At 47.1% G+C, this 284,231-nt stretch overlaps 6 protein-coding genes and 3 long non-coding RNA genes across 22 annotated transcripts; 5 read left to right on the plus strand and 4 right to left on the minus strand.

Annotated features, from left to right (window-relative positions):
* Window positions 1-20,150: 20,150 nt before the first annotated feature.
* On the minus strand, window positions 20,151-27,568 carry LOC110297126 (uncharacterized). Its single transcript, XR_002378251.2, has 3 exons — window positions 27,516-27,568; window positions 22,115-22,267; window positions 20,151-20,452 (listed from the first exon to the last, which is right to left on the minus strand). It is a non-coding gene; the product is annotated as an uncharacterized LOC110297126 (long non-coding RNA).
* A 4,073-nt stretch (window positions 27,569-31,641) lies between these two features.
* Stambp (STAM binding protein) lies at window positions 31,642-60,578 on the plus strand. 4 transcript variants are annotated; one of them, XM_021164698.2, is made up of 12 exons: window positions 31,642-31,774; window positions 32,793-32,920; window positions 34,511-34,674; window positions 36,520-36,736; window positions 42,780-42,855; window positions 43,117-43,212; window positions 44,764-45,130; window positions 49,279-49,403; window positions 50,378-50,515; window positions 54,681-54,793; window positions 56,509-56,608; window positions 59,764-60,578. In XM_021164698.2, the coding sequence occupies exons 4-12, from the start codon at window positions 36,534-36,536 to the stop codon at window positions 59,818-59,820; spliced, it is 1,275 nt and encodes a 424-aa protein (XP_021020357.1). In that variant the 5' UTR covers window positions 31,642-31,774; window positions 32,793-32,920; window positions 34,511-34,674; window positions 36,520-36,533; the 3' UTR covers window positions 59,821-60,578. The 4 variants fall into 4 exon arrangements, with proteins under 4 accessions (XP_021020357.1, XP_021020360.1, XP_021020359.1 ...); XM_021164701.2 differs by having other exon boundaries at window positions 34,577-34,674; XM_021164700.2 differs by having other exon boundaries at window positions 32,793-32,890.
* Window positions 60,579-67,461: 6,883 nt separating this feature from the next.
* Actg2 (actin gamma 2, smooth muscle) lies at window positions 67,462-90,294 on the plus strand. Of its 4 annotated transcripts, none has more exons than XM_085840500.1 (9): window positions 67,462-67,698; window positions 76,051-76,212; window positions 76,608-76,736; window positions 80,335-80,445; window positions 80,711-80,795; window positions 82,203-82,364; window positions 83,079-83,270; window positions 86,473-86,654; window positions 90,075-90,294. In XM_085840500.1, the coding sequence occupies exons 2-9, from the start codon at window positions 76,087-76,089 to the stop codon at window positions 90,216-90,218; spliced, it is 1,131 nt and encodes a 376-aa protein (XP_085696626.1). In that variant the 5' UTR covers window positions 67,462-67,698; window positions 76,051-76,086; the 3' UTR covers window positions 90,219-90,294. The 4 variants fall into 4 exon arrangements, with proteins under 4 accessions (XP_085696626.1, XP_085696628.1, XP_085696627.1 ...); XM_085840502.1 differs by lacking the exon at window positions 67,462-67,698 and adding an exon at window positions 75,535-75,561; XM_085840501.1 differs by lacking the exon at window positions 67,462-67,698 and adding an exon at window positions 75,724-75,861.
* Window positions 90,295-96,833: 6,539 nt separating this feature from the next.
* On the plus strand, window positions 96,834-123,112 carry Dguok (deoxyguanosine kinase). 2 transcript variants are annotated; one of them, XM_021164892.2, is made up of 7 exons: window positions 96,834-96,994; window positions 106,050-106,162; window positions 112,171-112,358; window positions 116,058-116,205; window positions 121,865-121,980; window positions 122,387-122,486; window positions 122,893-123,112. In XM_021164892.2, the coding sequence occupies exons 1-7, from the start codon at window positions 96,853-96,855 to the stop codon at window positions 122,917-122,919; spliced, it is 834 nt and encodes a 277-aa protein (XP_021020551.1). In that variant the 5' UTR covers window positions 96,834-96,852; the 3' UTR covers window positions 122,920-123,112. The 2 variants fall into 2 exon arrangements, with proteins under 2 accessions (XP_021020551.1, XP_085696631.1); XM_085840505.1 differs by lacking the exon at window positions 121,865-121,980 and having other exon boundaries at window positions 116,074-116,205.
* A 23,924-nt stretch (window positions 123,113-147,036) lies between these two features.
* Window positions 147,037-242,283, plus strand: Tet3 (tet methylcytosine dioxygenase 3). 5 transcript variants are annotated; one of them, XM_029478287.2, is made up of 12 exons: window positions 147,037-147,109; window positions 148,352-149,082; window positions 165,112-165,168; window positions 202,256-204,398; window positions 220,756-220,846; window positions 226,982-227,075; window positions 230,016-230,224; window positions 231,078-231,228; window positions 233,123-233,212; window positions 233,674-233,811; window positions 236,316-236,652; window positions 237,234-242,283. In XM_029478287.2, exons 2-12 carry the CDS (start codon window positions 148,780-148,782, stop codon window positions 239,015-239,017), a joined length of 5,397 nt encoding a protein of 1,798 aa, XP_029334147.1. In that variant the 5' UTR covers window positions 147,037-147,109; window positions 148,352-148,779; the 3' UTR covers window positions 239,018-242,283. The 5 variants fall into 5 exon arrangements, with proteins under 5 accessions (XP_029334147.1, XP_029334146.1, XP_021020212.1 ...); XM_029478286.2 differs by lacking the exon at window positions 147,037-147,109 and adding an exon at window positions 147,453-147,542; XM_021164553.3 differs by lacking the exon at window positions 147,037-147,109 and having other exon boundaries at window positions 147,789-149,082.
* LOC115031294 (uncharacterized) lies at window positions 159,561-164,543 on the minus strand. Its single transcript, XR_003836891.2, has 3 exons — window positions 164,264-164,543; window positions 163,704-163,794; window positions 159,561-162,396 (listed from the first exon to the last, which is right to left on the minus strand). It is a non-coding gene; the product is annotated as an uncharacterized LOC115031294 (long non-coding RNA).
* A 6,474-nt stretch (window positions 242,284-248,757) lies between the features above and the next one.
* Bola3 (bolA family member 3) lies at window positions 248,758-258,167 on the minus strand. The gene is made up of 4 exons (XM_021165317.2): window positions 258,056-258,167; window positions 256,237-256,360; window positions 254,252-254,340; window positions 248,758-249,007 (listed from the first exon to the last, which is right to left on the minus strand). The coding sequence occupies exons 1-4, from the start codon at window positions 258,107-258,109 to the stop codon at window positions 248,942-248,944; spliced, it is 333 nt and encodes a 110-aa protein (XP_021020976.1). The 5' UTR covers window positions 258,110-258,167; the 3' UTR covers window positions 248,758-248,941.
* Window positions 258,168-258,245: 78 nt separating this feature from the next.
* Window positions 258,246-262,936, plus strand: LOC147003942 (uncharacterized). Its single transcript, XR_015047612.1, has 2 exons — window positions 258,246-258,462; window positions 260,436-262,936. It is a non-coding gene; the product is annotated as an uncharacterized LOC147003942 (long non-coding RNA).
* Window positions 262,937-263,410: 474 nt separating this feature from the next.
* On the minus strand, window positions 263,411-280,222 carry Mob1a (MOB kinase activator 1A). 3 transcript variants are annotated; one of them, XM_029478641.2, is made up of 6 exons: window positions 280,006-280,222; window positions 275,660-275,823; window positions 273,135-273,228; window positions 271,780-271,913; window positions 267,796-267,959; window positions 263,411-266,055 (listed from the first exon to the last, which is right to left on the minus strand). In XM_029478641.2, the coding sequence occupies exons 1-6, from the start codon at window positions 280,017-280,019 to the stop codon at window positions 265,978-265,980; spliced, it is 648 nt and encodes a 215-aa protein (XP_029334501.1). In that variant the 5' UTR covers window positions 280,020-280,222; the 3' UTR covers window positions 263,411-265,977. The 3 variants fall into 3 exon arrangements, with proteins under 3 accessions (XP_029334501.1, XP_021020521.1, XP_085696634.1); XM_021164862.3 differs by having other exon boundaries at window positions 275,660-275,826; XM_085840508.1 differs by lacking the exon at window positions 280,006-280,222 and adding an exon at window positions 279,804-279,819 and having other exon boundaries at window positions 275,660-275,826.
* Between the last annotated feature and the right edge of the window lie 4,009 nt (window positions 280,223-284,231).

Consider the following 284,231-nt stretch of genomic DNA (forward strand, 5'->3'; position numbering starts at 1 on the left):
AGATACAATTTACTAAACGCATGAAACTCAAGAAGAATGAAGACCAAAGTGTGGACACTGTGCCCCTTCTTAGAATTGGGAACAAAACACCCAGGGAAGGAGTTACAGAGACAAAGTTCATAGCTGTGATGAAAGGATGGACCATTTAGAGACTGCCGTATCCAGGGATCCTTCCCATAAGCAACTTCTAAACGCTGACACCATTGCATACACTAGCAAGATTTTGCTGAAAGGACCCAAATATAGCTGTCTCTTGTGAGACGATGCCGGGGCCTAGCAAACACAGGAGTGGATGTTCACAGTCAGCTATTGGATGTATCACAGGGCTCCCAATGGAGAAGCTAGAGAAGGTACCCAAGGAGCTAAAGGGATCTGCAACCCTATTGTTGGAACAACATGATGTACTAACCAGAACCCCGGAGCTCTTGTCTCTAGCTGCATATGTATCGAAAGATGGCCTAGTCGGCCATCATTGGAAAGAGAGGCCCATTGGACTTGCAAACTTTATATGCCCCAATATAGGGGAATGCCAGGGCCAAAAGAATGGGAATGGGTGGGTAGAGAAGTGGGGGGCGCTATGGGGGACTTTTGGGATAGCATTGGAAATGTAACTGAGGAAAATATGTAATAAAAATATTAAAAATTAAAAAAAAAAGAAAGAGAAAGAAGAAAAGAAGGAAGACAGACAGACAGAGAGAGTGAGCCCTGACACAACACTGAGACAAGGAACCTCCAAAGATGGTAGTGAAGTTGTTTTCTGTTTTTCTACTCCTGGGAATGTGATGTACCCTTAAAAATAGTTTGTTTTCCTAGTAAGACTTGCTTGGGAAAAAACCCTAAATTTTCATTTGCAAATGGTTATCAATCTGAGATAGCTTCTGGGTTAGGGATGGGGACACATGTCCACTTCTTTCAGCTCTAGGGCCCCATCTGCAGATCTGTGCAGACCCTGTGCACGCCTCCTCAGTCTGAGTTCATATGTGTGTTGATCACATTGCTCTAGAGGACCTTGTTTCTTCGGCGCCCTCCATCCTCTCTGGCGTTTACACTCTCTGCCTCCTCTGCTGCCAAGTTTCTGAGCTCTGAGAGTAGGGAGATTTGATGGAGTGGTCCTGTTTAGGTCTGAGTGCTCTCTGCTTAATGTCTGGCTGTGGCCCCCTGTGTTTGTTCTCAGCTGCTGCATGAGGACGCTTCTCTGATGATGGCTGAGCACGGCACTGAGCTGTAATGTAGTTGAATGTCACTAGGATTCATTTTAGCGCTATGTTCCTTAAGCAGAGCAGTAGTATTTACTTTTACCCAATGTTTCTAGGCTCTGCAGACTCAGGTTCTTACCACCCAAGCAGTATCAGGTATGGGATCTTGTTAGTGGCTTTTTTTTTTTTTAAATAAGTGTCAAAGTTTTCCCTTAACCCAGCTAGCTCCCACATAGTAGAGATTGGACTATTTACTTACATCTTTAAGGCACAACAACTGAGCAGCATTAATCTATCTTAATTCAATAAACTAATCTGGCTACCTCACAGCCAAAATCCCAGAGATGCTTGCATTTAGTGCTGATCCGGCTTTCTCTGCAGACAACAGAGTCAGGGCAAGCCCCCGCTCTAGTTGCTTGGGAGCCTGCATGAAGACCAAGCTGCACATCTGTGGCATATGTTCAGGAGCAGGTGAAGTTGATCCAGCCCTTGTATGTTCTTTCAGTTTCTGGGAGCCCACAACGGTCCAGGTAGTTGACTCTGTTGGTTTTCTTCTGGAGTTCCTAGACCTTCTGAGTTCCCCAATCCTTCCCCTAACTCTTCCACAAGACTTTCTGAACTCACTCTAATGTTTAGTTGTGGATCTCTGCAGCTGTTTCAGTCAACTTCTGGGTGGAGCCTTTCAGAGGACAGTTATGCTAGGCTCTTGTCTTCAAGCACAACAGAGTATCATTAATAGTTTCAGTGATTTGTCCTTGCTCATGGGGTGGATCTCAAGTTGGGCCAATGATTATTGGTTGGCCATTTTCTCAGTCTCTACTATATCTTTGTCCATGAACTTCTTGTAGGTAGGACACATTTTGGGTCAAAGGTTTTGTGGGTGGGCTGGTGTCCTTATCTCTCCAACTGGGAGTCCTGCCTGGCTACAGAAGCTGGTCACTTCAGGCTCCATATCCCCCACTGCTAGGAGCCTCAGCTAGAGACACCCTCATAGATTCCCTGGAGCCTCCCCAACCCAGGTCTCAGGCACATCCTAAATATGCTCCAACCCTGCTGATTTCTGTTCATTCTCCCAGCCAGCTCTCCCCAGTTCTCCCTACTTCTGATCACTGCCTCCCTCCCCTGCCACCTTCCAATCCTCATCCCCTCCCGCATCCAGTTCCTTTCCTCCATTCAACTTTTTTTTTAATTAGGTATTTTCCTCATTTACATTTCCAATGCTATCCAAAAAGTCCCCAATACACCCCCCACTCCCCTACTCACCCACTCCCACGTTTTGGCCCTGGCGTTCCCCTGTACTGGGGCATATAAAGTTTGCAAGTCCAATGGGCCTCTCTTTCCAGTGATGCCCGACTAGGCCATCTTTTGATACATATGCAGCTAGAGTCAAGAGCTCCGGGGTACTGGTTAGTTCATAATGTTGTTCCACCTATAGGGTTGCAGATCCCTTTAGCTCCTTGGGTACTTTCTCTAGCTCCTCCATTGGGGGCCCTGTGATCCATCCAATAGCTGACTGTGAGCATCCACTTCTGTGTTTGCTAGGCCCCGGCATTGTCTCACAAGAGACAGCTATATCTGGGTCCTTTCAGCAAAATCTTGCTAGTGTATGCAATGGTGTCAGCGTTTGGAAGCTGATTATGGGATGGATCCCTGGATATGGCAGTCTTTAGATGGTCCATCCTTTCGTCACAGCTCCAAACTTTATCTCTGTAACTCTTTCCATGGGTGTTTTGTTCCCAATTCTAAGAAGGGGCACAGTGTCCACACTTTGGTCTTCGTTCTTCTTGAGTTTCAATCGTTTAACAAATTGTATCTTATATCTTGGGTATCCTAAGTTTTTGGGCTAATATCCACTTATCAGTGAGTACATATTGTGTGAGTTCCTTTGTGATTGGGTTACCTCACTCAGGATGATGCCCTCCAGGTCCATCCATTTGCCTAGGAATTTCATAAATTCATTCTTTTTAATAGCTGAGTAGTACTCCATTGTGTAAATGTACCACATTTTCTGTATCCATTCCTCTGTTGAGGGACATCTGGGTTCTTTCCAGCATTTGGCTATTATAAATAGGGCTGCTATGAACATAGTGGAGCATGTGTCCTTCTTACCAGTTGGAACATCTTCTGGATATATGCCCAGGAGAGGTATTGCTGGATCCTCTGGTAGTATTATGTCCAATTTTCTGAGGAACCGCCAGACTGATTTCCAGAGTGGTTGTACAAGCTTGCAATCCCACCAACAATGAAGGAGTGTTCCTCTTTCTCCACATCCTCGCCAGCATCTGCTGTCACCTGAATTTTTGATCTTAGCCATTCTGACTGGTGTGAGGTGGAATCTCAGGGTTGTTTTGAGTTGCATTTCCCTGATGATTAGGATGTTGAACATTTTGTGGATTAAAGAACTCCACATAAAACCAGAGACACTGAAACTTATAGAGGAGAAAGTAGGGAAAAGCCTTGAAGATATGGGTACAGGGGAAAAATTCCGGAATATAACAGCAATGGCTTGTGCTGTAAGATCGAGAATCAATAAATGGGACCTCATAAAGTTGCAAAGCTTCTGCAAGGCAAAAGACACTGTCAATAAGACAAAAAGACCACCAACAGATTGGGAAAGGATCTTTACCTATTCTAAATCAGATAGGGGACTAATATCCAATATATATAAAGAACTCAAGAAGGTGGACTCCAGAAAATCAAATAACCCCATTAAAAAATGGGGCTCAGAACTGAACAAAAAATTCTCACCTGAGGAATACCGAATGGCAGAGAAGCTCCTCCATTCAACTTTAAAGACAATTTTATTTCTGAGTGAGAGTCAAGCTTCCCGCCTTGGGCTCTCGTTGTTATTTAGCTTCTTTGGGTCTGTGGATTGTAGTGTGAGTATCCTGAACCTTATGGATAACATCCCCCACCTTCTTAAGGAACTGTCACTGATTTCCACAATGGCTGTACAAGCTTGCACTCCCACCAACAATGAATGAGTGTGAACCTTACTCCACATTCTCGCCAGCAAGAACTGACCCTTGTTTCATTGGTTGTTCTCATGATTTTTTTTTCTAAGTTCTTTTGTTATTTTTGCATATAGGAAGGCTACTGAGTTTTGTGAGTTAATGCTGTATCCTGTTACTTTGCTCAAACTATTTATCAGATGTGGGGGTTTCTGGCTGGAATTTTTAGGGTCACTTTTGCATACTTCCATGTCATCTGCTAATAAAGATATTTGACTTCTCCCTTTCTGATTTGTATCCCTGCTCTCTTTCAGTTGTCCTATTGCTTCAGACTTCAAGCACTATACTGAGTAGGTAAGGAAGGAGTGGGCAGCCTTGTCCTGTTCTTGATTTCAGTGGAACTGCAAGTTTCTCTTTGTTTCGGTTGATGCTGGCTATAGGTATTGTAAACTGCCTTTATTATGTTGAGGTATGTCCCTGGTACCCCTAATTGATCCAGGACTTTTATAATGAAAGGGTGCTGGCTTTTTGTCAGAGTCCCTTTCCATATGTAATGAGATAATTATGTAGTTTTTTCTTTCAGTTTATTTATATAGTGGATTATACTTATTAGTTTATGTATGTTGAATGATCAACATACATAAAAGCTCTGAGATGAAGCCTACTTGATCATGGATCTTTTTGATGTGTTCTTGGATTCTGTTTGCGGGTATTTTATTGAACATTTTTGCATCTATGTTCATAAGGGAAATTGATCTTTGATTCTCTGCCTTTATTGGGTATTTATGTGGATTGGGTATAAAGGTAATTGTGACTTCCTAAAACGAACTGGGCAATGTTCCATCTGTTTCTACTTTGTGGAATAATTTGAGAAGTATTGGCATTAATTCTTCTTTGAAAGTATGGTAGAATTCTGCCCCCAAACCAAAAATTCTGCTCTGGACTATGTATGTATGTATATATATATATATATATATATATATATATATATATATATATATGTGTGTGTGTGTGTGTGTGTGTGTGTGTGTGTGTGTGTGTGTGTGTATGTATGTGTATGTATGTATGTATGTACGTACCTTTTAATGATTGCCTCTATTTCACTGGGTGTAATAAAACTGTCTAAATTTTTTTTATCTGACCTCAATTTAACTTTGGTAGGGGGTGGGTATTGAAAAGATTGTTCTTCTCTTTTAAATTTTCCTGTTTGGCGGAGTTTGAGTTTTTAAACTATGTCCTGGTGATTCTCTGCATTTTCTCCATTTGTCCTCTCTTATTTTCATCTCTTATTTCGTTAATTTGGAGATTCTCTCTCTGAATAAGTGTTTGTCAATTTTACTGATCTTTCTCAAGGAACCAACTCATTGTTTCATTGGGTTTTCTTTTTCTTGTTGTTGACTCCGCCCCAGAGGTTGGTTATTTCTTGCCATTACACCTTTTGGATGTGATTTTTTTCCCTTTTGTTCTAGAGCTTCCTGATGTGCTGTTAAGATACTGGTATGAGGTTTCTCCAATTTTTAATAGGCATTTAGTGCTACAAACTTGCCTCTTAGAACCCCCTCTATTGTGTCCCATAAGCTTGGGTGTGTTGTGTATTTGTTTTCACTCAACTCCAGAAATTTTTTTTTCTTAATTTATATCTTGAACAATTTTCATTAGGCAGTGAGTTCAGTTTCCATGAGTTTATAAGCTCTCTGTCAATATCCAGATATCCATGGTGGTGAGATAGGTTGCAAGGTGTTATTTAATTTTTTTTTTATTTGTTGAGGTTTTCTTTGGTCAGTTTTGGAGACAGTTCCATGAGATGCTCAGAAGAAGGTTTTGTGTGTGTGTGTGTGTGTGTGTAATATTCTTAAGTATCTGTCAAATCCATTTGGTTTGTGATGTTGGTTAGCTCCAGTATTTCCCATTTTAGTTTTGTCTGGATGACCTATCTATTAGTGAGAATGGGGTATTGAAGTCTCCTACTCTCGGGTGTGTAAAGGCCCACATCTGATTTAGGCTGTAGCAGTACTGTTTCTTTTGTGAGCTTAAGTGCCCTGTATTTGGTGCATAGATACTAAGGATTGCACTGTCCTCTTGGTGGATTTTTCTCTTGATGACTGTGTAGTGTTCTTCCCCATCTCTAACCCTCAGGGCTGAAGATTTAAAGGACCCCAGAATAGTGGAACCAACTGTGACAGGCCATGACAAGGAGTTGGCTTTTTATTTCTTAACCTTTTCCTGTATCAGAGCCTTCACACTGTGTACATCTAAATAGCAACTCAGGGATTGCAGATCTCTAAGATCTTAGGGCGACTCAATACAAACAGCCCTTTGCGCCCACTGTGCTCTTCCGCACTGGCCGGAGATCCACAGACAGAACCCGGTTGGGACAGACCTGAGACTCTGGGATGCGGAGCGGATGCGCTAAGAACTCTGGGGGGCGGCCCGTGATCCACAGACAGAGCCCGGTTGGGACAGACCTGATATTCTGGGATGCAGAGCGGATGCGCTAAGAACTCTGGGAGGCGGAAGGAACCAAGGTCGCGGGGAACCTGTAGACCCAAGGCTGCTGAAGCTACACCAGAGCGCCTTACCATACCCTTCTTCTTTGGCGCAGCACAGACAGCTACATCCAGCTCTCACAGCAGATGTGATGCCGCTGGCTCATGTGGGCGCCTAGATGCCTCGCACGCAATGCGGGACGGTCCCCGCAACCTCGGGGCGACCTGAAGATGCCTCTAGATTCAGAACAGTAGTATAACAAGGAATTCCCTGCCCCAGCATCCCTAGTGTCCCAGTGTAGTGGCCCAGTGTATTTACTTTCACACACGTATATAGTCGTTTTATATAAAACATTTCCATTTCCCTCAAATGCATGCATATATACATAACTATTAAACAAATTCAATGTGATGACATTGAATGAAGGCTGCAGAAGAACTCCATTTGTCAGCCGGACTTTGGCCCCACTGCGCCCTCTATAGCTCAAGGCGAATAGTTCCTGTGTGCTTGATAATGCTCCCTCCTGCCTCACTCCAAAACCTCAGAATAGAAACATAAGTTCAGACCTCCTCCCACCCCGCCACAGATGCCTGCGTGTTCTTTACAATGTAGTCAGATGTAGACATTTTGTACATTGTTCATAGTATTTACTTTCACACATGTATATAGTCGTTTTATATAAAACATTTCCATTTCCCTCAAATGCATGCATATATACATAACTATTATACAAATAAATATTCTATGCACATATATACACATGTTTGTATATTATGTAGATATACATATATACATATATTTATTTCCATGCTAGTTTTAAAAGCACCAGAGCATTTCACTGAGTATACTAAATATAAGTTAATGTACATTAAGTTCACTTAACCTGTCCGATATTGACAGCCATCTGCCCATTTTAGGTCTTTTCAATGCTGTCAATTGCCAAAAACTATGTCAGCCACCCATCCACTGACAGCTGCTTTTACTGGTATCACACATTAGGTGTCATGACAACTGTGCACAGCAGGGCTTTACGTAAACACCAAAACCAGAGAGAGGTGGAGCTCAAGTCCAAGATTTTCCCAGCACTCTGGTAGAGGCTCCTGTGCCCACTAGCAAATCTCCGATTCCTCTACAAGTGGAACCAAAGGACAGGACGTTTGAGGTCAGAGTAGCAGACAAGTCCCAGAATAGACTGTGAGTCATTATGGCAGCCAATAAGAGATCAGTTTACACTAGTTTGTAATGTCTGAAGTTTCCTCTCGTTCTCTGATAGTAATATTCACAACAACTTAGAACTGTGTAAGCTGAAAGAAGAATCAGTGTTATTTTTTCATAAGTGAATAAATGGGCAGATGACTGCTGGTTAAAACTTCTGATAGTATTTACTTTCACAAATGTATATAGTCATTTTGTACAGAAGCAAACATCATATTTACATTTACAGAGCTCATATTTTAGTCAATTTTAGAACCATGCATACTTACAATTATGAATGTTCTCTCATCATTAAAAGTCAATAATAGAAAATGCAAATTGTAAATAGAAAAGCCATATGTTAACAGGCCAACATCTGTTTACCTTTGCAAAGATTGTAAACACAGAGGAGGATCACCCAGATTGACAGTACAGATAGAAGACCTTTGGAAGTTGTAGAAAATTGGAATGTTACCCTAGAGAATGAACAGCACAGAAACTAACCAAGTGTAGCATAAATCTCTCAGGAGCTACAAAAGCCATCTGATCTTCTAAAGACCACACTCGCTGCAAACTGACCTATGAAAATTCAGACCGATTGATAAGTGATGCAAATGGACCACTTACAAATGGAATTCAAAAAGGCAGCCAACAAAAATTCTCTATGATGAAAATGGCTTCATCCCAGAGATGCAAGGATGGTTCAACATCTGCAACTCAATAATATACCACTCTCATTCAATATTCTATAAAAAATCTAATCTCAGTACAAGAGAATTGAAAAAAAAACAAACAAAAGGGATACTAATAAGAAAGGAAGAAATCAAAGTGTCCGTAAATATATAGGATATGATTTTCTATGTGACATCTAGAAATATATCCAGAAAGCCTTTGGGTGTGATTAGGAATCTCAACAAAGCTGCAGACCACAAAACTAACATGAGCAGAGGAGATGCAGAGAAATTTAGAGAGAGTGCAAGTTAGAGGCTCTGGAGCTATGGACAGGAAACCACTACAGAAGCTGGTTATAGCGAGGACCAGGGCAGGGAGCATGGCATCTGCCTAAGTGGAAGGGGGCATATAGCCGAGCACTTACATGTGTAAGCATTGGATTTTTAAAAACTGACCTTTCCACAGGCTATATTGGATCAGGGATGCTCACACTAGTCCATGTGTTTCCAGTTTAGTCCCAGCTGAATTCTATTATGAAGGAATGGAAATTTTAAGAGTGGTCTAGGATTCTGATCATTGGACCCATCTTATCCTATCCTCATATCATGCCTGTCTGTCTGTCTGTCTGCCTGGCTGGCTTTATATAGGCAAAATCTCTTGTACTTGCTCTGTATCCAAGGGTGTCTCTGAACTTCTGATTCTTCTGTCTCCACCTCCCAAACACTGGGAGTTTTTTTTTTTTTGTTTTGTTTTGGTTTTGGTTTTTGGTTTTTCAAGACAGGGTTTCTCTGTGCAGCCCTGACTGTCCTGGAACTCACTCTGTAGACCAGGCTGGCCTTGAACTCAGAAATCCGCCTGCCTCTGCCTCCCCAGTGCTGGGATTAAAGGCGTGCACCACCACACCCGGCCCACTGGGAGTTTTAAGCACACGTCATCACACCAAGTATTATACATTTCTGGTGCTGGAACCAGGAATTTGTGCATGTGAGGTAAGCACACCAACTGAACTTCACACCCAGGCCCTCTTTCTCTTGTTTGTCCAGGATATGCAGAAGAGACTTGCCTCACTGAGTGTCCCTTGCCTTTGACATCCTCCCTGCCACAGGACATCGATGCCCAGGGCCATGAGACTGAGACAAAGTAAACCTCCCACATGATAAGTTATAGGTTAGATATCTTCGGTGTTTCTTATGCCAGAAAGCTGACTGTCACCACACCAAGTTTGGTCTCACACTCCACAACCCCGACCCGGGCAGCTGTGAATTCTCCTGGTGTCCATGAGAACACAGGGAAATAAAGACGACTTCGACTTACAGGAGCAGGAGATAGATCTCTATGAGTTCAAGACCAGCATGATCTACATAGAAACTGTGGATTTTAGCTTTATCCATGGAACAATTTCCCACAGTGGAGCAGGAAAACAGAAATGATAAAGAACAGATGTGAGGATTACCTGACTCAGCCCTGCTGACTTAGTTTGGGTTTTGCTGCTGTGAACAGACACCATGACCAAGGCAAGTCTTATAATGGACAACATTTAATTGGGGTTGGCTTACAGGTTCAGAGGTTCAGTCCATTATTATCAAGGCAGGAGCATGGCAGCATCCAGACAGGCATGGTCCAGGAGGAGATGAGAGTTCATCTAAAGGCTGCTAGCAGAATACTGACTGGCAGGCAGCTAGGAGTAGGATCTTAAAGCCCACACCCACAGTGACATGCCTACTCCAACAAGGCCACACCTCCAAATAGTGCTACTCCCTGGGCCAAGCATATACAAACCATCACACTTGCTCAAGCAAAGTAGAGCTCAAAAAGAAGAAATAAGAGATATCTAGACAGGAGGCTTGAACCTAACAAAGCCACATCCTGGGAACTTTACTTTCCTCTTCAATGGAGTTCCCAAAGGAATTCCCCACCCTCCTCTCCACTCCTCATGTTTAGAAGTGTTTTTCGATTGCATGTAGCTAAGCACCATGTGAATGCCTTGTGTCTGAAGAGGTCAGAAGAGGGCATTGGATCCTCTGGAACTGGAGTTTCAAGTGGATGTGTACCACTCTCCAGTGACTGAGAAAGGGACCTAGGTGGTCTGAAAAGGCAGCCTCCTTCTAACTGCTGAGTGACTACTCTAGCCATAAATGTAGTTCTTCAAGCATGTTTTTAGTCAATGAAAGCCGCTGTCAGTTTCCAAACCAAATTGAATGACAGGCTTTCAGAATGACCGTTTTTAGTCAACCTTGAGGTCAGCCTGCTTTCCACACAAGATCATCATCTGTCTGAATAACATATACTGATGTGTCCATTTGAATGTAACTCTCAGGGGTTTGATGATAAATGACTTGATCAATGACCACTTGTAAGAAACATGTGACACTCTCCCTGATCTGAGAGTCTTGAGAAAAGGAACTGTCATGTCCATGTGGTGTGTTTTCAGCTGCCAGATTGCAGCCATGTAGGGCTGCTATAGCCTTCTTGCATGGTGGTCACTCAGGTCCTTTCTATACATGGCTTCTGAGATTCCTATTGGCTTCCGCCTGCTTCAAAGAGTCTTTGTTCCTCTCAGTCAATCAGTACCTGATAGAGTCTTGGATACCATGGAGCTGACTAAGTTTGCATCAGGCTCAACATCTCTGATCTTGGACATGCATGACTTTTTACTCTGAACATAACAAACCATATTCCATCCTGTTATCCAATGGTCTTGACAATGGCAGGGAGGGAAACATTTGTTTTGTTGGACAGACTCCTAAATTTGGAATAGCCAAAACGATGTGAGATGAAAAGGAGAATTCTGAACGACGAGCTGGCGCCTAACTGTGGACCTGGCTCTGACATCTCCTAAGGTTGTGACTTTGGACAGAGCATTTCCTTAGGCACAAAATGTGTCTTCACTCTCCTTAGTGAGATAACACAGAGAAAGGCTTCAGGGCTCTCTGGGGTATTGTATCTTTGGGAGCATAACATAGAGGAAGAAGCCAGGGAGCTCCTGAGAGTTTCAACAGCACAGACAGAGAGCTGGGTGTGTAGACAGGAGCACTGAGGGCCAAGAGGCTTCCCCACAGCAGCCGCCCTTCCATGGCAGTACTTCACAGTTGGTGCTGATGAACAGTAGTGTTGAGCTCTAAGGGGACTCAGTAACACATCTGCCGCTGTGCAATCGCAGCTGAGACTGGCCGACCCTTTCCTGCTGGGCAGATGTCCCTTCCTCTTCCATGACTGCACGTGTGCCTCCCCAGACACTGTGTGATAGAGGAAAGTCTTCTTTCCCTGGCAGAGCAGGACTGTGTGATACAGTCACGGGCACAGGAACAGCCGTGCTCCGTCTCACCCTGCACACTGGGTCAAAGGCAGGCACCTTCCTGATGGAGGAGGATGGCACCCAGTTTTGGCAAATGGTTCATCATGGCAGACATTCCAAACAAACTCTTAAGAATATTAGTCAGAGCTTGGCAGCACAGTCCTATAATCTCAAGCCTTCAGTGCCAGGGAGAGGAGAATCAAGGGGTTTCCGGAAATACAACATTCCCATCTGTCTAGTTAAAGAGAAATAAAGAGAGGGCCGAGGAGGACAAGGCAGTAAGAAGGCTCAGGGGAAAAGCAGGTTTGGGGTGTTCATAGAAAGAACAGGCCACCTGGACCTGCAGACACAGAAGGAAATAAAAACATAAGGAGAGAAAAAGAAGACAAGAAAGAGAGAACATGGAGCGTGGGCATTCCCATGGTAACACAGGTCACTTGGGAATGAATGTTGAAGGGAGCCAAAGACTTTATTAAAAAAATAAATTTAAAGACTCAGAGTGGAAACTGCTCAGCACAGGGCACACAGAGGAAGACTCAGTGAACACAATAGATTAATAGAACAGGGAGGGGCTAAGGCTGGGACAGGGGGTGACGAGGAGGACCAGCTCATCAGGAAGATGCCTCTGTGATTGTATTTTAGCTACTAAAAGCATCTACTGATACTTGACAATTATGAAAATGAGCATTCTATAAATATATAGTAACAACTCTCAGCTGAGTGTCTGGGCTCACGGATAAAATCCCAGCTCCCAGTGCCCGAAGCAGGAGGAACAGGAGGATTTATGCCGGTGCATGAAAATTCTGGGATAAATTCTGAGTTATAGGCCAGCTCAGGCCACAAAGTCAAAATTCTTCCTGGAAAAAGAAATAGAATTCTTTCCGTGTGCATGCTCTGACTGGCTTACCAAGGGCAAGAGACAGTGCTGGGCCCCCTCACTTTGCTCTGACCTTTGGAGAACACACGGCTTGGAGAAATCATGGAGACCCCGTGTCCCTTCGGGATCAGCTTTCAAGCTAAAGCTGCTCTCTCGTCCCCATGTCATTCTCCTCACAAGACACTACAGACTGAACAGTAGACGATAGAGCCAGGAGGAGACACGGGCAGAGCAAACTCAGTTCTGCATCTCCAATTTGAGATTTTTCAGAAAGCCTTGGACTCAGCTACCAATGTAGCTTTATGCTAAGCCAATCAAGCACCTGAGTGGTCCTGGGATCCTCATGATGCTGACAAAGCCAATTTGCCCCAGTGTCCAGCATCTCTGACCCCAGACACAGGGATTTTTGCTTCTGAAACCCAATGGTGTTCTCATTACTTTATCTGATCCTTGTTACAGTGTCGGCATGACCCTCCCAACAATGTCTGGTAAAGAAATAAACGTGTGTTAACTCAATTTCCCCCCTCCATTTTAAGAGGTGCAGACAGTGTTGGAGTCACAGGGAAACTGCTGAACTAGAATCTGGCGCCCTAACTTGATTGTTGTTGCTCATATATCTGGGATTATGACTTTTGATAGAGGGTTTCCTCTCTCCAAAAATGAATCTTCACCTTCCACAGTGGAATAACCAACGGGCTGGGCCCTGGCTTCACTGAGGCGTTGAGTCTTTAGGAGCACAGTGTACAGAGGACATCAGGGAGTTGCTGAAGGGTTTCAACAGAAGCAGAGAGAGCTGGGGGTGTAGACAGGCACACTCAGAGCCAAGATGCTTCCCTGCAGCCGCCGCCCTCCCCCATGATTCCACAGGAGCCTTTCAGGGTTAGCACTGCTCAGCAGTAGTGTTGGGATGTGAGGGGAATTGGCTGCCACATTTGCCCGCCCTCCCTTTATGAGCAGGGCCGCCGTGGCTGACCTGGCTGGAGAAGCAGCTGTGTCCTCCTCAGGGCTCAGTGTGCAGCCCTCCTGGACCTGGGCTTAGTTAGAACTGGACCTTCAGGAGAGAGAAACGGGACTGTGTTTCATGTCTAGGACACAGCGGCAGCTGTGCTCCCTGCCAGATCCTCCAGACAAACTCTCTAAAAGTAGTGTCAGTGCCAGGACTGCTTGACCAAGCAGGTCACCTCAGCATGTAGGGAATGATGACTACTTCACGGCTAACCTCTGCTGTGTAATGGTGCTGCCTGTGATAGCCTCGATTAATAACATGGAGTCAAGGTCTCAAGTGTACACAAAGCACAGGACCAGGGCATCCCAGATGGGATTGACAACAACCCATTGTACCAAGAACCCATTGTGCTCCCCTATCCAGACTTTGTGGTGCAGGCAGCAGCTATGGCACATCTGACTGAGTCAATAGTAGCAAAAACTCTGGGTGGAGGTATATTATTGCCAATAATTTATCTCTTGGCAATTTTTCTGTCTTTATATAAGTCAAGAAAAAAGGCCTTGCTTCCACTTGTACAAGAGAACCAAGCTGGAGGGCTGAACCAAATGGTTAAGTTAATGAGACAGCAGCACTGAAGAATAAAATCTCAAAGGCTGCATTGTGCCACGTCATTGGAAAACCTCAAGAGGTCACAGCTCAGCAAATAACCAGAAGAGTCGGTGTACTATATGCAACCCTCTATCAAGGGTCGACTTCTCCAGTTGTTTATCTTGATCCTGTAGTAGATTTGAAAGGTGTGGCTCTGTGGTTGTCCACCAATGATTTGGGTACTCTCTTCCTAAAGGCCTATAGTCCATGGAGGCTGATGTAGACCAGACTGCACAGCGTTTAGTAGTCAACTTAAACTAAGTGAGCCACCTATGCAAAGATGACAACAGAAGACAATGTATGACAACTTATCTAACAATCAGAAGCTTCATCGATGAAGGCCTATTTCATGGCAAGATGTTACCTGGAGTTGGTGTTGAATCAGAGCTTTTAAGAAGGTTGTGGTAAAACTCAGATGTCTGCATGGGGACATTTTTTTCCCTCTATATCAAAACTTTAAAGTTGCAGGACCATGAAAGGCTTGCTCCTGCCAACCTTCCAAACCTGTGCAAGGTCAAAAAACTCTTAGGAAGAGGAAACTCAACGGATCATTCAAAGATTATAAGTCAACCAAAGAAAGCCTATCCAAGCTCACCTATCATGAGGTTGATTGAGCAGTAAATAAGCCACCAAAGAGAGGAAGGGGGCTCAACAGTGCTGACAAAGAAGCAGTGAGAGAGGTCTTCAGTGCTACAGATGAGGACGTCGATGAGATGACAGCAAGTGCTCCAGAACAATAAGAAGCCATCAGTGTTAATGCCATCCTGGGTGTTATCCAGAAACAGTCAAAAGGGTTGTAGCTTTAGGAAGGTAGAGAACCATTGCCCTAAAGCTTTTTGTAGCCACTGATATTCCCAGTGGTATATGCAGTGGGTCTTGTTGGGTATCGTTAGTGATCCTAGGGCTCTGCAGTGCTCTGGTGTTGGGCAGGGCCGTACACTGGAGCCACCTATCACTGCTGTGTGTGTGTCTGCTGGGCTGTTCCATGTGCCCATGTTGATGGTTGGCAGGGTGAGCTGCTCTCATCCTAACATGTCTAGAGCACCAAGTGAAAGGTTGTTATCACTTGGCATTTAGTGCTTTTTACATGCCACTGAACTCAGGTGATTTTCAAGAGCGAAATTGGAAGTCTTTATTTCTGATCGGAGCTCAGCTGAGACCAAGACAGCAGGTGTAACTGTGGAGCTGGTTTACTATTCAGTCAGCATTGACTGGGATACAGAATACACATTTCAGCATTAGACAAAATGGAATTATAGATGTCAGGTTATGGAGGGTTGTGGGTCCCTCATCTGCTCTGCCACAGGACATGGCCACTTGGAGAGGCAAGATGTGGGGAGTTTGACTGCACTTACCCCATGCCCCAGGGGTGGGTGTGGGCTGTAGGGAAGCCCCAGGCACTACTCAGGGGATGGGAAAGCACAGTCTTAGGCATGGGAAAGCCGGAGCTGGTTTGGGGGTCTCTGGGCCTGCGATGAGGCTGGGGCCATGGGGTTCTCATGCTCTTGGACATCTGGGCACCACTGAGAGTCGAGGAAGATCTGAGAATGGATTTGGGGCTTGTGCACTGGGGACAGCCTGTAGTCCAGGGTGGTGGGAGGGAGGGAGGTGGGGAGAGGAAGGAAACTCCGGCTTGTCCCAGCAGGGAAAGTCCTTGGCTTGACGGGCATCAGGCTTGGTGGTGATTGTGGCTGGGAGCACAGAGAAGCCTTTTACAGGAGACTAGGGTGCAGCTCTTTAGGCAAAGGACTTCTCCAAGTCTCCACACATGAATCCCAACGAAAGAGACAGTCTGTGGTTCCAAACCCTTTATTATCATGGTGGAAAGTGGATGCATAAAACCATACCCCACTTCTCAGGGTGGGCCCGAGATGAAATATCTTTTGCAGGGAGGAATGTCTGGAAAGGGAATCTTATTGGCTAAGCTCTCCAGGTCTCTAGAGATCTTCATTAGCATGGAGATCTCGGTCTTGAGCTTTTGTGAACACAGGTCACATCTCTTTTCCTATTGTCTTGGTCTGAGATGTTAGGGATGCCTCATCTACACGTGGAAGGCCTTGGGGCATTTCCCTTATGTGGCAACAGGGACCTGGTGCCCAGAGCAGGCAAAGCTCCTCTCATCCCTTCAGGGTCTCCAGGGTTTCAAGCTTTTAGCTCAACACAGGACCAGACTTCCTCTCACAGTCCACTCCCCCACAATTACAGGAGACAGACACTGAAGGTGGACCAGGATTATAGCAAAGATTAAAATGAAGGTTGGAGACCTTCAGTCCATAAATTTCTAGCCAGGCAAGCATGAGGACCTGAGCCTATAACCCAAGAGTCCAAATTAATAAACGTAACGACAATAAAAATCAGCCCCGGCACTAAGAAGGTTGAAGTTCACTGGCCAGCTAGCTAAGCTAACCCCTGAAGTTCACTGGCCAGCTAGCTAAGCTAACCCCTGAAGTTCACTGGCCAGCTAGCTAAGCTAACCGTGTTGAGTTTCCAGATCAATTAAAGATCATCTTTCAGAAAAATTAGGTAGGCCACACACAGGAAGTGCATACTGAAAATCTGCCTAATCTCTACACTCACTTTCACACTTATGCACTTGCACACATACAACCCTCCCCCCCCCACACACACACACATACTAAGTGGACGGGTCCTAAGAAGACCAAGACTTAGCAGTTACTGAAGATAGCCATGTAGCAACTGAGTAAGGGCTGGGGGCTGTGCTCCATGGCACCAGGTTTACAGAGGCGAGCACAGAGTCTATGCTGAGATGCTGGGCTGGAACAGAACTGCACTTTGCCATCTCTGTGCCGAGTAGTCTTTTTCTTCTGAGATTTGAAGCATTAGCCTAAATCCTTTTCTCTCTCCGAAGAAGAAGAAAAGATGAAGTGGCTCAGAGAACTACCTTCTTGGAAGATGTCAAAAACATCCTACAGGAATCCTTGGAAAGACTTGCCAAAGGGAGCTCTCCTCCAGCTGGGCCAGTGGATGGTGGTGAAGGAAGTCACCGTGGGGAAGGGGCCCTGGTGCAGCACCGCCAGGCTTGTCATTGACATCTGGTAGACTTGTGCACATGTAAAACTGAATTCAGATAAAACCATGTACAATTTCTAGTTCTTAATATTTGCCTTTCTGGATAATAGTTTAAAGCAATATTTGTTAATGTTTTCTTGCACTATCACAACTGCTTTTTAGATATTCTTCAAGAAGCGTGTTCATAGTAGAGACAGAGATCTGTGTAACAGGAGGGAAAGCAGCGCCAAGTCTCTGGCTGGCTGTGCTTTCTTTCTGCAAATGTGCTTTCTAATAGCCATTGCCTTTCATGTTGTTTACCTAATCAGCACATGTTGTCTGAATACTCGAACATTTTACCAATAATGCAGGTATAGAAAAAGAAAAAAATATATACTTAACCATGAGTAATCTGTTTGTTCAGTTTTAATATCATGATGATGAATCCTTTTTCTAGCAATTATTTTTCAACTGTCAAAGTTTGACGGTATTTTGTTTTGGGGTTTTTATTTGGTTTTACTTGTGTGCTTTTGATTTGCGGAAGTCAGTAACCACAGCTCACCTACTGCACCAAAGCTCTCGATTTTAGGAGTCCAGCTTTAGTCATTTGAACATGCTTCTAAATTAAAAAAACAAAACAAAAAAAACCAAAAAAAAACCCAAAACTGTGCTTTTGATCTATAATAATAGCTCAATAACTTTGTTCAAAAAAAAGAGCTCTATTATATGCAGTGATGGTTTGTGGAAGGGTGTGGCAAGTTTAAATTTGTATTGTGTGTGGTGTTCAAATAAAGTGAAATCTACATTCATGTGACTTATTGATCAGCATGGCCATTAATTAATGAGTAGAAAATGATTAAACTTGGATCTCCTTTAAAAAAAAAAAGATAAAGAAAGCGTCTATCCCAGGAGAGACGCAGCGGGAGTGTCTGCTCCTACACTGCTTCTTCCAGTGAAGCTCTGATGGCTTCACATCGCCACCTGAATTGAGGGTAGACCTTGCCTATTGAGTCCATGAACCCACACATAAGTTCCTTTAGAATCACTTCACAGTCAAATCCAAAAATACTGCTTCATCCACTCAGGCTGAGAACAAAGTCCATAGTTACAGCTCCCGGTCAGCCTTGGCCTGACTCGGAGAAGAAATTTTCAGCCCACTTTGGGTCATTATGGCAAAGAGGGGCTCATGCAGGGAATCCCAAGGACTTAGCATTTCCATCCCAGGCTGCCTGGTCTTTAGTGACACAGGGCTCGGTTGTCCATGGCAGTTCCGACCATCAAAGTCCTGTTCCCTGTGATCATGATCTGTGGACACAGGTCCTCCATTTGCCTGAAGGACAACTCATAAAGGGGTAGAAACATGCAGAGTCTTGTGTGGGACACTGGTAAAGAACGAGAATTCCTCCTTGATCTGACATTGTCTTACCTCTTGGCTTCCTATGACACTCACTCCAAGAACATATCCAGGGTCAGCAGCTGTCCATGTCACTGCACAGAGGGAACAGCGCATGGCGAATCCTGGCCACACTAGATTGGATGACTTTACATTTGGTTCATTTTCAGAGACCCTTGAATCAACAATTTTGCTTCAATTCAATAGTTAGAATGATCCATTCTAGTAGTGACTAATGCCGGTAATCCCAGCCATTTGCAAACAGAGGCTTCCTACAAGTTCATGGCCAGCCTTGGATAGAGAGCGAGACACGTCTCACAGGAAAAGAAGGCAGATAGGCAGGCATGAGGCAGGGAGGCGGCTCCTTGACTAATTCTATGTGGAGGAGGATTCAGTTCCCTTTGCATCCTGTTCTGAGCTCCTCCTTAGCAGAGGAGCTGGGATATATCATCTAAGGGCTTCATACACATCCACACAGTGTGCAGTCATTGGCAGAGACGGAAGAGACGCTGGGATAAAGGGTGCTGAGCAGTGTGTCCACTCAGAGATGAGGAGGGCAAGGCCACTGGAGAGAGAGCCTGGACTCATTGGCCACGCCCAACAAGCCAGAGAGTGTTGTGAAACAAACCACACCCAGGCCCGAAGTGAGGGGGCCTGGGCGGGGAAGCTGCCTCTGGGCACTGGGTGGGGCTTCCCACAGCACCTCAAGACTCCCAAGCAGCTACTGGCTGCTGCAGGGACAACCCTAGGCCCAGGATATGCTGAGGGACATCTCAGGCTTGGGTTAGCATCTGTGCCTTTCTAGGGAACTGGCAAAGCACAGGAGCAGCCAAGGCTGTAAAACTCAGGCAGAGAGAAGGATGAGAATCATTCACTGGGGCGGGCGGGGCTTCACTGAGGTGTGCTATGACAGAGTGGGATTGAGAGCCCCAGGCAACTGTGACAAGTTTTCTCTTGGCAGGTGAGAGAAGTGTAATCATAATATATGTGATTATCCCAGAGCAAAACAGAGGCCCCAATTATTGTCCCACGGAGACTGAGGAGAGCTGTTCAACATTCAGGAGGAACGGGGGACGGGGGCTGCTCACCATAGGCTAAATCCATGTAAGCAAATATGACCTCCCCGACAGCGGGGCCTCTCCTCTGCCTCTTAGAAGCTCGCCAGCCAAGTCTTTCTCTCCGCAGAGTCAAGCCATTCAATCTCTTTGGTCTCTGAGCACATGTGAGTGTGTGTGTTCCAGTGCTGAGGGCTTTAAAAACATTTGTAAACTTTATGTTATTAAAAGTGATTCTTCAAACTTGCAGTTCCTCTTGATTGTGGATGGCAAGAGTCAGCTGTCACAGGTCATATGTGACCATGCTATAGAGATCACACCTAAAAGCTGTACACATGAAACATTTACACAGCCTAGGGAGTTCATTCTCACTGCACTTTTCCTCTATGGAGCAGCACTTGCCTGTGTGCACACCCAAGAGCTCCCACATGCGTACTTTCAAGTGTTTGCATGCACCGCGAATGCTTCTGATGATCTTCAGGGGAACACAGTTCCTTCCCTACAGAGTGCTTCTGAATGTTCTTGTTTTGAGACCTGAAACTCTCAGAACTGGCTGCTTTTCTTGGGATCTGACAGGTGTAAGCTACAACCAGGTAGCTTATTTCTAGATTCAGAAAGATCCCAGACGCCGAATTCAGAGCTCAGGAAGTGCTCACCCGTGCAGCTTTCTCCTGTGATTTATTCTTTTCTGTTGCATTGCGTAAATCATTACTGGTTTGCAGGTTGTGCCTGGGAACACAAATGGGAGATGACACAGAAAATGAGAGCCCGTTCACGGGAGGCCATGTGTACTGTGTTCTCCGGGAGGTAAAAGCAGGGCACTGTGGGTTTCAGAGTAAAAGGGTCACACCTTAGGGTGACGTATGATGACTTGTGAAAGAGGAGTCAAGAAGAGCTTCATGGGGGAGGGCTCAGTGACATGACCCATCAGAGCCATGCTCTCCACTGTCCCATGTGGGCAGGAAGAACTGTGGAGCTTTTGAGTAGAGTGAGAACTCTGCAGGTACCTCGGGCAGAGCAAGGCTGTGACCGAAGCCAGACTGCAGATGCTGAGATAAAGGAGCTGCACGGCTGGGTGAGGTGGGGAGGTCAGCTTAGGTCTGGGAGCTGCTAGCATGGAATGATGAGAGGGTGATGGGGACTGTGGGATTTCAGAGAGCCAGGAAATGAGGATAGAAGGTGACAGATCTGAAACAAGGCAAGCCTGGAGCAGGGTATCCTCTCAGCAGCGTGAGTAGGATGTCCAGAGGAGGTCGGCCTTTGGAAGCGGGCTTCAGTCCTAGTGTGTGGAACTTAAGAGACTGGTGCGATATCAGATCTGTGGAGCCATTGCTGGCAGCTGGAAGCAGGTTCTGGGGAGCCAGGTGAAAGTAGGAGAGGGACCTGGAAGGCTTCTGTATGGAGCAGGCCCAGGGAGCCTCAGAATGGGGAAAGCTGACTGCATCTGAGGAGGAGGTCTCTTGAGGGGAGCAGGGGACAGGGTGGAGTGACAGAGCATGAAGGCTGCAGAAGAACTGGTTATGAGCCTCACAGAAGCCACACAGCAGGGACAGTGGGGATGGAATTCAGGATGGGACCCAGGGCCAGGCCCCAGCAGGAAGAGCATTCAGTTCTCCTGCTGGAGTTGGGGCTCATTGAGAATGCTGGCTTCATGAGTTTAGGCCATGGTGGGCAGAGACTGCAAGGTTTAAAGAACCCCAAAGGGTAACCTCTAACAATTGTGGCTTTTGGACTAAAGTGCTAAACAGAAAACTCTGTCTCAAAAACAAAAACAAAAAAGTCATCTGATGGTCATTTCCATGGTGAAGTCTGTCCCGTCTGTCATTCTGAGGCTGGGTCTAGGGGTCGGGAGAGTGATGAGGCTGCTATGGGCAGAGCTGGGCTAGCCGTGCTGACACATTGACAACTATGAAGTGCTTTGACTATGGTTTTGAGTTGTTCCTTTCCTTGCTTTTTTTTTCTCTTTGAATTGACTTTAGTTAACTATAGCTTACTTGTGAGTGTATACAGACTAACAATGTAGTTTTCTGACTCGCTGAGCAACCATGTGCATACACCAAAAAGAAGAAAACAGGACCCTGGCAGGAGCCTGGTCCACCTTTCCCACTTCCTTCCTCTGAGACTGATGCCCTCTTGCTCCCACCATCCCTTCCTCACTGTCTTTAGCGTTCACCCCCTAAGTGTGCCTCCTGCCATGATGTACTTCAGCACTGCTTGGGTCTCATTGTCTTCAAATGCAATGGTTAGGTATGTAACTTCCTTGACTTAGCATCTGCGAGGTTCATCCCCACTTGGACGTGCAGCTGTCTGATGGGTTGTTACACCCGGGGAACTGGGGGAGTGGGGGAGGGCAGGCAAGAGGGGTGAGATAATGTGACAGCAGTACAGTACCACACCAGAGGGCAGAGTCTTCTCTTCTCATAGGATAAACCACACAGGTCCCATGGGCAAGACTGAGGACAGGCAGCCGAAGACCCAGAGAGATGGTGGATCTCATGTTTGAGGTAGTCATGGTAACTCATGGTGATGATGGGATAGAGTCAGCTGTTGGAGGAGGGAAGCAGAGAGAGGGTTAGAAGCTGAAGAACAAAGCTTGGAATGGTTTAGACATCACGGAAAACAAGGATGAATTGAGTCTTGTCCTCATTGAGGGCCCAGCGAGGAAGAAACTGAGAGAAGCTCAGCTTATTTTGACCTCCATGAATCAGGAGGACAAAGCAGATTTCCCCTTCTTCCTTCTTGACCTAGCAGACCAGAGCGTTTCCCTGGCGTGATCTGGGGAATCATGGTGGGGCCAGTTCATGAAGCTCCTTGGCCTGCCTTCCTTGGTGGATCAGGCATGGCTGGCTGGGCTCATTGGGAATCCTTGACTTCTTTTGCCTTCTCAGACCCATCCATCCCAGACAGCCTTCTTGTCCAGTGTTGATTTACACACTCACCTTAGGTATGCAGGAATCTGTCCCAGTGGTGCATGCCTCCAAATATAAACAGTGAGTGTGTGCGATTCAAGTGTGGAGGGTACAAGAACAAAATTCTTTACGGCTCAGAACTATTTAAAAACTTAATAACATCCACAGAGTATCTTAACTGGCTGCTCCAAAAGCCTTCCTTTTAGGCACATATTCTAATTAACAACTGCTGCCATGAAAAGATATGGTAACATCATTGATGAGGGCAAACCCTCAAGAACAGCCCTCGTGAGACGGAGGTTGAAGACATTCCAGGCCAGACACTGAGTGTCATTCATTTTCATTCCCAGTGTCATGTTTACTCTGAATTTCTCAGTTGAGCACTATAGTTTGCAATGCTATATAGCAATGAAGCATGCTTCTTTCTTTTTAAATAAATTTCTGAACCCTGGATGTTGTCCCACAGGGAGTAGTGACTCTGTTCTTAGCATTTCCCTCTCTTATTTCTCATATGCTGATCTGAACAGACCTAATTCTTTGCTTGATTCTTCTTCCTAGTCATCTCTACTGTTGAGTTCCTCTGCTCTGTCAGGTCATTGTGCAAGAAAGGGATCCAGAGAGGTGGAGACAGACAGAGAGGGGGTTGACATACAGGAGAGAGGAGGAGGAGGAGGAGGAGGAGGAGGAGGAGGAGGAGGAGGAGGAGGAGGAGGAAGAGGAAGAGGAAGAGGAAGAGGAAGGGGAAGGGGAAGAGGAAGAGGAAGAGGAAGAGGAAGAGAAAGAAATAGGTAGGAAAGGATGAAAGGATCTCGAGTGTGGGAACGAGGAGAATGAGGACAAGGACTAGAAGAACAAAGATGACGATGACCAGAATGTCTAGGAACAGAAGGAGGACCACACACTCTAGAAGAGGAAGGAAGAGTTGTGTGGAGGAGAGGAGAAGGGAGAAGAGACAGAAGGAGTGAAAGAGAGTGAAGGAAGGAGGGGAGAGAGAGAAGGAAAGGGAAGAGAAAGAAGGAAGAAAAGATGGAAAAGTGGGGGAGGATACTTTGGAGCATCTCTACCTACTGCACATCTGCTTTTTCTTATTTCAGAATTGGAGTGTTTATACTGACACCTTTTGGATTGAAAGAAATATCATTTTGCCCACTGAGAGAGTTCAGTTCCCACAAACAGGACACACCTCTCTTCTGCATACCTATCCTTGTACAAGAAATGAAGGCCAGGTTCCCAGCCAGGACACTGAGCTGATAGGTTTATCACCACACTTGGAAGTTCAGCCCCATCACTCACCTTCCAGAGATCCATAATGACCGTGTATCTAGGAAGCAGAGGGCAGTGGGAATGGGTTTTCCCTGGTTTGCAACCTGGTTATTTACTGTCCGTAAGAGTACGGACCCTTCCCACCCCTTTTACCTGGTATCTGGTGGTACTGGTACTATGTCCTTTTCAGGGCTGTTGCGGGATGAAGGAAGTAAGACTAAGGTACACCTTAGGGGCATGTGCTCAGCATGCTTGAGGCCCTGGATTCCATCCCCAGTAACATGGGGAAAAGAAGTAACAAAGGATGGAATCCATAGGCTTATTCAATGCTTGTTAAATGTTACTTTGCTCTTCATCAATTCCCAGGATTAAATCTGCTTGTCTGGCTTGCTGGCAAGGGTTTTGTCCCATGAAGCCAAGTTGCCAGCTCCCTTTTTTTGTTTTTTAATAACACACTGAGTTTAATTGTGGTTTCTTGCATGTACATGCTTGGGGGTCCTACTAGGTCCTAGGCAACTTCCCATTCTCTACACCCCTAAAGAAAATGACTCTTCTCCCAAATTAACTATCAATAGTTCCGTGCATGCTGGAATGCCGAAGGGCTCCACCTTGTGGAGCTTTAGTGGAAGTAACCACAGTGTCTGAGCTTCATGAGTGCAATGGCCTCCTCCTGTCCAGAAGAGAGGTTGTCACAGCCCTCCTCCCCAGCCTCCATGCATTCCAGCATGCACAGAGCTATAGATTGTTTGGCAGGGAGCAGCACTAATCTATGGACATGAACATAAACGTTTAGGGGGCATTTTGACAACACGTGCATTTAGAAAAATGACAGTTTCGAGTTTCCCCCTGGGCCTTTAGGTCCCAGAGTATGAGCTTAGGACCAGGTTTACAGCACCAGGCATGGATTCCGTCCTGTGAAATTTCCAAAACTCATCCAGACAGTGCTTGGTTACTGTCCTAGCTCTCAGGCCATGATTGCACTCTTGGGCATACCGTCCCCAGCAGGTGGGCACTGCAGCATACAGAATGGACTGCTGCACAGAGCACTGATGACTGTCTTCTCCCGGCAGTGTGCACACCACCATCCTGCACAGGGAGAGCTGGGCAGTAGGGAGGGAGTTCACCAGTCAGTTTCAGCTGATTTCTCTATGTGCCAAGACCAAGATGTGGTGTCCTCGACAGTAGGGTCTTATCTATTTCTGGTGGTAACCAATAGAAAGAGTACTAGCCTGTATCATTTTGGAAGCCTCGGGCCTCCCTGACTAAAACAACACTGGGGTCATCTCACAGGAGGACTGGAATTTTTCTGTGGTAACCCATGGCCAGTGGAAGCAGCCTGAGAACACCATGCAGTGCTCTCTCATGTGCATCTTCCCACTCGCTTTCTCCTTACGGCTTGCCATCTTCAGCTCTGCGACTCCACTCCTGCGCTAGGTACTAGAGAGTTCACACTGATCGGGAACTCCCGATGAGGGCAGCTGGCAGATCTGAAGAAAGTGTCCCCACACCCGTGTCCTGCCCCACTCCCAATTACTCCACACACTAGTTCTGTGCTACACTTCTTGACCAATCAGGCCCAAGACCATCCCTACCTCTGTGCCTGTACCACACCCAATAGAGAGAGCTGTGGAGGTCAGAGGATAAACTTGAATGATGTTTTTCAGGAACCTTCCAATTTCTGAGACAAGGTCTCTCAGTGGCCAGAAACGTTGCCATATGGGCCAGGTTAATCAGGGTGCCTGGCTTCTCCATGGAATTCAGAGATCCAGACTCAGGTCTTCAGGGTCCTGAAGTTGAGCACTTTACTGACTGAGCCTTCTCCTCAGCCCCCCATTGCCTTCTGCTCAGCCCTCCATTGCCTTCTGAGCCTCCCCAAAGCCCTGACTGTCTTGCAGTCTTCCCTCTCAGATCTTCTGCAGATCTCAGGATGGCAGTCTTCATCCTCCTCACCACTGTCTGTGCACCTTCCATTGCACCTCTGGAAAAGTCACCTGAGCAGTCATGTCCCTCAGCCTTGGCTATCCCAGCTCTGAGAGCCTTCTGCACAGGTGCTCTGGACCTGTCCATCTGTCTGGACAACAGCAGAGTCCCTACATTATCTGCTTTAGAAACAGTCTTTGCTATCAGAGAGTCAATTTACCTCATGGGGCTGTGCCAGACAAGGGGATGGGTCAGCTCCATCTTAGTCTGTGTGGCTGGGAGAGCCAGCTTCTCGTGTCTGCTTCTCCTCTGTGGGATGGCAGTAGCTAGAGGAGACCCTCGTGGGGCTGCTGTGGGAACTGGAGCCACTGCATAGGACCCTGCCTGGGCTCCATCAGTGTGATTCCCAACTTGGGAGTTGGAAGCAGAACTGGAAGCCATCCTTCATGACAGCAAGTTCAAGACCAGCCTGGACTACATGAGACCCTCTCTCTAAAAGACAAGTCACTATATACGATGGACTTAGAACCAAGTTTTCCACATAGACCTCATCATGCACGTGTCCTGTGCTCACTGTGTAGAAGATGGGCTGACTCCCTACTCACTGCACACAGAGTTCTCTCCAGCCTGGCCCTCAGCAGATGGGGAGACGATACTGTGGAGCTTTACACTGTGCACACAGCTTAGTCCAGGCGTCTCTGGTCCTTGTCCTGTGCTGTGGCTCCCAGCCCTGCCTGAGTAGCAGCTCCTCTGTGGTCAAAGCACACACAGGGCCCTGCACTGGCATTTCCTTTTGACTCATGGCTATGAAGGCCCACTGGAGAACAAGAAGGGTTTGACCTGAGGGTCCTTGTGAGGAAATGATCTCAACTGTTTCCTGGTGAGGAGGCAGGACCAGCGCCTGCGTGTCTGTTCCCTTCTCTGTCTCTGCAGAGATGCACTTTTGACCCACTGTGAAGCTGCTGGTGTGGCCCAGACAGTCACCCCAGCTTGCATCTGGTGAAGGTGCAGGGAGGGCAGCTGGGGAGAGGAGAAGGTGACTCTTTACTGCGTGCCTTCTAACTCCCAACGGAACAGGCAGCTCCCCCATTTTATCTCATCTTTTATTCCTCCCCTGCTCTCTTAAGGTCTGGGTTGACCTTCATGTGATTTCAGTACACTAGAGCCTAAGGCAGGAGGATGATTTGGGCCCAGAATTTCAGACTTAGACTAGGCAGTGTAGCATGGTGTCTCAGATAATGGTAATGGGGAGGTAAGTCAGGAAAAGAAACACAATGTAGCAAGTAGCAGGTGCGCCCTGAACAATGGGAGCTTCAGGCTCAGACTCTCTTTGCTTTTACACTGGTGACTTTGCATTCTGGTAGTGTTGGCTGGGGGTGGAACCCAGGACTTCACCAGTGCTGGGCAAGTGATCTACATTTTGCCAGCTTAATTTTAAATGTTTACATAGTGTATAAATGTGTATTTGTGTCTATTCGGTGCTATTGAGTGCATCCAGGAACTCAGATCCATGAAGTCAGAACTTTGGACACAGATATCTCACTGTGTAGGCATGAAGGGAAAAGAAAAACTCCCCAATGAGTCCAGCTTGTGTGCAAGCCTTCAAACTTATGCTGTGACCCAGTATTCACCACAAGCACCAGGCAGCTATTGGGATGCCTATAGAGAACACACATGTCTATAGCATTGAGGCACAATACCTGCAGGTGCTGGTCCTCCTGGCCCTTTCCTCCTCCTGGTGCCCACATTCTCATTCTCTGGACTGTCTTTTGCAGACCTAGAAAGTGAGGCAAGTAAAAACTTCCCGCCATTCCCCTCTCCACACACATGGCTCAGTTTTGGGACCTTGGCTAAGACCTCCCTCATGTTGAAGGTAGGTGTAAGACCTTGAACCATGGACTTCCTTCTGTGCCATCTTGAACCTAGATCTTCCTCCTCCCAATAGCATGTCCCAACTCGTGGTGAGTCCCACCCTGCCCTTCTGAGCTCAAGGAGAAAGCACCTAAGGAGGGTCCCTTTGGCCCTGGATCTGTGGCCCTCTAGTCCAGCTCTATAGTGCACAAAGCTCATGAGAGCAGCAGCCCTGCTGCGGCCACACAGCAGCCACAGCTCTTCTCCCACCCTCAGCTCTCACTGTGGGCCTGTCACCTCCTCACCAGAGTGCCTGGAGCGATGCACTCTTGACACAGATGCTCTTGCAGGGCCGGGCACTCAGCTGTCACATATTCTGTGCACCCTGACAAGATAGGATTATATATTAGAGGGGGATTCTGAGACAGCACGTCACCACATACCCAGGCTGGCCTGTCACTGAGAAACTGTGACACCAAGACTGCGTCTTTAAAAAAAAAAAGTGTGGGTACTAGTAACTGAACTCAAGTCCTTAGGAACATATCTTATATAATAATGTCTGTAATAATAAGCCAATAACCAATATTATAGTAAATGAGAAAAAAAATCAAACCATTCCTGCTAAAATTGGGAACAAGACAAGGGTGTCCACTTCTCCACTCATTCAATATTTTATTTGAAGTCTTAGTCACATCACCAAGACAAAAGAAGGAAATAATGGGAATACAATAAGAAAGGAAAAATCCAAGCGTCCTTATTTGAGGATGTGATTCAATAAATGAGCTCCAAAGACTCCTCCAGAAAACCAATAAACATTTTCAGCAAAGCTGCAGAACACAAAATTAACACCACAACTGGCAGGTTCTGACGATGCCCAGAGTGCTGCTGGAACTAAGCGCTGAATGTGGAGAGAAACCCACCATGGGAGCAGAGGTCCAGGGTAGTCCCAGGACTTGCCTAATAGAACTGAACACTTTAACGTGTAAAGACAGAATTTCTACACAAATGATTCCATAGGCTGTTGTGTTAAATGTTTAGTCCCTGGCTTAGTTCCATTGGAATATGGTTGGGGCTGGTATTAGGTCTTACCATTGTGCATGCAGTGATGCGTGGGCGTGGCAGTGTTTGATGATGGAGGTGATGGGAACCAGCCCATCTTCTTTCCACTCTCATTCTTCCTGTGTTTTATGACACACCAGGTTTTATGTAACCCAGGCTGATCTTAAGCCTACCATACAGCCACACGCTACCTTGAACTTCTTTTTAAGGCTTTGATCATTTTTTTCATGTATATAGCATATTTTGGTCATTTTTCACACCTTCTCTCACCCCCTTTCTGCTCCAGCCAGTCCTCTCCTTTCCTATTCACACACTTCCTACTTTTAGACACAGCCTGTACTCGACAGCCACAGGGCATGGACCTCTCCCCTTCCCTCTGAAGAGGAAGGAAGAAAAGCCCCCAACTCTGCCTTGTGAACCTGAGCTCTCCTCATTTCCTCTGTCATGTGTCTGTCTGTCTATCTGTCTGTGGACCGTGTCCACCTCAGTGAACCCCTTGAGACCCAAACCCCAAAACATTCACAGAGTTCACAGGAACACCATAGAAGGATTCTTATGAGATATGGCACTGAACTAAAAAGAAAGCAAGATCTTGAAAACATCTCATGTGTGGCTAGCCCCACATCTTCCACACATGATCATGGGAAAAATGAATACCTTTGAAAGGACCATATATGCAATATTTCCCTTTAGATGTCTGTGCTATGGTCCCATCTCTTTGGAATCTTATGTCAATTGCTCACTTCTATTATATTACTTATATTATTACCTAATATCCTTATGATATAAGAATATAATCTTATATTATTTATTCATATTAAAGGAATAACCACATAGATTTGCCTATGCATCCATAAAAACTTAACAGCCCAACAAAGATTATATCCATAGGCTACCTATCACACAGCAACTCACTCAAGTAAGTCCTTGGCAACTCAGCCCTGACTCACTCTGTCACTGACACAAGAAGCTAGTGACACTTATTCAGACATTGCAGCAGACGCACTAATCAGGGGCTTAAAAGCAGAGGGAGTCAGTGGCAAGCTGTGCTGTGAATACCTGACCTTGCACTTGAGGCAGCTTGACTTGAGGTGTAACATAACTGCATTTCTCAAGTGCCTTTCTTTATTGCTTCCCATAAAGTCCATCAGGTTAAACTGGTCTGTGCTGTTATAAAACAAACAGTTCTCGTGAGAAAGCATACAGTATGCCTCATAAGAAAGCACACAGTATGCCTCACTGTGCTGTTTTCCCTAAAGGTAGTAATAGAATATGAATAGAAAAACACATATGTAGCAAACTGTAGGTAGAAAACAGAATTTTTAAAAGCCAAGTACAAGGTTTTTTGTTTTTGTTTTTAAAGTCCTGCATTGACCCTTTGGCCGGCTCATAATGCAACAGCATTACTGGGAAGTGAACAAACTAGTAAGGGGGGGGGCTTTAAAAGGCAGTGTGTTGCAAGGGGTGTGCTTTGAAGCATGGATCTTAACCCTGCCCCTTCCTGACTCAACCTTTGTCTCCTTCCCAGACTCCTCCTGTTGATGACCTGCCTCTGCCTCACCGCTGGCCCACAGTGATGAGGACAGTGAGGGTCTGAAGCTCTGCATCCAAGGAGCACAGTAAACGTCTCCTCTTTGGGTTACTGTCTCTCTGGTACTGTGTCACTGTGATGAAAATAACCCTTAAAGCATCATCCTTCATGAACACATTTGCCTTGGGACATGAATGAATCTGGCCATGTAGATGGATAAAGAGCAATCCAGGCCTTCTGTGAAGCAGAACACTCCTGTTTCAGCATTTTGGCCAGCACTATTCAAGTCCCAGTACTCAGGAGGCAGAGGCTGGGGAATCTCTAAGATAGAGGCAGCCTGGCCTACAGAGTGAGTTTCAGGACAGCCAGGGCTACACAGAGAAACCCTGTCTCAAAGATAAATAAATAAATAAATAAATAAGAACAAATGTTGTTGGGCTGGGAGTCACCTCAGTGGTAGAGCACTTGCCTAGTGTGCTTAAGGCCCTGGGTTTAATATTTAGCACCTCAAAAATTTAAGGATAAAATTAAATACATTAAGATAATTAAGTGAACACAGTCATGATAAGGCAGTATCTTTGTTGTTAATTTTTTTAGGCCGCTAAATATGAACTGTTTATAAATGCCTTTGTGGGGCAGTGGTGGCACATGCCTTTAGTTCCAGCACTTGGGAGGCAGAGGCAGGCAGATTTCTGAGTTCAAGGCCAACCTGGTCTACAGAGTGAGTTCCAGGACAGCCAGGGCTACACAGAAAAACCCTGTCTTGAAAAGAAAGAAAGAAAGAAAGAAAGAAAGAAAGAAAGAAAGAAAGAGAGAGAGAGAGAGAGAGAGAGAGAGAGAGAGAGAGAGAGAGAGAGAGAGAAAGGAAGGAAGGAAGGAAGGAAGGAAGGAAGGAAGGAAGGAAGGAAGGAAGGAAGGAAAGGGAAAGAAAGAGAAGGAAGGAAGAAAAGAAAAGGAAGGAAGGAAAAAGAAAGAAGAAGGAAGGAAAGAAAAGATAAATAAATGCCTTTGTGAACCATGAAAAGTGACCTACCATCTACATGCATGCTAATGGGAGACATAACATGAGGAAACATGTATAAGATTCCCTCTTTGGTATGTAGATTTCATGACCATTTCTGGGCTCTCTTGCTATGGAAAGAACATCAAATTGCCCAGCTCTGAAAATACAAAAGGAGACAAGGTGAACTGGTTCATTTCCCAAGTAAAACAAACCAAATCCGCACAAATCCCTCTTTTCTGGGCCTGCACTTTACCTGGCCTTCACTAATGGCTTCCTTCTCTGACTCTTCAGTTTTTGCCTGGTTCTGCACCCAAGACTGGTATGGAATGCCAGAGGGTCAAGATTCTATACTGGCAGTTTGCAAGCTGATGTAAGCCAGTTATAACTGCCATGCCAGCGGCAGCCAGGAGCTGTAGCTGGGCAGGTGGCCCATGCTTGTGCTCCTGTGATCCTAGCCCATAGGAGGCAGATGCAGGAGAATCACCTGTGTCCTTGATGCCTGCTCCAGCTACCTGGTGAGCTCCAAACCACACTGGGCTCACAGAGTGAGATTCTGTGTCAAAGGGGGAGGAGGGGAGAAGCATCTTCATGCTTACCAAGCATGAAAACTCCAAACAGTGGGCTGCCCACACGACCTAAGGGATGAAGGCATCAGACAGAGTATGGGCAGAATTCAACCCAGGGGGAGGAAGGCTTGCACTAGGCTGCTTCTGCCTCTCTGCTGTTTGCTTCTGGTGGATGGAGTTCATTTTCAACGCATCTGGATATGGAGATGAGCCCTGCTTCTGGGAGTTGACAGGAAGTAACATGAGTTTAAGAATGCAAAATGGGGCTGGAGAAATGGCTCAGAGGTTAAGGCCGCTGGCTGCTCTTTCAGAGGTGGTGAGTTCAATTCCCAGCAACCACATGGTGGCTCATAACCATCAATAATAGGAGCTGATGCTGTCTTCTAGCCTGTAGGTGTATTTATATAGATAGAACACTCATATATATATATATTTTTTAAAAAAACATTTCCCACAATAAAGGAAGAGAAACAGATGCATGCCCACCGTTTTAGCCCAGCGCAAGGAAGGTAGCTAATATGAAGAAAGCAGAAGATAAGAACACTGGACCACACTGTTCCCTGAGAGGTGCACCCAACCACCTCCACCCTACTCCTGACCCACATTAAAGATATAAAATATCTCTTCCATCTCATTGTTTGGCCCCTGAAAAATGCCAGCAGTTCATCAATCAGACTAATTCAATCTAGAGGTCTTCCTTGACATATACTAACGTTACCTGTTAGTATGTGGGAAGTCTTATGCAAGTGATAGATACCTTTATTAAGGAACAATTAAAAGAAGCATTGCAAAGCTCTCCCTAGCCTGAGAGCCTGGGAAAGAGGGATGGCCATGTCTGTCATGATGGCTTGCACCACTGTGTCTGGCTTAAGCATTCTTTTTTTTTTAACAAGACAAAGGCCCGCTGAAGATCTTTCCAATGAGATGTAAGAACTTACTTCTCTAACTAATTTGTTCTTGGTGACAGGAAAGACCTGTCTTCAAACAAAATGGAACTTAGAACCACAAGCCCATCCTGATGTTGCTATGAGTTTTGCACTTGGAGACTGGAGCCAGTTAATTGAGGTGTGTTCTCTAGCTGGAGATAAGTATCAGGTATGAAATGTGCCTGCAACAGTACACAAATCTAAAGCCTTGGTACCTTTTGGTGCCTTTTCCTGTGTTTGAACCAGTATAAAGAGCATCTCCCCCTCCCCTGAGTAGCAATGTCTATCTACCTTTTCGTCTTTTTCAGTCCCAATGGGCTCACAGCAAAGAGGCCAATGCTGTGGCCAGTTCGTCTTTAGAATGCACCACACAAACACACTCCTCCTCAAAGTCGCTCACTCCTCAGTGGAGTTTAAGATAGGCTTGTGCGGTGCTGTGGTGCAGGGGGTTCACAGCCCAGCCTGGTGGGTTTCCTCCCGCTGCATCTCACGCCTGCAGCCTCTCCTCTTTGCTGTCCCTCAAGCACCCCTGCGGTATGATAGACACCTACTAATTTCAGGAGTGCACCCCATCTCAGTGCCTTCTGCTCCTGGCTCTGCTTGCCTCATAGAGAAGATTTGGTTCCAAGAACAAAACAATCAGCCTGTCACCTCCACGTTTACAGTTGATTAGTCCATCCCCTGTCATCTTGGGGACCATGAGACAGACACCCTTTATCTCAATAACACCTGCACATCCAAGAATGTGTGTTGAGTGTGGGACCACAAGTCATGGTAGACATTGGGGAGAGAGATGTAAGTCAGAAAATCTCCCTTCTTTTGAGAAATCATATTTTAGGAGAATCTTACAGGAGGGATGGCTATGAAGAGAGTTAAAGCAGAACCAACACGGGCTAGGGAGAAGGGTCAGAGGGTAAGAGGCACCTGCTGCCAGGGCTGCTAAGCTTAGTTCAGTCCCCAGAACTTAACCGTAGGGTAATAAAGAAACTGTCCCACAAGTTGTCCCTCTGACAATTACCGTTCCATGGCATGCTCACTTGCACACATCCTCACCGTGCAAACACACACACACACACACACGATAAAAATTAATGTAAGTTAAAAAAAAACAAAAAAACAAAAAAACACCACAGGACTGACTGGCAGAGGGTGGCTATGTAGATAGGTAGTCCATGATGCTTTGTTTGAACCTGCGATGTCAGCTCTGCTGTGAATGACAAGCTAGATAGCGATCCCCCTTGAAATATTAATTCGCTATTATTCCGATGAAGGAGCCATTGGCAGGAAACTCCTGCTTCAGAATGGGGCCCTTGGAGGCTCTCTGAGACTGAACCACCAACTAAAGAGCACAAGCAGTCTGGATTTAGGCCCCCCGCACATATGTAGCAGATGTGCAGCTCGGTCGTCATGTGGGTCCCCCAACAACTGGAGTGGGGGCTGTCTCTAAAGCTGTTCCCTGTCTCTGGGTCCCGTTCGTATAACTGGGCTGCCTTCCCCGGCCTCAGCGGAAGAGGATGAGCCTAACGTTGCAAAGACTTGATGTGCCACAGTCAGGGGGAGTGGGATATCCAGAGGGAGGAGGAGAGGGATTGTGCGTCGCGGGGTGGGGGTGGGGGCGGGGAGAGCGGGAAGTGCAACAATAGGGATGTGAAGTGAATAAAAAGATAAATTAATGGGGGGGAAAAGCATACTGGTTTCTGCGGCAATCCCCTCTTTCACTAGGTTCCCTTTCCTTCCTGGTTCGTTTCCTTTACCAAAGGACCTCTGCAGCGCTCCCTCTCATTGGTGGAAGATTCCAGCTCCACCCACCGGTTCTCCCCACCAGGTCCTAAATCCGTGGAGCGTAATTTAAGGAGGGACGAGAGTGGGCGTGTCATCGGAGGTGACGTTTCCGGAAGCTCTGACTGTCATCCTTCACGAAAGGTGGGAAGGGTCCGGGGAATGCAGCGGGACTGGGGATCCTGGCGCGGTGGGACCCCGCGGGGAGAGGCCGTGAGTGTGGGGTCCGTGTTCCTGGCCCAGGCCGGCCGCGCGCGAGCTCTGGGATGGCCCTGTCTTCAGGGCTGGCTTCAGACCAGCCAGGCCTGGTCTCAACACTCCTTGCATTTTCGAGAAACCTGACTGAGTGCCTTGCATTTTGGAGAAACCTGACTGAGTGCCTTCCAGATGGGCGCTGCCAGCAGTTTCTGCTGGATCCTTCTCCCGATACACACGCTCTGCAGGGTTGCTGAACCCCATGTTGTCCCGAGCCACTCGATGGCTTCTAGAGGATGGTCCTTTCTTTACCCACAAGTGCCTCTCTCTCGAGAGGTGCCCAGATGCCCAGCATCCCATTCCAATGAGCTCTTCTGGGCTGTGCCCAGTTCGGCGGTTAAGGACGTGGGCAGATTTACACTCTCAAGAGGATGTGTTTTACACTCGCAATGTCCCCACATTCCTAGCAGCCCCCCGCTTTTGCTAGAAAAGGGAGTTTAGTGGGGAAACTTCGTGGACAAAATGCCACCGCAAAGTTAGGGCAAGCTAAAGCAGAACTGGCCTAGAGAAAACAATCTCTGAGGACAGGTAAGTAGAACTGAGTTACAGCTGAATGTACAACACTGTAATCTGCGTCTCCCCGGGGCAGTTGAGAATCCTGACTGAGGAATAAGATGGGAAAAACAAGACTGCTCAGACCCAAGATGAGTGTATTCTAGAACAGGCTGGCTAGGGTGTGCTGTTATCCAGTGCACACCGACAATCCCGTTCCACTCAGGATTATGTGCAATGATGGTGCCAGGGAGCCCAGAAGCAACATCTAGGAAGAATGTAAAATCCTACAGTTTGGGTACCAATGAGTAGGAACTCCTAGAGTGTCCCACCCCAACCTAGGTGCTGTCACTTTGCCCTTTACACCCTGCATGGCTTGCGGGGACAAGCATGCATTGATGCTTCCAAGCTTCCAAGCATGAACTACCTGGCCCTGAAAGTGGTGAATGGGCTGGGCTGAAGTGAAGGGTGGTTTAGTGAGCAGCGTCAGGAATATCACCCTAGAAAGGAGCCCCGCATTAACCTTGTGTTCAAAACTGAGGAAGCGTATCCCGGTAAACACCATTTCATCTCCGGTGGAATGAAATGGTCGACATGAATTAGCCAGGCAGTGTTCATGAGGATTCACTGAACACATTCTGCCAGGGATTGGGTAAACGGAAGTGGGCATCCGCATAAAGAAACAAGAAAAAGATGGAGTTCTCTGGATGGGCCTCCTACTGATGGAGAGTAACTCTTGGTAGCAGTAAGACCAACCCACAGTGCCCTGTTAATGGCTGTATTCCTTGTACCATCAAATTGCAGGACAAGGTTGTTGGGGGTTTTTTTGTTTTGTTTTGTTTTTGTTTTTGTTTTACCTCTGTCAGTCCTCAAATCAAGATTTGGGTGTTCATGAGGCCAGGAGGGATAATTTGTTGATCAGAACCACTGTATGTAGTGTTTTATTTTATTTTCTCTAATGTTTTGTTTGTCCATTTCGTATTCTGTTTTTGTTTTGAGACAGGGTCGGTCATTCTTTGTAGCCTTGGCTGTCCTGGAACTTGCTAGGTAATCTAGACTGGCCTTGAACTCAGAGATCTAACCTGCCTCTGCTCCTCAAGTGATAGGATTGAAGGTGTACTCCACCATGCCTGCCTCTTTGTCTAAATTCTTGGGAGGTTTGTGATACGCTCATCCTGTTCTGACCACTGGGAAGCTATGGCCTTGGCTTTGATGCTACCTGTTTTCTCTCTTCTGTCTCAGAACTTATTTGTCCAATGTCTGACCATGGGGATGTGAGCCTCCCACCCCAAGACCGGGTGAGGATTCTGTCCCAACTTGGGAGTGCAGTTGAGTTAAATGAAGACATTCCACCCCGTCGCTACTACCGCTCCGGTGTTGAGATCATCCGCATGGCATCCGTTTACTCAGAAGAAGGCAACATTGAACATGCCTTTATCCTCTACAACAAGTACATCACGTAAGACAGCTACGGTTGCCTTTTTGGGTCCTGTGCCTGGCATCCCTTGTGTTCTGCCCCTGTGTTCACCTGTGGTTCTCACAGTTGCTGACAGTGGGGTCCTTGACAATGTCAACCATTGATCGGGTTCCAGACAACTTTCACGTGTGAGTCATCCTTGCCATTCAAAGGCACGGGGACAGAAGGTGGTGGTGTTGTACTTAAGAGTTTCCTGAGTAGAAGGCTTGGTTCTCAGGCTGTGACCGCATGTCCCAGTGGTTAGACAAAAGAGTTAGCCGGTAAGCGAGACGTGTCTGCATCGGAGAGTGTTTTGACTGCCCTTTTACTGCTCAGGCAGGCGGTTACAGGACCACTGCTGTTGTGTGGCAGAACCCAGAATCCTGTGCTCAACATGTGCCTTTAGAGTGGCATAGGGAAGAGGTTTCCTTCTTAGCCTCTGCTGTAGTCACAGCCTCCAGGTGACTCTGGCCCACTTGCTGTCCGTGTGACTCGTCACAGTAAGATATTTCCTGGGCTGTTAGTTCATCACGCTTGGGAGGGCAGCGTAAATACAAGATCTCAAGGCGGACCCCAGTCATCCCAGAGCCCCAGCGACAGGAGCGGTGCCAGTGACAGGAGCGGTGCGTGGTTGAGGGAGGGGATGGTGTGGTAAAGGTCGTGCTTGTCACGTCCAGTCGTAAGTTTAGTACAACAGGACCTGAACAGCTGCCGGTGACTCAGAGGAACTTGGGGGCTCCAGAGGGTTTTTCCCTGGTATCATCTCACTGATCGTCATGGGGTGGTGTGTGCAAAGCAGGTGCATCTCCCCCCACCCCCATTCTGTTCCACAGAAGAGCAAACTCGGGCTTAAGGATGCACTTGGGTTTCAGCTTGCAGTGACACCTCCAAGGTTTTACAGCTCATGTTTCAAGTTTCCATCCAAAGCGTGGGTTGTTTTTTTTTTTTTTTAATTTTCCATTTAGACTTACAGGAGGCAGTCTGTAGAGACCATAATAAACCTCCCTCCCCATTCCTGTCCCTACGAGAGATACTCTCGCCAGCCCCACATGTGTCCTCCCAGACAGACACACGCATCAGTCATACCATGCCGAGTCTCTTACCAGCGCATCAGTCAGGACACACCAGGCTTGTCAGCCTCCTCAAGCACAGTCCTGACACACAGGGAATGGTTCTGTGCTGATTTCCATGGTGGAGGAAGTTCACAGCGTCTCTGGTTTGTGCCCACTAGGTGCCAGTAGCACCCCTCCCTTAGCTTTGGCAAGCTTGAGTGTCTAGATTTGTCTAGGTTGTTTTTGTTTGTTTCCTTGTGTATAAAAGCTGGGCGGTGGTGGCGCACGCCTTTCATCCCAGCACCTGGGAGGCAGAGGCAGGCGGATTTCTGAGTTCAAGGCCCGCCTGGTCTACAGAGTGAGTTCCAGGACAGCCAGGGCTACACAGAGAAACCCTGTCTGGAAAAACCAAAAAAAAAAAAAAAAAAAAAAAAAAAAAGAAAAACAAAGAAAAAGAAAAAGGGAAGAAATCCTTGTGTACAAAAAGAGATGGCTAGCTGGATTTAGACCATTAGTTTTACTTTGCCAAACCCTGCAATAGACAGGTTGGTGTCTGTTTGATTGGGGGTAGAGGGTGTTATTTCTTTTAGGGTTTTGGTTTTTTGAGTGTTTTGTTTTAGTTTTTTAGGTTTTGGGGGGAGGTGGGTTGTTTTTTTGGGTTGTTTTGTTTTGCTTTTGAGACAGGATCTCTCAACATAGCCATAGCTGTCCTAGAGCTCACTCTATTGACCAAACTGGCCTTACCCACAGATGCTCTTGCCCCTGACTACTAGGATTAAAAATGTTTACCACCACGCCCAGCTTAGATAGCTCTTTGTAGAGATACAAAGTAAAAGCATGAGGAAGTCATTGAATGGGGATAAGAAGTGCACTGTGTTTTAGGGGGGCTAATTCTAGAGCAGGTTTTTCCATAAAGAGATCTTGTGAAAAAAAGCCGAACCTAATGGGGTATGCATTGGCTGGGGCATGCATTGGCTGGAGCATGCATTGGCTGGGACGTGCATTGGCTGGGGCCTGCATCTCGTTTGCTTGATTTGTTGGCTGTGGGATTTGATGTGGGACTGCCTTGTGCTGACTGAGCCTGAAGCAGGAGATGCAGCTGCCTTACCTTCAGTGTCCTGGCACCTGCATTCCAGACCCTGGTTCTGAGCCTGTGAAATGACAGGCGGGTGGCTGCTGAGAAGTGCTAGCCCAGTGGGGCTCAGACTGGTTTTCACTTGATGTGTTCCTGCCAGGTTACACCAAGTGGCTCACTTCACCAGTTACTACATACAGCTGGGGTGTGGGGGAGGGGCGTGGAGGTAGGCATCTACATCACCACCCTTCTGCCTCCCCCACTCTTAAGAATCTTGTTCTGGACCTTTCATGGATGCTTTAGTTTGGGATTTAAAAGGCATGTCTGTCCTTCCTCCCAGCACGGTTCAGGCATCTTAATGACGTCAGGCATATCTCCCCTCTTGGTGGTAGTTTTCCTGCTGAAGGAATGTGTTGCCTTTTGCAGACCCCAGTATAGAAGAAAGATCTCCAGCATGTGGGATCAGTACATACTTTCATGATGAGCACAGACAATAAGGCAGCCTGTGGATTCTTTCACAGCTTTTTATGGGCATCGGGAGGCTGCACAGGAGGGACTCTGAATATTCAAGCAGCCCTGGTGTGCTGTACTGTGTGAGCCTCCTCCAACACAAATCCTCCTTCCGAAAGTGAACCATCACCCATATTGAAGGCGTTTACTGCGACTGGGGTTTATAGACCAAAGAAGGGCTCTCCCTGCTCAGGCTTTCTTCTTCGATGATTAACTTCAGAAACCAGAAAAATATGAGATTAGGATCCTTAGTGCATCTTTTATTGACTGTCCTCATGACTTTCTGAGTGAACTGTTTCTATGCAAAAATACTTGTTCATGATCATTTTCCCTCAGACATTAAAAGGGAGGAATTCAAGTTAAAAAAAAATTTTTAATGGCAGGCTAGAGAGATGTCTTATGGGTAAAGTACTTGCCACGAAAGTATGGTATTCAATCCCTGGAGCCCACGTGAAGGAAGGATAGAACTGACTCCACAAGTTGTCCTCTGACCGCCACATGTGCACTGTGGCACATGCAGGGCTGCATGCACGTGTATACACACACACACACCACACACACACACATATCACACGCATGAATAATAACAATAATAATGTCCCAAATGGCACATGTAACAACACCCATGGACTTGTCCCAACAAGATAGCATTTATACATCTGCAAGCAAGCCTCCGTGCACCTTTGGCCTTAATGCATGAATACACCATCTGTATTCTGTCCTGAGCTTGTTCTTTTAGTGATAAATGGATCCTTCTCAACCTGAACAGACTCCTGGATCTCTCCATAGTCAGCTCTCATCTAGTTCCTGCTCAGATGCCATCTCTTATGCTTCCCTTAGCTCCTTCCATCTCCAGTCCCATGCCCCAGTCTCTACCTGTTTCCTTCCTGGCATTGGTGACTTTCCTTGCACTGATTCCTTTTTAAATGGTATGTATTTATGTTATGTGTGTGTGGGGGGGCGTGTTTTACATGCATGTATGTCTGTGTACCACATACATGCCTGGTGCCAGAGGAAACCAGAAGAGAGTGTCATAACCCATGGAACTAGAGTTAGAGATTGTCGTGAGCCTCCATAGGAGTGTTGGGAATCTATCCCAGGTCCTCTGGATGATCTGCCAGTACTCTTAACCTTTGAGCCATATCTCCATCCCCAGTAGTATTGATTTATTTTTACATACTTTTTTTTTAATGTCTGTTCTCCATTGTAATGGGTGCTCTGCAATGAGGGGAAAGCAGCCTTCAGAGCCCAGACTGGCACCTTATAGAGATGCTCGGTAAATTGTTTTCGAATGAGTGAGTGATAACCTTGTTTCACATTTGCACATGTAGTTATCCTGTTTTTATAACCCCACATTGAACCTTCTTGTATGTATATTTTGGTATGTGCATAGATGTAGTTATGTTGATCTTGAGTTCCTTGAAGCCAAGCTGTAGATTTTGTGCATATGTACATTGTAATTTTGAATAATTGTCTTCCATCTTTTCCTTCCAATAAGAAAAAGGGTTAGATCTCTTTACAGTCTTGATAACACATGGGAACACACATCTTCCTACACCTGAGCTTAGGGCAGGCACCAGCCGACCTCGAGGCCTTTGCCAATCTGATGGTAAAACCGCTATCTCACATTTACTTAGAATTTCCTTCATCAGAGATGAAGCTGGGTGCCATATATTCACTGTGTGCCTTTCCCATTTTGCTTCCTGGTTTTCTTGTTGCTCTGTCAGGTGGTTTTCATGTTTGCTGATGTGTCTTTGTTTTGATGTATTTGCTTTCTCTAGTCTGCAACCAGATAACCCCAAACAAAAGCACCCCTCCGCACCACTGCTGTGTTGTGCTGCACCTAGGACGTTTCCAGCCCTGGCGTTAGATCTCCATGATGGTTCTCATCCTCATCTTTTGTTCCTGTGACTGCTACTGATGATGATCATATGCACACATGGCAGATGTTGGCTATGTACACAGTCCTTTATTTATTTATCATCATCATCATTATTATTTGGTAGTAGTAATCGTCGTCATTGTTGTAGTATGGGGAGGTATGTGGATAACTTGTGATTTGCATGTTCAGAGGTGAAAGGACAGCTCTCAAGTATCACGCCCTGCTTCTGGATGGGTAGCCAGGCCCAGCAGGCTTGCACAGCATGGGGCTTTACCCACAGAGCTCTTGTGTTGTTTGTCAGCCTCTATGGTTAAATAAGTTTATGATTTTGCATGGAGCTTCCTTCACAGTTATTTAGGCATCTGCTTGTGCAGCGCAGGCTGCATATGCCTGGAAGTGATGCACAGCATTCTTCTCTGAAGGATTTTGAGTCCCAGGAGAAACCTCCTGAGATCAAGGTCACAAGAGCAATAATGGACGTGGGTTTCGCGTATCTTAGCCTACTATCCCTGGCTGCGGGTGTCCTGGATTCTGATTAGCATTTCTGTTACTGTGATAAGCCACTGACCAATAGCAGCTTGAGAGAAAAGGATTTTTACTTAGCTTATAGGGAGCCTAGACAGGAATTTGAAGAGAAATCAGCAGAGGAATGCTGCTTGCTGGCTTGTTCCCTTGTCCATGCTTAGTGACCTTTTTGATACAGCCCAGGCCATCTGCCTAAAGATCCCACCACTCACAATGGACTTGGCCCTCCTTCATCAATTAGCAATCAACACGCTGTTGCATAGACAGGCCTGCAGGCCATTCTGATGGAGGTAATTCCTCTACTGAGGCTTCCTCTTCCCGGGTGTGTCACATAGACAACCAAGATTAGCCATCACAGAGTGAAGGATGTTTTATGACAGAGGCCCTTTCTGTCATATCACAAGGAAAACACTTTTCAGAGTTACACTTTAGGCATAGGATAGGCTTTTATTTAAGTGAGGTTGGGGAGGGGGGTCTTTTCTTCTGTTTTGAGACATTCTCACTATGTAGTTCAGTCTAGTTTAAAGCCAGCAATATCTCCTCAGCTTTGGAATTCAAAGTATCAATGGATGCTTTATCCTCCTTGGTCAATATTTTTTAATTTACATTTAATTTTGTTGGAGTGGGGGACACTGCCAGTGTGGCATTCATGGAGGGGGTGAGCTACTTGGATGGATGAGTTCTCTTCTTCCACCATGTGAGTACTGAGGGTTAAACTCGGGTACCCAGCCTTGACCGAAAGTACCTTTACTCATTGGGCCATCTCAGTCACACTTCGGCTCTCCTTTGTGACATAGGAATCTAGTGTTTGCTGTTACTCTCTGTTTTGGGAGAAGAGAGCAGGACTTCTATACAGGAATGAAGTTGACAGGAGCAAGCCATGTATGCTCTGCCTGGTCTAAATCCCCAGGACCCCTAGAAACTCTTCTTCCAGTGGCTGCATTGTCTCAGGGACATGTGACAGTTTCTGTGTGCCCTAATCATTCTGGTGTGTTTCCATAGGCTGTTTATTGAAAAACTTCCGAAACACCGAGACTACAAATCAGCTATCATTCCTGAGAAGAAAGATGCCGTCAAGGTGGGTCCTTATTGTCACTGGTGCCTGTCTCTCAGCTCCAGAGCATCTCGGAGCAACCGACATGCAACTGCAGAGCATCTGTCTGCTTATCAGAGCCGGAAAGAAGAACTGGGCTGCCTCTGCAGCGTGGGACAGAGAGGCGGGACGGAGGGGGGGGGGGTCCAGTCCTGTGCGAGGCGCTGCTGTAACTCTTGTCTTCTTTCTCTCTCCCTCAGCTGACATTGGAGTGCTCTGATTCTCAGGTCTGGTTTTGTATTTCAGAAATTGAAGAGCGTCGCTTTCCCTAAAGCGGAAGAACTGAAGACAGAACTCTTGAGAAGATACACCAAAGAATATGAGCAGTATAAAGAGCGAAAGGTCTGTGTGCAGAGTATGTGTGCCACCTAGCCAGCCCCGGGTCAGCGCTGTGCCAGGGGAAATGGAGTCTGTGAACTTAACGGGCTGCTTTGTTTTTAGGGGGGGGTGGGCCACAAAGGTCAGTGCCTCAAAAGAGTCACCAACCAGTAGGGATGTGAAGGATTCTAACAGATTTGGCCTCTGTGTCCAAAAGGGTGACCTGGGGACAGACACCTGTGACCTTTCTGCCATATCTACAGCAAGAAACCTGCCCACAGTGAAGATTCTCCCCAGAGCATAAGGCATTTCGGATCTCAGGAGTGGGAAGTTTAGGTCATGTGCCTATCCCAAAATAATCAATGACTTTTTATAGTCATTGATTCTCCCAGTGTGTGTAGTGGGTCTTATTTAGAATAGTTAGTTCCAGCTTGCGGAGAAACACTCAGGGCCCTACAGCATCTGCCCATAGGGCCGAGATACACACTGGAGGGGTGTCCTGCATGCTGATGGGTAGCTGTCTGCTGTGCTGTCCTGCACACCGGTGCTGACTATCAGCAGAAGGATGAGTAGCTCTGAGCCATACATTCCTAAGGCATTATTAAGTGGAAGGGGTTTATTATTTGATACTTTTTAGTTCAAATATCACTCACTGTATTTAAATAACCACTAGAAAAGATTTGGAGGCCCCAAGGTAGAAGGTCTAAGCTTGGATTTTATTTTATAGCCTTGTTTGAGATAGCAGGCAGCAGCTAAGGTATATCATGATTTAAAATAAAGAATTCAGGGCAGTAGAGCATCAGTGCCCTAGTTGCTTCCATGTTGCCATGCTAAAGCCCCCAACAAAAGCAACCTAAGAGAGAAAGCATGCATTTTAACTCACAGATCAAGGTACAGCCCACAACAGCAAGAGCTTAAAGCAATTAGCCACATTTCATCCATAGACAAGAAACAGGGAGGGGCTGGTAAAATGGCTCACTGGGGAAAAGACGCTTGCCTCCAAGTCTGATGGCCTGAGTTCAATCCCTTGACCTATGTGGTAGAAGCAGAGAGCTGAGTCTCACAAGTTGCCTTCTGGCCTGCATACGAGAGCTTTGGCGCATGTCCCCACCCCATTAAACATAAGCCAGTGTAACTTTGAGATTAGAAAACGAGGGAGCAGCATGAACGCTTGCACTCTGGCATCCCACCCTCTCTTGCTATTTCATACCCGCTGGGATCCCCTGCACAGGGAATGGTCCCACCCATAACTGAGACGGGTCTTCCCAGATGAAGTAATGTAACTAAGGTGATCCTCTACAGACAGCTCATTGCCATGTTTTCTGGAGATTCTAAAGTCTGTCAAGTTGGCAATGAACACTAGCTTGAAGATAGGAACTTTTGCTGTCCTTGAAAATAGGTTCCTGGTGGCTTGGTAGAACAGGATGGGGGCTGAACTCCATGGCTTTAAGAGGTATAGAACGAAGCATAAATTCTGGATTGGGAAATGAGACCAGAGCAAAACTATACTTTGGACATCTCTGTACCGATGCTTTTCTTCTGAGGGATGAGGTGTTAGCTTTACTTTCTCTGTAGAAAAAGGAAGAAGAGGAACTTGCCCGAAATATCGCCATCCAGCAAGAGTTGGAAAAAGAAAAACAGAGGGTTGCCCAGCAGAAGCAGAAGCAGCTAGAGCAGGAGCAATTCCATGCCTTTGAGGAGATGATCCAGAAGCAGGAGCTGGAAAAAGAGCGGCTGAAAATTGTTCAAGAGTTCGGGAAGGTAGACCCTGGCCCGTGCGGGCCTCTGCTCCCTGATCTGGAAAAGCCTTGTGTAGATGTGGCCCCCAGCTCACCGTTCTCGCCCACGCAGACTTCAGACTGTAACACAGGCATGAGGCCAGCTAAGCCACCTGTGGTGGACAGGTCCCTGAAACCTGGAGCATTAAGCGTCATAGAAAATGGTGAGTCCCCTTACCTTCTTCCATCTGTCTTACCTCCATGGTCCCACTTACTTGAGTCTGTCAACAGAACATTGTGTGATAAGTACTGTCTTTTTTTTTTTGACCTACCACCTTGACTGTCTTGTTTTTGTTTTTTTTAAGGCCTTGAGTTTAACTTAATCTTAGTTTTTAAAAACTTTCCTAGAAGTCAGACCCTCAACTTGTAAGGGTGCTACAGAAATGTGTTCAGTGAACTAGAGATCACAGGCAGACCTTCCTAGAAGCAGTTTTTAAAATGTTTAGTGCCACGTGCAAAGCAATGGCTGACTTCTTTGAAAGGCCACCGAATCACCCCTGCCTGGACTGTTCCTAGTCTGTAAGGAGCTTGGGCAGTGTGAATACTGTGCCTGGCCGATGGCTATATGGTTCATTCATAAAAACTAGTGTCCCAACTTCAAATGCGTGTAAGAAGGACGGACGGCTGGGCTCTGAAGGCTGCCCTTTCAGACTCCTCCCTTGTTCCCTCTGAAGTCTCCTCCACGAACCGCTTCTTCTTATACATCCTCCGCTCTGGGGAACACTTTCCTTTCCTTTCTTTTCTTTTCTTTTTTTTTTTTAATCATCAAGTAAAATAGTAAGTTTATTTAAGAATTTTCACTTACAGATAAGTTGGTTAATGGTTTGGTCATTCTCTCTCTCTCTCTCTTTTTATTGGATAATTTATGTATTTACATTTCAAATGTTATCCCCTTTCCCGGTTTTCCCTCCAGAACACCCCTATCTCATCCCCTGTCCCCCCTGCTTCTATGAGGGTGCTCTACTTCCCACCCACCCACCCACTCCCACCTCACTGCCCTGGCATTCCCCTACACTGGAGAATTGATCCTTCACAGGACCAAGGGCTTCTCCTCCTATTGATGCCAGACAATGCCATCCTCTGCTACATCTGCATCTGGAGCCATGGGTCCCTCCATGTGTACTCTTTGGTTGGTGGTTTAGTTCCTGGAAGCTCTATGGAGTCTGGTTGGTTGATATTGCTCTTCTTCCTATGGGGTTGAAAACCCCATCATCTCCTTCAGTCCTTTCTCTGACTCCTGCACTGGGGTCCCTGTGCTCAGTCCAATGGTTGGCTGTGAGCATCCACTTCTGTATTAGTCAGACTCTGGCAGAGCCTCTCAGGAGACACTATATCAGGCTTCTGTCAGCAAGCACTTCTTGGCATCCCCAATAGGATCTGGGTTTGGTATCTGTGGGGCAGTCTCTGCTTCACACTTTGTCCCCATATTTCCTTTAGACAGGAGCCATTCTGGGTTAAAAATTTGGAGATGAGTGGATGCCCCCATCCCCCAACCAGGGGCCTTGCCTAACCTCTAGATATGGTCTCTATAGGTTCTCCCTCCCCTTTGTTGGTTATTTCAGCTTATCTCATCCTTGTTGGGTCCTGGGAGCATCTTGCTCTACCCCCAGTTCTCCATCCCCCATTTGAATATTTGTTCAAATTCCTGACCCTCTACGTATCATCACCGTCTCCTCCCATACCTGATCCCTCCTCCCTTTCCCTCCTCCTCCTCCTCCTCCTCCTCCTCCTCTCTTCCTCTCAAGCCCCTCCCTCTCTATACCTCCTGTGAGTATTTTGTTCCCTCTTCTAAGAAGGACTGAAGCATCCACATTTTGGTCTTCCTTCTTCTTGAGCTTCATATGGTCTGTGAATTGTATCTTGGGTATTCCGAGCTTCTGGGCTAATATCCACTTATCAGTGAGTACATATCATGTGTGTTCTTTTGTGACTGGGTTACCTCACTCAGGATGATATCCTCCAGATCCATCCATTTGTCTAAGAATTTCATGAAGTCATTGTTTTTAATAGCTGCATAGTACTCCATTCTGTAAATGTACCACATTTTTCTGTATCTGTTTCTCTGTTGAAGGACATCTGGGTTGTGTCTAGCTTCTGGCTATTATAAATAAGGCTGCTATGAACATAGTGGAGCATGTGTCCTTGTTATATGTTGGAGCATCTTTTGGGTATATGCCCAGGAGTGGTATAGCTGGGCCCTCCGGTAGTACTATCACCAATTTTCTGAGGAACCACCAGACTGATTTCTAGAGTGGTTGTACCAGTTTGCAATCCCACCAACAGTGGAGAAGTGTTCCTCTTTCTCCATCTACATCCTTACCAGCATCTACTGTCACCTGAATTTTTGAAGATCCAGAAATGAACCCACATACCTATGGTCACTTGATCTTTGACAAAGGAGCCAAAACCATCCAGTGGAAAAACAACAGCATTTTTAACAAATGGTGCTGGTTAAACTGGTGGCCAGCATGTAGAAGAATACAAATCAACCCATTCTTATCTTCTTGTACAAAGCTCAAGTCCAAGTGGATCAAGGACCTCCACATAAACAGATACACTGAATCTAATAGAAGAGAAAGTGGGGAAGAGCCTCAAGCACATGGGCACAGGGGAAAATTTCCTAAACAAAACACCAATAGCTTATGCTCTAAGATCAAGAATGGACAAATGGGACCTCATAAAATTGCAAAGCTCCTGGAAGGTGAAGGATACTTACTGTCAATAGGACAAAATGGCAACCAACAGATTGGGAAAAGATCTTTACTAATCCTGCAGCTGATAGAGGGCTAATATCCAATATATACAAAGAACTCAAGAAGTTAGACTCCAGAGAATCAAATAACCCTATTAAAAAATGGGGTGCAGAGCTAAACAAAGAATTCTCAGTGGAGGAATATCGAATGGCTGAGAAGCACCTAAAGAAATGTTCAACATCCTTAGTCATCAGGGAAATGCACATCAAAACAACCCTGAGATTCCACCTCACACCAGTCAGAATGGGGAACACTTTCTAGTGTCTTACCCACCACGCTGCACTGTTAGCTTCTGTCTAGACTTGGCTTCTGCTTTCCCTGCTTGCTTGAAGCTTCTCCAGCTCCTCTGTTCAGTCAGAGTGATCAACCCCACAGACCTCGCGGAGGTCTTCTTAGCCTCAGTATTCAGTCCCATCATTTGCCAGTAACCAGATTCTAACTTCCTGCCCACAAGGCCTTAAGTCTCTCTCGTTCTGTGTTTCCTATGGGCTGACATGCCTTCTGAGAGTGGACTGAATGGTCGCTGGGCTATTTGTTTGTGCCAGGCCTTGATCCGTTATCCACAGATGCTGTTGCTCAGTCTGCAGGTTTGCATTGCCCCCCTCCCCTAGCTTTCTGAGTCTCACACAACTTCTCTGTGGAATTCATGAATGGCTCTTGCTCTCTTGGATAGGTTTTATAAGCTGCTTTGGTAATGCCTACTTAGGGGACAAACTGTATCTTCTTGTGGGGCAGTTTGGCTTTCTTTTGGCAGTGTTCCTCAGCACTCCAGGAGGTCAGAGAACAACCCTGAGTGTTAGCCCCTCAGCTTGTACCTCGTTTGAAATGGGGTCTCTTTGTTGTCCCCCCCCCCATGAGCTTCTGATGATCCTCTGTCCCCACCTCTCATCTTCCCGTAGGCTTGTAGATATGCCTTGTTCTGCCTGTATTTTATATGGCTTCTGGGGACTTGAGCTCAGATCCTCATGCTTGTGCAGCAGTCTCTGTACCCAAGGAGCCATCATCTCCTCAGTCCCTGGCTTTTGAGGTTGTTTTTTTTTTTTTTTTTTTTTTTTTTTCCTGAGTCTTACGGAATAGCCTGAACATGAGATTCCCCTGGCACAAGATTCCGAGAGCCGAGATAGCAGCCCTCTGCTATCATGTTTCACTCTTCAAAAACACTTTTGGAAGATAGTAGGTGAGCCTTATCTTACCTTGAATGGTTAAAATCTTCTCTTCTTGAAGGATCAGGATCTTAAAACACAAATGCGGAGCTCCATCTCCATCTGCTCTAGATGAGGCATTCATCCTTCTCCAGCTGTGAGTGTGTGCACTTAGTAATCCACACTTCCAAAGCTCGGCAGAGAGGCAGGAGTAAGATAACACTATTCCAAAAGGAGAAATGTGCAGGAGAGGGATAGCTGATCCCTATGGAGCCCGGAATCCTGGGACTCAGCTCTGCCAGGCTCAGTCCTCCAGCTGCAGCCATCGCTGGAGACAGTCTCAGGCTGTCAGCTCCAGCTGCTGCTCAGGGATCCCTGGCCCTGCGGACTCCGACTCTTCCCTCTTGCCCATTTCAGTTCCCACCATTGAAGGCCTGCGCCACATCGTGGTGCCCCGTAATCTGTGCTCGGAATTTCTCCAGCTTGCCAGTGCCAATACCGCCAAAGGCATTGAAACCTGTGGAGTCCTCTGTGGAAAACTGGTAAGCGGGTGTAACTTCCCTGAACTGGGGGCTGCTCCTCTGTGGCCTCTCCCATGACTGGGTATCTGGAGTCTGACTCTATACCAATCCCTCCACAGAGAGGGCATGGCGTGATCCCCGGGGCAGTGGGAGGCAGATCCCTGACAGGCAGCCTACCTGACAAGTCTTGGGCCAATAAGAGGTCTCATCACAAAAACACATTAACTAAATGTGAAGAACAACACACACAGTTTTTCTCTGACCTACACATGCATGAGTATACAACTGTAATACATACAGGTCAGGAATGATACCTCATGCCTGTAATCCTACCCCCTGAGAATCTGAGACAGAAGACTTTCCACAAATTTGAGGTCAGCTACATAGTGAATTCTGGCCAGTATTGGTTATATAATACAACTCTGTCTTAAGAAAGAAAAGAAGGGAGGGTGAGAAGGAGGCTTAATTCTAAATAGAGGAGGACTCAGCCCCCTTTGTGGCCTGTGAATAAAGTGTGCAGTCCTTTGCAGAGAAGGGAGACCCTGGGATAGAGAGTGCTGAGCAGTATCCACTAGGAGATGTAGGGCCGGGGAGGAAGGCAAGCCCACTGAAGGGAAGGCTTGAACCCATTCCTTGATGCTGCAGAAAACAGGGACTTAGAACAAATCCCACTTGGGCCCTAAGTGGCAAGGCCCAAGCAAGGAAACCCTTCAGACATGTGCACGAGACACTCTGGGGCGTGTCCCAAGATCCCTGAGCAGGCCTGTTAGGCTGTTACAAGAAAGACCCTAGGGTTATGTCATTGGCCCAGCCTGTGCTAAGAGGGAGATCTGGGGCTTGTCTCCGCATCTGTGGCTTTATGGAGTACCCAAGAGTAAGGGACTGCGAGGAGGAACGAGAACCATGCCCGAGTGCAGTGGCTCCACTTCCCCAACTACGAGTGAGTGGGGACTGAGAGCCCTCGGAACTCTAACCCGCTGTCTTCTCCTTTGCAGATGAGAAATGAATTCACAATCACACATGTTCTCATCCCCAGACAAAATGGCGGGCCTGATTATTGCCACACGGAGAACGAAGAAGAAATTTTCTTTATGCAGGATGATCTTGGTCTCCTCACTCTTGGCTGGATCCATGTAAGCGAATGTGACAGCCTGGGCTTGGGACAGCCTGGGCTTGGGCTCCTCTCTCCATATCATTGTCGGAGCCGGGGAACACCTCTCCCAGCCGTTTGTCCCTGCACACATGACTAGTGCTCTCATATCAACTCAGCACCACCGAGAGCTTTTAGCTTTTTTTCTAAACTTAATCTTTTACTAAAAATAGCTCTTGAATGTTTTGGTATCTCTGAGCTGGTTGGTGAGGGGAAGCTGGCCTAGAATGTTTGTGGACATGCTATAGAGACCATGTACCTAAAAGCTGTATAATTGAAACTATTTTAAAGAAGCCAAGGTAGTTGGGTCTGATGGCTGCACTTTGTCATATGGAGAAGCACTGCCCTTTGCACATGCAGTTTTCGAGTGATTGCACATACATTGACTGCTTTGAGGATGATCTTCAAGGCAAGGCGACGCAGCTGCTTCCCTAAAGAGTACTTCCTAATGTTTCTGGAATTTGTAAGGCCTCGAGCTCTCAGAACAAGCTGTTTTTCTTGGCGTGTGACAAGTGTAAGTCACAATCAGGTGTTTTACTTCGAGATTTGAGAGGTCACACACACACCCATAGTGAGACCTAGGGAAGGGCTGATGTACGGGGCAGCCTTCTGCCATTGCAGCCTTCTCAGTTAACTGATTAGGTACTCACTGGTCTGTCCAATTCAAGGATGTGAAACAGCAGATAGAAAACTTGCCCTGTTATACCTAAGGAGAAACAGAAGATCACAGAAAACGAGCATCTGCTCACACAAGGCACAGTGCACTATGTTCTTCAGCAGATGAGCAGAGGACACTTCGGGTTTCAGAGAAAGAGGGGTCACACCCAAGGTGACTTAGGATGATTTGTAATGGGGGGGGGGGGCAAAGGAGAGTGTCGTGGGGGAGGGGTCAGCACTGGACAGGTACACCATGCTCTGGCAGCAGTGAGCGGTTCTTTTAGCTGGGATTTGTGGTTTTCATCAGAAAGAAATGCAGGGTCAAAGAGAGAGAGCGCTATCTGGAGGCTTCTGTTGCAAGCTGGTCCTGGCAACCCCGAAGGTGGGGAGAGTTGACAGCAAGGAAAGTGATTCACTGGCAGCTGGAGGGAGGGGCTGCTAAAGAGCAAAAGTGCAGTGCGTGGTGGGAGTGCGTCAAGCAGGGACACTCAGGATGCTCACCCGCGCCTGCACGGGGCTCTAGCCTGAAAAAGACTGAGAGTGCCTGCGAGAGTTGGGAGCTCACTGCCAAGTATTAATCCAGTGAAACCCACTGCTGCAATGGTGGGGCAGACACTGTAAGGCTCGACAGTCATGGGAAGCTGCAGTCCTCTCAATCGGCAGGGTGAGATTGGATTATGAGTTGTGGCCAACCTGGGCTACATAGCCAGACAAAACAAAGGAAAGCAAACAGGAAGTCCTGGCACGAATCATAGGGATGGTAGCGGCTGCCATCTTGAAGCTTGGCTCTAAGGGAGTGGGGAGAGATGAGGTGCTCTTGGCAAAGCTGGCTGGACAGACTGATTACCTGGTAAGTGTGGAATGGCTTGGTCATATTTTGTTTTGACTTGGCTTTGATGATCCAAAAGCTTTGTGAGTGTACATGGACTAATGGTGCAGCACACTGAATCATTAAGCCAACGTCTAGGTGTACACACTGCCCAAATAAGGAAACAGGACTCTTCCAGTAGCCTGCTCTGCCCCTCCCACTTTCTGTCTCCTAGAATGTACCCCCTTTTGCTCCCGCCACCCCCTCCCTCCCTCCCTTTAGAGTTCACCTTCTAAGTATGACTCCCTGCTTTCTGTACTTCAGCTCTGCTCGGGTCTCGCCTTCTTGAAATGCAGTTATAAGTTATATAATTTCTTACATGCAGCTCCCTGGTATGTTTTTACACCTGGGGAGCAGTGTGGAAGGAGAGAAAAGGCAGCAGGCCAGACGAGGTAATGTGGCTTAAGGCAGCACCACATCAGAAGGGCACAGTGGGACTCGTGTTTGTATAAGGAGAACGCACAAAGCCCTCTGAGTTAGGGCTTCAGGTTGGAGGAGGCTCTGCTGCTGGGCAGTGGGGAGGCAGAGGGGCTAGAGAGATGGCTCAGTGGTTACGAGCTCTTGTAGCTCTCTGAGAAGATCTGAGTTTGGTTTCTAAAACAGCCTCCCATAACTCCTGCAGCAAGCTATCCGACATCCACTTCTGGCCGACCCACGACACCTGCACACATGTGGCATGTATTCACACAGACATGTGCTAACGGAAACATAAGTAAGACAGCTTTGGTTTGAATGAATCTTTTTTTAAAAAGAGAAAAGAAGAGGCTAAAGGAGAGGCTGGCTCCAAAACAGTTTCTGTTTAGACTCAAAGGTAGTTACGGTTTAGACTTCAGGAAGAACTAAGCATGCAAGACTAGAGGGCCTCGTTCTCCGTGAGGACCCAGCTAGGGACGGTGGATGGAAGTTTGGCTTGGTTTTATCTCTGACATTTCTGCACCATTTCTTCATAATTAGAGATTTAAAACAACTAAAGAGGACTGGCCAGTTGGCTCAGTATGTAAAAGCATCTGCCGCCAAGCCTCTCACCTATGGTTCACCTGGTGGGAGAAGAAAACTGACTCTCACAAGTTGTTCTCTGACCTGCACACACACCTCTGACATGGACAGGCAAACATGCATGCACACATGCATACACACACACACATGCACACATCCATACAGTGCACACTCACACATACATAAGTGTAATTTTTAATGAAAAAAAGTAGGCTATAGGTCTTCTCCAGTCTTCAAGAGGAAGTTCTCTCTCTCCTTCAGCTCACGATCTCCTACCTGACCGCCATGACCCTGGCCTTAGACATCTCAATCCTGGCCATCTTCCTCTTGTTTCTCAGAGCTTTTAAAAGCTGATTTTTATGCCATGTTTTCAAGGTATAAAGTTGACAAAAATCATACAGACCTACATATGATGCATAACATGTTTTGAGATATGTAGACATTGTGACTGCTGAGTTGACTATGTTCTTTGTATGAAAAGAATACATAAACATCTCCTTACTCTGGGCCTGGCAGCTCACAGCTATACCACAGGACTTAGGAGGCTGGGGCAGGAGGTGAGTTTGAGACCAGCCAGGGTTACATAGTGAGTTCTAGGGAAGCCTGGGCTACAGAGTTAGATCTTGTTTCTAGATAAATAAAATTCATCCCAGTCATTCATGATTCTGCCTTGCTGCTGGGGTGAACATGGCTTGAACAAATGAAACACAGAGACACTAGGCTACAAACATAGCCTGAGATGAGGGACCCAGCCCAGGCAAAATAAAACAAGGCAGGCTGGGACCAAAACTGGGGTTTCCGAACTCCTGGACACCCAGACACTGCTAGGAACTGAGGAGTCGGGAAAGGGGGCCAAAGGCCAGCAATGAGTCTGAGGCTGGGGGAGGGAGGATCTGGCTTAACTCAGGGGTAAGTGTCCAGAGCCAGTGCAGAAGGACCTTCTGCAGGAGACTTAGACATCATGGCTCTGTATGACGAAGTCCTTACTGTTCAAAACTGCTTATTGGTAGTGAAAAATGGATGCACCTGGCTTACTCATGGTGGACCACAGGTTAAATAGCTTTTGCAGGAAGGAATGTCTGGGAAGGGAAGCTTATTGGCTAAACCCTCGGAGCCAACCAGCTACCTCATTGGCATGGAAAACTCTGTGTTCTGTGCTATGTGACCAGTTGTCATGATCCTCATGTGGTGTGTTGTGGTCACATGCTCCAGGACAGAAACCAGGTATGGAGTAGAAGACATGCCTACCATTCTCAGATACAAGAATTACTAGGGTTTCGGAATCCGCTCAACCTTCCCAGGTTTTGTCTGGTGACACAGTTCCACTTTCCCCACAGTCATTTTCTAGTACACAGCACAGTCTTGTACTCTGATTGCTGCATTACAAATCTCTTGATCTTTCAAGGACCCTTAGAGTCCACACACACTGGGGTTAGACTCCTCCTGCTCACAGTGCTGGGAAGAAACACACCATGAGGATGGAGTGTATTCCTCCTGGCTGCAAATAGCTCTCTCCTTGAAGAGGGGGTTGGGACCAGTTATTGGGGGTTCCTCAGATCTGCCTGCCCCAGCAGGCCAGCACGGCAACTAGATCACTGGAAATTCTCTGATCTGTTTTACCTTTCAGACTCATCCAACCCAAACGGCCTTTCTGTCCAGTGTGGATCTCCACACTCACTGCTCCTACCAAATGATGTTACCAGAGTCCATCGCAATCGTCTGCTCCCCAAAGTTCCAGGAGTGAGTACCAAGGAGGTGGTTCTGGGTCTTACCAAGAGCAAAAGTGCTCTTATTGAAAGCAGCTGTGTGTGCGCATTTGCTTCTGTGTGCACGTGAGCGAGTGTAGGAGGATGCCTGCACACGTATGTGGAGGCCAGAGGTTGACCTGAGATATCTTTCTCTTGCTTGGGTCTCTCACTGAACCTGGAGATCACTGATTTGGCAAGAGACCCCCCGTTCTCTGCCTCCCTAGCTTGAGGCTCTTCAGTGTTACCCTCATGTCAGGCTGATTGTGTAGATTCTGGAGATACTATTTTGGGTTCTCATGTCTGTACATCAAGGATTTTACCACCTGAGCCATCTTCTAGGCCCCAAGACCTTTTTAAAAATAAAACTCCTAAATTGTCTTAATTGTCTGCTCTAAAAGGCTTCCTTTAAGCTCCACGTCCTGGTAAACATGGCTTACTCTTTAAAAAATATGTTAATGATGTTGATTTTCTAAGAAAAATCTTCAAGAAATTTGAACTGTTTAAAGTTATAGGTTCTCAAGAGCCTAAGGTTAAAGGTTAAAAAATTCCCACATGGTACACTCCAAGTGTGCTCCTTTTCATTCCAAGTGTCCTGTTGACTCTGAACTCTCTGGCAGGGCTAACACGGAGACCGTGATAAGTCAGCCTGTTTATTCTTCACTTTTTCAAGTTTCACTTTTGTATGCTTCATGTTATTCCACAAGGTTCGGTGACTCTGTGCTTGCCCTTCCCCCTCGCCCTCAGACTGAAGAAGCTTAATTGACCTAACTAATTAATTGTTCATTGATCCTTTTTTGTTCCTGCTTAAATCTGTTGTTGATTTGCTCAAAGGAATTTTTCACTCTAGTTTTGAATTCCTAGAAAAATCCTTTTTGGAAACTTGAGAGACAGCTCAGCAGTTTATAGCACTTGTTGCTTTTGTGGAGGGACTGGGTTCAATTCCCAAAACCTACATAGTGGCTCTTGCTTTTCTGTCACTCCAGTTCCAAGGCTTCTGACCCCCTGTTCTGACCTCACTGTGTCCCGGGCCTGTAAGCAAAGCACTCATAGACTAGAGTAAACAAATCTTTAAAAAGAAGAATTCCTGTTTGGTTCTTCTTTATAATCATCAGATAAATTATTCTTTAACTATGACCCAGTCTCCAGAGAATAGAGCTATAGGCCAGAGTACTGTGAAAGCTCTCTCAAAATGACCTCATTCAGCTGAATCAGTGTGCTTGCCTGGAATGTGTGTGTGTAATAGAAAGGAACTGTCTTAGGTAGAGTTTCCATTGCTGTAAAGAGACACCATGACCACCGCCACTCTTTCTTACAGAGGACAACATTAATTGGGGCTGGCTTACAGGTTCAGAGGTTCAGTCCATTTTCACCATCATGGGACATGGCAGGAGTGCAGGCAGACATGGTGCTGGAGAAGGAGCTGAGAGTTCTTCATCTTGATCCACAGGCAGCAGAAGGAGACTGTGTGCCACACTAGGCATAGCTTAAGTATATAAGACCTCAAAGCCTGCCTCCATGGTGACACACTTCCTTTAACATGGCCACACGTCCTAATAGTGCCACTCTCTATGGCCAAGCATTCAAACACATGAGTCTATTGGGGCCCTTCCTATTCAGACTGCCACAGGGAGGGAACAGGAGATGGGTGTTAGGACTGAGGGGATGGGTTCCTTTGCTTGACGCTGAGCCTGCCCTTTCTTATTTCAGAACTGGATTCTTTAAGCTAACTGACTATGGTCTTCAAGAGATTTCAACCTGCCGGCAGAAAGGCTTTCACCCCCATGGCAGAGACCCACCGCTGTTCTGTGTACGTATCTATGTAGAAACCAGCAAGCACACGAAGCTCTTGAGGTCATGGTCCTTTCTAACCCACAAGGTCACTCACCTTCCCAGAGCTCCATAATCAGCCTGGATGCAGAAAGCAGTGGGCATTGGAAGTAGGCTTGGCTGGGAGCTCTGTCACCACGTGACTTCGTGTCTGTGAGGCTGCTGGCCCTTCCTGAGTCTTTCATCTGCCTGTGGGATAATAAGAATACTTACTTTACAGGGTCGTTGAGAGGATGAAATGAGTGGAATGCTGGCGTAGCCCAGTGACAGAATGCATGCTCAGCATACCTGAGGCCAGGGGTTCAATCCCCAGAATCACTGGAAAAGGAAGTAATAGCAAAGTGCCTGATGCATTGTCTGCTCCGCAAATGCTGAGTCAGCAGTCTGAATGCCAAGGGAGAAGCCATGGCAGACACATGAAACAATTCTAGAATTTTGCCTAGAAAGTCGGGTCCTCCCCTCCCCCTCCCTGGGAAGTGGTTTCTTCACCTGGGTTCTGGGTTGTGTCTGAGATTGCAGGTTTAGCTGATCAGAAGTCAAGGGTCAGGCGAGCCTCGGGACAATGAGATTCTGGCACTTTCCTCCACACCACACATTTTGGGTCCAGAGAAAAGCAAGCAACGTAGAGAAAGGAACCAGAGCCACGCCCCATAAAATATGAGAGATCTAGGGATAGGGAGTTGTGAGACCCATGGGAGATTAGGATCATGGGGTCTGGGAGCTGATTTTGTATGCTAGAACAGTTATTATGTATGTATATGCATGTGTATATGTAGCCTTTCACGGGGAGGGGGGTGATTCAGACCATGGGTAGAGCTTGCTGGGAATGATGGTTCCCAGACCCGTTACAGTAATTGCCACTGACATCATGGTCAGGCCACTGACGTTGAGCCAGCATTGTATTTACTTATTAATTAGTTTTCAGAACGTCACAAGTACTGCATCTACATCACTCCACCTCTGCCTTCCCCCTCCAGGCTCTCCCATACCCCCTCTTCTCCATCCCAAGTTCATAATGTCTTCGTTAATTATTGTTATACACAGACACACGCACACGCGCGCACGCATACGCATATGCACATATATGCCGCCTACTGAATCCATTTAGCTTTGCTCCCACATCCATGTGTCCTGGGCTGACCACTTGGGATTGGACAAAGGATGTATTCAGGAGTTCATCCCTGGAGAAAACTCATTGTCCCTCTCTCAGCAGACAATGCCCTCCTTTCATCTGGGGAGGGTCTAAAATTTCTCCCCTCCATGTTGGCGTGTCAGACTGATGCTGTCAGTATGTGTGTCTTGTTGATGCAGCCATATTGTTGACATTTCATGGGTGCATTTTCCCTGTGAAGTGTAGGGATCACTGTATAGCAGCAGGCATCCTGGCCCTCTGGCCCCTCATCTGAGATTGTCTCTGAGCCTTGGGTTTCCTGGGTACACTGTAAAGATGTCATTTGTTTTCTGTGTTTTGATCAGCTGTAGCTCTCTGTTACAGTCTCCATCTGCTGGAAAATGAGGCTTTGTTGATAAAGGGTGAGAGCTACACTGACTGTGGGTAAAAGGATGTTTAGAACAGTCATAAACTATATTGGTTTAGGAACACAGCAGTAGTGGGTTCTTCTCTCAGGTCTATGGCCTCTCCAGCCATGGCTAGGCTTACAGTACCAAGTACAAATTCTCTCCCACCCAGAAGGCCCAGGCAACTGTTAGTCACCCCCGAGATTAAAATGCCTCTGTTGCACCAGTGTGGATGTCTCGCCTGTATGCTTGTGGCTGTGGCTCGTTGTCTTTATAAGTGGCTAGGACATCCAATTGCTCCTCTTCCTTGGCAGCTTGCATAGTACCTCCCAATACTGTAAGAGCCAGTCCTTAGCAAAGAGGCTTTCCAGGTCAGCTCCAACTCAAATCCTCCAAGTACCGTGTCTAAGAGTGTGGTATCTTCAGTGATAGTGTCTTACCTTCAAGTTCTGGAATGTGACCAAGGCCAATGACAATAGCTCATATTGTTTTAGGAGACTTATATTCTCCATTCAACAATTCAGAAGTTCTCCATGACTAGAAGTGGGGTTTTGTTAGATAGTAAATGGCTCTTGGGGGAAGCGCCATCACCCCATGGGTTATAGATAGATAGATAGATAGATAGATAGATAGATAGATAGGTATATGTATACATATACATATATATATATACATAGTTATATGTATATATGTGTGTATATATCCCATATAAATATATATATATTATATGTGTATGTTATAACTATGTGATTATATAACTGTATATTCACATGCATGTATTACATACACACATATATGTGTGTGTATGTATGTATGTGTATGTATGTATATATATATATATATGTGTATATATATATATATATGGTGGAAATAGGATTTCAATATGTAACCTGGCTAGCTTAGTACTCACTATGTAAACCAGATAGCCTTAAACTCACAGACACCCTCCTGCCTCCTGCCTTCTGCCTCCTGCGTGCTGGAATGAAGCATGTGTGCTACCATGGCTAGCACGTCTTACTTATATTTAAAGTAAACTTACAAATGGCATTGTTCCCTATGTTTCCAAGCACCCTTAGTATTATTTATCTCGTCTTCCCTCTCTCCCTGTATTAGCCTTCCTCCCTGTCCCCAGCCAAGTCCCCTCATTACTCTCTTAAACCCCTCTGTAGCACTTGGCTCCTCTGCTCCCCTCTCTAGAGCTCCTGATCCACCTCCCTGGCATGGCCCCTTTCTCCTCTCCTGGCTTCTCCTGATCTGTCAGGGTACATACTCAAATGTAAAGATTCAGAGCAAAAATCCACAAATAAAGAGAATATTTGGCGTTTGTCTTTCTATATCTGAGTGGGCATTTTAAATGCGAGGTTTGGAGATGTAGCTCAGCTGGTGGAGGGCTTTCTTCACAAGCCCCAGACTGTGGCTCCAATCCCCAGTCCTAATGGCCGGTGTAGTACATACTTATAATACCAACACTCAGAGGTGGCACCAGAAAGATGGAGGCCAGCTGGGCTACCTAGGGAATTTGAAGCCAGCCATAGACCTAGGCTCAAATAAATATTTTTTAAATGACTCTAAAGGATTTTCCACAACTTCATTGCTTCTCCTTTTTCTCTGTTTCAGGACTGCAGCCATGTCACTGTCAAGGACAGAATTGTGACGATCACAGACCTTCGATAAATCTCAATCATGAACCAGGGAGATGGCTCAGTGGGTAACAGCACTTGTCACCAAGCCCAGCAGCCCAGGCTCAGTTCTTGGGACCCACATGGTAGAAGGAGTGTACCGACAGTCCCCCAAGTTGTCCTCTAACCTCCACTTGTGTGCTGTGGTATGTGTGTTCTCACGTGTGTGCGCACATACACACACAATTAATTTAAAAAATGAATAAATGTAAATTATAAAAAGAGTCCTACCCCTCTCTTAAGCTGCATATCCCATTCAGTTTATTGCCCCCATGGAGTTGAGTAAGCTTTTAAGACAGAATAGGAAAGGGTCAACACTAAGGGGAGACTTTTGTTGTTGTTGTTCTTGTTGTTGTTGTTCTTGTTGTTGTTGTTTTTCCTTAATTTGAAATCATCTTATTTTTTAAGACAAATGTGAAAATGACCAAATCACACCAAGCAACTAACTCAAAAATTAGGATGCAAGAGAAAACACTTCTCTAGATCCAACCACTGGCCTTCTGTTCCTCTTGACATTTACCTCCCAACTTGTTCATCTCTGCCTTTGGACTAAATAGGGGCATCTGTGCAAAACTGTAGAAGCCATTTTGAAGGATTTGGCTTTTTATTGTTTGTGGCATTACTAAGGGAGCTTATCGTTATGGTGGGATGTGCATGAGGCGTTCACAGCCCCCATACGTGGATTTTGTTTAAAGTGTATTATTTAAAAGGTCAGGGTGTTATTTTCTTCTATAATAAAACAGCTCACTTGTGCTCCAGAGTGATTTGTCTGACCGAGCATCATCACATAAACACTTGAGTCTGATTGCAGGCAAATGGGATGGTGTGTGCCGCGCTGAACTGTATTCCACTTCACTTATAGTTAGTCAGTGTGCCTGCCTGCCTGCCTGCTGCCTGCTGCCTCCTCCACAGGCAGGAAGTCATCTCTCGTTTTGCTGTTGTCTCACAGTGGGTCTTCCCACTTTCTCCTTAAGCCTGACAGCCTTCAGCCCTGGCACTGAAGCATTTCAGAGTTCCTGGTTACATCTAAGTCAATGGTGTGGTTGCCTAGTCACCCATCCTGCTAAGTCCACTGTGCTGGCTTTTTCTTGAGAAATGGCTTAGGCTGGGGTGGGAGCATGAGTGGCAAAGTAAAGGTCACCTAGAGATCTGTGGCACTAACATGAGAGAAGAGTGAATATAGCAGAATTTGTTTTTTTAACATGCATATGTGCATGTGTGCTCATATGTTTTATGTGCACTGTGTACATACAGGTGCCTACAAAGCCAAAAGGGACTTTGGTTTCTTTAGAACTGGAGTTACAGGCAGTTGTGAGGTGCCATGAAGGATACTGGGAACAGAACCCAGGTCTTCTACAGAAGCAGTAAGTGCTCTTAATGCTAAGCCATCTCTCTAGCCTCCCAAATTGATACTCTCACTCTTACCAACAATGCTGCCTTCCTACATATATGTGAACATACGCATTCAGAAAAGGATGAATTCATATCAAAGGGTAGGATTATGAGATTTCATTCCCCCTCTGTTTTAAATGTTTCCCAACTAGAGAGAACATATGCTGCATTGTAACTGGACAAAAAGGACAGTACCTCTTATCCAGAAACCAAAACTCCACTGCCCCCTCAATGTGGGAACCCAGCCAAGACCTGCTTCCTGGGCAGGCTCAGGGAGGGGGCTTTGGTAATGCTCTCGGGCAAAGCTCAGACCCATGTCATGTATGGAAACTTTCCATAAGGCTGACCTCACCGCTGGAACTCGTTCAACATAAACCTTGCCTTCAAGGGCGAGCAGAAATCTTTGGACAAAGCCCAGTGGGCGGAGAGCTGAGAACAGCCTAGGAAATGAATTGCTGTTGTTAGGCCTGAAGTCCCAACCACAGTTCTGGGCCCTCCAGATTGCTCAGTCCCCTGTGAAGGACTGCTTTCTACAAAGTCACCCTCCTCCAGAGAAGAGCTGCTGCAACGGTCTTCCGTTGTTTCTGCCTTCTGGGCTTGGAAAACACGGGTGAGCGTTGCTTAAGGTGAACACCACAATGGTTACTGGTGGGTGGTGGAAGTGGAACCATCTCCCACACAAAAGGAAGCAAAGCCATTCTTAGATCCTCCTCTGCCTGTTCCCTGCCATTATAGCTTTGCAACCCCTTTGCATCCCTATCATCACCTCATTTTGCCTTTTAAACAAGTGAATGGTTCTGGGCACGGTGATCCATGCCTATAATCCCCACGCTGTGGAGGCTGAGGCAGGAGGCTCAGCCATGCTTCTCAGTGAAACCTTTTTAAGAAATGTTAATGGAATTGCACCAAAGCAAACCTTTATCCCAGTGTGCTCTGTGCCACCCAGGCATTAGCCATGCTGCCACCATGGTCATCCCTCAGCCCTGTGTCCAGAGCATCTCAGACCCAGTACAGCCTTTACCCATTTCCCAAGACTTGGAAGAGCTTTAATTGATTCATGGTAAACCCAGGATATGGTCACACAGTATTTTCAATCCCAATGGCAGCATGGCTTTGAAAGCACACCATCTTAATAACTATAACACTTGAGGCTTTAGCTGACCACAGAGAAAGGAGTTTTATATTGGCTCAAATTATTCTCATTGCACTGACAGAAAATCCAATTGGTGTTCAGACATACCTGGATCCAGTGTCCATCATCTCCTTGGTTCAGGACTAGTCATTTGAGTTATTCCATTAAAGTAATGTAGACAGCTATAGTTTAATGGCCTACTGTCCTGATAAATCTAGTTGAAAATGATTTCTGGGTTTCAACACAACTCCTGGAATTGTTGGGTCGTGACTTTGGCCACAACTCATCCTGGAACCAGTCACTGTGGGCCAAAAGGATGGAAGGTTCTGATTGGTCAGGCCTGGGTTGCAAGCCTATATTCCACCCAACCTGCATCCTTTGAGATCCAAACAATACCATGGTAGCATTAGAATCAGGAGTGGATGCTGGTCCAGGGGAGGCAGCAGATGTCTGAAACAGATGCCGTGTATGAGAACCTAAGGCCATGGGCAGTAGTCCCAATAGTGTGAGCTAAGCATATTTAATAGTAGTATCCAGTGCTGTGGTAACAGCAGCTGGACTAGGGGGTACTGACATGCTCCACAAAACATGTCATACATCCAGACCATGACTCATTCATTTAAGGGTGCCTACTATGTGCACAGCACTGTTTGAAATATGAAGAAAGAAAACCATACTACAACCTCTGACCTCCAGAAGCAGATGTGGAGAAAGGAGCTATGTTCCTGTGACAGCACAAGGCCAATATCACTATTACAAATGTACACAGGACAGTGACTGGGAGACCCAAGAGAGGATCCCCTCTGTTGTTTATATTCCTCCTGCCATTTATTCAGCAAAACTTTACCATGTACATACTAAACACCAAGGTCTGTTTTCAAGGAGGCCAGAAAAGGACACCAGAACCTCTGGAGCTGGAATTACAGGGGCTGTAATTGGCCTGCCGTGGGTGCCGGGACGTGAATGTTGGTCCTCTGTAAGAGCAGCAAGGGTTTTGAACTATTGAGCCATCTCTCCAGCCCTGGCTCTTACTTTTCTTACACTTGGATTTAAAAAGAGAACTCTTAGTTAGGCAAAACAACCTTTAAAAAGTCAAATGGCGAAGCTGTGAGAGAGAAAGGGCTACAGAGGATCTCCTAAAAGCCAGCGTTTGCAGGGTATTTTCCACTGGCTTAAAAATACTCCAGGGAGGCAGCTGCTGTAGAGCATCCATCAGGCAGCACCACAGAGACTGTCTGTTTCTGTCTGTCTGAGCTCTCAGTGGGAACAGCTAACATTTCCTTCTGTCTCCCTGTCTCTCTGTCAGTCTCCCTCCCCCTTCCCAGTCCCCTCCTTCTCCCCCTTCCACTCCCCCTCCCTCCCTCCCTCTCTTTCTGATACTGCTCCAAACAACCCTTGAGCATCATGCCCCTGGTGCTCTGGCTTTCTCACTCTTGCTCTGAAGCTCACCCATCCCTTCCTCCAGGCTACTGCACGTGTCCCACACGTGTGTACATGCAAGTCCACACTCTCCTGCCTGGAATATCTCTCTCTCTCTCTCTCTCTCTCTCTCACTCACACACACACACACACACACACACACACACACACACACACACCTAAATAAACCTAAAAACAAAATTTAAAGACAAAAACCATAGAGTAAGTGTGGAGCATGGCGGTATGTACACATCTGCAATCCCAGCACCAAGGGGGCAGAGGCAGAAGGACAAAGGCGTTAATGCCCATCCTTGGCTGCATAGTTAAGTTTGAGGCCAACCTGGGTCACACGAGACCCTATTTCAAGAAATCACCACCACTATTGTCAACAACAACACAATTAATGATGATGACCCCAATACTATTGTCACCAAAAAGAAAAAAAGAAAGAAAAAGAAAAAAATATATATCAGAGTTTCCAGGTATGACAGAGTTCATACACTAAACCAGTGACGGACATCCAGGTGTCTCAGCTGGGTTTACTGTACAGGTGATTATGACATACCTCATATGCTCATCTACTGTGGGGAAGTGATGTGGTTCACACTTAAATATGTGTGTGAGTGTTTGCCGATATGTCTGTGTACCACATTTGTACTCGGTGTCTACAGAGGCTACAAGATGGTACTGGAGCTCCTGCAACTGGAGTTGTTGGTTATAAGCTGTCATGTTGGTCCCGGGTCCAACCAGGGTCCCCTGCAATAGTAAGTGCTCTTAATCACTGAGCCATCTCTCCAGTCCATGGTTTATTATGCTTTTTAAAAAACTACTGAATCCATTTGTCTTCATGCTTGATTTCTTCATCTCTTTCCCTCCACATTCAACTAAATTATACTTTGCAATGATTTATATATCTCAGATCTGTCTGAAATCTTCTCTGGAAGTTCTCTAGAGCCTGCCTCTAACAAAGTGTGTGTGTGTGTGTGTGTGTGTGTGTGTGTGTGTGTGTGCACATTTTAAAAAATTAAAAACAAAAATAAAACCTGGTCTCATATTTGCAGTAAGTTTTCCAATGAAAAATGTTGTAGTTTAAATGACCCCCGCAGACTTGGGTATTTGCACCACTGGTCCCAGTGGGTGGCACTATTTGGGAAGGTTGTGGAACCTGCAGGAGGCTGGAGCCAGGCTGTGAGTGTTACAGTCTTTCCCAGCGTCCTGCTTGCTCACTGCATTGTGCCTATGGTTGAGAGTGAGAGTTCTCTTGCCATGCCTGCCGCTTGCTGCTGCCTCTCCCTGCCATGATAAGCCCAAATAAACCCTTCCTTCTATATGTTATTAAATAGTGATATCACAGCAACAGAAAAGTAACTAATACAAAAGTGAATCTGAAATTATGTGCATTGTGTTGTGAGAATCTCATTCTTGCGACATCACAAGTGACCACTCCAAAAGTTCTTGGCAAATACCAGGTTCTCTTAGCGCTAGGAAAGGATCCGTGCTCAGGCTCCAGGGTGCTAGACTGACCCTGAAGAGGTAGATTCTTGGTTTCCTCATTACTGTGTGACTTCCATAAGAGACTACAGCTCCTCTGGCCTCAAAGTCCACAACTTTTTTTTAAGTTAATAATGCCAAGATTAAATATGATTACATAGGGCTCAGCTCAGTGTGAAGAGGTACTTCATACAGCAAGACTTCAACCTGAGTTCCACTGAACCTGTGGGAAGAAAGAATGAACCCCACAGTTGTCCTATGACCTCCACCCATGCACTATGACACACAAACCCACTTACACACATCATAAGCACACATTCAAATTCACACAATAATAAAAAATTTAAGTAGATGATTGTATAGACAGAGAGTTATGTGTTATATATAGCATGTAGACACAACAACATCTTCTCATCGCTGACCCTCCCAGGAGGACCAACTGGAAGCCTTTTACTGAAGGAGTTCTAGATGGACTAGATGTCCCCTGGAGTTGGGAATGATAAGAAGGCCCAAACCCAACCACCTGTCCTGTACCCATTTGACAAAGCTACTAGCCAGAAAGACATCACATTCTCTTCTCTCTGCTCAGGTGAGCAGAGAGCACGTCCGTGGAGCTGGGCCTGGCACCCAGATAAGAATAAAGTATTATGGCTGTTCTAAATCTCCCAAACTACCCTCTTGGGACTCTCCTTAATCATTCATCCCCTTCTCACAGAAAAAGGAGAGATTCCCCTTGTTCACATACCCGACCTATACTATTCTCCTAAGATCAAGAACCTCTCTCCATTTTCTCCACAGCCTGGTGGAGTTCTGTTGAGGGTCATTTCCCAGAGCCTGTTGTCTACAGCTGGCGGGAGAATCGTGATCATTTCACATCTGCCCCTGTGCTCCATAAGTAAGATTTAATCCTGTTGTTTAAACCTGTGTCCTTGTTTCTCTCCTCCCTTGTTCTCTCCATTACTGAAAACGTTATTAAAAACCTCTAAACGCAGGGTGTGCGGATACCCATGCCTGCCTGTAATCCCAGTACTCAGAAGACCAGCTGGGGCTACAAAGCAAGGCCTTGTTTTACTTTGACACTTATTTGTGTGCTCATGTGTGAGCTCATATTTCTTTAATTAAAATATAATTACATCACTTCCTCCTTCCCTTTCTTCTCTCCAATCCTTACCTGGCACCCTTCTGACACTTTTTATACATTGTCTCTACCTTTGTAACTGCTTCTTACCTTAAAACTGTTATGTGTAGGTTGGCCTAGAATTCATGGAACAGTGACCAGGTGCCTGGGGCTAGAGAGAGGGGTGGGGGGCTTCTAGACTGACTGGCTTTCTTGAAGGACAGAGGGAGAGGAAAGACTCTGAGGGAGAGGCTCAGGGGATGTGGCAGTCTGAAGGATAGGAAGGCAGGTTTCGGACCGCTGAGCTTGAAGGACCCACACTCACCTGAATGCAGCTCTCCAATCTACAAAATTGATCACTTTGATCTGGATCAGGTATGAAGTGTGAAGTTGAGACTATCTGCCACAGAGCTAGTGGGGGCACTGTGGGACATGGAACAGCTGCCCAGGGAGAGAAAGAATTACACAAGAAAAGTCAGAACCCCAAGACCCTGGAAACTTGCTCCTGCTCCTGAGCCTGCCTAGTGTATTGCTCCTGCTCGTGAGCCTGCCTAGTGTATTGCTCCTGCTCGTGAGCCCTGCCTAGTGTATTGCTCCTGCTCGTGAGTCTGCCTAGTGTACTCATTCTTGAGGCAGCACTTCTGCTTTTCCCACACTGGGGGATGGGCAGAGCGACTCCAGGGAGGAGACCTGGAAAATGTGATGATCTAGAGGAAGCTGAAGGTGACTGGGGACCCCAGAGCATCAAGACAGTTGGGGCACACGGTGTTTTTTGCCAAATGCAGATGGAATTTCCCCTCAGCCTCTGCTGTTCTGCGTTTGCACCAGACAAAGCACAATGGCACTGATTCTGTGGGTACGGCATGAATGTCTCAGGCAGACCCTGAGGCAGCAGGCAGAGGGCCTGAGGAAGGAGGCGGGACAGAGGAGGCCACTGCCATTCTTGGTATGGCTCTCTCTCCCAGAGCACAGCCCTGTCAGGCCTCACTCTGGACAACTTATAAGGCCTGGTGTAATTTTTGTTTATGCAAGTATGGCCTAAAAGGAACAAATCCATGGTCCAGAGTCTGTTACCACTGAATCCTTCTGCATACATTTTTCAAATGATAATTCACTCTACCCACCCTCCATCCACGCCCCACAAGGCTGGTTTATTAAAAAAAACCCACCTTATATGGTAATATTGCTACCACACCGTCAGCTGGCCTTTTTAGGGACTCTGTTTAAAGAAGATCCGCCTTGGGGGTTTTATATTGCTCTGGTATTTCTGCCAAAGACACCACGGCCCTCAGTCTCTCGGAGAAGGACTTCTCACACCCTTGGTGAGTACTGACTTGCTTCTGTGGCCTCTTCCTTCTGGGGACAGCCAGGCCTCCTGTGTGCCTATAGAACTCCAAATTCGCTTGGTTTCTATGACTCTAGCCCAGGTCACATGTCAAGGCCCTTGGTGGCATTGATACCTGGAACACCGCTGTCTGCTGGGAAAGGCATTTCTGACCAGAGGGCAGCCTGGGGACAGGACAGTCTGGGAACCCCCAAGGTATGGCTCCTCTAGTCTACAACTGTCCTGATCGCCTTACCAGAGGCCAGCATGTCAGGAAGCCTGTTTTAGGGGAAACTGCAGAAAAGTAGCTTCCTCTTGGGTGTTTAGACCATAGCCAACAGTGGCCCTGGTATCCATGAGCTACCTATATCAGGAAGAGGAAGGAACATCCTTCACTTGGCTTTGGTTGGTCTTTCTCTCCTCCAAATTTGGGCTTAGCTGAGGTGAATGGAGAACTTTCAAGTTATCAGAAAGCTGTAAGGTTGTTGTGAGATGAGGAAAGTCAGATGTGAGAGAATCAATGTCCTATGGCTTCGTGATGTTTTCGAGCTATAAGGCAGCTAACTTGTTCTCCCCTGATGAGGTCACTGAGGCCCAGGACAATTAAGCAACTTTTCTAAAAGAGGCACACTTGCAAATCACGGTGGCTCAGGCTTGTGTTCTGAGCACTTGGAAGCCTAGAGCAGGTGAATTGCCCAAAGTTCAAGGCCAGCTTGGGTTACTTAGTGAGTTCCAAGACAACCTGGGTCTCAGTGTGAGACTCTGTCTCAAACAAAACGAAGCAACTCACACCAGCTGTGAAGTAACATGTCAAGACCACCATCCCTGCAACATACACACACACACACACACAACACACACACATACACACACACTTTTGTGAGCTGTATCCAAGTGGGGTAGGCTAGGGATGTGTTTGTCAGGGACCTTTGTATCAATATAGTGAATTGCCTGAGACAGAGAAGTTATTAAAAAAAAAAAAAGGCCAGTTTTGAGGCTCTAGTCTGTGATCAAATTGACCCCATTGCTTTGGCCTGCAAGTCCTGCTGGGAACGTAGACCAGAACAAAACTGCTCACTTCACAGGCACGGGAGACAAGAGTGAGGGAAAATCACGTTCTACAGCCGCCTTCAAGGGAGCACCCCCAGTGACTCAACAGCCTTCTACTAAGCCTCACCTTGTAAAGACGCCACCCTAGGAATAAAGCTTTAGCACATGGACTTTTGGGTACCCAACAACCCAACTATAGCAGCATGTTTCTGTCAGTCAAGGGCAAACTGGCAGGTGCCTCCATGTCACCTGAAGCCCTCACTCCAGCTAAATACCCATGTGTCATTTGAATCCTACCTCCCAGAGCCCTCCTTTACAGGGATGAGACTCTGCTAAAATGGAACCGTCTTGGGGAACTGGCACAAATTTGTTTTTCAGTAGCCATCGGTTTCTGAAATAGAGGGGGAATTCTTTCAGTGGGATAAGCTCCATCCCAAGAGTTAGTGTTGACAGCGAAGACTGAGAGACTAATAAAAAGGTTTATACTTGTGACAGCTGATGAAAGGGGTTGGCAGAATTTTCTGAAGATGCTCAGAGAGCATGTTCTTAGGCTTTGGAGACTGAAGGTCTGTCACCACCACCCTCGGCCCACAAAAGGAATCACAGGCCGTGTGGGCATGGGCTGGTGTGCCTGGGTTTCGGTAAAACAATGTGCAGAGGACAGTGAGCATTTCATTCCTGTGACTTCAGCACTGGAGGCAGAGGCAGAGGAGCAGGGATTCAAGGTTGTATTCAGCTACCCAGTGACCTCAGGGCCAGCCCAGCTAAGGGGTAAAATAGTAGACATGGACACAAACCCTGAATCTTACAGAACTGTCACAGGTCATGAGCTATTAGCCTTCTATTGCTTTCCTTCAGCCATTTTAAAGTATATATATATATGTGTGTGTGTTTCTTTTTAACATTATTCTTATTTGAGTGTGTGTATGAATTAGTGTGTGTGTATTAGTGTATATTGTATGTGTATATCTGCTTGTGTGTGTGTTATGCATGTATGTGCAGGCATATGTGCATGTGCTGTTGTGGTGGCAGATGTGTGCCTTTTGGTGGCCATCAATCGGTTGACATTTGGTGTCTTCTATTACTTTCTAATTTATTTTTGAGGCTAGATCTCTCACTGAACCTGGAGCTGACTCTGCTCGCCTGGAAGACTGGCCACTAAGGTCACTCCAGGGGTTCTCCCATCTCCATCTGCCCAGCACTGAGATTTCAGGGGAGCTGGCAGCAACCCTGGCTTTTATGTGGAACAAGGGATCTAAACTAAGGTCCACATACATGTACAACATGCACTGTGCCCACTGAGCCACCTACCAAGCCTATCTTCAACCATTCAGAAGATATAAAAAGCACTTTAACTTTCAATCTATAAGGAAGTAGGCCAGAGTTTGTGTATCCTGTGTTAAAATCTATACAGCCCTTTAATATCCTTATGTATGTTTAACCCAGCTTACTTTATTTCAAAGTATTTTTATGTTTTTTTAAGATTTATTTGTTTTGTTTTATGTACATGATGTTTTGCCTGCATCTATGTATATACACCATGTGTGTGCCTGGTGCCCTCATAGGTCAGAAAGGGGCATAGGATCCTCTGAAACTGGAGTTACAGATGGTGGGAGCCACTGTGTGGGTGACTGGAACTGAACTCAGGTCTTCTGCAAGAATAGCAAGTGCTCTTTATCATGGGATCTTCTTTCCAGCCTCTAATCTTTTTCCTGCATGGCAGGTGTTCTCTTTTCTATTTTGTGGTGGAAGAAACTGGAGGAAAATGGGGCAGGACTGTGGGGACAGAGTTCCGGGGAGAATAAGGGTCAGGGTTGATAAGGAGAGGTGAGACACCAGGGCCAAACCTTTGTAATGGCTAGGATGTTCTCACACCTCTGTCCTCCTGCTGTGGTCCACCGGAGATCACTGAGGGAGCCAATTATTTGCACTCATTCTGTCTGGTTCGGGCTGCCTTCTGGGGAGAGTAAAACTCCAAGGCCATGTTTCTAACTGTGTGAGACTCTCTCAATGAAGTACAGACGAGGTGCATGCTGAAGTGGCCACAATTGGTGCAGCTTTCTGTGAATGCAAAGTGGGTGCAACCCCAGAAAACCACAGGTTCCAGATCAGCTGCCATACTCTGGATCATCCACAAATGACTAGAAGGGTCAAGAATTCCCCCTGACAGATACATGGCAGGAGATGGCCCACCTCCCCTCTGGGACTCTAGCTCTCTCATCTGCCTTCAGCACCCTACCTCATCCTCTGCCTCTCTCTGCCTCTGTCTCTGCCTCTCTCTCCTCTGTCTCTTCCTCTCTGCCTCTCTCTGCCTCTCTCTCTGTCTCTCCCTCTGCCTCTCTGCCTCTCTCTCTGCCTCTCTGCCTCTCTCTGCCTCTCTGGCTCTCCTCTGCCTCTCTGCCTCTCTCTCTCTGCCTCTCTGCCTCTCTGCCTCTCTCTGCCTCTCTCTGCCTCTCTCTCTCTCTGCCTCTCTCTGCCTCTCTCTCTCTCTGCCTCTCTCTGCCTCTCTCTCTCTCTGCCTCTCTCTGCCTCTCTCTCTCTCTCTGCCTCTCTCTCCCTCTCTGCCTCTCTGCCTCTCTGCCTCTCTGCCTCTCTGCCTCTCTGCCTCTCTGCCTCTCTGCCTCTCTGCCTCTCTGCCTCTCTGCCTCTGCCTTGCAGAGCTTGGGCTCCCAGCAGTCACCTGGTATCTCACAACTATGTGTGTAACTCCAGGAGTTCTGATCTCAGCAGGCACTGTACACATATGGTACACATACATACATGCAGGCAAAACACTCGTACACATAAACATAAAGAAATCTGGGGAAAAAATTTAAAAAGTGGTTTACTGCAAGGATGGGTGCTGGAGTTGCTCTGTGGATGCCTTGGTGGCCATGCAGCCTAGGAAACATAGCCCAGGCCTGTGGTTTTGTGGGGGTGCTGAGGTAGGTGGAGTAGGGTTTGGTGAAACCAAGGAGATGAAAGATGACTGAAAAGCCAAATGGGAGTCAGCTGGGCATGTGGCTCAGTTGGTAGAGAACTTACCCAAGTCATCTGCACAAAGCCCTGGGGTTCCATCCCCAGAGCTACATAAACTGAGTATAGGCACTGCACACCTTTAATCTAGTACTGGCTGGTGGGGGGCAGAGGGAAACAGAAGTTCAAGGTCACCCTTGACTACTACACTGGGAGTTCAAGACCAGCCTGGGGTACATGAGATCTGTCCAAAGGAGAGGGTTGGGAGAGGCACCAAAGAGAAACTAGGCTTGTAGTAAAACACCTATAATCACCCTCCCCCTCCTCCCCCCTTCACACACACACACACACACACACACACACACACCAGAGGCACCTGAAGTATAAGTAAACCACGTGGAGAGAGTGCTGAGGGCCCTAGAGGAGACAACCACAGAAGTGTGGCCTTATCTCCTGGCCTCCTTCTTCTTCTAAGGCCAACTTCCCCTCAGGAGGATGCTAACTAGATCAGGGCAGCCAATGACTAGTTTAGGGAGAGAAAGCCGAGTGCTTGAGTATCCCAGGCACAGAGCAGACAGGTCTGGGAGGAGCCCACTTTGTCAACAATTATTGTGCCCCTTCTGTGTACCAGACACCAAGTTCTATGTTAGAGTAAATCTGGTCAGAGGAAGAAGAAACAGAGGCCTCTGTGTGAAGGCCTGAGCCGTCAGTAGCTCCAGAGAAGGAGGTGAAAGGAAAACGCCATACAAGAAGTTATGTAGCTTTCACAAGCTCGGGCTCTGCACCTGTCCTGGATCAACGCCAGCCCAGTGCGCTCACTTTTTTTCTGGCTAGGACTCTGGCTGAATTCTTTAACTTTTCTGAGTCTTGACTTTCAAGTCAACAGAATAGAATTAAAAAAAAAAAAAAACATATTGTCCCAGGGTTATTTTTGAGGTTTAAATTAGTAATACTAAAATTGTAAAATTGAGGTAAAGAACCTCAATTTTTAAAAATATTTATTTTTATTTTATGTGTACGTATGTTTTGCCTGCATGTACGCCTCTGTACCATGTACATTCAGTGCCCAAGGAGCTCAGAAAAGGGTATTAGGTCTCCTGGAACTGGAGTTGTGGATGGTTGTAGGTGCAGGGAACTGAACCTGGGTTCTACAAAAAGCAGCAAGTGCTCTTAACCACTGACTTATCTCTCTGGCCCCAAAACTTTTTTTAAAATTAAAAATACATTTTTCCAGACGAGGTGTCTCAGGTCTGTAATCCCAGCATTTGGGAAGTAGAGGCAGGAGAATTGCCCTAAGCATAGGCTACATAGAGTTATTCTCAAGAAATATATGTGTGTGTGTGTGTGTGTGTGTGTGTGTGTGTGTGTGTGTGTGTGTGTGTGTGTGAAACTTAGAAGCACTGGGCACAGTGTGATAGAAGCAACCTGGCACCTTTCTCCTAACATTAGATCCTTCACTTCTCCTCTGGGTGGTTGGGGGGACTTTTCTAGCCATTCACAGCCAGCTAGCTTATTCAATAACTTCTTTATTATTATAATAATAACCTCAATATTATAATGGGTCTCCATTCTGATTGTTTAAACTAGGCTAAGCTCACATAATGGCTCACTGGTTGTGTGTGTGTGTGTGTGTGTGTATGTGTGTGTGTGTGTATGTCTCTCTCTCTCTCTCTCTGTGTATGTGTGTGTGTGTGTCTCTCTCTCTCTCTCTGTGTATGTGTGTGTGTGTGTGTGTGTGTGTGTGTATGTGTATGTGTGTGTGTGTGTGTCTGATGACCTGAGTTCAATCCTCAGAGCCCATATAAAAGTGGAAGGAGGAAACCAACTCCACAGTTTCCTCTGAGCCCCATCTCACGCCAAAGAGCATGAACCCTCACGACTGCCCCCTCGTTGTACACACGGATAATAATGTGTTTTCTAATTGTTTAATTTTATTTTCTGTGGATGGGTATTCTGTCTGTCTGCATATCTGTCTGTGTACCATGTTCATACCTGATTCCCAGGAGGCCTCAGGGGCATCAGTTCCCCTGGAATTGGAGTTATAGGTGATGTGAGCTCCCATGTGGGCGCTGGGAATCAACCCAGGTCCTCTGTAAGAGCAGCCAGTGCTCTCAAGCTCTGAGCCATCCTTCCAGCCCCCAAATTAATAAACTTCTGCTCTGACCCTGTCTAGCCTTCTTGACCTTCTGAACAAAATCCCAAGACACAATCTTTCTTCATTGTCTGGCTTCAGCATATGGCTCTTTGGGGTCAGTCAGTCATCTATAGCATTCTCCCCTTCCATTCCCAATGGGGACAGTAAAGACATTTGGATCCTTCGTGCTCAGTGGTCAGGCAGCCTAGTCTATTTGGAGAGCTTCAGGCCAAGGAGAGACTGCATCTCTCAAAACAAAAAACTGCACCTGAGAAATAGCACCCAAGGTTGTCTCCTGACCCACACAAATACACATACATGGGCACATATCTGCACACATGCACACATACACACACACATATACATATGCATACATACATATGCATACATACATACATATGCATACATACATACACACATACATAAACATGCATGCATATGCATACATACATACATACATATACATACATGCATATGCATACATACACACATACATATACCCACATGCACATGCATACATACATATGCATGCATGCATACATATACATACATACATACATACATACATGCTAGGTGAAGGATGATTTTACTTGATTTACCAGGGAGGCTAGAGTCTTTGGTTGGAGGGAGTTTACCTTCCTTCTTTGTCAACTGTCTTCTCACAGTCTGTCTTTCTTTCTTTCTTTTTTTTTTTTTTAGGCTGTCTACTTATTGGTTTGTAAGAGTTCGTTCTTCTTATAAGTTCTAATCCTGCCTTAGGTATACTATAAAACTTCTCAACTTGTTTAATAACTGCTAAGGACTCTCATAAGTCTCTCCACTGAATGAAAGTTTTGTGGCTATTTCATCTTTAAAATTAAGTGTAATAAATTGGGCGCTATGGTGTACATTTAATCCCAGCATTCAGGAGGTAGAGGCGGGGCAATTTCTGTGAGTTTGAGGGCATCTTGAACTACATAGAGAGTTCCAGACCAACCAAGGCTACGTAGTGAGACCCTGTGAACAGAGAGAGGACTCAGAGGACTTGCTTTTTTGCAGAGAACACGAGTTCAGTTCCCAGCACCCACATGGCAGCTCATAACCATTCTGAACTCCAGTTCTAGGGGATTCAACACCCTCCACTGGCCTCCACAGACACACACATGGTACACATAGTAAGACCCTCTTGCAAAAACTAAAATCAAATAAAAATAAAATGTGTTACCTAGTTAACTGTCATAACACAAGCCTCGGTTGATGAGGGCCTTTAAAAACTTGTTTTCTAACAATCCTGAATGAACACTAGGAGCGTGAGGGTCAAGAGGTCATCGGGGTTGGCTCATCCTCAGGACCCTCCACTGGTTTGTAGATGGCTGTCTCCTGGCCATGTCTTCACATAGTCCATACTCCATATACATCCTTACACAGATACCACCCTATAGAGTAGCCATACTGGAGACCAGCCATATTGGGTTTATGACATCCTTCTAAACCCTTCTGTAAAGATCTATCTCTAAATCCAGTCACATTTGGGGGTATGGGGATACTGATGTACAATCCGTGTGAGTTTAGGGTGACAAAATTCAGTGCTTAGCAGCTGAATGGAGGTAGGAGACCCAACTTCCAGAGACAATGAGGCCAAAATTATGTGCGTTCTAGAACAGAACCCCAGTTGTAGTGACATCTTTGAGAATTCTGGAAATTTTAGGTTTCTTTTTTAAAAAACACACACAGAGAACTATTGTAAGTACTTTTATCTTAATCCCAGGTGTAGGGATATGGGGCTGGTTCAGACTGACCACAGCAGCGGATCATGACTTGCCTTGTGCTCTAACAGAAGCATGGTTTTGCCACAATTTCTGCAATTGTGTGATGTTTGGAATTCTGAGAACTTTTCAGAGGATACATAATGCTAGAGCACAGAGAGTCGGAGGTGGGAGGCAGAGGGCTGGGGCGCCCATTGGTGATCATTTAGGGGAAGCTTGATGCTTTGTTAGTATCCCTGGTCAAAGAAGAAACAAGAGGAAAGAAATTTGATTCAAGGTTCTCTTTCCCTTTACCCTTTGTTTCTCTCCTATCTAGTGTTGGGTGGGGCAGTGGTGGGTGAGATAAAGGGTGGGAAAAAGAAGAACTCACAAAGTAGCAAAGACCAGATACACTCAGTTGCTCAGAACCCAGAGTCACAAAGATTATCCTGTCTTGACAACTGTTCTTTTCTCTTCCAACTCAAAGGTGCTCCAGCCCCCAGCTCATTCCACCACTCCCACCATGTGTGAAGAAGAGACCACTGCCCTTGTGTGTGACAATGGCTCTGGCCTGTGCAAGGCAGGCTTTGCAGGAGATGATGCCCCCAGGGCTGTCTTCCCCTCCATTGTGGGCCGCCCTAGACATCAGGTGTGTTGTCTCTGTATCCAAGACTGTGAGCCACTAGGAGTGAGCTGTATTGGAACTATACTGAGCTCGCTTGCTCTCTCTGTCTCTCTCTCTCTCTCTCTCTCTCTCTCTCTCTCTCTCTCTCTCTCTCTCTCTCTCTGCCTCTCTGCAGAGAGTATAAAACAAGGGGGTAAATATATCTACAGGCTTTGTTCTCCCTCAGAAAACCACACCATCTTCTGTAAGTGAAAAGGCTCAGCCCATGAGAAACCTCCACTTCCTCTTCCTGTTTCCACCTTCGTTTCCTGCTTCCTTTCCTCATCTCTTTCCTTCTTTGGGAACATTCCAGTGACTAAATCTGTGTGTGTGGACCCCTCAGACGATTCACTTATCTCCCCTTTTCTTTCTCGCCACAGGGTGTGATGGTGGGAATGGGCCAGAAAGACAGCTATGTGGGGGACGAGGCTCAGAGCAAGCGTGGGATCCTAACTCTCAAGTACCCCATTGAACATGGCATCATCACCAACTGGGACGACATGGAGAAGGTATCTGAAGCCTCCAGCATGTTTATTTTAATAGTGATATCTTATCTTGACTTTCCTATCCCACACCTCTCTGTGCCCATCACTCTTCCTCAGGAATGCTTCCTGTAGCCTTCCTTCCTTCCTCCTTCCCCTCCCATTCCCTAAATCATTTCCAGCCTGGGCCCTCAACCTCTCTCCCTGGACCACAGCAATGGCTTCCCAAAGGTTCCCTTGTCCTTTGCCCTATTTATCTATATAATTCTCTCTGTCCCTAACTCTTCACAGCAGCCTCTGAGGATCTGCTTAGACCTAATTTCCAGCCTCTGCCCTTCCTGCATCACTCCATCTGGCCAGGCCTAGGCCCTTGTTTAAGATGTTGAACATCTCAGCTGGGGCTAAGAGATGTTAAAGACTCTTATTGCTTTTGTAGAGGACTCAGGTTTGGTTTCTATACCCATATTAGGCATCTCAAAACTGGAGGTCTCTCTCCTGCTTGTTTGCCCTGCCATGAGATCAGGTGAGGGAATTGCTGATATAGTGTTCTGATTCTCCAATGAAATATTATGTAATATGCTAGGAGTTTTTCATTTTTGTAGTTGGTTTGGTGATTTTTGTTTGTTTGTCTTCATTTTTACTTGTTTTTATGAGGCAATGCAAGAGGTGGTATAATGATGACATCACTAGAAGAATGTCAGCAGCACCTGTCTAGTGTTCTTATCTATCATCTACTGACAGCTCCTCTGTATCTTCAGGGGTAAGCTGGTCTACATAGTAACAGCTCTCTCACCAGAGAGGATCAGACAAAGAAATGTGTGTACAAACCACACCCTCAGCCTTAGCATCTTTGGTTTTGAGCTGGAGATTTAAAAACAAACAACTTTCTTTTGGGGTGCAGGGTTCATGCCTATAGTCCCAGAGCTTGGGAGACTGAGGCGGGAGGATTGACAATTTGCTGTGAATTCAAGGCCAGCCTAGGTCACAAAATGAGACCCCCATCTCAGATCAAACAACCTGCTTTTCCACTAAAGTGCTTTAAAGATAAAATTAGACATTGGTTTAGTATGATCCCAACACCTGGATCAGAGCTTTAGAAATGACACTCTTTATTCACACACATTTCCCAATACCTAATTTGGAAACCTAAGAAACAAACTATTTTCTCACGGAAGGACAGTGTATGAACTCTTTAAAGAAGCCCTGTGTGTATGTAGTGCATCTTAGAAGAAAAGCTGAATAGGAATTGGATGGATTATTTACACACACAGTCTTACCTCATACCACTTCTCCAAACACACATCAATTGAATCTAAAAGTTAAATATAAAAATTCAAAGATATAGATACAGTAAGGTAGGTATAAACATTTAATCAAGCCTTCTGGTGAGAGTCGTCATAGAAGAACAGAATGACAGATTTGACTTAAAAATCATAACATCTAGTATATGTGCCCAAAAAAATAAACTCTGAAAGTCAAACAACAGATCGCAAAAATATTACAGGAGACATTGAAAAACTGATAAACAGATATTATAGATTTATCATTAAAAACACACAGTGCTGGGGCTGGAGAGTTGGCTGTTCTCAAGGAGAACCTGAGGTTGGCTCCCAGCACCCATGCCAGGTGCTCCACAGCTGCCTATAACCCCAGAACCAGGGGCTCCAATGCCATCTTCTGGCCTCTGGGGACACCTACACTTGTGTTCATGACACACAGATACACACACACACACACACACACACACACACACACACACCTTTTAAGAAAAGGAAATTACTCTCGTCAAAAAAATCCACACTTCAAAATAAAATAAAAAACAACCAAGTGTTACGTGGCGCCATGCCTTTAGTCCCAGCACTAGGGAGGCAGAGACAGGCAGATTTCTGAGAGTTTGAGGTTAGCCTGGTCTACATAGCAAGTTCCAGGAAAGCCAGGGCTACATAGAAGTACCCTGTTCCCAAATTAATTAATTAATTAATTAATTAAAAATGTAATAAGTAATATTAATCATGGATGTGAAGTGAATAAGTAATAAAAAATTACAAATAACATAGAGACAAGAGTCACAGAGGAAAGATTTCAAAATGTTACCTAGTGACAGATGGGGGTATAAGATTTTCCAAATATTTTGATTTGGCAACATTTCTAACTTTTGAGGTACAGTGCTTTGAAAAATTCAAGTGAAGTGTGGTGCTTGGACCCACTGTTAACGACTGGCAGGTCTGGGATAGAGCTAAGCCAGCCGCACCTACATCACTGTCCCAGGAGAAGCTGAGGTAGGCAGATTTTAAACCCCCTTTCGCTCCATGAGGCCAGCTGCTGTCCCCCATCTCCCCGTGGAAGCTCAAAGCCCAGGGCCTGTGCTCCTGTCACTCCATGTGTCTCAGAGGCTCGCAAAGCCCCTGGGGACTTCTTTGCTTGTCTAACAGGTAACGATCGCTGTCACTTCTTCCTTTTACTTAGTTGCATCTTGGCATTTTTGTCTTTTGGACTTTCTCCCCTCCAGACTTTGAAACTAAGAAGTAGACACAATGCCTATGTATAGCCCCTATTGTTATATTTATTAACATCCTCACAAAGCCCCTAAATCCAGTGGTCTGATTTAGCCCTGTTGCTAAAGAAACCAAAACCCCAATTTCCCTGACACTGTTTGCCAAACACCTCCGAAGTAAAGACCTTTGTCTAGTCATATTGAAGCACTGAAGAAGGACCTACTATGGGGGTGAGGTTGTCATACTTTGGGGGTGAGGAAAATTTCTCTAAGTCAGGGGTATGTTTACACATAGACATACAGATACACAGAGAGAGAGACAGACATACACAGTAATGTATGGAGAGGTAATCAAATTTGGAGCACAACTAGCATCCAATGAGTGGAGACTGAGGACGCCATTAAATCTCCCATGGTGCACAGGTCTGCCCACCACACTGACTGAGCCAATCTAAGTGCTGACGTGGAGAGACCCTGCTCAAACACCGGCTTGGTCACCAGTAAAAAGTGAAAAATGGGGCCACGTGTATGTGCCAGGATCACAGCAGAAGACAGTGTACACTTCTGATAAGGCAGACTGAAGAACTACTTACAGGAGCCTGAGCAGGATGAAGGCAACCAGAACAGGATGAGTGCTAGTCACCATAGGAGCGCTCGTGCTTGCAAGTGCCCCTGGAGGGACTCAGAGTGCAGGCAGTGTCCTTGGAACCCCGTGAGATAACTGGAGGTTTGTTTATGGGGTCACAGCACAGATCAGAGACACGCCCTGCCTGGCTTTTCTCTCCTTCCACTGTGTAACCTCCTGTCAGTGCCATCCATCAGCCGAACACAACCAGAATCCTGGAAGCAATAAGCACCAGGTGCAGCCTGCTTCCTTGAAGGCACCAAATGACAGGAAGAGGGATGAAGAGGAAGGGTCAGAGGTAGAATCAGCACACACAGTGGCTCTGTGTCTGGCAGGCTTGGAGAAAAGGAACAGACTCCATGGCCATCAGAGATTCCCCAGGGCTGACCAGATGGACCCTGTCCTGGGGAGCATCTGGCCACCCTCCTCCAGTATCAACACACCAGTCAGATATTTCCAGACCCCTGGGAAGTCTGCTTGGCTTATCTGGCATTTGTCTCAACTAGATCTGGCACCACTCCTTCTACAATGAGCTTCGAGTAGCACCGGAAGAGCACCCCACCCTGCTCACAGAGGCCCCCCTAAACCCCAAAGCAAACAGGGAGAAGATGACCCAGGTAAGAGCACTGTGCACAGGAAAACAGCTTGGCCAGATACTTCTTCAGCACTGTGTAGCAATGCAGTAAAATGTCCTTACAGATCTGCTGTGGTTGGGGGGTAGGGAGGACACCAAGGCAGGTCCCATGGGAAGTGGATATAGGATAAAGAAAAACCATTGAATTGGCATAGTTCTTGCCCTTAAGAAAACTCCAGACCATTCCACAGCCCAGGAGATGCTGTGGCGTTTTGCAAACAGTCCTCTCCCCCTTGTTGTCCTTCCAGATCATGTTCGAAACCTTCAATGTCCCTGCCATGTATGTTGCTATTCAGGCTGTGCTCTCACTCTATGCATCCGGCCGTACCACAGGTCAGTAGCATTGAAACTCATTTCTTCTCTGGCTCCAGGTTTTAATTCACAATCCCGAAAATGACCTGTAACGACCATACCTTCTGTTTTGAAAGGCAGAATCTGTGGCAAGTTTATAGCAAGCCAAAGAAAAAGAATAAATAGTCAGATACTGATAGATCCATAGAGAGCAAAACATGGTCAGGCTGGATACTCAAAACATCCAGTAGAAATCATCCGGGGAAGCCCCATCGAGGCAGGCAGCTGGAGTTCCCAATAGAGAGTCCTGGGCAGGGCAGAGTGTTCCCTCCAAGTAAAAGAGCAAGTAACAGCAGATACGTGACATCATCAAATGGGGGGGGGGGTGCTTACAAACATCCAATAGAAACTGGCTGGGGGAGTTGAGGCAGTCAGCTGAGGTTTCTGATTGAGTTTCTCTCCATAGCTGACCTTCTGGCTTCTCTTCCCCACTATAGCCACTTTTTTTTTAAACAGTAGGAACCTTTGTTGGAAATGGTTTAGTTTCTAGCTATCCCCAAGGACATGGTGTCTTTACTCTTCAGTTCTTGTCCCTTCCTGCACAGAGTCAGGGGCCAGCCCATCCACAGACAGGGCCTTGGAAGGCACGCTTGAAGCTGAAATGGAGCATAGGAACTCCATTTCCATAGCCAGTTTCTCAGTGAGCTCAAACACCACGTGGTACTTTACCAATAGAGTGTTTACTACAGCAGGAAAGGCAGGGTCACGTTGGGCTCCTACGGAGGTTCATGCTTAGATCAAAAGGAACGCCAGTGACCAGGGAAAAAACAAATGAGGGTGCCCATGGAGCAGGCTGGGTGTGAGCCTGCCTATTCAGTTGGGAAGAATTTCCATAAACAAGCCATAACTGATAGGTGCAGCAAGAGCTGTTTCCTTTCATGGCCATGCCAGGTGGCTTATCCACACACCCTTATCACAACGCCTTTGCCTCAAGAACAGCAGAGCCTGTGATGGTGGTTGCATAAGCATGTGGCCTCCATATTGAAGGATGCCCAGCAGTCAAGAGACCCTGTGGTCCTCAATAGGCACTTGAGCACCGTAATAAAAGCCATTTAGCTGTATTCTTTCATATGCTCTCTGCATTCCTGAGCATTCGTCCTTCGGCTTTTCCACAAAGTCTGTATCAAACAGTAGGCACACTCAGCCGGGGAGATGGCTCAGCAGTTAAGAGCAAACAGTGCTTTGCAGAGGACCCGAGTTCAGTCCCAGCACTCCCATTAGACAGAGAGAGAGAGAGAGAGAGAGAGAGAGAGAGAGAGAGAGAGAGAGAGAATTCTCGTGGTGGGTGAATTTTCTTAACTACTAAAGAAAATGTGATAATGAAAAATCATCCACAGCAGACCCTAGAAACAGACAGATGAAAATGAAGTTTGTCTTCTCTGTCCACAGGCATCGTCCTGGATTCAGGGGATGGTGTCACCCACAATGTCCCCATCTATGAGGGCTATGCACTGCCCCATGCCATCATGCGTCTTGACCTGGCTGGACGGGATCTCACAGACTACCTCATGAAGATTCTCACAGAAAGAGGCTATTCCTTTGTGACCACAGGTACCTGCCCCTTTCCTCATCAAAGTTGAACTCAAAATCCAATCTCATCTAGGACCAGAAGTTCTCGGGACTGATGGGAATTCTGTGGCTCTGTCCTCAGGCTGACCTGAAGCCCTGCAGTGTTAAGACAGCCTAGTTGGAGGATGAAGGTTCCCTGTGGAGATGCTCTGGGGAGGAGAACAAGGCTTAGAGCTAGCTTCCTTCTACTGTGCTCTGCCAAACCATGCTTAGAACCTTCTGGGCATTCCCTTCACCCAGTACCCACTGCCAATGATTAGCTGAACTGGAGAGCTGGTGACAAACTTATCTCCTTGGAGGAGTCTGTGGTGTCTGAGATCAAATGATAGAAAATTATCTAAAAGGAGAGGAGTCGTGAACCTAGGTTAAGTGGGGACTTTCAGTAGCCCTTCTTTTAGATTCTGTCAGGTCACCAGGGGTAAGTCCAAGTCTGCCCCATAATGTGCACTGTAAGGACCCCAGGAGCACCTGTGGTACTGTCAACACAGAATGACAGAGGGAAAAGAAATTCCCTTGGCTTCCTGCTTGATAATCAAGCCTCTTTGAGGAGTGGGGGAGCCCATTCATGGGGAAGAGCCTTGACTCTCCTCTTCCCAAGGCTGTACTCAAACCAGACTGAGAGTTCCCCTGGAGAGCTCATGATACAACAGAGCTTGCAGAGCCCAGGAACCACTTTGCCATTTCTGCATTTTCCAGCTGAGAGAGAAATTGTACGAGACATCAAGGAGAAGTTGTGCTATGTAGCCCTGGATTTCGAGAACGAGATGGCCACAGCAGCTTCATCTTCTTCCCTGGAGAAAAGCTACGAGTTGCCTGATGGGCAGGTCATCACTATTGGCAATGAGCGCTTCCGCTGCCCGGAGACCCTCTTCCAGCCTTCCTTCATTGGTGAGGTGCTGCCTGCAGACCCCGTTCTTCACTTGGAGGCAGGGCACAGGCGTCCAGGGTAGAGCAATACAAGCAGGAGGAGTGCAGGACAGAGAATTCAGGGTGAGGGGTGCAAGACAAAGGTGCAGTGTAGAGGGGGGATAGTGATTCAACTCCACATGAAAGGATGAAAGAATCTTCCTCTTGGAGTAGTTTAGACCAAAAGCAGGCTCAAATTTGAATTCTCCCTGTATCTTCCATCTGTCTAGTGTCTGTACCCTGCATTCAATCTGTCATCTGTCTGTTGTGTGTGTGTGTGGTGCCTGTCTGGTGCCAGTGCCTAGAAAAAGCCTCACTCTGTATTTACAGAACAGCACAGAACACACAGTGTGGAAAGGAATGAGGACTTCTTTACAGAAATCCTTAACAGAGGGAAAAAAAGTTATTTTACTGACCCCAAATAACCCAGAATAACACTCAGAACCACACACAGATATTGTCTTAGTTAGGTTTCCATTGCTGTGAACAGACACCATGACTAAGGCAACTCTTATAAAGGACAACATTTAGTTGGGGCTGGCTTACAGGTTCAGAGGTTCAGTCCATTATCATCATGATGGGAAGCATGGCAGCGTCCAGACAGGCATGGTGGAGGACAGAAGCTGAGAGTTCTACATCTTGTTCCTAAGGCAAACAGGAGAAGACTGAGTCCTCAGGCAGCTAGGAGGAAGGTCTCAAAGCCCAAGCCCAGAGTGACACACTTCCTCCAACAAGACCACACCTACTCCAACAAGAACACACTTCCTAATTGTGTCACTCCCTGTGGGCCAAGCATTCAAACACATAAGTTTATGGGAGCCAAACCTATTCAAACCACCATAGATATTATCAACCTAAATCTTCATATTGCTTCAGAAAATGGTTACACACACACAATTCTCTATCATGGGCATGAAAGCATACATAGTGTAAGATTAAAGCTAGGCATTTAGCTTAGGTTGTAAAAGGAGATTACATAAAAAGTTCAAAGAATAGTAAGGCTGGTGACTGTTTTCTTAACAGCAAGCTAAACAGGCTGAGTACACTTCACAGCAGCAGATCCAGTATATAGTTTTAAATCATCTCGAGACATATTATTAACTTGGCTACAAGGTCTGGTAAAAGCTCAGTTTCTAAGGATAAGAAGCAGTTTCAGAAAGAGCTGTTCCAACAATACAGGGTGGAGAGTCAAGGCGGAGAGTTATAAGACGGGAGAGTGCAGGGAGGTGGATACAGAGAAGAGAGTGCAGGATGGAGGAGGCAGGGTGGAAGGTTGCAGGGCAGAGGGTGCAGGATGGAGGAGGCAGGGTGGAAGGTTGCAGGCAGAGGGTGCAGGATGGAAGAGGCAGGGTGGATGGTTGCAGGCAGAGGGTGCAGGATGGAGGAGGCAGGGTGGAAGGTTGCAGGGCAGAGGGTGCAGGATGGAGGAGGCAGGGTGGAAGGTTGCAGGGCAGAGGGTGCAGGATGGAGGAGGCAGGGTGGAAGGTTGCAGGGCAGAGGGTGCAGGATGGAGGAGGCAGGGTGGAAGGTTGCAGGCAGAGGGTGCAGGATGGAAGAGGCAGGGTGGATGGTTGCAGGCAGAGGGTGCAGGATGGAGGAGGCAGGGTGGAAGGTTGCAGGGCAGAGGGTGCAGGATGGAGGAGGCAGGGTGGAAGGTTGCAGGGCAGAGGGTGCAGGATGGAGGAGGCAGGGTGGATGGTTGCAGGGCAGAGGGTGCAGGATGGAAGAGGCAGGGTGGATGGTTGCAGGGCAGAGAGTGCAGGATGGAGGAGGCAGGGTGGATGGTTGCAGGGCAGAGGGTGCAGGATGGAAGAGGCAGGGTGGATGGTTGCAGGGCAGAGGGTGCAGGATGGAAGAGGCAGGATGGAAGGGCATGGACAGAGAAGTGGACAGGATTTGGAAAGAGAAACACCTGATTCACAAGCACTTTTTTAGTTTTATCTGCCTTAAAATTTCCCAAGAAGGGACATAAACCATTAGATAAAAACATAATTTTAAATAGAAGTGTAAAGAAAGAAAAAAAACAGGATGGGATTTGAATGATGGCTCATCCCTTTAGTCCCAGAACTTGGGAGGTAAAAGTGCTGAATCTCCAACCTGGTCTACAGAGTGAGTTCTAAAACAACCAAAGCTACATAGAGAAACTCTAAAAGGAAAGAGAGAGAGAGAGAGAGAGAGAGAGAGAGAGAGAGAGAGAGAGAGAAGAGAGGAAGGAAGGAAGGAAGGAAGGAAGGAAGGAAGGAAGGAAGGAAGGAAGGAAGGAAGGAAGGAAGAGAGGGAAAGGAAAAGAAAGAAAAAAGAAAAAGAAAACCAGATGGTGATATCTTAGTGGTTAAGAGCATTTACTATTCTTGCAGAGGGCCCAATGATCAGGGAAATGCAAATCAAAACAACCCTGAGATTCCACCTCACACCAGTCAGAATGGCTAAGATCAAAAATTCAGGTGACAGCAGATGCTGGCGAGGATGTGGAGAAAGAGGAACACTCCTCCATTGTTGGTGGGAATGCAAGCTTGTACAACCACTCTGGAAATCAGTCTGGCGGTTCCTCAGAAAATTGGACATAGTACTACCGGAGGATCCAGCAATACCTCTCCTGGGCATATATCCAGAAGATGTCCCAACCGGTAAAAAGGACACATGCTCCACTATGTTCATAGCAGCCCTATTTATAATAGCCAGAAGCTGGAAAGAACCCAGATGTCCCTCAACAGAGGAATGGATACAGAAATTATGGTACATTTACACAATGGAGTACTACTCAGCTATTAAAAAGAATGAATTTATGAAATTCCTAGGCAAATGGATGGACCTGGAGGGCATCATCTTGAGTGAAGTAACACAATCACAAAAGAACTCACACAATATGTATTCACCATGAGAAACATCAGCTGAGCCATGAGGAAGCTAAGGGCGGGGCCATGGCCAGGAAATGCTTCTGAGCTTGGGATCCAGCTGAGAGTTGATCAACTGCAATGGAGGAGGATCCTAAGGGCTGGAGTTATACTTCTGGTAGTGGTTTTGTCTGTTTTTGAACAGGGTCTCACTCTGCAATTCAGGCTTGCCTTGAATTACTGACCCTTCTGCCTCAGGTCCCATGTGCAGGGCATTACAAGGGTGAGCCCTGTGCCTGATATGATTTCTGAAGGCATGGGTGTTGACTAAACTCTGTAACCTCCCCTAGGCATGGAGTCAGCTGGAATTCATGAGACAACATACAATTCCATCATGAAGTGTGACATTGACATCCGCAAGGATTTGTATGCTAACAATGTCCTCTCTGGGGGCACTACCATGTACCCTGGCATTGCTGACAGGATGCAGAAGGAGATCACAGCTTTGGCTCCCAGCACCATGAAGATCAAGGTAGGTTGGGCCTCGCCCTACTTCCCTTTTGCTGTTCTATAAGCCAAAACCTGTTTTTGTGGGAGATGTTGCTGGGTCTTGGAAATTGGTGGTCTCCTGGTCATCTTTATCCTCCTGGTCTGATGTTCCTTGGAGCAATGATAGACTGAAGAGATACTTAGCATGGCTAAGTCCATAGCATGGATATCATATGAGAAGACATTGAAAGAATATGAGGTGATGATACAATTGAGGGAGTTAAAAGAGAAATTAGGATGAAGGAAACAGGAAGAAAGAAAAGAAAGTGACTCTATCATTAAGAGCATTTACTTCTGGATCAGTCATGGTCTCTCTCTCTCTCTCTCTCTCTCTCTCTCTCTCTCTCTCTCTCTCACACACACACACACACACACACACACACACACACACACACAGAGAGAGAGAGAGAGAGAATGCTTGCTGCTCTTTCAGAAAATCCAGGTTTGGTAGCCAGCACTTAAAATTTATGGCTTATAAGATCTGATGCTCTTCTGGTCTCTATGGATGCTTGCATATACAAACACACACAGACACATATACATATACTTTTGTTTTATTTCTTCCTTTTCTTTCTTTTAGTCTTTCCTTTCCTTTCCTTTCCTTTCCTTTCCTTTCCTTTCCTTTCCTTTCCTTTCCTTTCCTTTCCTTTCCTTTCCTTTTCTTTCTGACAGGGTCTCACTATTTAGCCCTGGCTGGCTGGCTGGCTGGCTAGCTGGCTGGTCTGGAATTCACTGTGTAAACCAGACGGGCCTTGAACTCATAAAGATCTGCCTACCTCTGCCACCCGAGTGATAGAATTAAAACTTTGTGCTACCATGCCCAGTTATTATTTTTTTAAAAAAATTTAAAAAAGAATGTGACAATGCTAAAGTGTCATTAAATTTTTTAAATGGTTTGAAGAGGGACTGGGAAATGGCTCAGTCAGCAGGGTACTTGCTGAGAGCCTGAGTCCCTGGCACCCACGCACAAAAGCAGATGGAGCACAACTGTGGTCCCAGCACTAGGGAGGAGAAAACAGGCAAACTCCTAGAGCTCAAAGCCTGACCAACCTAACTGAACCAGTGAATCTGTATACAATGAGAAATCTTGTATCTCAGGAAATAAGGTAAAGAGAAAGCGAGGAAGATACCAGATATTTACCTCCGTCATTCACACACATGCAAGCATACATGTGAACATTCATCCATGTATACAACACACACACACATACACACACACCTGATCAGAAAAAGAGATGGAAAGTTCCAGAGAGGGAATGTGTGGCCATAGGGCTGGCTGTCACTTCAAACTCTCAGGAACATTCTCTAGACCTTGACGAGGTAACTCTGATCTACTGACCACTGTGATTGCAGTGTCCCCTATGATGCTTCTCAAGATGACAGTTAATCTCAGGGAACTTGATGGAAAGGGATCTCATTTGTCTGGTGACACCCCTGGCTTCTGGCCTTCAAATACTCAGAGAGATCTCTCAAGGATTTCTGGAGTCTTTATTGTTAGTAGTTTGTTTGTTTGTTTGTTGGTTGTTTGTTTGTTTGTTTAAGAATTGAGGGCTTAAAAACTTAAAAAAAAAAAAGGCAAGGTATAGTGGCACAGGGCTTTAATCTCACACTTGGGAGGCAGAGGTAGACAGATTTCTGAGTTTGAAGCTAGTCTGTCTCCACAGTGAGTTCCAGGACAGCCAAAGTGACATGGTAAGACCTTGTTTTGAGAAGAAATTTTTTTAAGTGCCTGCCAACCAAGACTGAAGATCTGAGTTCACTCCTCAGAACCTGCATGAAAGGAGGGATCTGGGGCTGGTGAGATGGCTCAGTGGGTAAGAGCACCCGACTGCTCTTCCGAAGGTCAGGAGTTCAAATCCCAGCAACCACATGGTGGCTCACAACCATCTGTAACAAGATCTGACTCCCTCTTCTGGAGTGTCTGAGGACAGCTACAGTGTACTTACATATAATAAATAAATAAATCTTAAAAAAAAAAAAAGGAGGGATCTGACCTGAGTAGGCTGATCTCAGACTTCAACAGAAGTATCCCAGCCTGTGTTTACCTCCACCACACTCCACAGCCCCCACAGTCAGTCAGTCAGTCAGTAGAGTTTAGGGATAGATTGGGAGTACACCTGTAATATTAACACTAGAAAAGCAGAGGCTGCAGGATCAGAAATCCAAAGTCATCCTCAGCCACACAAGCCTTCAAGGCCAGCTAGGGGTACGTGAGACCCTATCTCAAAAAAGAATTAACAAAAACACTTAGGCACTTCAAAAATTAAAAAATGCGTTGAAGTTCAAAGCTGTCTGAAATGTGGAAAGGATGAACAATGCATGCATAAAATGAGAGCTTTCTGGATATAAGTGGTCATTGCCAAAAAGAGCTCAAAAGAAGGTTTAAGTGGACTGGCACAAAGCTGAGAATGGAACCAGCTGAACCCAAAGTATCCATGCATCCAAACCCCGGGCAAGGGCCAACAAGGCTCTCTCTATTGATTTTGGTATTGGTCAACTATTGCTGAGTAACAAACACCCACAAAATCTCAGTGGCACATAACAATAAACATAGTTGCTTGTAGCTGTGCGTCAGTTGAAAGTTAGCTAATCCAGGTCAGCTTTGGGCAGACAGCTCTACAGGTCTGCCTAGCTCAGGTCAAGCCCTGCATCTCAGATTTCAAGGCTAGGGGTGAAGGACTAGCAGCTCCTACAGAGAAGCCCTTTTCATAGAGAGAAGAGGTACAGAGAGTATGACTAACTATGCAAGGACACTTCTGTTTGTGTCATAGTTGCTAGCATCCCATTGGATAAGGCAATACATGGCACAGCCAAAAGTCCCAGGACAGAGGAACCCTCTCTCTCTATGGAGGAGATGGGATGTGGCAAGGTAGAGAACATTTTGAGTGACAGTCTAATCATCTTCCAAGTTTATCTTATTGATTTATTTTTATATTTATTCATTTCACATGTGTATTTGCCTATATGATGCACCGCATGGTACCAGGAAGTTTCTGATCCCCTGGAACTGGGGTTACACGTGATTGTGAGCTGCCATGTGGGTGCTGGGAACAGAATTCAGGTCCTCTGCAAAAGCAACGAGTGCTCTTAACCGCCAAGCCAGCTTTCCAGTCCCTAGCTTTCATTTCTGACCATAAAGGCTACCCTTTTCAGCAAAGGGCTAAGAAGATTTCTGGTTTCTGGTGCTCCTTGCTCATTTTTATTGTTTTGCTTGTCAGGTTTTTTTTTTTTTTTTTTGAGATGGGATCTTGTGTGGATCTGGATGGTTTAGAACTCTTCTGCTCATGTGAGCACCTAGTTTTGAAGCTCCCCACTATCTGAGACCATAGCATGCAAAAGTGTACCCCATTCTTACACGCTGTCTTGGGGGATGGTCATAATTTGCCACATTTTCTCTTTGCAGATTATCGCTCCTCCTGAGCGGAAGTACTCAGTCTGGATTGGCGGCTCTATCCTGGCCTCTCTCTCCACCTTCCAGCAAATGTGGATCAGCAAGCCAGAGTATGATGAGGCAGGGCCCTCCATTGTCCACAGGAAATGCTTCTAAAGTCAGAGGGCCTTCTCTGGGGATCCCCGCAAGACTGCTGTCACCAGGCACAGATCATTAAAACCTTCAAGCCTTATTTCTCTGTGTGAGGCTCTTTTGTTCCTGGACGCTCCTACATGTGTGTCTCACAGACAACACTAAGGGATTTTTCAAGCATTATTATTATTGTTATTATTATTATTATTATTATTATTTCTCATCCTTCTTGTTAGATGTGTATGGGAGTTTTGCCTGGGTGTTTCTGGGTGTTACATGTGTGCAGTACCCAAGAAGGACAGAAGAGGGCATTGCATCCGCTGGGACCTGAGTTACACATGGTTGTGAGCTGCCATGCAGATTCTAGGAATTGACTCTAAGTTTTCTCTAAGAGCAACTAGTACTCTTAACCACTGAGCCACCTCTCCAGGCTGTTGTTGTTGTTTGTTGTTGTTGTTGTTGTTGTTGCTGCTGCAATTATGTGTTTGTGTGGGTATATGTGCATGTGAGTGCAGGTACCTACAATGATCATAGGGCCACATGGAGCAGAAGTTACCGTTACTGTGAGCCACCCAACAAGGATGCTCTGTGCTAGGCACCAAGTTCAGATGTTCTACAAGAGCAGCAAGTGCTCTTACTCGCTGAGCCATCTCTTGAGTCCCTCATGACACATGTCTAATCCCCACACTGCTCCTTAGAAGTAGGTGCTATAATTATCCCCACATCACTGATAAGGACTCACGTTTCTGAAAGCCTGAGTTTCTTATTCTCACCTTATGAAAATAAGATGGCATTGTAGACTAACTTTGGTGTCAAATATACCTGAGCTTCCTTGGTTCTAAGAAGTCTTCCCTAAGACCTCAACTCCTTTGGGTTTCCATTTATGGAGTGTCCCTTGTCACAGCTAGCTTACTAGCAACTAGGCCATCATGCTAGTTAGTATTGAAAGTAGGCCCTCATTTCTGCTGGATGTCCTTTTCTTCATCTGCCTAGCCTAGCTCTGGCCTCCAGAAAATACAGCCTGGTTCCAGCCATTGCAAACATTCACTTAAAGGCAGTGGGGCCTGTGGCCAAGAGGAGAGACCTTAAACTCTTGGACAGTAGCTCACACTTGAGTTCTTGTTGAGAACATGTTTGAAAGACTCCTTGGAGGAGCACAATCTGAGAACCTATCTCCCAGAAGCAGATCCTGAAATCGGGATTTGTAGGGGAGTTCACCCTGGGAGCACAAAAGCTCTTTGACCTGTGTGTGCTTCCTCAGGGACTTCTCTATGGGACTGGCTACTGGAAGGCAAAGCTCAGCATACATACAACACACACAATGTACACATTGCACTACGGTACGTACATACAACACACACAGTGCATTCACTATATATACACACACACACATATGTGTGTGTGTGTGTGTGTGTGTGTGTACATCACAACACACAGAGATTCAAGGACAGGAAAGACTGACTGGCTCTGGAAGAACGCTCTGGAACCTCCACATGTCCACCTCAGGGGAGCGTGGACAGGCTGACTAGTCTCACCCTCCCCATCCTCCATATCCATCCAAATTCCTGTATCTCCCCTTTACCCCATCCTTCTATTTCTCTACTTGAAAAAAATCACAAAAAATGCCATCCTAGGTTATTCAAACTTTCAATTTATTGATAGAATACAGACAGACAAACACAGACAGACAATGTCTATCTATATGAGTATATGCATATGTGGGTGAGCTGGTGCGTGGAGGGTGGAGGGCATCCACACAATCTATCATTTTCTGCCTATTCTTTGAGGCAGGACCTCTCCCTGAATCTGTGGTTTATGCTTTCTCAGCTAGCTGGAGACCAACATGCCCCAGCAATCCTCTTCTTCACCCATCATAGAAATATGGTTTCAGATTATGGGAATGCCTACAAATTTAGCAAGTGACATTTTCCTGGGACCTGAACTTCAATCCTCATGATGATGGAGCAAGTAATCTCAATATCTGCACCATCTCTCTAGTCCCCTGTCCTAGATTCTTTAGCTGATGTCATGGTATCTGCTGATAAAGAGGTTCTGTGATTTGAAAATAAGAAGAAAATATCTAAAAGGAGGCTAGACAGATGGCTCAGTGGGAAAAGTACTTGCTGTACATGTATAGAGAACATACACATAAAGAACACACATAAAGCTGGATGCAGTAGCACCATTCTGCAATCCCAGTGGTTCTACAACTAGATGGGAACAGATACAGATGTATGTTCAGAAGCTCATGAGCCAGACAGCCTGGCACGCACAGTGGGAAACAAGAGAGCCTATCTTGAACAACACAGAAGGCAAAACTCCACACCTGAGGTTATCCTCTGGCCTCCATACGTGCACTGCGCTATATGCACTCACACATATACAAGCATATATAAACACATGAATATGCATATACATCACACACTAAATAAACAGATGTCCAGGCAACAGAAGAAAGCTACCTCTTTGAATATTTGTCTCACAACTTTTGGTGATGGCATGGCCTTTAATGTGTTTTACTTATGATCACAGCATTTATAAGCAACTGAAAAATAATTGTAGAAGTGGCAACCAATGACTGGTCCAGCTTGAGACCCATGCCACGAGAGGGAGCCCATGCCTAACACTGCCTAGAGGGCCAGGAACCAGAGGCTGCATAGTCCAGAAACTGAGGATAGAAACAAACATGACCGGTTACTTAATTAATTAAAAGTTAAAACGTCAATAGAATGATTCCTAATGATACTCTGCTATACTTACTATAGCCCTGAGCCTAGCATAATCATCATCAGAGGGGCTTCATCTGGCAGCTGTTGGCAGCACATTCAGAGATCCACAGCCATTAGTACTCTGATCATGCGGACTGGAAGAAAGACTGTAGAAGCCAGAGTGGTCAAGGACACAAGAAAACAGTCCACACAATCAACTAACCAAGGCTCATAGGTGCTCACAGAGATTAAACTGACCATCACAGAGCTTGTTTAGGTCTGACTTAAGTTCTCTGTTACAGTTGTATAACAGTGGAAGCAGGGTAAGGGCTTCTCTCTGACTCTTTTGCCTGTTTGGGGGACCCTTTTCCTCCTACTGAGTTGCCTCATCCAGCTTTAATGTAAGTGGAGGTACCTAGTCTTATTGCAACATGATAAGCCATGTTTGGTTGATATCCCTAGGACGCCTGCCCTTTTCTGAAGGGAAATGGGAGTCAGGTAAAGAAAGAAAAATAATCCATCCTTCAGAGCTGCACTGGGAGAGCTGAGGGGACCTGACATAGAGCAGATGCTTAGCAAATGTGAAATGAATGGAGGGAACCTTCCTGACAGTGTCTGGCAGGGCTGCATCAGCCATATGCATCAACTCCAGCAGATGGCTCACAGCCACCAGGAGCGGGAAAATGACTCATTCCCCAAGGTAACGGGAGTGAATTCCATTACACAACTCGCCAGGACTTTCCTCCGGCTAGCTCCAGAGCTTGGAAAGACTCTATGGACACCATCAATAGGAACTAATCTCTCTGGGGAGGAGTTACTTTAATGGTGCATTCGATTGTTGATTGTTCTTCCTCAGGCATAGGATGGTGCCCTGATCCTAGAATCCAAAATGTCGCTCTCAGGCTAGTGTCCCCAGCCTAGGACACTCAGACCTTCAGGAGATGAGGCCTGTCTGGAGGAGTAGGTCTGTCTCTAAGGTGGGCCTTAATCCGTTGTCCTGGACTGAAATCCTTTGGAATCCAAGAGCCAGCAAACCTTTCCTCTCATACCTTGCTTCTGTCAGGTATCATGCTACAGCAACAAGAAAGTAACTAACCCAGCTCTTGTTTGTTCTATAAGACCCCAGCTCCACGCCGCAGGTTCCTTCTCTTAGGAATTTAGAATAGAACCAAAGAGATTCTGAAAAAAAAATTAGACCAGGTCTTGTGTAGCCCAGACTTCACTTCAAATTCCTTATGTAGTTGAAAATACCCTAAACTCTTAATTGCCCTGCTTCTACCTCCAAGGGTGCAGTGTTTATTTTTATTATTATTATTATTATCATCATCATCATCATACCCAGCCTGATTAATTCTTATGAATGACATAGCATATAATAAACATAAAAAGGATAAAAAGATCATTATCAATAATGGCATCAGAGTAACTGGCAGGTAACTAGATAAAAATGGTTTGGTTCATTAATTCACTCTATAAATCCAAAATAAAAAAAAAAATAGATAGGCATGATGACCTGCCTTTACTGAGAAGGCTGAGGCAGAAGTTCAAGGACAGCCGGCTAAGCCATCTCTCTAGCCCCATGCTGAGTCATGTGTGTGTATGTGTGTGTGTGTGTATATGTATGCATACACACATTATATATATGTGTACACATACACACACACTATAGCTTTCTTCAGACACACCAGAAAAGGGCATCAGATCCCATTACAGATGGTTGTAAGCCAACATATGGTTGCTGAGAATTGAACTCAAGACCTATGGGAGAGCAGTCATGCTGTTAACCGCTGAGCAGCCTCTCCAGCTTAATTCATCTCAATAACCATAAACTTTTTTAAGGCAAGGCTTCACACTGTGTCCCAGACTGACCTGGAGGGCTTGAATTGGCAACACTACTCCTGACTCAGCCTCTCAATTTCAATGACCCCGAGGACAGAGAGACTCTCATTCTTTGGGGGACAGGGGCAGTTCAAGTATTTCCCAGCTCTGATTTTATACAAGCAAAGAGATGTAATCGGTATTTCTGCATAGCGATGGTTACTGGTGTGTGGCAGTGGCAATGGATAGAATTTAGCAGCTCCGATCTCCACCAGAATCCTACCTAGATTATAGTTGTTGTAGCCAAGGCTAAGTGCAGTGGTCAGAGGACACCTTTCAGGTGGTGGTTCTTTCATTTCACCACGTGGGACCTGAGGATTGCGACCCTGTGGTGAACAGGCTTAGCAGCAAGTGCCTTTAGTCAACTTGCAAGCCCCCTCCTCCTTTTTGAGCTAGTCTCTTACATCCCAAGATGGCCTCCAATACACTGTGTAGCCAAGGATGACTTTGAACTTCTGAGCCTCCTACCTCCACCTCTCAAGTTCTAGGATTACAGGCGTGTGCCACCATACTGGAGTTCTCTGCTCCAGATCCAGCCTACAGCTTTGTGTGTGCTAGGCTCCACAGGTCACAGCTTTCCAACAACTGCAGGACTGTAGATTTTATGTTTCAGAAAGTCTCTTCCATGCCTCCTCTCCCCTCACTCACTGCATATAGTCCTGTGCATGTCTCCTCTCCAGGATTCATTCTTATAGAGCCAATCCCATGCTTAATCCAACTCGTTATCCTGATGAGATTCTCCAAGTGAACATTTACCTATTTAAAGGTCAAAATAAAATGGGGTGTGATAAAAATAAATGGTCCAACATTGTGCTGACAGTTACACAGGATGCGAAACATTACTTGTGTAAGTTATTGGATTATTCCCTTCCTGCTTAAAACAGTCCAGTCTCTTCCTGTAGACAATAAAGTCCCAAAGTATGGAGGAAGAAGGCATTTATCTTAGGGCCAGTGAGACGGCTCAGCAGGTAAAAACACTAGCTGCCAAGACTGATAGCCTGAGTTTGAGCAGACTCTTATAAGTCGTCCTGACCTCTACAAGTGCACCATTAATGAGTAAGTAAAATGATATGTAATGAGCATACTGGAACACACATTGTAGGCTCACCACTTGGGACAGGGAGGCAGGAGGACCAAACTGCACTACATGAGACCTTGTCTCAAAATATCAAAATAAATAAGTATAACAAGATTTTTGTTGTTGTTCTGTTTTTCAAGACAGGGTTTCTTTATGTAGCCCCGACTGTCCTGCAACTCACCCTGTACACCAGGCTGGCCTCAAAATCACAGAGAGGTCTGCCTGCCTCTACTTCCCAAGTGCTGGGATTAAAAGCATGTACCACCACCACCCAGCAGTTTAAGATTTTTAATTACAATTTTTATGGTATGGAGATCTAACCCAGGGCCTGTGCATGCTAGACAATCATTTTACAACTAAGCTATATCTCCAACCCTCCATTTATTTTTATTTGTCTCTAAAAATGCAAAGGTTAGCATGCCCAAAGCCATAGTTTTCTAAAGGCACTTGCAAAAGTCTGACGACCTGAGTTTGTTCCCAGGGACCCAGATAGTGAAAACGGGGATTCCTGTATATTGTCCTCTGAACTATATAATATATATATATATATATATATATATATATATATATAAACATACATACAATTATATATACATTACAGCAACAAAAGGGCTATACATATGTGTATATATATTTTGTTGTTGTTCTGTTTTTCAAGACAGGGTTTCTTTGTGCAGCCCTGACTGTCCTGCAACTCCCCCTGTACACCATACTAATATACAATATACACATATTAATTAAAACGACGAGAGGGCTACGGACGCCTGAACTCTACTTCAGCACACCCTCCTACACCACAACACCGAGACACCCCCACATCGTCCCTGCAAATGTCGCGAGAACAGAGCAGCTCCTGCGGCCTCACCGGCCTAGAGAGCTAAAAGCAGCCACTTCCTGCCTGACGGCCCTCTGACGTCAAAGGCGCGCTGGCGTCGCTTGACCGCAGGCGGAAGTGCTCTCGGCGGAAGTGCCCGCCTTGCTCGGCTTGGGTAGGATGGCTGCAGGTCGGTTCCTTCTGCGTCGTCTCCGAGCGTCTTTCCGTTCCCCGCTGCGGAACGCGCTCGTGGACGCGCCACACGCCAGGGCCATGCACGACGGGGGCGGCCCCCGAAGGCTCTGCATTGAAGGCAACATCGGTAAGGGCCAGAAAGTGGCTGTCGAGCCTTGGCCTCCGCCGAGTAGGTGACTGAGAGGCTGGGAAAAGAAGTTGGCCTCAGATCTGTCCCACCCTGCCCACCTGACCCCTTCTGCTGCCACCGCCCAACCTGCCGGCTGGTTCTGCATGTCAGGCCTTTCTCCCGCAGTGCACCGTGGGTTTTGATTTAGGAGACATTGGGCCCCAGTACCCGCCCACCTACTCACCCACGGGGACGTAATAGCCTGACGCAGGCTTTAGATAGCCCCAGAATTATACTGGTTTACTGGCATGTTTCATTCGCTAGAAATAGACGCGACAGTGTGCCGGTTCTTTTCCTAAAATAGCATCACCAGATTTAGCAAAAATAAAAATAAATGTCCAGTTTACATAGTTTAAGATAATTTTGGTGTGTCACATGCAGTATTTGGGGCATACACTTAAAAATGAGCCATTGTTTATTTAGACTCTTTTTTTTTTTTCCTGAGACAAGGTTTCTCTGTGTAGCATTGCCTGTCCTGGTACCCGCTCTGTAGAAAAGGCTGGCCTAGAACTCAGAAGAGATCTGCCTGCCCCTTGCCTCCCTTGTGCTGGGATTAAGGGGATGTGGCACCACTGCCTGGCTTAGATGAATTCTTAACAAATTCCATTTTCACTATTTTGCTGTACCCCCATGTTAATTGCACTATAAATTATTACGACAGTGTTCTATTGTTTTGAAACAGTCACTGTGTAGCCCTAGCTGGCTTGGATCTTGCTATTTAGATCAAGCTGGGCTCAAACTCACAGAAAGTTGCCTGCCTGGTTAGGAAGGATCACAATTTTTAAATTTAGAAATAGATACTTATTATATATTTTGTTATAATTAACCCAGTATCTTAAAAAACAAAAAAGCAACATGGAAGGAAAATGGCTCAACTCACTCACTGTTGCTGAATTCTGAGGGTACTTAGCTCTGCACAGACCCTGATCATGCTATCAGAAGATATGGGCTGCTCAAGACATTCTAGCAGCAAATATTTTCTCATTTTATTCATTCAGCAAATTGCCCTTTGAGTGTCTTCTTTGTGCTGGCACTGTTCTTGACCCTAAGGATACAGCCATGACCAGATCAAATAAAAACTCTGCACTTGTGGAGTTTTAATAGGGAGTGATACATAATAAAGCTACAGAAATTAATTAAGCAGGGTAAATAAACAGTGTATGAGCTATTGATGAGTAAGATGAGAGGTTGAGGGTGGTTGTCTGTCTTCCAAATATAGTAATTGGCAAGTACCTCACTGGTGAAGGGATGCTGGATCAATAACCTGAACAGTGTGGGGGAGTGAGCGAGGTGGGCAGCTGACCAACAGTATTCCAGGCAGAGCAAGTCGGAAAGCCCGGGGATAGAATGGTGTGTTCAGTGAGCAGGAGGGAACCCATTCCAGCCGAAGTAGAGTCACCAAAGAGGGCAGTGGAGGAAATGATCAGGTGGACGAAGGAGGCCCAGGTTGTGTAGATCCCAAAAACTATCGTGGGTTTTTTTTTAATTTTAAATTTTACTCTCTTATATATTATATCCCAATGGCAATTTCCTCCTTCCTCTCCCCTCAGCCTCTCCTTCCGCTACCCTCCATCCACTCTTGCGTTTCTCATCAGAAAAGGACAGGCCTCCCATGGATAGCAACCTGAGACAGGAAGCCGTTCAATGGTTTGAGGTGTTGAGAGATGAAAGCATCCCTGCTCAGTGGAAGGTTTCAGTTAGGAAGCCATTGCAGTATAACAGGCTAAGCTGGACCCAGGTGAAAGTTAGAGTTTAAGGTAGGCCAGGGAGGCCTGCTGATAGATGAGGTGTGTGTGCTGGAGGAGGCCGTGATGCCCTCAGTCATCTTTACTGGAACAGCTTGGAAGACTTAGTTTGAATTGTTTTCTAATGTATATTTGTTTACTTAGTTACTTAGTTATTTTATCATGAGATCTTGTGCATGCTAGCCAAATGTTCTGCCACTGAAGTCCATCCCCCGTCCTTTTGGGTTTTTTTGGTAAGTTCTGCGTCTGGGTGGAGAATGTGCATGGCATGTGAGTGCAGGGAGGGTTGTAGGTGTTTGTGAGCCACCAATGTGGGCACTGGGAGCCAAGCTCGGGTCCTCTGGGAGAGCAGGGAACACTCCTGACTGCTAAGCCATCTGTCCAGCCCAGTCCATGCGCTTGGCTCTTGTTCCCTTCCCACACCAAACTCTTGCTTACAGAGTCCAGGCTGGCCTCAAACTCCCTCTGCAGCTCCAAACTAACCTTGAACATACATCCTCGGCCTCCACCTCCTCCATTCTGGGATTACCGTTGTGCACTAACACACCCAGCTTAGACTGTCTTAAATGGAGAAGTCTGGGAAGAACAGACTGTGTTAGTGGTTTCAAGAGTTGGTTTTAAGCATGATTGGGTTTCGATGCGGCTATGAGATAGCCAAGTAGAATAGAAGTATTGAATAAGCTCGTGGAGGATATATACATATATATGGTATTTAAAGCCAGAAGACTATATTGAAGAAAAATACTGAGGCCCTTGATGTTTAAGGCTATTTTTCTTTCTGTGAAAGATTGAAACACATTAGTAGATTGTTTTTTTTTTTTAAATGGTCTAGTCAAGAGGGCAAGTTAGCTGGGTAGGAGTGTAGTTCTAACACTCAGGAAGCAGAGGCAGGCAAATTTCTGAGTTTGAGGCCAGCCTGAGCTACAAAGTAAGTTTCAGGTCAGCTATGGCTACACAGAGAAACCCTGTCTTTGAAAAAAGAGGGGGGAGAGATAGTGACCAGAGAGAGTTGCTGGAATGCATCTTTTTACAACTGTTATTATATTTATTGGCTCCGTGTGCCATGGCTCCTATACAGAGTACCAGCATTCATCTCTCCCTGCTTCCTTCTTGGGATGCAAAGCTGCCTTACCCTCCTGATGCTGGGGGTTTCCACCAAGATGGACTCAAACTGAGCCAGAAGAAACCCTCCCTCCCAATTGTCTCAGTTGTCAGGTAGTTTGCCACCAAGACAAGAAAACTAAGGTAGTGGCAGAGCACTGCCTTAGGGAGTTTGCAGAGGAGGACTGGCCAGATGCTGGTGAGCCTGTGGATACTGCTTCATCCTGTTGGCAGTAGGTGGCTGCCTGAGCCACTAGAGAGTTGACGTCAGGGTGTGCCGTAACCAGATTCGTGTCTAGAAAGCCACAGGCTACAGTTAAGTGTAAACAAGTGCTTCCTAAAGTGGACACTTTCTATGTCACATGTGTTGCAGTACCCATAATGCTTTGTTTCTAGCTTATCCAATGGGCAAGTAAATAAATTGGAAAGTTCTAGAGTAAAAAACTAGTTTCCACATCTGTTGAAGTTGAAGGAGGAGAGATGACACAGGCTTGAATGGAGGGAGGAAGAAGGGACAGTTGAAGGATCGTCAGGAATCGAGATGGCCAGGACTCAGTGACTGCTTGGAGGTTAGCAGAGGAGGAGGGTGCTCAGGTTTACAGTTTGCATTCTGACTCAGTAAGCAGGGGATGGAATCAAGGAAGAGAGATTCTGGGGAGGTAAGAGCGATACATTTTGTCTGAGAGATCTGCAAGACACATAGAGGAGATCCCGAACTGACTTGACTGGGTACCCAAGTACAGAGAGACTTAAGACGGGACCGAGTCCAGGCATGGAGCTGGTGACAGGTGGGGGTAGGTAAAGCCTTGCATCTGCCTTGGCTCTAGTCCCCAGTTGCTTCCCTCAGCACACACTCAGATGGCAGCTCCCACACTGAGTTCCTCATCCTGTGCATCCCGTGTGGGCTGGCAGAGCTTCCTACCCATGACTGTATGCACTTGAGTGTTGCTGACATGTTCAGTACCTTCTCTGGGTCAGAGCCACCAGTGTTCTGCTCATCTCTGTGTTGCCCTGCCTTTGTGCTCATGTAGTGACTGCCAGAATCCTGTCCTGGCACATTTATGTGGAAGTTAGTCATTGGCACACAGGAAAGGGAATGGCTTCCGCTGTGATCCTGAAACCAGGCAGTATGGCTGTATGACTGCAGTTCAAAGCTTTTCACCCACAACTGAAAATCCAAATAATAAAATACCTAGCAGCTCCTTTAGTTCTGCTCATCACCAAGGTGTGCCCCTCACTGCTTCCTGAAGCCCATTACTTTGTGACTACAAACCCCAGTTGAAGTGCAGGTTGCCATATGAGATAACCGTCAGTGGGTCATCTGACTCCATTCCAGTGTTTCACTTTCACGGACCTACTGTGAGAAGGGGAAACAGGAAGTTCCTCCCATGCTGGAGTCTTGGGTGTAAGGCAGCACAGGGCTCCGCTAAAGGCATATTGCTCCTGTATTAGAAAAGTGTCTTATGCACACTGTCGTGTCTTTTCTCTGTGTCAAGCTTTATTTTAAAAAATGAGCAAAGAACCCTGGTGGGGAACAACCTGTTTCTAATACTGGATCTTGACTTCTCTCTGCAAGTCACCTCATTCTTATCCCCCCAGTTCTATTCTTAGTGCCTGGCTAGGCACCCGGCATAGGAAAGGAGAAAGGTGCAGTCTGTCTTCATAGAGCTCGCTCCCAGCCTGCTGCTGAGAGAGGAGTGAGCAAATGATTGCAGCCTAACGCCTGGGTAAACTAGAGCAGGGAGGGATTACCTCTGCCTAGGGATGGAGTGGAGCTGGACAGAGGTCAAGGAGGCTTCAGGGAGTGACAGTGGTCAGGTGAATCAGGACAGCCACAGTGGGGAGGGGAGCACCGGCAGGCAGGCCCATCCTTGCAGAAAGGCTGAGTTCACCTCATGCTCTGAGCTGTGAGGAACCTTTTTTTTTTCTTTCTTTTTTTTTTTTTTTTTTTAAGATTTATTTTATTTGTTTATTATATGTAAGTACACTGTAGCTGTCTTCAGATGCACCAGAAGAGGGCATCAGATCTCATTACGGTGGTTGTGAGCCACCATGTGGTTGCTGGGATTTGAACTTCGGACCTTTGGAAGAGCAGTCGGGTGCTCTTACCCACTGAGCCATCTCACCAGCCCCTTTTTTTCTTTTTTGCAAATAGTTTCCCATGAAAAGAAAGGAAGAAACTAAACAAACTGTATTAAGTTTCTTTCACACTTCTGACTGATTTATTATTCAGGATTAGAACCTTTATGATCCTGGGCTTAGTCTCAAGGTTGCAGAAGGCCCTTGAGGGCACAACTCAGCCTGCTTCATTGCTTTAGCTCTTAGCTCATTGCAGTACCTCTTAGGAGGAGCTCCAAGGGCTTCTCTCGAGTGAATGGACACAGCAGCCGGTGCACTTCCTCACATAAAGACTCAGTGTTCTTGGGCAGAATTTTTTTAATATGCCAGGTTTATATTTACTACCATTAATTGACTTCAGTTGAATCTTTTCCCCTCACATTTTCCATCTTATTGAGGAAAAGAAAATGCTGGGCACTTTAATTCTACCTTTAACCCCAGCACTCAGGAGCAGAGACAGGCAGATTTCTAAGTTCAAAGCCAGCTTGGTCTACAGGAAATAGTTCCAAGACAGCAGGGCTACCCAGAGGAACCACACACACCCAAAAAGGAAAAATAATAGAAAATGCCAGAGGTAATCATATTTTTAAAATCCTGTGAGATGCCAGTATATTACATTTTAGAAAATATGATATCTGGGGCAGTAGGTCTGTTTCTGTCACCACCACATTGCAGTATAGTTAGCTATATCAAGCATACAGTTTATAGAAAAGTTTGTGCAAAGGAAAAGCCATGGCTTGCAAAGGCAAACAACTACAACAGGACGGCATCTAGCTTGTGGAATGACTGTCCTAAACCTGCAGACCCCTTCAGCTTCCACTTTGAAAGATGCAAGCAGGTCTAACAGTCAGCAGAGCGCTGCCTTCATCTCTTTGTTTTATTTATTCACTGTTTGGGACAGTCTCACTGTGAAGCTGGGCTATCTTGCAGCACACTGTGTAGCCCAGCCTGTTGTCCAGCGTTCCATAGTTCTGCTCTCCTCTTGACCTCCCAGTTGTAGAGCTTGTAGGCATAGCCACAATGCCTTGCCTTTTCATAGTACTTGAATTAGTTTTCCAGGAACTGGCAAGATGGCTCGGTGGGTAAAGGTATTTGCTGCCAAACCCAAGGACGTGAATTTGTCCCCAGAGATTAAATGGTGTAAGGAGAGACACTTCTACAAGTTGTCCTTTGTCCTCTGTGCCATGGCACACAGAGTAAATAAATACTATTTTAACTGCTTAAATAAGTTTTTATGCTAAGCATAAGAACTGTCTCTCAGACTTACTGAACCTAACCTCTAGGTATTAGCCTCCTAAGCCATATATTTTAAGCTGGGGTATACTCAGCACAAGCAGGTTTGACAGTTGGTAACTCACCAATGCAGTAGGAATTAGGAGCTAACTAGAGAAGTCACTGACACTTAAGGTGAGATGTCGGATTTGGGAAAGGAAGGATTAAGCCACTGGCCTGGAGCTTTGACGGAAGAGAAGACATTTACTCTCCTCTGTGTGGGAAGCACAGAGGCAGAGCAAGATGAACAAGCACAAAGTTGGGTGGAGGTGGGACAGAAAAGCGTGACTGTGCATAACTGTCCTCCTGTGCTCTGAGAAGTGGGGTGCTGTATGATGAAGGACACAGATTGCTGTGTGGGCTCCTGGCTGGGACGTGGGGCTCCTGAGCTCTCACGCTCTTTCTTGGTTCCATTTGCTTCCCCGCAGAGGGTAGAACTCACTCGAGAAGGAACACTTCTGATAAAGAAGATGGAGCTTTAGAGCTCCTCCGAAGGCCTTTTCTTTCTCTCTTTGAAAGAGAGGGTCTTAGTACATAGCCTTGGCTGGCCCAGAACTCAGTAGACCAGGTAACCTCCAACTCAGAGAGATGCCTGACTCTGCCTTCCCCTCCCAGGTGCTGGGGTCGGAGGCACGAACCACCACGTTCAGACTGGTCTCTTTTTGGAGGGAACTGAAATGAATGTTTTGTTTGTTACTGGGTTTGGTTTTCTGTCCTAGCAAAGCCCCATCCTCGACATAGACAAACAGTTGTCATTATAGTGATGCAGCTGTATCTAGAACATCAGAGAGAATTAGCTAGCCCAGTTGAGAGGTATCAGTGTCAGCAACAGCTTCACACAAGAGGGCCATGTGAGCAAACCCTGCAAGGTTGAGTTAGGAGCTGACTAGGTGTGGAGAGGGTTCAGAGGTCCAGTCCATTATCATCAAGGCAGGAACATGGCAGTGACCAGGCAGGCATGGTGCAGGAGGAGCTGAGAGTTCTATATCTTCATGTAAAGGCTGCTAATGGGAGACTGGCTTCCAGGCAGCTAGGACAAGGGTGTTAAAGCATACACCCACAGTGAAAACACCTACTTCATCAAGGCCACACCTCCTAATAGTGCCACTCCCTGGCGCAAGCACATACAAACCTTCCCAGTGTCTTACTGTGTATCCAAGCTGGCTTCATATTCACTGTCTAGCCACCACTGGCCTCAAATTCATGAACTTCTCCAGCATTCCTGAGTGCTGGGGTTACAGAGGTGTAGCAGTCCTTTCAGGATTTTAAGCTGTGCTTCTCATGCAGTGCAGGTGCAGTGTGGAGAAGGTCCTGAGTGTGGAGGTGCAAACAGGGAAAGGACAGACCAGGAACAGTTAGAAGCACAGGCAAAAGGCCTTGAGGCCTCTGGAGGTCTGACAACAGTGGGTGTTACCATCCTCTGGGTCTAGAGGCTGGGACGTTCCACCTGGTGGATCAGATAGCATTTATTTGGGGAATACACCGACTCTGAGCTGTGCATGGGATGTCCAGAAGGGTCTGCCCGCCAGGAGCTTAGGACAGATGGACCAGATGGAGTTGTAAATGGAAATAGATAATCTTAGCCTTGTGGGACTAGGATGGTTCCACCTCCTTGCTATCACCCCGATTAAGCCACAAATAACTTGCTGTTGTGCTGATTTTCACTTTGGCCCATTTTTACATAGCTCTTGGCACGGTCTTTAAAAGCTGAGGAGGAGTCAGAGGAATGGGTTCAATTCCCAGCACCCCCACGTCGACTCCCAGTCATCCAGAACCCCAGTACCAGGGGATCTGGCACAGGTGGTGCGTGGGTCACATGCACACAGGCAAAGACACTCATACACGGAGTAAAACCAAATAGAAAGCTGAGAAGGAATCTTGTCATTTCCCTGCCGAAAACCATCACTTCTGATGTACCTCTGCCCAGAGAGGTCAAATCTGTGAGTCCCTGTGGCGCTGCACGGCACTGCTGTCCGCCTGGCCACCCCAGTATTCACCACTCTTCTCCCGCACTCAGTACTACATCGCTGCCAGCTGCTTCTGGGGCTGCGGCCATTCTCGTGCTTGCCTCTTCCTGGCCTAGGTCCATGCTGCTCCACGTGTGGGTTATCTTTCCCCCACCCTCAGCCTAACTGACTGCTCAGGGCTTCCTCTGGGGCTTCCTCAGACATTTCTTCAAAGGAGCTTTTCCCAGCCCCCTGGGCTGCATCTGAAGCATCCTGTGTTTTCTATTCTCAGCACGGCATGATTTATCAGTAACTCCCTGTGTGTTTGGTTAGTGCCCTTCCATCACCCAGTCTTCTGAGGATAAAATTCATTCAGTGCTTTATCACTCCCATACACCAGGGCTTGGCAATCCCAAACACAAGTTGGCCCTCCATGGCTGTTGGTTAGGTTTGTTGAATGAGTGAGGCTCAGAATTGGTTTTTCCTGCAACTTGGAATTCCTGCAGTCACAGCCTAAGCTTTATAGCCACCTTTTGCCTACTTTTGAAAGTTCTGTTATATTCTCAACAGTTACTCCATACTCTGGGATTGTTGGCTCATTAAAACTGCAGCCTAGATCCTAAGGTCACGTCTGCTCATTGTGCTTGTTGTGACAACTGGTTAGCTGCCCAAGCCTTCACCAAGTCGACAGTGAGTTGTACAGCTGCTAAGTTTTGAAACTGGAAAAGCTGGCCCTGGCTCCCATGAGATGGGCGGCTGTGGCAGAAGTTAGTGGCTGCCTCCTTCACCTGGATTTGGGAAGCATCCCAACATGTGCCATTTGCATTGCAGCTGTGGGCAAATCCACCTTTGTGAAGTTACTCATGAAAACTCACCCGGAGTGGCAGGTGGCTACAGAACCTATAGCAGCGTGGCAGAATATTCAGGCTGCTGGAGCCCAAAAAGTAAGTTTCAGCTGTGGGGGGTAGTTGGCAGACATGCACGCAGTCTAATTGGAGTAATTTAATTTACTCCGAAGACATGAAGTAGCCCAGCTTGTCTCCTTTTTAAAATAACTTCATTCTAGAAAGCAGGCCACAGAGGATATGACTTGTTTGGATATGTTTAGTTTTGATTTTTGTGGCTTCTGTATGTCTGCACAAGCGCCTGCCTCCTGTCTTTGTGGTTTCCCAAGCATGCCCAACCATCCAGGCTTTGAAAATGAATGTTGTCATTCCTACCCTTAAGTACTTATATTGTTGTTATTGAAGCTGGCTGGCAGGAGCAATAGTCAACGAGGACATCTTAGATGTGGGAAGGGGCCTCACTGAGCATCTGGTCGCCCTTTGAGTCAATGCAGAGACAGCAGCTCAGGTTTTTAAGGCACATGGTCAGTACCAGGACTCTTCCACGCTGGACCAGCCCCACCTGTCTCACTCATACCTCAGCCCCAGCGTCGGGTCTTCCACGCTGGACCAGCCCCACATGCCTCACTCATGCCTCAGCCCCAGCGTCGGGTCTTCCACGCTGGACCAGCCCCACATGTCTCACTCATACCTCAGCCCCAGCGTCGGGTCTGCTGCTCTGCCAAGGCCATAGGCTCGGCTTCAAGCCTGACCACGTAAGTGAGTGGGGAGGGCTCAGTTGGACAAAAAGCTTAGAGTCGCTGAAGGAGTGGCAGTGTGTGCTGCTGGCCTGGTGAACTGCAGCTACTGGGGGCATGTGTTGAGTGGCTCTAGTCCTGTTTTAGCCACTAATTACTGGTCCGTTCTTCCATGTGTTGAACCATATTGGACCCTGTGACTTGGACTCACTGGTTCAGGCTCTTCTGCCTCAAGCCTTAGCCTTTTTGTGTTACGGCAACCCCTGTGTACAGTTGAGACTGAGAGAGCTTTCTCTCTTCACATCAAATTCTTCAGCATCCCTCAAGGTTTCCTCCGGGCCATTTTCCATTTTGAAGCCACTCTGTGTGAGTGATGTGCTGCTCAGTGCATTCTTTTCCACTCAGTTTACCAAGAGACCAGCCAGGCTCTCCGGTGCTCTGTGTGGGAGAGCACCTTAGAGTGGGGTCTGGTGCCAGAGTTGCTGCTCCAGTCCACAGTGATGCAGCCTGTGTGACCGCATGCTATGTGATCAGAGATATGTTTTTCCAGTCATCTGTTCATATGCTTGTATGTATGCAGTTGTATATTTATAAAATTTTCCATTAGAAACAAATTATAATATCTTTTTCTGAGTATGCCAGAGGCAAGCGGTAACATTTTAAAATATGGTCAAAAAAGCTTTGTTACTCCACCGTAAGAGTTACGAAGCTGAGTTCTCCAAACCTTAACCACTGAACCACCTTTCTAGCCCTCTGTTTATTTGTTGTTGGTTTTTTTTTTTTTTTTTTTTTTTTTTTTTTTTTTTTTTTTTTGAGACAGGGTCTTTTGTAGCCTAGGCTATCTTGAGCTTTTGGTCTTCCTGCTTTCACTTCCTAAGCACCAGGATTGTGTCATGGGCCACTACACCCTGGCTTCTTTATATGGGTTCTGGGAATCCACTCAGTCCTCACCCTTAGAAAGCAGACATTTTACCAATTTAGCCATTTCCTCGGCCTGCCTTTTGTTCTTCTTTTCTTTCTTTTTGTTGGGGAGAGGGGTGAGAGAGTATGGTGGGATAGATAAATATGCCACACACACACACACATGCACACACACACACACATGGTGGGGTAGATAAATATGCCACACATACACTATAGGTAAATCTCAAGGGTTAAGGGATCAGAGAACAGCTGTCAGGAGTCAGTTCTCTCCTCCCAACATATAGGTGCTTGGGATAAACTAAGGCTGGCATGCTTGGCAGCAGCTCCTGGAGGCCCTGGTTTTTATGCCTCCTATAAGTAGCTCAAGATTTTAAAAACATCCTTCTATATTTCTTTCTGCTATATGTGAATTTTAAAAGTCGTAAGACTCGAATGTGTGTGTGTACGTGTGTGTGTGTGTGTGGTGTGTGTGTTTGTGTGTACGTATGTGTGTGGTGTGTGTGTACGTGTGTGTGTGGTGTGTGTGTTTGTGTGTATGTGTGTGTGTATGTGTGTGTGTGTGTGTGTGTGTATGTGTGTGTGTACGTGTGTGTGTGTGTGTGGTGTGTGCTTCCCTGTGCACGTGGATGGAGAGGTCACCAGGTGTCTGGTTCTTTGATTCTCCACCTTACTCTCCTAAGACAGAACCTCTCAATGAGCCTGGAGCTAGGCTGGAGGCCATCTCCCGGGTGATCCTCTTGTCTCCTCCTCAAGTGCTGAGGTACTAGCTCACATGCAGCCTTGCCCAACTTTTTACCTGGGGATTGAGGGTCTGAACTCAGGTTCTCGTGTTTGCCCATCAAACAGTTTGACCCACTAATCCATTTCCATCGCCTCTATATTTTTTAATTTATTTTGGCCAGAAGAGATCATTAGATCCTCTAGAACCGAAGTTAGTGATGGTTGTGAGCTGCCATAGGGATGCTAGGAGTAAGACCTGGGTCTACTGGAAGAACAACAAATGCTGTTGACTGCTGAGCCACCTCTCCAGCCACTGTCCTCATTAAACAGTCGGTTGTCTGATTGTCCTGGGGTGCTCTCCGTCATCTCACTCCTAAGTGGATGTGCACTGCATTGTTACTGATGCTCAGCCTCATCTTCTCAAACTCCTATCACTGTGTTGATAACGCACTTGATTGTGTTTGACTAGTATGACTCAACTCTTATATGGAATCCTTTGCTCAGACTTTTAGACAATAGTAGTTGCCTCTACCTGGAATCAATTAGAAGAGTTTTCCAGTTTTCATGAATAACCTCTATCCTCCTGCTTGCTTTGAGCAGAGCTTGAAGGAGGATGCTCACTGTTCTCTTCTACCCTTGGGTCGCACCCTCTAATGTCAGCACTCAGACCTCTGTTACTTCTTCTCTAGAGCCTGGAAGGACGTCCCCTACTAGAGTGCCCACTTGTTATCAACAGTAATGTTCAGTTTTCTCCATAAATCTTCTTAGCACCCCTTTCACCATGAGATAATCATGGCTGATGCTGCTTTTCTTCTTAAAGGCAGGCTCTCACTATGTAGACCAGGCTGGTCTGGAATTCGGTAACCCTGGCTGGCCTCAAACTCACATGGCTCCTTCTGCTTCAGTCTTGCATGCGTAGGATTGAAGGTATGTACCAGCACACCTGGCTATGTCAACTTTTTAGAAGAATATTTTATATATACAGTTTGAGGTGATTCATCTGTGATAAGATGCTGCTGTTTGCAGGACAGAATCGATTTAAGACTTGTAAGGAAAATGGGAATGTCTTAAGTTTAGTTTAGTTATCATTGAGGAGGTAGCCCAGGTTCAAATACATGGGGGACGGGAGAGAATGGAGCTGGGGAGGTAGATGGCTTAGTGGTTTAGCACTGGGCTGCTCTTCCAGAGGACCCTAATTCAATTTCAGGTGCCCATATGGCTCACAACTGTCTACATCTCCAGTTCCAGAGGATCTGGGACCCTCACACAGGCATACATGCAGCAAAATACCAATGCACATAAAAATTAATAAATAAAAAATACATGAGAAAATTCGTTCCCTCTGAATTCTCATCTTGGGGGTCTACTCTTTCTGTTAACTGAAGACGAATATTAACATTTGTGAAATTTTTTTTGTTCTATTCCGTATGTCTTTCCTTGTCATTTCCCTTGTATTTTAATTGGTATTGCTCTACATTTGTAGATTTAAATACTGCTTTATTTCCATTTTAAGTCTTAGTGGTGTCTTCAATACTTAATTGGAATTAAAGGGGGAGAGACTTGTATCTATTCGTTCTTTTTCTTGATACAGTAAGACCATGCCTGTTCTTCCTTCTTTTTTCTTTCTTTCTTTCTTCCTTTATTTTAAAGATGTATTTTTATTATTTTAAATTATGTGTATGTGGGGAGGAGGTATGTGTACAAACACACACACAAACATAGCTACACATATACACACTCAATTTTTAAAATATATTTATATATACTATAAAATATATAAAACTATATATGAAATTATATACATATATGTATATACATACAAGAGAGAGAGACAGAAAGAGAGAGAGAGAGAGAAACTGAAAAGGAACAAAGGTCAGTATCTATGCTGAGAGAACTATTACCCAGAATAGGAAAACAGAAAACAAAAACATAAATATCCACTGGCGAGATGGCTCAGCGGTTAAGAGCACTGACTGCTCTTCCAAAGGTCCTGAGTTCAAATCCCAGCAACCACATGGTGGCTCACAACCACCTGTAATGAGATCTGACGCCCTCTTCTGGAGTGTCTGAAGACAGCTACAGTGTACTTACATATAATATATAAATACATCTTTAAAAAAGATTAATATGTTAAAAAACCCATAAATATCTTAAGTATCTCAGCAAGAGCCAAGATATTGCCTTACTGGTAGAATAAGAACAGGCTGTCAAAAACAAAAGATGACAGGACAACCTTGGGTGTAGACCTTCGCCTCCATCTTGTTGAAGACAGTCTTGTTCACTGCTGCAGTGAGCACCAGGCTAACTGGCCCAGGAGCTTCCAGTGAGTCTCAAGTCTCCCATCTTGCTGTAGGAGCACTGAAGATAATATGCCTGACTGTGCCCAGGTTTATATGGATTCTGGGGATTTGAACTTGGCTCTTTACTTGACCTTGGCTCTTTACATTCAAGTGACGAATACTTAGCCACTGAGCCATCTCCCCAGCCCTTATATTTTATAGCCACTTACTGTCTCTTTGTTGACAAGTTTGGACAGTGTTTGCATTTTCTGTGAAGACTGCTCATCATTTACTTCCAAAGTTAATGATACTCTTTGCTAGAAACTTCTTTCAGTGCTTTACAGCATGAATGGCTGAACATTTGTCACACGCTTGGCCTTATGTGCTGCTCTTAATCATCCTCATTGTGAAGTCCTTAAGCACAGTTACTGCCTCTTCTTCGTCTGTATAGGAGAGGCATTAGAATGAAGAGGTTAGAGGAAGCCCAGTGTGAGCCCTATTCTCTGTTTACTCCCCAGGCAACCTTAAACAGGTAAGTTACTTAGCCTCTCAGTGCATTTGCCCCTCTGTAAAAATGGTTTTAATAGTGCTCACTCAGGAAGCTGTTTGGAAGTTCAAATGACATACAGTTCAAATGACATAAGTCTGAAGTATACTTCCTTTTTCTCCACTCCTTACAGTACCTAGCCCATGGAGTACTTCACCCACATAGGTCTCCAGTCAGCAACAGTTGAAGGAAGGGAGGGAGGGAGGGAGGGAAGGAAGATACAAAGTGCTTTGCTTACATTTTTCTTTTGCATTGACTGAGCCTAGAAAATAAACCTGGGCCCATGAGTGTTCAGTACTTGTTCCCACCCATACATTCAGAGTCAATGAGACTTCAAATTGCATTTCATGATTCCTAGAATAAAGAAGGAACCGGACTTTGTTTGAACAAAGTATGACCCTTCCATAAAACACAGAAGTCTGTTTAATTTATTGGTTATTTAGACTCTCAAATAAACAGTTGTTTTCTTTCGTATCTTCCTTGAAGTTTGAGAATTAACCACAAATGGAATTTGAAAGTCAACATTGTAAGGTAGGATTTGATTCAGAGGAGAATTGTAGGTAACTGCCTACAAACAGACTCTACGAACCCAGGACTCTGTGTGTGTGTGAGTTCTGTGAGTGTGTGAATTCTGCTTTGCTCTTTCCTGTTCCAGTGATGTGGTGTGTCATCTCCCTCTATCAGATTCTTATCATACAAGGATGAACAGTCTTCTTCCTCCTTACATTGTTTAAACTGAGCTGGGGAGTCATCTCCCTCTTCATGTTTTCAGTGGAGGGAGGTATCTATGGTTATTTTTCACATCAAGCATTGAACTTTCTTGAGGAAGGGCAGAGGGTGGGGTATGCTGTGAAATAATTCACCTTCTACAAAATTCTCCTTGTCTGTACTCGCCCATAGGATGGCACTTCCAAACGTCTTGGAAACTTGCTAGAAATGATGTACCAGGAGCCAGCACGATGGTCCTACACATTCCAGACCCTTTCCTTCATGAGCCGTCTGAAGGTGCAGCTGGAGCCCATCCCAGGGAGAGTCCTGCAGGCAGAGAAGTCTGTGCGGGTCTTTGAGAGGTCTGTGTACAGTGACAGGTAAGACACCAGACACTGCCAACCACAGACACTGTGCTCACAGACGTGTGGTTTTTCTTTGCAGAGTCCCTGATGTTGGCTCACTAGTCATTGTAAACTGTCTGTGTGGCTGGCTTGTGAGCGTCCTCTCAGAGCAAAATAGACATGCTTTTTTAGTGCTTTGCTGCTTACTTAAAACAGGGTTTCAGCTGTAGCCCTGGCTGTCCTGGAACTCATTGTCAACCAGGCTGGCCTTGTTCTCATAGGTGATCCTCCCACCTCTGCCTTCTGGGAATTGGGATTTCCATATGTGCCACTATGCCTGTTGTTGTTAATAACTACTTGGGTCAAGCAGGGCACTAGTGGCTCATGTCTTTAACCCTTTGTGAGTTCGAGGCCAACCTGCTCTACAGAATGAGTTCCAGGGCAGCCAAAGCTACACAGAGAAACCCTGTCTCAAAAAACCATTTAAAAAAAAAAAAAAAAAAAGGATCTTAACATTTCCTTATAAAGAAGAGGGCAGTTGGTCATACTTTGTGCCATTACCCCAGCAAAGCGGCTTTCTTTAGTTAAAGGGGGATATTTTCAGGCAGAAAGTATAACCAGGTACAAATTCTAATCTCAAGAACATTTATACTCCTTTAAAAATGTATTCAGTTTTCCCTTTTGTGCCCAGGGCATGAGTTGCTCCCAGTGTCAAAGGGAGAAAGTGTCATTCCTTCCTGTGTTGGGTTAGTGTAGGTTTACTGACTGTCTCCTGCACTCGGCCCCAGTCCCTGCTCCGTGAGAAGGCTACTACAGCAAGGACGACATATGTACTCACAAGTGTGTGTGTGTGTGTGTGTGTGTGTGTGTGTGTGTGATTGCAGGGAAGAAGAAAGGGAAGCTTTCTGATTGAATGAACAAAAACATCAGTGTGGCTTTAGAACAAAGCTCTGGATTGCTGGGTCCTTCAGCCCTGTTCTGCCTGCAATTCCGCAACCCCCTCTCTTTACCCCCACCTTCTGCCCGCCACCAGCAGCTATGGAGAAACAGGGGAAGTGCCTGCCTCAGGAGAGGTAAAGGCCCCTTTTATAGGCTTAGTCATTTTTATTTGTAAGATGTAACTTTCATCTTCAGTTGTCTGTGGAGAAGTTGGCAGCACTTTCCAATTCTTGTCGCCTTCAGTGAGCTTTAGCTAAAACATTCTAGTCTGGGCAAGTTCACTTTTGGAGTTTGAAAATTAGCTTCTTTGTGGCCTCAGAGAAACAGTTCAGATGGCTTAGAGCTATCGGCTACTGAGTGGCAATCACCGTCCTGAGCATCTCACAAGTAGATCTCAGTCATGTCTGCCATGTGTTGAGAGGCAGGTATCTTCCCAAGGCAACATGGCCTGTGGAAGCTGCAACGAGGATCAGACTCTACAGAGTCATTTAACAAAAGCCACTCTCTTAAAAGAGACACAGCTTTGCAGTTTGCACTTCCCTGAGCCAGTCACACAGCAGTTTGGTTTTCATGTTTTTCAGAAGTGGCCAGTTGCTGACCATTGCCTTAGACCTGGAGTTCATTATTGCAGATATAAATGTGTTTTGTATCAAGCTTTAACAGCAGAATTGACCCCTTTAAAGCCATGGTTTATACAGTTCTGACCTCTCAATTGACCAGATCCTCCTTTTCTTGTGGAAGTAAGCAAAGAAGGAAGTTAGTTTGATATTCAGCATTAGCCCTGTTTGATTGGATTGGAAGCTCAGCAGAGGAAGCTAGGTTCCTGCACGCTCCGGAGAGGAGGTTGCTCTCCTGGTCCTACTGAAGTCAGCTCCAGAGCTGACACCCTTGCTTTTCAGCAACAAAGCAGCATGGCTCAGCAGCCGAAGACTCCGCAGCCTCACTCTGAAGTGCAGTATGGAAGGGTGGCTTTAGCCTACGTTTACTTGGGTTTTGCTTGGAGTCTTGCTGTAGTAATGAGGAAATCTCAAAGGCTCAGGTTCCCATGCACATGCCATGTGTCTTGGCCAGCTTCCCTTTATAGAGTCCCTCTCCTTGTAGTGGGTTGCTCCGTGTGTAGGCCCTAGCACGGCCTGTGTAGATGCTGTTTCTCATTACAGGGCTGAGCAGGATGGGAGCTGTAGACTGGGAATTCAGATTTCCAGGGCTGGAAAGACAGTCCAGCAGCTAAGAGCATTTGCTTCTCTTCTAGAGGAGCCAAAGTTCATTCCCCACACCCACATCAAATGGCTCACAGCTGCCTGTAAGTCTAGCCCAGTGAATCCAATGTCTTCTTCTGGCCTCCACAAGCACCAACTTGTACTTACACAAACCCACACAGAAACATACACGCACACATAAATAATAAAAATACAGTTTTTAAACTTTGTATTGATTCTTTGTGAGTTTCACATCGTGCATCTCAGTCCACCTATCTCCCCGTCCCATAGTATCTGCCCTCCACACTTGCAACCTCCCCTCCTGTACTGGTTAGTTTTGTGTCAACTTGACACAGCTGGAGTTATCACAGAGAAAGGACCTTCAGTTGAGGAAATGCCTCCATGAGATCCAACTGTAAGGCATTTTCTCAATTAGTGATCAAGGGGGAAAGGCCCCTTGTGGGTGGGACCATCTCTGGGCTGGTAGTCTTGGGTTCTATAAGAGAGCAGGCTGAGCAAGCCAGGGGAGGCAAGCCAATAAAGAACATTCCTCCATGGCCTCTGCATCAGCTCCTGCTTTCTGACCTGCTTGAGTTCCAGTCCTGACTTCTTTGGTGATGAACAGCAGCATGGAAGTGTAAGCCAAATAAACCCTTTCCTCCCCAACTTGCTTCTTGGTCATGATGTTTGTGCAGGAATAGAAACCCTGACTAAGACACCTCCCAAAAGAAAATAAACTCACAAACAAAAAAATAAATAAATAAAACAAAGCATAGAAAACATCGTGGAAGCTGTACTGTGCCACAGTGTATCCCACAATATACCTCTCTGTTCATACATCTTCATTGTAAGTGTTCATTGCAGTGAGTCTGGTTTGAGGTTTCTGGCTGCTAGCATACCATCAATATTGGCTCCTCACTGGGGTTCCTCCTGGTTATCCTGTTGCTGCCCTGTGTCATGGCGACCCTGCAGCCTTGGATCTGCAGGACTGGCCCTTTCATGCACTCCAACAGATAATGGGGTGGGCCAACTCAAATCCCAGAATCTGGTCATAGGTGGTAGCTGAGCAGGTCAGCCTGCTGGCTCTTCCATATCTGCACTTCCAGGGTGAGCTCTCCAGCCCTGCTCCAGCTAGGCCACCCAATACTGCCATCAGCAGGAGGCAGGGTTAGCTCTCCTGTTATGCCCCCACCCACACCTCCAGAGCCAGCTCCACTGTGCTGCCCAGTTGGGCTCGGGGCTCATTCTCCCAGGTGCTGCAGCTGGCGAGGGCCTGGGACAGCTGAGCAGCTCACACCCATCAGGCCAGCTCCACTGTGTTGGTCAGGCAAGGTGCAGGGCTAACTCTCCTGCTCTGATGACCTTGAGGCCAGCTCTCTCAATGACTGCAGGTGGCAAGGGGGAAGGGGGCAGGTAGAAATAGGGTTGGGGGGGCGATATTTTTTTTTAATCAGGTTATTTTTAATGGCTAATAAGAGCTAGAATGGTTAAGTGGTTTGGATAAGCATGAAACAAGCCAGTTACTGATTTTTCTGCTTTTCTCCCACTCCTGACTTTCTTCCTCCACCCCAACCTCCCACTCAACAATTCCAACCAGGTATATCTTTGCAAAGAATCTATTTGAAAATGGCTCCCTCAGTGACGTCGAGTGGCACATCTACCAGGACTGGCACTCCTTTCTCCTGCAGGAGTTTGCAAACCGGCTCTTGTTACACGGCTTCATCTATCTCCAGGCTTCACCCCAGGTAATTCTGAGCCTAAAATCTTCTATAGGTGATGGTGGCACCTGCCTTCATCCCAGAATGAGGGAGGCAGATCTTGGTGAGTTCGAGGCCAGCCTGGTCTGCAGATTGAGCTCCAGGACATCCAGGGCTACACAGAGAAACCCTGTCTGTCTGTCTGTCTCTCTCTCTCTCTCTCTCAAAAAAAAAAAATTAACACTTAGTGTCTATATTGTTTGGAGTTTTGTTTTGTTTTATCTAAAGAACTTCAGGAAACACAAGAGATGTGTCCTGCAAACTTCTGGTTTCTTGGAAGTTAGTTTCCAGCCCTCAGCCAGCACAGAGAGAGTAGAAATACACCCGTACTCCAGCATTGAGCACCTGCCTCCCATGGGCCTGCTGCAGCTATATCTGTGACAGGTGCTCAAACAGTTGCCTGTGTGTGGAAGTGACCCTGATGGGGAAGAACCCACTGTTGTTTTTACAGCTCCAGGTCTGCAGCACCTGCCACAGGCACTGTTTGCTTCCTATGTCGGGTCATCTGAGGCTTCAGTGGAACCTATGGGGAAGGAAGGAAGGAAGGAAGGAAGGAAGGAAGGAAGGAAGGAAGGAAGGAAGGAAGGATGGTTGGTTTCCTCTCTCATCCTAAATTGTTGCCCACAGTTTGGTCCTTGAGAAGTCCCTCAGGCAGGCAAACTGTAGAAGTGCTCTCTGGCTCTGATTCTGTAACTTGAACTTGGGAGCCAGCTTAGCCCATGGGATGATTTCATGACAGGGGACCTCTGGAGACAGCATTGGCCCTTGGCTCCTACTGACTGGTAGTGACCTTGGCTAGACCCTAGAAAAAGGGTCTTTGTCTATAAAGTAGATCTCCTAAAAGACTTGTAGGGCAGGATTCCCAGTCAAGGCAAAGCATGTTTTGAGAGATGCTGCTGTCAACTTTTGAGAGACACTTTGCAAGTATGGTAGGATGCCAAGTACGCCCATTGTTGGAGAAAACAAGCCAGCTGTCAGCAGACTGGGGCTGAGCTTGTGGACAGAAGGGAGCCTGGGGGCATGCTCATGAGCAAAGTCTGAGAACAAGTGAGAGAGTTCCTCTCATGTCACATTGCATGGGCCCCATAGAGAGGACCAGGAGGAAGGGGCAGCCAGGAGAGGGACTTCTGAGTGCAGCTGGGACTGGATTTGTGTCTTCTTGCCTTTTTCACCTTTTTTAAAGGTTTTTTTGAGACATGGTCTCACAATGTAGCTCTGGCTGTTCTGGAACTCACTCTGTAAACAAGACAAGCCTCAGATGCACAGACTCACAGACTCTGTCTGCCCTCTACCTCCCAGGTGCTAGGGTTAAGTGTGTGCTCCACCATACTTGGCTGTATGTATGTATGTATGTATGTATGTATGCATGTGTGTGTGTGTGTGTATGTAATTTCTTCCTCCTCTTCCTTCTTATTCTCCTTTTTAGATTTATTTATTTATTTTATGTATATACAGTGTATATGTACACTGTAGCCCCAGAAGAGGGCAATCAGATCCCGTTATAGATGGTTGTGAGCCACTGTATGTTTTCTGGGAATTGAACTCAGGACCTCTGAAAGCAGTCGGTGCTCTTAACTTAGAGCCATCTCTCTAACCCCACATTTTTTTCTAATATGACATTTACTCCTCCTTTCTAGCAACTCCTCTTCATCTGTGTGTGTGTGAGTGAGTGTGTGTGAGTGTGTGTGTGAGTGTCTGTGTGTGTGAGTGTGTGTGAGTGTGTGTGTGTGTGTGTGTGTCTGTGTGTGTGTGAGTGTGTGAGTGTGAGTGTGTGTGTGTGAGTGTGTGTGTGAGTGTGTGTGTGAGTGTGTGTGTGAGTGTATGTGAGTGTGTGTGTGAGTGTGTGTATGTCTGTGTGTGTGTGTCTGTGTGTGAGTGTGTGTGTGTGAGTGTGTGTGTCTGTGTGTGTGTGAGAGAGAGAGAGAGAGAGAGAGAGAGAGAGAGAGAGAGAGAGAGAGTCCGTCAGAGGACAGTTTAGCTTCACTTCTCTCTTTCCGTCCTTCCATGGATTTCAGGGATGGAACTTAAGTCACCAGCCCTTCTTTGCCAGTACGGGTTGCCTGCTGAGCCATCTTGCCAACCCCATCAGGCCTTTGTGGTATGGAGAGTACCTGAATTATAATACAGACGTTAGATCACATCAGGGAGTAAGAGAGTCTACATAAAGTTTCGGATCCAAATAAAATTGAACTAGATATCCGAAAGACTTAAGAGCTGAGAAGAATCTTCTGTGAGCTGAAGTGGTTTGGCCAGCTGAGGCACACTGACAAACTCCAATGGCCTTTCTTGCTAAGGAGGAATAGAGGCACATTGTAAAGGCTGATGACAGAGGATGGCAGGGTGTGAGTGAGGCAGGTTTCTAGGGGAGAGGAGTTCTCTCCAGCTGTGAGGTGCTATGGAAAGGACAGTGGAGACAAGACTGAGGTAGAGGCGACTTAGGTTTCCCTTGGGATTCCTGAGATGGCTGCACTTAGAGGAGCAGGGGTTGAAGGCTGTGGCTGGGAGAAGGAAGAGTGTTGACCTACTCTGTTCTGAGAGAGACAGAACAGGGTGGGTTGTCTCAGGGCCAGGGCAGCATTGCTGGGAGGAGCAGAGGAGCCAGTGAGCTGAGGCCTTCCTGGGAGTAAATAGAGCTGCTTGACTTTTTGATTCTGTGGTTGGACCCAGACCTTGGGATCCATAAAGCAAGCAAGTCTCCCTTACCTTCATTCTTAATATCCATTCAGGGGCCTGTATAAAGTGGCAGGGTGGTGGTAGTAATCATGATTGTCATTGGGAGCTGGATTGTCCCTTAGAAGAGACCAATTAAAATATTTCATCTCATAATGAGACATTTTAGGACTGATTTGAGATTTTAGTGCTGTTTGGATGGTGTTAGATAAAGGAACCCAGGAAGGCCAAAGGATGAACAGGACACATATTCAAGCCAGTACCCAGCACAGCACAGACTCCTGCCAGATGCTGGCTTTAGGATCTGTGAGATGAGCTCCAGACCCCTGTCTATGTGTCCTCCCCTTAAAGTCAAGGAAGCTGGCAATCACAATAGTAATAATTGGAGGAGAAATGGCTGGGCTTGTGTTCCCCTACCCCTTGGAGTCAAGAAGAGAGCGCGTGGATGGCCACGTGACTCAGGATGCCCATCCCTATCTGGGATAGTGCCAATTGGACAGAGTACGCAGGGGCTGTGTGGGAACAAGTGTCACCTGAGCTTGAGGCTAGAGGGCGTAGTGAGCAGAGCCTTCAGCAGTCATAGCCTGGCAGGTCAGGAAGCTTGGACATAGGGTCTCTGCACTTCTACCCACACCGGCTTCCCATCACAGTCTAGTATATACTCCCATGTGCACTGGAATGATGTGGAGCCACAATAAAACTGTCCCATGAATTTTAAAATCATTCATTATAATCATGTCAGTAAAATTAGAATTATGCCAAATATTCAAAATAGGATTTTGCCTAGACTGTAGAGGGAAGAAAAGTTTGCTCAGTTTAGCAAATTCATAATAAAAAGGGAAATGCTGATCCAGGCTGGTGTCAATGGTTGTCTGTAGTCACTGGGTGATAATTATAAATAGCTTTTACCAGAATTGTTCTGTCCTTGTATGTATTTGAAAATATAATTGTATTATGTTTTTTAAAATATTCATTTATTCTAATCCAGAAGATATTTTTCTCTCAGAGGAAAAATGAAGTACCTTAGCTGAAGCTGCTTGCTAGTGGGAATGTAGCGTGGGTGACCTCTGAGGAGGCAGCTGGGCAGTTGTAGGAAGAGCTCATGCCTTTTGCCCTGTTAATCCCGGTGCTTAGAGTTGAGTCCATAGATACGCTGGCACACAGACAGACTGCCCGGTTACGTGCATCACTGTTTGTAGTAGCCAAGCACTGGAGATGACCGAGTGCTTATTAGGGGGCCTGGCTGAGCATACTGTGCTGTAAAACAATGCTTACTGCACAGCACTGTACTGGTTGGCTTTCTTTGTTACTGCCTTTTTGTGGCAAGGTCTTAAAACTCATAGCCCAGCTGGCCTGAAACTCACTAGAAGCATTCAGGTTTCAGCTACCCTGTGCTAGATTTCTAGGTGTGAACCGTGCTGAGAACGGTGAACCACTGTTAAGTGAGAAGACCAAGCCTAAGAACAGAGTGTGCCATGGGATAGTGTCTCTCCGTTCTCAGAAAATGGTGTCAGGAACACATGTGTGCATAAACTGCTGAAAGCTCAGTCACGTGTGGTGCTGTGAGTGAGGAGAAGAGAGTAGCCAGAGGCAGGAGGGTACGGAAACTCGGAAACACGGTCACAGAGCTCCAGGCTGTCAGCCTGGAGCACACCTAGAACTACCCCCAAAATAAAGTCAAAGACAATAAAACTCGGCAGGCTGTTGGGGAGGGAAGGTGCTAAAGAGAATTTGTTTGCATAGTTTCATTTCCTTAAGGGAAAGATGAGACATGGGGGAGGGGGGAGTCCTAAATCAGCGGGTTAATCTGCCCACACTCTGAGGACAGTTGACATTGACTAATGAAGTATTTGACCAGGCAGAAAGAGGAACAAGGGCAATTCAGGCAAAACAAACATTTGGAGCAGAGGTTTTGAAGTGTGAAGGGGCTTGGCTTGTCCCACAGGAAGGAGGCCAAATCTGGCCAAAGCCATGAGCAAGGGAGGGACTAAGGAAGTTGAGGACAAGTACTGTGGCCTTATGTGCTGTGGGAAGGAATCACAGTTCTCAGGGGCAGAGACCCTCAGACCTGCAGGTGGAGGCAGTGTGAAGCTCTGCAAAGGGGCGGGGAGAGGGGCCTTTGTCTCAAGACTCGGGTTTCATTTGATTCATTTCATTTGACTTATGCAGATGTTTCATCTACTCCAGAGTGAGTGCTTGATCAGGAGATGTTTCAAATTGCTTACCACTTTATAAGTAGAGTGGCTCTCACAAGCCAGGCACAGTGACACATGCATATAATCCCACCACCTGGAAAGCTGAGGCAGGAGGATGGCAAGTTCATAACTTCTTGAAGTCTTTGGTTATGCCTGTAGCTGGTAAGCAGCCTGTGGAGCAATTATTTTAAGCAGGGGCACAAGGACCATAGAAGGCTGGAGTGAGGGGCAAACTGGAAGGGCAGAATGACTTTGGCAATCCTAATTGACGTACGTGCCTTACCTCAGAGCAGTCTCAGTTACTTGCGGGTGGGTGGAGGATAGAGAAAAAGCAGCCCACCAAAACTGCTTGCCCCACACATGATTATGACAGGTGATGCTCTCTTCGTGCACTTCTTCACCTCCAGGAGACAGAAAGCAGCAGGCTCTTGAAGTGTCCAGATGAAAGGCATGAATGCCAAGGCAGAGGTGAGAGGACAGGGCCAGCTAGAGAGATTAGAATCTCCTGGATTCTTGATGTGCTCGGGAGGAAGACAAAGAAGGGTAGTTTCAGGCTCCCGGTGCGGCTGGCTGGGCAGATGGAGTTTGCTATTAACCATCTGAAGCTACTCCAAGGAAGGGCAGTGTGAGGCAGAAGTGGACAACATGGTGCCAGTGCCCTGAGCAAGGCAAGAAGCAGCAGGTGCAGTCATGGGCCGTGGTACCAAAGAGGACATCCAGACATTTTGTGGGTTGCTTGGCCCTGTAAGACTGAAATGTAAGAGCGGGGGATTGTCTTTTAGGTTTGTATGGAGAGACTCTACCAGAGGGGCAGAGAAGAAGAAAAAGGCATTGAGCTGGCCTATCTTCAACAGCTACATAGTCAGCACGAAGACTGGTTTATTAACAGGACTACCAAGTAAGTGTGTAACAGACAGACCAGAGCCTCCACCGCCGTGCTGAGCACAGCCGTAGTTCCTGGCAGAACTGCAAGGATGCTGGACGTGCCCAGCATCTCTCCCTCCTTTCCTTCCTTCCTTCCTTTCTTTTCTCTCGATTGTGCCTTGTGATGAATGCTTGTCATAATTGGCTCAGGATGGAAGACTGAAGTTGTTTAGAAAAATGTCCATTTTGATTGACATTTTTAGTGTCCTCCATCAGGCTTGGATTGCTCACATCAATGCTTTAAATGCTGACTTCAGTAGCAGTCTAAGACTAGCGAGCAGTCTCAGCCTTCCACTCTGCAGGCAGCTTCAGTCTTGAGACTCAGGATGGGTATGAAGTAGGTGAGTGACGTTGCCTTAGCTCCCCTCTCGCTGCTCCAGGCTCCACTCCGAAGCTCTGCAGCATGTGCCAGTGCTGGTGCTGAATGTCACTGAAGACTTCTCTGAAAATGCCGCCAGGCAAGAAGAGCTCATGGGACAGGTGAGCACAGCCTAGGCTCGTCCTGGTTCCCAGTGCAGAGCTCTGGTCTTCCCAGCCTCTGTGTCAGGCCTTGTTGCTTTGTGCTTCAAATTGCATTTCACACTCCAAAACCCTGAGCTCATAGGCAAATCCCAGATACAGTGCCCAGCTCTAAAGTGCACTGCATTAGGAAGTATCAGTCAGTTAGGTGACTCTTAGCATGTGCAGGCCAGCTGACTTCCTCCTGTAAGGTATTCCAAAATGGGGGACAGGAGACATGTGGGTTCTGTTCCCAGTTGCCACTCCCTGCTGTCTCACCCTGGGCAGCTAACATTTTCTCACCTCATAAATGCTCATGGGACTGCAGTCACATACACTAAGGGGAGTACTGAGACTGCAGCATACAGTAGGTCTTCTTTTCCTGCAGGTGGACACCTTTATGAGGAACTTGTAAGCAATAAGTACACGTGGCTGTGGTCTGGACTCTGACTTTCTCAGATGCTGACTGCTCTCCATCCTGTTATGCACATCCCCTTGGCCCCTCATGCACCCCCACACCTGGGTGTGTGCTGTCTTTGTACTGCCGTTGTATTTTTTTTTTTAATCTCAAGCGCCTTGAAATAAAGCTGACTTTGCTATTTTTCTAATCCAGTTGTTCGTTTATTTCAGGATATATCTATTAATGCCTGTTCTTATATCCATAGTCGATACCAGTTTTCACCTAAGAAAAATCTTAGCCTTTTTTACCAGCACTCCTATGTGATCACGTGTCCTTTGGATAATGTAGGACAGGACTGCCCCAGAGCTACCAGCCAGCCAAGCCCTGCCTTGCCTAAAGTTTGTGCACCCAGAATTGAGAAATGAGCGCATACCCCAGGCAGCTTTTTGAGGTCTTTGTATCCACTGTTCCTGATGCTGAGAAGGGATGAGGGATTTATCCCAGTCCTGGAGCTAAAGAGATTGCCCAGAATATGGGGAGAGCAGCCTCTGATGTTTAGGGTTGGCTGTCCTGGTCTTCTGCTTACCTCAGTACCTTAGCAGTGAGATGCAGACAGCAGAAAGGAGAGATGCCCCAGCAGGGAAGACAGAGTGTGACTTGGTGTAGTGAAGTGCTCCATAGCAAGAAACCCAAGACAAGACTCCAAAGGCCCAGCCCCCCCACAGTCATGCAGACACACAGACACTGAAGGAGCCAGGACTTACCATCCATCCTTTATGCTTTGAGAAGGTATTGGGTTCTTTACTAACAATTGCATGAGGTTCTCAGCAACACATTTAGCAGTTTCTTTATCACACACTAAGAAAATAAAAAATGTTTCTTTTTGTTGCTGGAGTATACACCATTGCCAAAACAACTAGAGGAGGTTCATTTTAGCTTGCTGGTTACAGTCCATCATGGAGGGAAGCCAAGGCAGGAGCTTGAAGCAGAAACCATTGGAAGAAACCATGCTTACTGATTTGTTTGGGTTCATGGTCAGTTAGCTTTCTTACACAGTGCAGACCCACAGTGAGTGGAGTCTTCCCACATCAATCAGTAATTAAAAAAAAAAAAAAGAGCTTCACACACGAGCCCACAGGTCAACCTGATGAAGGCCATTGCTTAGTTGAGATTCACTCTTCAAGGTTTCTCTAGGTTTGTGTCAAGTTGACAGCTAAAACTAACTGTGACATACAGCAAACTAACTCATCCCGTTAAATGCACAAGTCAGAATTGTCTTTGTGTAGTCACTAGGCAGTATAACCACACCAAATTCCAGAACATGCCTTCAGAAGAAAGCATATACCCTGTTTTCTCCTAATTGTCCCTGCCTGCAGCCCCAGACTCCCACCATCTACTGTCTCTAGAGTGGTGGTGAGTCTCTGTGACTGGATTCTCCAAGTGCAGTCTCTGACTCACCTGTTACTCAGCCCCATGTTCAAAGGTTCAGCCAGATCGCAGCATACATCCACGCTTCCTTCTATGACTAAGCAACAGTTTATTTCATTGTGGTGACACACTTTGTTTATCCATTCAAGGGAATCTGCCATTGTCACTGCTGCCAGCCTCATGCCCATAGAGTGCTGCCTCACTGTGCCTGTGACGGTGTGGCTGCCTCCGAAGGCTGATGATGCCAGGTATCCTTTGTGGTTCGTAGCTGTCTGAGTCTCTACTTAAGAAAGTGCCTATTCACATGGTTGGCTTCTCGCTTGAGCGCCTCTTAATGACTTACAAGAGTCCTTTTGGTAGTTGGGGGTATATATTTCTTATCAGAGAAATACATAACTTAGGATTAGTTCTCATTCTGTTGGCATTTTGACCTTTTTTGTTTTTAAAGATATTTTTATTTTTAATGATGTGCATATATTCATGTGTGTCTAGGATTGGGATATATGTACAGGTACCTATTGACACCGATAGAGGGCATCGGCTCTCTGGAGCTGGGGTTAGATATGGTGCTGGAATCCACTCTCCGTCTTCTGTAAGAGCAGCAAGAACTCTTAAGTGCTGAGCCATCTTTCCAGCTCCTCTACCCACCGCTCATTTTGAAACAGATTCTCATGGGGTCCAGGCAGACCATGAACTCTGTGTAGCAGGGGATAGCTTTGAACTTTTGATCCTTTTGCCTTAGCCTCCTGAGTACCGGTAGTGTCTGCTGAGGCACGCAAGCTTTGTGCTTTGGTGAAGCCCACTTCTTATTTTGTGGTTATAGCTAAACAGCCGAGTAGCTCTCAGAGTTAAGCAACAGATCAGCTCATAAAAATAGCAGTGCTTTGCAGATTGTGATGTGGTGAAGCACAGGCCGAGAGAGAACCTGTGTTTCTAATGTGGATCAAGGCTGTGAAAGTTCTCCGACATCAGAAGGGAAAAGGAAATAGCTTCCGGTAAGGGAGGCTGTTCTAGGCGAATGCCACAGTCCCTGGGGAACAAGCAGGAAAGAACCTGCCTCAAGAACTGCCCTGCCCTTTTCCACTCACATTCTTTTTGGACCATCATTTTTGCAGGGATTCTCCCACCACTTAGTGGTCCTCACTTTCTGCCTGCTGGCCTAACTCACTTTTGACCACTCAGTTGATGGAGTTTTTGTCTCCCTTGGTCTATCCTTGGCTCTCTTGTCTGTCTTCTGTCTGAGTGATCATGTATTTGTTTTTTATTGTTGCCATAAACTCACATTGACACATACACATGAATTTTTTAAAAGACATACTTAAAGTGTTGCCACCTACAGAATGACTGCCAGGCTCCTCACCTATGAAGAAACCTCTGCTGTGGTTTTCTGCCTGTACCTACTGTCTTATTAACAAAATGTGTACTTCCCTCCTTTCCTGTGTGTACCTCGGCCACTGAGGAATTTTCCAGTTTCCTTCACTGCAAGCAGAAGCAACTTACTATCAGGGTTGAGTTTCAGAGTTCAGTGCTCACGAGAACCCAGAATATCTGGTAAGAGAATGCTCTCCCTCTATCTAGTGAGACTTTGAGAGAAAGACTCCAACCAAGGAGAGTTCTGTTCCCCCACCCCCAAACAGGAAGGATTCCTGCACTGCTTCTCCATAGGAATGGCAAATAGCCAGAACAGGTGGATTCTCCAGGGGCAAAGCCTCCACTGGGAACCAGTGAGCTGAGGTACATGCGCAAGACAAGAGCTTATTACATAGCCTAGGCCAAGCAGGCTCCAAATTTGTGGTCCAGCTACCCTAGCCTCCAAAGGTGCTTCCTTCACAGGTATGTGTCACGAGGGTCTCACCCTGAACGCTGGCATGATGCCCACGATGGAGCCAAGGCTGACTTTGAACTCTGAGAAATTGCTGCTTCCATTCTTGCAAGTGCTAGCTAGGACTCTATGTATGAAGGTTGCTTTGGCTTAGTTAGACCTAAAATGAATTGGGCTCATATGCATGCCCTACCGAGCAGCTGTGAGGAAGGACAGCACGGGGATGCCCTACTCCCAAGCTGGGATTTGTCTGCAAGCAAGAGAGTGCTGGTTGGCTGAGAACAGCTCGTGTACTCTGGGATCAGCTGTCAGTCATTCCTCTGGCCATTGCAGCTGGGAAACTTGCAGCCTCTGCCCCACCTCTCACTCACCCTCACCATCCAGGCAATCTCTGCCACTTCCCATTTTCCCGTTTCTCATATTGATCTGCTCTCCTGAACCACATTCCCACCCAGACCCTCCCCTTCTGTGCCTTTCAGTTTCATAGGGCAAACTGCACAGATCCCAAACACATCTGACCTTTTCAGGACCTCCAGAACATGTCTCTGGGCTGAGGGTGTCTGAGCAGGTTCAAAGTGCTCCTGGCCCTCCTGTGCTCCTGCTGCTTGGGTTGCAGTTGCAGCTGTCACTCACTCCCCTGGGACCTCCTTCCACCTCCAAGCCCACCCTCCCAGAAACAGCCTTCAGAGCCTTCGCCCCTCCCACCACAGCTGGCTCAGGTGCTCCTCTTTGTGTTCCTATCAGGTATATTTATCTTACCATTGCATTAAAACCTCTTTCATCACACCTTTATTGGCATTCAACATATCACAAACATTTGTATTTTATTTAACTCTGTGTGTCCAGGTGTTTTTGCCTGCATGAATATCTGTGCACCAAGTACATGCAGAGCCCTTGCAGTCCAGAGGAGGGTCAGACCCCCACCTAGGACCAACATTACAGATAGCTGTGAGCTCCATGTAGCTGCCAGGTTTGGAACTTTGATCCTCTTGAAGACTACTAGTGCTCTTAGCTATCTCTCCAGCCCCCACAAGACTGTCTTGTGTTGTTTGTTTGTTTGTTTGTTTGTTTGTTTGTTTGTTTTTAGATGATATTAAAGGCAGGTTTATCAGGAAGCTGCTCTGGGATGGGCGAGTTCATTGACAGAAGCCAGAGAAATTGTCATGGGAAAAGGGAGGGGGTGGGGGAGGGAGAGGGAGAGAAAGGGGCAAGAGCGCTGAGAGAGAAGAGAAGAGCTTTTGTTTTGTTTTCTTGTTTTTGTTTTGGAGATCTGGCTGGCCTTGAACTCAAAAAGATCTGCCTTCTACCAAAACTGCTGGATTAGACATGAGCCCCAATGCTTAGCACACAGAAATGACTAATCCAGGAAGCACTGGACAAAGGGAAAAAGGAAGGAAAGGAGAGGAGAAGTGGGCAAGCATGAGAAGGCCTCCTGTAGTAAACACAGACTGTCCTCTAGCTCTTGCCTCTCTATGCTGACAGCAGCATGCTGTGGGCTGGCTTCCCCCTAGGCTGGGAGCACACCCTAGGTCAGAGCGCATAACTGAGATGCTTGGAGCACACGCCAGAACTAGAAGATGGACAGAAGCGAACGCTCTGGGATGAAGCTCAGTAGATAGGGTGCCTGCCCAGCACTCACACGCACAGGGGCCTAAGTACCATCCCTGTATGGAATACTGCCAAGTGTGGTGGAGCGTGCCTGTAGTCCCAGCACTCGGGAGGTGGAGGCTGGAGGATCAGTTCAAGGTCATCCTTAGAAAGTCAGTGAGTTGGTGATCAGCCTGGGCTACTCTTGTAGATCCTGTCTCAAAAACAAAGAGAGAAAGTGAAGAGAAGAGAATAGTGGGGACGTGGACTTTTAGATCCTAGATACCCTCATCCTAACTGAGCCTAAGGAGCAGCTTTAGAATATGAAGTACCTCATGAGGAGGAGACCGCAGGGGTGGGAGTGGCCTGGGCCCTGACTGGGGAAATGTAGCAACAGGGCAGTGCTGCTCAGCACTAAATTCTTGTATATGAGAAAGATGGAAGTCACCGTTGTCTAGAACCAGACCACCCTGTACAACTAAACTGGAATGTCTTCAGGGTAGTAATGCAGTATTCTCTCTTGTCTGGTGTGGAGCCAGCCCTGCCTGCAGTACATGTAGGTGTCAGGTTGTCAACAACTGAGTGTCCCCAGTAAATGTTACCCCAGCGAGGAACCTCTGCACATGGTAATAGCTGGCATGTGAGAAGCCAGGCAAGTCCTTGGACTCCCCTCTATTCTAAGTTCCTTGCTTTAAAAACTAAGGCTAGTGCTGGTGCTGCTGGTGCTGGTGCTGGTGCTGGTGCTGGTGGTGGCGTGTGTCTTTAATCCCAGCATGGGAGAGGTAGAGGCAGGTGGATCTCTGTGAGTTGGAGGCCAGCTTGGTCTATAGTGAGTTTCAGGATAGCCATGGCTACCACGAGAAACCCTGTCTCAAAAAAACAAAACAAAACAAATGAACAAAAACCTAAGGCTATCTTCAAAGTTCGTGCTATCTCATGCTCAAATACTGGCTTTGTGGATGAGGAGGTAGTAAGGAATGGATGCAGGACTGCCTTAAGCATCATAAACCTGAGTGGAAATCCTGGCTGGTCCTTCAGTCTGAGCTTCTGCAAAGTAGCTTTACAAGGTGGCCCCAGGGATTACAAAAGCTGGACAATAAATGGAGTAGAGAGTCCTTAGAGAACACATCTATGCAAGCCTTGCAGAGGGAGGTGAGGGATGCCTGAGGGTGGTGGCAATGCCAGTCCAGGACAAGAGAGTGAGCGGCATGGGCAAAGCAAGGGATAAGAAGGGACTCTGTGGTCCTGGTGGAACAGACAGCTCATCCCTAAAAGAGAAACACAGCAGACCCAAATAAGAGCTACTCCTTACATCACATGGCATTTGAACCAGGCAGCCAATGGTAGCAGGATTTTCAATGCAAAGGTTGCCAGCCAGTGTGATGGCTCTTTGGGAAGGTGCTTGCCAACAAGCTTGGTGACCTGAGTTCGATTCCTGGGACCCATAATAAAAAGGAAGAGAATCACCCTCTGCAATTTATCTTCTGACCTTCACTTTTGCACCCCACCCCCACATTCATGAGAGGGTACACACGGAAGATAAATAAATTCAATTTTTTACAAAACAGTTGGGAGGCTGGAGAGATGGCTCAGTGGTTAATGTACTAGTCGCTCTTACAGAAGATTCAGGTTCAATTCCCAGCATCATGGTGGCTTCACAACCACTTGCAAGTCCAGTTCTAATGGATCCGATACTTGCTTCTGATCTCTGAAAGGACTATACTACGTCATGCAGAATATGTACATATAGATAGGCAAAATACCACATACACATAGAAGTAAATCTAAAAATAAATAAAAATAAAACAAGGCTTGGGCTGCAGGTTTGGAATATACAGCATGAGAGGGCAGAGGAACCATGAAGCTGGAAAGTGGGGCAGTCAATTCTGATGTTTCTGTTAGTGCATCAGAAAGGAAGAGACCAGGGCTGGCCACTTATCCACGACTGCCCCTTGTCTGCCCTTGGCTGCGCGCTGTGTAGGCTGGGTCTGAGGCCAGAGCTGGCGACTTGGTCTAGAGGGAGCCTGTGAGGTCCCCCTGGTCTACCTCACAGGGCCGTGGATATTGGACTTGCTCAGAAGGTGGAGGGCAGGGCGAGGATGCCGACATTTGCTGCAGCTTCCTTCCCGCCTGGTGGCTGGCTGGGTGCCCCGAGCGTGCCCTCGGATGACCTGTGTGCTGAGCCTGTGTCCATGCCAGGAGCAGTTGGGTTTAGGCTGAGTTTTGGTGAGAGTGTGTGTGAGTGTGTGTGTGTGTGTGTGTGTGTGTGTGTGTGTGTGTGTATGTGTGTGTTAAAGCTGGGACTCTGCTGCTCTAAAAGGCTTTCTGTTTCATCTGTAAGCCCTTGCTTCCCCTAGTGTATGCCTGCAGGGAGTCTACCCTAGCTCTGTGCCTCTTCTCAGGTCAGATATTAAGGGTGCCAGGTTAGTAGACACACAAAGAAGCAAAGGCAGGAGGTGGTGAAGTTAGGAGTGGAATAAGGAGTTTTCCCCAATGCGGTTGGAGACATGGCTCAACAGTTAAAAACACTTTTTGCTCTTGCAGAGGACCTGGACCTGATTCTTAGCACACACACACACACACACACACACACACACACACACAGGAGTTCACAATCTTGCAGAAGTCCAGCTCCAAAGGACCAAACACCATGATCCTTGGGGCACCAGGCATGCATGAGGTGCACATAAACACATTAAAAAAAAAACTTTTTAGACAAGTAAGGGTTTTAAAACCAGAAGGGGTCTGATGGTCAGCCAGAGCCCTCCATCCTGTGAGCTGCTTAGCTCCAAACGCTGAAATGCATGAAGATGAAGGTGTGGGGCATGTACCTCAGCTCTTTGGCAAGTCTGGGTTAATGCCAGTGTCCTGCCGTCTCTGTAAGAAGGAATTATTTAGGCACCTTCTTTACTAAGGATCTATGCGTACATGTTCTGTAGGGCATCAGCATGAATGATCCATCCTAGAATATCTGCTTTTGCCCAGTGTTGATGATTAGTGTATAACTTTGGAAGCAATCCAGGCAGAGCCACTAATGGGTAAAGAATGGCTACAGTTTTCTTCTTGATCATATGTGTAGAAATAGCAAATTTCTAACTAGCATATTAACTAGATTTATTAGTCCCAAAGAGGTTGCCGTTGCCCATAACTCTTTCCAGGGTTCTTTGGGAGCCATGCTGTGGGTCCCTGTTGAGTCTGGTTGTGGTTACCATTCAATAAAGACATGTCAAGTGGTTGTGTGCCTGGCACCTGGGGCACCTGAGTCTGATGGGTAGCAGGACACATGAATGTCACAAGTAACATTTTTACTTAAAAAAATAAATGTCTTACTTACACTTGACTATACCTTCTCATATGTCTCTCAAAATTATGTTTGAAGGGTTTCTAAAATTAAGCTCTCCTTCAAAGCATAGAGAATAAAAACGACTGATTGGGAATATTCAGCAAAATGTAACTTAGACAAAAGCAATCTCAAAAGAGGAATTCCTGACACATCTTAAGCTACGGTAAGACACTCTCCCAAGGACATGGTTTAGATAAGAATATTTATTTGAAGCCTTCTTTAAAATGCAAAAGCACATTTTCATGAGAACCAGTTCTGGCTCCTGGAAACCAGCCACCTTTCAAAGTAGGAATGACCAAATGGCCTGACCCAACACAGATCCGTTGGCTCTTGTCCACTGCCATGAGCCCTCTGGCTAGGACTGCCCAGGCACCCATGTGTGTGACAGCACCTGCCTAAGGAATTCCAAGTTAAATGACGGTACAAGATTGACAGAGCTAAAGAAGAAAGCCATGTTAGCGTGCGTTCCCATGTTGCCAAGGATATTCCGTCGATCACAGAGAAATGCTGACACCCAGATTTCCAGACTCTAGCAAGGATATTCTAAACGCTTTCTGTGACATTCATACTTTATCTGGTTTATGCTGTCCTTGAATCACAGCTCTCACAGCAGTCATTAGACCCTCCCATTGTGTAGACACACGGATGAAGGCTCAGTTAGGCAGCTCATTTTAGAGGAGCCAGAGACAACCATGTCTGGTTGAGCTGGAAAACAGCAGACCAAAGAAGGAGCCTACATGCCCACTCCAACTGGCAGCTGCTCCTGGTTTCTAGCCTGGCTGACATGAGAGACTGTCCTCTAAGCTCAGAACATGGCTGGATGTGACTAAGGACACCATGGGTTGGAGCATTCTGTCCTTTTGACTAGAATCTGGGGGCGGGGTCTGTACACTGAGGTTCTCCTGGGTTCCATGTATGAAGTCCCAGTCACTCTGTTAGGTCAATAAGAATTTGCTTCTTTCTTTTTTGAGGAACTATTTAAAGACATTGATGCTCTACTCTTCATTGTGTGTGGTGTGGTGTGTGTGTGTGTGTGCGTGCGTGCGTGTGGTGTATGTGCATGTTCATGTATTCACATGCATATATATACACATGTGTACTCCCATGTACATGTGTATGGAAGCCAGAGGTCAATATCAGATGACCTCAGTCACACTCTACTTTAGTTGTTTTGTTTTGTTTTGTTCTATTCATTTAGTTTTTGACACATAGAGCTCTGTCTGGCCTAGAACTCTCCATATAAACCAGGGTGGACTTAACTCAAAGATCTGCCTGCCTCTGCCCTGCACCCCCCACCCCAGTCTAGGATCAAAGGCATTCACCACCATACCCACCTTCTTCTTGATTTATGACTCTGTGTGTGTAAGATGTAAAGGGTGGGAGTAAACGTGGAGGCCGGAGGACAACATTGAAGCATTGGTCCTCTCCTTCCACCTTCACCGAGGTTCCAGGGATAGAATTCAAGTCACCACGTGTGTGCAGCAAGCACCTTTGCACACTGAGCCATCTCACCAATCACTTTTATGTGTATGATTAAAAATGACAGCTCACACAATAAAAATTCAAAGTTTTTTGGAAATATCTTCCTTTTTAAAAAGCTTTTGAATTTTTGTTTGGTTTGATTGTTTGGTTGGTTAGTTGGTTGGTTGGATGGTTGGTTGGTTGGTTTGGTTGGTTGGTTGGTTGGTTTTTAGCCTGGCAGTGTGGTGCACACCTTCCATGAATTCAGTAAATTTTCAGCCCACAAGACAGGCTGTCTCAGCTGGTCTTCACTATACATCCCAGAGAAGTAGACTCTACTGCCAGTGAAAGAATGGTCTTGCCAGCGAGAGCAAGAAGGCCAAGACAGAACAAGCTTGCTTCTTCCATGGCTGAAGTTAAAGGTGGGTGTACTGGCTGGTTTTGTGTCAACTTGACACAGGCTGGAGTTATCACAGAGAAAGAAACCTCCTTTGAGGAAACCCCTTGTAGGTGGTACCATCTCTGGGCTGGTAGTCTTGGGTTCTATAAGAAAGCAAGCTGAGCAAGCCAGAGGAAGCAAGCCAATAAGTAACATCCTTCCATGACCTCTGCATCAGCTCCTGCTTCCTGACCTGCTTGAGTTCCAGTCCTGACTTCCTTTGGTGATGAACAGCAATGTGGAAGTGTAAGCCGAATAAAACCTTTCCTCCCTAACTTGTTTCTTGATCATGGTGTTTTGTCCAGGAATAGAAACCCTGACTGTACTGGCTAGTTTTGTGTCAACTTGACACAGCTGGAGTTATCACAGAAAAAGGAGCTTCAGTTGAGGAAATGTCTCCATGAGATCCAACTGTAAGGCATTTTTTCAATTAGTGATCAAGGGGGAAAGGCCTCTTGTGGGTGGGACCATCTCTGGGCTGGTAGTCTTGGTTCAATAAGAGAGCAGGCTGAGCAAGCCAGGAGAGGTAAGCCAGTAAAGAACATCCCATCATGGCCTCTGCATCAGCTCCTGCTTCTTGACCTGCCTGAGTTCCAGTCCTGACTTCCTTTGGTGATGAACAGCAGTATGGAAGTGTAAGCCGAATAAACTCTTTCCTCCCCAACTTGATTCTTGGTCATGATGTTTGTGCAGGAATAGAAACCCTGACTAAAACACTGACTAAGACAGTGGATTTTCCAGCCTCAAAAGATCTGGATTAAAAGTGTGTTTTACCCCCTCAAAAGATTCAGATTAAGCTTTTAATCCCAGCACTCAGAGGCAGAGGCAGATGAAGATGTGAGTTCAAGGCCAACCTGGTCTACAAAGCTAGTTCCAGGGCAGCCAAGGCTATATTATATAAAGAAGCCTTGCTTCAAAATGAGGTGGGGGGTGGGGATAGATATTGAATGCCGGGCTTGGCAGCACACACCTTTGATCTCAGCATTCAGAAAGCAGAGGCAGGTGGCTGAGTTCAAAGTCAGCTTGACCTACAGAGCAAGTTCCAGGACAGCCAGGGCTACACAGAGAAACCCTGTCTTGAAAAAAACAAAACAAGACAAAACAAAACAAAGAAGCCCCACAGAATCAACCAATAGGGGCTCACAAAGACTGAACCAACAACCAGGGAGCCAGTTTCAGATACACCCAAGCCCTCTGCACATATCACAGTTGTGTAGCTTGATCATTGTGTGGGAGTCCAAACTGTGGGAGCAGGGGCTATCTCTGACTCTGTTGCTTGCCTCTGAGACCCTTTCCTCTTCCTGGACTGCTTTGTCCCTCCTTAATAGTTGAGGAAGTGATATGCCATGGCTGGGTGGTATACAAGGGAAGCCTGCTTTTCTAAAGAGAAATAGTGGAAGAGTGAATGGGCAAAGGAGAAGGGAGGTGTGAGGGAGGAGGGACTGGGAGAAAAAGAGAGAGGGGAAACAGCAGTCAGGATGTAAAAATAGACAGGCAGGCAGACAGACAGATTGTGTGTGTGTGTGTGTGTGTGTGTGTGCAGGCATCTATGTAAACAATAGAAGGATGTCAGAGCCCCTGGAGCTTGAGTTACAGGTAATTGTGAGCTGTCCAGTGTGAGTGCTGGGAATCAAATTCAGCTCTTCTGCAAGAGAAGCCTGCACTCTATTTGAACCATCTCTATTTCTACAGCCTGCTACTATCTTTCTCTTTGGGTATTCCATTCCTGAGAAGATCATAAACTTGTATATGCCTCTGGGAAGTGAGTTAAGAATGCTTAGCAATACCTTAAAATTACTTATATCATCGAAGTACCTGCACTTCCAAGAAAGTGATACATAAAAGTCTAGGTACATGATTACTCATGAAAGATCTATTTATAACCCAAAACCCCTAGAAACGCAAATGTTCAATTTTAAAGAACAATGAAAAATATAAACCAATTATGGAATATGAGTGCATTGGACTATGATGCAGCTATTATATTTTATTAACCACACCCTTATTGGTCCTTGGTGTTTCTTCTCTGGTGTTCATTTTCTCCCTACCTGTTAGGAATAAAGTATGTTTCCTGTTCATTTGTTCGGCAAATCTTTTAATGTAGGCTGTTGATGTAAAGTAGGATTTAATTGTATACTGACAAATATCACCTACTCAGGCAAATAGCCAGCCCATTTTCTTCTGTGAATCTCACTGAGTCGGTGCCTGCTTACATGGAGACAGTTTGTCTGGTTAAGTAAGATTGTATGGTTCTGGACAAAGAAACAGTTTATCTCCTTCAGTAACCCAAGTGGGAATGATCAAAACAGCTCTACTTTTAACAATATACATTCCTTAACCATGGCGCACATTGGTACTCCCCGCCTTTGTAGAGTCAAACATTTGACAAAGTAAACAATACGGCACCAAAGCCTGCCCCACCTCTGTGCTAACAGAATGCAACTCTGTTTCTAGTCTGAATTTAAAAATAAGCTGGGGGCTAGGGTGATGGTTCAATGGGTAAAGTGCTTGCTCTCCAACAGGAGAGCCTTGAGTTGGGAGCCCCAGAGCCCATGTGAAAAGCTCAGAGGGGGAGCTCCTGGAATTCCTGGCCTGGGAGCCAGAGATAGGAGGCTCTCCGGATTTGCCTAGCCAGCTACTCAAGCCAGTGAATTCCAGGTTTAGCAAGAGTGTTGAGCAGAGTGATTGACTAGATGTTTTATCTGATTTTCACATTCAACTGAATGTCTTGTATTTTTATTCGCTACATCTGGCAACACTAATCCCCAAGTTTTTGCCTGTGTTGCCATTGGTGCCCACATCTAAGAAGTACCAGGAAGCCACCTGGCATCATCATGGGGCACTTTACCTGCTTGCTTCCAGAGAAGGTTCTCGGCCAAGTGCAGCCTCCTTCTTTCGCCCCAGAAGCTTTTTTGAGCCTCCACTGCATTTCCTGTTAAAGAAGCAAGCAGAATTTCTCCACCAAGCCCTCAAGCTAGGTCCCGAGCTGTAGCTAGGGTTTTGTTTGTTTGTTTTTTAACATTTTCCTCCTAGCAGCCATGAGGTTCCTTGTGGCTCTGGGCAGGACCTGCCGAGTGCCTGTTAGTGTGGCCCACTGTTGGGTAGCCAGTCTCTTTACTTCTCCTATGGCCCCTTCACACCTTTGACACTCTTGCTTCTTGTCTTACAGATTTTGGTTCATTAGTAATTCTATGCTTTCCCACAAGGTGACATTAAAATTCACAGTGTATTGTAGACTGGAGTGACAGTGGGTCATAGCCTAGTCTTGCCACCATTAATCCAGTCCTATAGAAGGTATGAGTAGACATGGCAATGTGGACTGGTAAAGCCCCTCCCTGGCTTAGAACATGGAAAGAACAGTGATAGGATCACCGCTCTCCCAGGGACAATGCTAGAGCAGCATCTAGAACTGGATCCCTTAGTGTAAGCACTTTTGGTTTGTTTGTTTGTTTGTTTGTTTGTTTGTTTGTTTGTTTGTAGACACATGTATGTCTGTGTAGTTCTGTCTTAGAACTTGCTCTGTAGACCAGGCTGACCTTGAACTCAGAGATCCACCTGTCTCTGCCTTGCAAGTGTTGGGATGAAAGGTCTGCACTATCATAGCTGGCGATATAAACATTTTTGGAAGTTTGCCTACCAGTTCAGTGAGGAAGGCCCATGTTCTTTTGATGCCCAACTAGCATTTTCGTGACTGGGATGGGAGGGGGGAACCCGAAGGTCGTCTTAAGTTCAGCTGATCAGCCATGCTGGAGCCTGCTGAGACACTGACCCTGCTGCAAGCTCTCAGGACCTCTACTTCAAATCCATGGCTCATACTTGGAGAAGCAAGAATCTGAAACTAACTCCTGACTGACTGCCCTGCTGATACCCAAAAGGCCAGAATCAAAGGCATTTCAATCCTTGTCTGTGAAGTGGGGAATCGCAGACTGAAAGAAACAGAGACAGGCTGGAAAGAGCCGAGAGCTTGAGAGAAGGGACAAGCCCTGGACAGCTTGCAGCTTACAGTGATAGAACCTAGTTGATTGATTATAAAACGAAGGCAACCAATTGATGAATTGCTGCCCCTAGTTAGGGAGGCACTGCCTTACCTCACAACCAGCACTGGCCATCAAGCATTACCAGTACTTTAAGCAATACACAATGTTTTGATTGATTATTGATATGTGAATGCTGGTTGCCATGGTTACATGTGGTTAAAACATTGTCAGGTCATTTCTCAGTGAAGTTGGAAGAGGAGTCAAGGGATTAGCCCAGCATGGTAGGGTGAAGAAGCGGAGTGCCTACTGTATGTATACCAAGGTCTGAGATAGGGCTTTCCCAAAGGTGGTTCATTTGGTCACTCTGCGATTATCCCAAAGGTGGTTCATTTGGTCACTCTGCGATTATGTATCACTCTCGCCATCTTTGCAGTTGATAGTGGGGTGTGACTTACTTCATGGGAACTTGGGCGTCTTAGGGAAGCAGTGTATAGGAGAAGGGTGAGAGCATAGGAGGGGCGGGCATGCCAACCGAGTGGGATGCATGACGTCCCCTAGGGCCTCTGAGGACTGGTGTTCCTGCATGTGAAGCCCCTGCAAATGTGGCTCAAAGGAACCTCGGATATAAAACATTGATATGCTCAATTCTCAAGACAGACAACAGTCTTCTACTTACAGAAGCTGGGGCAGGGAAGCCAGATCACAGGAACAAAGAAGTTTTTGTAAATCCCTCACACACACAGGCAGGTGAGGGCGGCTCAGCAGCTTAAAGTGCTTGCCTGATGACTGGAATTGAGTCCCACAGCACAGAGGGTAAGTAAAATTTATCCTCAGATCTCCATTCATGTACCATGGCACACATATGCCTGTCTTTGCACAAACACACACACACACACACACACTTAAAATCCTTTTTATTGTACCCAATGAAGACCTAGGATCTATAGTTGGGAATTTCACCTTCTCTTAAAGTTTTGTTTTGTTTTGCTTTTTTGTTTTTGTTTTTGCGAGACAGGGTCTCTGTGTAGCCTTCACTGTGCTGGGACTCACTTTGTAGATCAGGCTGGCCTTGAATTCACAGAGATCCTCCTGCCTCTGCCTCCTTAATGCTGGGATTAACAGTGTGGGCCAGCACCATACAGCTGAATTTCGCCATTTTTTGGGTTTTTTTTTTCTTTTTTCTTTTTGGTTTTTCTTTTTTTTTTTTTTTTTTTTTTTTTTTTTTTTTTTTTTGGTTTTTCGAGACAGGGTTTTTCTGTATAGCCCTGGCTGTCCTGGAACTCACTTTGTAGACCAGGCTGGCCTCGAACTCAGAAATCCGCCTGCCTCTGCCTCCCGAGTGCTGGGATTAAAGGCGTGCGCCACCACGCCCGGCTTCTTTTTGGTTTTTCAAGACAGGGTTTCTCTGTATAGCCCTGGCTGTCCTGGAACTCACTCTGTAGACCAAGCTGGCCTCGAACTCAGAAATCCGACTGTCTCTGCCTCCCAAGTACTGGGATTAAAGGCATGCACCATCACTGCCTGGCTGAATTTCACCATTTTTATGTGATGCATATTGTCTATTCCAATCCCTATCGTGCACACTTCTTCTTTCTTTCTTCCTTCCTTCCTTCCTTTCTTTCTTTCTTCCTTCCTTTCTTTCTATCTTCCTCTCTTTCTTTCTTTCTTTCTTTCTTTCTCTCTTCCTCTTTCTTTCTTTCTCTCTTCCTCTTTCTTTCTTTCTCTCTTTCTTTCTTCCTTTCGTAAGTTTCTTTCATGCATGGATGTAGGTGGATCAGAAGTTCAAAGTCTGGGAGGCAGAGGCAGACGGATTTCTGAGTTCGAGGCCAGCCTGGTCTACAAAGTGAGTGCCAGGACAGCCAGGGCTATACAGAGAAACCCTGTCTCGTAAAACCAAAAAAAAAAAAAAAAAAAAGAAGTTCAAAGTCATCCACAGTAACATAGCAAGTTCAAGGTCAGCCTGGGGTACAAGAGACCCAGTCTTAAAAACAATAACAAACCAAACAGAAAAATTCAGACCTTGTTGGAGGGTTCAACATTAATGTTTACCCAGAAGCAGCTCATAGCACCTGATCCAGCCAGTTTGCTCTCCCTGCAGAGGTGTGACCCTATCCGTACATGTTCCTTCCTGGATCTGTGTGTGGCCATGACTCTATCTAGTCTGCCTGGCTCCTCCTCTGGGCTCCTGCCCCTTTGACCAGTCAGCCTTTGTGCTGTGGATTTTCTCCATTCTCTAAATCTTATTTCTTTCCACCTTCTGCTCTACAACTCTCTTTCTTCTCACCTAGATATCTGCTACAGCCTTTAAAGAGATCATGAGGCTTCCATCCTGATATCCTACCTTAAGGTAGTGCCGTCCAGGAGCCAGCAACTTGCTATGGTGTGGTCCTATCCACAGCCTAGTGGGTAAGGCAGGGGCAGGCACTCCTGTGATGGGACTGGTGTGCTCAGACCTGGTCTCAGGACTTGTCCAAGACAGGAATGCTTCTGACAAAGCCAGTCTGTTTGGAGATTTCAGCAGACAAGCCCCTGGTCTTCTCGTACACCCTGAACCCATTTTGTTTGCTGTATTCTCTGTCCACATATTCATATCTGTTCAGTTTGCCCTGTGGCCACTCACCTCTTCCACCATCTTTCCCAGATTTTCCAAATCTCTGGAGCTGGTCTAGTATAAGGAATGACCATCCATTAGAATGGGAATGTCAGTTATGCATCCCCAGGAGGGAGCACTGTCCTCAAAAGGATAAAGATGAATCACATGAACACACTCTTCACACATCCCTGTGCATCAGTTACCAATGCCATTAACCAAATAAATGTGCCACCCCTTCAGGCATACAGCAAGACTGTGCTTACTGTACTTCTTGCTAGGATCTGCATTGGTCAGTGAAGGCAGAAGTGATGGCTGTCACTTCAAGATAAATTTAAGGGTCATTGCCCCACACCTATGTTCCAGGTTAAAGACAGCTGTGTCCACTTGCAGCAGCAGCCTGGGTCACTGGTGACAGTGGGAACAGGGCTCCCCCTACAATGTACCTACAATGTACATTTTCTGTGATTGAACTGTAAAAAAAATCTTTGGAAAAAGTGATATATTGTTATTTATTTTGTATGTGTGTGTGTGTGTGTATGTGTGTGTGTGTGTGTGTGTGTATGTGTGTGTGTATGTGTGTGTGTATGTATGTGTGTATGTGTGTGTGTGTATGTATGTGTGTATGTGTGTGTGTATGTGTGTGTGTATGTATGTGTGTGTGTATGTATGTGTGTGTGTGTATGTGTGTGTATGTATGTGTATATGTGTGTGTGTATGTGTGTGTATGTGTGTATGTGTGTATATGTATGTGTGTATGTGTGTGTGTGCGCGCATGCGCACAGTGGATGTTTATGTGGAGGCTAGAGATAGATGGACATCAGATGTCTTCATCTACCACTCTCTACCTTAGTTATTTTTAAGATGAATTTTTAAAAAATTATGTATATTGGGGGTGTGTGTGAACAGGTGCCTGTGGAGGCCAGAAGAGGATTCCTGGAACTGGAGTTACAAGTACTTGTGAGCAGCCAGACAATGGTGGTGCACGCCTTTAATACCATCACTCACTATGCTGGGGCAGGTGGATCTCTGAGTTCCAGGCCAGCCTGGTCTACAGAATTAGTTCTAAGACATCAAGGGCTACACAGAGAAACTCTGTCCAAAACAAACAAAAAAGTGAATAAACCAACAATAGCTTTGAGCAGCCTGGGCATGGGGGCTGGGAACTGAACTCTGCTCCTCTGCAAGAGCTACAAGAGCAGCAAGTGTCTCAGCTGCTAAGCCATCTCTCCAGCCCCTTCACCTTAGTTATTTGTTTGTTTGTTTGTTTGTTTGTTTGTTTTTGAGGCAGGGTCTCTCTCTCACTGATTATTTGATTGGCTGGGCTTGTTTTCCTGTCTTTGTTGTCCCCAGTGCTGGGGTTCTGGATATGTAGCCTTTTTGCTTGGGTGCTGGGGATCCAAAGTCAGGCCTCCATGCTGAGCAATAGGCATGGTACCTATGGAGCTGTCTTCTCCTCCAACTAGCATGTTTTTGTCATGTAACATCACTGAAATCCAGGGACCGTTTGCCACTGTAGCATCATATAACTGATCTTACTAGCAACATAACTGATGGTTATGACATCATGGGATATGCATGAGATTCACTGGTGGGCTTTATGGGGTCATGGGATGTGTGTGAGGTTTACTGGTGAGGTTTATGACATCATGGGATGTGTGTGAGGTTCACTTGTGGAGTTTATGACATCATGGGAAGTATGAGTTTCACTGGTGGGGTTTTTGGATCATGGTTCTGTCAATCAAACTTGGAGGCACCCAAGTCTTTTTCCATGTTAAGCGTTTGTCAGCCTGGGTTTCTGAGTCAAGAAGATCCCCTATCCTGCTGAGAGCCCTCAGCTTGGAAGGTTTCCAGGAGATTTCACCTTGCAATGAACACAGTCTATTCTAGTCAAGTCAAATTCAAACTTTAGTCACAAAACTTGCTACAAAACACAAAGGCTGGGGCTGGAAGGATGACTCAGTAGTTAAGAGCACTGGCTGCTCTTGCACAGGACCTGGGTTTGGTTCCCAGCATTCACAGTGTAACCACAGCTTCCCGGAACTCGAGCTCTAGGGCATCTGATATTCTCCTCTAACATCCCAAGCACCAGGCATATACGTGCCTAGAGGCATTCACACATATGCATAAAATAAAAATAGGTAAAAATCATTTAAAATTATTTTTTTTTAAAATAAATTCACAAAGGAAAAGCATTGTCTAGAACTTCACACATAACCATGATCCAAAAACCCCACCAGTGAAACTCATACTTCCCATGATGTCATAAACTCCACCAGTGAACCTCACACACTTCCCATGATGTCATAAACCCCACCAGTGAACCTCACACACATCCCATGATGTCATAAACCTCGCCAGTAAACCTCACACACATCCCATGACCCCATAAAGCCCACCAGTGAATCTCATGCATATCCCATGATGTCATAACCTCCACCAGTGAATTCACCTTTCTTCAATAGCCCTATTGACGTTGGAGTCAGCTTATAGAGCAGGTCCTGCTACTCTGTAATCAAATGACTTTAGACCCATTACTCCTCTAAACCCCAGAAACTTTATCTCTAAAACAATAAAAAGTACCATGCTGTACCAGAAGGAAAGTACCATTTTCACAATTTCTTTTTTTTTTTTTTTTTTTTAGGTTTTTCGAGACAGCTTTTCTCTGTATAGCCCTGGCTGTCCTGGCACTCACTTTGTAGACCAGGCTGGCCTCGAACTCAGAAATCCGCCTGCCTCTGCCTCCCGAGTGCTGGCCATTTTCACAATTTCTGTGGGATCCATCTACACACAACAATGTGTGTGGGAGTGGTCTGTGTAGTGGGGAAGCTCTGCGCAAATACCAAATGCTGATTAGAGGGTTTTAACAAATACACGAATAAGGGCTCAGTAGTTAAGACACTTGCTGCTCTTAGAGAGGACCAGGGTTTGACTCTCAGCACCTACAAGGTGACTCACAATTGTCTGTAACTCCAGCTCTAAGGCATGCACAGCGTGAACATAATTACATGCAGGCAAAATACTCATAAAGATAAATACATCTTTCAAAAGAAAGCAAAAGGAAAACAAAAAACACACCACCAACACCTAATCCATGACTAAACACAGACACACCCCTAGAACGAAAAACATGACCAGACACACCCCTAAAAACAAAATACATGACCAGTCACATCCCCAAAGCCAAATACATGAAAAGAAGTAACATCCAAGATGAAGTAAATTTCCCAACATGTTCAATCTTGAAAATGGAGCAAGCCAGGCCTGTGAGAGGGCACAGTGGGTAAAGGCACTTGAGATATGCAAGCCTGAGGTCCTGAGTTCAATGTCAGAATCAACATTTAGGGGGGAAAAAGGAGAAAACCAAGCAAGCCCAGGCCTGGGTCCATATCAAAAGCCACATTCACCAAATCAGACACATCACCTGACTGTAGACAAGGCGAGGGAGCCTCCTCAGAGACGAGCCACCACATTAGGTGTTTGCAGGTTCAGCATGCCCAGCAGTACTGCTTCTCTGAGCAGTCCCCAATGATTTCTTTTCGCGTGTTACGGTTTCATTCTATCCAGGGCACCATGGCCGGCGCACATGTGAAGTCAGAAGATTACTCTGTGAAGTCACTTCCCTCCTTCCACCTTCCCGGGAATTCTGGGAACCAAAGTCAGGTCATCAGGCTTGCACATCAGGTGCCTTTACCCACTGAGCCCTGTGCCCTCCCCCTCCCCCCATCACTTCTTGATCAAGACCCACAAGCACACACATCCAGTTACAGAGCCTGTCTGTCCCTTCTTCTGTGCTCCTAAGTCAATGTCAGCTTCACTACTTTAACTTCAGTTCCTCAGTGGGGCCGAAGCTCACTGACTGCTTAGCCCACATCCAGAAGGCAGCAGCCTATCATCCTCTAGGCTTCTTTTCCTGCCCAGGTCCAGCCTGCCTGGCAGCTGCAGCAGGGCTGGAGCACACTTTTCCACAGGAGACTCCACCCTCACTTGAGGAGGAAGGGCCAGCCAGACCAGCTCACAAGGGGCAGAGCTGATACCCTCTCCTAAGCTCCTCAAGGCTAGACCCTGACCAGGAGCCAAACTTACTTCCCAGCTGTTTCCTCTAGTCCATTGCTTAAATTTGTCATCAGTGAGGCTGGTAATATGGCTCAGTGGTTGAGGGGGCTTGCTACTAAACATGATGACCAGAGAGTTCAATGCCCAGGACTCACCAGGTAGAAGCTGAGAATGGCATGCGTGTGCCCACACATAGAACACACACAATAAGTAAGTGCATATTTCTTTAAAAAAAAGAAAAACTTGACAAGTGAACGGGTTTGTTAAAAGATTGCTGGGCCAGACTGGAAGAGTTTCCAGTGGAATAGGTTAGGATGAAAATAGGATGGAATAGGTTAGCATTCAAAGCTCCTAGGAGACAGGGATGCTGCAGCTCATGGTCTGCAGCTGTCAAAGAGCCCTGCACACAACTTTGGTTCTGCTCATCATCTTCCTCGGCTGCTCATCTGGCCTGAGCAGCGTGGGAAGAAAGCCACAGCACAGACGGCTGGAAACCCCAAGGCAGAGACCTGAGAACCTGGACTTCATGTGAGGGATTTGGGCCCCTGAAGGATTTGGGCAAGCTGGACACTCGTCAAGGTAGAAACTTGGAAGCCTGTGGATCTTTAGTGTTTCTGGGGTACTTCATCGGTTGGCGCTATTGACCCGTTTCTTCTCCCTTCAACACATGCTGATCTGGTGTTAGGTCTGAGGTGACAGAGGAGAAAGAACAGGGTGGCCCTGGCCCTTCAGAGCTGGTCTGGTGTCTCAAAAGAAAATATGCAAACACTGATTATAACAGTTATAACACTGATAACTGTTCTCTGGGCGGAGTGTGGGTGAAGTGGGAGGAACTCTGGCATCTGAGTTCCTGGAACCTTCTTGGGAGAATTGGCATTTATGTCCAGACCTGAAGGGTTTTCAAGAATCTGTGAGATAGAAGCGGTATGTTGTAACTCAGTCCTGAGAGTTAAAAAAAAAAAAAAAAAAAAAAAAAGACCATTTGCATCAGACGAATTGTGCCTGCTTGCAGGAGACCATCAAGATCCAGCTGTTGACTGTTGACATTTCCATACAGAAGTTGGGGAGGGTAGGGGGTTATTGGTCTTCACCTGAGCTTCAAGCCCCTCCTTCCAGCCATTTGTAGTCAAGTCTGCCCTAATTGCAAATGGGAGGTGCTGGAGTATATAAGCTGGTGAAGTTATCAGAAGGGATTTCCCTGCTCCTGGCTGTCGATGTCATCATTCCTGTTAGGTGAAGTACAGCTGCTGCTTTGGGGTCGCACATGTTCCTCCCAGTAACCCCTCAACAATATGTTGTAAGTGAGTCCAGTACTGTCATGGGTTCCCAGGGTTAAACCTTGGTGTAACTGTGCTTTGGTTTGTTGTTGGGACCTTAGGAGGAAGGAGGAAGCTTTTACTTCTCAGGGGAGCAGGGTCAAAGCAACAGACCTGAGACGTGAAGTTCCAGAGAGAAAAGTGACTGGGACGACTTGCAGGGGAGGCGGGGGTGGGGGTGGGGTTCTCTTGCCAGGCCTGGCTCCTTCCATTTGAGTGGCTCAATTTATGTCTCCTGGCTTGGTTGCTCTTGAGCTGATGTGCCTCAAGGCTTATTCTGACACCTCTTTCATCTCACCCCCTGAGCTCCTCCACATCTGAGCTCTGCTTATGAGCTGGGTAACCTGCTCACTCCACACGGTTGGTCATAGGCATCCCTTGTGTTCTATCCTGGTGAACAGCACACACCAGCATCCCATCAGGTTACCGGAGCCAAAGAGGTCCATGGAAGGTGCAGGATAGATTGGTTAATTGTTGCCGCCAATTACCCAGGGAAATCACAAGTTGTTCTATTCTGCTTCTGATTCCACAGCGCAGTAACCAGCTGACCTAATGACAATACTTAGCTCACAAAGCTGCTCTATCGTTAACAATGAGAATCATTTGTCACTCAGTGAAACCGATATTAAGTACTTTATCTGGGTGCTCTTGAGAGATGGTGTGTACCCAGTTCAAGGTTGCCAGTGCTAGAGGTGGGTCTGGAAGTCAGACTTCTCTAATACCTAAGCTATTTTCTTCACCTCACAACCAGCCCGTCTATCAAATAACAGGCAAGCGAAAGGAGAATGGTAAATTGCATTATCCGCAGGAGTGTAGCCACGTAAGTGACATTAAACATTTTTAATCATTCACCTATTTTTTAGTGTGTGCATGAGTGCATATGTGTGCCGAGTCCACAACTTCTCCATATTGCTGTTTCTACTCTTCGATCTTCTGGGCAGAAACTCTTGGGTACTTCCAAAGGCTGCGGTAGGAAGCAGCCATGCTCACCACACACTCGGCTGACAAGCTGGACAGTGGAACAGGTTGTCAAATATCAGGCATGCCCGAGGGAAGTCCCAGACAACTCCGGCAGCTTCAGCTAACTGCCTACGGCTTTCTGGACAGCGAGTGTTGTTTGAGATCAGTTAACCCTCCCTACCCACCCGCAACACACACACCCAGTGGGCCAAATGCTCTTTTTCCAGTTCTAGCTGAGATGTTAAGTTCAGTGGATGAGGACGCCTGCCAGGTACCTGGTTGGATGAGCACCGCCCAAACTGGTCGGGCTAGTTCACCCAGTGTCTGTTTCTGCCATGACTTGCCCTTGTGTAGGGAGGGTACAGACCTACCCTTCTCCACAGCAACCCGGTAGGTGGAAGGCAGCTGTGGGCATTAGTCTGGCAGTCAGACCAGATGGGTGGAGCTGAATTAATCTAACCTGGAATTTCAACTTGGCCAGTAACAACAGGTGAGGGATGGGGGAGAATTAGCACAGAGAAATGGACAGTTTGGCAAGTTGGAAATACTCTTATGTCTTGTCCCTTACCGCCTGCCTACAACACAGCCCAGGGTGACTTTTTCAAAGTGTCTGCGATATTTAGGCCTCGGTGAGGACTTGGGCCCTCGGTGACTGAGCCCATCCCGAATCTGCCTGGGTTCCTCTCCGCGACGCGCCCCTTCTCTCTCCTCTGGGAGGCAGGGCGGGGGTCTCGGATTAGTCTTTGTTTTAGATGTGCAACAGAGCCCGAGAGCAGCGCCTGGGAGGTTGGCGATGGCAGAGCCGAAGGGTCGGCCGGGGCAGGGCGCTGGGCTGTGACCCTCATGCGGATGCCGTGCAGCGGGCGCTCGGTCTCTGCCCTCGGGCACCCACTTCTTGCCGGTCAGGCTGACTCGGTACGCAAACGCGCGATGTCCCCTATTGTCCTGCCTCGGCCTGAGAGGCAGCCGAGGAGGAGAAAGGGGGTCGGTCGGGCTCCGGGGCAGTCGGGCGAGCGTGGGGCCGTCCCGAGCTCGCAGGGAGTGGCAGGAAGTGGGGACACCCAGGCGGCTGGGCCAAGGGCCTAGCTGGGGAGGTCCGCGCCCCGCCCCGCCCCTCCTCGACAGCTCGGGCTGCGGGCCCCGCCGGAGGGCAGGGAAAGGGCCAGCCCGCGGGGACAGCCGCGTCTCAGGAGGGCCCCTCCGTGAGGCCTGGGGAGGCGCTGCAGGTGCAAAACCCGGGCGGCCCGCGCGCGCCTCGCTCCCTCCCCGGGAACTCCGCTCTTGCGCGGTCCCGGGCCTAGCGGCCAGCCTCGGCGGGACCGCACGTGCGCGCCCTCCCGGGCGGGGGAGTCCCCGGGCGAGCACGTGCCGCGGCGCGCGGGGGGCGGGGAGTCCCGCGGCCGCCTTCATTGCTCCTGCTGCTGCTGCCGCCGCCGCGGCCGCCGCCGCTGCTGCTTCCTTCCTCCTGCGCCGTCCCCTGCTCGGCCAGGGCTGGGGCGGGGGTGGGGGGGGGGACTCCGCGCGCGCAGCGAGCTTGGCTGGGCTGGGCGCTCCCGCTCCCGGAGGCGCACACCTTGGGCCGTGGCGGTGGCGGCGGTGGCAGCGGCAGGCTGGGAAACTTTGCCCCTTTGTGCGCTCCGCCCCGGAGGCGGCGGGCAGGTCGGTGCAGCCGGTGGCTTTCCGGCTCCGCGGTGGGGGAGGGGCAGCGCGTGGGGGGAGGGGCGGCACGGGGACCGTGGCACGGCCGTGGTGGGCGCAGCAGGGTAGCCAGCGACCCGGCAAGGAGCTCCGGGTGGCCGTGCGGTGCTGCCGGGTGGGGGTGGCGGGGCGGGGGCTGCGGTGCAGCGGGAGCGGAGCAGCCGAGGCCCCAGAACAAAGGAGCCGGAGCGGCGGCGGCGGCAGTGGCGGCGCGCGCAGCCTGGCCTGTGCCCCAGCGCGCCCCCTCCCCGCACCCCTTGGTGGCGCGGGTCACCCTTCTCTGTAGCCCGCGGGGCTCCGGCTCCTGGGGCGCGGCGAGGTAGCCGACGCGGGACTCCCCTTGGGCGCGCCCCCCACCTCTAGGCCGCCTGGGGCGCCGTCCTCTCCAAATGAGCGAGCCTCTGCAAACTTTATTTTGCAAGCTCTGTTCCCTAGGGGAAGGTCCTGCGACCCTCAGTGAGGGGCTGCGTGTGGATTTTAGTGAAACTCACTAGTCAGTAGATGTGTGTGTGTGTGAGGGTGTGTGTGTGTGTACAGAGCAACTTTCTCAGAAATCCCACCCCCTCATTCCCTTGAATGCCTTGTGCACCCTCACCCCCATGGAGGTCCTATGTACCCCCCTCTGAGGTTCTAAGGAGGACTTCGTTTGACTCAGACCCTGGCTCCCCCCATTTTCTCTCTTCCCAGAAGCAGGAAGAGATAACACGTGAAAGTTGTCCCTGAGCACCCAGTGATGCGCTTCCTCTTTCTGTGTCTTTTTCCCCTCTCAGGCAGCGTAGCCTTCTCCATCATCCTGACCCAGGGAGGGAGAAGTGTCAGGAGGAAACTCCTCACCCCAATCTGCCCCACCACACACCCATTGGCTCACCTCATGCCTGAGCCCCGGGTGGGTGAGGGTGAAGAACCCACCCAGCCAAGATGAAATCTTCCCTGGGGGCTGCCGCCGCCACTGTCTTGCCCCAGATCCTGGGGCCCTGCAGGTGGGAGACTGGTCCTGGAAGGAGCCCTGTGAGCCGGCTGCAGAGGAGGTGAAGAGGGTTAAGAAGAGGCACCCACCCCATCCCATCCCAGAGGCGGAGCTCCTTGCCTTCACCCTTGTAGACTTGTTTAGGAGAGAAGGACCTGTTTGCAGGCAGCAGGAGACTGGACAGTAGTTTAACCTGGCACCTATGCCCCCTTCCCTGGCAACGGCAGCATCATGAGCCAGTTTCAGGTGCCCTTGGCGGTCCAGCCGGACCTGTCAGGACTTTATGATTTCTCGCAGGGCCAGGTGATGGTAGGGGGCTTCCAGGGGCCTGGGCTTCCTATGGCTGGGAGTGAGACCCAACTGCGAGGGGGTGGAGATGGGCGGAAGAAAAGGAAACGGTGTGGGACCTGCGATCCCTGCCGACGGCTGGAAAACTGTGGGTCTTGTACCAGCTGCACCAATCGTCGCACACACCAGATCTGCAAACTCCGCAAGTGTGAGGTGCTGAAGAAAAAAGCGGGGCTTCTTAAGGAGGTAAGTGGGCCTCTGCTAGGCTCCTCACCCCTTGCTTGAGGCCGTTGTCATCATGAGGGTCTGGTTTTAAAGACTCAGCCAGTTAAGCCAATCCTCCCGTTCTTGGTCACTTGGTCTCCTTTGGAGCGCAGCCTGCAGTTGGAAGCCCAGAGGGTTCCTTTCCAAGACGGTTTGTATGAGAGTGATTCGGTTCCGTGCAGAGGGCAGAGCCAGCTTTCTCATCTTGAATGCTTACAATTGATACAGGACAGAGATGTCTGGCTTGAGCTTTAAAAGTTTGTCTTCCCACTGGAAGCCTGAGGTTGGATCATAAGGTGACTGATGCGTGGGCGGCTGTGGTAGCGGCGGCGAGGCACTGCAGACTAAGGTGGATGCACTTAGAGTGTGAAAACTCCGGAGTGATGGCTTGGCTTTTCGCTGTCCTGATGGTGGCATGGGAGGTATTTCTCCCTAAGCCTTTCCGTGGGTTCCTGTTCTTGCATAAACAAGGAATGTAATGATAGACACGCGACTGGGGCTCCCAATGGTATGGGATACTTACTGAGGCCACAGAGGCTTTGGCAGAGCAGTATTTTGGTGGGCAATAGGCACTAGATGCCACTTTCTGACTGAATGACGTGCTTTCAAAGTATTGTCGTGTCAAGGAAGACTCTGTATTCAGGGTAGAAAAGGGAAGGAAGACTGGGGATGTGGGGTTGGCGGAAGGAGTGGAGGGGCAGTGACCCTGTAATTGGGCTTCTTCCTTCCTACTATAGTGGTGAGCAGTCCACACAAGATTGGTGGCGGCTGTGACAGGAGAGAGTTGGCGAAGGTTGGGACCAGCCAATAGAGCAGATTTTAGGTGGAGCGGAGTATGTAGCGGCTGAAGTTGCTCCAGGCAGCGGAACTGGCGCTGGACAGAGACAGAGGCCTGCGGTCTGCAGGGCTCCCAGCCTCGCCACTAATTTGTCTGAGAGCCTAGGCTATTTAGCCCCTGGGGGCTTATCTTCTGTTAGGGGGAAACAGAATTGTCCTTGATGGCCTTTCAAAGCCTCTTCAGCTGGGCCAGGAGCTGCTGTGCTCTGAGCATGAGGTCACCTGCCGTTGTACAGGGTGGGCCACATGCACTTGGGATTCCCCTGATGCTGAGTGTGGAGCTCTGCCTCCAGCTGGCAGGCATTTGCCCAGGAAGAAGGGTTCAAGCACGGAGGCAGGGAGGCAGATTCTGCCAGGGGTCTCTGTCCCTTGTTACGCCCTCTGTCCACTTGCTGCATACCAGAAGCTCCGTTATTTACCTTTACCAGCTAAAGCAGACCTCTGTATCACATCTGCAGCCCCACCCTCCTACCCCCCACCTCCAGCTCCCACCAGCCTTGGAGCAATAGTGTCCAGCCCATCTATGCTGCTGGTGTTGGGCAGAGTTAAGCTGCTCACCTTGTACCCTGCAGGTCATTTCTTAGAGGGTGAGCTAGATATGAGTTGGTGTTTGGTTGTAAGAGCAGCCCAGGGTGCTGCGCGGCTTCCTAGCGTGCACTTCCTTCTTCCATCCTGAATCTCTCCACTCCTGATAGACTCAAGGGTAAAGATGCCAAACACTGTGGCCTAGACATTCTTGGTGACAACTTGTGGATGGCATTAAGCGCCTGTTTTGCAACAATGGGATATACCTGAATTAAAGGAGTCGAGAAGGAGGCCAGGGCCTCTATCCTCTTGTGAAAGCTGCTGGCCAGGTATCCCAGTGGTCATGGTTACGATACTGTGGGCCTGGACTGACTGAGGCTTGGACACAGCCCTGAGAAGTCTGTGCACTAGGCAGACCTCACCACAGTTGGTGGCTATTCTAGGTCAGGTAAAATGTACCTGGATACCTCTGTGATACTGAGGATGCAGGCTCTACACGTAGGTCCATGGACTAGGGCTTGCCCCCAGTTTCTGAAGAAATAGTGTAGTGGGGATAACAGAAAGTTTTGGTTTTTTTTTTTTTTTTTTTTCAAGACCAGCTATTTCTGTATTTCTGCACCACGGTGCCTAGGTGCCTATCGGGAGGTCAGAGGACAGCAACAGGGTCAGTTCTCTTCCTTCTAGCATGAGAGTTCTGAGGATGAAACCGGGGTCCCCAGGCTTTGCAACTGGCACCTTTACCCCCCATCTGGGTGGTGACCCTGACTTTGTTTTAAAAGAGCAGTGGTCTAAGTGTGGGTGATATTTAACTAAGTGATATTTAAACTTTGAAGAACGTTTTTCTTTCCTTCTTTCTCGTTCTTTCTCTCTCTCTTTCTCTCTTAACTTTCTTTTTTTTTTTGTCTTTGGTTTAAAAACAAAAACAAAAAGGTAACTAATAATTCTCCTTTGGAAAAATAAAACAGAAGAGAAATATAATTCCCGAGAAGAGGACACTCCATCTAATGGGCTTGTCTCTGGCACATTCAAGGACTGAGACGTCTGACAGACTCGCCTGAGCAAAGTGTTTAGCAGCCTCAGGGGACCGTGGTGACCTTAATCATTAGGTCTTTGCAGTGCTTAGCAGACCAAATGTGTCCCAGGACTGGTGAGGTCTTTTTTTTTTTCTCTTGGCCCAACTCCTCAGGTATGGTGGGACACTTCCTCCCCAGAACCTCGGAAGTCTTACCATCTGCTTTTATCTGTACTCCTTGGGGTTCCTAGATCTCTGGACATCCTTTCTTAGCTCCATCCTGACTCAACTCTCCCAGCTGCCTTTGGGGTTTCTTTTCTGCTGTCTGCCGGCAGCTGCTTGGTACAATCCTGGAAGGGCCGTGGACATGGGAGGGGGAAAACTTATCCTGTGTGTGTGTGTGTGTGTGTGTATGTGTGTGTTTTGTTGTTGTTTTGTTTTTTTCTCTTTACTTGGCTTCCCCCACGCGACCCCCAGTAGGCTTTGGATTCCCAGGAGCAGGTGGTTGCTTCTCTGGGTTGGCAGTAGGTGTGACACATCTGAAGGACTTTGTACCTCTACTGTGGTCTTCATTCCTAGTTCCAGAAAAATCTAGAGCTCAGGCTGGTGTCTGAGTTTGTTTGATTTATATTCTTTTCACTTGAATAGTAAAGGCAGGCTTTGAGTATGAGGCACAGTAAGGTGACATAGTAAAACCCTCTAGCACAGCTTTTCTCAGTTGTGAGGTGGGGTACGCTCGGACTGTTACAAGAATAAAATACAAGATAGACAATGCATCCTATCTGGCACACTCGGCGGCAGAGTTAAACTTCACGTATTAACTATATCTTAGTCTGACCGAACTGTAAGCCTGTAAATACAGACTAAATGCTTATCTCGAGACATCCCCTGGCTTGCTAGAAAAGCAACTGTATAATAGGACTCACTCTGTATCCAGGCATCTGCTTCAGCTTTCTGACAAGATACTTGCAGCTCTCCAGGCCTAGGCAGCCTTTCAACAGTGTCAGAAACATGATGGGTGCTTGCTAAGCCATTTGGGACTTGCAGGTTCCTGAGGAGGCTGCTCAGCAAAGGGAGACATGGCTGGAATGAGCTAGGTGATGAGAGTCTTTAAAAATAAGCCCACCCAAATGTTCAAGACCCGAGAAAAGGCTGGGCAAGAAGACTAGAAAATTGTCGAGATGCTGTTTTTAACCCCATAGCCACAGACTCAATAAGGCCAGCCTGCAGAGGGAAAGGAGTGGTTTTTTACAAAAAAGGAAATGTGATAAGGGTAGTGAAGGGGGCCCAAGCCTAACTGAGCCATTTGTATGGTGCCATGTGACTGTCAAGTGTACAGATGGTCCAGGTTGTGTCCGCTGGGGGTTTGTGACATGGAAGGTTCAGGAGTGGTCTGAGCCTTCCCAGGCACACCAGGAGGCCGGGGGCCAGAATGTACTTGCTTAGTAGGAAATGCTTATGACAGCAGATGCTCTGTATAGCAAGAAGAAGGAAGTGAAGGAGGCCTCCAACTTGGGGAGCATAAGTAGAGGCAGGAAAAGCAGCCATCGGGTCCCCACGTGCTACGGGGTTAATATTAGGGGAAGGAGAGCCGGTCACCACTGGCCATTTGCTCCCTACTGAATATTTTACTGAGTGAGTGCTCCAAGCCATTAGTCCTTACAGAATTATGGTGTTAAATGACCGAAGTGCAGGTTAGGACTGGCAAGAAGTCCAGTTTTTCAGTGTTTTGCAAATTGTAAATATAATAGTTAATTTTTGATAGTTCTAGGACAGATTGTTGGCAGGGTGGTGGTATTTGAGAGAAGTGAGACTTTAGAAAGGCTAGCAGTGGGCTATGGGAATGCCTGTGGTTTCTTAGCAAGCAGTCTAGACAAGCTAAGATCTGGATTCTTGCAGAGAAATGATAGACTCTCTTGAAACTTCCTGGACAGATCTGAGCTCTCCTGCCCTGTTCCATCATCCAGTGTGGATCGGGGGGCTCCACACTGGGGTCACCTGGGGGAAACTTAAACTCCTAGTGTGTGGGTTTCCACCTGCCAGGAATTCTGACTTAACTAACCTGGAGCAGAGTTGGCTAGCCGGAGGCTCTTGAAGTGAATCTGCTGTGCAGGGTGGAGACCCTCTGCTGCACACAAGAGACACGGCTTTCACCTGAGTTGCAGGACACAGAGGTTTAGTCTCACTTCCATTTTGCTATACAGCTGACCTGCAGTGTTTTCTAGAGCTTGTTAGAGAACGCAGAATCTCTCGTCTTTTCCCAGACCTTTTGAACCCAAATCCATAGTTTGGCCAGATAACCAGGTGGTTTATATAACCATTAGAGTTTGAAGAGTAAATCTCCAATCCTGAGAGACAATGAGAAGATGGTGTGAGGCTGAGGAAGGGGTCAAAATAACTCACAGCAGTCACAGAATTCCAGTTGCCAACTAGGAAAGGAGACCCCGGCCCAGGATTGCCTCTGTGTTCTCATTCCTCTGGAGTTCCTTGGGCTACTGAGTCTGGGGTGGTACTGTTTAAGGACTTGGGTGTGATCTGAAAACAGCCAGTAAGGCTCTCAGATGTTTGCTGCTGGAAAACCTGATGTGGGAGGTAATAGGCTCACAGGTCATAAATGGTGGTTAGCAGAGGGAGGGCCTATGGCTGTGGAATCTTGGGTCTGGCTAAAGGGTCTGAGATTGTACAGCAGATTGTTGTACAGATGAGGAAGTGGCTGTAGGTTGGAAGATAGGACAAAGGGCTGAAGCAGCCTGAGCAGCAGCCTCAGCCAACGTCAGTGGGACTTAAGTGGAAAGGCCTAGATGTTTCACTTTTTAAAATAACTCATGTGTATGAGTGTTCTGCCTCCTTTATCATGTGCATGCCTGGTGCCCTCAGAGGTCAGGGGAGAGTATTGGATCCTCCTGGAACTGGAGTCATGGATGGTTTCAAACCATAACATTTGTGCTAGGAATTGAACCTGGGGCCCCTGTAAGAACAAATGCTCCTAACCCCTGAGTCATTTCTCCAGCCCTCTTGGACTTGTTTTAAGAAGGAGCAGCACACGGCGGGGCTTGGCTTCCTTTAAGAAGGAGCAGCACATGGCAGGGACTTGGTAAAGAATTTTGTTAGCCTATCTTGAGATCTGTCTCAGTGGTCACATATAGGACAATCAAAGGAAATGGGGCTAGTCACTTAGAAATGAGTGGAAGAACAAACGTGGTGTGGAAGAGGAGTCAGTTCCTTCCTGTGGAGGCGGCCACAGACCTTCTGTCAGTAGGTTCTAAGCAGGCTGACTGAAGCCATGGTAGCAAGAAGGAATGTGTTTACAGTTTTTCCGACACTGGTTAGCTAGCTTGAGGGGTGCCCTTTTCCCTGTGCCTGTGTGTGTGTCTGGATAGAGGCTGGGTGCTGCCTGGTGACATGCTATCAGGGAAGGAGGGAGGAAGAGATCTCACAGGGTCTGTGGGAAGTGTAACATCAGGTGTGGTTTCACATTCCTAAGACGGCTTCCTTGCAGAAGAAATATCTATCATGGGCCATAGCACTTTTGGTCACGTTTTTGTACTTAATGTGTGTGCATGTGTGATTGTGGTCTTGTACACACGTGTGTGAATGCACTCACAGAGGCCAGTGATCGGTATTGAGTGACTTCCTCAATTGATGTCCACCTTCTGTTTTAGAGACAGCATCTCACTAAATAGTCCTGGCTGGCCTGGAATTCATTAGTAGTTCAAGCTGGCCATGAACTCAGAGAAACTTTTTGTCTCTTGCTACCATGATCTATCCACGTCATTTTAAATATATATAATTTATGTATATAGGTGTCTCACTTGCGTGTATGCCTGTGCATTATGTGTGTGCCTGGTTCCTGTGGAGGCCAGAAGAGGATGGTGTCAGATCCCCTGGAACTAGAGTTATAGATAGCTGTTAGCTGGCACGTAGGTGCTGGGAACTGAACCTGTGTCTTTTGCAAGGGCAGCCAGTGCTCTTAACCACTGAGCCATCTCTCCAGGCCAACCCTTTTATATTTTGAGACAGTCTCCCAATTGCATTTGCAGATTCAGCTAGACTGGTTGTCCAGTAACCTCCAGGAAGGATTGTATCTCCAGTGCTAAAGCAGTATAAAAGCTGGGCTGTCATGTGGGTGCTGTAGGTCCTGGGGATCCAAACTTATGTTCTCATGTTTGCAGTAAGCACTTCACTAAACAGAGCCACCTCTCTAGCAACTTAATTTTTCTTGTCGTGCTGGGTATTAGACCTTAAACACGTAAGACAAGTAAGTGCTTTATGCCTGAGCTAAACCCCAGCCCTGGGTTCTAGCCTATAGCTGGACTTAGTCTCAGATCTGGGTTGAGGTCAGGTTTTTGAGCTTTCTGAAGGGTTAGGCTGGATTTCCCTTGAATGTGCAACAGGATATCTCCTCTGGGGAGACAGTATATGGTTTTAGCACATTCTCTAGAATATACATGGCCACCCTAGGTTTTAAAAGCACGATTTGTCTGAGCCATCCCATGTGAGATCCATAAACCATGGATGGCTATTTAAATTAAAATGACAGCAGTGGTCTCAATAGCCTTCTAATGACTCAGGTACATGTGGCTAATGGCTCGTGTTGGACAATGCAGATAAAGAATGTTCTTAGCTGGGAGTGGTGGCTCATACCTGTAATCCCCGCACTTGGGAGGTGGAAGCAGAAAGGACTCATGAGTTGGAGGTTGGCTTAACTCTTTTTTTTTTTTTTTTTTTTTTTTTTTTGGTTTTTTGAGACAGGGTTTCTCTGTATAGCTCTAGCTGTCCTGGAACTCACTTTGTAGACCAGGCTGGCCTCGAACTCAGAAATCCGCCTGCCTCTGCCTCCCAAGTGCTGGGATTAAAGGCGTGCGCCACCACACCCGGCTTTGGCTTAACTCTTTATGTAGTCCAGCCTCTTACCTGATGAGTTCCAGGCCAGTCTCAGCTATATACTATGAGACCCTCTCTCAAGAGGTTACTAGCATAGAAGAGGTATTGGGTAGAGCTATGAGCTGGACATAGGGCATCCCTGTGTGGTCCCCAGATCCATCCTCATCATATCCTCTTTCAGGTTGGGGAAATAGCCTTCTGGGTTGGGAGTCGTGACCATGGTATAGAATGGAACAGTGCTCTTCTGAATTCTAACCTACTCCAGAAATCATGGTTGGAGGCGTGGCTATGTTTTTTAGAACAGCAGTGGGATCCAGTAAGGTGAGGCTCCCGACTGGGATCCTCCCACCCAGTCTTGATCAAAGCCTCAGGGAACTTTGTTCAAGTTAACTTCTTGTCCTGCACGTACTTGTTCACAAACCCAGCCCAGAGTCATCCCTCTGCCTTAGGCTGTCTGCTGCAGAAGGCAGTGTGGTGGCTGGGTGGGCAGACAAACGATTCTGGGACTTGATGTCTAGGCACCATCTCTTCTTTGCCTATGGAAGCAGAGTAGAGAACTCAGGAAGGGGATGTTAAAAGAGGAGACCCCCTTATCTTCCTTGTGCACTCCCTGTGGTCCAGTTGGCTGCTCCGGAAGAGTCTGTTAGGGTTGCTGCAGGCTTCTGCCTGGTGATCTGTGTGGGGCCAAAGCTCTGCCACTCCTGGACTATGTACATTTTGGTGGCCTTGTCTGTCACTTCCATAAGAAGTTGACAGCCTGAGTTCCTTCTAATGTCTGAGGAGAGGTGGAAGATGGGGAGCTGGGAAAGCAGCTCCCTGTAGGAGCATCATGCCTTTCAGATGAACTCAAGTCTGGGGGTTGCTTGATTGCTTCAAGTAATGTGGTGGGCTGGGCTTTCAGATGGCTCTGTTCTGTTTGCATTGCTGACCTGACTGACTTTTGGGAGGGAGTGAGTGGACAAATTACATGCCTCCCGTTGCTGATAGCACAGTGAATCTAGGTCCTCAGAGGAGGGTGGCTGTCCTTATACCCCACTGCCTCTCTTGATTGTCAGAGGCAGCCTCAGGAGGGATAAGGAGAAGCTGAGTCAAAAACAAGTGGCCAGGTCCTGGACTGTAGCGTTCCACTTCTGAGTCATTCATGTGGGGAGACCTTGGTCTGTTCTCACCTGTCTTTATTCTCTTATTGACCTGCCCCTTCAGGGGTAGCTCGGTTCCCCAGAGATTCCAGGAATGATGCTGGCACCTAGAAAAGAGAGGGATGGGTTTTTGCTCCAGGCCTGGGAAGGGGTGCAGTGGGAAGGTGAGGAAAGGTTCAGGGAGGGGTAAGGGGACAGGAAGAAGAGAGCAAGCACTAGAGCAAGGAGGACACATACCTTCTGGAATCCCCTGGGTCCCAGGACCTACAATGTCCCTGTTCCTAGAGAAGTATAGCTCCTCTCTAGTGCTGCCTCAGTTTCTAGAATCGGGGGGAGGGGTGTACTTTAACCTGTGGCTAGCTCCATCCAGCAAGCGTCTTCTGGGACTAGTATGGGCCAGGCCAGGCACTGAGCCTGAGCCAGGAGTAGAGGGTGACAGTGTGACCTTTGTCCTTCATGAGATCAAGGAAACATTTTCTTACCAGATGCTGTTATAAAGCGGGAAGGGAGGAGTGCCCCAAGGACAGAGTCTGCCTTTAGTCACCCTTGGTCCTCTCCAAGACCAGCTGGGAAGGGAGGGACTGGGTCTTGAGAGTTTGAATGTAGTGGCTTGTGAAGGGTTGAGAAGGGCTGTGACTCCCTTGACCCTGCTGCTCCCGGAGCACAGCTCAACAGAAGCGAATGGCAGAGGTGTGCAAAGATGCAGGTCGCTGGGCACATTTGATGGTGTTCACAGATCCTTAAAGCAGGGTAAATCTCTGTTAATTTCTTTTGCAAGTCTTCCTCCATGCCACCCTGGGTTTCTGAGGCACTCCATACACACCCTGTTTCTATAGGGTCATCATCTAGTTTCCTGCTATTTGATTGGGTCCTGGAAGAGTTGGTGATCCTAAGACTGTTGCATTTGACCCTAATGACACTCAGTACACTGCCTTTTGAGCATCTAGACCAGTGGTTCTCAACCCTTGGGGGGGTGTCATGTGTTAGAAACTGTGCATATAAGATACATTATGATTCATAATAGTAGCGCAATTACCGTTATGAAGTAGCAACAAAAGTGTTATGGTTGGGGGCCAACACCATGCGACCCTATATTAAAAGGTTGCAGCATTAGGATGGTTGGGAGCCACTGACAGGAGGATGCATGGAGCACAGGAAGAGCATCACTACCTGTCAGGGACTCAGGTGTGTGACCTGACTTGTCACAGGGAAGCGTCACTGCCGTCTGGTTCTGCCAGACCTCCAAGGAAAACCATCTCTCTTCTGTTGTTGTTCCTTCTTCTCTGCTTCCTCCTCCTGGTGACTGCCATTGACAAAGCCTTCCGCTGCCAAAGCTAATTGTGAGGTCTGATCAGTGAATGAAGGCGAAGGCAGTTCCCATGACAACCTCAAAGAGTTTCAAATATAGGGGATGATGTATGTGTGATGGGCCGCAGTTACTCGGGTGGAAATTGATGTGTGGCCACCAGGAAGCATAGGCTCCAAAGGGGGGGGGGTGTTCAGGATTTTTGGCAGGATCCTTTGTATGGTGGAGAGGCAAGCAGGTTACAGGTTTTCCTCTCGTCAGTTCCTGGTGCTTCCAGTGTTGGGGGGCTGTGGAGAGGTAGGGTTCTTGTTGGGGAGGCAGGACACATAATCAGAGAGACACACCCCAGGTGTTAAAAGAGTAGGAAGTGCTGTGAACTGGTAACAAGCTGAGGTAACAAGAGAAGGCTTCCTGGAGGAAGTGGGCTTCAGCTGAGCAAGGAAGGAAGCGTGCTGTAAAGAGGTACCTTGTTTAGGACAAGGCAAAGGAAGACAAGAGACCTGTCTCTGGTCACCTGCTGCCTTTGGAAGACGTAGATGGATGAGCATTGTAGGACTAGCCATAGTGGCCACTGCAAGAAGAAAGTTAAGAGTTCTGCTGGGCCATTTTCAAGCTTTGTAAGCTTGAGCAAGGTACTTAGAACTCTCTATCGTTTCTCCCATCTGTAGGGTGGTGTATTAGTTAGGGTTTTACTGCTGTGAACAGACACTATGACCAAGGCAAGTCTTATAAAAAAAAAACAACATTTAATTGGGGCTGGCTTACAGGTTCAGAGGTTCAGTCCATTATCATCAAGGTGGGAGCATGGCAGTATCCAGGCAGGCATGGTGCAGGAGGAGCTGAGAGTTCTATGTCTTCATCCAAAGGCTGCTAGTGGAAGACTGACTTCCAGGCAACTAGGCTGAGGATCTTATACCCACACCCACAGTGACACACCCATTCCAACCAGGTCACACCTATTCCAACAAGTCCACACCTTCAGATGGTGCCACTCCCTGGTCCAAGGATATACAAACCATCACATTCCACTCCCTGGTCCCCATAGACTTGTTCAAAAACATGAGTCTATGGGGGCCATACTTAAACATAGCATAATGCAAAATGCATTTAGTGCAACTTTCAAAGTCCTCATAGTCTATAGCAGTTGCAACAATGTTAAAAGTCCAAAATTCAAGGTCTCTTCTGAGATTCATTCAACTTAATTAACTGTAATCCCCAAAGCAAGGCAGGAAACCAGCTGGGCAAACTTCAAACTCTGCATCTCCATGGCTGATGTCAAAGTGGTCTTCAGATCTCCACTCCTTTTTCATCTTTTTTGACTGCAACAAACTGCTTCCTCCTGGGCTGGTTCCACTCCCTGTTAGCAGCTTTCCTCAGCATGTATCCCATGGCTCTGGCGTCTTTAACATCTTTGAGTCTCCAAGGCAATTTCAATGTTACAGCTTCTTCTTTCAGTGTCTGGAATTCCACTTGATCTTTTGGACTCCTCCTAAGGGCTGGCATCACTTCTCCATCTCTGTCCTCTGTAGCACTCTATGCTCAGGTTGATCCACTCCATTTCGGCTGCTGTTCTTGGTGATCATCCCATGGTACTGACATCTTCAATACACTGGGGTGTTCCACTCCAACTAGGCTTCACCAATAGCCTCTCATAGGCTCTCTTCAGGGTGCCAAGCCTCAAATCCTTTGCATGACCCCTTCAATCCTGGGCCATCAACTACAGCTGAGGCTTCACCTTCTCCAATGGGCTTCCCTGGCCTCTCACAGTGCTAAGCCTCAGCTTCTCTCCATGATCCCTTCATTCCTTCACAAGCAGTACAACCTGAGTGACTCTTACACATTACCAAGTCCAGCCGCAGCATGAGGTACAACCTTGGGTATCTCTGGAACACAGCTTCTTTGTGATTCCAGAAAACAATTTCCAGAAGATTTCACCTCAGTGATGCTGGTCTCTTCTTAATCACCGCTAATTCCTTAGCTCCAGCTAACCAGCATCAATTTTCCCAGTAGTTCCTTCCATTCTTAACTCTAGAGCCAGAGGCACATGGCTGAAGCTGCCGAGTTCTGCTGCTTACAGGAACTAGAACATGATCCCCTTGTATTATTACATTATCACTAGCTTTGTGTTTTCTAAATCCTTCACTGCCTAAGCTTGGCTATCCTGGTTCTTGCTCTGTAGATTGAGCTTGAATGTAGAGATCAGCATGCTTGTCTCATGGGATTAAAGGTGTGTACCACCATGCCTGGATCTAATTTAGCTGGGTAGGATCTTGCCCCAAGGTCCCACACCCTTAATCTTTATCTCCTAGAACACAAGATTTTGCTCCATTTCACTTCCTGGTACTCCTTTAATACTCATATATTTTATATTTTTCCTTTCTAAGCTTGCTATGCTTGTTCAAACTTTTCTTCATAAGACTTAACCAGAGAACAAAGTCTCTGCTGGGCTTTTTTGAAACTTCTTTTGACAATGCAATTAATCCAAGTCTCTTCACCTTAGCCTCAGGCAAACTTTTCAGACAAGGGCAAAAAGTAGCCACATTCTTCACCAAAATACCACAAAACCAGTCCTTATGCCACATTCTGAAATTCTTCTCCTTTGAAATCTCTTGGGCCAGGTCAACACAGTTCAAATCACTCCCAGCAACAAAATCTTCCATATTCCTACTAGGATGACCCATTAAGCCCCATTTAAAGCATTCCACTGCTTTCCAAATCCAGAGTCCCAAAATCCACATTCTTTCAAATAAAAGCATGGTCAGGCCTATCACAGCAATACCCCACTCCCAGTACCAACTTCTGTATTAGTTAGGGTTTTACTGCTGTGAACAGACACTATGACCAAGGCAAGTCTTATAAAAAAAAAAACAACATTTAATTGGGGCTGGCTTACAGGTTCAGAGGTTCAGTCCATTATCATCAAGGTGGGAGCATGGCAGTATCCAGGCAGGCATGGTGCAGGAGGAGCTGAGAGTTCTATGTCTTCATCCAAAGGCTGCTAGTGGAAGACTGACTTCCAGGCAACTAGGCTGAGGATCTTATACCCACACCCACAGTGACACACCCATTCCAACCAGGTCACACCTATTCCAACAAGTCCACACCTTCAGATGGTGCCACTCCCTGGTCCAAGGATATACAAACCATCACAGGTGGGTATGGAAAATTCCTGGTGTGTGGGTTTATTTTTAGGCTTAAGTAAGAACTTTGTGTTGTATCCCTACTTGTGGGGTCCCAGGAGGCTTGGTTCACTAGACGTCTTCCTCTCTCCAGTGTGTGTCTGAGTTCCTGTTTCTGTGTGGAGTCTGGTCTATGGATAGCCATGTTCTCCAGATTCTCAGTGTGTTTCCAGCAAGGGACCCCAATGACCTTCTCTGTGGCCCCTCTCCTGCAGCAAGTGCAGCAGAGTCTGATTAGCCAGGATGGAAGATGGGGGAAGGATCCCCAGTACCTCTGAGAGCTGGTCACTGTGAGGCTCACATGTAGAAAGAGGAGCCTATAGAGATGAGGAAGGCCAGTGGGAAGTGAATTTCCTGGTTCAGTGGCCCTGGCATGTGTCTCTGACTGGGATCAGGTGCCTCTTGGGGAGGTGGCTGGAATGAGAAGATGGGAGGGAACAAGGGGCCTCCCTCAGTTTGGCCAAGGGCTGCTGGAGTTAGGGGAGCTCCTGTAAGCTGTGAGGAAGAGGCAGGGTCCACAGAGGCAGGCCTTCCCTTTCTAGGAGAGTTGGTGCTCGCCCCCAACCCCCCCCCCAGGCTGACCGGGAGAGGGGCCTCCTCATCTCAGTGCCCAGCCCCCTGCCACTCCACACTCCTGAGACAGAACTCAGCTCAGCACATTCCAGTTATGTGTAGACCTAGGAAAGAGGGAAGACAGGGCCCCACCCACGTGGGGACCGACTGTAAATAAAGGACTGCTTGAATGTGACTGGTGCTGCAGAAGAGGCCGAATGTTGTTCCTGGGGCCGGGGAGGAGCCTGGCTGGGAAGGCTTGCTGGCGGAGGGCCTGGCAGAGGGAGGGAGGCACTGTTTGGATTCAGCCATGCAGTACATTAGCATTCGGGGGAGGGGTCAGGAAGCGGCCTTGAGAAGAGTGAAGATATAAGTATTCTCAGATCCGTTTGTCAGGAAGTGGTCCCTTGAAGTGACCCAGTTGTCTTTATATCTCTCTGGGCTTAGAGAGAAAAGGGGGTTTCAGAGGATGAGAAGGGTTCAGGTTTGAATTCCTGCCCACTAATTTTCTAGGGCAAATTGTTCACTGTCCTCCAATACACTCCATATCCCTCTCCTGAAAACCAGCTGTGTGTAGAGAAAAATGAAATGAACCTACGGCATGGTTGGCACAGGGCTTGGTATGTAGCGGGGGCCTGAAACACTGTGACTGCCATAGAAGAGGCAGTATTGATATTGTCCACACTGTCTCTCTGTGTGGGGTGCATGTGCACAGGGCTTAATAATAGCACAGGGCTTTAGGGAACCAGAAGAAGGAAGGGGATTCATGTAGTCTGGTCAGGAGTGAGTTAAAAGACAAACGCGCAGTTTGTCACATCAAGTCATGATTTAGGACATTGTCCCTTTATCTTGTCTGCTCTGGGAGGGACCCAGTAGGACTGCCTCTTGTGCCAAAGGGGAGACAGGTGTGGGCCCTGAAGCCTCCATATACCAGAAGCAGGCTTGGCCCGCTCCTAAAGAACTTATCTGATTCTGAACACCCCCTGGGGGCCCTGGGGTGGGGCACAATTCTGCATTTGGGGTGGAATGGGTAATAGAACGAGTCACTGGAGCAGGGGTGCTCATCTGTGAGTCACTTCTCTCAGGCCTCAGCTTACTCATCCGTGAGAATGAGAAGGCACCCTGAGCTCTGGCAGAGATGTAGAGTGCTGGAAGCCAGCAGCACCTACCTTGTGTCAGGCAGTGGCTCTGTGCCTTCTCAGGCCCTCATAGCTGCATGAAATGGCTGCTGGTTCCATTCTTCAGTTGAGCAGAGAGAGGCTAAGAGAGGTAAGTTACCACAGGCTAGGAATGGGAGATGTGGGTACCAAAGTGTATATGAGGTAGAAGCCTGGATGTTCCCCTTCCGAGGGGGAATGGGACAAAAGAGGATGCCTGGGTATTGAATCCCAGAAGGTGAATTGCTAAGACCTTGCTATCCCTCCCCACCATGGTCTCCAGGTCACCGAACCATTGGTTTGCCTATAGTTAAAGAACTAGAAGGAAACTCTTAAGGGCGGGGAGCCCAGGGCGGTTTTTTTGGACGGGGCACCTGGTGGATCTTCTCCAGAAGAGAAACTTGTTTGAGAAAATTGCATTTCAGCATAGTAAGGCTATGCCGGAGAGGGCATAGCGGACTTGGGGAAGCATAGGTTATATGGGCTACAGCCAGTTTTCCAAGTGGGGTGTAAGAGGGCAGGGGAGTAGAGCTATAGAATGGCGAAGGATATGATCTTCAGGGAGGACTGACCTGGCTTGGAGTTTGAGCTATGCTGTGTTCTAGCGGTGTCACCTTCGGTAAGTTACTCCACTCATCTGCAGTCTGCAAAGCGGGGGGCGGGGTTGGGGGGATGGATATGAGGCTTCTGCTGCCCTGGATTCTCCTTGGAGGACCAGAGCTCCAGCTCTGCTCTGGCTGAGAGTGGCCGGTATGGGATACCCACATACCGCCGCTCCCCACCCCTCTGTCGTACTCCAGTTGCACCCGCTAGAACTGCAGGGGACGTTTTGTGTATGTTGCCGGGGGGGGGGGGGGGGGGGTTGGGAGGGTGCCCCGGGATCCCCGGCCTGCCTGGGAAGCAGCCCTTGTGGCGATGGCTCCCTCCACCAAGGCCCCTGCCTGGCTGCTGGGCAGGTCCTTGGCGGGGAGGGCCGGGCGCGGGATTGGCTGGCGTGCGCGCCGCCCCCTTGCACACCAGCCTGGCGGGGCGGGAGCAGCCGGCAGCTGGCCGCCGCCTCTGCAGTGCCTCCCTCGGTGCGCTCCCTCGGCGGGGATAATGGGAGGCCCGGCGGCGGCCGATGCAGTACTGGAGGCCGGCCGAGGTAGAGCGCTGGGCCTGGAAGGGAGGGGAGGCCGCGTGCAGGCCGGGAGCGGGTCCCGGGGATCTCCAGAGGCCGGAGAACCGAAACAGGAAAACAAAACACTGGAAGGCGCAGGGGCCCAACAGCGCTGGGGAGGCAGCTGGAGCAGGAAAATGGTCCCGTCCAGCCTTTCTTCTCCGGGCCCTTCCCCTCCAGTGCGCTGGGGCCTGTGCTGGACTGCTCTGCTCCTTGCCTCCTATCGGCCTGCCTCACCAGTGTCTTTGGTTTCTTTTGCAGGTGGAAATAAATGCTCGTGAAGGAACGGGGCCCTGGGCACAAGGGGCGACTGTCAAGGTACCCTGCGTGTTTGTGTGTGTGTGTGTGTGTACGTGCGTGCGCGCGCGCTTGCGCTTGTGTATGTGTGCGTGTATGTATGTGTGCGTGTGCGTGTGTGTGTGTGTGTGTGTGTGTGTATAGTGGGCTTGCACGGTGGGGGTAAAGTGTTTGACTGGATTGGATAAAAATAAAGGGTCTCCTCTGGTGATCCCTTAATCTCCCACTGTGTGTGTAGCAGCAGCTGAGGGGGAGGGGCGGCGGGAGTGTGGGCGGCCAATGAATTCTCAGGCCTGTGTGGGTTTTGTTTGGATTCGTTTTGCTTTCTCAGCTGGATGGTTTGGGTGCAGTTGGGGTTTGGTTTGTTGAACTGTATGTATATGTGTGCGCTGTGTGTGTGTTTGTGTGTGTGTGTGTGTGTGTGAGTGTGTGTGTGTTTTAAAGACGTACAACCCACTTCCCACCCCTGCCTCTGGAAATCTCTGGAGAATGGCCCTGGCACTGTTGGTTTGCTTCCAATCTGCAGAAATCCCCGGGGTGCGTTGTCTCGGGAAGTGGGGGTGAAAGACAGTAAGGGGGAGGGAGAATTGCACTCCTGAGTCTGAAGCTGATAGGGTGTCATTAGTCATGCTGCTGTCACCATGGAGATGGCTGAAGAGAGGAGAGGAGGTGGTGGGGGTGAAGATATTTTGGGTAGGGTGGGGGCTGATGCAACATCATGGCTGGGAAGCCAGCGGGTGTCTGCTGTTATTCTGTGCCACTTGGTGTCTGGGAGACTGGGAAGGCAGTGTTCCCTGGTGTGAGGGAAGCAGAGAAAGGGGCTTTGAGCCATTCCAGGTGGGTTTTTCAGAGGGTGGTGTAGGTTTTGGGGAGAGGAGAATGAAGAGTCTGGGGAGAATCTGATTCCCCAAGAAGCTATGACTAATCTGCCTAGGTTAGCCAGGTCCCGCTCAGTAGATTCCTTCTAGTTTGCCTGGGTTTACAGGGCCAGGGGCTCACTCTTAAGTTTGGAATTACTCAGCAATAGCCTCTGGCCCAGGATGTTGGGGTGGCGCGGGGGGGGGGGGAGGAACTGGGACAGGAAAGAACACCTCAGCTGCCTCTAAAAAGCAAAGGTTGGGATGAGTGTGGGGACAGGTGGGCAGGCCAGGCCTGGTGGGGCTCTGCCTTGCACAGTGAGCCTGGTTGCTTAGGTAGCAGGTGGGCGAGCTGTGAGTGTCCCTGCATGCCCCTAGTCTTTCCTGCCGATCTACCTCCTGCTTCCTGGGAAAGCTGTGGGAAGCACTGAGGGGGTGCTGGAAATGGCACTCTGCCACCTCACTGTCTGTGTGGTGACACCGGCGGGGTGGGACTCTGCTTCCTCCTGTGTGTCGGGGGTTCCCGGGCTAGCTTACAAGGTGGATATGAAGGCCAGGGTTATTCCCTGGCCTCTTCCCAAGCAAAGCCTTGAAGGTGGTGGATTTTGCTTCTGAAACAGCTTCTTAGGAAGGAAGAGCCCAGTGACGGCTCTCTAGGGGAGCTGGCATGCCTTGGTGAGGCTGGGAGTTGTTGGTAGTCATCTGGAAAGGAACTGTGGGGGACCCCAGGCTAGTAGAAGCATTGGTGATACTGTTTGTGCGTGCGCGCTGAGAGAACTGTGAGCTCATATTGACTCGCTTACGCTCTTGGGAGCCAGAATCCAGTTTCCCACCCCCGCTTCCTTTGGCCACCCACTGCTGGCTGGGGGAGTTGTAGTCGCCCGCCCGGTATGCTGTTCCAGGTTGTGGGCGCTGGAGATGTTAGGATTATGAGGCAGCCTCTTCTGTCCCTCAACTCTGAAAGACAGACAAAAGGATGGGGACACATGGGCTCAGGGAGACGGGGAAGCCCCCTCCTTCTATACCTACTTAGTCGTCTGCTTATTCTCTCAAGCTGCCTGGCTGCCTGCCTGCTCTGTGGTGATGGCTCTCCACAGAAAACCTGCTTCTTTCTACTCCGCTAGCATTCTCTCTCTTTCTGCCACCTGTTGTGCTACCCTGGGATGTAGCCCATACCCTGGCCCTAGTGTTGGGGAAATCCAGAGAAAGCCCTCAGTAGGTCTCCCGGTGTGAGCTGTTCTCAGGGGCTTCATTCATTTTGCCCCCAGCATGGATCTACTTATATTGAGTTGCCTGCCTGAGAGCCATAGCTTCCTCTCAAGCTCAAGAGGCTCTGTCTTCTCCGCACATTGGATTTTCTCAGGTGGCCTGTTGTGGCAACAGAGTTTTGCCCACTCTATCAGGCCATGGTAAAACAGCTCCTCCTGTGGTCAGGATAAAGGGAGTATGTGTACAAGTGTGTGTGTGTGTGTGTGTGTGTGTGTGTGTGTGTGTGTGTGTGTGCAGGTTCCTACAGGATGGGTATGGGAGGGGTAAGCCCCAAGGGTGAATGGTGTCCCACAGCCAGAAGAAATAATGCATGTCTCCTTGTGTGCTAAGTGCTGCCAGGACTATTCTGATGCGTGGGTGTGCACAGTCCTGGCACAGCCACAAAGCTGAGCTTGGTGAATGCAAGTTGTCGGTTTACTGTACATTGTGCTTCATGTCGTTTACCCATGATATATCCCAGGGAATATGCCATAGTATAGTCCCCTCAGCTGCCTGCACAGAATACAGTGCCCAGTGTGAGAGCTCCCACACTCTGCCTCATGGGAGCCTCACTCCACTGGCTAAGGATGTCTGGAAACTATTTTGGTACTGGGCCCAGGATCTTTGTCTTCTATCTCTCCTTTTGACTACCCCAAAATGTCCCGTTAGAATCTGTTCCTTTTGACTCTGCGTACTCTTGGTTGTTCCTTTCCGCCTGTCCTTGAGCTCTTTGTGAGAGCCGAGGAGCCCCTACTCTCTTCAGTAATTTATAAGCAGCAACAAAGTTGAAGACAGGTGGGCCTATCAGAAAAGAAACCAATCCAGAGGATAGCAGATTTGAGTTGGAGAATAGAGAGGGCTTTCCTGAGCTTGGTAGGAGCTGGGGCTGATCACAGAGCTCTCAGCTCTACCTCTTTGGTGACCCTAGTCATTTTTGAATGCATGTTGGAGAAGAGGAGGGACTGTGGCAAAATAGCGTTAGCTGAAATAGGAGCCTTCTTTCTGTCCATCACAGTGCAGGGACTTGGGGCTGCATTCTGGGATCACCATTGATGGCTCTGCAAACCCTCTTGCTGGGTCCTGGAAGAGTAGCCCAGTGAGGAGGGGGGCACCTTGGGTGCTCAACTGCTTCTAGCTGCAGATGGACGTTTCTGCTAGAAATGGGCTTTGTGGTCTTGCCAAGTTCCCTCCCATACTCTGGAGGCTGTGGCAAGTGGTTTGGCTGACTGGGGGGTCTGGGCTGGGAGTATGGCAGAGGCTTTGTTTTGGCTTCACTTTTGGGTCTCCCAATAATACTCTTTTCCTCTTTTCCATCCCTGGCCTCTTGGGCTTCTGGCCTCATTTCCTCCCGCACCCAGACATGTGACTGTCAGCAGGACCCCCTGTTCCCAGCCTCTGAGAGGGGAGGTGGCTTGCTCTTGGGTCAATTTAGGAGGTCTGGGCAGACAACAGGAGTGGCTGCATGTGTAGAACCCGCGGCTTGGAGTGCTAACCAGGGCTCTGTCCCCATTGTCACCTGCTCTATCTCCCATTCTCTGTCTCTGTCCTGAGCATTCACATCTCCCATACTACATATAACATAAGAGAATAGAAGTTACCATTAACCTTACAAAACCATTAGACATTAAGATGTGAACTAAATTACTTCAGTTCAAAGTAGGGAAACCAACATTGCCGATGTTTGTTATGCAGTTCGTAGCTTTGATCTCCACTGAGATCAAATGAACTTGCACACATCACAGACAGAACCTCTCATCCATGGGCACTCCTTTCTGTCCGGCTTACTTTTGGGCTTTTTGAACCTTGGGGGACTTTTAAAAATCAACACTCCAGCCTTGTTTCAAAGCTCAGTGCTTCTAGGATCTGGTAATGGGTTAGGGTCTTGTGTTCTGAAATGGATACGGTAGAAAGGAAGCTTGGTGTTGGATAGAAAGTGTTGATTTGAGATCCTGAGAAGGCTGCATAAAATACCATGCTGTTCACGTGAACTTGAACATTAGTTTATCAAGAGTGAGTCTCCTGGCCATGGTGGTGCCCAGCTTTAATCCTGGCACACAGGAGGCACACACAGGTGGATCTCTGGAGTAGAGGCCAGCCTAGTCCAGGGAGGCAGGGCTGCATAGTGAGACCCTGTCTGGAAAAGCTCGGGTTCTGGGGCTGGGGATGTGACTTAGTTGAGGATTTGCCATGGCCTCAATCTCCAATACTGCCCAAAAGAAAAAAAGCTCACCTTGTAAGCATTTCACTAGATATATTGGTGTGTGCCTATAATCTCTCAATATTTGGAAGTGGACCAGGAGTTCAAGATTATCTTTGACTATATAGCTAGTTTGAAGCTAGCCTGGACTATCTTTTTTAAAAAAAAAAAAAGTTTGGGTCTTACAGACATTCACTACTTCACTGGCTGTAAAAGAGGAAGCAACAAGTAGCTGAGTTCTTAACTCACGGGCCCTGCCACTGACTATGAAGAGTCACTTTAGAGCCCATCGCCATGGTTTCCTCTACAGCAGAGGGCTTGCCTTCCAAAGTTAGTTTTTCCTAAACTAAATCTAGAAACAGACCAGATCGGCTCTTGCTCTCTCTCTCTCTCTCTCTCTCTCTCTCTCTCTCTCTCTCTCTCAAGTCCCAAGATGCAGTCCCACTTGTACAGTTGGCTGACATCGTGTACCGTGTGCCTCTGGTGTTGGGTACCATTCAAAGCATCCTGCGCACCCTAAGGGCAGTTTCCACACTCTTGCTCTTGGACATCCTGTAACTGATGAGGGTGTGATGCTGGACCGGGTCAGACCGTGGACAGCACTGCTTTTGAACTTGCTTTGCAGGCTTCCATCCCCTTTCCAGACACTGCCCCTCCACTCTTCCTCACCCTGCTGTTTGTTAGAGTCTTGTGGAGCAGCCAGAAGCTTTGACCTGTCCCTGTCCCTCAGCGTCTGTAGATAAGGATCCCTCCGCCTGCTCAGGAATCGGATGGTGTACAGTCTGAACCACAGGAGCCCCTGATGGGTGTGTGTGCACTCGGGACCTTGCACATGCCACGCAACAGTCATCTACTGTAATGTCCTCAGTCCTCTTTTTGCCCAGGCTTTTTAATGCATTGTGCAGCTCAGCAGGCCTTGAATTTGGGATCTTTTCTTAGTCTCCTGAGTAGCTAGGGTTATAGCCCTGTTCCACCAGGCTGTTCTTTCATTTAGGATTTTAAAAATGTTTAAATTGTTTCTGGAGGAGATGAGGATTGAACCTGGGACTTGCTAGGCAAGTGTTCTACCACTACCCTTTCTCTTCAGGCCTCCACACGGTGATCCTTCCTAACCTACAGGTGTAGCCCTTTCCTCTGAGGGGCTGACCGTATAGTGTGACTTCTGTAAGGGTGGACACCCCTGTCACCTGGGTGGGTGGCTTTAATTGAAGGGTTTTGGCTTCTACTTTCTCCAGCTGAGGAGGCTCTTCAGCTTTTTTGTTTGTTTGCATTGTTAAACATGAATGTAAAAATGTGAATTTTTTTTTTTATCTTAGCTGCTTAGAGAACAGGCCTAAACTGTCTGCTGCAGAAATATTACTGAAGGGGCCAACGTGCCAAGTGTAGGAGGATTAGGGTCTAAGCAGATCCTGGTTGTGTGTCTGGCCAGGAACTCTTGTGCCCTTGGTGCTTAAGTAATTGGATTTCTGCGCCCCACCCCCATGCGTCCCCATGAGTAATCCTGACCTCATGGGCTCTGCATGGAAACAAAGGCACTGGAAGGTTTGCAGCTCATCCCTATCAGAATTCCCCAGCTCTGCCCTGCGGACTGACTTCTGCTTCTCTCTCCCCTCTGCAGCACCCACTGTGTTCTCTCAAAAAGAAAATGTAGAACACTTAGCCTAGCAAGTCCCAGGTCAGTTTTCTGACCTGCAAGCTTTGTCCCAAGTCTTGCTAAACAGACAATTGACTAAAGGGACTGTTCTGTCATCTACCTTCCTATCCCTCAGAGAGGTTCCATCTAAGACTCTGCCGGCTGCTCTACTGATGGGGATAAGCAGGGAGGCAGGAGACACCTGTCAGGCAGGCAGATGCCCCGAGAAGGGCTGTGAGTGGACAACCTACTCTGAATCTGCAAACTGACTCCTCAGCTATGTTTTCCATCGGGCGTACCCCTCAGACCACTGTCTCTGCTGGCTTGCTCAGGTTGAGCTAGGGTGCAGAGGGTTCCTTCTGACTCCCACCTCCTGGTCCTGGAGAGAAGCGGAGACAAGATCTTCAAAATGTGAGTTGTTGTTCTGTCCCCCAAACTCTAGGAAAATGGATTTGTGGGGGGGGGGGGGTGGAGATGTTCCTGTCAGAATAAAATAAAATGCAGCATTAAAGGGCCTAGGCCACAGTGTTTTCTGGAGCCAGGTATGAGCCTGTGGCCCAGGAACATAGGGTTAGGTTTTTCCAAACTCTGCGGTGCAGTGTTGTAACTGAGCTGTACAGTTTTGCAGGTGGTGGTTTTATTTTTTGTTTTTATTTTTATTTATTTTTTTTTATTTTATTTATTTTATTTTTTTTTTTGGTTTTTCGAGACGGGGTTTCTCTGTGTAGCCTTGGCTGTCCTGGAACTCACTCTGTAGACCAGGCTGGCCTCGAACTCAGAAATCTGCCTGCCTCTGCCTCCCGAGTGCTGGGATTAAAGGCGTGCGCCACCACGCCCGGCTTGTTTTTATTTTTTAAGAAGACAAACAAAGCTATAAGTCAAAACACCTTACAAATAGATGCACTGGTGAGAACAGCGGGCAGACTGTAGTGAAGTGGGAAAAATCTCTGCTGTAGGTCTCGGATGCTATCTGATTACATTCTTGGGCTTGGGGGTTGATAGAAGCTGTTGTATTCTTATATTTCAAAATAATTTGCCTACTAGTCACAGGTTATTTGGCTACATAGGTGTTCAAGTACATGGCTATTTAGGGGCTAGGAGAGCTCAAGATAAATTAGCTCTGGGCCTGCAACATTTCCAACCCAATGATCTCTGAAGTGCTCTAATCAGTCAGTCGCTTGCTCAGCGTAGGTGTGATTTCCTCCGTCAACCTGCCCAAGAGCTGCCCGCCTGGTTTTCTCTGCATTTCTCTATCCGATTTTTTTTTTCTCTCTCTCAATACTAGGATGATCTTTAGGGCCTCAGTCTGCCCTTGTCCCACTGTGTGCTTTAAGCATGGCTCTTTCCCTAGTCTGAGCATGCTGTGTGACATGCATGCTGGGGTTTCATGGGTCAGAATCATCTAGGGAGAGTACCATGGGGCTGCTGGCCACAATAAGCACATGTTGGGCCAAACTTACAGGTATGGGTTCCTATTTTAGACTGAGGTGGACAGAAGAGGAGGGTGGCATGGGGCCCCAGATAATCCTGCTGGAAGGTCAGTGCAGGCAAGACATGTGGGGTCACCTCCTCACTGGCCTCGTTCCTTGTTTTCTCCCATGGCTGAACTCTCTGCTTCCTCTGCCCTGTGGCCTTCCTTGTGTTGTTTTTCACTGGTTTCCTGTTTTCCAGCTGTGGGCTTCCAGAGACATCATTGGGGCCCTGGGTAGTAGTTAGGGCTTAGCTGTGGGGTTGTGTGGTTGCAGTGGCGTGTGTCTTAGGGCTTCCTGGCAGGGAGTCCAGTCTGAACTCACTGGCTAAGAGCCAGAACCCAGAGTTCTGTGTCCAACTTCATGGGCCCGAAAGTTATTTAGAAAAACTTGTGGGTTCTGTATTTGCATGCCCCAGGAGTGTATGCACATGCATGCACGAGCGCACACATACATATATATATATATATGTGTGTGTGTGTGTGTATGTACACATATATATGTGTATATGTGTGTGTGTGTATATATATATGTGTGTATATATATGTATGTGTGTGTATGTATATATATGAGAATATATTAGAATGAAACCTTTGCTCTCCACTTAGGTCTCTGAATGAATTCTGAGGAAGTGGGATATGGAGAGGAGGTGGGTGAATGTCAGAACATGCCATCCCTATTCCCTCCCACCCCAGCTTCCATCACGACAGGCAGGGCCTTGCTTTAGCTTGTCTTGAGAGTCTATAGCAGCCAGTCCCTCTGGTCTAACTAGTTTAGCAGCTCTTAGACCCTGCTCATGTTAGAATTATCTGAGCAGCTTTTCAAAGAGGGAATGTCGGTGTTTAGGCTCCAGGGGCCATGATGCCCTGTGTGTGGATTAGAGCGGGCCCAGTGCTGCTCTAGGCGGTTAGAATGTGCGGTTGAGACTGAGTAGTTGCCTCATCAGCTTGCCTCAAACCTGTGGACTGCACCCACATGATGAGCATCTGGGACAGTTAAGATCAGATCGTCCCTGGAGACTGATGGCTAAAGTGGTGGTGTTCAGAAGGACGCTGTGAGGTCACAGACATGGGGTTTCCTCATCTCAGCCTTTAGTTTTTAAAATCTTTTATTTCTTAGTGTGTATGTGTGCACTCGTTTGTGCAGGTGCATGTGCATATATGTATACAGGGGATGAAGGTTTACTTCGCTTGGATTCAGTCTGTCTCTGCCTCTGAGTTGGAGCCCCTCTCTGGAACCTAGAGCTTGCTGGTCTGGCTCCTCAGCAGCCAGCTTGTCCTACGGATTCCCCGTTTCTGCCTCCAGAGTGCCGTGGCTATAGGCAGGCATGGCCTTTTAATTTTTAAGCTTTTGACAGGCAGGGAGGAAAGCATGTTATATACAGTGTGCTGATTTCTCACAAACATACCTATGCAATCAACATCTGGCCCTGGAAATGACTCTTGCCCTGTTGGAAGAGCTCAAGAGTATCTATGGTACTTGGGCAAAGTCAGGGTGTGCCATAGTGTGGCAATATGTGCTGGCTTGGGGCCTGAAAGCTTTTAGTGTGGCTTCTGCCAGGAATACCTTTAAACACCTACTCTGGCATAGGTAGGTGTGCCTGTGAAAGGGCACAGGGGACTGTGCAAGTTCCTACCCTGTGTGACCATCTTAGCTCCTCTAGTTCCTTTTCCACCCGGGAGTTTAAGATTCAATTTTGAGTTAAAAGGCCTTTGTCCCTTTTTTTTAGCCCTTTATTTTATTTAAGATTATACCAACAATAGATTATTCTTTTGAAAAGCTAGAAGATGGCAGGGGAGGGAATTTGGTGGTAGCCTCACAGTACAGCAGTTAAATATCATCCCGTATTCAGACCTCCTCCTCTGACCCATGTCTCAGTGTGGTGTGGTTGAAAATGGAGCTGTGTTGTGTTGTTAACTCTTCATCCTGGATGACAACTAGTCACCAGGTCATGAGGTGAGCCTGTGGGCAGATTCTAGTTCTGTCTGTTAGTTCATGTGGCGAGTCTGGAGCAGGCCAGGTAGCCCAGTTAAATCAGTCCAGGAGCCTGAGCCATAGGCTGATGTTTCCTTCATGATGGCTGGAGCTGGAGCTGGGGACGTGTGTCCTGTGTTCAGTGTATTTGCTAGGTACTTCCTGGCGTGAGAACATCTTTCTCTTTAGTGATATTTGTTTTCTTTGCACTTTAAAGCTGGTATTTTGACTTTAGGCAGGATGTTGTGGGTTATTGGGTTCTTAGGATTATATGATTCTTTATGTCCTATGAAAGGCATGATCTCATCTGCTTCATTCATTTTTTCCCCATTAGATGTTTTTTTTTTAACAGTCATATGACTTCCGTCATGTTAGCAGTGTATGATTTTGCTTACATTGTGAGATCCACTGGCAGCTTTTGTGATGGCATTGTTAGCTGTCGGTAGGATAACAGTAACTTCATACAGTGGACTGGGAGGTTTTTTATGCACTGGTATAATTTTAAGTAATACAGCTGAAATAATTCTTTTAGGATTTGAAAAGAGGTCATAAAGCCATGTGGCTTGGTATCTTTTCTTGAGAGACAGGTGTTAGCTTTCTGGCTTTTCTTTGTCCTATGCCTGTTGGTGTAAAACATTTACCATGTATTTTCTACCCGTGGTCCATTTTTAAAGTATTTCCATAACTTACATGCAGTTAGCTGTATTACATTTCCTCTGCACTGTGACTTTTTCATGCTCTGCATTTGTTTGTTTGTTTGTTTAAATTTGTTTTGTGTACATGAGTGTTTTGCCTAAATGTATGAACATGTACCACATATGTGCCTGGTCAGAGAAGGGCACTGAGTCCTCGGGAGCTCTGGATAGTTGTGAGGCACTGTGTGGATACTGGGGACGGGATCTAGTTCTTCAAGAGCAACAAATACTCAACTACCGAGCAATCTCTCCAGCCCCATTTTTAACTTTGACAGGGGTGAGGGAAAGCCAGGGTTTCTTTCTGTGGTTCTGAATGTCTTGGAACTCCATATGCAGAGCAGGCTGACCTTGAGCTCACGGAGATCTGCCTACCTGTGCTTCCTGAGTGCTGGGATTAAAGGTGTACACCACTATGCCTGGATATCTATTTCTAAACCTTTTAAATAGTACATATCTATTTAAAGACATCAAACAGTGTAACACTATATAGCTGGAAACTCAGTTCTTTCTGTTCTGTGCAACAACTAAACACTAAATCACAATCCATTACTTTCCCCCTAGGCCATGCCCATTTACGTACTAAATGTGTGAAGGATACTTTCCTATGTCAGTGTATCTATCTTAGCCTTTTCTGCAGAAAGTAGCCATGGCAACCCACACCTGTAATCCTAGCTCTTAGGAGGCTGAGGCAAGGAAGAAGAATTAAGGCACAGTAAGAGGCTCTACAAAGCAACAACAAAATTGGCTGTGGAGTTTCTAATAGTACAAATTTATATAATTTAACTTGTTTCCCATTGGTGGATGTTCAAATCTCCAATTTTTAAATGGCAATAAATTTATTAACGATGACTGATTTTTAATTTATTTATATATTAACCAGTATATTTGTATATGTATATTATTTGTCCAGCTATGTAGATTAAAAATCATTAAAATGGCTTTTATTTTTTGAGAGAGGATATCACTGTGCAGCACTGGTTGGCCAGGAGCATACTCTATAGACCAGGCTGGCCTTGAGCTCAGAGATCCACCTGCCTCTGCCAGGGCTAAAGTGTGCACCCAACCTAAAATAACATTTTAGGGGATATTACCAAGTTATCCTTACAGAGGTATCCCGAGGGCCAGCAGAATGGCTCAGCAGGCAAAAAGGTCTTGCTGCTGAAGCCTGGTGGCCTGAGTTTTGATCCTTAGAATTCGGGGTGGAAACAGCTAACTCCTGAAAGTTCCCTACTTCACACTGCAGCCCATGTGCACCGCCATGCAAACACATCATACGTAAGGTTAGAGCAGAAAAAGGTAAAGGAGAATCAAATGGTTCGTTTTCCAAGACAGGGTTTCTCTCTGTAGCCTCTGTAGACCAGGCTGGCCTGGAACTCAGAGAGCTGCCTGCCTGTCTCCCATATGCCTCTGGAGTGCGTCCCACCACCACCACTGGCACCACCACTGCCAGACCCAAGTGATCTTTTTTATTAAAAGAGAACTTGAATGCCTTAAATGCAAGTCATTTTGCATTTATCCTCAGCATTGCATTCGGCACACAGTATGTGCTTTTAATTTCTATTGTTCTGCAAAATTCACATTACTGATATTAATTTCTGGCACACATTTTTTTATAAACACACAGGTTTTTGTGCGTCAGTGGTGGGGATTGAACCTAAGGCCCTGTACATCCTAAGCATGTGCTATAGCGTTCCTCAATTCTTCCGCCCCGACCCCCAGCCGAAAGGGTGGGTGTGTGTGTGTGTGTTACTCTTTTGTCTCATGTGAAGATGTAACCTGTGAAGCCTTTACAGTTTCATTTTAGATTTCCATAATTTCTAAGGTGAAATTTATTTTTATGTATGGTATGAAGCAAGAATTAAACCCAGAGACCCCTTATCTAGTTTGAGTGTCTGCAGTGTTCAGAATTTTCTAGTTCTGCGAATTCTAGGGACTTGCAGTTTTCTCTTGATTCTGTTTGTTCTATCACTTTAATTACCTGGTTTTTATTCAAGATTTTGGTCTTTAAAAATCTTTCCATGGCTGGAGAGATGGCTGACAGTTGGGAATACCCACTTCTCTTCCTGAGTTTAGTTCCCAGCACCCACATGGCAGCTCACAACCGTTTAAGTTCCGGTGATCTCACACCCTCTTCATGGCCTCCATCTGCATGGGCACACATTAACAATGTATTTATGTGTGTCTTTTTTTTGTTGTTGTTGTTCTTTTTTGTTACTGTTTTCATTTCTTCCTCCAAATAAGCTTGTGAAAGACTTGTCAATCTGTCAAAAGTATTGGGTGTTTTCAGTTAGAATCACAGAGGACTTAGAGGTTGGGGGCAGATGGGTGGCTTTGTATTGGTTCCTCTCCAGAGATGGACATGCAGCCTGCTTCCTTCTGAGACCAGTCTCACTCTGTAGAACAGGCTGGCCTGGCCTTGCCTCCCAAGTGCTGGGATTAAATGCATGTGCCACTAGGCCTGGGGAGTGAATCTTTCTTCCTTAGTCCTTTTAATCAAAGCTTTAACGTTTTCCTGTGTCTGTTACGTGTTCTTTGTCACCATTGCTGTTGTGAATGTGGCTCCCCCACCCCCATTGCTTTCCACAATTCTATATTGCTTGTGATTGGACTTGGGACCTCACCCATTCCAGGCAGACTCTATACAATTAACCTACACCCTTAGCCACTATTGGCCTTTTGTTGCGCGCTCTCTCTCTCTCTCTCTCTCTCTGTGTGTGTGTGTGTGTGTGTGTGTGTGTGTGTGTGTGTGTAGGCTGTCAGCTACCCTGCTGTGATGCTCTCACTTCCTTGACACAAAACAGGGTGGTAGGCAGCAAGTCCCAGCCGGTATCTCCTGTCTCTGCACCCCCACAGCAGCGGTGAGAGGCACCTGGCCACACCTAGCTTCCCTGTGTGGGTGCTTGGGAGTTAAACATAGGCCTCCTACTCACACAGTAAACACTCTTCTCTGCTGAGCCATCTTCCCTGTCCCAGTCCCAGCTGCTATGCTTTTTAGCCCATTGCTGAAGGCACACTGGAGATGCCTGTTTTTTTTTTTTTTTTTTCTCAGCTGTCCGTGGTGTGTTCCTGTCTCTCTGTCCCTCCATGGCAACACTAGTGCTTGGATCTAGCTTCCTTGTGGTAGGGTACCCATCCGTTTCAGTTCCCCAGCACCTGGCACAGAGCCTAGCATGCAGTAAATGCTTTTAATAAATGCTTGTGGGATCAAATTGGTGAGAGAAGACAGTGAGCTTCACATCTTCAAAGTATGTTGTCTGGGCCAAGGCCAGGAGTGGAGCCTGAGGCAGTTCTGGCCCCAGGCCTGGAGGCTGGGATCTGGATAACAGATGGAGCACCCTCCCTGTCTCTGCAGGAAAAAGAGGGGGATCCTGGGCCATTTTCCCACAGGAGGTTTTAGGGAGGAGTCTATATCTCATAATTACCCATAATGACCAGTAACCTCCTTGTCACTCACCCTGGTGAGTACTACTCTGACGAGACCTGTGCTCTCCGTTCCCAGATTCGTGAAGGTATCGCAGAACAAATCCTCCCCTCTCCTCAGAGAATTCATCAGGGCAGGAAGCAGAGCTTGGGAGGCTACTGGTGAGGTGTGCTCCACAGCTGTGTGCCCAGGGTAGCATCTTGCTTTCTACTGTTCTGGTCTAGAGGTCTGTGTCTCCCCCCGCCCCCGCCCCCGCCCCCAGATGGTTCTGAGGGCCGAGTTTTCTGCCTGTCAGCATGCTAGACTTTCCCATGGCCATTGTGTATTTCAAGCTTCCATTGGGTGCTGTGGAATGAAAGGCATTTGTTTTTCCTCTTTGATGTGTTGTGTGAGCATGTGGGCTAGTTTGTGGAGGAGGTCAGAGGACAACCTGACAGGTTGGTTCTTTCCCTCTATGACTTGGGTCCTGGGGATTGAAATCAGATCGGCCGGCTTGGCAGCAAGTGCTCTTACCCAACTGAGTAATCTTGCCAGTCTGGAAGGGCACAGTTTCTTGATATGGTGTACCGGTGTGCCACTCTGTCCCACGCCCTTGCCTAGTCCTCCAGATCGAATCTTGGTGACTGCTGCCCCAAGAGCTAAGGCAATGATGAAGATATCTTCCTCACCTAGCATTCCTGAGCAAGGGGCCCCTCATCTCCTGAGGGCTTCATACAGCCCACAGGCTTAGATGTGTGGGGAGCTTCCAGGGTTGTGAAGCAGGGGTCAAGATGTCTGCCTCGTCGTGATGTGCATCAGGTGTCCTCTGTCCCTCCATCAGGTCTGTTTCTTGTTTCTGGACACGGCACTTTAACCGTGTCTGGGATGGCCCCCGTCATCTTGGTCACTCACCTCTCCAGCAGGGCAGCAGAGATACAAAGGCTTTGCTGGCTCCGCGGCTCATCTGTTGTAAATTCTTGGGAACAGTTGAGGCAGGCGTGTACCCAGGAATGTTGGGGTTTGGGGAAGGAAGTGGGAGCACTGTTCTGAGCCTCTTGATCCATCTTCCTTTGCCCATCTGAGTGGGCAAGACACTGAGTGCCAGGCCTCCCAGGGCAGACAGAGGCCTCTCCTGCAGTCCCTGCTGTGTCCCTGCCAGCCCTGGAGGAACTGCCTCCTGGAGGTGCAGAGCTGAAACTAACAGATGGACCTCTGTGAACCTGTGGAGGTGATCCAAATGCATTCTCTCAGAGCAGAAAAGCATTCAGACAGAGGCACTATGGTGCTGGACCGCCCATAGGATGAAGCTTGGTTTTAAGGGATTGGGGTTCATGATATGACATTCGCGCACATGCGCGAGTGTGCACATGCGCACATAAAGAGGCCTGGATCTCTGACTGGTAAAGCCTGCTGTCCTATGAGCCAGCCTATGAGAGCCATGTTTACCAAGCTCCTCGCCAGCTGGGCCTTCCCCTCATCTGTGCTCACTGTTGGACTATAGAAGTGGGCTTCTCAGAGGTAGTTCAGGTTGGATTGTCCCCTCCATGTCATACATGTGAACCCCATTGTTGGTGATTCCTATGCCCTTGGGAGTCTGAGAAGCAGGTTGTCTGGGTATGCGTTAACCAAGGTACTCTGCTGGCTTGGACTAGAAACGTTTAAAGGTGTTTGCTTCTAAAACACTTGTGCACATACAGGGGAGAGGAAAGCTGCTGAACTTCAGGTCCCACCACACTCTGGAAATAGTTGAAAGATTTTTGCTGGTGTGTGTGTGTGTGTGTATAAATACATTGATAGGCAGTGGTGGCACACACCTTTGATCTCAGCACTCAGGAGGCAGAGGCAGGTGGATCTCTGTGAATTGGGAGCCAGCCTGGACTACAAGTGAGTTCCAGAACAGTCAGGGCTACACAGGGAAACCCTGTCTTGGGGGGTAAAAAAGTTTTTAAGTTCATTGCAGATAAGGAAAGTCCAGTAAGCAGAAAGGTATTATAAATTTTTTTCCATTAGTAACTTATTAGTATTTTGGTTTTTCTAGAACAATTTTTCATTTTAATGTCTTTATTGAATTTTTATCCCATTATCATACATGTTTACTGTATACACTGTTCTTTCTCTCTTCCTCCTCCTCCTCTTCCTCTTCTTCCTCCTCCTTCTTTTTCTTCCTTTTTGTTTGTTTGTTTGTTTGTTTGTTTTTCGAGACAGGGTTTCTCTGTGTAGCCCTGACTGTCCTGGAACTCACTCTGTAGACCAGGCTGGCCTCAAACTCAGAAATCCACCTGCCTCTGCCTCCCGAGTGCTGGGATTAAAGGTGTGCACCACCATCACCTGGCTGTATACACTATTTTCTAATTATCATAAAATGATATAAAATGTCTGATTTGTTTTTTACTACATTTAGTTGGGATATACTTATTTTTCTCTGAGGATATGTTATTTCTTTTTATCTTGTGAGGACTTTACTAATAAGAGACCTTCATGCATTGTTGGTATCAATGTTTTAACTCGGGAAATAATAGAAACATTTTTTCAGTAAGAGTTTGGCTTTGTTTATTCTACCAAACTTTGTTAAAACAAAATTTTAAATATCTCTCTCTGTATGACCATCTGTGTCAGAGGACAATGTCTGGAAGTCTCCTTCCACGATGTCTGTCCCAAGGATCAAACTCAGCTCCTCTGGTTTAGCAGCAGTCGGGTTTTATGTGCTGAGCCCTCTTGTCAGCCCCTGGCTCTGCTAAACTTTGAAATTATGGTCATGTGATCATAGCTCCATCAGTTGTTTCCCCACCCCCAGCTCTTGGTTGTGGCTGGCAGAACAGAATGGATACCGCTTTAAGAAACTGATAGGCCGGGCGGTGGTGGCGCACGCCTTTAATCCCAGCACTCGGGAGGCAGAGGCAGGCAGATTTCTGAGTTCGAGGCCAGCCTGGTCTACAGAGTTGAATTCCAGGACAGCCAGGGCTACACAGAGAAACCCTGTCTCGAAAAACAAAAAAACAAACAAACAAACAAAACAAACAAAAAAAAAAAAAGGAAGGAAGGAAGAAACTGATAGGAATTAAAGGGCAGATGGGCAAGTAGGGGTCTGACAGGCTTCTGACAGTTTAATGTTCATCCAGTAATCTTGGGCTCTTGGTGCATTTTCTGGTTGAGTCCTGGGCTTGGGCTTGGGGTTCTGCACATGCTCTGAGGGGAGATGTTGCTGCTGGCTTTTGGACTGCATTTTGCATAGATAGCAGGGAGGCCAGAAATGTCCACATCTGGCTAATGGTCAGAGCCTCCTCAGGGGCATGTTGTAAGTTGCTTCTGAGCTGTTTCCTGGAGACACCAGGCTATGAGACCAAGTCTCATGTCTGCCCAGGTGACTTGACTAATAGGCTAGTCTGAGTCCCTGTGGTCCCTATCTATGCATGTGGAGAAGGCAGGTACTTATCTCAAGATAATCTGGGAAAATGTAATAAGAGAAAAATGAGTTAACTAAATGGATGTAATTCTTTGGCAGGTGTTTTCTCTGATACTTCCAATATTTCTATCTAAAAACTCTCCTAGAAAATTATCAATTTATATATTTAAAAATTTCAAAACTCACTGTTGGTGATTATATTCGTTTTAACTCTTTTTAAGACAGACTATTGTGGCCTGGCCTAGAGCAGCCTCAGATTCACTGTGTGGCCCAGGCAGGCCTGGGACTCCTGGTGATTCCCTTGGTCCAGCCTCTCAGGGTCTAGAATCCTAGGTTTGTGGCACCCTTTCGCATCTCCTTGTTAAATAACCGGTCTTGCCCAAGGTGTGCTGGGTTGGACCATCACAGATCCGTGTATCAAAGCCACTGTCATTTGTTCTAACCGGCTCCTCTGGCCTTTATTTCTGGTGATTCATTTTTTCCTACTGTGGTTTACTCCAGACCTTCTTGGATTGAAACCAATTTTTCTCCTTATTCTGCAAAAGTCCTTATAAGATCAGGGGTTTCTCTGTGACTAGATATTGTTCTCATTGATACTAATTTACCTTTGAGCCTGCAGTTGTGGTTTTGATTTTTCTCCCCTTCTGACCTTAGAGCTATTGAGGCAGCTCCCTAGTAAAGCGTCCCAGATGTTTCTTGGGTTAATGAGGGCTTTGAGCTCAGTGCGCCTGGACTGCTGCTTAGCATTCTAAGCTGTGAGCCTGCTCCATATGGGCCTGGATGTTGTGGTTAGAGCTTCTTTGCTTGTGGGCGAAGCCTCCAACACACCCTTAGAGTGCCAGAAGGGGAGTGGTAGCTACCCTGTGTGGAGGGAAGGAGTCTTACAGCCAGCGGGGACTGCTCAACCGCTACGTGACCCTGCCCTCTTTATTTCTCAATCCCTAACTAGGTAGCTCACAAGTCAGTCCTCCCGTGAGGAAGACTGGGGGCCTGGTGGGTGGGGACTGTTGAAGAGCCCTGAGATTTAGAGCCCTTTGTCACTGACAGCCTTCGCCTTTGACCTCTGGTTTAGTCCTGGCTTTTGTGTTTGCAAAAAAAAAAAGTAACTTCATTTTGGAGGCTGGAAAGCCTTTAGGGGTCGGTCAACTGCTAACTTTCCTATTTCTAAGACTGTGCAGTTTTGACATAATTTCATAGTTTCCAGAAAGGAAGGCTGTGAAGATTATTTCCATCCACCTCCTCAGGTGTTACTTGCGTTGTCACACTTCCTCCTTCCCTCTCCTCAGCTCTCCGTGGTACTGGAGAACCGGGGGTCTCAGCAGAGCTAAGCATGCACTGTGGTACCGAGTCATGCTAGCCCTTCTCTGATTTTTGAGTCATTTAAAACATAAGTGTCCCGATAACCGGAGTCGAAGGGGGCTGGAGAGACATGGCTCAGTGGTCACAAGCACTGGCTGCTCTTATAGCGGACTTGGGTTTGCGGCTCCCAACTGAACACCTGTAACTCCAGTTCCAAGGGATCTGACTTACTTCTGAAGTCCTCAGGCACCTGCATGCATGTGGTACGCAGACAAAACACATAAGATAAAATAAAAAGAGTGTGACTGTAGTCACTTGTGACTCTGCAGAGCCCACCAAGTGCTGCTGGGGTCTGTGGCATCTTTGTGGAAGACATTTTGCCGTATCACAGACCACAGACCACCTTCTTAGCCTCCCAGGTCTTTCTAAGTTGCTCGTCTCAGACTCCCTCTGTAGCCCAGGTATGACTTGAATTTGTGATCTTTTTTCCTTATCTCAAACTTTTCAAGTGGCTGGGTACAGGCACTGTACCACCAGGCCTGGGTTTTGTTTTGCTCAGGTTTTTTTGTTTGTTTTTGTTTTTGTTAAAGTGCCCCTTAATTTAGATTCTAAGTTTTTCCTTCTTAAAATTCTTTTTAGCTTAAGTCCACACCACCTGATTTTGTCTCAACTCTAAAGCTAAGTGGAAGTGGATCCTGGTTGGGAGCTCTTTTTTAATGCTGATAAAGAGTATGGGCCTAATTCAGTCAGTGATTTACTCTGAGTTCTGCTGCTGGGCAGTCTTAGAGGAACTGGGTGGGGGAGCTGGTATCTACCGATCTGGCTCCCTGTCCTCAGGGCTGGAGTCTGGGTCGCTAGCTAAAGTCCACAGGCAGAGGGGTAGGGCAGGGCCAGCCCTGGGAGCTGCCTGCCTTGTTCTTGCCTTCTGCTGCCCAGTGTGTTTGCAGTGCCAGGCCATAGCCTGTGCCCCACCCCTTCCCTGGCTGGTTTGGAGTTGGCTTGGGATTAAGGCTGAATGAAGCTTGGGAGGGGAGGACTTTAAAACTCTAGCCACTGCCAGTTCCTGAGAACAAGATCTCTACCTGGAGCTAGCCAGCAGTCGCCCCTTTTCCCAGGAGGAACTCCGTCAGGTTAGGAGTTGAACTTTGAGCCAGCTCCTCCCCACCCCCACAATTTGGGGCCTCTGTTTGGGGACTTGTTCTTCCCTAACCTGAGAAACGTGTCTAAACGCTGTCAGGAGCCTGAACACTGTCATGACACTGTCACCCACTGCCTGGGTGAACAGGTGGCAGGCTCACCTGCTCCTTATCTTCCTCCAGGTGCAGGACATCTGCAGCAGGTCATTTACATTACAAAAGGGATGCTTCGCGGGCAGTTGACCCTCAGGTTATCTTGCTGTAGCTCTCCCCTGGGTGGTGGGTGTTAAAAGTAATTTGTAGTTCTTTTCAGCAATTGATTAGCATTCACTTTCTTACCTACACCCCTGCAGAGAGGCTTCCTCCCTTCAAAGCCCTTCGGGCTAGGTGTGAAGGGTTTATCTTTGGTGAGAAAGGTCTCCCCTCCTCCCCTGGGGTGGGTCCCTACTGTCTGTAACCTTAAGGGGAAGGCCAAGGAGTTGAAGTGGCTTTCCTGATTTTCTGAACGGCCTTTGCTGCTGCTGCTGCTGCTGCTGCTGCTGCTGCTGCTGCGCCTGCACCTTTGATTGTGTGCTCACACTTAAAGCCAAGTCCTCCCCTCTCACTTCAGCTTTGCCTTACAGCCTCTAATAGAATTGGAGAGGAAGGTTTTATCTAAAGGCTTTTGCACGAAAGCATGCACTGGAACCTATGGGAGTCAAAGGATAACTTCCTGTAGTTAATTCTCTCCTTGCATCCTGTGGGTCCACAGGGACTAAGTTCAAGTTGTCTGGCTTAGCAGCAGGTGCTTTTTACTCACTGAACCATCACTGGCCTCACTACTGCTGCTACTATTACTCCTCCTCCTCCTCTTCCTCTTCAAATTGTGCCTTTATTGAGATATAATTCACATAGCATTAAACTGCCCTGTTTAAACTACACAGTCCAGTTATGTTTAGAGTGCACACCTAATATGCTTTGTTTCATGAAATGAAATATCACCTTCAAAGAAGCCCTGTGGAACCCATACTCAGCCCCTCAGTCCCCTCAGTCCCGGCCACCACCAGCAGATGCTCTGCTGTGGATTTGCCTAATCTAGACACTCAGATAAATGGACTCATATTGTGTGACCCTTCCTGTCCGCCCTCTTCATGTTCTCAAGGGCTGCCTGTGTAAGTTCATAATTCACAGTACCCCTTGGGTGGGCTAGCCCGAGTTTTGTTTGCAGTGGCTGCACACTGGGGCTGTTTCTATGTTTGACTGTTAGGAATGCCATTGGAATGGATAGTCATATACAAGGTTTTGTGTCAAAGTGTCATTTTGTTGTATTTTGTTCTTCTGAGACAGGGCGGCATTGTATAAGCCAGGCTGATCTTGAACTCACTCTTGTCTCAGCCTTGAAAGCTTCTGAATACAGATGTGGGTCACCATGCCTGGCTGGCATGCTTGTTTGTAAATTGGGCTGTCTTTTTATTACTAAGTTGTATGAGGTTTTATTCCAATAGCCACTTACCCGGTAGGTGTATGACATACATGCAAGTCCCTTCTGGTTTGCTCCATCTCCTTTCCCCTGGTGTGTGACTACCCACATACACATGCAGCTAATGGATTTCTTTGAAAGAGACATTTATTATTAAGAGGACGGCTCATGGGAATTAGTTCTGTCCTTCCACCATGCGGGTTCCCAGGGACCATCAGGCTGATGCCAGCGAGTGCTGAGCTGTCTCTATCACCCGGAGAAGTGTTTGAATTGGTGAAGTCTGGTTTCTTTGTTCTTCATTACTCATTGTTTGAGTGTTATATCTTAGAATCCATTGTCTCATCTGGGGAAATGTTACATGCCTGACTTTTGAGGGTTGTATAGTTTTAGTTCTTATACTTACATGTTTGGTTGGTTCATCTTAAGTGAATCTTTGAACCTGGTTTGAGACACATGCTCAAGTCCTGTGTCATATGGCATCTGGTGGTTCTGCTCCGCATCTTGAAAAGGAGACTTTTCCTATTGAATTGTCTTGGTGTACTTTGCAGTTTTTTTTAAAAAATATATCTTTTTAAACATTTCGTGTATTGGTTTGTGGGTGTACGGGTGCTAGAGACACACTTGCTAGTGTCTGTTTTCTCTTTCCACCATGTGGGTCCCAATGATTGACCTCAGATTGTCAGGCTTGGTGGCAAGCACTGTTACCTGTCTAGCTATCCCACTGGCCCCCTGCAGTCATGTGACATGCTTATACCAAGTGAGATGGCTAGATTGGTCATTGTAGTTCTTTATGAAAACTTTAGGAGGTTAGCTTTTACATGATATAAATCTGTTATTAAAAATTAATTACGTGTATAAGATACAATATAACATTTCAGTACATGTGTGATGCTTCATGATCAGATCTTGGTAGCATATCTATATCAAACATCATTTCTTTGTGTTGGAAACATTCAGCATTTTAGCTTTTTAAAACTTTTGAGTGTTTTGCCTGAGTGGGCATGCGATGCCCACAGAGCCAGAAGAGGGTGTTAGATCCCATGTACTGGAGTTACAGATGGTTGTGTGCCACCGTGTAGGTGCTGGCAACTGAAGTCTTTTCCTCTGGGAAGGCAGCCAGTGCTCTTACCTGCTGAGCCTTCTCTCCAGCCACTCTACTACCTGTTTTGAAGTGTACAGTTAACTGTTAACTATAGTTACCTTACGGTACTATAAAATGTTAGAAGTTGTTTTTCTTCTCCACTTGCATTCCCAAACCTATCAGCCATCCTTTCCAATTGTCTTGAGTTTTTTTCCTAATTCATCACAGGTTATTTTGTAAAAATAAAAGCAAATTATTAGAGAAACAAGTGTGTGCTCATACATGACAGTGTCAAATTTTAATGCAAGTTCTAAAGTGGCTTGTACGCTCATCTCCATGGATAGATGGAGATTCAGAGCAATGCTGGTGCAGAATTGCTCAGAGGACTTGGCCATGTGTTGGCCATGCTCAGTCTGCTTACCCTTTGCTGGGCATCCTTAGACCTGTGTTTCACAAGCAACACCTTGTGGGCCTCATTAGCAGGCAAGAGCAGCAGGTCTGAATGCTTGTCATTCCCTCCAGTCTTGGGAGGGCAGCCTTCTCCAAGGCTTGCTAATGTAATAGTTCAACTTCTAAACTACTATCATCCAAATAAGGTGGGCCATGTGCTGAGTGCACTCCACCTGTTATCAAGGATGCATCTTACAGTGTCTGTGGCCAGTGGTGGAATTATAAGGCAAAACAGATATAGGAAGAGGTCTCAACAGAAAACCCACAGCCCACCTGGACAGTCAGTGTGTGCATGGGAAGTGTGGCAAACCATTATGCAAAGGTTTATGAGCTGCTAAGGGGAGATTTAGTGTAAAAACCCCACTGAGTATACTCGGTGGCCCCAGATTTTAGAATTGTGTGCTGCATTAGACTAGTAACTCTAAACTAAAATTAAAAAGGCACTAAACACAAGCAAGGCCTTCTTGGCCTCGCATGCACATCCTCATTGCATCTGACGGTGGAGAAAGCCTTCCACCCCACAACTCTCCAACAACTTTACCTAATGCTTGTTCCTCTCTTCCTTATCATTCCCTTATGACCTCACTTTATTCCCTAGAGTTGTGCACCAGGGTTTCCCAGGCTCTGTAATGAGTTTAACGTATGCCTTTGATATTCTACCAGTCGGCACACAAAAGGCAGCTTCAAAGACAAGTCCACAGTCAGTGGCTCTTTCGTTATATATTCAGAATATGCGGACGGAGGCCTGTGCGCACCCGGCCTGTGTTAGTGACAGTGATACAGTGTGAATGTAAGACAAGTCAAACATCTAACAACTGACAGGCTGAGACAAGGACCCTGCTCTATTGCCACAGTATCCAGGGCCTAATGGTGCTGCTGACTGTGTATTTGGAGAGATGGTTTGTGATTTTTGTATAGCTAGATGAAAGGTGGGGTTTTTAATAGGCTGATTGCACTTACAGGTGGAGTCTCGTTTCGTGGGGCTGCTGCGGCTGCCTTTTACATCTTAGAGAATCTTACAGTGCACATGGTTTGATGCTGTCATAAGTCTTAGTCTTCTTATGAGGCCGGGTGCTCCACTAGTCTGACTTCCCTGTTCCATCCATCTTTTCCCTTGGTTTTTTTGTTTGTTTGTTTGTTTTGTTTTGTTTTGTTTGTTTGTTTGTTTGTTTTTGTGGTGGCTGGCCAGCCGTGTGCTCAGAGGCAGCTCACATTGGTCACATAGAGACACATGACAGCTTACATTGGCTTTAAATATGGAAAAGCCAGGGCCTTATGATCCCATGCTGTCCTAACTAGCATCAGGACAGCCATCACAGTCTGCTTTTCCCTTGTTTTTTAAGGGTTTCCATGAACATCTAATATCCCGTTGTGTTGTCCCATAATTTACCCCAATGTCCTGTTTATTTATAATGAATCACTTTTCACTAGTACATAGAAAAGACTTTAAAAATGCAAATCTCCCCCTCACACACATAAATGTTGCAGATGTGCAGCTTGGTCTTCATGAGGGTCCCAAACAACTGGATCAGGCGCCGTCCCAAAAGCTGTTCCTGTACATAGGATATGTTCTTCTAGCTGGCCTGCCTTGTCTGGCCTCAGTGGGAGGGGATGCACCTAGCCCCAAGGAGACTTGATATGCCAGGGTGGGAGGATACGGGAGGCTCCACCCTCTGAGGTCAAGGGGAGGGGGAGGGGTGACCGGGAGGAAGTGCATAAGTGGGATATAAAGTGAATAAGTAAAAATAAAATGAAAAAGAAAAGAAAAGAATGTAGATCTTGCATACAGTGGTGGCGCACACCTTTATCCCAGCACTCAGGAGGCAAAGGCAGGCAGATCTGAGTGTGAGGCCAGCCTGGTTTACAGAGTGAGTTCCAGGATGGTCAGGGCTACACAGAGAGACCCTGTCTTGAAACTACCACCCCACCCTTCACCCTCCACCCCCACCCCCCAAAAAAAGAGAAAAAAGTGCAGATCTTTAAATGGAAGTTCCTAGGTTCAGCATTACCATGGGGAAAGGGCCTTCTTGCCCCAGCTATTTATTTACACACTCAGTCATCAGTCTATTTGAAACAAAAGTAAAGATTCCAGTTGTGAGAGGCACCCTGGCATGGGAGCCTGGCATGCACGTGCACACAAATGCACGCACCACGCATGCAGACAGTCAGAAGACATCCTTAAATATCAGTTCCTCTTTGTTTTGAGGCAGGGCTTCTCACTCACTGGCTTGGAGATGGCTGTGTAGGTTAGGATGGCTGTCCAAGGAACCACTTATTTCTACGTTCTCACACCCCACACCTGGCTTTTTTTTTTTTAACGTGGGGATCTGGGGTGGACCAACTGACCTGTGTCTCTGGTCCTCTACTATCCCCTCAGAAAAAGTATGACTCTACCTGAGTCTTTGAGAAAGAAATGCACAGGGGAACAAGCTCATGGAGAGTTTGGGAGATGAAATTTAATAACCTTGAGACCCTTCTTCAACTGTGGGAGTTTATTCTCCCAGAGAATTATAACTGGGTAGCAGGGAGGGCTGGGTGGGCATCCACATTGCTGCTGTTGAAGTTGATGTTGGATTTGGCTTGTGGCCAAAATCGATGTGGCCTCAGGAGCATTGGAAGGTTACATCTAAGCCAGAATTGCTTGCTACAGTTTGTACTTCTACTCAAAACTGTTAGCTGCCTGCTTCTCCTCAATCCTAGTCCCTCCGACACACCTGAATTCCCTGGGCTTTGAGGGGTTTGAGATTCCTTCAGGAAACAGTCATGGGGCCATTCACTAAGGCTGGCTCTGTCTGAGGACTGTGGTGGTAGCAATGTTTGCTTGCTGGTTTCCTGAGCCTTTTAAGAAGGCTTTTTTGAGGCAGGAGGTGGTGGGGAGGCTGGCTGTGAGCAGCAGTAGGTGGGGCCTCACTGAGTCATTGGTATCCTGGTCCAATGATGTACACTGTGGAGCTGGCCCGATGGCCCTGTGTCCAGGGGTGCAGGGCACACACCTCTGGAGCTGTATTTTTGCACAGCTGCCTTGAGTCTCCTGTGCCTGGGAGTCAGCCTGGTAGCCTGACCTGGTTCTGGTTCTGGTTCTGGTGTGCTGGAGACTTAGCCTTCTGCTAGTCCTTTGATGTGGTCAGCTCAATTTCCTCCATGCTAGCTGGAGGCTGTGGCTGGGGGGCTGTGGCTGGGGGCTTGAGGGGGCGGCCCACAGGCCAGGGCTCTGCACTAGGCAGCTGCTGTGCCAGGGACTGCAAGTTAGGGTTTGAAGTTGGCAATCGTAGCACCCATGGCTCATGGGTGGAGGGTTTCAGATGAGGGCACTCATGTCCCAGACACACTTCTAGTTTTCCTACTGGACTTGTGTGTGAGAGACCAGTCAGTTTGCAGCAACAGAAACTATACAGATAGTCCACAGTCTTGTAGTCGGACTTCTCTTCGTGTTCATAGGCTCGCACAAGTTTTTTGATGTTGGGAATTTATCCTGAACTCCCCTCCCCCACTAAAGAAAAATCAAGTATCATAATCTGTGAAGAACGTTTTCTGTGTGCTTGCTCTGATGCCAGACTTCATACGTATGTATACGATAATAATTCTAAAGAGAAAGTTTAATATGCATCCTCCCTGCCACCCAGAGCCAAGCACTCTGTGTGTGTGTGTGTGTGTGTGTGTGTGCAGTGTCAGATCTGTTTTGCTGCGCATTGTTAGAGAGATGGAATTGTTAAGTCCAGCCGTGTTTTGAATTGGACCTCCCCGCACCGTCAGAAGGCATTCACTTCCCCATCAGGAGAACATTTTCCTGGGGATGGGGGGTGTAGCTCAGAGTGCTTGGCCACATCCAGGAAACCTTGGACTCGATCTCCAGCATAAAACTGGGTGTGGTAGCCTATGCTCATAATTGGAGCATTCAGAGTGGAGACAGGAGGATTGGAAGTTCAAGGTCATCCTCCCTAGACAGAAAGCGTGAAGCCAGTTAAGTCTACACGAGACCTTGACTTTCATATGCAGAGCACACAGGAGCGTTCTGAACTCGGTGTTTTTCACTGAGTACACATATTTCCTGTGTCTTATGCTCTATAGTTTCCTGTTATTACTTTAAGTAATTTTAATTTTTCTGGTGTGCATTAATATGTACCATCATGATGTGTTACAGATAAAGCCTAACTGGGAAAAGTAGGGCTTGCGTGTGTTTTCCTTCTAGTCCATCCCTGCCTTGGTCTCAGAGACTCAACATTTGCCATGAATTCCATCTTTATCTTTCCTTCTTTGAAGTGTCTGTTATACATTTGTGTTCCCTTGCGTTTAATTTCTGCTTGCTTAGTAGACGTCTTTAGAATCTTCAGAACCTGTGTGCGTGGGTGTGTGTAGACACGTGCACACCGGAGCCCTTTTGAAGGTTAGTCTTTGTATTTTTGTGTGTTTGAAACAGGGTCTTACTACGTAGCCCAGGCTGGCCTTGGACTCAGAGATCCATCTGCCTCTGCCTCTCTAGTCCTGGGATTAAAAGTGTGCCCCACCATGCCAGAATAAGGCCAGCTTTTAAATATATACTACATTTATTTGTGTGTACATGAGGATGTTGAAGAATAAGCTGCAAGAGTCGAGTCTCTCTTACCATGTGGGCTCCAGGGATGGAGCTTAGGTTGTCAGGCCTGGAGGCAGATGCCGTTATCCACAGAACTGTCTCCTCCCTCACATGGTTTGTGAGGTGCTCTCCCAGTCCTCTGCTTGGCTCTTCCCATTGTTTATGACTCATCTATTGTGTGATTGTTGAACTCCTGGGGTGTCCGCACATGCTGCTGTGATGCTTAATGCTGCTGTGAATTGTGGAAACATAACCTCTTGCCTTGCATGTGTTCATGGTTTCTCTGGAACTGCAGGGCTACAGGACTTTAAGCATAGCCCACAGATGCTTCCAGAATGATCATCCTCTGGCCTTTTTCCTAGTGCTATGCCAGGAAGAGCTGCTGCTGAATCCCATGGGCACTCAGTGTTGAACTAACACACCCTAGCCTGGTAGTGGTGGTGCACACCTTCAATCCCAGCGAGGCAGAGGCAGGGGGATTGTGATTTTTGAGGCTATGTTGAGTTCGAGGACAGCCAGGGCTACACAGAGAAACCCTGAGCCCCACATTCTTTGTGGTACTTGCTCCGTGCATTTCTGTGCTGCTGTGAGCACACGTCATGTTTGTTTAATCCTTACTACCCTTTTCCATTTACAAACTGGGAAACCAGAAGGACAGACTTTGTGAAGGGAAGCATCAAGTCAGAGGCCACAGCAAGAGTCTCACCTTGTTATTTTGTTTTGTTTGAGACAGTCTTGCTGTGTAGCCCAGGCTAGCCTCAAACGTTAAAGCTTCCTGCCTCAGCCTCCTGAGTGCTGGGACTGCAGGCATGCACCATCATCCCTGACATCACTCTGCTTTTACTATTTTTTTTTTAACTTCTAATTTTATTTATGTGTATGGGTGTTTCCCCTGCATTTCTGTGTACTATATGCATGCCTGGTGCCTGAGGAGACCAGAAGACAGGAATGGATCCCCTGAAACTGGAGTTACAGTTGTGAGCTGCCATGTGGGTGCTAGGAATAGAATCTGGATCCTCTGCAAAAGCAGCCAGTGTTCTTGGCCTCTGAGCCATCTCTGCAGCTGCCGGTCTTCCCCCCCCACCCCCACCCCCCCACCACCCCACCCCTCTCTGTGTCTCTCTGCCTCTCTGTCACTGTCTCTATCTCTCTGTGTGTTCTGTGTTTGTGTTTCTCTAGTAGAATATTTTTCATATGTTAAACCCCTTCCCCCCCATTTTTTTGTTTTGTTTCTATTTGTTTGTTTGTTTTTAATAAGGACAAATAGAACACTTTAAAACCACGCCTGTGTTTTGGGAACACTCAGGTTGTTTGCAGAACTTTTCTCTTAATGCTTCAGGAGAAACAATCTTGGCATTTGTAACAGTTTTAACTTCTGTTGCCTTACTGGTTTTACATCTATGGACGTGAGTTTCAGAGTACTGGTGTTAAAGTGGCAGCTCTGTGGGATGAGGAAGACGGTGTGCACTGTCCTGATAGAGGGCCTGTAGAGCTGAGAAGACTGAACGAGACCCGGGTGTGGGGTGCTGAGCGTGGTGCCCGGAGGGTGATTCAGCACGGTGCTACAGGTTTCCTCTCAGCTTTTTGTTCCTCTTTGCAGGCACATGGAATGCTATTGGGGCAGAGGCCATGAACTCTCATAGTCTTGTACTCCTGCCAAATGTAGCAGAGGTCTGCCACAGAGGAGGCAGAGGCTCAGCGTTGTCTTAAGCATCTCTCAGTCACTGAAAGGCTTGTGCACTGGTCCATTTTGTAATAGGAAAAAACAGGAGGTTTTTAAATGCTGTGTTGATGGCATGAATAGTAACCATGGAAATCGCTTCTAACCCCTCCCCAACAAGAAGTGACTCTGCTGCTGTGAGATGGGTCAAAAAGTTAGACATGGCTCTCTTGGGCTTGCAGTCTGCAAAGGGGGTACACCCTTGGGGATCCCTAGTGTATGTGCACACATGTGCACACATACTCCTGCCAAAATGGGCAGCTGTGTGTGTCCTTTGCCAGGGGCCCCTAAAAGTCTCTCCATTACACACCAGCTTTGTCAGCAAATCTCAGGAGGGTAAGGGCCCTCTGAAGAGATGAATAATTGATCAGCTCTATAGAATGCCATGAACAGGATCCTTGTGCCATGTTCATTTAGGAAGGAGGGGAGGATTTCTGCCTCCTGTAGAGAGGCCTGAAGTCAGCCGAGGGAGAGGGTGGGGCTGCAAAGTTCAAGTCTCCCAGCAGCTGCTAGCTTGGCCGAGTGGAGGAGCTGAGCTGGGGTTGGGGTGGGAAGATCTGGGTGGGGAGGCAGCCTCTCTATTGCCTTAAATTCTAGGAGAATTCACCCCAGAGAGTCCACCTCGGAGAGATGGGCGTCTGTAGAGGTTGATGGGGCTTGCTCATTTTGGCTGCTGGCACCTTGGACAGGTTTCTGCTAATGTGGTGTGTAGCTGACAAGCAGCAGGCCAGCCCTGTAGCTTGTTCCTCTTTTAAGTCAGCCTCCAGCCAAGGCTGAGAAAGGATGAGCAGCAGCGCTCCACTCCCCTCGTACCGCTCCCTCTTTTGAAGCAAGTCCCTTTGCTTCCCATTCGGTACAGTATTGCAGAGCTGGTGTGTACTTGATTGCTAACCCGGAAAAACTTAGGAAGCTGGGATTGCGTCCGAAGCTGTCTCTGGTGGTGGTGACTCACTTATCTGGAGAGTAGAGAATCCACCTGTTCCCAGCCTTGCCTCAACACCAGGGCTTCTGGACTCCCTTCATTAGGGTGGCAGGCTGCTGCTGCTGAACCCCTGTAGCTGTTGGGGAGACAGTGGAGGAGATTAGAGAGCCCCAGAAGGGAGTTCACTGTAGAGGGTGAGGCAGCAGGGCAGGATACAAAATGACTTCCCAACAGAGGCTCCTGTGGCTCTGGGGGGTGGGGGGGAACATAGGAGTGGCACAAAGGGGAGCTCTGAGCTTCCGGCTCTCTCAGCTCCTCAGAAGGAGACAAAACTTAGGACATTTCAATATCCTCCTGTTGTTTACAACAAGTCTCTTCTTGTCTCTGCTCCAGACAAGAGGAACACACCCTAACCTGGGTAAGACCTAACGGGGATCCAGAGAGTTGTTGACATTACAAGTCAAAGAAGAGACCCAACAGGAGTGGGAGGGCCCCAGGAGAGCTGGGTGGGGTTTGTACCCAGAAAGGGTGGCACCGGGACCTTTTGCATCCTGTTGTAGCAGAGACCTCATAGGTTCCTTGGGGGATGTCTTAGTCAGGGTTTCTATTCCTGCACAAACATCATGACCAAGAAGCAAGTTGGGGGGGAAAGGGTTTATTCGGCTTACACTTCCATACTGCTGTTCATCACCAAAGGAAGTCAGGACTGGAACTCAAGCAGGTCAGAAAGCAGGAGCTGATGCAGAGGCCATGGAGGGATGTTCTTTTACTGGCTTACCTCCCCTGGCTTGCTCAGCCTACTCTCTTATAGAACCCAAGACTACCAGCCCAGGGATGGTCCCACCCACAAGGGGCCTTTCCCCCTTGATCACTAATTGAGAAAATGCCTTACAGTTGGATCTCATGGAGGCATTTCCTCAACTGAAGCTCCTTTCTCTGTGATAACTCCAGCTGTGTCAAGTTGACACAAAAATAGCCAGTACAGGGGAGGATAAGAGAGATGCCAGTCAGCCAGCCAGCTATGCTGGAGACAGAGGTACAGGTGCCAGAGCCTTATCCCTTAGCGGCTCAGGGCACAGTCCACAGTCGGCTATGCATCCCAGTGGAACAGGCTGCACATGGTATAAAACTCTGGCCTTGACTCTGTAGTCATCTGGAGTAAGCAGGCCCCGTAATGAAGACTTCACCCAGTAGAGTGTTCTTTTTCTGATGTTGGTGTTTTACCTTTGTGACTTGTTCCATACCCACTCTTCTGCTGGTGCCTTAGTTCAGGGCCTCGTGTCAGATCTGGATAGCAATGGTAGTGTCTGCTGAGCCTTTGGGTCACAACTTTTGGGATTTAGTGATACCTGAAATTGGCGCTGCGCCTCCCCCCCACACACACACGGGCCCTCCGAATGTAAGTCTCAAACTCTTCTCTGTCCATGCTGCTGCCCCCATGTCTGCTTTCTTCCGTTCGGATCTGGTGTGTGGTTGGGGATTAAACCCAGGGCCTTATACATGAAAGGCAAATGCTCTTGTCGACTGACCTCTACAGTTTAGCCGTGTCCAAAGCCTGCCAGGTCTCCTCATCTATACCCGCTTGTTCTTTCCTTCCATCTGTAAATTCCTCTCCACCCTCCCTCTTCCTAAATACCTCTCTGTTTCCTGTCTCGTCTTAACATTACTCTGAGAGGAGCCTTTCTAGACTCCCCCACGCATACATACCTGTCTGGAGAGAGCTGGCATCTTCTTTTCCGTCCCAGCCCAGGTGCACCCGAGTACACAGTGTCGTGCTTTTAGGATGGTCCCAGGCCTGTGTCTCCCCTTGCATCTGCTTCAGAAACGTTTGTGACTTCAGAGTAAGGGAAGCCCATGTTCAGGAAGAGACTGTACCCTGCTTAGGCTATGTCATAGCTGTTTGTCTAACTGTTGGGATCCATCAGTTAAAACCTAGTAGCCTAGATTTAAAAGAAAGACAGGAAAGAAAGGGATGGAATTTAATCATAGTAGTCGGTCTGGTAAGGGCTTTTCTGAAAACTGCCCTGAGCATTTCCTGGGCTGTAGGGCCCTCAGAAGCCACTGCACCACCTTATGGTGGATAGATCATTAGCTGTCAGTCTTTCACTTAAGTGCACACTGCTGGGTCTCCTGTGTATAATCTGCATAGACATGGTATAAGTACAAGGCTGTGTTTACTGTTTGAATTTTTTTTTTTCTCTGTCTGCCTCTTGACCTTTTGACACCTGGTCCAGCCTATTTGTCCTTCTGGTAGGTGGCACAGTTACTCAATATATGAATAGTTTATCCCTCCTGTATTCAACATCTGGCTCTTCTCCGAGAACAGCCATGCTGTTGCTGGTGGCCAGGGTCTGGCCTGAGTGTGTCCGGGGTTCTTAGTCTCTTATTAAAGGGATTGAAACAAAGACACACTCAGCTTGCAGAAGGAACAAGGGAGCTTTATACAGTGGAGAATGGCAGAACAGGCCGGGTCCCTGGCAAGGCGCACTGCGAGAGTGAAGATTCTGAAGGGCCCTGACTACTGCTGCAACTTCCTTTCGAGAGAGGGGAGGGGTTTGGGCACTAGGAGTGTGGTTCTGGGCAGTTCTGTTTTACTTGACAGCTTTCAAGTTGCATAACTGTTTCTCTACCTTGTCTGTCCCTTCCCATCTGATGTTAATTATATACATATCTAGTTAGGCATGACATGGTAAATAGAGATTTTCCTTAAAAGTCCACTTTGAAGACAATTTTGCACACGTACTCCAAACCAGCTCAGGCCAAAATAGCCTATCTTCTGTACCCGGACCCAATCCAAGTATGCTTGAATAGGATCTAAGATTGATGGCCACTGGGAGAAGGAGAAACTTGGTGTATTCAGAGAGGGGTCTGTGTGCAGCTCAGTGCATGCAGGGGTCCTTTGTTGGTTATGCATTCCTTGGTTTACAGAGGGGCGTTTGTGCCCACATGGTACATGTAGGTATGAGTGGGTATCAGGACGCCAGGTGAATTATTGGGGAAGGGGGAGTGTGTGTAGTTCAAACCAAGTGGAGTTCCAGTTGCTAAACTATTCTCTGTGCTTTCCTATCACACTGTGAAAGACCTCTAGGCCCCACCCCATCAGTTAACTTACTAGCTTGTGCCCAGAATATGACTGGGCCGTAATGACAGGAACTTATAAATAAGCACTCTCCACAGCTGTCCTCAGCAGAGTTGTGGCAGACATTGTGAAACTTGAACATCTTCAGACGAGGCTGTAACTTAAAAGCCTACAGGTAAATGAAGTGATAGTTGATTTCAAGTTTTCTGATTATTCAGGAAATAATCCCTGACCACGGGCCTTGGCTTCCAAAGGCTGTGCTGGTGCCGAGATGGGGAAATGTGCTGTGTGCTGAGACAGTTATATCCTGTATAAGCAACAGCTCCTTTCCGCTATAGTCATATTTGCCAGGTAGAAATGTAGAACTTCAAGAAAACCAAGGCTTCATGTACAATTCGATATTTAAAATTGGCCAAAAAAAAAAAAAAAAAAAAAAAAAACTAAACCTAAAACAGAAAACAAAACACAAACCCACCAGCTCTGGACAGGCAGGCTAAGCTGGATCTCTGGCAGTTATGGCTCTGACCTATGTATCATGGCATCTTAACAATATCCTGCTTCATTAGCCACATGACACAAAATGGTAGGACAGGCTGAAAGTTGCTGTATAATGGTCTCCTGTTAAACCTGACTCCTTATGGTCGATCTAATCATTCAAGAATACATTTTTGAAGACTTTGAATCAGCTTTCAAACTCGGGACTGAAAGTTGCGGAACATGCCTGCCTTCAGCGCTCGCTCCTTGGCATCTTCTGGCAGGTTTGTTCCAGGCTCACTGGCAGGTGTTGAGAAATGTATCAGTGGGGTTTCTGAACCAGGAAACTGGAATTTGGGTTTTCTTATCTCTCCCACGCACGCTGGCTTTCTTGCCTTCCCCTCTCTGTCTGTCTTCTTTCCCCTTTATTCTCTTTTTGGTCTGAAAAGCATTTTTCCTTCTCTGGGAACTTGGTGGCACACAGCCAGCCTTAGTACTTTCTTCTTATTCACACACCAAAAATAACTTTTAAAATCCCTTTTCGTTGTCTTGACCATTTTGGGGAAGCCTCAGCTCATGTAGCATTCGTCTTCTTGACATTGTTTCTGTGAATCTTGATACTCTGTGGAGTTTGTTCTTATGCATGCTCCTCTTTCTGTCCCTTTACACATACACATGTAAACTTGGATTGCTTAATGTCTGTAAGGCACACTGTGTATGTTTCTGAAGTGAGCAGTAGGCTATAAGATAAACTCCTAAGTGTCTAAGAGTTGTTTTTGCAGCAGGTTGGGGAAAGGAGACTTTCCTTGAGCTGGGGGAGTTCTGCTGTACCAGCTCTGATGAGGGAAGACGCAGGAATCCTTAGGATATAGACACTGCCTTGCATTAATTACTATCCATTGTGGGAGGCAGCTGCTTAGATCTGTAATAAGTGAAAAGTGGGGAAGAAGCCACAGTATGCAAGGTTCCTTGAAGAGTCCTGGAGAGAGTAGGTACTCAGGTAGGAGTAGAAGAAACCACAGGACTGGAGAGATGGCTCATCAGTTACGAGCACTGACTGCTCTTCCAGAGGTCATGAGTTCAAATACCCAGCAACCACATGGTGGCTCACAGCCATCTGTAATGGGATCCAATGCCCTCTTCTGGTGTGTCTAAAGACAGCTATAGTCTGATGGCTGGGCCTGACAGTCGTGGGGCTGGTGTTATCTTCGCCATCTTCTTAAAGCATTTTGTGTGCTACACAAGGAACTAATTCATTTTTTAGCTTTCTATTTTGACAGTATCTTAAAACTTATACAAAGTTGAAAGACTCATACCTGGAACTCCCACCTACCCATAATATTTACATTCTCATTTGCTTCATCATTTTCTTTTTCTATATATTCTTATATATGCATATAACATCTTATGACTCCCTGAGATTAAGTTAGTGTCTCTTTACTGCTAAATACATGGATGTGTTTGTCCTAATAACAAGGACATTTATTTACTTTTTTTATTATTGTTTGTTTGTAGCTGGGTAATGGTGGCTCACGCCTTTAATTTCAGCAGTCAGGAGGCAGAAGCAGGTGGATCTCTGAGTTTGAGGCCAGCCTGGTTTATAGAGTGAGTCTAGGACAGCCAGAGTTAAATAGAGAAACCTAATCTTAAAAACACAAAATAACCAGAAAAAAAAGATTTTGTATGTGTAAACATAAGTATGCCCGTGGTGGTTAGAAATCGTGCCTGGTCCCTTGGAGCTGAGCAGGCATTTATGAACCACCTGGTGTGGGGGCTGGGATTTGAACTCTCGTCTTAAGCAGCACGTGCTCTTAACTGCTCAACTATTTCTTCAGCCCCCAAATTGGATTCTGTAGTTCTAATCTTTACCTTTTGGAGGGGCAATACCAAGGGCCTTGAACATGCTAGTCATGTGACCCCCACTGTGCTCCGTTCCCAGAAGCATGTCCTTATCGAATTACAATGATCCAGGTCAAGTCAAGATGAGGATGGACAAAGCGTTACCCTGTTCCTGTTGCTGTTCAGGTTGCATCAGTAGGTCAGCTGCTGCTTCCCCTAGTTTGAGATCTGACCTATAAACATGTATTTTGTTTATGTAAATTGGAAGAGGTTCTTTCTTGATTATAGGCTTTGAGAGAGCACTTCAGGTATTATGTAGAATACTGCAGTTTTGTTTACCCAATAATTTCCCCTGTAAAGACTCAGGTTCTACATTTTGGTAGGTGTTGTCTGAGTCCCGTGTCTGTCCTATCCAGGCCATGGTATCAGTGTTGCCATATTGTAATGATCACTGTAATGGGCACTTTTGATTGAACTAAGAAATACCTTGGACATTAAGGCACACCTTAGGTCTTAAGGTCAGCACTTCCTTCTGTGTGTGTCTGGTCTGCTGAGATGTGAGCCAACGATGACATCGTGCTCTTAGTGTGTGAGTTCCTGCCATCAAGCCGCACCTGTAGTGGATTGTTCCCTAAGACTGTGAGCCAAAAGCAATCAATCCCCCCTCCCTTCTTAAGTTGCTTCCTGTCAGTTATTTGGTCACAATGATGAAAAATACATTATAATTGATGTTGAGATATAACATTGGTTAATTGTTGTTAATAATAAGTTGGTTAAGGTGTTGTCTTTACTAATATTCCCTCTTGTATCTGGCAGCTTTCCATTGTTGTGGAAAAAAAAAAAACCCAGCAGAAATAGAAAGAAATATCTTGCAAGTTGTTTAACAGTTTTGGAGGATTCAGACAATAGCCACTTGGCCTCCTCAGTGTCTGAGGCAGAACATGGTGGTGAGCAATAGTGGCAGAGCAAAGGGGGCTCACCTCGTGGAGCAGGAAGCCAAGAAAGGAGCTGGGCCCCCTTTGACCTGCTCCTGGTTAAGCCCTAGCTTAAGTTCCACAGCCTCCCACCAGTGCTAACTACTGCAGACCAAGCTTTTAAGACCCATGCATCTGGGTGCTGCAGAGCTCGATCGCTGGACTGTGTGGCACCTGCTGTGGCCTTTGAGGTGTTCAGCAGCTGCCAGTCCTGCCTGCATTACACCAGGCTCCCAATTACTGCCTGTGCGTGCCTTAGAATCTGTCCTTCCTTCTAGGGTTTTCCTGGCCTTTGGTGGCGAGAAAGGACTTTTCTTTCCAAGGGATGAGTCAACCTCACCTTTCTGAGCCATGTCCTTTAGGCCCACTTCAACTGCCCTTTCTTCCCCTTTTGTGTGCTTTCGTGGACATGTTTACTGGTTATTCCTGGGTGAGAGGCCTGAATCGTTTCAAACAGAAACTGAAATGCCAAGAGCCCAACTGGTTCTGCATGGAGTGGGTTAATATCAGCATGAGGCAGGGCTAATCTCAATTTGGGGCTCAGTAGAATCAGTCATCAGGATTTCCCTCAGGCCTGGGGCTGTGTCGGGAGATGTGAGCTAGTTCTCCTAACTTGAGAGGATTTAACAGGTAGGGACATGAACTGTGGGTTTCCTCCCCAGTGGGAAGCTGTGGCTGATCCCTGCCCGGGCTAAGTGGGGAAGCTTTCCAGTTTATAACACACCGTTCCATGTTGGGGTTGGTCAGTTTTCTCTCCCTCCTGACACAAGAATAGAGCAGACAGGGCCTCGGGATGGATGGTGTTGGTTATTGGAAGCTTAAGAAGCCCTTTTGGGTTTGATCTGAGCTCTCACAGGGCCGGTGGCGCTGAGAACCCCAAATAGAACCTCTTAGTGTGCTTGTGTGTATGCATACATGTATGTGTGTGTGCATATGGAGGTCAGAGGTCAGCCCTTCCATCCCATGTGCCTAGAGCTTGCTAGGTAAGCCAAGCTGGATAGTCAGCCAGCCCAAGGGGGTCGCTGTACCCTTCCCCAGCTCGGAGATGATAAGTTGGTAAAGCCAGCTAGAAGGTGGAGGTGCATGAAGGTGTAGACTGAGGCTCCCCCAAGTACCAGAGGAGAACCTGCAAGGAACGAGGGCTTGGAAGTATTCCTGGGCAGTGTGATGCTTCACAAATCGTGTGGTTTATGTTTTCCTTTTCCCCCTCTCTGTTCTCTCTCCAGACAGGCTCAGAGCTCAGCCCAGTTGATGGACCTGCTCCAGGTCAGATGGACTCAGGGCCAATGTACCATGGAGATTCAAGGCAGCTAAGCACCTCAGGGGCGCCGGTCAATGGTGCTAGAGAGCCCGCCGGACCCGGTCTTCTGGGAGCTGCGGGTCCTTGGCGGGTAGACCAGAAGCCCGACTGGGAGGCTGCCTCAGGCCCTACTCACGCTGCTCGTCTGGAAGATGCCCACGACCTGGTGGCCTTTTCGGCCGTGGCCGAAGCTGTGTCATCTTACGGGGCCCTTAGCACCCGGCTCTATGAAACCTTCAACCGTGAGATGAGTCGTGAGGCTGGGAGCAACGGCAGGGGCCCCCGGCCTGAGAGCTGCTCTGAGGGCAGTGAAGACCTGGACACGCTGCAGACAGCCCTGGCTCTTGCAAGGCATGGCATGAAACCACCCAACTGCACCTGCGATGGCCCAGAGTGCCCCGACTTCCTCGAGTGGCTGGAGGGCAAGATCAAGTCTATGGCCATGGAGGGAGGGCAGGGGCGGCCCAGGCTCCCAGGTGCTCTGCCTCCCAGTGAGGCTGGCCTCCCAGCCCCTAGCAGCAGACCGTCACTCCTTAGCTCTGAGGTCCCCCAGGTACCTCCCCTGGAGGGCTTGCCTCTGTCCCAGAGCGCGCTGAGCATTGCCAAGGAAAAAAACATCAGCCTGCAGACAGCCATCGCCATCGAGGCCCTCACACAGCTCTCCTCCGCCCTCCCTCAGCCTTCTCATTCCACCTCCCAGGCTTCTTGTCCACTCCCTGAGGCCTTGTCCCCTTCTGCCCCTTTCAGGTCTCCCCAGTCCTACCTCCGGGCCCCCTCATGGCCTGTGGTTCCCCCAGAGGAACATCCACCCTTTGCTCCTGACAGCCCAGCCTTCCCTCCAGCAACCCCAAGACCTGAGTTTTCTGAAGCATGGGGCACTGACACCCCTCCAGCGACACCCCGGAACTCCTGGCCTGTACCTCGCCCAAGCCCTGATCCTATGGCAGAACTGGAGCAGCTATTGGGCAGCGCCAGTGATTATATCCAGTCAGTATTCAAGCGGCCTGAGGCCCTGCCCACCAAGCCCAAGGTCAAGGTTGAGGCCCCCTCTTCCTCCCCTGCTCCGGTACCATCTCCTATTTCTCAGAGGGAGGCTCCCCTGCTGTCTTCAGAGCCTGACACCCACCAGAAGGCCCAGACAGCCCTTCAGCAACATCTTCACCACAAGCGCAACCTATTCTTGGAACAGGCCCAAGATGCCTCCTTCCCTACTTCCACAGAGCCTCAGGCTCCCGGTTGGTGGGCCCCACCAGGCTCACCTGCCCCACGGCCTCCTGACAAACCACCCAAGGAAAAGAAAAAGAAGCCCCCCACCCCTGCTGGAGGTCCCGTGGGAGCAGAGAAAACCACTCCCGGGATCAAGACCAGTGTCCGAAAGCCCATTCAGATCAAGAAATCCAGGTCCAGGGACATGCAGCCCCTCTTCCTGCCTGTCAGGCAGATTGTTCTGGAAGGGCTAAAACCCCAAGCCTCAGAAGGACAGGCGCCGTCCCCGGCCCAGCTCTCTGTCCCACCTCCCGCCTCCCAGAGCGGTGCCACCCCTCTGACCCCAGAACCTTCTCTTGCGCTATTTGCACCTAGCCCCTCCGGGGACAGCCTGCTGCCCCCTACTCAGGAAATGAGATCCCCCAGCCCCATGGTAGCCCTGCAGTCAGGCTCCACTGGTGGCCCCCTTCCCCCTGCCGATGACAAGCTGGAGGAGCTCATTCGGCAATTCGAGGCTGAATTTGGGGATAGCTTTGGGCTTCCCGGCCCACCTTCGGTGCCCATTCAAGAACCTGAAAACCAATCAACATGTCTCCCAGCTCCGGAGAGCCCTTTTGCCACCCGCTCCCCCAAGAAGATCAAGATTGAGTCCTCAGGGGCCGTGACTGTGCTCTCAACCACCTGCTTCCATTCAGAAGAGGGGGGACAGGAGGCCACGCCCACCAAGGCTGAGAACCCACTCACACCAACCCTCAGTGGCTTCTTGGAGTCCCCTCTAAAGTACCTAGACACACCTACTAAGAGTCTGCTGGACACACCGGCCAAGAAGGCTCAGTCCGAGTTCCCTACCTGCGATTGTGTCGGTAAGTCTGTCCGTTTGAGTGTTAGAGAAGGGCATGGAGCAGCCTGCTGGGCTGGAGTTTCTATAGCCCCTTCATTTGGCAGATGGTTTACTAAATGCCTACCACTTTGCTGTGTCCTGGGAAATGAGCCGAGCCGACGGGCAAGTGGGAAAAACCCGGAGGGAAATTGGTACCAATGTGACTGAAGCCCTCCTCAGGGAGGCTGTTTCTTTCCTTTTGCTGCCATAAAAGACTCAGCTAACGGCAATGTAAAGGAAAACAGGTTTATCTTGGCTCACAGTTTTAAGGGTGCGATCTGTCACAGGAGGGAAGTCAAAAAAGAGATGGGAGTTTGAAGCAGCTGGTCACATGGGAACCACAGTTGGGAAGCAGAGATGGATGAGTGTACGTTGCTGCCCCGCTCTCTTTCTCCGTTAACATAATCAGAATGTCAGCCAGAGGATAGTGCCACCCTCCATGTGCTGGCCTTCTTCCTCAGTTAATATAATGAAGTTTACACTCCCTCTCCGTCCCCATACGTTCCATCTCCCAGGTCGGTCTGGATTCTGTGAAACTGACATCACAGAGGCCTTCCTGCAGGAGGCCTTTGCATGGCACTATAGGGCCATCAGCTAGAAAGGAGCTGTTCTAGGACTTAGGATTTGTTTGAATCTTTCTGGCCTAGCAAGGGCACAGTGGTATGAGGTGGCTTGAAGACATGGACAGGAGTCAGGTCAGTCAGGGCCCAGTGGCCGATGTCAGGAGTTAGACTCTATCCTAGGAGGAACAGTGGCTTCCTGAAGGTTTGAAAGCAACTGATGTCTTTGTTATCTTATGCATTTTCACAACCTGTGACTTAGGGTAGGAGGAGAGACTATCCAGGAGGTATAAGGAAAATGCCATGAGTTATGCAGGACAGTGTGTATGCCTGAGAGGACAGGAAGGTGCAGGGAGCAGGGGTGACAGCTCTGGAAGAGGCCTTGGGTCCTGGCTGTGGCAGTGTTCTTCACATGACAGAGGTTCAAACCCATCTCTGTTACTCCAGTTCTAGAGGATCAGACTCCTTCTAAAGCCTCTGTGGTTACTAGGCACACACATGGCACATACATAGATGCAGACAAACACTTATACGCAACGTTTTTTAAAAAGTATCTCCTACAACATAGTACAAGAAACTTAAATACCATGAGCATTACCCATGTGTGAGAATGACGGAGCAAGTTATGGTGGCACACACCTGTAATTCCAGCACCTGGGAGACTGAGTCCAACCGGGGCTACATAAGAAGTTATAAGCTAGTTGGTGCTACAGAGAAAGACTTTCTCTTAAAAAGTAAAAACTAGGGCTGGTGAGATGGCTCAGTGGGTAAGAGCACCCGACTGCTCTTCCGAAGGTCCAGAGTTCAAATCCCAGCAACCACATGGTGGCTCACAACCATCCGCAACGAGATCTGGTGCCCTCTTATGGAATGTCTGAAGACAGCTACAGTGTACTTACATATAATAATAAATAAATAAATCTTAAAAAAAAAAAAAAGTAAAAACTATTATGGTTTTCTTAGGTGTTTGAATGGGGTTACATCTAAATTGTTCTCTAAATCTTGAATACTAAAATTAAAGGCAGGCATGACATTTTAAAATGGATCCAGACAGTGCGGAAGGCATTGGCCCTCTCCGAGAGGTGCTGTGGTCATTACTGTTGGGTGTGTGGGTGTTGAAATATTTCTAATATTTTGAAGTTTTCATTGGAGATACCCTGTTTGCCCTTAACCCTGCTGTGTGAATCGGCAGAGATGGACAGGGCAGTAGGCTGCAGGGCACTGCTCTGTCCCTATGGTGTCCATGCTCACTCATGGAGAAATGCCCAGAGGCGATTAGGACAGAATGAACCAGACGACATTTTAGTGGGAAAAGCATCCTTTAAGACCTAGTCATCATTTTGTAGATGAAGAAGCAATCTGTGTTAGCTTTTAATCATTGTTCTAATGTATCTGGGGGAGCAGCCAACAGGAAGCTGCGAGGACCAGCACAGAGCCCAGGCAGAGCAGATAGGTGTCGGGGTCAGAGAAAGACAGTGCAGATTTCACAGTGCATTTTAAGCCTAAGGGCATAGCTACAAGAAAAGCATCTCCTTTGCCTGGAGCAGGGTAGAAGTTGAGGGGGAGGGAATGACATTGTTTAGCAGATGTGGCTAGTTACAATGTCTACCAGTAATGTCAGAAGGGACAGTCCTGAGTGGAGAACACTAACTTACCTTGGTTTGTAATCATGTAGAGTCTGTTTCCTGAAGCTTTCATTTTGATATGATATTCTTAATTTTTTTTTTAAACAATAGAGTATTTGGATAAAAGTGGAGACTCTGGTCCTAAGTTAGGAGGGTATCAGAACTTCCTGGCAGAGGTGAGGTCTCAGTTTTAGAGGATCATAGGAGGTAAACAGGGATACGGTTGCTAAGGAAATGCCAAGGAAGGGCTGTGAGTATCAGGGAAGTGAAAGACTATGCAAAACCACTAGAGATGTGAACACACACACACACACACACACACACACACACACTGGTGTGGCTGGTATCTTAGCTGGGAGTGTCGGGAGAGCAGTTTCAGGGAAAGGAGGGGTGATACTCAAAGTAGAGAAACCAGTTTACAAGCTCAAGCCTGTAATTGTGGGTGCCTGGGGTAGGAGTTAATGCCAAGGCCAGGAGTGGTGGCACACACCTTTACCCAGCACTCGGGAGACAGAGGCAGAGGCAGAGGGGTCTCTAAGGTCAAGGCCAGCCTGGTCTACATAGCAAGTTACAGGACAGCCAGGGCTCTATAAAGAAACCCTGTCTCAAGACTGAATCTATGAACTGGAGACATAGCTGCAGTTGATGATGACTGTGGTTGTGATCATTTCTAGGCTAAATGTGTAGACCAGCAAGAAGCCTGAGAGTAGAGAAGACCAATGTTTATAGGGGAGAGGCTCAAACTGGAGGCAGAGGTCATGTGGGAAGGCATGGAGGAGGCAAGTTAGAGCCCCTGGGAAGCTGTGGGCATCAGAACCAAGTTAGTCAGTATTCAGTGCTGGAGCTGCCCTGACTGTGATGTGTGCTTATTATCTTCACAGTTAAACCCTGTATCTCTTGATAACAGGATTGTCTCTTGTAGTTCTGAAGCATCCTAGGCTGGCAGGTACCATACATATTTTTGGGTTAACTGGTCAACCCTATTCCACCTCTGTATTTCATCTTATCAGAGGTGTGTGGTTGGCATTAAGTATAACCTCTTCACTTTCCATCTTTGTGGTCACCTAACGGGCCTGTTATATAGAGGTATTTAGATCTATGGCCAGTAATATAGACTGTATGCAGCAGGTCACCTGATTGTGTTTAAGAATTTCATCCAGTAATCCTGATCCAAGGCAGGTCCTGCCTCCTACTGTGGACTTACAGCTCTCAGGAAGTATTGTGCTAGAGGATCTCATTGGCTGTATAACATTACATTAAAAAATGAAGGCCTTACATAGGGTTTCTAGGAAAGAGGTAACGGTGCAGATAAAACCTGGTGTGATCTGGGTGTTGGCTGTGCCTGGTCTCTGTGCACCAGTGTCAGGAAGGCAGTGCTCAGTGTCCCCAGTGTGCATTCTGCTTTTAGCTTTTCCCATGTGCATTCTACTTTTAGCTTTCCCCACTGGGAAAGTGGTGGCCCTAGTGTCTGTTACAGTTGTGTTTATTTGTGTGTGAGTGTGCGCATGTGGAGGTCAAAGGACAACTTAGGGTGCTTGCTTCTCTTTCTACCTTGTGGGTCCTGGGGCTCTAACTCCTGTTGTCAGGCTCAGGCAGCTCTCCGCTTGCTTTCCATAGTGTGTGTATAGAGAGGGAGGGGACGAGGCGAAGTCATCCAGAAACTGAGGGTCCCTCTTTCACTATGAACAGCTTCATTTGCCTGTTGCTACTGATAGAAAACTACATCTTGTTTCTCCCCCAGGACGGTGGGCGTGGAGCAGAGCCTTCTTTCGGTCAGTGGAGCATTAGATGAAGTGGGTAGGGTTAAGGGAAATACCTGAGCCGTGGAGGAGGCAATCTCTGGAAAATAGTATGCTGTTCGCCTCAGTTCCCCCCCCCCCCAGAGGAAGGAACTCATATTTCAGAAAGAAAGAAGGAAGCCTCACTTTTCTTATTGTTTCACTGTCCAGTGTGAAGTGAGAAGGCAGATTTTTCTTTAAGAAGAATTATTTCTCTTTAATGGAGAAGAAAGAAATATCACATGGGACTGAAAGGGAAAAATTGTGACCTAATATCCAGCAAAATATTCCTTTCCTGAAACTCGATGAGAGGAGCCCAAAGGAATACAATAGGAGGAGAACACAGGGCTAGCCTTGATCTTAAGCCACAAGTGCCAGGGCTTGTCTGCCAGCATAGCAGCATGCTCAAAGAACAGCAGGAGGGGGCACAGCATTAGGTGTTGGGGAAACAGTCCTGGGGCCTCTGGAACCCCACAATTTAGAAACTGGAGACCACCTATGGAAAAGGCATGTGTGGGCAAAGTGGGGCGCTCACTTGAAGGACTTCACGCCCCAGCATTTGGTCAAGTAAGCTTTCAGCTCTGGTTGGCTGGCAACATGGGAAACCAGACACCAGAAGCCAGCGCTGTAGGTAAGACCCAGTGGTGTCAGACTGAGGGCATTGTATAGAGAATAATATTCACTGAAACTCCAGACAAAAGTCCTACTCAATGTGAGGCTTTTAAAAACTGAAATAACAAAGTACCCAGAGTCTGTCCCCGTCAGCCAGAGCTTCTAACCCAACCCTCAACACACAAAGGTCGAGAACTGGAGACTTTACTCCATCAAACATACACCTGGAGGTGAAACTCCTGCGCCACTCCTGTCCCCGCCAGCCCACTGAGCTGTCTTCTCTGTCTTAGTTATCTAGGGGAAGATATTTGAGCAGTGGCTAAGTAAACAAGGGTAATAATCTGTTTCGGGCAAAGGAGCCTAGAACTGTGGTTTTAATAAGAAAGAGGGCTACTTTGCCCCTCTCTTGATTTGAACATTTTTTTAGGTTGTCAGAGCATATATAATACTGCTGACAATCACGGATGCTGCTAAGCCCCAGCCACACAGTACAGCTTACAGCAGAGAAGTATTCACTCCACAGTGTCCATTGCAAAACAGTTTAGAAGCTGCAAGTGAGCCGCTTTGGGGCTGTTTCCCCCATCAAAGATTACTTAACACTGAGGCCGGTGACATCCGCCTATAATCCTAACTCCTCCGGTGCCTGGGGTATGAAGAGCAAAAGTTCAAGATCTGATTAGAGGGAGAGCAAGACCAGCCCACACGATTTTGCAAGACTCATCTCAGAATAAAACGCCAAAGCAGGTGTGCAGGGGGCACAAACCCAAACTGGGAGATACGAAAGAGCCCCTGTGGTGTGGGTGCCTCACAGAGGCATATGCAAAAATGGGAGTCCTGCTCGCTCACTCGCTCGCTCGCTCGCTGGACTGTAAGAATGCAGGGCAGGATGTTGGTCACAGGCCTTTAACCCCACCAACACTCAAGAAGCAGAGGCAGGCAGATCTCTGAATTTATTCCTAGGACTTAGGGTAACCAGAGTGGGTGTAATGACGTAAACTGATACCAGCTTGACTTGGCATCCCTCCCAGCAAGCCGTGCCAGTCTTTGCTACTGTGGTATGTGAGAGACTCTCACTGTGCCTTTATGCACACCTCCTTAGTGGCCAATGATGTTGAGCATTTTTCCATATACCCTCTTTGGTAAAGCGCCCATGTTAGTCAATTGACCTATATTTCTCTCACAGGTTAGTAAAGGTATATCTGTTGGGTATATAGTTGGGTATATCTGTTGCAGCTCTCGGAGTGTTGAAATATTGAGTGACTGAGATCAATGGTTAAACCACCTTTTACTTAAGTAAAGGACTCATTAGGACATGTCCCACATGCAGGAAGGCTGACTTCAGGGACTGCCCACAGTGACGGTAGACAGAGAAGTTGTGCTGAGGAGGGACTAGCAATAAGTGCATTCAGATGTATAGACCAGGTGATGGTTCTGCTAAACAAAAGCCTCGAGCATGGTAGTGCAAGCTTGTAATCCAGCACCTGGGAGGCAGAGGCAGAAATGTAAGTTCAAGGTCAGCCTTGACCACAGATGGAGACCGAGGACAATTTAGTCTACACAAAACTCGGCCTCAAAGAACAGAATGTTGAAATAAATAAAATACAAAAGGTATTCATATTTGAAATGAATTTATTAGGCATGTTTAATGATTTATTATATTAGGTATATGTTATTTTTTTCTTCCTCTTTCCTTTCTTCCTCACTTCCTGGCAGGGTCTAACATATCCCTGGCTAGCATGGAATTCACTATATAGACCAGACTGGCCTGGAATTTAGAGATCTGCCTGCCTCTGCTGGGATGGGAACCTCTCAGGAATGCTGGGGTCAAAGACATGCACTACCACTGCCTGCTGGCATTAACCATCCTCCAGTGCAGAGAGGGAAGTATACTCACAAGAACATCGCCAAAAAAACAAATGGTAAAAGAGATGGAAGAAACTCCAGAGGCACTAATTCCTCCTCCCCAACTGTCCCGGTACTGTCAGCAAAAACATACTAGAGACTGTCCCAGTTAGGGGTGGTGTGGTGGCAAAAATAGGAAATATAAAAACGAGAATATACATGAAAAACCAAATGTCAGAAAACCAAATATATGTTATAAATAGGCTCAGCTCCCCTAATGACTTTCGGGTTCCTAGTGTTAGCACCAGGAAGACAGTTCATTACCCTCAGCTTGCTGTGGGAAGCACCGTGTGTCGATTGCCTATCTCAGCCTTGCAGAGTGGTGTCCCCTCCCTGGCCCAGAGGCACAGCATTGTCTGCAGAGAGAGCTCCAGCTGCAGCTCTTGCAAGGTACTGTAATCCTGGCTGCAGTGCTGTGTAATTCTGCAGGTGGCACTTGGCAGGGCTGGCAAATCTGAGTGTCCTGTCAAAAAGATCAGGGCTAGCTTGTCACGTCTGCAGTCTGGGTGGGTTACGTGTTTCTGGATACTTGTGTTTCCTGTGGACTGAAAGTTAGATCTAAATACTTGTTTAGCCTACATTGAAACTCCCCCCTCCCCCCTCCAGGTTTCTAGTCGCTCCCTCTGTTGGTGATGCCCTGGTAACACCCAGGTTAAGGCGGCGAGATCGGATATTGCTATTGCAGAGTTACTTTGTCCCTTCTGCATCCAACAATCATCCCTGGGATTGCCAGATCCACCCTTGGATTAATTTTCCATTGTGATGACAGAAGTGTGATTTTTGTCATTCTCTCCTTTCCTGTGTTTAATTCCTGGCATTTTTCTGAATGTTAGCAGGTTTAGAAAGCATTCTCTCTAGGTGAAATAGTCCAGCCACAGAATAATGTATACGCCATGATTCCACTTACGTAAGATATCTTAGTCAAACTTGCAACTTCCCACCTTCTACACCCTCCACCCTCTGACAGACATCATTCTATACAATTAAAGTATCCTTAAAAAGAGTGTGCTATGGCTCAGTATTGAACCAAGTTACTCTGTATGCAGTTAAGAGCATTTACTGTTCTTCCAGAGGACCTGCATTTGCATTCCAGCACCCATGATGGAGGTAGTCACAACTGACTGTAACTCTAGCTCCAGGGGCCTCTTTGGGTACTTGCACTCACCCCCCCACACACACACACACAATTATTTTTCAGAAACATCTGCAGCATACAAGTGGACACAGTGTGTGTGGTTGTGAGAAGTGGTGGTCTATTTGTTTAGCTATTTATTTTTATTGTTGTCTATGTATATCCTGGTGGATGGGTCTATTTAAACAAGTCTAAAAGTTTTTTCTACAAGCTCGATTTCAATGATATACAAAGGTGTTCCCAGGGTTTACAACGCAGTTTCCCCTTTTTATGGTGCAGGCAGACTTTGTACAAGGAAACATCTCTCTGCATTCCTGGGTCATTGTTTCATCAAGAGGGAGTTCTCTTCCAGTGTTTACATTTAATGTGTGTTTGCTACAGTTACCTTCTCTTCATTCAGCTTCTCCCAAGGTTGACTGGTTGGAAACTCCTTCCTTCTGGCCAACTCCGATGGCCCTTGGACATGTCCCACCAGTGCTCACCCCTAGGCGTGCTATTTGTACTTGTTTGCTTTTTATATAAAATGTTGGAAGTGCGTGTTGTACTCTTTTTGGCCTTAGATCTTGAATTGAACCCTTCTCTGAGCCTGCCTGGCCCTTTGGTGCAGTTAAGAGCACTTACTCTTTAAAGGCAGAATAGAGAGTGGGGAGTGTTCATGACTCCTAGACGGTTGAGGCTTTTAGACGGTTGAGGCTTTTATGCTATTTTGGTGAATAGATACTAAGTTCATAGTAATTTCCATAGTTTGGCTCTTGACTGCCCTTCAAGGGCCTATAAGTGGAAGGCTGGGTTCCTAGCCTGTGGCACTACTGGGAGAAAGTGGGACCACTAGGAGGTGGGCCCTAATGGAAGGAGGTTAGGTGACTGGGATTATGCACTTGTGTGAAAAAACTTTTCATGGAGAGAATTGAACACACTTGTCTACTCAACCCAAATAGGGATCTCAAGAAAACCAAAGTGCGGATGCCACCAAAGTCTAACTTAGTGAAGCAATGATTTTTATCGGAGTTACTTCCAGGGGTATGGGTAAAGGGTTACTTACAGAAACAGAAATTATACTGACATCTGCATCCAAGACCCACCCCAACATGGTGACAGCTCACCAAAGCTGGGTGACTCTTGTATAAACCTCTTCCAGGCAGCTTGGCTGGTTTCTGCTCCTTCCAGGCAGCTGTTCTGGTCTCAGAGTCTTCTCTGTGGCTCAGCCCTGGCTCTTACTGCTCACTCTGGCCTGGAGGGATCCAGTGAATCTGGTCAGTTTTAGGGAATTCCTGAAGCTTTTTCCGAGTTGCTTACCTTCCTGCTTAGCATCTCTGCAGGATGCATCTCCTTCCTCCTCTCTGCTTCCCAGCTGCCATAAGGAGACCAGACCTCCTGTGCCCTGCATTCCTACTGTGATATTCTGTGCTACCACAGACCCAAACACCAGGGCTAAGTGGCCATGGGCAAAAGTCTTTTAATACCAAGAGCTAGAGCAAACCATTTTTCATTGTAAGTTCATTATCTCAGGTGTGTAGGTCTCCAGGTGTTGAAAGGCCAAGCAACACATTAAACATTTACAATTCAAGTTAAGCATAGGGATTTTACAAAACTTTGATATTTATATCTGTATCTCTTAATACTATTAATGTTAACGCCTAACTCAGGAACCTATAAAAGTGTCGTATCTATTGATGACTATGTAAAGCAAAAATTGGACCAGTGAAGTGGCTCAGCTTACTGTGCATGTCTGTCAACCCAGGCTTGACCCCCAGAACCCATGTAAAGGCATGGAGAGAGAGCAGACTCCATACAGCTGCCCTCCCACCTCAACACACGTGTTATGGCACATACGTGTGCACACAAAATACAATTTTAAAGCAAAAGCTGTAAAATGAGACTTTTGCAGAACAAGAAATGGGCGCTGTTGGGGTTGATGTATGGACACACAAGCTTCATAGGTAAACATACATGCTGGGTCAGATGTCTTGTCATAGAGCGTTTTCAAAGACTGTTCGCCTCCGTATGAAAACATTCAGGAAGGGAGGCACACTTAAGAGAAATGGTGGCTTTAAGAACACACCTGGGCTGTGTTGTCAACTGCTTCAAGTGGCTTTGGTTTTTCTTGGCATTCGGGGTGTCTTCCCTGTGTTCGGCAGCAGAGAAACCTGCCCAGCCGGTTTCGAAATTGGCTTGGCTTGGGACAGAACTGTTGGGCCTAACTTTTTAGCTGCACCTTGAATGTCTCCTTTCTCGTCCACAAACTGTGAGTTGAAGTTTTCTGATTTGGGGCAAAAGGTAGCCACCAAAGCTACCCTGGTGTTCGGTTGCCTTGCAAGACCCTGTTCATTACTTTGAATTTTCTCTACATAGCAGAAGCTGGAGCAAAGCCCAGAAGTTCTGGCACGTTCACACATTCTGTCTTCTGTGTACCGTGCTGTAGCTGTCTACTAGAACCTATAAAGAACGTTCAGACCACTGACTCCGACCCCCACATTTTCCAGGCTGCGCTCTCCCAGCCTCTCCCTTGCACCCTCTGTCTGTCATCTTCTGGTTTTGTATGGTTCAAAATAGGGTATATTTGGAGTAAGTCATTTTTAAACTGGTTGAAGCCATTCATAAAATGCTGAGATGTTGACATCTGATAGCTCATCTAATCCTCGTCTGTTCTGTAATGTATAAATGTATAACTATCATTTAATTGCTCTGAGGCTTATGAAGGTTGTGTAACTCGCTCAAAGCCTCACAGTTGTTGACAGAGCCTGAACAATAGCGGCCTATTGAGTTCATGTTATGTACCAAAACACTGGGCTGAGCCTTTTTTTTTTTTTTTTTTTTTTATTTTACCCACACAGGCATAGGGATTAGAGAGGTGGGAAACATAACCATCCTCGTTGCCCGGGTTCCTGTCCACAAGACCCATATTTGTCCTTCTGTGTACCAGTAACAGTTACATAATAAAATGGATCCTCTTTTAACCTGATGTGTGCAGGGTGCTCTGGGAAAGCCCAGTAAGGCCTTAGCAGACACATAGCCAGCTGAGGTGATGGCATGGGGAGTAGCCTGAGGGCCTACACTGAGGTCTCCAGGACCCACATGAAAATCTATAGCTCCAGTGCTGGGGTGAAGGAGACAGGTGATCCAAGAGCTCATTGGCCAGCCAGTCAGCCAAAATGGCGAGCTCCATGCTCAGTGAGATTACGTCTCAAAAGATGGAGAGCTGGGTGGTGGTGCATGCCTTTAATCCTAGCACTTGGGAGGTAGAAACAGGCAGATCTGAGTTCAAGGCCAGCCTGGTCTAGAGTTCCAGAGCAACGAAGGCTACACAGAGAAACCCTGTCTCAAAAAACCACACAAACAAAAAATCTGGGGTAGGGGGCTGGTGAGGGTGTGGCTCAGCGAGTAAAGTGCTCTCTTACACAAGGACTGGAATTTGGGTCCCCAGAACCCACAGAAATACCAGATGGACACGGCAGTCCACCTGTAATTCCAACGTTCTGAAGGGTGACCAGGGATCCTGGAGCAAGGCTAGATTGGCCAAGTGTGGGTTCAAGTTCAAGATTTTGGTAATGAATAAGCTAGAGGTAGATCAAGAAAGATGCTGTTGTTCACCTCAGTCTCTTACATCCACATCCATGTATCTGCACATGTGAGCCTGCGCATAAGACACCCCGTATTGATGCATGGCTTCCACACATGAACATGGAGGTGAGTGAGGGCCCCTGTGTATGCACGTAATATAAAAGAGAAAGGAAGGCACTGTGTTCGTGAGAAGACACTTAAGGACTCAGGGGCCTGGCTGTGGTGGTGCTGAGAGGTGGAGAGGGATTATGCCGAGATGGTGTGTGTGGAGGTGCTGTGGACAGCGTGTTAAAGGCACGGTCTACCTTCTGTGGCGAGTCCTCAGCAGGAAAGAACCACGAGCAGACTTCTGTTGGGGGAATGTGGCTGGTGCTATAGAAAGGATGCCTTAGGATACGGGAGACGTGGTTTGAGGAGAGAACTGTTCTCCTGATCGATGCCAGAGAGCGGTCAGGAGCATCTGCTAAGCTGTACACGAACATAGCTAACAGCTCTTTAAAACAAGAAGGGGGATGAGACTGAACTCAGCTTAAGCTTGCTATAAGTGTGTTACTAGCATTGGTAATGACCCATGAATACCTTTATGTACAGATGTGTATATTATGTATAATATTGGAAGTATGCCCCCCCAAATGCCTGGAAGTAATTTTCTGTACATAAATCTACGTCCAGGTGCTTAACATTCCATCCTAGGGTTCAGTAATGTCCAGTTCTCCATGGTGGGGCTGGAGGCTACCTCTGATAATTTCCCATTATCAACAATACCATGAACGTTTGTGTTCCATCCCCCCATCCCCCTCTATTATCCTACCCCAACCCCTGACCTTCTGTTGAGACAACTCTGTGTAGCCCAGGATGGTCTAGAACTTGCTATGTATGTAGCCCAAGCTGGCCTCAAACTCACAAAACATTTTTCTCATCCTCTTGAGTGCCGAGATTACAAATGCATGCAGTCATGCAAATACAACCAAATTCCTGAACATAAATTCTTTAAAATTCTAAAATTGCTGAGTCAGACCAGTGTGCACGCGTTATTTCAGCATGGGCTGTATGGTTCTCTGCCCTGCTTGTTTCCTGTGCCTTCTCCAGTAGACTGCCTAGCAGAGGCCCTGACAAAGCGTGACCCACGGAGGAAGAGAGGAAGGGCTTTACCCATGTCCAAGCCACTTGTAATTCCTGGGAATCGTTCCCTCCGCTTCTTTTCCTCTTTGGTTACTGCCCTTTCTGAGCTGCAGAAGGGCTTGATACTTAAGTGTGTTCTAGATAGTTCTCCCTGTGTGATGTTCTTCTTTAGGTTGACTTCTGATTGTGATTCCTGTGAGGTTCCCTTTGCTTAAATTTATTAGGGTCTACTGGGTTTTATGTCATGGTTTGAGATGTTCCCTACTCTGTGGTTACTTGAATAATCTTGTTTGGTTTTTTTTCTGGCACGTGTGTAAGTTTATTTGTTGTGTGTGTTTGTGTGTGTGTGTGTGTGTGTGTGTGCACGCATATGAGTGGGGAGGTGCCCTCAGAGGAGCTGGAGTTACAGGCAGTTGTGAGTTACAGGCAGCTGGAGTTACAGGCAGCACCTTGCCTGACAAGGGTGCTGGTCCTCTAGAAGAGCAGCAAGTGCTCTTAAATGCTGAGCTGTCTTCAACTCTAATTTTATAGGGGGACTTGAGGGGGTGGCTTTAAATTTCTAACTATGAATCAAATGATTCTACCTCATTGTTCCAAAATCAAGCATTGAAAATTTCATCCTTTCCTGGTCTGAAATGCCAAGACGGGAGAGTGTGTGGGTCAATTGTTTGACCAGCAGGAGCATTTGCCTTTTAAAAGGGAGTAACCATGTATCGTGTCTTGTATCTACCATAAAACAGGGCATAATCTTCTATACAAAGTGAATATGGACTTATATTTATTTTATATGCATGAATGTTTGCCTACATGTATGTCTGTCTACATGTATGTCTGAATATACCACATGCATGTTTGGTGCCTGTGGAGGCCAGAAGAGAACACGAGATATCCTGGAACCAGAGTTACAGATGTTTATAAGCTACCCCATGTGTATGTTGGGAACTGAACCCAAGTCCTCAGTAAAAGCAACAAGTGCTTTTAACTGCTGAGACACCTCTTCAGCCCCCTAGAATCTTAAAACATTTTTTTTACATTATACACCTCTCTCCCCCTCCCCCTCCCCCTCCCCCTCCCCCTCCCCCTCCCCCTCCCCCTCCCCCTCCCCCTCCCTCTCTCTCTCTCATTAGGTGGTAGGCTATAGTACTGTGTAGGTGCTCAGTCTATACTGAGTACTACATTTTATTTATCCATTCCACTGTTACTGGATCATGAGTATGTGTGGTCAGTGTGTGCTGTTATAAATAACCACACACTGGACATTCTCACAGTTCAACAGCTGAAAATTCTAGGGTTGATATGTTCTAAGATCCTGTAACTGGTGATGGCTCCCTTTTTCTTTTTCTTTTCCTTCCCTTTTCTTTCTTTCTTTCTTTCTTTCTTTCTTTCTTTCTTTCTTTCTTTCTTTCTTTCTTGTTGTTGTTGGTTTTTCGAGACAGGGTTTCTCTGTGTAGCCCTGGCTGTCCTGGAACTCACTCTGTAGACCAGGCTGGCCTTGAACTCAGAAATCTGCCTGCCTCTGCCTCCCAAGTGCTGGAATTAAAGGCATGCGCCACCACTGCCCCCAGCTGAGGGCTCCCTTTCTAGCTGGGATGTAGGCTCTTCCCTGATGTGTCTTTACTTGGTCCAGAGCATGGGCAAGGAGAATATTCCTGTCTCTGTGGTATGTAGATGTAGGTGTGCTTGCTTGTGTGTAGAGACCTGACATCCTCATCTGGTAACTTCTCGGTCGTCTCTACCTTATTTTTTTAAAAACAAGGTCTTTCACTGAACCTGGAGCTCATCGGTTTAGCTAGGCTTGGGTGGTTAATGAGCTCAAAGGATCCACCTATTTTTCTACACACACACACACACACACACACACACACACACAGTGTCCCACCTCTCTAAGTTGTGTTTATAGACACAAGTTGCCATGCTCAACTCATTCATGGTTGCTGGGGATCTGAGCTCATGACTTATGTTTGCACAGCCAAGTACTTTTACCACTGAGCCATCTTCCCAGATCCTGTGTCTCCTGTAAGTGTTGTGCAGCTTGAGAGGAGAAGGAAGAGAGAGAGAATGAGAACACAAGAACATACATGCGTGTAGATACCCCATGGGTTATAGGCAGCAGTTCTGCTCAGTATGGATGGGCGTTGATCTTAACTGCTGAGCCATCTCTCCAGCCCCAAGGCTCACTTCCGTGGCCTAATTACCTCTTGGAAACCGCCATCACTCTGGGGTGTAGACTTCAGCTTACACTGTTGGGCACAGTCTTTCTAACTTTGCATGTTGCCCTCAGTTTTAACTATTGCTAATAATATTATGAGAATCCTTTCATACCTGTTTAGTTGTGTGTGACCAGAATTTCTTATGGAATCAGATAGCAACACATTTTACCATCAACATTGATGTGTGTGTTTGGGGGTCAGAGGGCAGCTTGTAGGAGCTGACTGCTTCCTCTTTCTACTGAATGGATTCCAGAGATCAGACTCAGATCATCAGGCTTGGTGGCAAGAGCCTTTACCCACTGAGCTATCTCACTGGCCCCAGGTTCTTGTTTAAAAGACAACAAACTTGTATTTTTTGTAATTACTCATTGGTAATTATTAATCCCGTGCACTTTGACATGCTGTCATGTTAATTGGCTTATGTAATTACATACATTTAAAACTGAAAGATTAATGTCGGTACACGGCTCACATAGACTCCTAAACCCTCCTCAGTGGTTTCCATCAGCTTCTTCCTTCTGTTCCTTATAGCTGTCTCCCTTGACAGAAGCCAAAGTTAACCAACCTGAGTCTGTGTGGCTCACGGTTCCAGCCTGACTGCCTGGCAGGATCATTTAGAACACTTGGCCGAAGCGATTACTGCTCTTGGAATCTGTCTGATTCTTTCACTTTGGAAAATCCATTTAAGCTCATCTAAAAGGATACACAAGTCAATAGGTCTTCTTTGAGCACATAGAGCTCACATAGCATGATATTAGCTATTTCAATGTGAGCGGGGAGTTCTCACGCGCCGCACAGTCAGCTCTTGTCTCATTCGTCGATGCTTCCACTACCCCCAAATGAAACGCCACACCAGCTAGCCACCACTCTTCCTTGTTACAGATTTATCTGCTCCGGGAGATTTGCAGGAATGGAACCATAACACTGTGGGGCCTTTCTGACTCCATTCACTTAGTGTTTTTAGGCCTCACGAATGTCAGCATGTATCAGTACTTTGTTTCTATTTATTTTTAAATGTTATATTTTATGATGAGGAATGTGTGGTTGCAGGGGCCAGAACTTGGGAGAGTGGATTCTTTCCACCATGTGGGTCTCAGGGATGAACGCTAGCCTCTAGGCTTGTGTGATAAGCCCCTTTACCCACAGAACCAAATCGTCGGCCCTGTTTGATTTTTTAGCCATGGTAAAATATATTTAACACAAGGTTGTCACTTGTGTATAAATGCACATGCCATTTGGGTCATTGACTACATGTGGTATATTATTCTGCCGTCACCACTGTCTGTTTCCAAACCTTTGTCACCTTAAACAAAGCTCCCATGCCTGTGGTAGCATTTTATACAGCATGATTAAGGTCTTGCATCCAACCCACAACACTGCAACAAAGAATTTACTCCTTACGGCCATTCTCCTTATGGTGGTCTTTGGGTGGACTGGATGCACCACGTTTAACTTATCTGTGTCTGTTGATGGATAGCTGTGTTTGGAGGGATGCTGCTGTGAACCATGGAGCTGATTCCTTTCTTGGGTGTTTCTAGGGCAGCTTGCTAACTCTTTTTAGCTTTATTGGCTGGCAGTGAGCTGAAGTCCAAATGGTTAGGCAACAGGCTTGACAACACTTGATTTTATCAGATTCCTAAATGTTCTCATCTGGGGGATATATTCTATTGTGAGTTTAATTGTATTGTGCATTTCCTGATAGGGATGGAATACAGTTTTTACATGTTTATAAGATATTTGCAGCAACATACTTATTGACTACTTCTTAGTGGTTTGCCTTTCTGAATTAGTGTTGCCTAATTGTCTCCAAATAATACTTGCTCTTGGTATTTCTGCAGAACAAATAGTGGAGAAAGACGAAGGCCCATATTACACTCATCTGGGATCTGGCCCCACAGTAGCCTCTATCCGGGAACTCATGGAGGATCGGTAAGTGACGCTGATGTCCAGGGAACACGGGGTGTGCCGGTGGAGTGTGAATGCTAAGCACCTGTTCAGGGGTTCCGTTTGGGAATTTTCCTCCCTGTCCTGGGTTTCATTCCATCTGTAGGTCTGCCTTCTGTCTGCCCCACCCTGTCTCTTGTTCCTAAAGAGGCTTTATTGAAGAAACCCTGCTGTGTGGTTGTCTTATGTTCCCACAGCCTGGTTTTCTTGGATAGCTTTCCTCCAGTGTTGCTTAGCATGCTCCCTTGTTTCCTCACCCCCCTCCCAAATTACTTTATACGTGGACTGTGTCCTGATTTCCTATATAAGACGATGTTGCACATTTATCCAGGAAGTCCTGAAAGACTCTGGGTATTTGGGGGTCAGGGTACATGCTGCTACAGAAGTGGTTTGTTATTTTTTAAGTCACTTTAGAGGAAAAGTCTGAGGTATGGCTCTTTTTGATGAGGGCTGGGGGACAGGGTGTTGACGATATCAAGAGCTTACCAATTCAGTACTGAGTGGGACGGGGGCGGGGCTCATTTGTGTTTGTTCCATTTTTCAAGAATGGGTTTCTCAGTATAGCCCAGGCTGGCCTAGAACTCACTCTATAGCCTAGGCTAACCTCAAACTCAGAGATCTGCCTGCCTCTGCTTTCCCATAGAGTTATTTAAAAGCTCCTTTTTCTTTTCTTTTTCTCTTCTCTTCTCTTCTTTTCTTTCCTTTCCTTTTCTTTTTTCTTTCTTTCTTTTTTTTTAATCTGTTCACATAAAGACTTTTTATGGAGGTCTTCTTTTTTTTTGAGTGTCCTGGAAATCACTATGTAAACCAGGCTGCCTTCAAATACAGAGACTCTGTCTGATTTCTGAGTCCCGATATTAAAGGTGTGTGCCACCATGCCTAGCTCACATAGAGCCTTTAAAGTCTGCACAGGCCACAGCAGATAGTAGTCCCGAGTTGCTGTCTGTGGAGTGTGGTGTAGCTCTCTGGCTAAGAGTGTGGATGCTGTAGCTACCTGAGTCTCACCCGGATCCTGTACTTCCTACTGAGTCCCCTGGGGCAATTCTATGACTGTTTTCTTATCTATAAAACAGAGCTGGCACGAGAATATGGGTAGACGTGCCGTGCACATAGACGGAACAGGCATAGAAAGCTGAAGTACTTGTTACAAGTGCCCAGAAAAGGGTGGGCTGTGTTGCGTGTGAGCACCGACATTTTCAAAACTAACCATTTAGAATTTTAAATAAAACCTAAGCAAAGGTGGTCTAGATCTGCTTGGCATACACATACCGTTTTGTGGAAGGCTTAGTGGCTTAGGTTCTACAAACATGGAAGCCTAGCCTTGCGTGCCGGGGGAGCCGGGCTAAGCCTGTCAAAGCATAGGGAATGGGATGGAGACTGGATCCGCTGGAAGCTGAGTAGATGGGGTTGCTGACCTGCAGTAATCATTCTTCCATTTCCTATGCCATCTGGAAACGTTTCTATTCCAAATAACCACCAGAAAAGTCTGTCTGATCAAAGACCCACTCTAAATGAAGTCCTGATTTAAAGGGCCCCGCCTGAGCCCAGGACAAGAGACTCAGCTGTACGTCTTTATGGCCTTGCCATAGGCCTCCTTGCGTGCCTGACATAGTTTGCAGACTGCACCAGGCCATATTTAGATAGTCACTTTCTTTTACTGCTGGGTTTTTTTGTTTGTTGTTGATGGTGGGGGGGGGGGGTGTTTTTTGCTTTTTTAGTTTGTTGAGGGTCCTAACCCGGGCAGACCTCAGACTTAACTGTGTATCTGACACCATCCTAGTTTTCCCGCTTCTGCCTCGGTCTTGGGTCTGACCTACCACCCCAGGCTTGGCCAGTGGTTTTGGTAGGGGATCACAGTGCTTTATTTGCTCAAGTTTGAGCTGGGAGAGCAGAGCGTATTGTAGTTTTAACTCGATTTGGTTGTACTCCTCTGGGCGGGGATATTAATAATTTTACAAGATTTCCAGGCAGCTTTCTGAGTAGCCTTTAACTTTAGCAGAGTACCTTCTGGAACGAGGGTCTGAGGGAATGAGAGTGGTGAGACTCTACCTATTTTTCCTTCCTGTTTTAAAAAGAAGAAGCCAACTATAGGGTATAGGGTCTTCAGACACAGATCCAAGGGAGGAGCCCTTCCGAGAGCTGGGGGTGCTTGGTTTTCCTCAGTATGTGGCTTGTTTCCACTGGAAGGACACCCTGAGTGTGGACCAGGTTGTGACTCCATCTTATATTGGCTGCCAGTGAGCTGAGAGCCCGGTCTGCCTACCCAACCCCCAGAGGACCGTGAGGGCTTCCCTTTGCTGGTGGGAGTCTGCCTTCTCAGACCGCCCTGAATCTTGCTGACAGGACCCTATGGACTCGCTGCTAATTTGATTTCCCATAAGACAGATTCTTCCAGGCTCATCTCTTGAATACAGAGCCTGTGATCACATTTGGCTAGCAGCTTGTCTTTCCTCCTCTTCTCTGAGTTTAGCTTACAGATGTCGTATTATTCTAGAGTAAGAAGGGAAGCAGGTGGGCAATGGATTTCTTATGAGGGCCTTGTTTGTGTCTTGTCCCAGCTGACATTGTCTGTGCCTCTCTTCATTTTTTTCTTCACTGTATTGTCAGGTGGGCCAGTCAGGGAGGGACATACACTGACATCAAGGGGACTTTGATGGCTTTTAGCTGTTTGCAGGGCACAAATCTGGAGAAGATGATGGAGTTGAAAATAGATTCTAAGGAGGCTGGAGAGATGGCTCAGTGGTTAAGAGCACTGACTGCTTACTCTTCCAGAGGTTCTGAGTTCAATTCCCAGCAACCACATGGTGGCTCACAACCATCTGTAATGGGATCCGATGCCCTCTTCTGGTGTGTCTGAAGACAGCTACAGTGTACTCGTATACATAAAATAAATAAATCTTTAAAGAAAGAAAACAGATTCTAAAATATCCCAGTGTATTTATGGGCATCATACCATCCTGGATATCCAGGTCCTGATGCTAATAGATAATTGGAGTCTGTTGTCCAGCTCCAGTCTGTAGATGGCCCACTACCCAGAGCCTTGAGTTCCCTCAAGGAAAGGCTCCTCTGCAGCCTGGCACTGCAGGGGCCTGCACTGATGAAGGCGTCTATGAGCGTTAGTGGACTGTTCTCAATGCTGGTGACGTCCAGGTTTAATGCTTCTCGACTGGAAGTAGGAGTCCAAAGCTGCTGAGGACTTATGACAGCACAGTCAGGACGCTGGGTCTTGGTGGGGCCTGAGAACCTGCCTACTTTCCTGGCTCCCAAGTAGTGAGACTCTGCCAACAATCCAGGGGCCAACTTTTAAGAACCATAGGCCAGCCAGGCGTGGTGGCGCATGCCTTTAATCCCAGCACTCGGGAGGCAGAGGCAGGTGGATTTCTGAGTTCAAGGCCAGCCTGGTCTACAGAGTGAGTTCCAGGACAGCCAGGGCTAAACAGAGAAACCCTGTCTCAAAAAACAAAAACAAAAAACAAAAACAAAAACAAAACACCGTAGGCCAAGCTGTTAGCTGTCCTCCGTGAAGCAAGCTTCAGCCAGTCTTTGCAGATTTAGAGTAGTTTACAATCTTCATGATAAGCCAGGAAGTAAGGCATGTAAGGAGAAGAACCAAAGCGGGAATCGATTGTCAAGTTCATTTCCAAGAGGAAAGGAGGCCAGTGGGATGGCTCAGTGGGTAAAGCCACTTGCTCTCAAGCCTGAGTGTAATCTTAAACCCTCATGGCCAAAGGAGAGACTGACAGGTTGTCCTCTGACCTTCACGCACACCACGATAGCCCCCTCAAGTGTCTTACATTTTTTGTTTTAAAGGAACAAAAAAGAATCTAGCTGGGTAGGCAACGTGGCCCTTTCTTCTTGGTCTCCAGTACAACCTTTGAGGAGTTTTTCTCACAAGGACAGGACAATGGGGAAGGAGCTGGTCAGAAAGCCAGCACCAGTGTCCTCAGCTCACCCTCCTGTAGGGAATATGATAGTCCCTCTCTGTGAGTGCTGCGGCAGCCCTATGCCAGCAGCCTCCAGCAGGGCTCCCTAGATAGACCTAGGTCCCAGGCCTGCCCTTGGGGGCTGTGTCCTGATAAAGCCTGTTGCGCTGAGACCTGTCCAGGCACCAAACAAAAGCTACGCTGTCATGTCAAGCCCTGCTACAGAGGCTTTAAATGGTGTGTGCAAAGCACTTCCTATAAGGGACTGGCAGCCCTCGCCTGTTAATGTGGTCAGAAACACTTCTTGTCCTCCCCTAAGAGCTGAGTGAGATAGACGGCTTAGTTCAGTGTTTGAAAAAGAAACTCTGTTTCCTTTTCAGCCAGGGAAGTGCAACAAGGAAGCTCTTGGGAAAGGGAGTCTAAGTACTGGCAGGATAGTGCGGGTAATCCCCACCCCTAGGGGTCTAAGGTCATGAAGACTGTTCCTAAACCAGCCTAGGCTACATGGTGGGACTGTCCTCCAACAACCCCCTTAAAGAAAGCCATAAGTACAGAGAGGGAAGAGCACCTTGGCCATTGGCTTTTGTCTACAAGAACCTTTGTAATGAAGGGGATTAACCATGCCAGCCTTTGTACCACTGAGCTGCACCCAAGACCAGGGCCCTTGTTGGGTTGATCTGGGGTCTAGTGATTCATGACAGTAGAGCAGATGACACAAAGAATGAGGTGACTTTAAACTGCAGACATCTCCATAGCATTATGCCTCACTAAATGGCACACTTAAATGTCATACTCAAACTGAATCCACTACAGAATACAAGGATATTTTTACTTAACCTTTTAAAAAATGCCTGCCCGTGTTGGAGCTTGAGAGATGGCTTAGCAGAGTGCTTGCCGTGCAAGCACGAGGACCGGAGTTTGGATCTCAGCACCCAGAGAGAGCAAGCCATCGGTTTCGAGAGTGCCTGTAGCTTCAGCTCCGAGGGCTCTGATGCGCTCTCTGGCTTGCATATGCTCAGGTGTGTGCACTCACACAAGCACAGCATACATGGAATGAATCCATCTTTTAAAGAATAGCATGTTAATTGTTTAGAGAAAGATGCTTTTGTCACCGGTCTCCTTAGATGTTAAAATGCATTCGCTAAGTTCATCGATGCCTCGTTAAAGGTCCTAGGTCCTAAAGGGTGATCCTCAGAGGCACTCTTCAAAGAAGTCTGTGCCCCATACTGAGAGATAGCTGGAAACACTCTTAGTCAAGTCCAGAGTGAAGATGTACATAGCCTGTCAGGAGCTCAGTCAGTACAGAGAGAGACTGAGAGTGCATTCCAGATGGAAAGTGACCCTTGTCTGCAAAAGACATTGAAAATTTATTTAAAAGAAGATGGCTTTTATGTTGTTAAGGAGATTCACTGAGTTCCTCCCTCATGCTTGGCATTCCTTGAATAATACATGTACACTATCAGGCCTGGGAGGTAGAGCTAGCCCTGTGTCCAGTTTACATCTGGGAAGCCTGAGGCCCACATGGACTCAGTAACTTGGCCACAATGGTGTAGCTAGAGAGTGGTTCTCTGTCCATCAGGCTGTATTGGAGCCAGCCTTGCCCCGTGTTGCTGTATAATACATGCTCATGGTCATAGCTGTGTCTGTAAACATGGTGTGGTTGAGTACATGATGTCAGAGGCCTTTGACTCTTCAGTGCTTAGACTTTTGGCTCCCAGGAAGTGGGCATGTGTGGGGGACTAGGGGGCAGCCTTGTCCACTGTGTGCCAGCATTGGTGTTTGCTGGAGTCACTCCCCCAGTATCCTTCAGTCACTAAGCTCACCCACACACAAGCACACACTCGTTTGTATGTTCATTTTTTAATTGAATTTACAAGTAGTTAAAGGGGTCCTTGGCCAGCAGGACTGAGCATAAATGCCTGTGGGTTCAGGCAACTTCAAGAGTCAGAAGTATGTGGGGACTATTGTGCCTAACTGTCCCTCTGCCTGAGGACAGAGGCAGGCAGGTGGAACAGGAGCAGAGGAGCAGCATCTGGAAGTGGCTGAGAGTCTGGATGTGAGTGCCCCCCCCCCTCTGTGCGCAGAGTAGCCTCAGTTTCCCCCTCCCCCTCTCTGTAGCCAGAAGCCCAGGCCGAAGCACCTGGGCCTGCCTCCTAACGTTGGGTATTCACTGATGTGGCTTCTGTCTCCTCTCTAGGTATGGAGAAAAGGGGAAAGCTATCCGGATTGAAAAGGTCATCTACACGGGCAAGGAGGGGAAGAGTTCTCGAGGCTGTCCCATCGCCAAGTGGGTGAGTGTTGGGTCTCCACAGCTGAGCTGTGTCTGGGCTCACATGGTAGAACAGGTGGCAGGGCAGGTGAGCAGGAAGTAGACATTCACCATCACGGGACCCTGGTGCCAATGACCCTTGTGGCAGCTGGTCACCTCTGTCCTACGTACATGCCAGCAGCAGGCATCCTGTGCTGTCAGGAACTGTGTTCATCTTACACTAACTGTGTGTGACTCCTGGGTAAAAGCTGAAGATCCTGGAAGGGAGGAGGTGTAGCTAGTCTAACCTGTTATCTGACCTCCCCTCACTCCTGGCACCCCCTCCCCCAGGGCTTTGATTCCTTTTTTCTATGTGTCTGAGTGGCCAGTACTCCTGTCCCCTACCTGGAAGCCAGGGAAGACACTGAGGGTGACCTACAGGCTGGGGACAAGACAAGGCCTCTGGGTAATATTATGCTGAGGCTCAATTCTTCCCAGCCTCTAAGCAGAGCTCTTGAGTAGCTGGTCAGGGAGAAAGTCATTGACAGACCTCAGTCCCTCAGCGTTGCCCTTTGGGCCCTCCCCAAGCTCTTCACATCATGAGTGTCTGCAGCTACAAAGCTGGCTTAGAGAGAGCTAGGCTCTCAGGAACTGAGCCATGTTTAATGCCCTAGGCACCCTGGAATCGAGACCTGGAGACACAAAGTTTAACCAAGAGACAGCTGCGATGCTACATTTGTAGGAGTTAAGGGACAGGGGCTGGATGAATGTTGAGACTGGGCTACCCTGGAACACAGACATGAACAGGGCGACAAACATTAAGTAGCCCAAGGAGAAGAAGCATTTCCGGTGAGGAGGGCCTCACAGGCAAAGGCAGGAAGGCCACAGGAGTTTCGGGTAGCTGACCTGGATGTTGCCTGCACACTTGCCATCTTCCCGTGGGATCACTCCTTGCCTCTGCATCTCTGAGGCTAATGAAAATAACACGACCGACCGAACTCAAAACATCACATACTTGTTCTCGGCCCTTCTAGCCATTATTGTAGGACTTTTCACAACAAAGGAACCTGGTGCTTTTTTAAAAAGTGTGACTGTGCATGCTGTGTCCACCCCATGGGAGGTGGCCCTTGTAGTAAAAGGTCTGATGTGGTAGGAGGTGCCTCCTCAGAGAACCCACCTGCAAAATGATGTCAGTCATAAGCAGAGTTTGACTGTAAGGCCTGGAGAACCCTGGTTCACTGTCATAACAGCTTCTGCAGATGTGTGTCAGTGCCCACAGTAGGCCTCCTACAATCTGCCGGGAGCCAGACAACCAGCCAGAGTCTTGAAGCAGCATTTGACTCAGTACCTCGGTTGTATTCTTCTGAATTCCAAGACACATTTCAAAAATAGTAGTTGATTGTTGGCAGGAAATTGGGAGAATAACATCATTGTGACCCTGCCTTAGACCAAGACCTCATGATCAGGGCTGTGTGCCGTTTAGCGTGTAAAATATTCTGTAACATTTGTAGCAAGTCACGAAACCTGCTATAACAAGCAGAACACCTTGAGAGTACTGCCAGTTGTCAACTATAGATTGCATTTGATTCCACATCCATGACCTACATCAGAGTCGGGTGACAGAGGCTGAAAGGACAGTGCTGAGGGATGGGAATAGAAAGAGCTCACCAAGGATGTACAAGACCCCAGATACAGTTAAATCAGATACAAAGTCTGCAGTCAGCAAGAAGGATGGCTCAGTGGATGAAGGCACTTGTACACAGGCCTTGTGGTATGAATTGCATTCCTACATCTTACGAGGTGTCAGGACAGAACTGTCTCCTAAGTTACCCTTTGGCCTGCATGGGGCATGCACAGGCACAGTAAATAAATGTTAAAAGGAAAATCTTAATTAGAAAAAGCAGAAGAATTATCTCAGGCATTGGGGAGCATCAGAAGGGCAGAGCTGGAGCACAAATAATAATCCATGAGTGGAGCTTCAGCTTATTCATTTATTGGAAGGAAAAGTTCTAGACCAGTGGTTCTCAACCTGTGGGTCCTGACCCCTTTGGAGGGTCGCATATCAGTTATCCTGCATATCGGATATTTACATATTCATAGCAGTAATGAAAATACAGTTATAAAGTAGCAACAAAAATAACATTATGATTGGGGACACCACAACATGAGGAACTGAATTAAAGGGACACAGTGTTAGGAAGGTGCTCTAGAGAAAGTGGTAGCTTCATGCTGAATGAACCTAAAGCCTACAGTGCACACTGTGTCAGTTTATTATGCATACTTTACCGTAGTGACAAAGAGTGTGGTCTGTCTCAAAGAAAGGACAGGACAACAGAGTATTAAAGCTCTCCATTTCTAGTCTTTCTTACAAACTGGAGAAGCTAGTTGCACTGGGCCGAAGTGCCCTGTGTGGTTAAGGAGAGCTAGGCATCTCAGCTTCTAATGAACAGATGTCCCCACTGAGCCCTGACTTTGTCAGGCCCCCTTTGCTTCTTGGCATTGCCAACCTAGCCACACCTTTCTGTGTAACCTGCAGAGTGTGAAAGGCAGGTGTGATTACATCTGTCTACAGCCTAGGTCCTTCCTGACTGCCACACCTACGGGTCATACTTTGGAGGAGCCTCAGGCTGGTTTGCACAGTATTATACCCTGAGTGTAAACATAGATGTGCAGCACTTTCTCTGCCCAAGTGTAAAATGGACATAGCTATGCAACGCCTTCTCTGCAGACATTCTGGGACATCACAAAACTTTCCACTATATTTCTGGTTCACACTTCCCTCCTTTTAAGTCTGTATTGGTCACAAATGTCTTAGACTTCATTGTCATTATTTTTTATTTTGCTGTTTTAAAATGTGTTTCTTCTTCCCTAATGGTGCTGTCCTAAAGATGGACAGCTACAGGTCTGTGGGGTAGTGAGGGGCATGTACCATGCAGAGCTGTGTGGCCCTGCAGGGCAGTGGCTCAGTCCCATGTCTCTACAGGTGATCCGAAGACACACACTGGAGGAGAAGCTGCTGTGCCTGGTGCGGCATCGGGCAGGCCACCATTGTCAGAACGCCGTGATTGTTATCTTGATCCTGGCCTGGGAGGGCATCCCTCGAAGCCTTGGAGACACCCTCTACCAGGAGCTTACTGATACCCTCCGGAAGTACGGCAACCCCACCAGCCGGAGATGTGGCCTCAATGATGAGTATGTACTGGAGTGGTGGAGGTGGTGATGGGGCTGTAGAACCAGGGTAGCAGGCACTGGGATGCTGGGCAGTGCTGGGTTCTGGCCCTGGCTCAGCTTTACTGCTCAGCCCCAGATCAACACTAACCTATCTTTATTGGATTTTCCTACCCTTTCACTGAGATGCAATTAGTTTCAGTAAAGTTACCCTTTCGGTATATAGCTTGGAGGATTTTTGTTTTATTTTTGCTGAGACAAGATCTTGCTGTCCTGGAACTAGCTATGTAAACCAGGCTAGCCTTGATTTCAAAGCCTACCTCTGCCTCTGGAGTGCTAAGATTAAAGTCACGCTCAACCACCCCCAGCAGCTTAGAGGATTTTGATATAGTCATATTACCCAGTCGAGACTGAGAACAGGGGTCCGTTCGATGGCTCAGTGGGCAAAGGCAATTGCCACCATGCCTAACAACTTTAGTTCACTCTCCAGGACCAATATGATAAAAGAGAATAAGTCCTGAAGTTGATGTCCACATACACATGTGCACACATGTGCACATACATGCAAGCATGCATAACTCTTGTACCCTTCTACAACCCTTCCCCCAGCCCTCAACAACCATGTGACTTTCCTGACCCTTTAAGTTTTCCCTGAAGAATGTTTCTTTCCAACTCATATACATTATGTGTCCTTCTGAACAGTCATGTTTCACCAAGCATTGAGTGTTCAGAGAATAACCTGTACTGGGAAACTTGGAGGAGTTGTGGGGTGGAAGGAGGAGCCCTTGTTGCCAGAGGCTAGTGGAAACCAGTCCTCTACAGGGGCAGTGTCAACAGAGACCACATCTGTATGCTTGGCCTGTGTTATCCATTGCAGCCGGACCTGTGCTTGCCAAGGCAAAGACCCTAACACCTGCGGTGCCTCCTTCTCCTTCGGCTGTTCCTGGAGCATGTACTTCAACGGCTGCAAATATGCTCGGAGCAAGACGCCACGAAAGTTCCGCCTCACGGGAGACAATCCGAAGGAGGTGAGAAAAGCGGTGCCCGGCACACGGCAGGCCCCCCCTCGCGCCTCCCCACCTGCGTCCTTAACAGCTCTGCAGAGGAAGGATTGACATGGCGCTGCACAGATGGACAGGCAATGTATGACGTTAGCAGGCTGTGTGAAAACTGAGGGCTGCTGGCCACAGGTCCTCAGACCTACGTGGCAGCTTTAGAGGAATTATTCTGAATACCTTAGATACAGATGCAGATTTTTCATCTGAATTTGATCTGATCATTTCTTTGCGGGGCATCTTTGCGGGGTGTAGGAATAGGAAGAAGGGGGGGTCTTCCTCTCTGTGGATGCCCCTCTGAATCTGTACAGGGCTTGGTAAGGAATCCCATCCCCCACTGGGCTGGGCAGACATTGGGGGCATTCATACAGACATCTAGGCCCTTACTGTCTCCATGTCCTGGTGCACTGAGTGCAGTCCACACGTACAGTCACTGGGTTGTGATTAGGCCTCTCCATGGCTACTCACCCTGGTCTCCCATCAGGACCTCTCTTATGTCCCTGTCACAACTGAACAAGGGCCTCTTGGACTCTTGTAGCTTCCACAAGGGGTATAGGATCTGTGTCAGCCAAGGCCATTTCTCTATTGCTGTGTTTTCTGTGCTCCGTGCTGCAGTGGCCATAGCAAGAGGTGGTCTCCGAATGAGCACAGTGTCCTTTTCACCCCTTCTTCCTCCCTCCTGCTTGTACTTCCGGGGTGTAGGGGTCAGGGGTCTAACCCCTCTGCTGGGGTGCAAGTATCCTGGCCATCCTGATGTCAGTCTTGGCCTTCCAGAGCTTGAGGCTCCTAATACTGACTCCCCTCTGCCAAGGTCAGGGACAGCCACTGGGTTCCTCTTCTGTGCACCATAGCCCATGTAACCATCTTCCTGGCTAAATAGTTTTCAGGGACTAGAGCACTGCTCTCCCAAATGACCTGAGTTCATGACCTGGGACCCACACTGTGGCTCACAGCCATCTGTAACTCCAGCTTAGGGGAACTGACACCTTCTTCTGGCTTCTGCAGCCCCACCCCCTGCACATATATGCCATAAAGCATACACATATAAAAATCTTCATTTTCCCAAATTCAGTACCTTTTCCCAAAATCTTTTAGACAATTTTGTAAGCTAAAAATACTCTAGAGCTCTTTCTTCTGAGCAGCAAATGTGGTTGTCTCAGTGGGTTGAAGAGTCCCAGGGCCTTAGACTCACCAGAATAAAAAGGCAATGGCTCCGTTTCTCCAAGAGCTGTCCCTGGTGCTGTAGATTGCCGGCTACACACGTCTCCTTACCCCCACGTGACCAACAGGAGAGACCACTCAGAGCAGTTGATGGTGAAGGAGGCAGGGTCCCTCCCCAGGCCTGTGCTTCCCCAGCTCAAGCCTCACCTTGGAGCTGTGTTATGACATCATCCAGACAGTGGCATAGCAGTGGCCAGGCCTCACGCACCATCGTGTTGGTTGTACTGACTGGTGATGGAGCCATGCTCCTGGCTTCTCTCCATGCTGTGTGCTTGCTGCCACTCCTTCAAATATGTTCCATGTTCGTGTTCCACACCTATTGGAAAATCCCCGCCCACCATACTACACCTGTGACCCACAGTATTCAGCTCTGAGTGCAAGACCCTGCTCTCTTGTCCCAGCTGAACAGGGCTGTGTGTAACTGATGGAGTAGCTTAGCTGTCAGGATGACTGCACCTTCCAATAGTGGCTTTTCCTGTGAGCCTCAGTATCCCCATTGAAAATGGACACACCAGGGGAACGCTGAGACCCTGGACGCACTTGGCTTCCTGCCTTCCCAGCAATGGTTCTGGTGGGCTCATTTCTGGCAGGAAGTTTGCCGGCTTGAGCAGCTCTGAATGTACCTAATTGTTTGTTCTTCCTGCAGGAGGAGGTGCTCCGGAATAGCTTTCAGGACCTGGCCACTGAAGTTGCTCCCCTCTACAAGCGGCTCGCACCCCAGGCCTATCAGAACCAGGTACTGAAGCCAGGGCCTTTGTCTCGTGCAGTTTTTACTCAAGTTCCCTGACCTTGGAGAGTTGGGAGTATTGTTTCCTTTGTGTTTTTAAAGTGCGTTCAACCTAGAAGTCTCTTGGAGCCATTGTGTGCTTTGATAAGACTCCTTCCTTAGTCACCCCACCCCTAGCTCTCCCCCACCCTGCCGTCTTCCCCTCCCCATTGGTCTGCAGTGCCTCTGGCCTAGCTTCCTCTGAGGAGCTTGAGTTCCCATCTATCCAGGCAGACAAGCTTGAGCTAACCTAGGAGAGAGCCATTCCTTCAGAGCCAGGACCTCTCAACTGGAAAACCTTCCCTCAATGGCCCAGGTTCACGCCACAGCTGTGATCTTAACCTGCTTCTCTCTAAGATCTGGATCCCAGGGGCAGCGTCGGGGTTGGTCACTCAGGCCTTCTGAACCACTGTTCTTGGCCATTCACACAGGTGACCAATGAGGATGTGGCGATCGACTGCCGCCTGGGGCTGAAGGAAGGGAGACCCTTCTCAGGGGTCACAGCCTGCATGGACTTCTGTGCCCACGCCCACAAGGACCAACATAACCTCTACAATGGGTGCACTGTGGTAAGGAAGCCTGGGGCCAGCGGAAGGAGCCAACTAATGGGTTTTGCTCCTTGTGAGGAGGGAAGTAGAGTGGATTCTTGAAGCCCTAGGTAGTGTTGGCTTAGATGGCCTGCTCCTGCCCTTCCACAGAGATAACCCTCAGATCAGTGACCCTAGGAGGCATGTGAGGAACCAGAGCCAATATGTGAATTTACTGAGCAGTAGAACAAGTAAGATGAGGTTTGGGGATGAAAAATGGAAGTCTTCCTAGAGATGCCTGCTAGGCTACATGGTTAAGTAAGAGCAGGCAGGGAGGTTTGAATGAGTGGGTCCTCAGAGGCATGCGTGTGTGTGCTGGAGAAGACGGGGAGTCGGGGCTGACTGAGGTGGAGATACCCTCAAGGGAGCGGGTACTGCGGTGGAGGCTGCGCTTGCTTTTCAGCTGGGTTCAGTACAGCCTGGACTGCAGGGGCTGAGGAGAAGGCTGGGGGCCCAGACTGAGGTGCTAGCAAGGGCAGGTCCTCGAGGATAGAGGGGGCAAGAGGTGGTGACACTGGGGGAGCCGGCAGAAGCAAGAGCATGGTGAGGCCACCTGCCCTCCACACTCCTGCATGCTTTACTCTTAAAGATTAACTGTCAGCAGCCAAACTCTCAAACTTCTCATGTCTTAGTCTCTGCGTGCCTGTACACGGCTGGGTCTGTGCATGTGGACAGCCATGCATGCACATGCATGTGAATGTGCCTGGAGGCCAAAGGTCGATCTCTGGTGCTCCTGTAAAGCTGTCCATCCCTAAAGGTTTTAGTGTCATTTTTGAAACAGTCTCTCATTGGCACCTGGAGTTAGGATGGGTAGCCAGTAAGATGAGGTCCACTTGTGCTTGGCTTCTTCTGTGGGTCCTGAAGATATAACCCGGCCCTCCAGTTGGCACAGCGATAGCTTTACACACTGAGCCATCTGCTTTTTTTTTAGTATAAAATAGAGTTTATTCAGGGCATGGGGGGAGGAGTTAAGAGGGTGGTAGAGAAGAGAAAGGCAGGGAGAAGGAGAGAGTAGAGAAGTAGGGGCCGGCCATGGGGAGAGAGGTGGGAAGGGAATGGGGAGAGAGGGGGAGGCAAGAGAGAGCTGAGCCATCTGCTTATAGGAACTTGGAGAGTTGGGAACTGGAGAGCTGGCTTAGCAGTTGAGAGCACTGCTACCCTTCAGGAGACAGACCCTCAGTTTATTTCTCAGCAAACCCTTTCAGGTAACGCCACATCAGCTTTAGGGAATCTGGTGCCCTCTTCTAGCCTTTGTGAGACATAAATCATATATTCACACGGATATAAACACATACATAGAATTAAAAAAATACTTTTAAAAACCGTTTTCTGAAGTCTTTAGAAATAGCCACAGTCAGCACTTGGTGGCCACCCCTCCTATGGCTGTGTGTATGACCATGGCCACATAGCTGTATAAAACTCTTATCTACATGGTGGTCAGAGTCTACCTGCTGTCCTGTAGTGTGCTTTTCCTCACCAGTGGTAACTTGGGCTTTCTGTGTCAGTGAGTATGGATTCACATTTAAATTTGTTGGAGTTTCATGTGTAGCTCTGATATCAGCTATTTATTTAGCCAGTTCCCCCACAGATGATGGGCAGTTGGTGAGTCACACTCTCTCCATCCATATGCCATGAGGAATCCCTACAGCTCAGGGCAGAAATGGTTTCCTCTGGAGCGCCACCCCCTCCCCATAGAGACGGTGATAGTCACAGGCTTTTAGTGCTTGTTCAGGTTCCTGCAGTAAAGGATGCTGTCAGGCTGCCTAATTCAGTGAGGTGGGCCTCTTACCTGCTGAAGAGGTTGAACTTCTTCCCCTATTTCTCTTGCCTCTCCCTACCCCACAGCATTTATGTTATATGTATTATGAGTGTTCTATCTGCATACAAAGCCTGCAGAAGAGGGCATCAACTCCCATTATAGATGGTTGTGAACCACCTTGTGGCAGCTGGAAATTCAACTCGGGACCTTTGTTTGTTTGTTTGTTTTCGAGACAGGGTTTCTCTGTGTAGCCCTGGCTGTCCTAGAACTCACTCTGTAGACCAGGCTGGCCTCGAACTCAGAAATCCACCTGCCTCTGCCTCCCAAGTGCTGGGATTAAAGGCGTGCGCCACCACACCCGGCTTCTGAGGTCATTTTTAATAAAAAGAAAGGTTACCTTAGAAGCAGCAGCTCTGAGTAGTCGGGATTCCGGAGGAAGGCGTCAGCCTGTTGGTGTGGCTCAGTGGTGGCAGTGGTGGGCTTCAGGCAGAGCTTCCTCCCCAGTCCCAGCTCAGCCACAGGGGCACCAGAGATAACACAACTGAAACTGAGCGTGTGTGCGCTCCCTCCCAGCCTCTGTGTTGTTAGTGTCTAGAACCTTAGGAGCCAGGGCAGCATGATGGGACATGGCAGGTGGCTGGCAGTCGGGCCGTGGGGAGGAGACGGTTTGGAAGCTCTCACCAGGCATGGACTCCAGTCCCATATCTCCTCTCCCTGTGTGGGGCAGGTCTGCACCCTGACCAAGGAAGACAATCGCTGCGTGGGCCAGATCCCTGAGGACGAGCAACTGCACGTGCTGCCCCTCTACAAGATGGCCAGCACGGATGAGTTTGGCAGCGAGGAAAACCAGAACGCCAAGGTCAGTAGCGGGGCCATCCAGGTGCTCACAGCATTCCCCAGAGAGGTCCGGCGGCTGCCTGAGCCTGCCAAGTCCTGCCGCCAACGGCAGCTGGAAGCCAGGAAGGCGGCGGCCGAGAAGAAGAAGCTGCAGAAGGAGAAACTGAACACGCCAGAGAAGATCAAGCAGGAGGCCCTGGAGTTGGCTGGAGTCACCACGGACCCAGGTAAGCAAGCAAGGGCTACCACCCTAAGGGGCCTTACCCTCACCTCACGGCACACTGGCCACTTAGGAGGAACGTCCTGATGTGGCTCGCTCTGTCCTTCAGAAAGACGTTCTGTGAAGTACCTGGATATAAATCCCCTAGACAGAGCACTTGGCTGCTCCAGCATGCTCTGACTGTGTCTGGGGCAGAGGCCATTGCTGTAGGGCCCAGAGGTGGGAAGTGGGCTGTATGTGTCTGAGCTCCTATTCCTCCCTGGCAGTAGGTCCTGCCACCCCATGCCCACACGTGGGAGAAATGAGCTTCAGCTGAAACTAAGGCATTTTCCGGGGTCAGAGAGTAAAGTGATGGCAGAGAGGACACAGGTTCTGCACAAGCTTGTGTCTCTCCACCTTGGAAGTCTCAAGGGGAGCCCAGTGTGTAAGTCCAGACCAGGTTTGAGCTCACCTCAACATTTCATCCATCCACTTGTCAGGCAAGGGAGGAGCTTCCATCTCCCGCCCTCTACACCCAGCCCTTGCTAGGCTGTGGCACATGTCTCATCTTTGATGCATCTCTCATGCTTTGCCTTCTGCCTTCCCCAGGCCTGTCTCTGAAGGGTGGATTGTCCCAGCAAAGCCTGAAGCCCTCCCTCAAGGTGGAGCCTCAGAACCACTTTAGCTCCTTCAAGTACAGCGGCAATGCGGTGGTGGAGAGCTACTCGGTGCTGGGCAGCTGCCGGCCCTCCGACCCCTACAGCATGAGCAGTGTGTATTCCTACCATTCGCGCTATGCACAGCCTGGCCTGGCCTCCGTCAATGGCTTCCACTCCAAGTATACACTTCCCTCCTTTGGCTACTATGGCTTTCCATCAAGCAACCCTGTCTTCCCCTCCCAGTTCCTGGGTCCCAGTGCCTGGGGGCATGGGGGCAGCGGAGGCAGTTTTGAGAAGAAGCCAGATCTCCATGCTCTACACAACAGCCTGAACCCGGCCTACGGTGGTGCTGAGTTTGCCGAGCTGCCAGGTCAGGCTGTTGCCACAGACAACCACCACCCCATCCCTCACCACCAGCAGCCTGCTTACCCAGGCCCCAAGGAATATCTGCTACCCAAGGTCCCCCAGCTCCACCCAGCATCCAGGGACCCCTCTCCCTTTGCTCAGAGCTCCAGTTGCTACAACAGATCCATCAAGCAAGAGCCAATAGACCCTCTGACCCAGGCTGAGTCCATTCCCAGAGACTCTGCTAAGATGAGTAGAACACCCTTGCCAGAAGCATCTCAGAATGGGGGACCCAGTCATCTATGGGGACAGTACTCAGGAGGCCCAAGCATGTCCCCGAAGAGGACTAACAGTGTAGGTGGCAACTGGGGCATGTTCCCTTCGGGGGAAAGCCCTACCATTGTTCCCGACAAGCTCAATTCTTTTGGGGCCAGCTGTCTCACTCCTTCACACTTCCCAGAAAGCCAGTGGGGACTGTTCACTGGTGAAGGCCAGCAGTCGGCCCCCCATGCTGGAGCACGGCTTCGAGGCAAGCCATGGAGCCCCTGCAAGTTTGGGAACGGCACCTCGACCTTGACTGGTCCCAGCCTAACTGAGAAGCCATGGGGGATGGGAACCGGGGATTTCAACCCCGCCCTGAAAGGTGGCCCTGGGTTCCAAGACAAGTTGTGGAATCCTGTGAAGGTGGAGGAGGGCAGGATTCCCACACCGGGGGCCAACCCGCTGGACAAAGCCTGGCAAGCCTTTGGCATGCCCTTGAGCTCCAACGAGAAGCTATTTGGGGCCCTGAAATCAGAGGAGAAGTTGTGGGATCCCTTCAGCCTGGAGGAAGGGACAGCTGAGGAGCCCCCCAGCAAGGGGGTAGTGAAGGAAGAGAAGAGCGGACCCGCGGTGGAAGAGGACGAGGAGGAACTGTGGTCGGACAGTGAACACAACTTCCTGGATGAGAACATAGGCGGGGTGGCCGTGGCCCCGGCCCATTGCTCCATCCTCATCGAGTGTGCCCGGCGAGAGCTGCATGCCACCACACCACTCAAAAAACCCAACCGCTGTCACCCCACCCGCATCTCGCTGGTCTTCTACCAACACAAGAACCTCAACCAACCCAACCACGGGCTGGCGCTCTGGGAGGCCAAGATGAAGCAGCTGGCGGAACGGGCGCGGCAGCGGCAAGAGGAGGCCGCACGCCTGGGCCTGGGCCAGCAGGAGGCCAAGCTCTATGGAAAGAAGCGAAAATGGGGGGGTGCTATGGTGGCTGAGCCCCAGCACAAAGAAAAGAAGGGGGCTGTCCCTACCCGGCAGGCACTGGCCGTGCCCACAGACTCCGCGGTCACCGTGTCCTCTTACGCCTACACAAAGGTCACTGGCCCCTACAGCCGCTGGATCTAGGTGCCAGGAGCCAGCGTACCTCAGCGTCGGGCCCGGCCCGAGCTGCTCTGTGGTGCTTTTGCCCTCATACCCGGGGGCGGGTTGGGGGTGCAGAAGTCTCTCTATATCTACATATATGGATATGCTTATCATATATATGTATTTATGGTCCAAACCTCAGAACTGACCCGCCCTCCCTCCTCTTCTTCCCCAGCACTTTGAAGAAACTACGGCTGTCGGGTGATTTTTTTTTTTTTTTTGATCTTAATATTTATATCTCCACGTTTTATTTTTCCCCTTGTTTTGAGGGGGCTTTTATTTTCCTTTTGTTTTTAAAACTTTATCCTTGTATATCACAATAATGGAAAGAAAGTTTATAGTGTCCTTTCACAAAGGAGCGTAGTTTTAAATTCCATTTAAAATATGTATTTATTGGATTTTTTTAAAGCGACAATAGTAATGGGTTACAGGTGGGCAGGAAAGGCCGGCAGTGCTTCCTGCCTGGCGAGCCCAGCCTCCTGGGGGCTGCAGGTTCTCTCAGCCATCTGCCCCACAAACCAAGGTTAGCATGTAGCCCTGGTCTATCCCTCCTTCCCACAGGCTGGGGAGCCTTTTGGGACCACCCCGTTCTCCTCTGTGGAATGGGGGAAGCTGCAGACATCTGGGGGCCTGGCCTGGAAATGCTGGTGTTAGATGTCCCCAGAAACCAGGTTGGAAGTAGACAGCTTCAAGCTTGCTAGTCTCCACACTGAATCCTCTCTGTCCGTTATTTACCAAGTCATATGATGTCCTGGTTCGCTAGGCAGCACCTCAAGCTGGAGCAGGAGTCGAGAGGCTCCGAGGAGCTCTTCTCGTCCCGTTGATAAAGCCGGTGAGTACTGGGCCGAAGGAAGCTTAGTGGCAGATTTCTTAAAAATCGCCCCAAAGTTTGTCGATACTGAAAAAGGGCTACTGTATCTATAGAATCAAGAAGTTGAACCCAAGCTGTGAAGAGCCAGTGTGCTGTACGGTGCTCTGCGGGTGCTCTGCGGTGCTGTGTGGTGCTGGAGCCTGGTGCTGTAGTAGTGTGCTGGGACTTTTCTGACTCTCGGGGCAGGTGGCATCCTGCCAGAGCTCAGCCAGCCAGTGTGATGGCAGGTCACGCATCGTCCTTATTCCTGGATCTTCACACGGGACAATGGTGCAGCCCTTGCAGGGCATGGCCTACACTTCATTTAAAGTGCAAGGGTCAGGCGTTTTCAACAGGTTGCTATGCTTTTCCTCCTTTAAGGGGGCCAGTTCTCCATTGGATCTTTTCTCTCCTCCCTCTCCCTTCTCCATCTCCCCTGAAACATGCCCAATCCTAAAATCCTGGTGCATTCATTCAGCGATTTGAAAATGAGAACGTTGGTGCTTTAATTTCTGTGACATTGAGAGGTTGGGCCTGACAGGTGGCAGCGGCGGTGGTGGTGGTGTGTCTGCAGCAGGTCAGTCCTCATGAGTGTTTTTCAGAAGCCATTAGCCATGTAGTCAGGCTGCCCATGCGTGCGGACGTGTGTGGTGAGTGGGGGGCTTCATCAGGACACACACAGTGGCAGCCGAGCCCTGAGACAGCAGTTAGCACGTGGTTCTAGCCAGGTTTGGTCTTAATAAACTGAGCGTAGCAATCCCATGACAATGCTGAAGGCAGGTCCAAGTCCCCAAGCTTCGCGGTGCCTTGTGCCAGAGCCGAGCGGCCGGGTGTTGACTAGAGCCCTTCGGAAGCGCTGGCAGAGAGTGGCTAAAAAGGTGTCCTGAGCATTTTTGTGGTCTGGTTTTAACTGTAAATAGTGAAAGATTTTTTTAAGCACTTTTGCCTAGATTTAAACAGCAACTTGAAAAGAATAAAAAGTACATTTTAACCTGTGATTGTGGGAGAGACTGTAAATAGTAGCTGAATATTTAATGTGCTTTGTCAATCCACCTTAACCATAGTCTGTAAAGTTGCAATTATTTTACAGGACAAAAAAATGAAATTATTATTGCTTTTGAAATAAATACCCAAGAGCTTATCAGGACTTAGAATTATTCAGAATTCAGATTTATAGGAAAGCCTCTGACCCTCGGTTTGACAAGCTAAAGAGTCACAGGCTTTAAGGCGCATGCTAATTTTCTAGTTTTGAGGGAGAGTTGGTCCTTGAAATGCTATTTTGCTTAATCGCATCAGTGCTTTTACGCAGGTCTCATCTGACTCCGTGCTTAGGTAGATGCGGGGGTGCCTTGAAAAACTTCATTTTAAATAATCTTAAATATGATATTTTACAAAGCATTTGGAGAATGTGACCGTGTATATGGCCCATGGAAGCCCCAGGTTGGCTGATGGCTTGCAAGGTCCTGAGCGTGGCCCAGGTGATAACTGTTGCTGGCAGTGTGTGGATCTCTCTGACGCGTATTCAGTATGCTCCAAACCTCCTCACCCTTTGGTAGCAAAGCCATTATTAGATGAATGGAGAAACCAATACAAGCTGAAAAGCACGTGATGTCCATCCCCCAAGCCTGCACAGCCTTTGTTCATGAGCTCTAGACCAGGAAGCAGGCTGCCGTGAGGTGAGGCAGGCAAGAGGCGTTCCACGTTGGCCCTTCAGGTCCGAGCGAGCGAGCGAGCGAGCGAGCGAGCGCTGTTTCGGGGCTCAGCGCCGCGGCTGTGCTTGAGCCCTTGCTGACTTTCACACACTACATGTATAACCTACCTCAAATCTGTCACTGAATTGAGCATGCTTTAGACATGTATTTAAGACGTAACTATGCACAGTTCTATATCCCCCATCCCTTGCTGCTGAAGGCTTCTTAAAGAGAAAAATCAAAATTTTTATTTTTACTGGCACTATCATTTTTTAAGTCCTGAAGATGATTGACAAGACATTTTTATCATGAGAAGAAAAAATAAATAAATAAAGCCATTGCAACTCAAGAACCTGACGGCATGAGCAAGTTTTAAGAGTAGCGTTATAGCCGGGAAGATGATGGCTTCGGAGTCTGCTCCCAGGGTGCCCGTCTGTCCGTCCGTCTGTCCGTCCGTCCGTCTGTCTCCACAGTCCACAGGCAGTGCGAGCGTTCGGTGCCCCGCCCCCAGCTTTGTTTCCTTCCGCTTTGTTTTTGTTGTCCCTGCCTGCTGTGTGCAAGAGGACTTTTGAAGTTCTGACCTGAGAGGTTTTCTTTTAGAATATAAGTCATTTGCAGCAGGAGCTCACAGAATAACTGGTGCTAGCTGGAGAAACCACCTGTCAGTAGCAACACTGAGGGTATCACGCGGATTGGGGAGGGGTCAGTTTGAAGTCTGGTTATAGTGGGGACTGAGCAGCCCAGCCCTCCAGGGTGCTGCCTTGCCTTTTTGCTGTGGTGGCCCTGGCCCATGGGAAGGGACTCTGCCTCCTCTGGTCCTCCCACCTGCTGCTTTAAAGAAACAGTAGTTTGCAGAGCTAGGGGTTGTTAGTGCTGAGCATCAAGAACAGAAGTCGAAGGGCTTTGTTGCTCCATAGCTGATGGCGGTGGATGTGTGAGCGTGGTCTGACAGTAGCTGAAAATCCAGTGTCACAGAGCGAGGAGACTTGACTGCCTCAGATGTCAAAGCAAGGCCAAGCTGGTGGGAAACTGATATATCCCTGATGTGCCTCAACCAATCTCTTTCCTTTTGTTACTGAAGTGTGTTTTCTGGAGTTGGAAGCATTTTTATGAATTGAAATAGTCTAATAAATGGTGCTATGGTGTTTCAATGTGACTGTCCCTGATCTTGTCTCCCTGAGGTGCTATCAACGTTTGAAACCACAACCAACCAAAAAACGAGGTGGGCCCCGTTTCTCGGCTTTTCTTCCCTCTTTTGGTGCTGTCTTTGTGGACCTCTGTTTACCGCGCTGTGTCTGCTCTGAGCAGGGTTCTGGGTCTGGTGTCTTGTTGTTCCCCTTGGTGGCCAAAGCTAGGCTCACAGAGAAGGCAGCTTGCTCTGCGCAAGGACAGCAGAGGCCCGCCTGTGGGTTTGTCTATCTTCTTAGCCAGATTAGGACGGGAGTGGTGGCTTTGAGAAGGGGAGGCAGGGCCCCTGCCTCTCCTTGTATGTCAGGTATTCTCTTGTGTCCCAGGGTGCTAACCCCAGAGGGGACAGGCTGTGGTCCAGAGGCAGCGCCTTTACCTGGCCCCGGCAGGGACGGGATGCGCAAGACTTTGGGTTCTTGCTGCTCATTGGTAGCTCCTGGTGCTCAGACTAAAGGCAGGTGCTTTTTTTGCCCCTCAATGCCACCAAGGCCGCTTTTAGTTGGTGCTAAACTTCTCCCTGTGTCCACATAAGCTGATGCAAAATTTAAGATCTTGACAGGAAGCTTCATTTTTACATCATCCACTGTCACAATTTTTTTTAAAATACCTCAAAACAGGACATTGTGACAAGTTAGATTCCATGAGGGTATGATACTCACAGGCTGTCCATGGGATGACTTCCTTGACACATCTAGGGTCATTCTCTGTTCATTCTTAAGCAGTAAAATGCAAGAGTGCTTAAGGGAAGGAGCGTGGTTGGATTTTTTCCATTCTCTTAAGTTTTGCTTTTGAATAAAAATGTGAATCTCCTCTGTCCATCTCATCAAGCTTTCTGTCATGGTTGCTGTCATTTGAAAATCTACGCAGCACCTGGTTTATCTGCTGTCCTACCAGGCCAACTTCACCACATACCCTGGACCAAATAACACATTGGAGGTGCATACGCCAACCCATCTGCGCATAGATGATTCTGGGAGTGCCGCCTTCCTGAGGGGGCAGAGCCATAGGCTTCTCACCTGAGGGGAGACCTCAGCACAGAAGCCGGGTTCTGGGCTTTGTGCCTGAGGATCAGTGAGCTGTTCAGCCTGCTCCTCATTTGCTTCTATTCTGATATCAGGGATGCTTTCTGTAGGGTGTCTGTCAGTCATGCTCTTCTCGCTCCGACTGCTCATCATGCAGGGGGAACCCTCACTCTTCATATGGGGACAGATAATAATTGGCTCATCTGGACATCCCAAATTTTCTTGATTCCAATATAGATTTTTTTTTCCCTTTTTCTTTTGGGGGTAGAGGGAGAGAGACGGGAGTGATGTCATTTATTTTTCTTGTGTTTAAAGAAGCAAGGACTGGCTGTCTCACAGCATACCAATGCTTTAGACTTGATCTAGAACCCTTGTAGCTTTTGGATGTGTTTTATTTCTTATCTCTTTGAATTCCTGTTTGGTTGCCTGGCTTCCAATGGAGGTGAACTTAACAACCATACTTGAATATTCCGTCTTGACTTTGTAAACTGTGGCTACTTGAAATGAAGTTTATCTGGGGTTGATGGATGAGTGGTAGGTTTTTGCAATGTCTCAAGGCAATAGGATGTGTATTATTAAACTGTAGATATCTTAGTACAGTAAATTTATGCTGATAATTTTATTTTGTATAATTTTTACCTTTTTGTTAATATTTTCCTTCCAGTTTATTGGTTTGTCTCCTGAGCTACCACCGCCTTCCTTCCCCTTTCCTTCTCCCCCAGTGTTTCAGTAAATTTAATTTAGGGTGCCTAGAAATTGCAAGTATGTATCCTTTTTTGATTTGTATTTTATTATAATTTACACAAACAACTGGGTTTGTGAACTGTATTACTCCTGGCATCTTTAAAATATTGTGGGTGTTTTAATAAATTTTATATTTATTTTTTGCACTCAAATCCTGTGTAAGCTTTTTTTTTTTTTTTCATCTTGAACCTGAACTAACTTGTGACATAAGGAACCCTGTAGTTGTGTCCTTCTGGAATATATTATAGACACCCAAATGAAGCCCGCCTCGGGGCAGTGAGGGACTTGGCAACTAGTATTTGAGGTCACAAGCCACGCTCTGGAGCAGCCTTAGCCCTAGCTCTGCTTTGTTCAATCTCCATCATTTGGAATTCAGCCATCCTCACTTCCACCTCCCAGTACTAAGAGCACTGCACTGAGGCGGGTTCTGACGGCTCAGCACAGTCAAGCAACGAGGTGCGGAGCTGGACCCCAGGCTGCTGGACCTGGGACAAAGTGGAGGGTGTCTTTAATCCAGGTGACAGTTCTTGTGGTGGCTAAGTGTGGGGAATTCTGAGCTGGGGAGGATAAAAGGACAGGAAGCCGCCCTCTTCTCCCATGTCCTCTGCCTGAAATGTCCCACCAAGCAGATCTAGCACCTGAAATGTGCCATCCAGCAGACTAGAGGCCTTGTTTTGAACTTCTACAGAGGAACCTTCTAGAGATGCACTGACGTGCTGTGCATGTTCCTGTACGTACCTAGCCAGCCACAGGCTCTTGGCCCCGTTAGCAGTGCCAGATGTGGGTTCTATCTCATGGATTGGCCCTTAGAAACAATCAGAAAGCAACTGGCTACTCCCGTGATTTTCTTCCTGCCGCTCACTGTACAGTGGGTGGGTATATTATCTTGTCAGGCGAGTTGTTGCAGATGATAGGGTTCACAGCTGGGTGATTGCTTGTCTCCTCCAGCAGTGTGCCTAGCAGCCTGCGAAAGCTCGTTCAAGGTGAGTACCAGTTTGATTTTTTCCCTGTTGTGCGATTCAAGTATGTGGTGTGTTAAAGTATTACCATCAAGTGCTGCGGGGTAACAAGAGCATTGCCTGTAGCCTATGTTTGGGGGTCCTGTGGGGTTCCATGGGCCAACAACTTAAAAACCTCAGCTGGTCAACATGCAGAGAATAAGAAACTGTAGAGGGCTGCCCTGGGAAGGAACACAGTGTTACACAACACACATACCCAAACGCGCATGCATGCAAGGATCTCTGTGGAAGAGGGAATGGAAAGATTGTTAGACCCAGAGGTGGTGGGTAACTTCAAGAAAAATGGTGGTTTTTCAGACACACACAGGAGAGCAGTTGCACATATAAGCTCAATAGCAGGTATAAGAGCATGCACAAGACCTGTACAGGCTCAAGCCAAAATGAAAGGGGGAAGCCGGCAGAAGTCCTGCCACTCGGGAGTTTCTAGCATTTGATAGCCGCCGGAGGACAGAGGCCATTTTCTTTCATGACATGGCCCCACTCCTAAGGGCAGTCAGTGGGCAACACAAACGGGACTTGATGGGAAGAGAACACAGTTGGGTAAGGAAGTGAGGGTGGGTATAGGAGGAGTCGGGGAGGGAAGCTAATATGAAGTTCTCAAACAACTGATAAAATCTTAGAAGTTTTGCTGCTGGCCCTGCAGGCTGCCTAGTCTTGAACTGTTAGTCATCTCACCTGAAGTACAAAGAGACCTGAAGAGTCCGTCCAGCCCTCACAACCGGTGGTCGTTCTGTTGGCACCCTCCCACCCCCAGACCACCAGATAAAGACTGGGAAAATCGTGTCCAGCTCCAGACGTGTCTAGCCCCTCCCTCCTACCTCTGGAACTCTGCACAGAGTCTGTCACCGCTTTCCACCACTGCAGAGCCCTGCCCTAGTTTCCTCCCCTAGCCCCGCCCTAGCCCTCCTGCCCCAGCCCCTCCCCTAACCCCTGCTCAATCCCAGGCCCTAGCCCCTCCCCTAGCCCCTGCCTAGCCCCAGGAGACCCCTCATGCCTTATTCTCAGACATACGCCCGTCTCTGCTCCCGTGTGTCACCCACTCATTCTTGGCTTGTACCCTGAGTAACAAACAGCTCACCCTACCCCACCTCTTCACACCCCACGCCACCCCCATAGTTTCTCATTCAGAACTCTCGGGTCCACCTCTGCCCAACCCTACCATCCATTCCATGTGCTATAGATGTGCTATTTGTGTTTCTCCAAAGAGCTGTCCTCAGGCAGGCCAGAGAGCCTGGTCCTCACTGATCTCGCTTAAGGACTACACTCCCCAAACCCTCTGCTCCTGGGCTCCATGGCTGGAAGATGTCCCAGGAGCCTGCAGACTTTCTGATCACCCAAGAGAATCAATTCACAGCATAGCCTACCAGATGTGCGCAACCCATAGGCCATGGGGCACATGCGCACAGGATTGCTCTTGACGTGGCCCGACAGTCATGAATGGAAGTCATGATGGGTGTTTTGAAACTTTTTTTCTTTCCTTATATTGGGTACATGGCAGCTGGGAGAGATGCCCGCCCTGGCACACATGTAAAGGTTGGCAGCCCACCTGCGGGAATGGGTCCTCTCCTCCTCCCATGTAGGCTGTAGGACCCCAGCTCAGGTCTCAGACCATCAGGCTTTGTGGCCACCTCCTGGGTCCAGCAATTTTCCTATGACTGACTCAGTCACGTGGCTCTCAAACATGAGCTTTATAGCTCATGGTATTGAGTTGCAGTGTCCAGGCATTGAGTCCCGCTGCAGCCACTTGCCTTTGTGTGACGACCAGTGTCAAGGCTGTACAAAGCCATGTCTTGCTCTGCCTCACTGGTGACTTCAGGGTGGCTGCATGGTACTCCATGGCAATTTGTCAGAGCTGAAGCTGTGCCACAAAATCAAAGCCACTCTGCCAGGCCTCCCTCCTTCCCAGCGGCATCCTCATACAAATCTGGTTTCTCTCCCCCCCCCCCCCCCAAGTATCCTGAAGCCTGCTCTTCCTTGTGACTTAGCCCACCTGTATCCTGGCACGGGCTTTTGACTAACTCAGACTAACATGAGCCCACCAAGACAGACACTTTATGCCCACTGGCAGGGAGGGGTGTGCCAGAAGAAGACCACAGCAGAGCCCTCCAAAGCTGGGACCCTGGTGGGTTTTCACACTTGGTCTAAACTTGTGAAGATTAAGTGACTTCCCACGCAGACCTAAGACATCTTAAGATGCCCAGAACACCGATAGACTCAGCTGGTAAAAGTGCTCACTGCCAAGCCTGAGTTCAGATCCCAGGACTCAGATCTGCATGTTTTCTCTGCCTCCCAAGTGTGCACTGTAGCACACGTACAACAAGCACCACCTCATGCACATGCGCACACACAGATTTTTAAAAAAGCTGTCGCCAGGTGTGGTGCACACCTTTGATCCCATCACTCCAGAGGCAAAAGCAGGTGGATCTCTGAGTCCGAGGCCAGCCTGGTGTGTCCACAGTGAGTTCCAGAACAGCTAGAACTCTGTAGAAAGACTCTGTCTTAAAAAAAAAAAACAAAAAAAAACAAAAAAAAAAAAAAACTATTCTGTGAGGGATGTGGGGATGGCCGGGAAGGCAGAAGCCACATTCAAGGTATTTGGCCACTGGACTTAGGGGAACACAGGTGAGCCAGCTCCTGGAAACACAAGAAGGCAGGCCCTGAAGCTGGGTGAAAGTCAGCCTACACCCTCTGCCTACTGTCGTGGATTCGGAGACACTGACTGAGCGACCACTAGAACGTCTACCCAGAACACCAGACTTGGTGACCCTGGCATCCAGACAGATGTCTCAGCTTCTCAGAGTCACCCCCAGAGCCCAGGGTGAGTGTGTGCAAGGTCAGCTGTAAAAGTGCAGCTGCTGGCAAACTCACCCCATCAGATGCGGACAAGAAACTGGGGGTTCGTCATTCTTATAGAAGTATGGGGGGGAGAGAGTCCCTAAAACTTCATAGCACCAAAACCCTGGGGTCAGGCATAGTGACACATGCCTTTCATCCAAGCAGGAGGCCTAGAAGTTCAAGTTAGCCTGGTCTAAGTAGTTCCAGGCCGGCCAGGGCTACACAATGAGATCCTGTTTCAAAGGCAAAAACAACGAAAACTCTGGCCTTCTCCACTCTGTGTCCAGGAGTAGGACGAACTGTGCAGAGACTCCAACAGTGTGAGCAAAAGCCGCGGCTTCTCAAAGGGGGCGCCTGAAGCATGGCACATCTGTTCTGAGCAGGAGGCACCTGTGAACTTTAATTAACTCTAAATAGACAACATATCTCCCATAATTATAATATAGAAATGTCTATGAACAAAAAATAGATATTTTTGTAGGTGGGCAGGGATTTTCTAAAATACTGCTGTGAGCAAAGTGCACTCCAGGTTTTAAGCGTGAGCAGTCAGTCAGCTGTCAGCACTTGGGGACAGAGGTGAATATCCGAAGGCCGTGCATGCCCTTGATCTCTTCTTTTAGTGCCTGAGGAGAAAGAGACACCGTGGTCAGTTCTTGTGACTTTACGTTGGCTGTACAGTATTCTACATGGCTCTGTCTGAAGGATACTTGCACGTATTTTAAGCAATTTTTCCTTCAAAATATTTTTTGCCTATGTCTGTGGTGTATGTGTTTGCATATGTATAGGGATGTGTGTGTGTGTGTGTGTGTGTGTGTGTGTGTGTGTATAGGCCTGAGTGTGACTGCTCTCTACTTTATATATCAAGGCAGAGGTCGCTCTAACCCTGGAGCTTACCAATCAGGCCAGTCAACTAGCCAGCCTACTCCAGGGACTGCCTGTTTCTGCCTTCCTGGCGCTCAGATTACAGGAGGGCTGCCATGGTCACTTAGCACTGACAGAAATGCTGGGTGTGTCCCACACATCTGTAATGCCAGGATCTAGCTCTGTATGGGTTCTGGGCATCCAGACTCAGGCCGTCACACTTGCACACAAACATTTGCTCTCGAAGCCTCTTCCCAGTTCCCCTTTACGGTTCTGTGGGTGTTTGAGGCAGCGTCTCACTATGTAGCCCTGGCTGGCCTGGAACTTGCTATGTAGAACATGGTCCATTCAGAGATCTGCCCTCCTCAACCTCCCCAGTGTCTGGATTAGAGCTCAGCACCCAGCACCCAGCTCCCTTTACGATTGTTTTCATTCAGTAATTCTTAAGTTTGTTGTGCAGCACACCTCAGCCCAGCTGCCAGGGTGAGGCCAGGTGGCAGCTTGAGCTCAGGAGTCCAGTCCAGCAATATAGAAAGACCCCAAACCAAGACTTAATCAAAATTGAGGCCAAGGCTGGTTCAGCAGTTAACAGCACTTGGTGCTGCAAAACTGGAGTAAACTGACTAGTTGGGTTCTGTAACTCCATTCCTGGGGGGACACACACACATAACATCTGGGCTGTGGGGATAAGACAACACTGAGTACCCCTGGTCCAAAGTCAGCAAGTGAGTAAATAGGTCAGGGTATGGACCCAGATGTTCTGTGGCCCTGGCCACAGTGGGTGTCAGTTGTATTCCTAACTGGCCCTGCTGTTGTGCTGGGAGCCCATGAGCCATGCCAAGACAACTCTGTACTCACATGGAAGCCTCAACTCTGCAGATAAGAAAAAGCCTGGAAAAAGCCTATCACACAACTGGGAGCCTTTCCTCAGCTTGCTACAGGTCCACGCTGCCCCCTAGTGGCTAATTTTGTCTTTGCATCTACGCTAATATGGGCCGCAGGGAGGTGTAAGCCTAGTCATACCTTCAGGCAACAGGCAGGTCCTGGATCCTGGATGCTTGGAGGCTCTGCAGTCCACTGTGCACATTCCCTCCTGCCAACACCTCCCTCTGATCTCTGGGAAGCCTCCCAAGGCTCCTCAACCCACGTTAATGTCACACGTTACCTGCTACAGCCACAGGAGAATCATGGCATCATGATGGCTAAGGACACTGAGGCTCTGGTTGGGACCTGGGCTTGACTAAAGTACCCTAAGTCATGAAGGAGCAGTCATGGGGCTTCAGATAAAGCGCTGCATTCAACCCCCAGTGCTTGACAACAAATTTAAAAAGTTCAGAGTTGCCGGGCGTGGTGGCGCACACCTTTAATCCCAGCACTCGGGAGGCAGAGGCAGGCGGATTTCTGAGTTCGAGGCCAGCCTGGTCTACAAAGTGAGTTCCAGGACAGCCAGGGCTATACAGAGAAACCCTGTCTCGAAAAACCAAAAAAAAAAAAAAAAAGTTCAGAGTTAGCCGGGCATGGTGGCACACGCCTTTAATCCCAGCACTCAGGAGGCAGAGGCAGGAGGATTTCTGAGTTCAAGGTCAGTCTGGTCTACAAAGTGAGTTCCAGGACAGCCAGGGCTATACAGAGAAACCCTGTCTCAAAACAACAACAACAACAACAACAACAACAAAGGGTCAGGGTTCTCTTCAGTTACATAGTGAGTTCAAGGCCAGCCTGGGCTATGAAACATTGACTCAGAAAACAAAGTACTATGGGCAAGGAGATGCAGCTTGAAAGCCAATCATTGATGCAGGCCTTTAATGCCAGCACTTGGGAGGCAGAGGCAGGCTGATCTCCGTGAGTTCAAGGTCACCGGTCTACTACATAGTGAGTTCCAGGACAGCTCGGGATATACAGTGAGACCCTGTCTAAAAAGGATGCAGCTTAGATACAGTTTGAGCATGTTTGAGCATGGCTGTGCACAGTGTTACCCTGGATATTGGGGACACAAAGAAAAAGGCAAGAGGCACTGATGAAGAAATAATAGAGACAAAAAAAAAAAAAAAAAGCAAGTAAGAGTGCTTGCTAAGCAAGCCTGACAAATCTGAATCTGACCTCCAGAACCTAGGCAAAAAGGCCAGAACTGTAATCCTGGCATTCCTGCAGCAATGTAAGAAGGGAAGACGGGAAACCGCCTAGAGGTAGCCTGGTGTACAGTACAGTTATGGAGGCCTTACTATGTCAAGCTGTGGGTGCTTACCACTCCCAAGAGCCTTTGGGGCATGCACTATCCCAGTTACTGTGTTACAGATTAGGAAACTAAGCCACAGGGAGGTTGAGTAACTTTCTCAGGGTCACAGCCTAGAAAGTAGCAACTCTAGCTGCAGGCCAAGGCATGCATTACGGTAGGGCCCAGAGTCCAGTCACACCAGGCAGCCTATGTGTCAGAGAACACAACCCAAGTGACACAGGCTGTGGGCAAAGCCATCAGCCAGGTCTTCCCAGTCTAGTCTACCTGTGCTCTAAGTCTCGAGACCACATCCAACTGACTGCTGCCCTATCACAGCCTGCCTGGGGGTTATAGGTGCCAGAGCCAAGGTACAAAGCTATGAGGATGGCAAAGGGCCGACAGGTGTCAGGAGTTCGTGTAGCCAGGACGCAGGTCAGAATCGGCAGCAGCTGGAAGCAGGAGTTGGAAGGTATGTGGCACAGCACCGTGGGGAAAGGTACCCAGCAAGCCCGGTGTCCTGAGTTCAATCCCCAAGCCCCACAGGGTGGAAGCAAGTTGTACTCTGGCCACATGTGTGCTGTAGCATGTGTGCCCAGCCCTGATCATAGTAGAAAATACAAACTTTCAAGAAAGAGGGAGTCAGAAGATGGAAGGGCTCTGGAGCCCAGCCATGGGGGCAGGAAGCAGCTTTTGAGTTGGTGCAGAAGGGAACCTAGGCCAGGGGCTCAATCAGGGTCAAGGTCCAGAGGACGAAAGAGAGAGCAGCAGGAAACAGCCAGCTGGGAGGGTGATGGTAGAAGGAGGGAGACACCTTCAACGACAGTAAATGATGTGTGACATCAAGGTCAGATCTGTGCTTTTCAAAAAACTAAGCCAACTGATTGCACACAAAACCTCCATGTGTGAAACCAAACCCAGATGTCCAGAGGGTGACTTCAGAGAAAAAGGCCCAGTGTCAAAGTCAGAATGGGTTCCCACCAAGGAACACACACATACAGAAATCTACAAAGCACCATGTCATTTAGCACTGTCCTCTCCATATGTGACCGCAGAAAACACGTGAGTGGGCCAGGCACACTGGAACTCGTCTATAACCCTGCACAGGACGGAGTGGCAAGAGATCATGAGTCCAAACCAAGTCAGCATCAGACGGACATCCTGTTAAAAATCCCTGGCTAGCACAGGTTAAGGCCATACCTCAGTCAGCAGAGCACTTATCTAGCATGCATGAAGCCCTGGGTTCAATCCTCAGTGCCTCATACACTGGGCTTGATGGCGCACAGTTAGAAACCCAGCATTTCATGGGCTGGAGGCAGAAGGATCAGAAGTTCAAAGTCATCCTCAGCTATGTAAGTGTGAGACCTGGTCTTAAAAAGACTCAAACTAGGGCCTGGAGAGATGGCTCAGCAGTAAAGAGCACTGACTGCTCTTTCAGAGGTCCTGAGTTCAATTCCCAGCGATCACATGGTGGCTCACAACCATCTGTAATGAGATCTGATGCCCTCTTCTGGTGTGTCTGAAGACACCATACTCACATACATAAAATAAATCTTAAAAGAAACAAACAAACAAAAAATACTCACACTAGGCTGGGAATGCAGCTCAGTAGGTAGAGCTTTTATGGGCTGTGCATGAGCCCTAGGTCTGACCCCAGCACTTTATAACCAGTCGAAGCGGCACACTGCTCCCCCGGCACTTGGGGGGCAGAGACAGGAGAATCAGAAGCACACGACCAGCCTCACCTACATAATGAGTTTGGGGCTGGCCTGGGCTTCATGAGACCCTCTCTTTAAAAGATAACTACTAGGTGGCTTACATTCATCTGGAATGAATTCACATTTGCTCAACATCTCACCCTAGTGAGTTTCTGGTTCTCAGGTCTCTGGTTCTATCTGTAGGCATAATGAGTTGTACAGGGTGTTCACCCTCCTCTGCCCTCACGTCTTGTTTCAATCAGGACACAGCATTGCAATGCTTAGACCATGAATCTCCTGTCTCACATCTGTGTAAACAGTTCTTACCACTTATTCTCTGTTTTGTCAATAAATGCTGATCACCCAATGGCTGGGCAGAACAGAGACTACGGCAGGACATCGCCAGCCAGAGGAAGGAGAGCAGAGAGAGGGAGACTGAGATCAGCGAGGAGGATGGAGGATAAGGAAGGGGTCCAGAGAGAGATCGTGGAAACACGCCTGATCTATAATACTATACAAGCATCATGGGAAGGGGCTGGGAGGCAGCCAGATTAGCATAAAAAGTAAAGATCGACCGTTTAACCGCTCAGCTGTTGAGGAAACAGTTTTAAATACTGTTTCTCTGTGTGATTTCTGCAGCCTAGCATAAAGTAAAGAAATAAATGTGCCAGATTAATTCATGCTACGTGTATATTAAAGTTAATTCATATGCACCTGTCCTCTTGACCATATACTAAAGCTGCCTTGCTCTCTCCCGCTATGAACAGTGACCGTCTCCATGGCCACTGCTGTGCGCATGCTCAGATGCTGACCGTCTCCATGCCCACTGCTGTGGCCATGCTCAGATGCTGACCGTCTCCGTCTCCAAGCCCACTGCTGTGGGCATGCTCAGATGCTGACGGTCTCCATGCCCACTGCTGTGGCCATGCTCAGATGCTGACGGTCTCCATGCCCACTGCTGTGGCCATGCTCAGATGCTGACCGTCTCCATGGCCACTGCTGTGCGCATGCTCAGATGCTGACCGTCTCCATGCCCACTGCTGTGCGCATGCTCGGATGCTGAAGGCCAGGGCAACGGACCATCCGGAGCCACTGACCTGATTGACCATCTGGTGCTGCTGGACAGTCCTCTTCTCTTTAAATTCTTCCGATTCGATTTTAATTTCATACATCGCCCCGCAGCCTCCTAAAACAGAGTCAAAGGCATTTCAGTGACGACAGATGGTAGCTCAGACTCAAAGTACCCGACAGTCCCCAAAAAGGAACATTCTGACAGCATTCTGCTAACAGGGGTAGAGAAAGACCATGATTTCTGCTCTGGCCATTCACTCCTGGCAGGCAGCCTTGACCCAAAGGTATTCTTCCCTTTGCAAGACCCCTCCCTCTACTACCCACACCTGTTGAGCGTGGGCAGGTAAGAGGAGGCACAAGGCCTGGGGAGCACAGAGAGGCAGAACAGTCTCTCCTAGAAAGCCATGGGAGGGAGGTAGTGGGAAAACTGATTTCAGTAGTACAAACATATTCTAAGGTTCCATCTAAGCGTCTGGTGTGGCCCCACAGTGACTATCAACCTGACAGATGTAGTCTCACTTAGGAGACAAACCTCCGGGCATGTCCCTGAGGGGATTTCTAGATTGGGATAACTCACCCCTAAGCTGGCATCCTGGACTAAGGGAAAGACAGTGAGCTGAGTACCAGCAACCATCCCTCTGCTTCCTGAGTGTGGATGCCGTGTGAGCAGCCACTGGAAGCTCCTGCAGCCATGCTTTCCCACTATGATGGATCATAGCCCTCAGCGCCCCGCCCTCACTGACATACAATAAAACAAAAGGCTTTTTGTTTCGTGTAAGTTAGAGTCTCACCTCACCAGACCTCATTGAACTACATTTTCTGAATTCGGGGATTACAGGCCAGCAACGGCATATCCGATCAATTTTACAAGTTTCTGGTAGCAATCCTTCTAGGCTCTGCCCCAGTTACCTGGCAACAGCTAGGTAGGCCAGGTTTATGATAAACAGGGCTGTTTGCCCCCTCCTCACTCTTATTCTCTCTCTCTTCTCTACCTGACCCCTTTCTTTCCATGTGTTCCTGCACCACCACCACCCCTTTCTCCCTTCTCAACTCCCCTTCCCATGCCTTGAATAAACTCTATTCTATACTATACTATAGAATATAGTATGGCTGGTACCTCAGGGGGAAGGGATACCTCAGCATCGGCCCGCAGAAAGACCCCTCCCACCTCACCATACTGTGCTCTCCTGGCACTTTTTTCCTACTTTTTTTTTTTTTAAAAAATAAAACACAACATCAGGGAATGTACATGCTAGGCAAGCACTCTACCAACTGAGCTATGTCCCCAGCCCAATAAAAGAAACTTGTCCTCCCAACCCATGCAACTGTGCTTTCAGGGAAGTCAGGGGACTCTCCTAGTAGTGGCAATGTAGAGCTGGCTCTTATCTAGCTGCTTGCACCTGTGCTCCTCTATGGGTGTGTCTGGATAAGGCACCCAGGTCCCCTCTGCTTCTATGCAGAAGCTACACCCCTAGCACAGTCCTGACAAACAGCCAGCCAGGAATTCAGTGGCCTGAGGAGAGGCCGGCCAGACTGGGCTTGGGGAGTCTGCCCTGGCTCCCGATTCTGCCTCTGGTTCTCCCACCTCCTTTGGCTGCATTGGGCTTGCCTCTTGGATAAAGTAGGGCAGCTGACAAAACCCACCTTGGGCCCATTCGAGCTTTAGTGTTGTAGGCTGTCAGAAGGACTGGGGTGGGCAGATTGCAAGGCCCATCTCATAAAGAAGAACATGGCCCGAGCTCTTGATGCCTCTACAGGGTCAGGCTTGCAGAGGGGCCTCCTCTGAGCAGGGCTAGTCTGGAAACCCAGAGTTCTCTCAGCTGGGGCTTGTCTTTGTGGTTCTCTGAGGTTTCAAAATCCTCATCTCCATTTGTCCCAAAGCAACACATACTGAGAAGTCATTGGGTCAAGTGCGCTCCTCATGGTCTCTTGATTTCAGCCTCTCCCCAGGCAAAAACTCTAAAAAAAACCTCAGCAAAGTCCTCATAGAGAAAATGGGAGAGAGCCTTACCTGAGATGTCTGTGACTTGAATAGCTGTGGCTCGAGGAAACTTTTCTTTGAGAACCTGGGTCACTTTGAGCTCCCCCTCCGTCTGGGAGGCAAACATTCGCTGCGCACAGTGCCACAGAGGGAGCTGGGAGAACACAAAGGAGGTCTGAGCAACCAGGAGATGGCACAGCGATGGTCCCTACCTGAGCGAGGCAGGCACAGTACTGGGGCTGCTGGTGAGCAAGCACTGTTGCTGAAGGGGCCACAATCTCTCCTCAGACTCACCTGAAGGGCTCACTACCTAGACTTTCAGGGATGTACCCTGGGTCTCTGTGGTATGTTTGTGTGTGTGAAGCTGCCCGTGTGTACATGTTCACTGTGGTCAGAGGACAAGCACAGCTGTCCTTCTTGGGGATCTCGCCTTGGTTTTTTGAGACAGGGGCTCTCACTGGCTTAGAGCCCATCATGTAGGCAGGGCGGCAGGCTGGCAGGCAAGCCCAGGGATCCACCTGTCTCGCACTCCCAGGATTGGGAGTTCAAGTATGTGCCCCACACCTGGCTTCTGTTCTTAATTTTTTATTTTTAACTATGTATATGTGCGTGTGTAAGAGTGTGTGCACATGGATGCAAGATCTTCAGAGGTTGGATGAGGGAGGGTATCAGAGCCTGGGACCCGGGGTTACAGACAGCTGTGAGTGGACTGACATGGATGCTGGAAACTGAACTGGGATCCTCTGCAAAAGCAGGGAACGTCCTTATCCACCATCTCACAAGGGTCCTAGGGTCACTCAGTCCATCCTTGTGATCCCTTTACCAACTGTGCCATCTCCCCAACTCTCTCATTAGCCAATCTTAAAGGACAAGATGGAGTCTGTCCCTCTAGAGCAGCATCCCAGAGCTGACCCTCAGGCAGGTCCTCTGAAGCAGCGAATGAGCAGGTGAGAGGCATGGTCACTGGACATTAGGCCAAGATGCCTTAGAGATGGCTGAGATGTGGGCCAGGGGAAAGGTCTGGAGTTAGAATGGTCTGTGTGCCACACAAAGGAATGGAACTACGAGGCTGTGAGCCTGGACACAACTGCAAGGTTTGCCAGTGGGATTGCTCCTGAGACAGAAGCAGAGCTGAAGGAACGGGGTGGCAATGTAAAATCACTAAGAGCTGCAGAGTCCTCAAAGGAGGCGATCATCTTAGCACACCTATCCAGACTGACAAAATCACACATGAGCTGCCCTGGACGTCCGAATGCAACAAAACTCCTCATGTTGAGTGGCAGATTCAAGACCAGCAGGCAAGTAAGGAGAGGTGGATGAGATACAGCTAATGATGAGACTGTAAAGGGGAGAAAGAATGGGCACTGTGGCTTACTTTATTCCAGGAGTTAGGAGGAATGTCATAAGTTCTAAGCCAGCCAGGGCTATAATTCGAGAAGCGGTCTCAAAAACCAACAGGGGTTGGAAGAATTAGGAGAGCTCGCCCTGTGCTGGGCTCCTACTCCAGCCGGCAGGCTATGGAGAGTCAAGGTCAGAGGCCTGGTAAGCATACAATTGTAGGGTACAAGCTCGTCCCGAGTGCCCAGGACCAAAGCCTGGACTCGGGGCTATGACATCTATGTTTTCCTGTACATAAGGCAGCCTTTCCCAGGGTCTCTGTACTGTGACTGGTTATGGAACTGTCTCCCGATCCGCCTAAGTCCAGTAGCCCCCAGCACACCCTGTGCGATGCAGAGGGCAGGAGAGAATGAATGAGAACAAGGAAGGGCCTCGACCCTGCCCCGGGTCCCCAGCCTGACAACAGCCGCCCGAGCTCCCCCGCAGCTCCGCCCGAGCCCCGCCGGCTCACCCCGCGGCTCCCGCGCAGCAGAGGCGCAGCGGCCGCCGGGCCCCATGCCGCCATGCCCGGCGACGCAGCCCGAGGTCACGGTGCAGCCGGAAAGACGCGGGCACTGTGTCCAGAGTCGCCGCCCAGGCCGAGCCCGCCCCCTGCCGTCCGGAGGCCGCGCCCGCACCACGGTCGCCACCCGGAACCGGCCGCACCTGCAAACATGGGCGTTCCCCGTCCTGCCATGGCCCGGCTGCCACTGCAGGGTCCCCTACACTACCCCAGGTCGCACTCCTCCGCAGCCAGAACCCTGGGGTGCACAGAACAGGTTGCCCTCACCCCGAACATCCCAGTCAGTGCTCTGGGAAACTGGCTTCTTTCCTGATTGGAGTTGCTGTGAATGTCTCAAGTGACCGGAGTCTTCTCAGGTTTGTGTTCTAGAAAGGGCGGAGAGTTTGTGAGGGGGCTGAAATTGGAGAGGGCAGACTGCTGCAATGGCCACTTGGCTGGGCATAGGGTGTGACGGGGTGTTCGTTCCAGGAGGGGTGGGAGTGGACATTTGTTTTGGATTTCTCTTAAGTTCCAGGAGACACAAATCACCACAGGCATGGAACGGCACCTCTAATCCCAGGGTTGTTTTGTGTTTAAAACCAGCTAGGGCTAAGGTGAGTGCCAGGCCGACTTTAGTTTTGAGTTCCTATCTCAAAACTAAAAATGTGGTGGCTAATGCCAGCACCGGAGAAGCAATGGCAGGTCAGCCAGGGCTACACAGTGAGACCCTGTCTCAAAATCAAGCAAAGAAAAATAAACCCTCCAGAAAAGGTAGGATTGGGAGTGCACTCCACGAGGGCTGAGTAACCACCAACCAAACCTAACTGGTTTACAGGGGGAGAATAAAAGCCCAAGTTCCATTAAGTCCTTGGCTTCTGCAGTGGTAGCTGTTTACAGCCTCACATCTGGTGTGGCCTGCAAGAACTGTCCGCCTTTCGTGTGCCTATGCAGTCCGTAGCTCTTGTGTGGCTTGGACCTAGAGTTGTTCTTTAAAGTGACCAATTAAAGTAGGCTTATTTATAGGCCCAGCATGGTGGCCCACACCTTTAATCCCAGCACTCGGGAGGCAGAGGCAGGTGGATCTCTGTTAGTTCAAGGCAGCAGGTTCAAGGGCAGTAAGGACCACATAGAGAAACCCTGTCTCAAAGCTAAACAAAATGTTCATTCATCCCAATGTCGAGTGACTCCTGTTACCAGCCCTCATCTCCAGATTACTTGATAGGCATATTTTTCCTGCTTGATTCCTTAAACTTTATGGTTAGTGTAATTGGGGATAATTTATTAGCTTTTAAGTTTCCTCTTTTATGCCAAGAACACAATCAAAACTGTCTAAAATGTTTTCCAGCTGGATAGAGGCTCCTCAAAGCACATGATCAAAAGAGTAGGAACTGTAATGTAACTAGATGGTGATTGGTTTAACAGGTCATATGATCTGAACCAGACCAATGAGACACGGCTCCTGGACTTGGCAGGAACTACAGAAATTATGGTTTACAAATGTGTTGCTATGCTTGTAGAAAGCCTGGCACTGAGAGCAACCAGCATTGCCACCAAATACTTAGAGATGTTCTGGCAATGAAGAGGACACAGAAGAAAGCTGTCTGAGGAGGCAGACTGTAACTGAGCTATTGGAAGCCCCACTGGGCATGAGTACTGAATTCAGGACAGACTGCCCTGGGTTCAGGTCACAGACTGTCGTGTACCCTGGTGCCTTTGCTTGTCACTCCTTTTCCATAAAACAACCATCCCCACCACTGTCACTGAGAACGGCTGACTCTCCACTGTGCACTCTTACCTTTAATTTCCAGGAGGTTGCCAAACCATTTGAGAGAAAAATGTTCACTCTCAAATCCTTCAGACTTCAGAGAAATAAACTTTCATATGACTTCACCCTTACCTATCCACCTAGCTGGAATCTGAACTGCAGGATATGATATTGTCCTCACAGGTTCTACCAGACATTTGGTCACACAATTATCTTTTAAACTATGGTTTTTGTCATTGAGACTTACCTCCAACCAAGCCACATTAGCACTACCTACAACTTGAGGCTTCTTAAAATTCTTAAATTTTATGTGTCTGGATATTTTGCCTGCATGTATGTCTGTACAATATGTGCATGCAGTGTCCAAGGCCAAGTGTCAGATCCCCTGGAACTAGAGATACAAATGGTTGTGGATCCCCATGCGGGTCCTGAGAATCAAGCCCTGGTCCTCTTCAAGTGCAGCCAGTGCTCCTAACCACTAAGCCATCTCTCCAGCCCCTTCATTTTTCAAATGGCCTTTGGGCCCAGAAGTAGTTAATCCTTTCTGCTCTGAGCCTGAGTTTCTTTCACCTTCATTAATTTTAGGTCATAATCACTCCGTTTTATTGTTGAGTCAGGATCTTCTATAACTCAAGCTGGCCTCAAATTCATAATGTAATTGAAGATGACCTGGATTTCTGATCCTCTTGTTCTGGGGTCACAAGCCTGTGCCACCTTACCATCGGACTCCTCTGGGTCTCTTGGGATGCATCTCCTGTGTTTACCTCACTGACATGACTTCTAATGGCAGTCATTTTATAAAGCCTCCTAACACCTCAAGAGTCTTCAAATTCCAGTTCTTAAAATTTCATTTCCATGCAGCTGTGTACCAGATTCCTGACCTTGTCTGAACATTTGTCAGACAGACAGAAAGTTTCCTGGCTTGCATCTCCTGCCTCCCCAGACGGCCACAAGCACTGAACATTTCCTCAGAGTTAAAGGTCTGCAGTGTCTTCCCAGACCCTTGAAAGTCAAAACAGCCGTACGGCCTAGGATGTGCCAATCAAGGAGCATGCAGGTTTCTTTTGATTAAGATACCTAAGAGACAGAGGCTACCAGGAAGCCTTGACACTCCGGACAGGTTAAAGGGACATGGCTTGTAGTGTCTGGCTACAGTGCTTTAAAGCCTAACTCTGACCTTCCTGGCTCTTGTCTAGATGACTTCTGCTATTCCAAAGTTTCCAACAGCTTCCAAAGCCACTGGATACTGGTACACATTTTGGTGATCACTTTCATTTTTATAGTTATACATAATTTTTAAATGGATCTGATTCTGTGGGGGGCAAGCACATGCCACAGCACACATGTAAGAGAACAGCTTTCTGGAGTTGGCTCCCTCCATTCACCATGAAGGTTCCAGAGATAAATACTCAAGTTGCCGGGCTTGGCAGCGAATACCTTGACCTACTGGGCCACGGTATTGGCCTTTGTGATCACTTTCAGGCCTACTGGAACAAAACAAAAAGTCAAAGAAGACAGGCACATAGCACTTGGGAAGCCTTTTTTTTTTGGATTGGCTACTTGACTACATCTGTAATCAGTTAAAACCCAATCAACTAGGTACCCCTGTGAGGGATTTTTTTCTTATGTCATTTGAGGTGGAAGGTCCCAAGTTGAATCTGGATCTTTTGAGGTGAGAAGACACAACTTTTATCTGGGCCACACCTTCTGCTGGCCACCATGGAAGGAAGCTTGTTCTTTCTTGGCCTGCTTGCTCTCACTGGCAAGTCCATTCCTTCATTGGCAGTAGAGCCTACTCCTGGCTGTGGACACTGAAGACCAGCTGACTGAACAACTACTGGATCCTTGGACCTTACCATTTCTGGACGAGCTGGACCACAGCCTGTAAGCCATTCCAGTAATCCGATCTATGTTCATTTTACCAGTTCTGTTTTTCCAGAACAGTGGTTCTCAACCTTCCTAATGCTGTGACCTCACATTGTGGTGACCCTCAACCATAAAATTATTTTTGTTCTACTTCATAACTGTAATTTTGCTGTTATGAACTGTAATATAAATGTCTTCTGATGGTTTCAGGAGAACCCTGTGAAAGGGCCATTCAACACCCCCAGAAGTTGAGACCTACAGTTTTATAGAACTCTGGTGGCAGCTGAAGAGATTGTTCAGGGTTAAGGGCACTGACTGCTCTTCCAAAGGTCCTGAGTTCAATTCCCAGCAACCACACGGTGGCTCACAACCATCTGTAGTAAGATCTGACTCCCTCTTCTGGAGTGTCTGAAGGCAGCTACAGTGTACTCACATATAATAAATCTTTAAAGAAAAAGCACCAACCTCTGATGAGTACAGAGCTTGCTAAGTAAGTGGTCTAAATAATACTAAGTGCCTGTTCTAGCTGGGGAGGGTTTAAGGGTACAGAGTACTTGACTTCCAGATAAGCCCAAGAGTTCCCTAAGAAGGCCAGGACTGACACTCTCTGGGGTGGCTCTCCCTAAGAGGGATTGTTCTTTGGAATAGTCTCTGGTATTATACTTGCTTTCATTTAGGAACTTTTCCCTAAGCTTTAAGGACGTAGATAATAAGTGGTATGCAAAGACAACTCTCCAAATTTAATCAAAATCTACAAAGTCCACAAAAATCTCATTTCCATATTTAAACAAAAGCATGTTAACACACTTCAAAGCCATTTTTGCTTTCAATATAGTTTATTCTGATGAAGTTACAAAAGTAGATACAAAATACTTTTTTAAAAAGTACAGTTAACGACTTAGAAAAATAGATAAAGCCCTAAAAGTTTTAAAAATACAACATAAATTTTTTATGTGAGGAATATTTTAAGTTATTTTAGATGGTAACCAAGACTATCTTATGCAAACTATTTTTGATGCAGACCAACACAGAATGCTGTTCTATAACCAGCCCATAGCATGCTGGCCATCCAGAATGGCTTTACAGAAGACTTATTTGATACGTTCTGAGGAGAAAACCATTTCAATGAATTTCAATGCAGTTGCTTCAGTAAAATCACTGCTGCCACACGTACTCCAAAGCCCAACAAAGCCCTGCATCAAAACTGAATGTAAAATCAGGAAGATCAAAAGACTACCGTGTCCTTCTTTGTCAGAACTCTCACTGACCTCAGGAGGAAAGAACATGGCTGCTAAAGGTACTCAGCTGCTCGTGCCCAGGCTGGCACTGTCCAGGGCTCCATACTGCCTGGGGATGGCTGCCAGAGAGCAGAGGAGCCCTGGCACCATGACAGGACACACACTTGTAGGGCCTACACTCTTTAAGTCCTGATTTGTTTATGCGCTTGAGGTAATGACATCATGTCTGAGAAGCTATGTCTAATATGATCTTGGGGCTCAGAGGGAAGCCAAGAGTGCAAACCTCACCACCAGGACTGTGCCTGTGCCTTTGCTACAAGTCATGGATTGCTGGCTAACTGGCTGCTGGTAAGTCACTTTATTCAGTCAGCAGAATAACAGTCTAGTAGCTGTTAACACAAAAAATGTACCACAAGGAAGTATGACTATATTTTATAGTCTGTCATTGTCTACGGCTTCTTTTTTTTTTTCTTTTTTTTTTTTTTTAATTTAATGTGCATTGGTGTTTGTCCTGCATGCATGTTTGTATGAGGGAGTTGTATCCACTGGAATTGAGTTACACACACTTATGAGCCACCATACAGGTGCTAGGAATTGAACCCAAGTCCTTCGGAAGAACAGCCAATTCTTTAAACAATGTGCCATCTCTCCAGCCCCCAATATCCAAGTTTTCCAAAGTCCTGGAAGTTAAAGCACCACAGGGCTAAAGCAGAATTCTCCAGGCAATTGGAAGCGACTGCAATACAGTTCAGGGAGCAGAATCAGACAGGACAGCTGACTCCAGCTGTGGGGAGCAGGAGAGTAGGCAGATAAACCCAGGACAGACTGATTTCTTCAGATGTTACAAATCGTCCCTCTAGCCAAAGACAGAAAGACAGCCTCTTCTCATGTTTTTGCCTCAGAGGTGAGCAACAGTGCAATGTGTGCACACTGATTAAGGCAGGTTGGCTTGGGAGTGTAGCACTGTTCTCATTTTAAAAGACAGAAGGAAAAGAGAGGGACACAACAGAAAGTGGAGACACTCTTTTTCACCAACAAGACTTTGCTTTATATTCCACTAGTGAGCTGCCTCCTCCGTATCTTAGCACTTATCCATTGGAGCTCAGTCATGGAGAGGGCATTTCTATCCCTGAATCACATGCAGAGAAAAGAGCAACCTTTGATTTGAGAGTGTCAGAATTCATAAAAATGACTGGGCCCTGGTTGAGAAAGAGAATTTCATTCCTCAGAGACTAAAGCATATCAAAGTAAATGGAGTCTGGGGTTGAGGGGTGATGCATCCTTGGTGTCATCTAGAAGCCTGTCTGCAGATGATGGTCAGACACTTGCACAACAGCTGATATCTGGACCTCTGCATATTCCTGGGTTGTGAGCTGTTTCCAAGCTATCCTTTCTCTCCTAAATCAGTATTCCAACTTGAATTCCTCTAACATTGATATGTGATTTCAGGCAAAGTAAAGTCAAAACAGTTCCTTTGAAATTCTGAGTATACTTAAGAACATACTGAAAATGAGTTATTAAAACTGGAGTTTCTAAGCAATACTTTCCAGTATAGTCTAGTAGAATCAAAATAAATAACAAAACCCTCATCAACTCTAACTTTTATAAAGCCATATAGGAGGCCATTGAGCACTGTGTAAGTCCCAGCTCTGACACACAACGCTGATAACTCCAGCTCTGCCTGTTGGGCAAGTGTCCAGAATCCCTGGGATGTCATGTACATCTGAGGAGGCAGCCAGAGCTGACTAGATCTGAGGACCACATGAAAAGCAGGCACTTCCCGAGTAGAGGAGTCTTTTATCCTGACAGGATGAGGAAAAATTCAAGTTTTGATACAAAGACAAGTAGGATAGAAGCTCTAGAGGTCACTGCAGCCTGTGCGCAGAATGAAGCCAAGTTACTATCAACTCACTCTTTGCTGGGTCTCCAGCTCTAACAGGCCCAAGGAGACCTGCTGTCACACACACACAACACCCCCACCCCTCACAAGCTATTCTGTGGTTTTGACCTTCATCCTATTGCCATGAAGTCTGTGCACTTCTGTACAGAAACAGAAGTTTCAAGTTGCAATAAAAACATGGAATCATTAGGAAATAATCAAGTCATCTGAATACTTTTCTATGTCCCTCAGGACTGCAAGGGGACAGCAATGCAAACAGTGGCTTTAAGGCCCAAGCGTGTCACAGAGTTTTGAAAGTTGTTTTGATCTCTGCCCCAAGCTACATAGGAAATTAATCTGAGTGTGGAGTCTCAAATGAGAACCTGCAAGGCACCGTCAGAAGCCATGCACTCGCCTCATCTAGTCATGAAGACAATCCCAAACAAGTTTAGAAAATAAAGTCATTTAAAACAACTTTGGTTATCTCAGTCCATATATGCCTGTGATTTATGCCTTGTGGATTTTGTAAAACAAACTTTTTTTTAGCAACAGTTTCACAATGTAGCTCAAACCAGCTTCAAATGTGAGATCCTCTCCTCTGCCTCCACAGTTGTCAGGTAACAGGCATGGACCATCATGCCTAGCTAAAAACCATACACTCTTGCCTATAAAACATCAGTATACCAATGTGAACCAAAGGCTATCCAAGGTAAAACAGCTCTAACCGTTGGGATTTAGAAACAGAACACAAAGCAAACTGATCTGTGTTAAGACATTTGTTCTAGAAACTTACTAGTAAGTTGCTGCTGAAAATTCTTAATGTCCATTATGTTGTCACACGGAAAAAAATCATTTTCTTAAACAAAGCTGAGCAACAAACGACAGGTGAGTCATGGGCTAAAACAAAGAAGGACACTAGCAGAAACAGGGTGGCCACACAGCACCTCGGATTTAGCTGTTGTCGTTGGATTGTTCTGAAGCTATCTGGCCAACCTACCTTTGGGACAATTTTCTCTGCAGACACAATATGGATCTTTTGATCCTGGTTTCTTGTAGTCAGTATCACTTAGTCCATACCAGACAGCAATGAGAGAGTGCTAGCAGTAGATAGAAGGAGAGCATAACTGTGTTCTAGAAGAAACATTTATCTGTCTTTAGATCCAAGCTTCTCAATTAATTCCTGAAGTGGTGCCAACTCACGCCTATCAATCAGATTAAACTCCTACAAAGAAAAGAAAAACGGAATAATGAACCAAAATTGAAACTCTTACATACTTTTCAGAAATGAGCTTCCTAAACCTAGTTTTCTGAAATCTGAAAGAAATGACCTTTATGATATATAAAATAACTGTTTTTAGTCATTTTTAAAACAAGTGCGGCTAAGGAGAAGGCTTGGTTAGTAAAATGCTTGTCACACAAGAAAGCCAGACACAGTACTGTGACCATGGTGCTGGGGAGGTAGACACAGGAGGATCCCTAGAGCTTGCTGGCCATGAGTCTAGCTGAACCAGTAATGCCCAGTGTTGGGAGATGCTCAGTGCTGACTTCTGGCTTCCATCTACGTGTGTACCCACATGCACAGACACATACCTACATACATATATGTTATGACATATGCTGGTCTTCCTCCCCATCTCCTGACACACAGCTCCTAAAATCCTGGAATCTCTATAGTGTCAACAGTATCTGGTGATCCGTAAAATCACCAGGTGTGACTGGGCCCCAGAAAGACCAACACATGACTTGTGACTTTTACAATACTGGGACATCAGGCTCCCTTCCTAACCAACTGTGAGGGATGAGAGACACTGTAGCTCATCATTGTGCTAAACACCAAAATGAAATATATGAGTTTATACAGAAATGACCTGAAAATGACACACTAAACCTTTGATAATAGCTACCTCATGAGAAGTCAGCTTTTAGTTTTATACATACACATGAACATACATAAGTGTGCATACACAAGGCATACAGTCTCAGAAGGAAAAAGAAAAACATTAAGTTGGTATAGCCTTTACACTGTACACAGAGCCACAATACACAATAATCACTAAAAAGCTACCAGTTTTCTCTACTATAAAATGATAATTTACATCAGAATTGCTCTAAAAAGAAGTCCTTTTTTTTCCTGCTTTTTAAAATAGTTTAATCTGTGTGTGTGTGTGTGTGTGTGTGTTTGCGGGCGCATGTATTTGCCATACGTATTGGGGTATCTGAAGAGAACAGAAGTAGGTATCAGGATTTCTTGAGCTGAGGTGAGTGTGAGCTCCCCAATGCAGGTGCTAGAAAATGAACTCAAGTCCTCTGCAAGAGCAGAAAGTGCTCTTTACTGCTGAGCCATCTGTCTCTCCAGCTTTCTTTTCTGGTTTTTTGAAACAAGGTCTGGCTAGGATTAGCGAGATACGGCATCATGGTCTGTTAATTCTTTGTCTCTTTTCCAAATACCTTTATTTGATCTTTTAAAGTTCTAATTCTGTTAGTGCTCACAGGCTCAACAGGCCACAAACCTGGATGACCAAGGAAAGCCCTAGGCAGCAGGCCCCAGTGGGATGCTGCCTCCCCTCCCCCCCCTGTTTTTTTAAGATTCAGTTATCTATTTTGGTTGTATACATGAGCTTTCATGAGTTTATGTGAACCACATGCATACATGTGTCTGCAGAAACTAGACAAGGATGCTGGATTCCTACAGCCTACTGTGAGCCTCCTGATGCGGGTTCTGGGAACTGAATCCAGGTCCTCAGCAGTAACTGGATGTGTTCTTAACTGCTGAGCCACCTCTGCATCCCAGAGACACTGCCCTTCTATACTGCTTCATTAATCAATGAAACAGTGTGATGAAGAGGACAAAACGGGAACAGAACACAGCTTAAAGTTACACATTCTACATCGATAAATAAGACGATTTTTACTAAGTTATCAAGGTCCAAGTCCAAGGCCCAGAGATCAATGACTCACCTACCTGAACAAAGAAAATAAAGTGCTTAAAGGAGGTGTTGAGGTGGGCCTCCTCCTGCAGCTGCATCACGGAGTCAAAGTGCTGGTGGTAAATATGGGCATAAACCCTGAAGAGACGCTTCAGAATAGTCTTTGCCACAGACATAAAGTTTTTGGGAAAAGGGACACCTGTAATCGAATACACACCTATAAGTCTTTTGTCAAATCAGAATGCAGCAAGTCTTGATGCTACCCAGAGCAACTGTAGCACACAAGCTTACACATTCACAAAGCAAGGGAAATCCCAAACTAAGTATTCTTCACACACCACACTGACTGTCTACAACAGTAGCATACGGATAGAGGCTGCTGGATCACAGTTCAAATGAATGTGTTGGTTGTTTAATATCAAAGTGTTTCTCTAAGATCAAATGCAACAAGAATACACACGTTGACTATAAATTATCACTTTTGTCATCTGTAATAGGGAAAAAAATTAGGAATGGAGAATTTCCTAAACAAATGGGTATCCTAAACAGATACCACATTTAAGTGGTATCAAGTCTTTACCATCATCTATGTAGGTAGAGAATATCTCATCTTCTACATTACTCTGGAAAGTAAGTCTTCATTTTCCTGTATCCTAGAAGGGGGTGATCCTTCCTGAAACAGAACAAAGGGGCCTCTTTCCTTCTCAGAAAAAAAAAGAAATACCTCTTGAGAAAAACTGGGAGGAGTAGAAAACTCTCCAAGCAGTAGCCATGGACAAGTGGCTACACTCTGGACAAGTTTGGCTAACAGAACCAAATCCTTTATAGACAGGAGAATGCCAGCGAGCCAGTACTAGCTACGTAAACCAACATTAAGAAAAACTAAGAAGGCATCTGCCTGCCAAGCAACTGGTGCTTGCCTTTAATTTAAGGCAGAGACAGGTGGATCTCTGAGAGTCCATGAACTCCACAGTGAGTCCCAGGCCCAACAAAAAGTCAGCTTCAAAAACCAGTTCCTCACAAACACTTTAAACACCCTCGAACCTCTCAGAAAATGGAGGCTTTTAACAGCATTCCTACCTTGCATCTTACTTTTTTCTTCAGTCAGCCCTTAGAAGCTTCATGTAATACATCTTGTATATATATATTTCTTTTTGGTTGAGACAGGGTTTCTCTGTGTAGCCCTGGCTGTCCTGGAACTCACTCTGTAGACCAGGCTGGCCCTGAACTCAGAAATCCACCTGCCTCTGCCTCCCAAGTGCTAGGATTAAAGGCGTGCGCCACCAGGCCTGGCTCATCTTATATATTTTTATGGTATTCCCAACTCCTCCTAGTCTTGGTTAAACTAACTTTTCAAACATTATACTGAAGTTTATGACTGGTTTCTCAGAGCAGAATTTTAATACAAAATACCAAAAAAGCAGGTTTTAACATCTTTTCGCTTAAAATTCCCATCTTGCTAATGACTTAAGATATGCTAAGGGGGCTGGAGAGATGGATCAGTGGTTAAGAGCACTGACTGCTCTTCCAGAGGTCATGAGTTCAATTCCCAGCAACCACATGGTGGCTCACAACCATCTGTAATGGAATCCTATGCACTCTTCTGGTGTGTCTCATATAAATAAATAACTAAATAAATATATAAATGAATGAATAAATCTTTCTTAAAAGAAGAGGAACGCCGGTCAGTGGTGGTGCACGCCTTTGATCCCAGCACTCGGGAGGCAGAGGCAGGTGGATTTCTGAGTTCCAGGCCAGCCTGGTCTACAGAGTGAGTAAAAGCAAACATTACAACACTGGCAACAGCCGAATGAGGAGGAAAGTAAAGGAACCCAGAACTATTACAGTAGTATGAGAGGCTGAGGGAAAGGAGGATTCTGCTGGGCATGGTGGTGAGATTTTATAACCTCTACAAGAGGGAGCTAGAGATGGAAAGATGGGGTGTTGGTCATACTCAGCTACACAGGGAATTCAAAGCCAAACTGAGCTAAATGAGATCTTCCCTCATAAAAATAACTTAGTAAATATGTGAACAACTTTAATCTAAGTACTTGCTAAACTGAATTTAATAGAACATACTCAAGTGGAGTGAATGTGTAATTGTCTGTGAGAAAGGAAATACAAGGAAATAAAAGAATGTTATTAAGTCAAATCTGGTGGGTTTTTTGTTTTGTTGGGTTTTTTTGTTTCTTTCAAATGAGGTCTCAAGCTGGGCGTGGTGGCGCACGCCTTTAATCCCAGCACTCGGGAGGCAGAGGCAGGTGGATTTCTGAGTTCGAGGCCAGCCTGGTCTACAGAGTGAGTTCCAGGACAGCCAAGGCTACACAGAGAAACCCTGCCTCGAAAAACCAAAAAAAAAAAAAAAAAAAAAAAAAAAAATCAAATGAGGACTCACTCTATAACACAGACTAGCCTTGAACTTCCAGCAATCCTCCTGCCTCAGCCTCAGGAGTGTTGGGATTGCAGGTATGTTCCACCATGTTCCCTAACTCCAGCCTAAGTACAAACACTTGATGTGTTTCTCCCAGCAGTGCCTCTGCTCAGACTACACCGAGGAGCACAGGAAGAATCTGGGAAGAAGCTATGCAGAGCCCTAGGAACTGCAGGCAGGCTGACTTCACTTTTCAGTACCATACCAAAACCAAAAATAGTAGCAAAACAGAAATGTTCTCCTAGCACAACATTTTTAAAAAGAAATGGAGAAGCTGGGGTGTAACTTAGTAGAAGGTAAAGTTCAACCATGTGAGGGACCCTGGGTCTAAGCCCAACCACAAAAGAAGTAATAACTTTCTCACTGTCAAAATGTAATCCAGGGCTCAAACAGAGCTCAGGGCAGCACACACACCTAACACACAGGAGGCCAGGCTTCAATCCCTAGCACCACAAAAAGCAACAATGAAACAACCCACATCTGAAAGGAGCTGAGCAAAATAAGAGAAGTGTATACTGCAAAACACTCCATGAATAAGATCAAGGTACCCCAGGGGAAGAAAACATACAGCTTGTATGACAAAGACCAAACACCTATAACAGACAAAGGACATAAACACAACAGAACACATAAATGAAACAAAAAGTATTTCATCTCATCAGTGTGTGTGCAAGAGCAGACATATACCTATGCACGTGCTGTAAGGCACATGTGGAGGTCAGAGGACAACCTCCATCCACCATGTAGGTCTCAGAGATCCAACTCAGGCCACCAGGCTTGGTAGTAAGTACTTCTACTTACTGAGCCATCATGCTGGCCCCTTTGTCAGTATTTTTAGATGGATATTAAAACAAAAGTTTAGAGCCCGGCGTGGTGGCGCACACCTTTAATTCCAGCACTCGGGAGGCAGAGGCAGGCGAATTTCTGAGTTCGAGGCCAGCCTGGTCTACAAAGTAAGTTCCAGGACAGCCAGGGCTATACAGAGAAACTCTGTGTCAAAAAAAACAAAAAAAAAAACAAAAAACAAAACAAAAAAAAAAGTTTAGGTTTAGTGGCATGGCTCAGTGAGTTTGGTGCTTGCCATGAAAGCCAAATGACCTGAATTAGATCTTCAAAACTCATGTAAAGGCTGGACACAGTGACACACACCTTTATTCCCAGCAGTGCAGAGGCAGAGGCAGGGTTAGGGGGATGTTTGTGAATCATCAAACCTGGTCTCATAGTGAATGCCAGGAAAGCCAAGGCTGCATAGTAAGACCCTGTCTTGAAACACAGATAAAAAACCATGTAAAGGTAGAAGGATCAAATCTAAGAAGTTGTCTGACCTGCACACATATGCTGTGGCACAGCACACCACATACATAAAATACTTTTTATTTTAAAACAAATCCAATGTAATCAAACTGGAAAAGATTAAAAAGTAAGTATGAACTGGTGTGAAGAAAACAAGTTGGTATGCTGGGGGAATACATGGATACAAGTTCTTTGCAGGACGTGGCCTTCTCTGCTAAACTGATATAAAGTAATAGCACACTTAAAGATTTCAGTCATCACTCACAAGAAAGTCTGCTCCACGGGGTTGACTTACCAATCTTAGAAGGAAAAAGAGTTTCGTCATCAAGCTGATCCTGAACCCAAGTCATCAAGTAGTCAATGTATTTTGGTGCAGAACACTTAATTGGCTTTTTAATATTAGTGCCATCTGCCCAATGGTATTCATACCTGCCGAGAACAACAAAATGTTAATGACAGCTGTTAAAACCTTAACTCGGACAACCTGTAATCAAAGCAGGTTCACACGCTGTCCATGGGAATTTTATGTGACTTTAAGAAGTTATAGGAAGGGGGCTGGAGAGATGGCTCAGCAGTAAGAGCACTGACTGCTCTTCCAGAGGTCTGAAGACAGTGACAGTGTACTCATATACATAAGCTAAACCTTTAGAAAACAGTCACAGGAAACTGTCAGCCTATTTAAAACACACACACACACACACACACACACACACACATCGCATCTTTCTTTAAGGCAGATGCTACTCCGGGATTTGCAGCTGCTTTCCTTAACACTATACAGGCACCAGAAAAAAAAAATGAGCAAATATTTTAAGACCACTTGTAAGAAATTAAACTCTTTAAAAAGAAAAGTGGGCCGGGCGTGGTGGCTCACGCCTTTAATCCCAGCACTCGGGAGGCAGAGGCAGGCGGATTTCTGAATTTGAGGCCAGCCTGGTCTACAGAGTAAGTTCCAGGACAGCCAGGGCTACACAGAGAACCCTGTCTCGAAAAATCTTGGAAAATGGAGGCTTTTAACAGCATTCCTACCTTGCATCTTACTTTTTTCTTCAGTCAGTCCTTAGAAGCTTCATGTAATACATCTTGTATATATATATTTCTTTTTGGTTGAGACAGGGTTTCTCTGTATAGCCCTGGCTGTCCTGGAACTCAGAAATCCACCTGCCTCTGCCTCCCGAGTGCTAGGATTAAAGGCGTGCACCACCACACCCAGCTAAATTTTATACAATTAGAATATAATTATAATATAAATATTAAATACTGAGTACTCATATACCTAAGTAGTTAACAGGAAGAGCTACTGCTGAGTAATTAAGAACTCAGAAACAGGGCTGGAGAGATGACTCAGTGGGTAAGAGCACTGACTGCTCTTCCAAAGGTCATGAGTTCAAATCCCAGCAACCACATGGTGGCTCACAACCATCCTTAATAAGATCTGATGCCCTCTTCTGGTGCATTTGAAGACAGCTACAGTGTACTTAGATATAATAATAAATAAATCTTTAAAAAAATAAAGAAAAAAGAAAAAAGAACTCAGAAACAGAATTAGCTCTATGTGAATAAACAGATAAGTCTTTATTATTTAGTATTTAACAGTTATAAAATAAAAGAAAGCAATCGGAATGCCTATTTAACAGATCAGACACATACCTGGGACCTGCTGACATGACTGGGCAGCTTGCCTCAGTGCAGAACTCTGTAATGGTTCCATACAACATGTTGATCTGATTGAAGAAATCCACAGCTGCAGAGACAAAGTGACAACCGTGTCAAGTGACTACTACATAAATCATGACAAACCAAATAGACCTCTCAGCAAAAGGAAAAATGGGGTCTATGTTGCCCAGGCTAGTCTTGAACAACTGGGCTCATGCAATCCTCCTCTCTCAGCCTCCTGAGCAACTAGAACTACAGGAGCACATTACCATGTCCAACTGACTGAAAACACTGGAGCTAATTTACTAGTACCTAACAAGTCACTGGAATATATTATTTGATTAGACCAAGGAGTTGAAAGAGCCATAGCTTACCAACCTAAACTACAACATACTACTATTTGTTAGGAAAGAGAAGGTACAAGCTGTCTTGTACATTTCAAACATCTGCTTCAGAGCCAGCATGGAGGCCTCCAGCATACTGAAGACCACTCAAAAAGGACTGAGTCGAGTACCTCATATGGGGTCTATGGTAACAGAAGAGTTTAAAATATGAGTATTACTAGACAGAAGATGGGACCCAGCCAACAGTAAGCTCTAGAAGGTCAGAGAAAAGGTAACATCTGGAAGGACTGAAGGAGTCAGGGAGGATCTTCCAAAGGCGCCTCTGCTAGATCCAGACGATGAGGAGGAGGGACGGGTATAAAGAAAAGTATTAAGACTTGGAACATTTTTCCAAAATGCTATGATCTTGTCTAAAAGAGTACCTGAAAAAAACTAGGGCTTTCCAAGTTTCTTCAAAAATGGATGAAGGCTGGAGTAAGCGGGGCCAGAGAGAGAGGAACAGCTACGGTGTACTTACATATAATAAATAAATCTTTTTTAAAAAATGGATTAAGAAAAAAATTCTCAGCTAGGCAATGCTGGCATACACCTTTAATCTCAGCACTCAGGAGGCAGAGGGAGGTGATCTTTGTGAATTTGAGGGCAGCCTGGTCTAACAGAGTGAGTTCCAGGACATCCAGGGCTACACGGAGTAACCCTGTCTCAAAACAAACAAAAAACCCAAAAACAAACAAACAGTTCTTTGCTGTGCTCAGTAATGTTTTTTAAGACCTATTTTTTACTGGGGGGTGGGAGGGGGAGTGGACTTTGCACATGAATTCAGGCTAGAGATGTTGGACCCTCCAGGAGTTGGAATCATAGACTCCTGATGTGGGTGGGAACTAAATTCTCGTCCTCCATAAGAGCAGTACAAGCACACTGAGCCATCTCACCAGCCGTCCCAGTAATTTTTATGGGAATACAGGAATTCTGGAACCAAAAGTATTTTGTGTGTGTGTGTGTGTGTGTGTGTGTGTGTGTGTGTGTCAGAAGACAATCTCCAGGAGTCAATCCCCTCTTCCATCACGTGGACTCCAGGGATGAACTCAGGCTTGGCAGCAAGTATCTTTACCAGCTGAACCATCTTGATGGCCAGAAACCAAAAGGTTTCAATAGACACTTTAGAATAATTAAACCTCAAAGAAAAATCTAAAACTGCAGGAGGCCAACACATGCCTTCACAATAACAATCTGAGATTTCATTAAAAAAAAATTAAATTATGATTTGTATCTGTTGAGGTTTGGTCTGTTGCTGTGGATTGTAATGCTAAATTCTGTAGCAGAAGGTCAAGGCCTATGAGTGAATTCTCACATTTACAAGCTTTTGTTGTACAAACCTTGTCCTTAGTTTGAAATTGGTTACATAAAACTTGGCAATAGCCAATTACTGGAGAGGTGGGTAGGTTCTGAGTTACCTGGTTGGGGTAGAGAATCAAGACGAGGAGGAAGAGGGGAGGAAGCTGCCTCCAGAGGAGATGGGCCAGGAGAAAGTATGTGGGGTATACCCCTGGGGAGGTAGCCAAGCCAGCAGTTAGAAAAGTAATTAGGGGTTACCCCCCAGTAATTGTCAAAGCCAAATAATCATAGTCTGAGTCTCACTTATTTGTAAGCTAGCCGGGGACACGTTTAAAGTGGTTCAACTTCAGTATCTGTGTGTGGGTTTGTCCATGTGAGTCCAGAAGAGGCTGCTGGATTCCCTACAGCTAGAGTTACAGGCAGTTGTGAGCTGCCCCTAGGGTGCTGGGAGACAAACTGTGTCCTCTTCAAGAAGAGCGTGTAGTCCTAACCACTGACCTATTTTTCCAGCCCAAACTTGATAATTTGAGTAAAATCAAAAACAGGGTTTCCCTAAAAAGTAGTTCTTCACATTGTTCAGACATGTAAGTCTCCCCCGTGCATGCACTTTTTTAGGTGGCCTTACTCATTTCTTGACGATATTCTCACCAAGAAAGCACTCAGCACTTCAAGTGTCTCCACTCAACCACAAAACCAAGGCCTTTGACAGGTAAAGTCTAAATGTATTTTATAGATAGCTGTTATATTACAATAACTATACCTATAAAAGAAAATTCATTAAATGAGATTTTAGCAAACTCTATAAATCTACAAGTTAATGTTTAAAAAAAAAAAACTTACTATTAACAGCAATCCATTCATTGAGGTCCTCTCCCTCAGGCAACATAACAGCTTGCCTCAGATTGCCACTTCCGAGAGTCGCCTCTGCATGCTTTAAGAGTTCATACTGATGGGACCCTTCAGGAATATTCTTCTTTGGTTTGAATGTTTTCGAAGAGCGGCTGCTGCTGTTGGGTTAAAGGTAAAAAGGTATGAAGTTTTAGGAATGAAAGAAGACTGGCATTTTAAGTGTATAAACGGCTCTATAAAGGGACTGGAAAGATGGCTAAGCAGTTAAGAACATGTATTGTTTTTACATACACACACACACACACACACACACACAAATAAATAAATATTGGAATAAATAAGCTGATCAATAAAAAGTACTCCCTAAATAAGGCCAAGATGGAAGAGGGGATGATGACAAAAAAGAATGCAGCAGTGTCAAACGTTTGCCCAGCATTAAGGAGGCCCTGGGCTCCAGACACACACACACACACACCCCTCTATAAAAGCAAGAGCATAGACTGAATAGATGACTGTCTAGTTAAGAGCACTTGCTGCACAACATAAAGACCACCTGCAATCCGCCTCTAGGAAATGCTAGTGCTTTAGGGTACCTCTCAGGGAGAACACTGTCAAGAAATGAGTAAGGTCAACTAAAAACGACTGATAAATGCAAAAATGAGAGGCTTATATGTTGTATGAACAATGTGAAGTGTTACTTCTGTGGTAATAGGGAAGGAGATGGGGATGTGACAGTGTGAATGAGACTAGCCCCATAGGATCGTGTATTTAAATACTTAGGGAGTGGCACTATTTGTAAGGATTACAAGGGATGGACTTGTTGGAGGAAGTGTGTCACTGGGGCTGGGTTTGGGGTTTCAAAAGCCCAGTACCCAAACACAGGAGTGGATGTTCACAGTCAGCTATTGGATGTATCACAGGGCTCCCAATGGAGAAGCTAGAGAAAGTACCCAAGGAGCTAAAGGGATCTGCAACCCTATTGTTGGAACAACATGATGTACTAACCAGAACCCTGGAGCTCTTGTCTCTAGCTGCATATGTATGGAAAGATGGCCTAGTCGGCCATCAATGGAAAGAGAGGCCCATTGGACTTGCAAACTTTATATGCCCCAATATAGGGGAATGCCAGGGCCAAAAGAATGGGAATGGGTGGGTAGGGAAGTGGGGGGCGCTATGGGGGACTTTTGGGATAGTATTGGAAATGTAATTGAGGAAAATATGTAATAAAAATATTAAAAAAAAAAAAAAAAAAAAGCCCAGTACCAGTCTGTCTGTCTCTTCCTGCAGTTCCAATACTGAACTCCCAGTTACTTCTCCAGCACCATGTCAACAGGTATGCTACCATGCTCCCCACCATGATGCCAACGAACTAAACCTCTGAAACTGTAAGCAAGCCCAAATTAAATGCTTTCCTTTGTAAGAGTAGCCCTGTTCTTGTGTCTCTTCACAGCAACACAACACTAAGACAAGGAGGATCTCTGGAACTTGCTGGCTTCCAGTCTAGTGGGGATAAAAAAAGGAGTTTTCAAGTTCAAAAAGATACCTTGCCTTAAAGAAGAGGCGAAAGGTAATAGGAGGCCCCCAATGCCCTCTTCTATGATGCTCTGTGTATCAGGACATAACATCACACAGTGTGTGCCTACTCCACACTCACAGATCTACATATATGAAACAAACAAGTAAAAATTTAAAAGTGTTAGTGCAGGAGCAACACACAACTTGTTACATAGGGCAATCTATTATCCCCATTTACCAGAGCATTTAACCAAGGGGTGTGGGGTGGGGAGGACACACTATAGATTCTATTGCTTGTTATAGCAACATCTTAATGCAAATCTACTCCTTCCATGCACTTGTAGATATGGAGTGTATATCCACATCATGGAATGCTGTGCAGTAAAAATAGGTAATGTGGTACATATATTCAAGAAAGAGTCAAAGCATAGCTGAACACATTACAGAACCAAATTAGAGCAAAGTCTATTTTGTTAACCCATAGAAAGCACAAACAACAACAAAACAGAAAAAGCATTAAAATAAGACATATCAGAATGTGACAATATCTAAAAGGTGAAGGGAACAGACTCGTGGACTTACACCTTACCTGTGAAAGTAAATTTTAAATAGTGTAAAAAGTAAAGAATTATGAAAGTACTAGACTAAATATCATACTTTATAAAGAACTACATACATTAGAAGGATCACCCCAGGAACACATGGAGATAGGAAACTGAATAACAGGAAACTGAATATGGAAAATTAACATTAAGTGATTTCTTAAGATTCAATAAGATCTTCATATTATAAATTGAGGTTTGTGCTTCAAGGGCTGGAGAGATGGCTCAGTAGTTAAGAACACTTGCTGTTCTTGCAGATGACTGGGGAATACAGCTCCCAGCACCCACATGGTGGCTCACAACCATCCACAACTCCAATCCCATGGGATTTGATGCCCTCTTCTGGCATCCGTGGGTACTGGATGTACATGGTATACATACATACATACATACATACATACATACAGGCAAAACACCCATACTCATAAAATGAAAGTAAATCCTAAACTGGGCATACTGGTACACATCTTTAATCCCAGCACTCTGGAGGGAGAGCCAGGCAGATCTCTGGGAGGTCAGCCTGGTTTACATAGTTCCAGGACAGCCAGAGCTACATTGTGAAACCCTATCTCAAAAAACAAACAAACAAGCAAAAAACAACTAAATAACTAAATAAATTTGAAAAATACATTTACATTCTTCAAATGATGCCATCAAAACAGTTAAAATAACGCTGAGGATGGAAGAAATTATTTGAAGTCACAGATGTAATGAGACATTCATATCCAAAATACATAAAGAATTCTTACAACTCAAACCAAAAAGTCAGACGGACACAACCACTGCACCATATACACATGTGGAAATGTCACAGTGAAACCCATTAATTTGTACAATTAACAGATGCTAACAAAATAAAAAACAGGGCTGGTGAGATGGCTCAGTGGGTAAGAGCACCCGACTGCTCTTCCGAAGGTCCAGAGTTCAAATCCCAGCAACCACATGGTGGCTCACAACCATCTGCAACGAGATCTGGCGCCCTCTTCTGGAGTGTCTGAAGACAGCTACAGTGTACTTACATATAATAAATAAATAAATCTTTAAAAAATAAATAAATAAATAAAAAACAATCTGATTTTAAAATAGGAAAAGGATCTCAATAAACTCCACAAATAGTCTGAAAACACAAAATACGGACACACACACACACACACGATGCTTAACATTGCTGGTCATTGGGAGAATGTAAATCATAAATTCCACTTCACACTCAGATCTATTAGAGGCAAATGCCAGACATGTGTGAACTGAAGAATTCTGAAAACTCATACAATGAGAATGGGATGTTAAATGCAGTGCAGGCTTGAGAAGCCTTGGCAGTGCCTCAAAGGCTAACATGCAAAAACCTAAGACCCAGGAGATACCATCACACACACATACCCAAAAACCTATAACCAGCGGCTCACAGCAGCGTTATTCAGAATAGCCAACGAGTAGGAAAAACTGTCCATCGGTTTAAATTATAAATAAAAACTTCCATTTACCTCACCTGGCTGAAGAGCTATGGGCAGTCCACAGGAAGAGTCGGGTTTTTCAGGGACAAGCTCAAATAGACTCATAATCAAATAGTCAGCTCTACACCCAAGTGCATACAGACGACACTAACTGGATTCATTACGTATATTGTATAGACGTAGCATAGAATATAGATAAGAGAACATGAATTTGAATGGGAGATGAAAGGCCACTGGAGGAGTTAGAAATGAAAATACGCATCTATTAAGTTCTCAAAAAAATAAAAACCTTTAAAAAAATTCACATGTGGGCAGAGATGAAAGCACCCACCTTTAATCCCAACATCTAAGAGGGCTCGAGGCCAGCCTGGGCTACATAGCAAGACCCTTTCTCAAAACAAAACAAAACCCCCACATTTAAAGGAGGCCTGTCCTGGTGGCCTAGGCTGTATGTATCCTGGCTCCTTGGGAAAGCAGAGGCAGGAGGAGTCCAGGTTCAAGCCCCGCCTGGGCTAAGAGAAAAGTCACATTGTAAGGAGCAAAGCCCTCTTCCCAAATGCAAACCTGTGCGAAGCCACTGAGAACCTGCGCTTTTCTTTCTCAGCCTCGTCTGGTCACCGAGGCACGGCACATTTTCCGGCGCGAGCCGATCCCGGGGCGGCAGGCCCGGAGCAGCCCTAGGTCGGGCTCCGCCCTCCGCTTGGCCCCTCAGCCCGGCCCTGCCGACCGACACCCGCCCCGCCCCGGCCCGGCCCGGCCCACTCACAAGAGGAAGCTCATCTTCGCTAGCCCGAGGGGCCGTGGCCCCAGCCCTGTCAGACTGGGCGCCGCCGCGGGCACCGGGAGGCAGAGGACGGTCCGCGGCTCTACAGGGCTGCCGAAGCTTCACGGCCGGGCTCTGGTACCGAGTTCCAGCCGCCGCGACCAAGCACCGACCGCGGGCTCCTCCGCGCTGCCTCCCACAGCTCGGAGAGCCGAAATGCGGAACCAACAGGATCTCGCGAGACCGGGCTTCTTCCCGTCCCGCTGAGCTTCACCCTGCCCCTTCCTGAGCTCAGCCAATCAGTATTCTGTGAGCCCGGGAGGGAAATAGGGCCAACTAGGCGCTGCTGTCAACTGTTCCGTGGCCGAGGGACGTCTGCCAGCGCTACTTAGTGACTGTTTTGCTGTCTTCTCCTAAAGGAATGCTATTCTGGCCACCTCGCCTGTTGATGGACACTTGGAAGGTTTCTACACACACGCTGTAACGCTGCTATGGATGTTCATGTGCATGTTCTGTGTGGGAGGATATGTTGACACCAGGTGACACTATGGTAGAATGAAGAAAAGAGGGGAAGAAAAAAAAAAAAAAACTGTGGAAATAAATGATGCTGCAGATGCGCAGTGGCAAAGACCCAGTATTTTGCCGGTGGTTTAAAACCATTTGAATGCCACCTGTCATATTAATGACATCAATTTTATTTTATCAACTTTTGGGTTCCTGTTTGTTTGCTTGTTGTTCCTTGGTTGAGACAGGATCTCACGTGTTCCAGGCTGCCCAGGCTGGTTTAAAGTTTACTATGTAGCCAAGGATGACCCTGACGACCCTCTTGCGTCTGCCTCCCAGGTGCAGGAATTACAGGCTTGAGCTACCACCTGCCTCCTTTTATTAACTTTTTAAACCACCTTTTATACATTTGTATTTATTGTGTGGTGTGTGTGTGAGGGCAGCATGTGGCAGTAGCTGGTTCTCCTTTTCTACCATGATGGGTGGGGGGAGGGCCAACCTAGGTTATCAGGATTATTCAGTAAGCTTTTTCTTTTCTTTCTTTCCTTTTTTCCACTAACTTCTGTAGATTTGTATGTGATTTAGAGTATGTGCCTTGATATATTTTTTGAATTTTTTTTTTTTTTTTTTTGGTTTTGGTTTTTGTTTGTTTGTTTTCCTGGTTTTTTGAGACAGGGTCTCTATGTAGTCCTGCTGTCCTGGAACTTGTTATGTAAATCAGGCTGGTCTCGGAACTAACAGATATCTTCCTGCCTCTGCCTCTTGTCCTTTTATTTGTTTATTTTTTTCATAAGTATATTTTTAAATAACATATTATTAAGGTTTGAGTCTGTGTCCTTATGTTTATATCAAGTCAGGACAAGCATGGTGGTACACAGCTTTAATCCCAGCACTGGGAGGCAGAGGCAGATGGGTCTTTGTGAGTTCATGGCCAGCTTGGTCTGCATAGCATGTTCTAGGACAGCCATGACTACATAGAAAGACTCTCAAAAATTATATGTGTGAGTGTATGTATGTATGTGTGTGTGTATGTGTGTATATATATATATATGTGTGTGTGTATGTATATACATATATGATATATACACACACATATATATGTGTGTATATAACTATAAAAATATGATGTGAGAGGCTTGACTAAGAGCACTTGTTCCTGTATAGAACCTGAGTTCAGGGTCCAGCATGCACACTGTCTGTAACTATCTGTAACTTCATTTCTAGAGCATCTAACACTCTCTTCTGACCTCCACAAGCACCAGGCATACATGCATGCCACATGCATGTAAGCTGGCAAAACACTTATAAAATAAAAATAAATCTTCTTTTAAAAAGGAAAAAAAAATAGCAGAATAAAGGAACTCCAGGTTTGGTTTGTTGTTTGTTGGTTTGGTTGTTTGTTTTTTCCATCTTTTAATGAAATGATTCTTAAAGTTGTAGAATTATTAAATCTATGAGGAAAAACTTATTAGAGACACTTCTCCATATGTTCAGCTTTAGGGAGAGAAAGCCTTAGGGATTAAGGTGTAAATCTTTGGTCAATATTTAAAGAGGATATCAATATAATCCTCTAAGGAGTCAAAGATAAGGTTTCCCAGTGAGTGAGGGGCAGGGCAATTTGGTCTCCACCAGAACAGACAGCGGCCAAACACACACTGGGGTGCTTTGCTCACTCTGGCTCAGCAGGATTGAGAGATAGCGTCATACGATCTGGTTATAGCAGATGTGGGAAACAGAAGGTAAGCGGCAGCTCAGAGGGCCTTCCTGCCCCCCCCCTCTTCTGGACTGCTCCCCCTTCCCCACCCCCAATCTTCCTTCAGTTCCCCTTTTGAGCTTCCTTAGGCAAAATTGGCCACCTTGACTTTTTATTCTGTGTAAGCATCCCACACCCTCATCTGCAGAACTCCAGCTTGACCCTACCTTCTCCCACACAGAGCCTCTTCCCCTTGCTTCGGACACTTCAGGTCCTGCCTTTCCCAGACAGTGGATCCCCCTCACAGGTGAGGGAAGAAAGACATTAAAAGCTTGAGCTGTTCCTGTTCCATGTCTCAGGTTGAGGACTGTGAAAGAGAAACAAAAACCTGCTCCTGGCATATGGAAGTTTTATTCTGAAAATGACTTAAAGTCCCTGGTCATAGCTATAGACAAAACAAGGCCTCTGTCCTTCTGGGGCTTACAGTGGGTTACACAAGGTAGGTATGTAGGTGTGTCTTTCCTTTAGGCAGATCTCATGTAACCTGGGCTGATCTCTAGCTTGCCTTGTAAAGCACGGGCAGAGTGGCTCATGCTTTTAATCTCAGCACTTGGAGGCAGAGAGACAAGCAGACCTCTGTGAGTTTAAGGCCAGCAGGTTATATAATGAGATTCTATCTCAAAAACAAAAACAAAAAAAAAAAACATAACATGGGCTCAGGATGTCCTTGAATTTCTGATCCTCCTGCCTCCACCTCTCAAGTGTTTGGTCTGTAGGCCTGCAAGGTTTTATGCAAAGATGGGAACAGAGCCCAGGGCTTCATGCATGCTAGGCAAGCACTTCCTGGTTGAGGTACGCCCCGGGCCCTCAGTAATTTCAAACCATGGCACTATGATGAGGAAAAGCACAAAACTGATGAAGATCATTGGGAGATTGACAGGAGAGATAACAAATAGACTGAATACTCACTTTGGCAGCACATACACTAGAATTGGAACATTACAGAGATTTAGTGTGGGCCTTGTGTAAGAGTGACATGCAGCTGGGTAGTGGTGGCGCATGCCTTTAATCCCAGCACTCGGGAGGCAGAGGCAGGTGGATTTCTGAGTTTGAGGCCATCCTGGTCTACAGAGTGAGTTCCAGGACAGCCAGGGCTATACAGAGAAACCCTGTCTCAAAAACAAAACAAGGGGCTGGTGAGATGGCTCAGTGGGTAAGAGCACCGGACTGCTCTTCCGAAGGTCCAGAGTTCAAATCCCAGCAACCACATGGTGGCTCACAACCACCCGAAATGAGATCTGACGCCCTCTTCTAGAGTGTCTGAAGACAGCTACAGTGTACTCACATATAATAAAAAAAAAAAAAAAAAAAAAACAAAAGAGAGTGACAGGCAAATTTCTGACATTTACTGCCAAACTTAACAGCCTGCGTTTGATCTCCAGGACCCAAGTGGAAGGAGAGAAATGATTCCTACAAGCTATCCTCTGACTTCCAGATAGACGTGATAACATACCCAAATATATATGTGTATATATGTGTGTGTGTGTGTGTACATATAAAACCAGAACCAGGCTGGGCATGGTAAGACACACCTTTTACCCCAATGTTGAAGAAGCAGGCACAGCAAGAGCTACATTATTGAGACCCTATCTTAAAAACGAACAATCATACAAACAAACAAACAAAACAGAACAAAAACTGGAAAATATACGTGTCAATGAAGCTGAGATAGTCCAGCGCAGGATGTGGGTGATGGGCGCTGCTCAGAGCCGAGCCCACATGCAACAGCTTTGAAGCAAGCAGGGGTTTTCTATGTTGCTACTGAAAGGAGAACTGAAAGAAAGAAAAAGGCCAATCTGATGAGGTTGGAACAAGCCAGGGGGAAAGTGAAGGAAAATGAAACCAGCCATCCAAAAACCTGGCCTCCTTATAGGAAGGCAAATACCAAAGTGCTTTTTGAAGCCTAATGCTGTGTGTGTGTGATTTTATCTTAGTATTTTAAATTATGTACATGCAGGAGTGCAGGTGCCTG

The sequence above is a fragment of the Mus caroli genome, unplaced genomic scaffold (assembly GCF_978045245.1).
Source record: "Mus caroli unplaced genomic scaffold, Mus_caroli_1 scaffold_7, whole genome shotgun sequence".
NCBI lineage: Eukaryota > Metazoa > Chordata > Mammalia > Rodentia > Muridae > Mus > Mus caroli.

What these genes read in the sequence shown, in the direction of transcription:
- Tet3 (XM_029478287.2), top strand. Translation starts at nt 148,780, where the DNA reads ATGAGCCAGTTTCAGGTGCCCTTGGCGGTCCAGCCGGACCTGTCAGGA. An exon ending in CGGGAACTCATGGAGGATCG is followed by an intron (nt 220,847 to 226,981) that starts GTAAGTGACGCT and finishes TCTCCTCTCTAG; the next exon opens with GTATGGAGAAAAGGGGAAAG. An exon ending in CCCAGGCCTATCAGAACCAG is followed by an intron (nt 233,213 to 233,673) that starts GTACTGAAGCCA and finishes CCATTCACACAG; the next exon opens with GTGACCAATGAGGATGTGGC.
- Actg2 (XM_085840500.1), top strand. Translation starts at nt 76,087, where the DNA reads ATGTGTGAAGAAGAGACCACTGCCCTTGTGTGTGACAATGGCTCTGGC. An exon ending in ACTGGGACGACATGGAGAAG is followed by an intron (nt 76,737 to 80,334) that starts GTATCTGAAGCC and finishes TGTCTCAACTAG; the next exon opens with ATCTGGCACCACTCCTTCTA. An exon ending in CTTCCAGCCTTCCTTCATTG is followed by an intron (nt 83,271 to 86,472) that starts GTGAGGTGCTGC and finishes AACCTCCCCTAG; the next exon opens with GCATGGAGTCAGCTGGAATT.
- Mob1a (XM_021164862.3), bottom strand. An exon ending in GTCATGTCAGCAGGTCCCAG is followed by an intron (nt 271,914 to 273,134) that starts GTATGTGTCTGA and finishes TGTTCTCGGCAG; the next exon opens with GTATGAATACCATTGGGCAG. An exon ending in ACTTTATTTTCTTTGTTCAG is followed by an intron (nt 266,056 to 267,795) that starts GTAGGTGAGTCA and finishes TTTTCTTTGTAG; the next exon opens with GAGTTTAATCTGATTGATAG.
- Stambp (XM_021164698.2), top strand. Translation starts at nt 36,534, where the DNA reads ATGTCTGACCATGGGGATGTGAGCCTCCCACCCCAAGACCGGGTGAGG. An exon ending in AGAAGAAAGATGCCGTCAAG is followed by an intron (nt 42,856 to 43,116) that starts GTGGGTCCTTAT and finishes TTTGTATTTCAG; the next exon opens with AAATTGAAGAGCGTCGCTTT. An exon ending in TCACTCTTGGCTGGATCCAT is followed by an intron (nt 50,516 to 54,680) that starts GTAAGCGAATGT and finishes TTTACCTTTCAG; the next exon opens with ACTCATCCAACCCAAACGGC.
- Bola3 (XM_021165317.2), bottom strand. Translation starts at nt 258,109, where the DNA reads ATGGCGGCATGGGGCCCGGCGGCCGCTGCGCCTCTGCTGCGCGGGAGC. An exon ending in TCAAGTCACAGACATCTCAG is followed by an intron (nt 254,341 to 256,236) that starts GTAAGGCTCTCT and finishes ACTCTGTTTTAG; the next exon opens with GAGGCTGCGGGGCGATGTAT. An exon ending in AGCACCAGATGGTCAATCAG is followed by an intron (nt 249,008 to 254,251) that starts GTCAGTGGCTCC and finishes CTTTCTCCTCAG; the next exon opens with GCACTAAAAGAAGAGATCAA.
- Dguok (XM_021164892.2), top strand. Translation starts at nt 96,853, where the DNA reads ATGGCTGCAGGTCGGTTCCTTCTGCGTCGTCTCCGAGCGTCTTTCCGT. An exon ending in ATCTCCAGGCTTCACCCCAG is followed by an intron (nt 116,206 to 121,864) that starts GTAATTCTGAGC and finishes ATTGTCTTTTAG; the next exon opens with GTTTGTATGGAGAGACTCTA. An exon ending in AAGAAGAGCTCATGGGACAG is followed by an intron (nt 122,487 to 122,892) that starts GTGAGCACAGCC and finishes CTTTTCCTGCAG; the next exon opens with GTGGACACCTTTATGAGGAA.